Raw genomic sequence first — 288,358 nt, forward strand, 5'->3', positions numbered from 1 at the left:
AGAGTCTAGAAGTCTCTGTGCTATGAGTAACTAGACTCTGAACACCTAAAAGGAGAACAATAGCAGAGCCACAGGAAGGCATATGTTCAGCTAGAAATAGCCTTCATCATATGTGAAATCCCAAGCTCTCTGAAAATGGCCCAGCTGCAATTGGTTTTACCTCCATAAAGCCTACTCCAAATCTTTCCTCCAGTTGGGGCCTCTCTAAACACATGTACTCACACACACACTATCCCCAAGCATCTATCACAATAACATGACCTGGGTCTTCTCAGCCATTTAAAAACAGAAGGAATGCATTATGACCTGTGTGTCCAACAATGCTCTGAGAGATACACCATGAATAAATGTGATTCTTGCCTACATGGAGCTTTCAGTCAAGTGGATCCATAACAACTGCTGCAATAGAGATGCTGTGAGACTAAGGGAAGGGAGAGAAGATCCACCTAAGATCAGAACTGTATATGTGCATTAGACTGGGTATGGAAGGCCGTGAAGACACTTGAGGGTGGCTCTTCAGGTTTCTACGTAGAACTTCTGTCACTGTCATGATTCCTCACTCTTGAAAATAAGTAGTATGCTCACCCCAGAGCAGTAAAAGTCAATCAGCATGTCAAAAGCAGAGAATCTGGGTCCAGGTTGGTCACTGCATTAATATTTAGAAAGATGGTGGTCCCTAAAGCATACCAGGGATGGAGGCTAAGTCACCAGGCAGTTGTGATGACTCATGATGTCAAATGAATCATGTACATTAAATTTCTGTAAGTGTGCTTAGATGAAATTACTTGTAGCATCTTCTTTACTTAGCAGTGTCATTTTATACTCTAATATTTATCTTCAAATGCCAACTCCAATGACAACTCCTGCTTCTAATCTTGCCACAAAATGTGGACTTCAATCAGAAATTTGAGGAATAGTAGATCCTAAAATGGAGAATAATCCCACACTGTTTAAGCAGAGGGCCTGTCAATAGGAGAAGGGGACCAGGAACTGGAGAAAAGGTTAATTCGAGAAGAATTAATTTAGAATGTAACACATGTACAGGAAATCAATGCGAGTCACCTCCCTGTACAGTTACCCTTATCTCAACTAGCAAAAACCCTTGTTCCTTCCTATTATTGCTTATATTCTCTCTTGAACAAAATTAGAGATAAGGGCAGAATAGTTTCTGCCTGGTGGTGAGGGGGTGGGGGGGAGAGGAAGGAAGTGGGGGATGGGGAGTAAGGGAGGGGGTGGGGTAGGTAAGGGAGGAGGTGGGAGGAAGAGGGGAGAAATGATCCAAACATTGTATGCACGTATGCATAAAATAAAAAGAATGCAAAAAAAAAAAAAAAAAAGCAGAGGGCCTGTGAGTAAAGAGCATGGGAGACAACACTGTCAAAGGACTGGCGGGGCCCACCGCATGGGAAGCTATGAATGACGAACCAAGTTGTTCTGACTGAACATGCTTATAGTTTGGGCCACGGAAGGCTTTTGAGGAGTAAGTTGATCTAATTGGGCATCTTTCATGGGACCCATGTCTTCATCTCAGAAAGTTACCACCCTGCAAAGTAAGTGATGTGGAGGGCCTTTGCCACCTCTGCAATCCACGCTCTACTGGAATGCCTGGAACTTGTTGTTTGTGCAGAAATTTCTGAGGCCTTTCAAGGCCAAGTACTAGACTAAATATTGAGCACTGACAGCCGAGCTCCGGGCAGGCTGATGTGGCCAACTCAGCCCTCAGCGAGAGAACCAACAGGCTTCTCTATACAGAGCCTTCTCCTGTCTAACAGTCCTCAGGTCCCTCAGTGGCTCAAGCCCAGCAAATACAAGTTGTAACATACATTTTCCTTCTTTACAGAAGGCCCCCAGGGATGTGTGTCTTCCTCAACAACATGAAATCATTTTGGTAGTGACCAAACCATGGGAATGGGTTTCCACTAAGCCACATACACTCCCTTATCCAGCCCCAATAGTAACTTTTATTAGCTAGATGGGGATCACTGGTAACCCTTCCTTGGCACTGTAGGGCATTCAAGTGAAAACAAGAAAAAACCAATTATAGGAATGAATAGTAGTGGAGAGTGATGGCTCATGCCTGTAATCCCAGGTACTCAGAGGCAGGGGCAGGACAATCCCAAGTTTGAGACCATCTTGAACAAGGCTGTGAGAGGTTGTCTCAAAAACAAAATACAAAACAAAAAGGATGAAGGTGTGGCTCAAGTGATAGAGTCCTTGCCTAGGATGTGTGAGGTCCTGGGTTCAATCCCAATACTGTCCCCCACAAAAAAATGAATAATGGTGTGGCCAAACTCACTCTGAAGAGGAAGGAAGTACAGCTTACATTACTTAGTTAATTACAATTAAATTATCGCCCACCCTGAAATCTCTGAGTTATAAGGCTAGGGCAAAGCTGGGAAGTCAATCGGAGAAGGCTTTGTTCATCTTGATTCTGGATTATCCAGGACCAGAGAATGTTTCTATGAAAAATAAATAAGCCGATAGTTACAGGAAACATACTTTCTAAAATATTAAAATTGGACATATGGTTTGACAAATACTTTAGGAGATATAAGAAAAAGCATTTAAAACCAAGACTGTCTCCGAAAAATCTTTGGCATGTGGTCACTTTCACACAATGCCCCTTCTAAAAAGAAACATAGTACATCCAATCCAGAATAAGCTAATTAACACAAAGCACTAATTGAGACTATTGCTAACCCATGACCCAAGCGCAGGAAAGATTCATCAGCATTCCTCCGCTGTGCCCCTGGGTGACGCTCTGCTGCGTGGCTGCTACATCTCGGGGGGGTCTCAGCTCTGCTGCTTGGCTGCTACATCTCAGGGGGGTCTCAGCATCCTAAGGCAACAGCAGACTCAGGCGCTAATCAAGCTACAGGGGAGAATTACACACTGTCCTCCCACAAAGCTTACCCACAGGATTTACCCATCTCTTCTTTTCTAAATGTAGACCAGGATAAAGCTTTCCTTGCTACCTAAGAATTTCTTCTTACCATCTACAAAATACATACTCCACATTGAGCGCACACACACACACACACACACACACACCTCCATACCTCTCTCTCTCTCTCTCTCTCTCTCTCTCTCTCTCACACACACACACACACACACACACACACACACACACACACACACGACAAGAATATAAAAGCAGGCTCCATTTGGTTGTAGCTCCTAGGAGGGATGCAAAATGGAGCCAAATTTGCATAGTATGCCAGACAAGCCCTCCGGCCCCTGAAACTTCACACCTGTCTCTTGCCAGTACCCAAAGTGCCATCTGCTTCCCTAGGAAAGCCAGACACAAGGCCACCTTTTTTCTTTTTTTTTTTTTTTTTTTTTTTTTGTGGTATTGGTAGATCATGAGAAAACCTGGCACGGGGAGCTTTAATTGCTCAAAAATAACTCCATGGTACGTAACATACAGCTACATGAAGACGGGAAGAAAAAGCCTTGGCAGAATCTTCTTACAAACATTCAGGATAATAGTTGGGGCATGCAAAAGGGAAACTATTTGAGGACTCAACCTAGTCCCAAATTATTTCCACTGCCAAGAACTCTATGAGTGAGGAGTTCTGGGTGTGTGGCATAGACTTCCATACAAACGAGCGTGAGGCATCCCGGTAGGGCCGTAGCTTTTCATCTACTCTACTCTGAAATGAAATGCTATCCTAAAATCTTTTCTACTACCTCACATAAACAATTGTGCTCATTACTGCTACCTTTAAAATAAAGTTCTGTCTCCAGTGAAGAGAGCACAGCAGGAGAAAATTCCCTCTCCTGAGTTCACATAGCAGTGCCTAAGCAGAGCCCAGCAGCATGAAACAGGGCTACCTGGAAGGAGCAAGATGGTCTCCTGGATGATTTAAGCACAGGACTGTCCTGAGCAGAAGGATAGACGTGAGTCAAGTATGTGGAGGGTGGCATTATTGACATTTGGGGCTCTGAGTAATTCTTGTATTATAGGATACCAAGCAGCATCCTCGCCTCTACCACTAAATGCTTGTAACCTCCACCACCCAAGTTTGACAACCAAAAATGTCTCCAGACTTTACAATATGCTCTTGTTAAACAATAGTCACCCTTGTTGAGAACTCCCAGAGAGTAGATGATTTCTTGAGGCCTCATAAAAGCCCATAATTGGGGTGTGTGGGTGGCATAGGGGGATCCTCATAACACAGCATTAATCACAGAGAAGTCCATTGCTTGTTTAGAAGCCTGTATCTCTCATTGGACCATGATTGGTGAGGACAGGAATCATTTCCATCTGAGTACTGCTATTTCCAGCACACAGTCAGTGCCTGGCACAAGGACAGAATGAATGACAAGTTGGATCTATCTGAGGATCCCTGTCTCCTTTCCCAGACCTGGGCTCCCTGTGCCAAGTGCTGTGTCTTTGTGTCAGCAATGGGGATGGGAGGGGGGGTAATCTTCAGAAAACTAATAAAATAAATGACTAAATAAATGGTACCTCTTGTCTAAAGAATGTAGAGATAAGATAAATCATTTTGAGTCCTGGGAAAATTATCTCCACCATCCTTGCCCCGGTTTCTCCGTTCAGCCAGAAAACACTTTAATTTATCTTGTGAAATTTTTCATCCACTAGACAAACATTAAGTATTTCTTTCTTCTTTTTCTTCTTTTTAATATTCCCCTCTCCTCAAAGGTGGGTTGGCTCCCAACTCATTGGAATAAAAGCTCCATTAGCCTCAGTGCATGTAAGGCTTGGAGGTTGGCCTGATTTCAGGGCCGGCAGAAGGATAAAGAAACCTGACACTCATTCTTCACATAATTAGAGTTGGTAAAATAAACCGTGTGCATTTCATTAAGGGGAAGGATCCATCAGGCACAGGACAAGGCGGGAATCCCGTGTTCACAGCACCAGCCTTTTGTCCCAAATTAACCCCCAGCTGATAAAAGAAGGTCCCTGTGGAGTCCCTGGGGGAACATTTCTGTATCCCTCCCTCAGCCCCTCATGTCTGTTAGTCTCTGAGCCCACATAGTTTTCCAAATGGCTGCAGCCCAGCACACACCACGGTTCTTTGCTTACACATGGCACATGTGCTCCAACTCCCCCAAAGTCCTTCACAGAATGCCTCCTTCATCCCAAACATGCTGTCCTTTGCAAATACGCATGCAGAAACCCACCCTCAGCCAAGAAGCCATTGTTTTCCCATGCTTGTCACTAGCCAGGATGGGGCTACCCTGAGGTGTCCTCACTTTTGACCAGCTTTGGAACAAACAGCAACATAGATCAGACAGCTGATTGGAAATCAACAGAATAATCTGTGATTAGGAAATGAATTCTCTTTGGAAAGTAAACAAGCTTTTCATAAATTCAAAGTGTGACTCATAGCTACATTACCACCTTCTTCTAATCATCCAAGTCAACTGAAAGTCTCTGAAGTTTTATTCTATACTTTTGATGTGTTCTACATTACCTGATGCTGCAGCCACAGCTCCATTTGGTTTCCCTCTCTATCATGGCCCTCTCTCCCTCCCTCACTTTAGCTAACTTTAAATCAGTATCCATTTCCCTTGATTGTCATCTTGTCCACCCCCCCCTGCCCCGACCTAGAAGATGCTCCTTTTGGGGACATATTTGATGGGGAAGGTAGGTGAGTAAAGAAGGCAGTGCAGACAACAGACAAGCCAGCACTCTGCTGACCTTTGAAATACATCTCAGGCAAGAGGCGGGAAGAGGAGTCAGAAGTACCCTTTATGGTTCAGCACTGCTAGGAAGTGAAGACAGTCTGTTGGCTAGGCAAGAATAGCGACTAGAAATAGAAAAGCTGAGGAAGATGATACAGAAGGAGGAATTGTTCAGAGGTACCGAAGAGCAGCCTTATCAAATATTTGCAGGAATCTGATATTATTTTGCTGCATAGCTCTGACCAATCATGACAGAGACAAAGGAGAGAGCCAAGGCTGCAGTATCAGGTACTAGGGGACTTCCTGGTGTCAAGGGCTATGCTATGCAAAACTATGAAAATTGAGGAGTGTACAACCAGGGCAGAAAACAGCACCAGAGCTACATTCTGATCCAAGGTCAGGATGGGGGAAGGTAGGACTAGCAGGTGCCTGTGCTTGGCTCTGACTGGTGGCACAGCTTCTCAGCCCAGCCAGGTTCTCCTCCAGTTTGAACATGTTATGAGTGGCTGATATATTTCCCCATGGTCCTGGGGGATATATTTTACAGAGTTTTATTTCTTGTCTTATTGAAAGTAGTGCATGTGTATGGGTGTGCATGCATGTGTGTTTCCTTGGCCATCTGCCCCATGGGAAGGTTTCCAGAGATATTTCCATGAGTCTGGAAGCTTCAGTGGTGACAGAGAGCAGGCAAAGACAGCTTTGGGGGCCAGGAGGGGGTCTGTTCATGCCTGTGTCTTCTCTTCTCCATGAACTCAGCTTTTTGGCATCCATGACGTCTCTCCCTTTAAGCTCACTGCAGTCTGAGGGCAGCTTCTCTCCCCTGCCGTTCTTTGAACACCCTCCTCCCCCTCTCCTGCCTCACCCCTTCTATTCCCTGTACTCCTTCCCCTCTCTGGTTTCTTCAATTTCAATGAGTTTACTGGCATGACGAATGTTGCCAAAGCCAATAACACCGAGTCTCGGTGTCTGGGGATGGATTTCACAGTGGGAAGGGGGTGACTGGGGCCTCAGACCACAATCCCACTGTGGGTTTTGCCCAGTCTGAGGTGGTGGCAGGCTGCCAGCAATCTTGTTCACTTGGGTTTCCAGTCTCAGCTGAACTCACCAGCCCTGTCTCCAGACAGGGAGAACATTCTTAGAATGGCAGAGGTCATGCCTGGAGCCTCAGGTCTAGCAGGGAAGGCATTCATGTGTTCAAGGAGCAGCTTATAAACAAATCCTCCACTGTCCTGTACCAACTGCACTGATGCAACTCCAGCATCCCACTGACACTGCAAATTCACATGCCCCATTCAGGGTGACAAAGACAGGTGGCTCTCAGCCCAGGCATTCACACAAGATTAGAAAGGGTTCTTGAGAAGTCTTCTAAACAAGCGTTACAGTCCTGCCTTTCTGCACAACATGCACGCGCACATGCACACACACACACACATTGTAAGCACAATTTGGAGAATCTGAGATAGGTAAGAGAAAATGGGTTTTGTTGGAAGTAAAGCCTCAAACTTCCATTTCAAATGAGTTTCAGCTAAGGAGATCTTCCTCGTGAATTTAATGAACAAAACTTCTCAAACCTCCATCACTCCCTCTACCCCATGCACACAGAGTGCACACACACATACACACACACACACACACACACACACACACACACACACACACACACCTTGTCAGTACAGCAGACTTTTCCCTCCAGGGTACCTTAGCTGATGGAAATTTCCATTTGCAATGAAAATCAACTTTGGAAAATGTCACAGCAAGAGACTGGTTTTTGTTGTTGTTGTTTTGTTTTTTTCCTGGCTGCCCCAAGATTGATCTGGTCCATAGGATGCCCCAGATCATTGCATTTGGTAATTTCATTCTGCTTATGATCTATTTCTTATACGATCAATATGATAAATGCGCTGGAGAACAAAGTGGGTTACGGCCAACGCCGGTGAAGTGAGGAAGAGAGAAAGCACTAGGCTGCTGCGCTGTGTGTCTCATGAAGCAGAAAAGCAATTCAGTCAGACCAAAGGCTACAGACAAGGCGGTATATCCTCCGTGATAAATGCAAATGATGTGACTACATTTTTCTCAGTGTGCATGGGGCGGGACTGGGGAGAGGAGACAAACCTGCTGTCTGGATCGCAGCTTTCTCCTGGAACCCACAGCAGGCACTAGGAAGGGATAAAGGAGGGAGCATTGGAGGGAAGAACTAGAGTTTGCTTAAATGACCAGCACTGATGGCAATCTCCTGCTTCCAGACTGGTCCATGCCTCTAAGCATTGCAGTTTCTAGAGCAGAGTACAAAACAATCAGGCATCCAGCCAGGGAGAGGCACAGGGGAACGTCCTACAGTGCACTGATCCATGAGCACCCATCACCTTTCCAGAGCATAAGTTCCCTTGGCCATAGGTCTCATTAGGCAACAGGCTCACAGTCTGCTTTGTTATTTTGTGCCAAGGTCTGCTGTTTGCCCACGGGTCTAAGCGCCCTCGTGCCAGAGGCATTGAACTCCCTGCATGAGGTTTTACCATCTATAAAAGGGGATCAATTATATATCTGCTGCTGCTTCTGTTGCAGCTGGAGAGTATTTTGATAAGGATGGAAATAATGTAAATAACTTCTAAAAGTACACGGTGTGCTGGAAGTGTGAGGGTTGGATTTGGTAGGCACTGTGAAGCCTCTAAGTGGAGAAAGTGAAGTCACTGTACTCAGGAAAGTTGGAGATGAATAGGGAAGACAGTCACATGGTGGAAAAGGAGTAGTGGAATAAGTTAACATAGAGCACGAGTCCAGGACTAGTTGGTGCCAACCCTGGCAGAATTCTACCTCTTCCTCAATGCATGATTTATATGAATTCCTTACCCACTCTGGGCCTCAGTTTCTCCAAGGAACATAAGGCAGTTGGGTGATCTCTTAAGTCCTTCCAGGCTCTAGCTTTTTATGATGCTATGATAGAGTGAGCTCTTGTATGGACAACATGTTACAGAGTGACTGAATCTCCAAAAGGGAACAAAATAGAGCTAGATTTTAGAATGGGGGAGGTCATGTTGTGACAGAAAAGAAAGACAGGACATTGCATATGTTAAAATCCACCCCCAAATAGGATGGATAAATTCCCAATCAAGCATGTTCAAAGAAGAGTAGCAAGGAGAAAGATGAAGAAGCCTAGAGGACCCTTGGGCTTGGAGCCCTTGTTTAAGATGAAGGAAGATAGGGAGAGGATGTTGGTGGTGGGTTGGGTGGACTCCTCACGTTAGAGTTGAGAAGGACCAGATCTATGGCCCTCTCAGACTTTCTTCTGTATCCAGAGTACCATAGACTTTGGGGAACTTTCATAAGGGGAGGGCTCCATCATCACATAGCTTCTGTTTCTGGTGTCTTTTCAGGAAATTAAATTTGCAGTTGCTCAGCACTGCAATGATTGAGCCCTCCCAGACACTCTCTCTCAGCAGAAAGCCTGAGGCTGGCTGGGGAAGGTGGGTGAGGAGGGAGGGCTGTTGGCAGAGCTGTCATGGCAGGATGGACTCCAACAACTCTCTGCACTGGTGACTCCTTGCCCTCCCACACTTCACCTGCATGGAAAGCTGGCATATGACACCCTGGTCTATAGAAAGAGGCACAGAGAAGGCTCCTTCCATTTTCTCATCCAGATGACCCAGGCTGTGATGAGGCTGGAGCTGTGCTCTAACTGATAACAAAACCGTTTGTAGCCCATGTAAAAGTGATCAAGACAACTCACTAGACATTTCCCATTTGCAAAGGGTCCAGGTGAATTGTGTTCTTAATATGTATTGGGTTTACTAGAAGTACATCTTAGACTATTTAAGATGACCATGCATTCATTCATTCATTCAATGTATTTTCACCCACTTGGAAAAGGAATCTCGAGACACTGAAGTATCACCTTCTTCCTCTACAGCTGAGATGACTGAGGCCTATCCAGGGTCAAAGAGGTGGTAATTAGAATAGCCCTAGGTCTAGACCAGTGTAGAAGGTTTGGAGCTTTTTGAAGGAGATGGGGACCTGGATGAAAGGAGGGCCATGTGCAGCTGTTTGCATATTAAGAAAAGAAATTAAACTTTTAAAAATGAAAACTGCTTATTGTAGTCAAAAGTTTCTCATTTCATCTCCACCCAAATGTTTCAGAAAGTGTGAAGTTGACAAAGGTCCGCCAAGTGGTGTCAAGGATCAAAGGGCAAAGCCTTTGACCTTTGTGAAATGAGTTGTCTAGAAAGAGTGTATCAGCTTCTTTATCAGGGACAGAGGATCATCTGCAAAGCAAAACAATTTTATGGGCTTTCAATCCAAAAAGGGAGAACTATTGTTCCTTTCCACTCTCCCTCTTTCTCAGTCCATTTTCTATTGACTTTACTTAAGGGTTCTCAGCCTTGAAGATATTTCTGACTTATTTTTTGCCAGCAGCCAGGCTGCTCTTCTTTTGTGGGTAGTGAGTTCAGTTCACATGAAAAGCCAAAGCCTGCTTCTGAAGCATTTGGGCAAGTCCTAGGCAGCGCTCTGCCAATGCCACTTGCCTGAGAGTTCTTTTTGAGCCCCCAGACCACTTAAACTCTGCTCTCCCCAAAATATTCTCAATGCTTCCAAAATAAGTTAAATACCAAAAATCAATGGGAGTTTTCCAGTGGGAAGACTTCCAAAATCACCAAAGACTTGAATTACCTTTCCATAATTGGAAAAGTCCACCAGATAGCAGAGAAATGATCTTTCTTTTCCCCTGGCTTGCCAATCGAAACACCGTCTGCTCCTAATCCAAAGCATGTCATAAGGCTTATTCCCCATGAGCTCAACCCCAGTAATTGGAAGCAGCCTTGCATTGCCTTTGGTCTTGGGTATTTTCTTCACCAGGCTACTAGAGCCAAGACCTACATTTTGCCAAGGAAAACTTTCCTTTGAAACTTCCATCTTATCCAAACAGAGACTTGGAATTGACTCTTGGCAGCTCCAAAGATAGTTCTAAGTTATGAAAAATAGTACATATGTATCTGCCAACCAATGACATTGTCCCCAGTTTAAACAAAGTAGACTTACCCATTAACCCATCTTTCTTATCAGTAAACTGATAGTCAGTGCACCTGTTACAAAGGCCAAGCCTGCTGTGTTGCCCTTGAGAGCCACCTGCCCCATTCCTCTGAATGTGATCCCAAATCCTTCTACTCAAAGAGGCACATGCAGCAATACCGCAAGAAGACATTAGAGTGAAAGTGAAGAGCAGGGGTGGAGAAAATTTTCACTACATTCTTCAGCGAAGAATTTGTGTTCCAACTCTTGGAAAGATTTCAATTTTTGGAAAATTTGATGTGACTTGGAGGAAATACACTGTTAGAAAATGAGGCATTTTTAGGCACTGTCTATTTCCCTGGGGAGTAGAGTAGCTCTTCATAAAGGGAACCATGTATATACCCAGAAGCTGATGAGAACATTTTGCAAATATTCCTACCAATTATTTGACGTGGAAAATGAAGAGTCTACTATCCACAAGCAGGACAGGGGCTGGAGAGGGGAGAGAAGGGCCATTCTTGAGGGATGCTAGGCTCCACGACTTGCTTGCCACTCTGCAGAGATCAAGGCTCCTGTGCTTCTTCATCTTGGCTTACAGTTTCCTCTCCTAGGTGACTTCATAGCTACTAAAGGTAAAGTATTGCTTATATCACTCCCTGGGGACACTCGCTTTAGTCGGGAAGAAAAACTGCTTAGAAGCATAGACTCTCATCTTTAGACGTGACCTTAAAGCCCATTTAGTCAGATTGCCTATCTCATGCTCGAATGCCCGCCCAACAGAATATACTACCAATGACAAAATATCACTAGCAATAGTGCAGCTTGAGAAGCAGGGTTGCACAGGGCCAGATGACCCCTAGTAACAACCAAAGGCACCAAAGCAGATAAACCAACTTTGCCAGTTTAGGGGATGAGTGGTGTGGTTAAGATCCACTTCCTGGGTTCAAACCTTGGCTCCACCACTTGCTCCTAGATGACTTTGGCAAGTGACTGGTCTGTCCGTGCTTCAGTCCTCATCTGTAAAATAGGGATAATGAAAGTACCTACCTCATTTGGTACCTGTGAGACTAAAATAATATAAAGTAGAACACAAAGCATATTACTTGGAATATCTATGCTTTCTACTGCTTCATTTTAAAAAATGTTTCATTCTAAATAATTATATATATAGAATACAAAAGCATAAAAATTTGTGTGATGTGCACTCATTTATCTAAATAGCATAACAAATGCCTTAGCTTCAACAATGATCAATATATCATTTTATTTTATCTACCCCCCACACACAATGATCAACATATCATTTTATTTTATCTACCCCCCACACACACACCCACTTACCCACACCCCTGATTATTTTCAAGCAAATCATACTTTAATCATTTAATATTTCAGTATTTATCTCAACAAAGGGTCTTTAAAAATAATCAAAATAACATCATACTGCCCCCAAATATATAAAAATATTAACACTCTCTCCTGCTCTACTCTTCCTTCCCCAACCCTTCAGAAATGAAATACAAAAATGTCCACATGTTGCAATTGATTGGTATGTCTCTTAAATCTCTTTTAATCTGTAAGTACCTCCCTCAATTCTTCTTATTTAGTACCTTTTCCCCTTGCAACTTTTTATTAAGAAATTAGGTCATTTGTTGAACAGTTTCTGATAGTGTAGCCTATATTGACAATTAGATCTACAGGCTTGATTGATTAAAGTTCAATAATTTGACAAGACTATTTCGTGGGCCATGGTCTGTATTTCTATCAAGAGATTCATAAAGTCTGGCTGTGTCAATTTTTGTGTGTGTTATTAGCACTATCAATGGTCATTGCCCAAATTTATTAACTGATTGTTGAGTTGCCAAATAAAATACAGCTATATTTAAATTTCAAATAAACAGTGAGTGATTTGTGTGTGTGTGTGTGTGTGTGTGTGTGTGTGTGTATCCCACTTATACTAAGCAATTATTTGTTGGTTACCTGAAATTCATATTTAACTAGGGATCTTGTTGGGTTTTTTTTGCTAAATCTGGCAACTCTAATTAGAATATTGCAATCTGGTGACATTTTAATTCATTATTCCTTTATTACTTGTTGGCTATAATATTTTAATAAAGAGAAACTTCCCCCACTATTTGAGGATCCTGCAATATGGATCATATAGAAGAAGCAAGATGAATGCTAGATTACTTTCCTTTTACTTATCAGTTTATAAAATCATGAATTTATGCATGTGAACATAGTTGTGAATTTCAATCCTTGGCAGCTGGTGTCCTTCCTCATACTTCCATTATCCCTCTCTGATTCGTGAGTCTGTTCTGGTAGGGTCCATGGCACTAGTAGTTTAATATTTATTTTGCTTTCTGGTATGACAAGGTTTTCCAAGTTCACTTGGTATATTTCCCCCCATGAATCTAGAATCAGTCATTCTTTCAGGAAACCCTGGTTCCTTTTAAGAGAAAAATGGTATTTAGAAAACATAGTCTGGAAGCTAGGGGTGCTCCATTTTACTGGATTATTTGTTACATTTAGGAATTTAATTTTGAATTAGTATATAATAGTTGGATAGGGGGATACATTGTGATATTTACATATGTGTTTACAATATATCTTAATTAGATTCACTCCCTCCATCACTCTCCTTTATCCCCCCTTCTTAGAACAATTTCAACAGGTTTTATTATTCTATTTTCATATATGGATACAAAATGCATCCACCATATTCACCCTCATTCACCTTTTCCTTTTGCCATCCCCCCTCCTACTGGTACTACTCCCATTTTACCTTCCTATCCTTCATTTTTTAAAAGTGTATATTGAGTGTCCAAGGGAGCTTCACCTTGTCATTTCAAACTTGTATATATCATGCTTTAATCAGATTACTGCCCTCTTTTACTTTCTTTCTCTAGTGCCCTGCTCCCCTATTTTTTCCACAACTTTCAGTGAATTATGCTGTATTATCTTTATACATAGATGAAATGTTTTGATGCTTTCACTCTAGCATCCTCTTTCCCTCTCCTGCCTCCCATAGTTCCCTCAGACAGAACCACTGATACGCTCTTGTTCTCTCTCTCTCTCTCTCTCTGTCTGTCTCTATCTCTCTTTCTCTTTCTCTCTTCGTGTGTGTGTGTGTGTATTTAGGTATTTTAGACAGAGCCAGTAAACATGGAGCTTTTAAAGATATTATGAATCTCAAGTTTCGAATGCTACTTCCAACACAAATGCAGAACCATGGATTTTTCTTCACTTAATCCTTCTCACATCTGTATCTTCTTCTCTCATAAGAAATAGCCCTGTTCTCAATGACATTCATGTGAGTACATGCACATAGCATGCTGCATGTACACCACAACTTCAGAACAGCAATGTAAGTACTAAACATAGCTTAAGGTTTGGCTTGACATTTTTAGTTCTTTTTTTCCTTAGGCTATATCCCACTAGGATTATAAGAAATAGACCTCTACTTTTAAGTTAGTAGAAATACTTCCTTGGTATGATTTTGTTCCAATTAGAAGTACATTTATGTTCTCTCTTCTTTCCTTTTTCATTGTACTTTCTAAATTTTAGGACATTTTAGATTTTGTTATAAAATTATGTGAAAATATTTACATAGTTCCAAAGACAAAACTATAAAACCTGACATATTCAAAGAAGTTTAATTCTATACTGGTCTTCACACTATTTCTTTCCCTTTTCTGGGAATAAATGTTATTTTAATAGTTTATCTGTCTTTGGTTTATCCTTACATAGAATACTTTAAGCAAATTCAGGTATGTTCTTATCCTACTGATTCTTTAAGTTTCAGTCCAGTGTTAACACTTCTTGTCTTGCCATCATGAGCAGAATATCATCAAACTGATTACAGCCAGAGGTCTATTTTGCCTGACTTTACATTGGTATGGTCACACTAATTGTTTACAGCTAGGGGCCTCCTTTCTGATTGTTCACTTCTCTTTTGTAATTTGTTGGTGCCTGAGTTTAACCTGATTACAATTCACTGCATTCATGCCTGCCTCCCTTGGTTGCAAAAGTTGCTAGGATTTCCTAGAAAACCAAGACCAGACCAACTTGTACACATTTCTTAAATATCCCATACAACTGCAGCCTCGAGGAAAATGTTGGATTGAATGCATAAATCAGTGTCTCTTAGCCCTGAATAAGCATTGAAATTACCTATACAGCTTTTTCAGCTTTTTAAAAATAAAAGTTTCCAGGTTCTACCCATGACCCATGAAATCACCAGAAGTGATCACCAAGAATCTGAATTAGATAATAAAGCATGCTTTTATTAAATAGCCAGTCCATGAGCTGTTGACTCCAAGCAAAGCCACTGTACATAAGCGCACTCTTAGAGCACATGCAGGTCCTTGAGTGGATGTTTCCTAATAGGTTCTCCCCTTTGCTGTTTGACATGGTCCAATTCTGTTGGCAAAGCTGAAAGGAAAACTCAGCTAGTAATTTTATTTATCCTGATGGTTTTCTTCAGAGAAAACTTAAGAGCTGTGGAGGGTGCACTTTCTGCCTTTGAAAGAGAATTGGTTGCATATAAAGGTTAATTACTTTTTTAAGGTCGCACAGTCTGTCAACACCTAGGATAAAGCTAGCTTGGTGATTCTCAGGCCCAGAGCTCTGTCCACCATTAGCAAAGCAGCTGCTTCCCTTTTCCAATTCTAGGATTACCCTGGGGCAGAGATGACACTGATCTTCACATCCCTCCAAGGGCACATAGTCTAGTCCTCAGGACTTTCTGAGTCAGAAAGGCAGTACTATGACTAGAGTGCCCCATCAAGGACAGTCTCACCCATGCTTGTGCCTCCAGGGCTGATAGTGCATGGATGCCTCATGGTATGAATGAAACTAAGTTAGACTTGTCTACATCTAGTCTAAGCCAAATGGCTTAATATTACACTTCTACAACTACGTTGAAAGCAAGAATCAGGTTGGACTCCACCCACCTGGGTTTTAATAACAATGGCTGTTCCCAGACAAGTGTCCAGGAAGTTACACCCAGTGTGAGCTGGGGAAGTGAGGGAGCGAAGAAAGAATTATCTTCTCCTACTACAATAACTTTAAATGAGCTCTCTCATACCATTTTCCTTGATCATCTAGCAGTGAAAAGAGGCAGTGGGTGAGTAAGATGGCTGGGAGTAGGGGGTCCTCAGAAGTAGCAGTACAATTGGCTTCTTCCAAGTCTGTCTTTTCACTTTTATCCCCAGGACTCGATGGGCCAGAGATAGTCTAATTGGTGTCCTGGTGGACAGAGATGGCATCTGGGCTCTATAGAAGTAAGGCTTAGGTTTTTCTTCCATTGTACAGCTCCACATAATCCTCACCATTTGCTGTGTCCCTGCCACAGTGTGAACCAAAGGCAAAGACTGGAGGTGGTCTCCTTGGTACATCTGGCTATTTTGGAAAGCTCCAGGGAGGGAGTCATCATGGTAATTGAACGCATCAATTAAACCCAACAGACTGCTTTTAATAACAGGCAGAACACATACACCACACACACACATACACATGTATACACACATGCACACATGCACATAACATACCACACACACATATATAATCACCTGTTTCAATGTTCTCTCTAGGGCTCCCTCTATCATCCCTGGATTCCACAGTGTGAAGCAGGAGGAAAAAAAATTATTCAGGCCACAAGGCCAAGGCTATGAGGAATGAAGGAAACCAGAGGGGGTGGGCAGGCATGCTGGTGAACATGAATGTGTGCCTGCCTAAGAAGGAGGCTGAAAGACTTTGAAGGCAAAGAGCCCTATAGGGATGCTAATCGTGAGTATTTTATTGTGATAATTCTGGGTCTCTTTCTCTCACTGGGATGCACACAAAACTGTGATGGAGAATGGGGCTGCCCAGCTGCTCACTGTATTTCTATCAGGAAAGAGGTTGGTGGTGGAGAAAAGCCTTCTGCTCAAGGCTTTCAGAGAAATCATTGCATTTACTGAAACAAGGTTCAAAGGAAAAACATGCTAGAATTTAAGAATCTTCCAGGCTAAGATGACTATAAAACTTTAACAGTATTCAGTTATTGGTAATATATTTTAGATTCTTTAAAAGCTGTAAGTTGGTATCCAAGGAGATAAAGAAAGACCACTTGCTGAGCTGTGTAGAACACATTCTTATGGAGGTTGTGACAGGATTAAATGTGTCCCCCCAAAATGTATATGTGTTCTTATCCATGGTACCTCGGAATGTGAACTTACTTGAAACCAGGATCTTTGCAGATATAATCAATATGAAATCACACTGGATTAGGATGTATCCTGAATCTAATGACTGGTGTCCTGATAAGAACGTATGTGAACACACACACACACACACACACACACACACACACACAGGGAAGATATCCCCGTAGAGACAAAGGCAGAAATTTAGGTACAGGCAAAGAATACAAAAGACTCTGGACACCCACCAGAAAAGGCAAGGAAGAGTTTCTTCCTAGAACCTTCAGAGAGAGCATGACTCTGCTAAAACTTGATTTCTGGCTTCTGGATTCCAGAACTATGGGAGAATAAAGTTCTGGTTTTTTAAGCTGCCCAGTTTGTGGTCAGTTGCTCTAGTAGCCCTAGGAACTAAAATACAGGGTGAGACTGGTGGCCCTGGCTGGGCATTTCCCACCAACATGATCTGTAGTTCAAATTTGTGGGGATTCTTTGCTGGGAGTTTATACAGAAACACCTTCCTAGCCTGATTCCCACACAGAGCTATCATGAGAGAGAGGGAAGTGTGGCTGGGAATGTGAGGTAGGGAGGATGAGAGCCTCAGCAGGCCCTTTAGGAAAAGCCTCCACCAGACCCTGTTTCCTCAAGAAAGGTTCTCTTACATGTGGACTCTTTTCCCCCTCCTCCCACAAAGAATTGCTGCACACTTTGTGCTTGATCCTGGGGCAGAAATCAGACCCCAGTCCCCTGGGTTATCAAGTGGGATTCCTGACTCAGGAGCTCCATTCAACCCTGAACAATTAGAAAATCTAATCCACACACCAATGGCGTTAGAGGCAAGCTCTCCCAGGGCAGGGGAGGAGAGACAGGAGGAACTCAGTCTCAATGTCACTGTGTCCTCCTAGTCTGAGTTACCTGTGACAGATCCTTCAGAGGCAATAGCAATGTTCCTAAGGGTGTGCACCACGCTCCTCCTCTAGGGAAACCAGGGGCCCAAAGCAGAGACACCATATGCTCAGAGAACAAGGAGTATGCAGACTTGCAGAGAGGCTATACATCACCACGAACAGAACACAGGGCTGGGAGTAAACAGACCTTGTTTCAATTCTGGCTCTAACATTTGTTAATTGCATCATCCTGGGCAAGGCACTTAACCTTCTAAGCCTCAGTTTCCTCATTTGCAGCATGGAAGATTTGCAGCATGAGGGGAAGGAACAAGGCATTTGTGTTAGAACTGGAAATAAGAAGTTGTTTCCTAATAATCATTGTGCATTGTTTCAGGTGAGGGCTAAGAATTTAATAACTTATTATAAAGAACATGGAAATTATGGTCAGGTATGGTAGTTCACTACTCTGATCCCAGTTACTCAGGAGTTGGATATAAGGCAGAACAAGTTTCAAAGCCTGAAAGGGAAAAGATTTGGTAAGCTTCCATCTTAACCAACAAGCCAGATATGATGGTGTGAACCTGTGATGCCAACTACTCAGGAAGCAAGACCCTACCTGAAAAATAACTAAAGCAAATGGGAATATGGCCCAAGTGATAGAGTGCCTGTCCACCAAGCACAAGGGCCTGAGTTCAAACCCCAGTATGGGAAAAGAAGAAGGAAGAAGAGGAAGAGGAGGAGGAAACTATAATAGTGCAAAGTTTCTTATTGTAGTGAAGGGAAATGAGGCTACCTGACTTTCCCCAAGGTCACACCACACTTAGCGACAGAATAGTAACTGTCATAGAATAACTGCCCTGCAAGTTGTATGTGCTAGACAGTGCGGTTTCCAAACCCCATCTAAATTTCATAACAACTGTATGGTGTCCACTTTCTATCCCTGTTTTACAACTGAGAAGACTGAAGTTAGACAGAAGTTGAGTAGCTTTGCTGAGGCCACATGGAAGAAGCCCCAGAGCCAGGAATGAAACCAGCTCTGAAACCAGCAATCTGATTCAAAGTACTGACAGCTTGGCCAATGACAACTTGCTGTGCCTATTATTGCATTAATTATTAATATTAACCACTAACTATAATTGTTGCATTAAGAGAAGCAAGTGTTCTTTTGACTTTAAAACTCATCTAAAGCACACAGGTGATTCACAGGTCTTCGGATGAGGCAGACATAGACACTGCAGTGATTTGTCACATTCTTCTATCAAAGGGTCTTTTGGCTGCTCATTGGTCCGCAGAAAAGAGAGAGAGAGAAAAATACTGTGTTTACATAAGGCCAAGGTGTGGGGAGCAGCAGTGAAACCTAAGGCATGGCTAATGTCAAAAAGGAAATAATTTCCCTCCTGCATTAACTGCATTGTTGGTCTCTGTGTAAGGAAAATTTTACCATCCCAATCCCACAGCAGTTCCAGGGTCAGAACCAAGACCTTCCAAAGTTAGGCTCTGTGAGGTTTTTACCAGATTTGATGGACTGGAGAAATCTGAGTTGGAGAGTGATTTCAGAGGATTAACTCACAACTTTCACTCCAGAGGAAAAAAGTAAGAGACACATAAGGTACAGTCTCTCTCCTTAAAGAATTTGTAATCTAGTGAGTAAGAGGAGAAAAAAATGAAGTCCCAAAGTTAAGCACACTACCAAGCAAAAAAAGCCAGGGGGGGATGACAGTGTGAGCATAGGTTAGCAAAGGGCAAAGGGTGCTGGACTTGAAATTAAAATGTCTGAGTTCCAGTAACTTCTCTGCCGCTTACTGGACATGTGCTCTACAAGCCACTTGACTTCTCTGAGCATCCTTACTTTCTAAAATGTCTTTATAAAGAAAGTCAATAGTAGTGACTAGTGAAAACCATTCAGCAAATATTTATTAAGCGCCTTCTGGGAACTAGGTCCAAATTCTTACACACTGGATGAACATAAAGTGCCATGAACCTAAGTTGGAAAAGGTATCTTAAGAGAGATAGCCTTGAGAAAGTCAAGTTCAAGCAGTGGACAGCTATGGGAAGTGAGAGAGGCAGGCAGGAGCGGGCTACCTTCCAGACTGCAGGAGTAACTTGGACAGACGTTTGGAGGACAAAATGAAGTTAGTTTTTTCCAAGGACTTAACTGGGGTGGGAAGGAGGGAGGGGACTGTGAGAAATAAGACTGGGTACAGAGGGTAGAGCAAAATCATGAAAAACCTTGAATGATGGCCTTCAGTTCTGTGATATCATGGTTTGGGGTGTTATTTTTATTCAAGGGAAGAAAGAAGAAAAGAAATGCATGCTGCTCACCCAAACATCAGGACATTCTGTTCCTCTGTGATTGTACTTCGTGAAAATGCTCTCCAGCAAAAAAGAAAAAGAATGATTAAGGGAAAAAAATAACTAGAGCCACATTCATTTCAGCTCCACTGAAAGCACAGCAGGAGGAAGTAGCTGTGTTTGCCAAACTCCAGAAAGAGACACAATTGATGGGAGGCGGGGAGAGGGGAGGGCGAGGCAGGGAGTAGGAGGTGAGGAGGAGGGGTCCTGTCTTGTTTTATTCTCACCAGAAGATATTGTAAATAATGGAGAGGTATAGTGCACCGAAGGGGAAATTACTCTGACAGGGCCCTTTAAGGCAGGAAAATGGAACTAAATACATGTTCCATTATTCCTGATCTTTCATTCAACTCTCCATTTACATGGAGGCTCCCCGGAGCTGATGCTCCCCCTTTGCTGTCATAAGTAGTCATTGACTGAAGCTGATCATTTCAAAATAACGGCCTGCAATTCTTCCATTGTCGTGATTAACAGAGACTAATAATTATTAGCTTCACTGACAACTGCGGAGGAGGAGGACGGCTGCCAGTCTGCCCAGCTTTTCGGAAGCCAGTAAAGTTCCCTGTCACTCCACCAGGGGGAGTTGATGTCCTAGAAAGACCACATAGACTTCCTGCTTCCTTCTCCAGGAGGCCAGGAGCTGGGCTCCTGCACCCTGGAAGGTAGCCAGCAGGGAGGATTTCATTATCATAGGACTTTTACGCAACAACTTGAAAGTAGGAATTCCACAGGAGAGAGAGGTGGCTGGAGCCAGAAGTGGGGTGGCGGGGAGGGAGAAGAAGGTAAGTACATACTAAGAGATCATCCCATACCCGTGGCCTTTGAAACATCAGGAAATATTGCCGGCAGAATGGATCGAAAGGAACATAGCCACTCATGACTCAGAAAGATTCATAACACCAGTGCCCTGCACAGGAGCGTTTATCAAAGCAGGCAGAGAGAAATCATCCAACTTGAGACAATTCAAAGACAAAATCCTCTTTCTCTGCTTTGTCCCTGGACTGCTGCACTCCTTTGTCCATGTTTTAGGCACTGAGCTTTCTTGGGCATGTAAAGAAACCTTTTTAGTATTTAGAATCCTTTCTTGGTTCCCCAAAGAGACAGTTGAAGTGGCCACATGGCCATCCTAGGAGTGAAGCTTGGGAGTGGGATGTGGGAGGGTGGGGGAGAGGGAATGTGGAAGCTAATTCCTGCTTTTTAGGACCAAAGGAAAAGAGGTGACTTGTGTAAGGTCACACAGTTAGGGAGTAGCAGAATCAGGATCAAAGTCTCCCGATTGCCACGCTAGGGTTTTCCAACGTCTTCTTTTGTTTTTAAATGGAAAGAACACTCCTTTTCCTTCCAGTGTTGATTTTGAGTCAAAACAAGTCATTCCAGAAAAAAAAAACAATGTGATAGCTCCAGTCAGAAAAAGGGGAGAAGCCACAAATGAAGGATAGAAATAGAATTTCTCTTGATGGTATTTCTCTTCCCTGTCTTCTACCAAGAGAGTATTTCACAAAAGGAAAATTCGTGAACTTATTATTTAACTGACTAGGAGAGAAAACCTAAGCATGGATCTTTCTTTCTAGAAATTCAGACTGTGGAGAACAATATTAAAGTGGCTATTCATTGTTTCATGATGTTATTGATGGTGCAGTTGGTCTCTGACCTCCAAGAACATGTGCCTTTTCTGGATTTTTCTTTTTAGACTCTAATAATTCACACTGTGTCCTGAACTTACAGCATACAAGTGGGCACCATGCTTTGCACCTGGATGTCAGGGTATTTGGGTTACTTAAGCAGAGTGTTTATTTATTTTTACATGGGTGATGGACTTTACTCTCTGCCAGCCTCCTCTCCAGCCACCCCCACAGGTCCTCTGCCAGTTGCCCACCTGTCTGGCTTGAGGCCTCCCAGACTCCTCCTGGGCTGCTGCTCTGCACTGCCTCACAGCAGACCGGAGACAGGTCCCTGGAGCAGAGTGGAGCTGTTCATATCAGCCCCCTGCTCATCATTCTCATCACACATGGGCCTCCAGTCCCAGGGAGGGCCTGGCACCGGGTTAGGTACTTCAGATATCAGTCAGGAAGGAGAAACTGGAGGCTGGGGGCAAAGAGAGGAAGAACTTAATGGTCTGTCCCAGAAGAGCTTTCTTAGAGGCAGGAAGAAATTCTTCTGCTATCATTCCTGTCTTTCTTTCTCCCCTAATTAGGAGGAGCCGTGAGTTCAATTCTGCTGGGGTTTGTAAGGCATCGATGCAGTCATGGAGAAGTCAGACATGGGCGTTTTGCTCACCCGGCTCCCCATGGATTTGGGCAAAGACTGGCTGGCATGCTCTGTCTAAGGGGTGGGGGTGCTACACAGTGTACCCAATTATCCCATTATTTTGGAAAGCAGGCGTGGCCACGTCTGTGGTGTTGTAAGGGGCAAAGGTGACATAAGCTAGTGGAGATTTGCATGTGTTGGCAATTTCTCTCCTTGGGGACATCTCGCATTGTTAAACATACCCGCCCTATAAAATAGGGGAGAATGGAGCTCATTAGTATGATTGTTTATAATAATCGTGGTAACGATTATAACATGCTCTCCTTTGTAAGGCAAAATGACACCTCTGACCCTCAGTGGAACAGAAGCTCTGATTCTTTATGGTTACTTAGGTTCAATCTTCTGCAGCCCTTCTGTTGCAGGGCTCCAGGTCACTGGCTGGCTGAATGATAAGAGAGGTGCGACCCTGGGCATCCTATTTCTGGGCTTTCAAATATGGACTTCTAATTTGCATCACTTTCTCCTCCTCAGACGCAGAACTGGAGAAAGTGGGTAGCATGTGATATTATGACCATGTCACACACTACCCAGGTGACTGTGGGACCACTCTTTGATATTCTGATCATTGGTTCTGCATCTGTGCAATGAGGCGGTAATGTTGACCTTGTATGGTTAGAGTTGTGAGGCTCAGGAATTATATGGGTATGTCGCCAAGCACTATGAGAGCCATTGGGCGGCCACTCAGTTCTTACTAACAGTTACCATTACGGTGGATTATGATAATTATTGGCAACTAACTGAAAGGAAGGCATCATTTTAAATAAAGAACCTTGAAAGAAACAATCACTTCCTGACAGATTTGAGAGTTTCTGATCTCAAAAGGATCAATCAAAGGTATTGGTTTGTCCAGTCTTACCCTCACCCCAAAGGTCCGTGGGTCCATGAGCCTTCAGATAGCCCTGGAGCCCAGCTTCCACTGAAGTTCTTACCCAGGCTGGACTCAAAGTCAGGGAGGACAGTGACTTTACAACATTATGGGCCGTCTGGATGGTGACAGCTGCTAAGCAGAGAAAGACCCCAAAAGTACAAATCCTAATACATCTTCATCAGTGAGGACAGTGCTATTCTACTTCCTGTATAACTGAGGCATGTTTGCCAAGGCTCTTCGGCTGCCCTCTCTTCTCTTTCTAACTGGGAGGGTATGGAAGGGCAGATGCACTGCCCCTCCAACAGGGATGTGCTTTGTTCTTCCATATGGGAACATTGCTCATCTGAATCTCTTTGCTTTGTAATATTTTCACCTGGAAGAGTGAGAGAGAAGGAAGAATCAAGGTGATGGTGGACAATGCAGTCACCCATACGCAAAGAGATATTTAGTATTCCATAGAAAACCAAGCAAGAGAATAAAGTCCACTGCAATAAATGGGAAGTAGGTTTGCCTCTGGATGGAACTTCCAGATCTTAAGATTACATCTCCTTTCGTATATTAAAGGCTTGTCAGTGTGGGAAGTCCTTTCACTATCAGTATCTTGTCTGAATCTTGTGAATTCTTACAAGAAATACAAGGAAAGGGATACTATTTCCACTTTATAAATGAGTAAACTGAGGCACCAAGACAGTTAGCCAGAGATGACTTGACCAAATGGGTAGTGTCTCCTTTTGGAAGAATATTTTCAAAAATAAGAGAGTGCAAGACTCTTCTCCAGATCCTCAGTGCCAGGCACAGAAAAGAAGCAAAAGAGCCCTGAGCTTTAGCCTTCACCCAGCCTTTGTCTTCCACTCCCAAAGTGCAGTAGTCCATTCTCCCCAATCCAGAGTAGCCTCTGACCTGGCAAATACAGAGCCTTCCAAACTGTCCCAGGGCCTTGTTTAAGAAGATTTGGGATGCACTTGCCCAGGTTTCACAGAGAATATTCTTCCCCCAGAGGAACACATAGATGGAGGGAGTGAGGGAGGTTGGGACAAAGGGTACAGTATACAGAGACATAAGTTGTGGTGGTGGAAGGTTTAGTAAGAAAGGAATAAAATCTTACCATGTTTGATTTGGAGCCTTAACAGATTTGCTACTGTTTAAAGTACACAGAAAAGTGAGATTTGTGAAGGGAGAAGAGGGGAGGAGAAAAGAGGTGATGTCTTTATGAATGGTGCTGAGAATACCAGAGCAGGTACCCTGCTCCTGTGTCCTGGGCCCTGGGCCCTGTTGCCTGGGCAGAGGCCTACCACTTTGGCCACCCAGGAGTCTCTTGCTTCCATTCATGGGACTTGGCCCACACACTCCAGTCTGGCCTGTCAGACCGATGCTTTTGTTCCCAACAATGCAGGGGGTGGAGAGGCTGCTACTTCTGCTGCTGCCGTGGCTGCCTGACAATGACTGCAAGGTGAAGGTGAGGTAGAGCTGGGAAGACAAAAAGGCTCACCCACAAGGGGAACATGGCCCTGCCTCTCATTGTAGCAAATCCAGGATCAGAAAAGAAGCAAGTGAAAGATGACATGCATCTTAGAGCAGAGATAGCTGAAGTTGGTGGTGGCAAGAGGGGTCTCAGCTTAGGGAGCCAGATACAAGCCTGGGAACAGGTGATGTGCCATCAATCCTGGCAAGCAGAAGCCTCTCATCTCCCACCAGGGGTCCAGGTATACATCTCCCAAGCCCAGCCCCCACCCATCCAGGCACCCTAAATGTATGCATGCACACACTTCTCAGGCAGCATTCTCATGCTAAATGCTGATGCTTGCCACCCCCACCTCTAAAAGGAGCAGACTTTCTGTTGAAAGCCTGCCAAGGTATGGCCGGCTTCCAGCACCAAAAATACCTCCCGTGATTCAAGAGGCTACCATACTGGCATCTATTTGTGGGGCCGAAGCTGCTGCTGTAACACAGAGAACTTCCCCTGAGGATGGGCTAGTCGCCCACTTGAGCCCATGCTCCCCAAGTGTAAGGGCTGGCTTGCCAGGATGTGAAGAGACCCACTCCTGGCCTGGGAACGCAGGCAGAATTGCTCAGTCGATCTGCCTTTCCCAGAAATCTTCATTTCCCACTGGAAAAATGCAGCTCCATTCTAGAATGCTCGTTTGCTCTCTCCTACTGCTTTTATGCTCTTACCTAAGTCACCCATCTAGTAACAAGGAAAGAAGAGAGGCTTGAGGCCAGGAATGACAGTGCAGCACCACAAATGACCTTCCAAAGGTGAGGCTCTAGGAGTGCTGCACCATGTTGGGGCGGATGTATAAGAAGCCCGTGGAGCTGGCTACAGTTTTCCAAAGATCAAGATTTGCATCATACAAATATTTCCCCATTCGTTCATTTATTGATCTGAAAGATAATTTATTAAAAACCTGCTTCTTGGTCAAGGCTGTGTCAGGCTGTGGCTGTCTCTCCTGATAGAAAGGGGAATGAGCTACAAGGCACTGGCAGAAGATTGCTCAGCCCCCAGAGGTTGTGGGTCTGACATCATCTGGACAGAATGACAAATACCAGAAGGCCAGATACAAGAAAACTTGAGTTCCCAGAAAAGCATAGTCTGGAGCTGGGAAGTCAGTTAGGCTTTTTGGTGTGCTTTTAAAGAAAAGTATGTGCTGAACAATGGAATACTATTCAGCCACTAAAAAAGAATGACTTTCTGTCATTTTTGGCAACAATTCATGAGCCTGGAGGATACTATATGAAGTGAATTAAAGTCAAGCACAGAAACAAGCTGCATTTTCTCACTCAAAGAAATTGATGTCCTCGTAGTCCAGAGCAGAATAGTGGTTACTGGAGCCTGGGAAGAGAAGTGAGACAGGGATAGAAAGAACTTGGTGCTCAGATGCAATATTACAGTTAGACAGGAGGATTAAGTTCAGTTCTATAGCACAGTAGGGTTACTCTAGTTAACAATAATTCAGTGTGTATTTCAAAATAACTAGAAGAGAGGACTTTGAATCTTTCCAACAAACACATGGTAAATGTTTGAAGTGATGATATGCTAATTACCCCAATGTAACCATTATACATTGTATATAATGAAATACATCATACCCCTAAATATGTACAATTATTGTGTATCAGTGAAAATTTGTTAATGTTCTGAAAAGATAATGTGCAATATACAGTTCTATTGAAGAAATAAATATAGTAAAGTTGCACTTAGTAAATATTTGTGGGTGAATGAATGAATGCCCAATGATCAACGGGATGGGCTTATCTGAGCCCCTTTAAATGCTAGAGGCTCCTGGATATTGCCTTGCCTCAAAGGATGTCACATCTAAATACAAACAAACCAATGAACCTGAACTGTTTTTTTAAAACTTCCCAAAATATAAATAATTGTATGCTTAATTAATAAGATCCGTATTTGTTCTAGCCTATTAGGACTAAAAGTAGCAACAAACTTTACATTTTAACGATACTATTAACACTCCAAACACTTTTATTTACATACATCTATCTTAACTCCTCCAGCTGTCTGAAGATTGAAGGTAGAAATTCTCATTTTACAGACAGAAAACTGAGATCCGGGGAAGATAAAGGTACTTCATCCAGGGTACCTCCCTATAGGTCAGAACTGTGTTCTTCCCATCTCTGTGCTGTCCTTACACACTCCCACAATTCCGGGACTCAGATCTCAGATACTGCTCATTGGCAATGTGGAAACAGGGTGGCATTGCGCCGCCCTGCTGTAGTGTGCTCTCACTGTGTGCTGCCTTTCTCTCTTCCTCCTCCCTTTCTCTCCCTTTATTTGGGAAGGGAAGGAAGCATGGGGATGAGGGATGGGATGAGTGGAGGAGTCTTTCATTTTATGCTTCCTTGCTATTTACTCTAGGATTTATTTCTGCATCAGAGGGGTGGGGAGCAGTATCTGAAAATTATTTAAGCTGTGTATAATCTTCTTAAGATTTGATATAATTGAGGCATGGGGAAGAGATAGGACTGCTCCTAGAGTCACACACACTTGGTTTACAAAAGAAGGGTCCTGATTTTCAGTTTCAGTTAGATACTTCCAACGCAACCATGGATGGTCTTACAGGCAGCTGGCCAGACGGATGTACCATGCATTGAACAAATGGGGAAAATGTTCCAGAAACTTCAAGCATCTTCTTCAAATCATTTCCTTAATCAATTGTGGCTTACATTCAGTGTACTCAGAGATAAGAGGATAACAAGGTTGTGTGCGTGGGGAGGCAAGATCTACTTATATAAAGCAATAAATAATAGTATAGCATAAATATGATAACTGCTTGGAGGGCTACCAACAATAAATGCTAGAGAGGTTCAAAGGAAAGAACACATGCAGATCAGAAAAGACAGGTTAGATTCTTTGTGGCTCCACAGGACAAAGTTAGGAATAGTCAATGAAAGTTACAGGACTCACATTTAAGCTAATTAAATACATGGAAGAACTTTTGGAAAATTAACTAACTTCTTCAAAAATTTTAAAGAAGCTCTTTGGAGTAGACCTAGATTCTCCAATCCTGCACTGAATGGAGAATCATTTGAGATGGTTGGTGAGAGTCAAGATTTCTTTTTTTGTAAGGCCCTCGCAACTGATTGAAGGTTCCGGCAGTGATTTTTTGTGTGTGATCATTGTTTTTTCTGCTTACACCACTGAGGAGTGTGGCCACGAGAGGGCACTAGAGGAAGCTTATCCGACTACTTGGACGTGTTGAGAAAACTCGCATGTGCTCTAAGCGCGAGCAGGGACTACACAGAACCTGCGAACTCGCTGGGATCTAGCTCGCAGGCCCCTGTAGGAAAGCCAAGTCCAGAGGCTGCGGAGATACCGACACTAAATGGCGCAGAATCCGTGGCTGTCGAGAGCCACTGTCATCCAGAATCAGAAACCTCCCATTTTAGGTTATTAAAATAAGTTATCTTAACCTCTTAGCTGCCACCTCTCCAGATTGCCCTGCGAGGCTGGTTCCCTGGGTCTAGGTAAAGAAAGCGCCCCTCTGGTCCTCACCGCTCCCATCCCAGTCAGGACTTGACAGACGTCCAGGATCCTTAACAGCCGGGCGCTGGAGGTGCAGAGCAAGCCACATCTTCCATTGTAAAAATAATAATTAACCACAACTTCAAACCTCATTTGACAGCTTGTTGGCTTTCTGAAAATCATGAGAAGAGAGAATTTGCTCCCACAAATTCTGAGACCCCGTCTCAACCTCATCAAACAAGGCAGGTTCCTCCGCACTCACCCTTCACTCAAAGATGAAGAGAGAGCCAGAGGTGTATAAATGTGAGTGGTGACAGGTGATGTTAAGGAAGGGGAGCCCCTGTGCTCACTGCCCTCGCCCACTCTGCCTTGCGTTCTGAGCTTCTCACCCCCCACCTCCCCACCTCCCCAAAAAAATCCTTCCTCCCAGGACTAAGCCAGCTGGTTCTCCAGGCCTCGACCTGAATTCCCAGGCCCTGGCAGCATTTTCATTGCCCCCTTGACCACTTAAGGTGGCCGGTGGGTCCCGGCTGTGCTGGACCCAAGGGTGGCAGCGGAGTGGCCACCCGATGCCCAACGTGATTCGCCTTTGTTGACAGCTTGCGGAGGAGGAAGTCGCACGGGCCGGGGAGGGGGCAGGGGGCTGGTTGCGGGCGGTGCCAACGGCGGGCGCGGCCCCAGCCCGGGCGGGCGCGGGCGGCACGGAGGGGGTTAACGCGCGGCCTCTATGATAATGAGCTGCATGGTAATATAGGGAGGCCGGCGCTAAGGGCTCCGCCGCCGCCGCCGCCGCCACCGCCACCGCGGGAGCCGGAGCTGCCGGGCGGAGCGGCGTCCGCGCCAGACTGGAGCGGGAGGGTGGCGGAGCGCAGTTGCTGGGAATCTTTCAGCCGGGAGGGCGAGCGATCCAGCGAGAGACCCCGCGAGCCTGGGAGCCATAGAGAGTGCCAGCGCTGGAGCGAGCAGAGCAAACCTCGAAATAGATCTCCAAAGCCAGGTTCCCGGAGGAAATGGGACTGTGAACGAACCGGGGAGCAAGAAGGGAAGGAAGCGCCGCGATTGCTGATGTCAGAGGAGCCCGGAAAGTCGCGCTGGAAAAATCTGAAGACAGCCGGGGCTCTGCTTCTTCCCCAGGAGAGACACCGCCAGCCACCCCCACACGCCCCCTCGGCGCCTCCGGGTGCCTCCAGTAAGCCGGCAGCAGCACCCGGCGGGGCTGCTGCGGGGCGACGGAGGACGGAGGGGCGTGCGGACCGGAGATCGAGGGGCCACTTCAGGAATACAGATAAGTGGCTGGTGGCTTGACGTGGATTTTAATGAATTTGGACTCCATGTGGATTTGGCTGTCCCCGTGATTTCGAGCTGCGGACCAGGGAGAGAGGCACTCGCAGCCCTCAGCAGCCGGCAGCCGAGGCGGACGGAGCAGGGACAGAAGAACAGACAGACAGACGTCGCCCAGCTGGGTAAGCGCCCTCAGCCCTCTCCCCAAACGCGCGCACATCCCTGGTGGCTCCTCCCGCGCTCGGCTCTTTGGGGTCCCGGCCCCAGGCACCCGGCTCGGCTGCAGCGAACGAGTCCCCGTGTGGACTCGGCCACTTATGCTGGCCGGAACGCGGCGTGCGCGCGAGTGCCGGTGGACTAGCAGCCGCCGCCTCCCGCCTCAGGCTTCGCGGCCGGCCACCGGCAACCCAGCCACCGGCAACCCAGCCACCCGCTGCGGACGGCGACAGTGCTCCGCCGCGCGCTTCCACCACGCACCTGCCGGCACTCTGCGGCTTTGGGGACCACTGGGGTTGGCTAGGCTGTCCAGAGACCTGGAGCCCAGAGAGGGCCTCTGTAGCAGGAACAAGACAGCCCAAGGCCACTGTGGCCAGCGATTGATTTGGGGGCGTTTACTCCGGTGCAGAAGTCCCTGGTGGCCGATGGCTGTTCTAATGGACCAGAGGACTTGGAATCAGGAAAGGGGAATGCATCATTTGCGCGGGGTCTTGAAGGCTCTGAGAGCGATTCCAAGGCACTGAGTGGGGAAAATGTTCCGTGCCCACTCCCCAACCCCCCAAAGGTGTAGTATCCAGCTGAGGCGCAACCCCGATTTGAAAAAGACTGGGGGTTGAACTGGGAGTTTGCCCAGGGTCCGTGATGCTCCTTATAATCCGTTTGAGACTATTTCCCTCCATGTGCTCCTTTTTTGCTCCACCCCACAAGTGATGTGGGGACCTTAGAAAATTCTAGCCCTTTTTATCCATTATCCATCCCACAGGTAGTCTCTATAAACGCTAATCTTGGTGTATATGGAGAAACTTCCACGCTAGGCCACTGAAAAATGTCCACCTGTTTGGCATGACCCTTGCCCTAGGAGGAGCTACCTGCTGAAACTCTTCTCAGCTCAGTACTGACAGATAATGGGGGAGAAGAAAACGGGGTTCTAGGTCCACTATGGGTCTGGGAATGAGATCCATGAGATGGGCAAAGGCAATATGATCAGTTCTGTAGAAATCCAAGATCCTCGGGAATCTTAGCACACCAGTTGCCAGTGTGCAAGAGACAAAAGTAGGATCGGTTTGGGGAGTGGGGCTGCCAGCTGTGGCTGGAGGCAGTGGCATAGGAGCCCATTGGCTGGAGAAATCTATAGACATTTTGAGGCATATCCACCCCCTTCAATTGACCAGCAGAGTGGACAAGGTTTGCCTTGATGAGTATCTGAGGTGGGCTGGGCTGGACGCTTTTGGAGTGGGAGTCAATTCAACTTTCTGCCTTCCTACATAATAGCAGGCTCCTGTCTTGACCGGGCTTCTTTCCCAGACCTTGAAACTTCACTCTTCCCTCTGGGATGTCTGTGGATGCTGGGGCCTTCAACTGAGCCACAGAGTCTGTCCCCAGAAGAGCTAACCCTGGCTGGAGAAATTCAGCCATTCCTAATTGAAATGTGCAACTTTTGTGCAATCACCCCAGAAAACTCCAGGAGTTGCTCACAGCCCTTCCCCCCTGACCTCCAGGCAAAAAGAAAAAAGAATTCATTAACTTCCCCCTCTCCTCACAGAGCACTATTTGAAATAATTACCTGTAATCTCTCCTTGGTGGCTGGGGGGTGGGAAGTAAAGAGAGGGTGGGAAACCAAGGAAACAGAGTGGAATCTGTCAGGATACTCTGAGAGGTTGTTTTTCTGTCTTCCACCTGGCATCATTCCTGTTTACTTCCAGCACCAGCACCCCTAGCCCAGAATTTGCCTCTGCTGCCACCAGCCAGCATAACATAAAGGAGCAGGTTCCTTCTGTCCCACTGTTAACCCTCTTCAGGGACCTGCTGATTAAAGGAAGGTAATGCAGACTGCCCTCTCTGCCCCCTTAGTGTCCTCAGCAAATTGCGTTAGAAGGGGGGCCAACTGGCTTGCAAAACAGCTAAATGGAGATGGCATTTTGAAGGATGTGCAGGGGACATGCTGCTGAAGAGCAAGAAGACCCAAAGTGGAAGGGACCAGAGGCTCCTCTGCCCAGGGACCACAAATCTAGCAAAGGAACCCCAGCTAGCTCCTCTCTTTGACAGCATAAGGACAGGGGACCCTTGCAATCTGGATTCAAGCAGCAGGGGAACTGACTGACCTTTCAGCCCAAGTCTAAAAGAAAAGCAAATACTGACATTGCATGACCATCACCCAAAACCATGTCATTCCAGGTTGGTGCCCCCCCCCACCATCAGAGCTGGCCTGAATAACTCTGCCTGTCTCCAGGGTGCCAGGGAACATTTGCCCTCCAACTCTCTTGACCATCAAAAGCTGCAGATGTAGTGAATGTAAAAGTTCACCATCTGTTTTGCAGGAGTCTGTGCTCAAAATGAGGTTAGAAAGAAAACCCTCTCCTAGGTCTTTCCCCATTTACAAATAATCTTTATTTCATGGGCACGTTACAAGGAGACACAGAAGCAGGAGGATAAACCAGTGACATGGCTGAACATATGAGGTGGCAGCTGGTAGCACTAAACTCACCAGTTCAGATACTATGAAATGTTTCTGGTGCTGAAGTTGGCACCATGGGGGGATGGTTATAATTTCTCTCCTACCTTGCTTTCCGTGATTGCCTGGAAAAGATAAAGGATTTAGTGGTGTGGGGGGGGTCAATTCCTGTCTCCAGCAACCCCCCCAGCTGTCTTCCTGCATTGCCACACAGCTGTCTCTGCATACACAGACCACGGCACAATATACTTCTGTCCATCATGGCAAATGGAGAGGCGAGCGTGGAGCCAAGCCCCCCTCCCCACCCCCATTTTGATCATAAAGAGACTGGAGCATTGTGTTACAGTCTGTTAACTAGAAATAATTCAGGACTGTCCATAGGGAAACTGGTAGAAACAGACTTTGAGGTGTTGGAGTTTTACAGCTCATGTGCACATTATACCCCATCACTCCCCCTTTCCCCCAGGGGCAGTCTGTTATCAATTCATTCTATGTGAATATTGTGTTTCTCCCCATCACATATGTTCAGTTCAAACAATGATGAATGGAACCGATTCCCTTATGGGAAACAGTTTTTTCACTTAGTAACAAAGATTTCATGCCCGATTAGAGTAAATGAGGGGTGGGTGGGTGTCCACTTCTTTTTTTGGTCATTTCTAAAGGTGAGATCTATGGAGACAGAAAGAAATGCAATTCCTTCCAGGGTCAAACAGCTGGTCCCAAGGTGCCTGGGAGGGATGGCTGGTAGGAAGGGGCCACCTCTTTCTCCTCTGCTCAGCCCTCAGGCTCTGTTGGGCTCCATTCCCTGGCATTTGGGCATATGGAACCTCTTTATCTAGCTCCACACTGCTCCATCTGGAATTCAAGGGCAGAAATAGAGGCGAGAAAGTTCTTTGTTGGGGAACAGGTCCCTACTAGGTAAGAGTGGAAGGAGAGAGGAGGAAGGGAGGGTGGAGGGCTGTAAGCAAAGGCTTACATTCCAGCCTGAACAGTGCAAGAAAGTTCCTTGCTCTTGCAGTTGATTAACCATTAACCTCCTACCCTGTCCTGGCCTTATCTCCTGCTTGGGAGGAAAGATATCTCTGGGAAACCCAGACTATCAGCAGGTGCTCTCCTCTGGTCCACTCTTGCTTCAGCAGATTATTTGCTCTGTTCTTGTCTCCCTGTCTCCCAGCCACAGGCCCAGTTCCTAGACCCCACTAGCCTTTTCTGTCCTTCTTCGCCTGCACTGGCACTCTCCTCCATGATCTGCCCCTTTACCCTGGCATTACTCGTTGTTTGCATGGCAGAGTGCAGGTCAGGGACTGGGGAGCAGGCAGGGTGGTGGGGAGAATATTGAGAGGGGAGCTAGCTGGTTTCACACAGGTCTCCAAAGCAGGAGCCCTGAGCTTAAGCAAAAAAAAAAAAAAAGAAATAGATAAACCCACCAAGCCTAAGTTTGCTTGGGAGTGGGGATGGGATGGGATGGTGGAGGGAGCTCCATTCTCCCCTAGGAAAGCTTGATTCCCTGTGATTCTCTGGCTCACAGTCCCTGTTTTGGCTCTGTGAGGTCAGACCATTTGATCAGAGGCCCTACCGAAACATTCTAGTGGGTCAGTGCTGTAGTCCTGAACTGCCAATAAAAGCAGCATGTGGACCAAAGATGCAGTCAAGATGCAGACGTGAAGGTACACGTGGAAAGACAAGTCAAGATGTAGACTCGGTCACTGATAAGCAGCAACAGGAAAGGCGACAGAGAGGGAAGATAAAGATGGGAGACTGACAGTGTGATGAGGCAGAAGTAGCTGAAAGCAAAAGCAGAGAGCACATAGGGAGAGCAAGCGAACACAGCAGAGGCACTTCTCAGCCGCCCAGGCTAGGGGAGGCTCTGGGCTCACCGAGAAGCCGAAGTAGCAGGTTATCTCCACTAGAGGGGACTCTTGAAAACCAGGTTTGGCCCAAAACAGTGGCTTTTGTGCTTCTTTTTTAAGAGGAAAAAATAGACGAGATATATTAGAAACTCCCAGCTGTCACTACCCAGAGGCCACAACTGGTAGATCCTAGGGTGGTAGGACCTCTGAGCCTCTGTCTGGTTGTGGAGGATAGGAAGGCAACTGCTGCATTACGCAGCATGGTTGGAACTGTGTGAACAGCTCCAAGAGGGCTGCCCCACAGGACATGGCTGGGGAAGGGTGCAGGCAGTCCAGTCCCTGGCCGGCCCACTGAGAGGCTCTTACCTTTATCAGCAAGAGAAGTTTTTGGCCCATTCCCCAGTCACATTCACATGCCTTCTCTTCTTCTAACTCCCTAAAAGAGGGTTTTTCAAAACACTCTGAGGTAGTGGCAATACTACTCCAGAGACTTTAAAAAAAAAGACCTTTCAAGAACTAAACGCATGTCAATGTTGTATCACTGATTTAATCTTTGTCTTCATATTCTTTGTGGGAGCCTTTCTTTGAATTCTAATTCCCCCTTTCATTTCAGCAGAGGACAATATTGAGAGAGAGAGGAGAGAGAAACAGAGTTCAGAGTTCAGAGGTTTCTCTCATCTAAGGAGATAATAACTGTCTAACAGGGAATGGAAAAATGTTGAAGTTTTAGGATGGGAAAGGGCCAGAGAGCAACGTCTCTTCAGATTTGATACCATCCCTTGATATTTAATCTCAGTTTCCCTTTGGCTCAAATTTACCTAGGGTCAAGAGTGAGGGTGAGGGAGGACAGAGGAAAGAAAGAAGAAAAACAAGATAAATGTATCGTGTTATGAAAGTTTAATCCTGCTTTTCCTTGGCTAAAATTACTTTCAGGATGAGAGATAAAAGGCAATGGAGCTGCCCTTGGAAAGTTCAACTTGTCTTTCAGAAGGAAGAGAAGGAGGGGTCCTGGGGCTCAGAGTGAACAACTGGTGAATGATTCTCTCCCCTCTGTGACCCCCCAACACGTACACACACACACACACACACACACACACACACACACACTTTCTTTGAGGCTTTGGGAGGGTAGCAGTTTCTGATAAAGGTGGCCCAGCACTTCTCAGGCTTTCTGTTCTGTATTTAAACAGCTTCCCTTACAATCTGAGCTTCTTGTTGGGTTGTGTAGGGATAGAAGAGGGAGGGCTGAGGAGAATTGCTGCACACCCCTCCCACTTTACCTGAATATTTGAACTGTTACACTACCGTTCTTGTCCCTTGCACTGAACCAAATAGAAAGACACTGAAAGCAGAAATTGGAATCCATTTAAGTTTAAATAAATAGGGATCCATCATGTAGGTAGTGCCAAGAATGTAGTATCTCCTAGCACAGAATGAAAGAGTAATAACTTGTATCTTCAAGGAATTTGAGAATACTGAGAGGGAAGGAAAGAATCCATAAGACATGAACTCCTAAATACTGTTAGCTGAAGGCAGAATGGAGTTGACAGTGTACTGGGGTTCAGAGGAAATGAAGGCAGAAAGCTCCTCCAAGCTTCTGCTCCAAGTCCATGCATGGTGGAGATTTCTCAGAAAGAGACTGAGAAGTGCCTGAGAATTTCAGTTTCCAGTCAAGAGTGACTATTGCATGCTCTCCTATACCTCAGCCCCTCAGCATACCCCTACCCAGTTTTCCTTCATTCTCCTCTGCAGTTTTTTGTTTTTTGTTTTTTGTGCTGAGGCTTGATTGAACGCAGGGCCTACACCTTCAGCCATTCCACCAGCTCTTTTTTGTGGTGGGTTTTTTTCAAGATAGGGTCTGGAGAACTATTTGCATGGGCTGGTTTCAAACTGTGCTCCTCCTGATCTCTGCCTCCTGAGTAGCTAGGATTACAGGCATGAGCCACTGGTGCCCGGCTCTCCTCTGCAGATTTTAAGCTGATTACCCTGGAGTTGTTAGGATACTGACTAATAGTATCCTATTAGTCAGTATCCTAGAGCCAGATCTCCAGTTTTCATGTTGCATTCTCTGTAAATTGCATCCCTCCCAGTGTCCCCAGAGGAGCTGGCAGTGTGGATGCCAGTGTGGTTCATTAGGAAATGTCATTAGTCATCCCGACTCACATTGAAGTGTCTAGTGTCCTACTGTTACTCACCCACTCTTATCTGAATGAACTTACTAAAAGAATAAGAACTGAGAGAAAAAAGGCAGATTTTATCCCCACACCCTGGCTAAATAGGGGAGCCCACTCTGGGCACATCAGCCATATGTTTGCCACCCAGAGGAAGACCCACCCTTTTAGAATCTTTTTCTAGGAAGAAGGCCAAGGAGGACTAATGGAAGGAGGTTAAAAGGAGGCTGATCTCCACTCACATTAAAAGCATCCTCGAATCCCATAATGGAAGGTGGTGCTCTCCCTGCACCTTGGGAATTAGATGGAGGTTGGGGGAGCCATGTCAGGAAGGTCATAGGGACACTTGACCCTTGCATGGGGATGCCCAGAGCCAGGGCACAGGCCTGGTGTTCAAGAGGCCCGTGCAACTCTTACAATTCCACACTGTCAAGAACTTTGTGGGTATTTGTGGGTGTATGGGGTGATATTTTGAAGAGGAGTTTGCCACCTCCACAACTGTGGGGAACCACTAGTCCAGGGCCGTGCTGTCCTGAGTTCCTGTCTCTGCTCTGCTGGTGAAGTTGGGGCTTCAGATGACGTACTATAACCACAGTGCCTCCCACAAGTCCCAAAATGTGCACAATTCACTCTCAGATTACACGAGAGCACTCCAGGGACAGCTCGAAATGCCAAGAGAAGTCACAGGTTACAACTGCTCTTGTGACTATGGACAAGTTACTTAACCTCTCTGAGCAGGAGGCAGGCAGAGGGCTTATGTCTTTAAGGGAGAGAGGGTGGAAGGTTCAGGAAGGGGTATGTAAAATGCCCTGCCTGCCTGGAGAGGCAAAAGGACCAACGGGCAGTGAGAAGTGGCAAGAGGGGATGTTGCCGCTTTGAAGTGGTTTCCTGCTTCATAAAAGCGAAAGGCCTCAGCTGGGTTGGGTAAATATTACGTTGACCTTTGACCTCCCACCTCCCCTGGCTGCTCCCCTGGCTTCCCATAATTTTTTCTCCTAAAGAACACAGGTACCTGAGGGAGAAGAATCTATTTTTGTGAACTTTGCAGAGAACAGCGTTCTCAGTGGAACCCAGGCCCCTTCCCCATCTATAGGCAGGAGACCCCTCCTGAGTCAGCATTGCTCCCCTTGGGCCTCTGCTCCAAGTTGGTGGGTGCTGGATCCCACAGCCTTCTGAGTAGAAGGCTGACCCCTTCCCTGCACCTCCCTAACATGTGCAAGGGTTTCTGTAAGGCAGACTCCCCCTGAGGTTTATCTGGATGGAGGTGAACACAGTTCTTGTCTACCACACCACTTGGCCTGACCCCAGGGTGTCAAGTCCTTCAGGTATCTAGGCCTAAGGACTTAGACTGATCTGAATAAGCAGGGGGTCGGAGCCCTCCTAAGAGGGTCAGACAGATGGTCAGGAAGAGCCTGGTGTCAAACAGGCTCCTGCCTCACAGGAACAAAGAGCTTCCCTTCACACTTACACTCTCTCCTCTTCCTGAGAGATTTCTCACCTGGTGATCAGTGCTACCCTCCATTTGCTTCCTGATCACAGGAGGGAGCCATGAACACTGGCAGAACTGGCTCCTACCTCTGACCCAGGGTCTCAGTTTCTCCATCTGTACAATGGGAAGGAATGGTTTTCCTGACTGTTCAAGCACCTCCATTTGCCTTTGTTTCTAGAGCCAGGCAGAGGAAGATGTTAAGGGTTAAGGGAGTTACAAAAACACTAATAGCTACAAAACGTGGAAAACTATTCTAAAATCTAGAGCAGAGTAGGTTAAGCTAGGGGTTTATTTCAATTCTCTTCTCTCTCTCTCTCTCTCTCTCTCTCTCTCTCTCTCTCAATTTATTTAGAATTTTTCTTTTTTTCTAAAAAAAAAGAAATGTGTGGGCTGGAGACTCAGTGGAGACTAGAAAGCCCATGGTAGCCTTGGCAATGAGGCCTCAGGCAAGGACAGGTCAGTGTTTAAACATAGGAGTTGGAATTTGAATTCTGAATTTGCTATGCCTGGCTTCTGGTGCCCTCAGCTCTGAGAGCAAAGATGAGTAACATCATCCCAGAGCTGCTAAGTTGACAGTGCTATTTCCCATCGCCACTGGCAGAAGAAGGGGCAGATCTCATGGGTCTGGGCTGCCAGGTTGCAATAAGGCTTGCTACTCCCCTGTGGAGAGAGCACCTGGGAGCAGGGGCAGGCATGGGGCAGACACAGCCTAAGAAGCTTTAGCAGGGGCCCAGGCAGGGCCCTGGGGCTCAAAGGCTGGATCCCTGGCCAGTGCTGATTATTGGTCAAGCCACAGCAAGATGTCTGGGGAGAAGCATCACTCATCTGTTACTTAACCAATAAGCTCTCTCATGGCCCTCACAGCTGGAGAAGAAAGGGTCTTGTCCCACATTTCAAGTACAGAGCTTGGGAAGCTGGCCATGAGAAGAGAGAGCCTTTTGCATTTGACAGCACTATCTCAGAACCTGCTGCAGAAATAGAGGAGAGAGGAGTGACAAGATGCTTTAATTTTCTTCTCTACATATTTAAAAAAAAACAGTTTGAATTACAAAAGAAACAGGTATTCTATGTAGTACTTGCTAAATGTTTCTGAGTATTTGATAGCAGCTCTTACCCATAGCCCAAATAATAGCCATGAAACCCAAATCCAAACTGGGTAAGTGGATTGGCCCTGCGTCACACAGCAAGTCATCTTTCACTGCTCTCCAATTGCTAGGAGGTTTGTTTGCCACAGTCTTATCCAGCACATTCTCTTGATCTGCCCACTTAGCCACTTTCCCTTTCCAGTTGCTTGCTCCCTCACCCTGTGCCCCGTGCCCATCTCTCTGTTCCTTGGGTTTTGGCAAACACACACTGCAGCTCATGGTGTGAAGGCGTATCCTCAGGAGAACTCACCTCGCCCCTTCTCTGCCCATCTGCTGGCCTTTAGCACACACCCTCTGCCCGTCCTGGCGCTGGGCAGTGTGGTGGAGAAAGGCCCCCCTCTATTCAATAGCTCCAACCAGCTTTCCTACATCCATCTCCAGCGAGCCTTGCTATTTGCACAGTCAATGGCCCTGGCAAGGCCAAGCTGCCCCTCCCTCCCCAAGAGGCACTGTGGGCACTGTTTGTGTTTCAGTCTCTATAGACTCAGCATTCACAACTTGAAGAGGCTGAGACAATGACCCAAGCAGCTGCCTGCAGACTGTGCTGGCTGGGAGGCGCAGGCCAAGAACTCCCGACTCTCACAAAGCTGTGGGAAGCCAGAGGCAGGGGGTGTCAGGCCACCAGGGTTTATGCACCATGCACCTGTGAGCTTTCCCAGGCAGCCACACCCGTCCCAGAGGGCAAGAGAGGGGAACTGGGATCCAGGGGCCTTGTCCAGGCCTCTTGACTGGCTTCTGCTGCATATCTCCAGCCTTGTTGTCAAAACTTTCCATCAGCTGTGAAGTCCTTGGGCGCCTCAAGGAAAAAGGGGGACCCTTACTCCTGAGGATGCAACCATCTCTGACTTGTGGGTAAGAAGGGGCAAAACATTTATTCAAATAGAGAAAAAATGGAAAGCTTCACTAGAAGCCAGTCCAGGTAGAAGAAAGTATATTATTTGCGAGGGCTTTGAATTTGCTGCCATATATGTTAATATGATTGAACAAATGCTTATGACCCAAGTATGATGGGTGGAAGTAAAGTCACTGTCCTGCTTCTTGAGGAGTTGACAAGGTAGCAAGAAAAAAAGGCTGTGTACACAAATCCAGGTCATACAAGTTCTATGTAAGTATTGTAGGAGGGCAGAAAAGAGAGATGGACTAGAGCTGTCCTTCCCTGGAAGGGACTGAGCTCTACATCACTTGGAGAATTCAAATAGAGGTTGGAAGATGACCAGGTCTCAAGTAAGGATTTTTAATGGGGAGCAGAAATAGATGATTGCTGGCAGCCCCACCCACTTCAAGCCCTCCAAGCCAGAGCCTCTGTCTTTGCTGCTCAGTAAATTCACTGGAAGAAAAGGTTGTTGAGAAGTGAAGTAGAGTCTGGGCACAGTGGCTCATATCTGTAATCCCAGCTACACAGGAGATAGAGATCCAGAGGATCAAGGTTTAAGGCCAGCTTGGCAAAAAGTTGGGACATACCCATTTCAACAACAACAACAACAAAGCCAGGCATGGTGGCACTCACCTGTTGTCCCAGCTATATGGGAGCCCATAAGTAAGACGATCTCAGTCTGAAGCAAAAAATGAAGTCCCTACCTGAGAAATAACTAGGGCAAAAAAGGGCTGGGGCATGACTCAAGTGAAAGAGTGCCTCCCTAGCAAGTGGGAAGCCCTGAGTTCAATCCCCAGCACCCTGCTGCTCCCCCCCCACCCCCATCCCATCAAAGTAAAATGAAGTGGAGTGTCAGGTAACATTAAGATCTGTGGCTACTGATCTTAATTTCCAAGTGAGCAGAGTTGGTTCTCACACTTTGGCCCCCATGGCTGGCCTGAGAGCAGGGTGCCAGGAAGACTGGGACAGGATTAGCCCTGGTCTCCCCTGGAGCCAGAGTTCTCCTAATCATGTTAAAATTAGCACTGACTCTCCAAGCAGGGGCAGACCCGGTGAACTGAAATCTGGTCAATTCTTTGCTTGCACAGTTCTAACTTCTAATCATTGTCATAAACAGGACCGAAGCAGCTGCTCACTCCAGTCTATTATCAGCTTGGTTGGAGACAGAGAAATTTAAATGACAGTAAGATGCTTAGCAAAGAAACGAAAGTCAGTGTTAAAAATAAAGAAAACAAGACAGCTTGTTTCATCGAAATAGAAGGGTTATTAAACAGCCTTGAATTAATCAGTGATATGCCACGGTTGGGATTGAAGAGCAGCAAGCTGACAGCTGAGAGAAGGTGGTGTGGGGACAAAAGCCCCATGGAGGCAGGTAGGAGCCACTTGCATCTCAGCCTGGCTGCAGAGACTGTGGCAATGGAGTGGTCTTCAGAAGGGAGATGGCAGTGAGCTTTCTGGCCACAGATAAGGACAGATCGAGGAGGGGAACTTTGGCACACTAGTCCCGCTCTTTATAAATTCAAGCTTCTGGATTCTTTCCACCTGCCACCACCTGTGCAAGCCCATGGGGCTGTCTCCAGGCCTCAGCCTTCCCCTACCGTCCCTCCCACCAGCCAGAGCTGGGCAAGAGCCAGCCATTCCATGGCTGGTCAGCAGCTTTCAGCCCCAGGCCTTTCTCTGTTAACTTTCACAGGGGTCCACAAGAGCTCAACTCTGAGTAGCAGCTTTTTATACCCCACCTCCATTCCCAAAGATGGGTAACAGGCTATCCCCAACTCTAAACACACCATTGCCTACCTGGAAATATAGGATGACTTCTGCAAAAGGTGTGATGCCAATTGGTAGCACCTGAAACTCCAGGCAGCAGAGAAGCAAGTATTGTGTTTAACTCCTGGAGCCCTGAGTCCAAGGTCTACTTCCTCATCCCGTAACTTAATCAGAGAATATATCCAAGTCCTCACCTTAAAGTGGTGATGCTGAGGTCACGTGGCCTCATAAGCTTTCAGGAGGGGCACATTCTTAGGACAATGTAGAAAACTCTACCAGCTCTGCACAAAGTGGAGTCACTTGAAGATGCAGAACGAAACATCAGAAGAAAGATCTTCCAGAAGGGATGGAATGTGTCTGGGAGGTGGCAGCTTTGCTTCCCCTGTTGCGGGGTGTGGAGGGGAGAATGTGCAGCCCGCACATCTGTGAGCACATGTGCATCCACCCAAGTGTGTGACATGCTGGATCTTGAGCAAATCACTGAAGACACATTTTCTTTGCTCTTTGACCCCAACATTCTTTCTCCTTACCCCTCCCTCCCTCATTCCTCCTGGCTGTTTACCCTTTTCCAGCCTTCTCTCTCACACCCCATTCATCATGCTGTACCTGATTCTCACCCAGGGAGTTCTTTTCATCTCCAGCCCCAGGTCCTCCCACCGGGCCTGCCTGCCATGGCCCCTGCTTCTCCGCAGCACATTCTTTGACCTGTCTTAGCCTCTCTGATAATTGTGCCCTTCACTTTCCCTCACAGGAGAGGGTTGGGGATTCTAGATGTCTATAAGTCTGTCTGGGGCTGATAGTCCTTGAGAGCCTCCAAAGTCTGGTTCTCCTGCTCTCTCATCAAAGGCTGATGGCACTGCAGGTGTTTAGGGGTCCTATGGATCTTGGCACAGATAAGGCCCTAAAGCAGACAGACCTCTGTCCAGAATTCCACCCACCCCTTAATTTCCATGCATTCTAGCTCCATAGCACTTCCTCTGCTGTGTGTGCAAATGTGAACACTCCTCCTACCTAACAGAGACAGCTCAGCAGCTCAGGATCTTTTCTGCAAGAGCTGGAGTCTCAGACAAAGAGACAGAATAGGAACTGAAGGCAGGAAGGAACAGGGTGGGACACAGGTTGCTTAAGATGCTTCCTCATGAAAGGGAATTACAGTCATGTATTCCATGGCTGGCTGTTCATTCAGAAAGTCACTGAAGGGAAGGAGAGGCAGGGGACACAGGAAGAGAAGCTTCATTTTCCCCTGTGTGGGAAAAGCCCAGAGAATGTGGGCTGTAACCCACCAGATCATTATCTCAGCATGTCCTTCTCCTCCTCCTTGGGGCTGGCTTCTTTCCTTCTTTCTTCCTTCTTTGCTCCCCCCATTCCTTCTATGGGTACCTGGTCAATCAGCAAGAGTAGCACTCATAGTCCTTTAATCACTAAAAAGATGTGAGGAAGTGGGAGGGTGACCCAGACATGTCATGACATCTGTAATACCAGGTCCATTCAAGAGAGTTGGGTCTTGGGGGCTGGGTGTTGAGTCACCACTTCCCTCTACCAGTTGATTGCCCTTCCCCTGAGCTGGCACACAGCCCTTGATATTTGAGCAGCCACAATTGCCAAGGAGATGGTGCCCTTGAATGGTGTTTCTCCAAAAACAGAAACGAGAATAACTTGTGTTTACCCAGACCCACAGAGTTTACAAAACAATTTCACATTTGTTATCTCATTGATTCTCACCACAGCTCTGTGAAGTGTTGCTTAGAGAGGAAAGTGAGGCTCTCTCCAAAAGGTCAAATAATATGTACAAGGTCACCCAACTAGCAGGTGGTACAGCAAGACTTGGGAGCAGGTGTGTCTCCAAAGGCTGTATCTCTTCTCTGCACCACCTGCTTGGCAGCCTGCACCACAGGGGTTCAACTTCCTTATTCTGAAACCTTCCTAGGGGCAACTCCCCCATCCTATTGTGCTCTTGATCATTGTGTGAGGCCACTTTTTAAATTTTTATTATTATATGCTTTTTACATTATTATATGGCTTGTGGCTCCAGAGCTCTCTTGCAGAGACTTTAACTGCTCATCCTGATTGTGCCTTCAAAGACAGAGCTGGTGTCTTCCCATTCTTCTCCGTCTTTCTCCCTACCTCATCCACTTAGTCAAAGATTTTCTTTTCACCCAGTGAGTTCAAGGTGAACAACAGATAGGATCCTTCCCAAATAGTTCACCCCCTCTCCACTAGCTCCACGAGATCAGTTATGACAAATCTCTGAGCCACACATGATGATTCAAAGCATTTGTTAGAGCAGACTAGCAGGGACTGAGTCAGCTGAGAAAAAGCAAGTGAGTACCCTTATCTCCTCTTTCTACAGATCCCCACCATTTAGACCGAGCACATTTCTGGGTGAAAGTCATCATGCTAGCCTTGCTACAATGGTAGGCCAAGGACCACAAGGTATTATTATTCCTGCCCTCAAAGAGCTTCTGTCTCAGTGGGGAGGCCGGCCATAGTCACATAAAAAAAAAGATAGAGCCAATACTGTAGTGTGAAGTGTGCTAAAAACAGCAAGTGCCCAAACCAGCAGTTTTTAACTTTATTTATTTATTTTGTTTTTTTTGGTGGCGCTGGGGTTTGAACTCAGGGCCCGACACTTGCTAGACAGGCACCCTTACTGCTTTAGCGACTTCACCAGCCCTTCTTTTGTGATGTGAACTATTTTGTGAACTATTTGCCTGGGGCTGGCTTCAAAAGATCCTCCTGATATCTGCCTCCTGAGTAGCTAGGATTACAGGCATGAGCCCCTGGTGCCCAGCTTTAACTAAATTTAGAAGAGAGAAGAGTCTTTGAAGGATGGGAGGGTTTGAATAGGCAAAGAAAGTGGAGATGGGCACTCCAGAGAGAGGGCACCACAGAGGGGAAACCAAGCAAGGTGTTTTGGAGATTCAGCAAATAAACTGGTTTATTGGGAGTAGAATTACTCTGGAAGAGGTGGATAGTGAGGATGGAGAAAGACTGAAGAGCCAACTCAGTGGGACTTGAACTTGGGCACTTAGGAGTTCTGAGCCTGTCTGGGCAAAACAGGGAGCCATGGAAGGTGTTTCCATAGATGAATCTCTCACTTTGGCCATGTTCCTGGGCAAAGATAGTCAAGGGGGACAGATTTCTTGTCTGGGGGACAAGAAATGAAGCAGTAGGAGATACACCTTGCAGAATGTCTGCACCTGGATCTTAGCTACCTAAGATCCACTAGCTTCCCTAGCTTTCACGAGGGTCTGTCTAGAGGAAGACCTGGATAATAATGTGACTATCTTACATGTGCCATTTTGCGGGGGACATTACTGGAATTCTGAGGGAAGTGGTCACCCTTTTGAATTTTGTGGAACCCTAGCTTCTGGAAATGGGGCAGCACTATAAAATGTACCTTGATCTGGCACTAAGGTCCTCTTTCCTGACAGGAAGCTAAAGCATGAGGGATGGAGAGAGCTTCTGCCCCTGGAACTCATCAGGAGCAGGGCACATAACTCCTGAGGGCAGAAAGGAGGAAGGGTCTGAGAGAGAAAGCAGGCAGTGCCTCACCTGGGGTCTCCCGGGGGCCATTAACGTTTTCCTTCTAGAGGAAAAGGACATGGACAGCTTCAGGGGAAAGTAAGTGGAGTTTTTTGGGTCAGCCTGTGGACTGAGAGTTGAGATGAATGCCTAGTGCCTTGTTTGGCCTTTTCTTCCCCAATCTTTTGTTTGTCTTTCTCCCTCCCACTAGTGTGGATTGGCACTGTGTCATTATTCTTTGAAAACATGGTTTAATGGCAGCATAATATGCCATTATGTGGATTAACTGTAATTTATTTAATCATTCATTCAGTCGGGCACTTTTTAACCCTGTTCTCCTACTGCATTTCAGTCATCAAGAGGCCATGGTTGTCCCTTGTACACAGTAAGAGTGGGATGAGAAGAAAAAGTCCTTGTCCACCTCATAACTGATAACTACAACTCTTGCTGACCCCAACCCCAGCCTTGCTACCTTACTAAAATAAAAGATCAGCTCAGGATAGATGTAAAAGGAACTATGGGACCTCAAAACTTGACCTTTTAAAATCCTCACAAAGTCTCACTTAACATTCTGGTGAGTTTTCCCAGACTGGTGATAAGAGGGTTTGTCTGAAAAATAAATTAGAAAGATCTAGATAAAGTGGAATAGCGGGGAAAGCATTGGCCTCAGCAAGCTCTACTTCCTAGCTGAAGGAGAGCAGTCAAGGTATTCGAACCTACTAAGGAAGACTTAGTTTCTTCACCTGAGAAAGGGAGACACTCATTCCTATTTTGCAAGGTAATCACAACATTTTCAATAGTACATTCAGAGCCTCTGACATAGCATCTCACATAGCAGATAATAAATAAGAGTAATAGAAGCTAGTCATGATTGCTTTTGTTATAGAAAACAAAGGCAAATTACTATTTCTATGCTTCTCGCAGCCCTTACAGTATGAGGTCTCCTCACATGAATTTTGACTTGACTGAGCAAAGCCATATTCCCACCTTTATCCTTTTTCTGACTTTTGAAAGGATCCTGGGAGTTCCTTTTCCTAACCTTTAATCCAGTAATGCCTACCAGAACAGCAAGTCCATTCTAACGTGGTTTAAACAGGGTCCTGCTTAGAGTCAGGGGAGAGGAGGCATGACTTTTCCCAAACCCACTGAGTGCAGAGGGCAGGAACAATCCCAAGACTCACTTAGTATAGCACCAGAGCCCTACAAATTCTCTCAACTCTTTCTAGCCTGGGAGGGAAGTGGCCTTAGCAAAGCAGCACTTCTCCCTGGCCCTCGCCCAAAGGGGGCTGAAGAAGGCAGAGCCTCAGGAGGGGGGAGCAGGATAGGGGTGGCAGGGAGGCAGCTGCTTGAAATTGATTGCTCTTGTAGTTTAGTTTATACCATGCGGCGCTCTCAGCTCTGCCCGGGTGGCGACCTTTAGATAATAAAGGGAATTCTGGGAGATTTCTGACAGTTCCATGACATATGGGGCGGGTCTGCAGGGTCAGGCAGTGTATCTCCTTGCTCCTGGCCCCAGAGTAATGAATCTTGTTTTGACTTTGCAAAGCCAGCCCAGCCAGTGCCCCAGAAAGGAACAAACCCCCTCCCCCCCAGTCCCTCAAATGAGAGCACATCTTGGAAGCCTTCATAATTCAGGGAGACAACTCCAAACTTTTACAACATGTGCAAGCAGAGGACAAAACACTGGATGTTTTGCTAAGGCCCTGGGAGAATTGGTGTAGTTTCCAAGTCTCAGTCAGTGCCCACTGAGAGACCTGGGGAAAAAACACCAGGAAACACTCCCTGGTGTGAAAAGCAATGGTCTCAGAACAGGGCCCACAGTGGAGGAGAGCCGGGGTGGAAGAGGAGAGAGCCCTGGGAGTCACAAAATATCCTATTGTGTTCTTAGGGTCTTGACAGTCACTCACCAGGCAGGAGCAGGGGATGGGCAAGAGGCAAAAAAAGGGTAAGACCCACTCTGCAGGAATTGCTGAAATCAGCAACTCTTAATTCTCATCCAAAGCCTCATGGGGCAGAGCAAGTGGCGTCTTTGGGCCTCTGTTTCCCATGGGCGGGCAAAGGGAGGGAAGCATGTTTTGCTGCCCTCAGTTCTCCAGAAGTGCTGCACATTTCCTGCCTGGTGACCGTTGTGCCCACCTGCTCCCCGCAAATGTGTGTGCAGCACACTCATACACTCCTTTTATTTACTAGAACAATTCCTGAGCCAACATGTTAGGGTCCACAACTGCCCTCTGTTCTATTAGCTTGCTTGTTTCACAGACTGGATGGCTTCAACAATAAGTATCCTCTAGATAGACAGGATGTTCTGAAGGCTGGGAAGTCCAAAATCAAGGTGTAGGAGGGGCTGAATCCTTCTAAGAGCTGTGAAGGAAGGAGCTGTTCAGGCCTCTCCTTGAGGTGTAGGTGCCATCTTTGCCTGTGTTTCTTCACATGGTCCTCCCTTTGTGGGTGTTTATGTGTCCATAGTTACCCATTTCATGGGGACACTAGTCATGCTGGATTCGAGCCCACCCTCATGGCATTTGATTAGCTCTGTAGAGACCCTTTATCCAAATATGGTTACATTCTGGGATCCTGGGAGGTAGGACTTCAACACAGGAATTTTGAGAGAACACCATTTCATCCATAACACCCCTTTTCCCTGAATTGAGGCTCTGCATTCATGCTTTGTCACTCTGCCCACTGTTAGGGAGGCACAGGGTCACTGTCAGGCAGTTTTGTGGAGTCCAGGGAACTTTGCTGGTCAGATAGCTCCTCACTGTTCCCCATCTGGCATGAGGAGTCTTCCTTCCTACTGAGAGGGTCTGTTAACACTCCCCAGTTCTCTTCTCTGGCTCCTTGGTTATTGAAGATTCCTTCTAGCTTATCCCCCTTTAAAAGGAAGACACGTCAGGGATATGTCTTCTCACAGTGAGAGGGGGTGGCTAGGTAGACATTGTCACCCCGGGTTGTCTTGACACACCTTGGAGGGGCCACAGTATCGTCCATGTCACCTTCTCAGGGAAGGATGCATGTGGACCCAGCCCCTTACCTCCCTTCTTCCCTGCTCTGGGACTAGGACTAGCCACTTTGCTTCACGTAACAGCCCAGAGTCTAGGAGGAAAATGACATTCGATTAATGAAGCAAACGCAGCTGGTATAGCAGTGACATCTAAATTGTTCCTTTGGTCCTGTTATTTTCCTTAGGAAATTCTTCCTCTCCCCACACCCCTCCCCCCTCTTGCTTTAAATCCTGTGCATAAAATACGCTAATAACAATCTTGGTGTCTGTGCATGAGTGACAGCTGAAATAAGAAAAAGACTAATCGTACCTCCTGCAGCCCTGTCATATGGAGATTAAACGAGCCCCTTTCCCCACCCCCTTTCAGTCTCCCTCCCCTCCCCTCTCCCTTCCCTGTCCCCTCTCCCTCCCTTGGTCTTTCTCAATGAGAATCATGGCCATTTGAATAATAACATTATAGAAGCCATGAGGGTGACAGTGGGGAAAAATCAGCTCAAACCCATGATTATTCCTTCAATCTAATAATTATTTAAATACCAGATAACTCCTTTCACTCTAATTGAGGCCTTTCAGCTGTCAGCATTCCTGGGGCCTCTGCATTCACCCTCTCACTCACCTTGTGCAGCCAGCGTGCCTGGACTACCGCTGAGGTCGACGTTAGAATGATGCTGGAATATGTGCACATTCAGTGGTGCAAGGGACTTTGAGATGGGTCTTTCTGTGTGTGGTGGGGTGCAACCTGGGACCTCAGAGTCTCACATTAAAATGTTTTATCCTGCGTGGATTTTCATTCATAAAAATATGGAACCAAAACAAGCCTTCTGACATCATCAGGACCATTCTTCTGACTCTGGATGAACTTGTTCCTAGATCAGGAGTGGTCAATGTCAGAAAGTTCCATAAGCTCCTTGGCACTCTGCTCCAGGAATCCTCTCTGGATTCCTGAGATAAACTTAGGTCCCTTCTATTGCATGCAGTTCTAATTCTTGTCAGAAGGAGCTTTTGGTGCTGAGATTAAATCTGACCTGTCTCGGGTTATCTACAACCCAGAGAGAAGAACAGGACACTATAGCTCCTAAGACACAATGCAGATGACATTCCTGAGCATGACATTTGCCTGGATCTGCTTGCACTAGAGGAGGTCCTAAGAGGCCACTCTCCTTGATATGGATGGTACATTCTGACTGTATCTCTTTCACACCTCTGCTTCTTCATCCTGGGCCTCTTTGAATCTGCTCTGAATACCACTTCTCTATCCAAGCGCAAGGGCTGGGGATATAGCTCAGTGGTTTAGTGTTTGCCTTGCATGCATGAGGCCCTGAGTTCAATCCCCAGTACCACCAAAAAAAAAAAAAAAAAAAAAATTCCTGATATCCAAGCGCAATGCCACACTCACTTCTGCCCGTCATGGTGCAGCCATTGTGATTCCAGACAGAAGAGCCTCCATGCAGAGTGCACTCAACCCCCAGGATCCTCTACCTAGGATGGAGGAGATGCCAGACTTTTGATCACAAGGTCTGGGTTCTGGTTTCAGCCTGTCCCTGACACATTTTGAGTCACCTTGGACAATTTGTTTCCTTTCTTTGGGCTTTGGTTTCTTCTGAAAAAAAAAAAAAGTGGTGGAGTGGAGTGCTTTTATAATCTCTTTCAGCACTAACTCGGAAGTCCTGCTCTCAAGGTCCAACAATGGGAAAGGAGAGCTAGGTAAATGAACTTCCCTCGCCATAGGAGAGGAAGGAGGTGAGCAAATGTCAGGAGCAGCTGCAACTGCTCAGCTGTCCCTCCCCCCGCCAAGCCTATACTGTCATGCTTGCCTTCATCCCTCACCTTCAGGCTTCTTGGGGACCTGACTGTGCTGCAGTCACCTTGCAGGAGCAGCAGTAATAATAGGCACCTCTCTGCTATGTTTTTGAATGCTATCAGTACCCATGATGGTGCTAGAGGTGACAATGACAATAGCAGTGGAGAGGGTAGTGATGCTGGAGCTACAGGGAAGTCCAAGGATGTGAGATCTACTAGCATGAACTTTGAGCCAATTTGGCAAAGTTATATTTAACTCTAACTCCTCCTCCTGCCAGCTCCTTTTGCAGTAAGGAAGGCCAAGTGCCAGCATAGAAACATGTGTACCCAGACCTAAAAAGAGAAGCAGAACGAGACAGTGAGGAGGAGAGAATCCTGCATTAAGCTGAACTGGAAATGCCTGGTTGTCATTTCCTCCTTGTGTTGCCCCTGATGCCTGCAACAGCTGATTAGGAAGGTATCAGATGCCTTTACTGGCTGTCACCAACACTTGCCTCCTGGATCTTAATCAGAGAGATGGTGTCATCAGGCCCCTAAATAAAATATTTAGTGGCAAGGAGACAAATGTGGCCTCTCCTTGGCACCAGGAGTACTCCAAGGAAGATGTCCAGGGAGGCTGTACAGATAGGCAGAGCAACCTGCCCTGGCTGGAGAACTGGGGAAGGGGAGAGGGAAACTGGTAGGGGAAAGACACAGCCAGTGTCAGCTCTTGAGAATGCATATGACAAGTGACCTCACAAACTAGACAGAGAGAGAAAAGGGCATTATTATTAAAAGAAAATTCCCTCATTTGATGCTGACAAAAAATTGGGGCTAAGAGGAAGCTGTAGATATGCAACATCACAGACATATGCTGACTGACTTCCACCAAACTGTGGATGGGAGATTCATTCTAAGATAGATCATGGGATGGAAGGAGGTGAGGAACTGGAAATATTGACAAACAAATTGCTCCAAATAAAGGCTAATGTATCCTGAATACTTAAATGGGCCAGACACTGTTCTAAGTGCTTCACAGCACTGTGTCATCATGGTTATTTTATGAACTACATACCAGTACTAAGCCCATTTGAGGTAGGTACAGACACGGCATTCCAGAGTGCCTAACTACCTTGACCAGGTGCACATAGCTATAGCTCTGTGTAAAGCCAAATGTCCTAAGTCTAGCACTTGTGCATTTAACCATGACACCACGCTACCATTTGCCAGAGGCACTAAGGTGTATCCTTTCCTTCATTCCCTGCCCTCCAGTCCCTGCTTTGAACAGCTACTTGGTTCCATCCACCTTGGCATGGAAAGATAGAGGCCCTCAACTTGCCCTTGCCATCACTGTCCTTGTAAAGGCCACACTCCAAAGGTACGATACAGCTTTCCCATCCACCCCTCACTGAAGGAGACTGCCTCCCCTTGACTCTGAGTTCAGTGTCAGCTGCTGTAAGGTGGGTGGTCTCTGGGTCTGGTGGGATGAATTCCCTGGCTGGTCACCAGGAGCAGCCTGTCCCAGAATAATGCTACCAGAGGAGTGAGAGGTAAAGAGGTAAAGAGTTCAACTCTAGCCAGAACACCTGGCCTCAGCTGCTATTGGATCCAGACTCTAGGAACTGAAGGAGCCAGGCCTTAAGGCATCATTTCAGCTAAAAGAGAAATCTTACAGATTGGGCAATTCAGACACCCTTATTTTAAAATCAAGAACTAGACTCAGAGAGATACAAGACCAGTCTAAAGCCACAGCACAATTCACTAGTGATCAAGAACAAATTGAACCTGGAGCTCCTGAGTCTTCTACCCTTCTTCCTGCTCTGTGACCCCAAGCTTCTGGACATTAGTCCAGTTCCCATGATCCTGCACTTCCACTGGCCTCCCTTCAGTCTGTGCAGAGGCTGTGTTGGGACTTACCCAATAGTATAAGAGGACGATCACTTTGATCTATACCCTTTCCCCTGCCACCTGCTTCCAGACTCTTCACCACCACTGGGTCAAGGAGGGCTGAGATCAAAGATCTGCTTGTAATTTTCAGCACATGGAAAGGAAGAATATAAGCAAAAGAAGTCAGGAAATCTAGCACAATTTCTGAAGTGCTGTCTCCTGGGCTAGCTTCATTGATAATGTAACAACTAACATAAGTGGAATGCTCACTGTGTGCCAGTGGCCAGGCTAAGAAGTCTCCCAATATTATCACATCTATTTTCATGACAACCAAAGAGCTAGGGAGTGTAATTTCCCCCCATTCTACCAGAAAGGGAGATAAGACTTGACTTGCCCAAGATTTGTTCCCAAATTCCACCTAATAAAAAAAGTTACTCTCTATTCAAACTGTGTCTTGGAGGGATACTGGGCCAGGAGGTGAGATGGTTGATCTTAACCTTACACTTTTGATGTCAATCACTGCTACCAGGACCCCTTCCTCTATCCATGAGCTGAATATACTTGTGTACGTACTTTGCAAATGAGGCAGGCATTACACTGTCCACAAATTCAGTACAACTGTGTTTCAGAGCATACTTTCTATAATACAAAACCCAAGCACAATGTGGTGACAATTAGCCTCCTCCTCACTTCTCCTTGTGGGACACACTGCTTTCCACCTGTAGCAAAAGGAACTACCCTACCCAGAGAGGGGGCTTGCAAAGTATGGCCTCTTGTAATTCGCTGTACAGCTGGAGAATTTGAGGTTCTGTTATTTCCTTTCCGCAGCTCCTCTTGAGGAATTCATGTCCTGCTACCGGCCTCAGGACATGGCTAAAAATAACCTCTGGTTTTCAAACTGAAAGCTCAGTCTATTGGGAGCCTTTGCCGGTGTGCGCTTGGGGCCGGAAGGGCTGTGTCGGAGTAGCGGAGTTCAGCCTGAGCCTCATGCTTGCTGCCTTCCTCTTTCCAAGGAAGCCCAGGCCCCATGAGTCACCCCACAACACCCCAGTGGAGGGTGGCTGCCAGGCCTAGGATACAAAGTTGAAGAGCAGGAAGGAGAATTTCAGAAAGTATGAAGCAAAAACTGGGGAATCTCAAAGTAGTGTCTGTTCTAATTATAACCCAGTCCAGCCAGATTGGGGAAGAGAGGGGATAGGCAGGCCTCTCCTAAACTGCCTGGGAGCAAATTCTGCATCTCTTGTTTGAGTGTTTCCATTCCTGCCACCTCATGTGCCCAGAGTTCTGTCTGGACTTGTCTGAGAAGGTTGCCTGGCAATTTGTCCAGCTGGAGAAAAGATCTGTCTGCTAGATGGCTTGCTACCTCCTCCTGGTGCCACTCCATGCTAGAGGTCAGGGGGCAGTGTGACTGCATTCTCTGTCCTCTTGTCTTCTTGCCTCAGGAGCCCAGCTCTGTTCTCCAGGCAGTTTCCTTGGAATGCAGACAGGAGTAGAGGGCTTAAGGCAGAAGACAGGTTTGAGGCATGGTCACTGAGGCCTGGGCTGACGGATGCTTGACCAGTCAGGAGGCCCCACCATTAGTTGGATGTGACTGACCCTCACTGCGCCCCCTGCCCCCCGCCCTGCCCCACTCTGCTACTCTGACATGCTCCCCACCAGAACTCCTGCCTCAGGTGACTGAAGCTGGATGCAGCCAGCCAGGCCTCTAGTAGGGAAATGTTCTGCCATCTCCTGCTTCCAAATAAGCAGAAGCTGCGGCTACCCCAGGCTCCCAGAGATGGTGGCTGTGTGTCCTTCTGCTAGCAGGACAAAAGACGGCTGCCCATCTCCCATCTCTTGGGGGCTTTTCAGGCTCTCACATGGCACACATGGGAATCCCAGTCTAACTGCATACAGCACACTGCCCTTCTCTAATAAGTCTTAATGGCTAAAGGTTCTGGAGAAGAAGAGGCCAAGGAGCAGTAAGGAGCTTCATCATTTAGGGTGACCAGCTCTTCTACCAGTGATGGCAGAGTATGAGAAACGAAGAAGTGCAACAGTATGAAGCCCTAGTGGTCTGAAATGAGAAGTTTTATTTATGATATCAGATTCACACCGGGTGTGTGGAAGAGGTGTCCTAACCAGTTTTTAGAAAACTTGAGAGAGTTTCACTCACCTAGGGTAAGATAGCATGAGTGGGTGGGGAAGACAGCCTGGCATTGACTGGTTGGGTGAACTTGAACAGTCTTTTAACCTCTCTGAGAGACAAAAACCTTGTCTCAAGAGGACAGAAATAGAGATGCTTTGTACCATTAAAAAAAAAAAAAAGTATTATACAGAGTAAAGGCTGGAGGCCAAAACATATAATAGGATTCCCTGAACAAAATAAGGAGAAAGTGTGTTAAAAATAGAAAAATCCAAAAATAGAAGGAATTCACAGAGCTAGCCAGGAGAGGGCCAAGCAATACTATTCAGGCCTTGAACTTATCAGTCTGACCACTCCCGTTTTGTTTTCCAGAACCATGTGAGGGCCAGCCCAGGAAGGTGGAGTAGATCACAGAGGAGCTGTCTCCTCAGCCTCGCCCCTCTCAGGATGGAACAGAGGAGGCCCTGGCCATGGGCCTCACAGGCTGACAGCTGGTCTATGGTCCTGCTCTCTGTGATGTGGGTGCTGCTGGCTCCCACAGCATCTGGCATGCCACAATTCAGCACCTTCCACTCTGAGAACCGTGACTGGTCCTTCAACCACTTGACTGTCCACCGAGTGACGGGAGCTGTATATGTAGGGGCAATCAACCGGGTCTATAAGCTGACTGGCAACCTGACCATCCAGGTGGCTCACAAGACAGGACCAGAAGAGGACAACAAGTCCTGTTACCCACCTCTCATCGTGCAGCCCTGCAGTGAGGTGCTCACCCTCACCAACAACGTCAACAAACTCCTTATCATCGACTACTCTGAAAACCGTCTGCTGGCCTGCGGTAGCCTCTACCAGGGGGTCTGCAAGCTGCTGCGGCTGGATGACCTCTTCATCCTGGTGGAGCCGTCCCATAAGAAGGAGCACTACCTGTCCAGCGTCAACAAGACAGGTACGATGTATGGTGTGATTGTGCGCTCGGAGGGGGAGGACGGTAAGCTCTTCATCGGTACCGCAGTGGACGGCAAGCAGGATTACTTCCCCACTCTGTCCAGCCGCAAGCTGCCCCGCGACCCTGAGTCTTCCGCCATGCTTGACTATGAGCTCCACAGTGATTTTGTCTCCTCCCTCATCAAGATCCCCTCCGACACCCTAGCCCTGGTCTCCCACTTTGACATCTTCTACATCTACGGCTTCGCTAGTGGGGGCTTCGTCTACTTCCTCACTGTCCAGCCCGAGACCCCCGAGGGCGTGGCCATCAACTCCGCGGGAGATCTCTTCTACACCTCGCGCATCGTGCGTCTCTGCAAGGATGACCCCAAGTTCCACTCATACGTGTCCCTGCCCTTTGGCTGCACGCGAGCAGGGGTGGAATACCGCCTCCTGCAGGCGGCTTATCTCGCCAAGCCTGGGGCAGCACTGGCCCAGGCCTTCAATATCAGCAGCCAGGATGATGTGCTCTTCGCCATCTTCTCCAAAGGGCAGAAGCAGTACCACCATCCACCCGACGACTCGGCGCTCTGTGCCTTTCCCATCCGGGCCATCAATTTACAGATCAAGGAGCGCCTGCAGTCCTGCTACCAGGGTGAGGGCAACCTGGAGCTCAACTGGCTGCTGGGCAAGGATGTCCAGTGCACCAAGGCGGTAAGGAGGTGCTCCCCTTGCTCTGCTCCCATTCGTGATGGGCTCTTTTTTTTGTACCTATGCCCTTCCGCACACCCCAGTTCCCAGACGCCAAGGGTCTGGAATAAGAGAGGTTTTCACACTTAGGTTATCAAGTGGTAACCAACCACATAGGGTGTCACCTGCATCAGATACTTGGGACATGTTTATTGATTCATTAAACCATTCCAAATTTATGTGACGTGTTCCTACACCACACCAGGTACTGTTACAGGTGCTTGGTGAACCACATAACCAAGCTCCTTGCCCTCATAGAGCTTCCCTGCTAGTGAGGCAAAACAAATGAACACATAAAGCCTCCAGTCTGCCAAATGTGATCATTGCTATAGAGTGAAATGAAACAGGGAAGGGTAAGAGGCAAAGCCTGAGAAAATTGGCTAACCCAAAGAGTGATATTAGAGAAAAGACTGAGCAAGGAATGAAAAGGGGCCAGGCAGGTCTCTGGGGAGAGCATTCCAAAGAGGGAGCAGCAAGTGCAGGGAATTCAGGGCATGCCTAGAGTGTTCCAGGAACATCAAGAAGGCTTGTGCAGCCTGATCAAAGTATATAAGAGAAAGTAGTAGACGATGAGGCTGGTCAGAGACAATGGGGTCAGTTCACATACAGGCCATAGGCCACTGTGAGGCCAAGTGAGGGCATTGAATAGACATTGGATATCTGAGTCAGAGAAGAAGGAAGGCAGTCAAGCTTGACTGATAGCTTGAACACTGGAGAAGAGGAAGGATGTCTTCAGGATTTAAACCCAGGGAGAGCAGGGTTAAGAAAATCAGTGGTAACCATCTGTCAGAGGGTCAGAATGCTTCCATTAAATTGTTCACTCTCACCCACCCATCCCTCCTTTCCTCCCTCGCTCCATCCTTCCACCCACCCATTTGTCTGTCTATCCAGCCACCCCTCCATCCATCCATTTCTCCTTCCCTCCTTTCCTTCTCTCCATCCCTCCATCCCTCCATCCTCTATCTATCTTACCCATCACTCCATTTAACAGCAGGCTATTGAAGGTTGTCTGAGTGCCCAGCTCTGTGCAAGGTGCTGGGGATGCAAACATAAAGAAAACCATGATCGCTACTCTAACAGATCTTGTAGTGGAAGAGTGAGAAATACAGAGGGGAGGAGAGGGAACCGGTAACAAAATGTAATGAACAAGACCAAGGTTCAGATTTCACCTGTACTACTTCTTGCTTCAGCAGTCACTTAACATCTCTACATTCTCACCTGTGAAATGGGAATCATTGCACCCATTTCATGAGCTGATCAGATAAGGAAATATATGGTGAGATTAGCACCATGCTTGTCATGTTAGTTAACTGTGAGGGAATGTGACAAGTGCTAAAAATAAATTTCTGTACAAAGAGCTGTGGGCGCTGGAGCCTGAGGGAAAAATCTGAGGCTGAAGCTCACCTGACTGCCTTCTGAGTACTCCAAATTGAGGATACCTGCTGTTAGCACCAAACCACATTTTGAAAAAGAAGTCAATGCCTAAGCTGTGTTTCAGCTCCTGCCATCATTTGCTTCGTACTGCAGAATAGGGGTCAGGGTGATCGGCTTTGAAACCCTTTGGCTTAGATGCCTTATGCCTTCAGTGGTATTGGGCAAGTTATACACCTGGTCTGAACCATGAATTTTTCATATTTAAAATAGAAATATCATCCTTTTTTACGGTTGTTATTAGGATTGGAAAGAAAACTTACGTAAAATGATTAGCACCATACCTAGTCCATAAGGAGTATTCACTAAATGGGCAGCAAGGATTATTAATACTAATCAGAATAATAAAGAGCCAGTTATTTATAAAATGAAGGAGCTGGATTTAGATGATCTCCAAATTTCTTTTTGGCACTAAAACTTGTTTTATTTTTCTTTTTGATAGTACTGAGGTACAAACTCAGGGGCTCACACTTCTAGGTAGGTGCTCTTACTATTTAAGCCACTCTACCAGCCATTTTTTGTGATGTGTTTTTTTTCAAGATAGGATCTCATGAGCTACTTGCCCAGGGGCTGGCTTCAAACTGTCATCCTCCTGATCTCTGCGTCCTGAATAGCTAGGATTACAGGCATGAGCCACTGGCACCCAGCTCAGCACTGAAATTTTATAACCAGTGATCCTAACCAATGGAGAAAAGTAGGGAGGAAATGTAAGGGTTAACCCCTTACAGTGTCCAAACTGGCTTCCATATCCCAGAGGGGACCTTGTCAGGAGGAAACTGCTGATTCCTGCCTGCTCCTGAGCCAGAGGAAAGAGGAAGACGACACCCTGCTCTGCTCTAGTAGTGGTGCAGAGAGACAAGCCTGGGCTAGTAACCAAAGGACAACAAAGGCATGAAAGGGAGGGAACAACAGAGGGAACGGGACTTTAGAGAGAACACCCCCTACTCTCCACCCATTAGCCCCTGGGGCATACCCCCTAGTGCATCCTTGACGCCAGAGACTGCAAGAAGATGGGCTTTATCCAAAGGACCCCAGAACTGGAGACTCAGAGATATTTTAGTAGCCTTCAAGAGGGTTAAGACTCAATATGAGATGCTGTGGTCCCAGAACTTAACTCTGACACGATTACTGGACTAACATGGAAATGTCAAGTCAAGAACTTGAGGTTTGCCCCCAGGAAAGGGATAAAGAAGTGGACTGTCACTCATTGGGTAGCAGCTTTGTATTAAAGGCTGTGCTGGGCAATTTAATAATTATTTCATTTGATCCTCACAATGCTCTATAAAGCCATAATTATCACCCCCATTTTGCAGAGAGGAAAAAAAGCTTGCAAAGACTACATAAATTGCTTAAAGCCATGTAACTAGGAACAGTAATGCAGGGATCTGAATTCAATTCAGCCCATTCTGTTTAGCCACTCTGCGTCTGAGGAAAGTCATACTCCCAGCTCTCGGCACTCAGGATAAGGAAAGGGGCATGGCAATGTACTAAGAAAGAAACTGAGGAGAGAAAAATGCCAGCCAGCCCCTGGAGCTTGGACTCAGAACAAACCATCTCCTTTACAGTTCTGGAGATTCTAGAGTCAAGGAAGAATGCAGAGAAATCGACAAACACCAGCAAGTTTTTTGCTTCTGTCACCATTTCTCAAAAGCTGACTTGGGTTACAGTTGTGCCCAGACTGTGAGTTTTTGTCGACTCCTGGAGAAAGCAGGGAAAAAACTGAAGCTGTGAAATCAAGGACTTAGAGCTGAAAGGAAGTTTGACAATAACTGGCCCAACCCTTTACGGATGCCCAGAGAGGGTACATGACATGTCAAGGTCATGTGGCTGGATCATGGTATAGATAAGACTAAAATCCAGATCACCTAATTCTTGTGAGGACAGCTAATGCCTACAGTGCAGGGATGAGGAAAAGAGGTAGAAAGTGTAAAAAGTAGTACTTGGTTACTATGACATGCCTGTCTAGAAAGCCAGAAATTTCCATCACTGGCCCAGTGGTAAATAGTAAAAAACCGACTCTGCAGCTAGAGGTGGTAGGGACGATCTAGTTTTGTAGTATTTGTCAGTTCCCGGGGTGTAAATACTCTCACCATAGCTGATTTCAAGCACAATACAATGTCACTAATTGCAGAGGTGTGCACAGACATCTCTCGTGAACTGGCACCAGCATACTGTGGTTTCTTTCCTTCTCTTCAGTTGTGTGGTGTCCATACGACCCATAGTTCAAGGTTAATCCTTAACCTAAAACTTGGTTTCCTTTCTAAGGAATCTGAATGCATCACTGTGGCACCATCATTCCTACCAGTAGCAGGAGCAACAACTCTACAAAACACCAAGGAACCTCAAGAAAAAAAGTCTGTATTCCCTTTGAAACTGAGAAGGGAATGGAAGAGAAGTCTCTGTCTTGAAAAAAAAATCACATGCCATAGCTTATAAAGCAATTATTCCAAGGAAATGAGGCTATGAGTAATATGTCAACCTGTTCTTCCCTGGTGAGGGTGAGAAAAGGAGGTTGAGGGAGCAAGGGGCAGGTATCCCTTCTTGCAAGAGGCATTTCCTTCCTCCTGTGGGATACCTTTCCAGACCCAGAGGGAATAGCTGCCCCAGGATCAGGGATCTTTCTGACCCAGAGTGTGCAGACTTTGCCACAAGATTCCATGTTGTACAGTAATCTAGGGTGTCTCAGAGCACCCATGAGGGCCCAGCTCACGACAGGCACTGTGCAGACAACATAAACTCTTCCGCAGCCTCTGTTCTCAGGAAACATGCTGTATCCTTCCTTCTTTTCTTCCTTCCCTCACTCCCTCACTCCCTTCCCTCCCTCCTTCCTCCCTCCCTCCACCCCCCTTCCTTCCTCCTTCCCTCCTCCTTCCCTCCCTTCCTTCCTCCTTCGTAGAATATGAGCTTAGAAATCATCCATTTAATTCTCCCTTTAACAGCTCTGAAAGAGAATTACTGCTGATCCAAGTGGACATAGCCAGTTAGCAACAGAACAACAAGTAGGATGCAGGTCTTCCTGTCTTCTGTTCAGCAATTTTTTTCACTTGCTCAGTTGATCTCCACTGAAAGGTGACCAAGTTCTTCCTGACATATACTCTTTATGTGCTCTTCAAAAGGCTGGGAATAGGAAGAATTCTCTTTTAATTATATTTGCCCAAACCTTATTGAAGACTTACAATGTGCAAGAGTAGAAATAGGTATACCACTTATTAAAATTCTTTCATATGCATTATTTATCTGCTCCTCTATAATTTTAAAAGAAAAAGATGTGGTTTATTCCAAATGAAGAAGCTAAGGCATATGTAGATCAGCTAAATTTTCCAAAGTAGAAGGTAGTGTCCAATACAGTTATGACACTTCCAGTGATTTCCCAGGATAGCAGATAGTAGTGATAATTGGGTGGTTTAAAATTCCTTGTGCCTAGGCCAGACACAGTGGCTCAAGTCTGTAATCCTAGCTACTAGGGAGGTGGAGATTGGGATGATCATACTTCAAGGGAGGAAATGTTCGTGAGCCCTCATCTCAACCAATGGCTGGGCATGGCCAGTCATGCCTGTCATCCCAGCTACATGAGGAAGCACAGATAGGAAGATTGCAGCCCAGGCAAGCCTGGTCATAAAGCAAGGACCCTGTCTCAAAATAACCAATGCAAAAGGGCTGGTAGGGTGGCTCAAGTAGTAGAATGCCTGCCTAATAAACACAAGGCTCTGAATTCAACCCTAGAGCCAGACCAAAAAAATTCCATATGCCACAAGGAAGACCCTGCAGCCCAAGAAACAACTTGCTCAAAGAACAACCAAGAAACTTTCCAAGCTGGTAGAAATTGTGTAATATTGATACTAGACTGAATATTCAGAGGGGACTGTATCTAAAACAGAAAGATTCTCGCAGAATGACATGGTCCACGGGATCTTTAAAATAACCAGAAAGTAAGTTCAAGCAATCAGCATTACAAATTGAGCCTGGTTCTCCTGTCAGAACGGTGAACACAGGTGAGTGGAAGATTGCTGCTCATTCTTTGATCGCAGGATGTGATTAGTGGGTCAGCTGGTGAGGGCTTTGGTTCAGAGCATGTCTTAGACCTCTGAGCCCCATGCCTGTGCCTCTCTGAGGCCTGGTGACCCCAGGCTGGTAACTATGGGTAACTTTGAAGTGATGCCATCACACCTTCTCTGCAACTCACTCCCATTCCTTTTCCTCCCTCTAGCCGGTCCCCATTGATGATAACTTCTGTGGACTGGATATCAACCAGCCTCTTGGAGGCTCGACTCCAGTGGAGGGTCTGACCCTGTATACCACCAGCCGGGACCGCATGACCTCTGTGGCCTCCTATGTTTACAACGGCTACAGCGTGGTTTTTGTGGGGACTAAGAGTGGCAAGCTGAAAAAGGTAAGAGTCTGTGAGCTTGGCTGCCGTGATATCATTCAACTCCTCAGTGCTGAGGGTCCATTCTGGAAGGTAGCTGTTGGCGGAGATTTATCTGCAGGCAACTCTTTGTTTTCTTGAGCAGAGACAGTGGAATAGGAAGGTTGGCAAGAGTCAGTTTTGTTGCTTATCTTCTATTTGTTTCTTCTAGCCATCCATCAGTGGTTAGGAATATGTTTAGGAAATGCAAACATATTTTATAATATGTCAAACCTCAAGGAATTAGGAAGTTACTGTGCCTAAAGGAAAAAAACAAGGAACTCTTCCTTCCCAAATCAACTAGAACCTACTTTTTTTTTATCATGGACATTATGAATCACCCACATTGTAAATCCCTCCCTAGGACCTGTAAAGTTGATTGGAATGGTCAAAGGTTTTAGTTGAATTGAAAGAAGTTGATTGAAGCAGATTACGGTCCCAATTCTAGGAACCTAGAGGAAGTGGTGGATGCTGCTGCCTGATGTATGTGATGCCCATATGAGAGGCTGTTTGTTCACCTGTCTTTTTCTGCAATCACAGACTCTGCCCTCCTACCTTCTCACCAAATTCCAGCTGCCAAATGGAAGTAGACATCTTCTCTGATGCCTCCTTGGGCACCTCTGCCAGCTGGAGGGAACAGGCTGTCTGGGGCTGGCAGCACGGGAGCCCTCTGGCACAGCAGGCTGAAGCTAACAGCTTGTACCTACTTGTCTTGTGCTTAGGGTGTGGATAGGCAGCACAATCTGGTTCATTATATGGGATTATTGTAGCTGCATTCTTTCCGGTCCCAGCTAATCCCCTTTTCCCAAGCTTACCCTCCTGCCACCTCTCCATAGTCCCAGCACCTGTGGATCAAGGCACATGCAAGACCTCCCTGCGTCTCATCCTTTGATGTTGACATCACCCCTGGAGTTCTTTCCTTCTAATCCATTTAGAGCTTCAGGAGGGCTGTTGTTTGGGAGTGTGGAAGGAGGGGAGCTGAGAGGCAGCCTGAGGAAGAATTTCCATGTTCTGCTTGTTCTGGGTTCCTGCAGAGGAAGTGAGAGGAACTGGTCTGGGGGTTTGAGAAGGTGCTGAACCTTCCAGACCTCTCTGCTTCTCATGATACCAAAAGCTTTCCAACCCTTTCCTTGCTCTTGGGAAAGGTTCCAACTTCTTCCTGTCATATGCTCTTCATTCTGTTTGGGACTCTGGACCCTGGCTTCGCTTTTCAGCACATGGAAGAGAAAATAAGTGTAATACTTCCATTTGCATTCTCAAATGGAAGAGGGAAGGAGTTGTTCTATGACAGTCCACTAAGATTGAAAAGTGGCATATTCTACCAGACACAGTTCCACTTGGACCCCTGAGGCTAGCTACATCCTGCTTAGCCAGGCTTACCACATCCAGTTGGGCAAATTATACATGGCACAGGGGCATTGGGCCAATGTTTCTAGTGGGGATCGAAATTCAGCCTGCAGGTGGGGTGTGGTGGCACACTCCTATAGTACCAGCTACTTGGGAGGTAGAGATCAGCAGGATCTTTGCTCAAGGCCAGCCTGGGCAAAAAGTTAGCAGGACCCCATTTTAACCAGTAAGTTTGGTATGATGGGGTTTGTCTATCATCCCAGCTATGTGGGAGGCATAAATAGGAGGATCACAGTCCAGATCCACCCAAGGAAAAACATGACCCTAACTGATAAATAATTAAAGCAAGAAGAGCTGGGGCTGTGCCTTAAGTGGTAGAGTGCTTGCCTAGCAAGCCAGTAGGCCCTGAGTTCAAACCCTGATACTGCAAAAGGAAGAAAAGTAGGGAAGAAGACAGGGAGGGAGGGAGGGAGGGAGGGAGAGAGGAACAGAAGAGTAAACTGCACAAAGCCTTTCAGGCTGGTACTCAGCACCTTCCCCAATCCCTTTCCCTCACCTTCAGCCATTAGCCCAGACTCTGTCTCCTCTATTCTCTTGAAAGTTTTATTAAAGGACGATCATCCTTTATTCATGTTTGTTCTTTTCCTCCTCCTTAATCCCTTCACCAATGTTCACACATACAATGGGTCTCACAACTGTTTTAAAAAATAGAACCATTTCCTAAGAAACCTTAGAGATCATCTGGCTCAATATCCTCATTATCCAGCAGGGAAACTGAGGCCCAGAGAAGAAAAGTACCTTATCCAAGCATAGAGATCTAAGACAAGTTGCTTCTTGCCCTGACCCCCAACTTAATACTCTTTTTACTTAAAGAAGCAGCTACAGAACTGAGAGATGGAGGCTGAGAATGATCGTCAGGTCCAAGCTTGCTACAGAGTTCAGCCAGGGGCTAGTGTCTCCAGTCTCTCTGGCCCCACATTTGAATTAAGGGATCAGTGTTTGCTGAATGGATTGATGAGGGATGAGTAAAGGAAGAATGATGACCCAGCCAGACTTCCAGTGACCCTTGTGCTGACCTTCCTGTATCTCTGTACATTTCACTCAGCACACTGGGGGTGCTTGGCATCTTTCCAAGCCATATACCCAAGATGGCAAAGTTCTCTCAGCCTTGTAGGAACCATGGCAGACAAGTCACTGTGGAGGCAAGTCAGCAGGTTCAAGGGCAAGGGGGGGTGGGGTGGGGCTGGCTACAGCTTGTTCCAACCTGTGAATTGTCTGCTTTTCCTCACCGTTCGCTTGGTCTTTCTTTGGCTGTTTCTATGAGCTCATAATATCCCTCCTTCCTCTTCTATGCAACTCTCCCTTCCTTTCCACCCACACTCCTGTGAGGTACCTGATATTCATACCCAGGTCCGCCGTTGGCCTCCCACTTACCCAGCCACTTGCTCCCACCCTCTCCAGAGAAACAGCCCATGAGGAATTTATGGAATGTCCCCAGGAAACCCTACCATGGTCCAGGCCCCATGGCTCTTTCAACACAGGAAGGAAAATAAAGAAAAAAATAGCTAAGAGTTTGGAGAGGAGAGGGAAGCTGGGTGCGTCAGAGCCACTCACTTCTTCCCTGCCTGGCCAGGCGTCTCTCAGACTGTCCAGCTCTCATCCATAGCAACTTAGGAACAGGATGTCCCTGTGTGGGGAGGTTGAGAGGAAGCAGAGACTCACTAGAAGTAGAATGACTCCCAGGTGCTTTTAGGTGCTATGTCACACAGTTACTCATACCTAGAAACACAAAGACCAGACCCTCTGAGCCACACGCAGGTGGAAGGAACAGGCAGAGAAGGCATAAAACCTCCAAGCCAAGATGCTCAGTACTTGCAAGGTTAAGGTCTGTGCTTTGCAGGTGGTAAAAAGACAGGCAGAGATTCACCATAGTGTGAAAAACTCAAGGGAAATCAGAAACTGGAGTGTGACTAATCTCTAAGGCTTTATTGAGGAGGAAAATTATCAGGGTCTGCTTTAAGACTGAATGACACAGAACTGATGAGTTGGAATGAGAAAGAAAGAATTCTGGATCTCTTGTGCCATGCTGAGAACACGCAAAACACTAGGGAGGTCTACAGTACATAGAGGATCCTGGAAGACTTGGAATGGTAGAAGGTGAAGTAGAGCCTTGTGTGACTTGACAGGTCACGTAAAAAGGACCCTGAGTTTTTAGCTGACCATAAGGTCACCATAAGGCCAACCGTGTGATACAGTGTCAGCAAACTAATTCGTCATCACCAACATTAGTAGAACAGCTTCCAAGTCATGAACCACAGGGACTCTTGTTCATGGTGACAATAACATCGTCAGAGTGTTGAGCAAACCAAAGTGCAAAATAAACAAGACAGCAAGGAAGTGGGAATCATGCTCTGTGAAGTGTGCTTTTAAAAGAATGCTAACCCAAGGAAAAAAACAGTAAATCAAGCAGGGCATATAGCTTCAGATAATGTAATTTACTGAGCACTTGTGTGTTGGGTGCTACTTTAAGAGCTTCGTGTCTATTAACTCATTCAATCTTGATGTAGCACTTACAAGGTAGGTGCTGTTATCACCTCTATCTTACAGATGAGGAAATGGAGGCAAAGAAAAATAAAGAAATTTGTCCATAGCCACAGAGCAAGTAATGACAGAGCCAGGACTTGTCTGCATGCTTATCCATTAAGCTGTGGAAGATGAAGTAGACTAATCATTGTGGCCCAAGAGGTCAGAACAGGGCCAAATGCATAGGAGATGCCACAGGGCAGCTTTCCCCTTAGTGTAAGGAGGAAGTTTCTATTAACTAAACTATCCCATGATGGGAAGAATCAACTCAAGAGGAAACAAGCTCCTGTTCATGGAAATATATGCTCAAGAATGCTGCAGACGGCTGCCAGTTCCTCTGACTCCTTCAGTGGAAGGTGTGACACAGGAGGACAGGTGATGGCAGAGAAAAGGAACAATGACAGGGAGTTCAAGGCACTCTGGATGTAAGGCCTTGAAGTAGAGGCTGGGTTGAGCCTGCTCTCAGCATGGTGGAAAGCCCCTCAGAGCCAATGGGGAGATGCTGGGCACAAGCAAGAAAGAGTATGGCCAAGATGATAAGGACAGGTGGATCTGGGGACAGACAGAGCAGGGGAACAGGGTGCCTGCAGCCTGAACCTTGTCTGTGATGACATTCCTCCTGCTTAAGAGCAGGCTGTGGCAGTCCAGGGCAGAGAGACAGGAGGTAATACCAAAGCAGATGGAGGAACAGTGGCAACTGAAACAGGAAACTCATTTCAGATGACTGGGATTCAGGGGAGAATCAAGGCATCAATTCAAGCACAAGTCCTAAGCACGGGAGGGAAAGGGCCATGCTGAGCAGGTGGAAGGTGCAGGAGGATGAGTGGAAGTAATCAACTAACTTGGGTTTCGGGTTGAATCTGTTCTAGCTTCAGCAGCTGCTGAAACTCCAGCTCCCCCTAACTTCACATCCCTGTGGCACTCCATGGAGAAGCTGGGAGTGGTGTTCTACCTTGGCTGTTCAGTCCCTTGGTCCTGGGGGCCTTACCAAGCAGTGGGAGCTGTTGGTTCTCAGCTCCCTATCTTCCCTAGAAACCTTGAAACACTAAGAATAGCACCCTTCTCACACCCTGCAGTGTCTCTCTGGAGATTCACAATCATTAAGGTTGGGGAACCTTCCTTTTCATGTCCATATCACGCCACCTCTCACAGTTAGGGTTTCAGTAATATGATCTGAAGTGTACTGGATCCTACTCTATACCACACCCTTATTTGCACTGATTGGAATAGAATCAGATGCCAAGAGTGGCTCCTGCTAATGGGGCTGTTTGCAGAGGATGGAAGTGATGATGTGTTAGGCAGGTCATTTGGGGTGGCAGTGGCCTGAGGAGTCAAGGAGACAGAAAAACTTCTCATGGATTACAGGAAAATAGGGAGGGGTGGTACCCTCAGAAATGCTGCCTGGGAAGGAAACAGGGGGTAGGATTTACACTGTTGCATGGAGGTCCCCTGAATTGCACACATAGCCATCTGCCTCACCTGGATCAGATACAGACTTGTTTGTACCAGGTATGGAGGCCCGGATAACCCCTGCCCCAGCCCATGCCAGCCCTCTGCTTATAGGACTCCTGGGACATTTTTTGCAAATTCACAGAGAATTTCCAAGCTCTAGGAAGGGCCCTTGCCTCTTTTGGCATCACCTTTTTTTCCCATTAGCTAAGGCAGTGCTGAAATGCCTGTGGAATTCTTAAGGGAAATTCTTTCCGCCCTTCCCTAAGGGGCACACCAACGCAAGGTCTCCAGTCTCCAGCCCACAGGAAGTTCTGACGTCCACATCCTATTCTTTTCTTAATCTCACAAGTGATCCATTAACCAAAGCCAAGAAACTGTGAGCTTCTTACAGTAGCAACTTAGACCTTTGAGAGTCCACTAGGAGTCTCTTCCAAGCCTGCAAGTTAGTGTTCAGCTATCTGATGATCCCAACTATTTACAAGACACCTTTCTACCATCCATTCTGTCTTCCTCAAATACTTCAAATAAATATGGTGATTGCACCCTACATCTCTACCCCACTGTTCAGATATGGAAAACAGAGCCACAGGCATACTAGATATCTTACCCAAGTTTATACACCCACGTCCACCCTCCATTGCTAATGCTGGCATTGTCATTGAGACTTCCTCCCCTAACAACCAGAAGTGTCTAACCTATCACTTGGCTCCCCTTGTAGGGTGGAGTTGCCTTGGCGGACGGAAGGCCAAGTTGGATGAAAAGCTGAGAAACATGCCTTTCTCCCTATGCCAGTCCCACCAAACAATGGCCACTCATTCCTCAGAGTGGAAATGATTCACTTGTTTCTCAGTGTGAACCCTTGACTGAGTAAACAGCCAGATTGCAGGTCCAATTCTAAGAGCACCAAGGCTGTCCTGAGACTTCGGACCTCTGATCCAACATTCGGGCTTCCCTAGACAGCTCAGCAATGCTGGCGTCTGGGATAGTGGGAAGCAGACACTCTCTCCCCGTCTCCAGAGCCTGCATCATTGCAGAGGTGGGGTGGTAGCTTGGTAGGCTCACCACCACATCTCTAGTAATGAGTTTGGCTCCCTGCCCAGGCTCCTGCTGCCAAACTCGCTGTTTGTTTTGTTGTTTTATAGGCCTTTTGGGTCCCGAGAACTGGTCTTCCGAAAGCTGCATTTGGTTGGCACAAGGAAGGAGGCATACTTACAGAACACCCCCACACGCATGCACCCCCACCCTCAGTCGGCACATCCCCCTGCTTGACAATGACAGGTGGAGGCAGAAACGTGGTTCTTTTCAGAGCCCCAGCTGACCCCAGGAACAGAGCCCTGATCTCCCACAGCCATTCTGAAAGGGGAGAAACTAAGGACTCATTAATTTTTTGCACCTTTTGTGCAGATGCTTATATAATTCAATCCTGGGTGGTTCCTGTATGAGACATCAGGCTGCATGTTCAGCTGGCTGTTTTCGCAGTCCAAGAGTGAGCCCTGCAGGGCAGGTGAAATGCAGGGAACTGTGCTTCGGGAACAGGGTTTGGAGGTAGTGATTCAAGCTCACAGAATCCAGGTGACCCAAATAGGCCATGCAGAATTTTCAAAAGACCAGGCTGCTAATGCTCAGAAGTTTATCTTTAGGAAAGAGCAAATCACATGCACACATGTGGCTTTGGGCATGTCTCAGGGTCAGAAAGGACTCCCAAAAACCACCTGCAATAGTCTCTTGCCTTCAGATGGGGACCAGTTTGCATAATGAGAATTATATGGGCCTGTGGAATCCAGTTCTGACTTCAGCCTGCCAGCACTGTGACCTCTGGGCTTCAGTGTCGTCAATTGTAAAGCAAGGGAAATTCTTATGCCCTCCTCATGGAATTAGAATGAGCATCAAATGAAATAATTGTTTTTGAGCTAATATTTATTGAATACCTACTATGTGCCAGGGACTGCATATATAGTAGCAAAGAAAACTGTCCATAATGCCTGCCCTGATAGACATCTTAGTATGAGAAGACAGACAGAAGCCATAGGTGAGCACAATATATAGTGTGTTAGAAGATGGTAAGTGCTGATGGAAAAAATAAAGCATAAGGAAATAATTTCACGTAAAGCTTCTAACAAGAGCACTAAATATTGCTACTATTGTTATTTAACTTGTGACTCTTACATTTTTCTTATTCTGTGGAGTGGGGTAGTAATAAACACTACGAATTTGTTGTAAGGATTAAATAAGATCATGTATAAAAAGTACTTAATATAAAGCTTGGCACAAAAGTGCTTTCTATTATTACAGACATCTCTGAGTCTTACCCCAAATCCCACTTCTTTTCTGGCTCCCTGGGGATAGTAACACTGTCAGATCAGGCTCCATTTTAGTGACATGTTTGCAAGGTCAGATGAAGAAAGAGAATACTGCTCCCTGCCCCCAGCCCTGAGTCATGGGAAAAAATATTTAGAAGACTGGTCTAGCTGAGCTGAACTAATCTAATCCCACTGGACTTTGGCATCCAGTTGCATTAGTCACCAGTGAGAGCTTTCCGAGTCTGGTATCACCAAACAATATGTACTGACCCCCTCCCTAGGGCAGGGCTGGAGGAAGTGTGGGTTCCGTTCTTGCAGCTTTGCAGAATTGGGTTAACCAGGGCCATTCTCTCCCTATGTGTGCTCCCAAGCCAACAGCTCTGCCTCACATGAACTGTGTAATCTGGAGGAATCTGCGCTTTCCTCAACTGGACCATAATGCCTGCCTTGCAAGACTGCTATGCACATCCAACATGGGGGATGTAAAATACCTAATACAGAGCCCAACACACTATCAGTGCTTAACAAATGGCAGTCCTTGCTATTGGCATTATCACTACTAGTGTGACTCCTGTTGGTGTTACTACTGTCACTTCTATACTGTTACCAAGTCTTTCATCCAAAGGCCCAAATTTTCATCATTCCTATCAGCTCATGAATCCACATCACTTCAAGATGATCAGAAGGGTTGGGATAGTTCTCTGCTCTACTGGAGATGGTAATACTGACATTCAGAGAGATTATGCACTTACTCGGAGTCAAATGGTAAATTAAGGGAAGATGTGAGAATTGGAGCTAGAATTAAAATATTTCAAGATGGAGACGGGCCAAATATATACCTTGGTCACTTACACAGTCCAAGATTGTCATGCTAAAAGCTTGTGGCTACTGGAATAGTTTCTTGTCTCTTTCTTGTTATCATGCCCTTCTGTCCAGGGAAGCAGGAAATACATAGAGATGCAAGGTGATGGTGATGAACCTGGGGTTCGGTCCTTCTGAGTCTCTTTCTGGGTTCTGCTCCTCTCCTGGTGTCAGCCTTCAGAAAGCTTGTTAGGCTCCAAGGTGGAAAAGAAGTTTAGGAGGTGGTAGCACTAATATCCCAATCAGTCATCACCTTCCTATACTGTGTTATGGGTTCTATGCAAAGATTAGTGCTATCAACTAAGTGTTCCCACCTAAGCGTACCTAGAAGGAGAAAATAGTATTAACAGACTTTAATAACAAATCAGGAATTGTTATTATCTCTGAGTGTTCAGAGATGGGTGACAGCAGCCAAAGCAAGGAGAGAGGCTGGGGAGTTGGGACCCTACAGAGGGGTGAGGGGCCCCAGGGGAGATGACTGATATCACTAAACAAGATCAGGAGCCTTCTTGTGAATGTGTATCATAAAGTCTACTGACTTTGGTCATTCAGATGTGTATTGTTCCATTTTTATGGACCAGACATCCATGGCCTAGAAAGGTTGAGTGGTCTGTTCAAAATCACTGAGGTTCTTACTAACAGAGAGAGGATCAGAATCCAGATTTTTGGGTTCTCTTTTGGGAAGCCCTTGTCTTTAATATCAAATGGAAGAAAACTCCCTCTGTACACATGAGACTGGCCTCTGCTTCATGCTGGCATGCAGGGATTTCCTAAACAGAACCTAACATTGGTCTGGAGATCACTCCCCCAGGGCAAAGTCTGCCTGAGCTTCTACGAGGCCTGACCACACAGCCTTGCTGTGGGGTGACCTGCTTCCCTGACTCCTCACACCACACATCTGGGAGTCTTGTCAGAGGCAGTTCTGTAAGAAGTCTACTTAGCCACAAAATGCTTGCCCTAGGACTAAGAAGGTCTGACAAGTCAGAACACTAACTTGAGATTCTCAAGTCTTATATGTTAGTCCTCTCTCTAGGCATGCCACCCTGTGTGTGTGTGTGTGTGTGTGTGTGTGTGTGTGTGTGTGTCTGATATATGATAAGTACTTACTATCTGCAAATCCCTGAGCTAATTGTTTTGTCAGTTAAGCATCTTCAATCCTTGTAAGGTAAGAATTAATATTATCTCCATTTTACATATGAACAGACAGAGGCTTAACAAAGTTAACTTGCCAGAGTTCTGCTGCTACCAAGTGGAGATACGAGGTTTGAATCCAGAGCTCTGTGACCCCAGACCTGGTTTTTTTAACCACTAGCTTTTAGCACTTTATTAGAATTACTCTAAGATTCCATTAATCCATCTGCAGCCTCCCACCTGCACTTCAGAGATGGTGAGAAGATCATGAGAGATGACCAGAAGGGCTCACATTTTGCACTCTGTTGAGTGACGGTGCCCTGGAAACATGGGACATGGCAGCTGTCACCTCGGCACACGCTGCCTTGTGTCACTCTCCTCAGGCCTCCTCCTCAGGGTCACAATGGATGTGGTAGCAGCCTTTTGTGCCTCACACAGTCCCCAGCTGACTCCGCTTTCTCCCAGCATCATTGTTTGCCCTGAGCTTTCTGAAGGGGAGACAAAGGAGTGTTGCTGACAAGGCCAAAAGCTGCTGTGTAAAGTGTGGGGCCTGGGCCCATCACCCATGCATCCCTTGGAGCCCCCGGGCTCTTCTTCAAAGACATTGTCTGGGATCTTTTGTGTGCCAGTCATACCCATTCAGAGCTGACTGGGCAAAGGTTTCAGTGGGGAGGAGGAGAACACTGAGAAATGGAGTCATTTTGATCTGGCAAAATTGGAAGAGACATTAATGCAATAGTTAACAGCAGACCACTGCTAGAGGGATGGACCCAAATGCTCATTCTCTGTTTATGGAGTTTATGCAATTCCATCAATATTGATGCCTGATGCCTTTGATTCTGACACTAATCATTGCTATGAATTAAATTTGCAGCCATATAATTAGAATTGCTATTAATAGGGCCCTGAGCTAAGCATCACGATATGCCATGTCTTTTTCTTGATGGAAAATGGCATCCTTAGAACTCTGCTAATGGGGTGCACCTGGGATTTGCACGAATGATGTGAAAATTATACATTCTATATTTGTTTTGGGCCTTTACCAAAATGCTAGCAAGTCAAGGTGAGCCTGCTGCTATGGACAGTAGTTAGATTTATACTCTTGAAAGTCTTAAGAAAAGAACACTCTAGAGCTAACCACGCTTCCAGCTCCTGGAAGTTTGACTTAATGCTACTCAGTTTAGCCTAAGAGACTAGACCTATGGTAATTTCTTTCTCAGACTTTAAGGTGGCTGTAAGTCAACTTCAAGAAGAATGTTTCCTTCTGCCCTAAGTTTAGTTGGAAGAAGATGAGCAACTTAGTAATAGGTCCAGATGGGTCTCATTTCTAGGTGGATGACCGAACAAGTCACACTGATCTCACAGACTCCACCAAGGGAACTCTCTGAGCCCCAGACAACCTGTCAAACACTCACATGAGAAGATCCCATAATGCACAAGGTAGGAAAGGGGGAGCTCTTGCCCATGTTGACATGCTTTTCCAGGCAAATTTGTAGTATATTGAGTCACTGGGAGCCCCATTTCTACTTTGGAGACTCTCAGTGTTTCATTCACCTCCAGCCTGAGTAATCACGTGTTGTCACTCACAACGGTCATCTAACCCTTTTCCAACAACAGCCCATGTGGTGATCCTCCTTTTATTGCTTGGAGTACTAATGTGCACCCATTGGCAGAAGGGATGCATTAGTGCCTACTCTTTTGACCTTCAGACTGAAAATAATTTTTCTTCCAAACCATCACTTATTGATTTTTTTCTTTCATATTTTTAGGTCATTGTGAGAAAACAGTGGTTTAAGTTCAAGTTCAAGTTCTTACTCTATTATTTACCAGGTGTGTGACCTGGGCTAAGTTAACCCAGGAAACCTCTAGAAAAATCAGAGTTGGGAATTCTCATCTTTGAAAGGAAATGACCATATAGCCTTCATACGGGTTCTGAGAAGGCTAAATAACTGTCTAAATGGTTTAGCATGAATCTACTATGAAATTCCCTGTCCCCTTCTTTCTTTCCCTCTCACATACAACCAGATACAGAGGACAAGAGACAGTTTTACTGCCCCTCCCTCTCCCCCGCCACTGACATGCATGTAATGGATCAGTGAAAATGTAGACTGGACCTGAATCCCAGATGCCTTCAGTCCTTTCTCCTCACATACTGAAAAGCCGAGCAGAGGCTTTTCTTGCACTCCTGCCATAGTTTCTGCTATGTCTCTTTCTTCTCAACTAGGCCAGATTCTTACGTACAGTCAAACTATCCCCAAGTGCAGGGCTCAGAGCTGTACAACAGTTCACAGGCATTCAGTGCTTCAAGACAGGAAGACAGGTGTCTTAGCATTAAGTAAAACAGATGCTACTTGCCTATAGGGTGTTTATGTATTACTCTTGTGTACCCCCCATGTACCTTGCACATGTACCTATTCTGCACAAGTGCACACCTAACTAAAGGCAAATGTGTGATGAGACAGCAGTGGGCCAATGGCTGACATTAGCAGAGAATATAGGCACTTCTCAATACAAAATCCTAGAAACAGTGTGTATGGCTGAATCCTCAACACAGTAAGCCCACCTTATTCACAGGTTTATTCCACATGGTTTTGACTGGATAGTCAAAAAAATGAATCAATTTAAAATACCAAGTGAAATTTCAAAACCAAAATTTTAAACTCCAGCATGAGCGTGGTACAGCTCAGTTGATGAGCTCTCAGTCAGTCCTGCATTATCGTCAACTATGTTCAAATCACTCTATGATCTGCTGAGCGTTTCTCTGTCCTTCACTTTGTGAAACTCTGCCTCCCTAAAAGCACATGGCACACAAAAAGCAAGGTAAAAGTGAATATGCTTAATTGAAATGATAAAGTAAAATTTTTAGGTTCACTGAAAGGCGGCATGTCTTTAGTGGAAGTTGGATGGCAGTATGGGAAAAACGATCAAGTGTCCACAGTACAATCCTCAATTCTGCATCCTGAGCACATGTAGTTTTTCCTCAGTGGTGGTCTCCTTGCGACCATAGACCTGTGGATGCTTTATCTGCTTTTTCCATTGATTACCAAACAGGTGTTTTATTCTTCATACCTGAGGTTGAGCAGGGATGGCGGTTTCTGTTGGGTGATTTTTGGTAAGGCTGTTGTTTTGGTCCCCACTAAATAGAAAACATAATCAGTCCCTGTAGAGTTGGAAGTTAGCTTGACGTTGGGCAAGTCCAGTTACTCACATATGCTTTCAGTTCTACCTTCAACATACTATATTCATATCGTTCAGTGATCTTGTCACTGCAAGATCTTGGATAGTAAAGTCAGAACCCCCAAATCTGACTCACCCTATGAGGCAGTATTATGTACCCACAAATCCCCTACACACACACACACACACACACACACACACCTCTAGTCTTCCCAGTAATTGCTGCCCCTCTCCAGTCATAAACTGTCGGGTAGCTTTAGTCTCAGGCAGATTGGTAGTATCCCTAGAGGAATGGCCACAGACAGACAAATGGAGGAAAAAATATGCCCAACCTCCCCCCACCATCAAATCAAAGAAATAAAAAACCTGTCTCCTTGGTGTCGCCCCAATATTTATGTCTGAGCTCAGCAGACACCCCTGGGCTGCAGCCAGTCTGTGTATTAGCATTAGTCCATTACGCTTTTTATGATGCATGTTACCCACCCCTCACCCCCCCACCCATGCAACATTTTACGACTGTCCTTTTCATTTCTGGAAAGAGCTTCACAGAATGGCAGATGCCTGCATTTCCCTACTCTTTGGGGAGCTATTTGTAGGCAGTCTGTCCCAGGCCATAAACAACAGGAGATAAACCACTGCCACTGACAGTAACTGCAGCCAAGGCCAAGGAGGTGCAAAAAAGTGGGGAGGGGGTGAATTTGTTGACGTCTGCTAGTCCAGTGCCTGGTGGGACTAGGGTAGGAAGCTGCTCACAAGAACTGGAGCTGAAGTGGATGGTACTCTCCCAGATCTCCACGAAAGCTAGAAGAGAATTCTACCACTCTCCCTCCTTCATGTGTCCCCACTGAAGCCACCCAACCCTTAAGTGTAGTCAGAGCCAATAAGATTTCCTTCCAGTTGGGAAACCTGCCCACTCACCTTGCTACATAGATTACCACGTGCCTCTCACCTCCCTGGCTGATGCTTCTAGCTTCTGGAGCAACGTCTCACCATTTTCTCTGCCTTTTCTCACCCGCTTTCCTTGTGATACCCACCCTATCCCTTCCACCTCCCTGCTCCAAAGCTCTTCCCCTCTCTCACGGCCACGACCAAGTCTTATTAATCCAGCACCACTACTTCTGGCTCATTAAAACCTCAGCCTGGACTCTGGTGGCCATGGCAGTGATATTTATTTATTCCAGCCTTAGAGCTGCACCCACAAGCAAGTCACTTGCAGCGCTGTAGGAGACAGCACCTGGAGCCAGGTTTACTCCATAGAAAGCACCCCTGGGAGAAGAAAACCAAATTCTGCATGAATAATTGGTCTAGTAGAGATTTCAGATTCTCCCTACACACACAAACAAACAAAAGCAAAGAAGGGGGTGAACGGGGGGTGGATGCAGAGGACAGGGAACAGTCCCTGAGTAATTACCAAATAGAATGGTTTTCTTTCTCCATGGCAGGATACACAGTGGAGGGAATGGTGTTCTTTTTCCTCGCCTTATTTGGTTTTGGACTCTGCATTAAATGGAAACATGCTGATGAAAGTGATGTACATTTAAAATGTATGTACACATCAGACTGCGGGAGATAGTAGCTATTATACTGTGTGTATGTTTTTTGCAGTAAGCTGCTAAATTATTTATTGGGCACTGGGCTTTAATCTCATAAACCTGCCTTCAGGCCCTCAGCACCAGCAGCCTGAGCACTGCATAAAACACATACGTCAGCTGGCTGCGGAGAGCACTCCGGTGACTCTAGCTAGTGATTGTTCATTTGTACTTGGCCTTTTTCCCCAGATCAGCTCATTAACAGCAGGCATACCTTATGAAGAACCTCTCATTCTCCCATCACTGCAAATTTGGAAATTGATTTGCATGTTGTAGCAGACAAGGGCCCCAGCCAGGGAGATGTGTCGAGAGGCTGGTCCCAAAGCCTCTTCCCTGTCTGAGAGAAGGAACCCCAAATGAATACATAAGTGACTCCAGAGCCACAGGTCAATGCTAGGTTGTCCTGTGCTATGTGCCCCAAGCAACCTTCTGACCCTCTACCCTCAGGACATAGGGAAGGATGGCCCTGGACCAATCTATAATTCTTTTTTTTTTTTTTTATCTTGGGCCTTAACGTCCCCTTTTAAGTAAAGTGATCTTGTTATCCTCTCCGGCTCCCAGGCCTGAGGGCACCTATCTGGGTACAGATCGCCTGGTTATCTCTAAATGCCAAGATAATAACAATACCCTTAAACTTGTATAGGAGTTTAAGTTATATAAAAAGATTTGGGGTATAGATCACCCATTATGAGTTCATTTTACAGTCTTAATCCCATGGGCTGTGATCTTATGGAAGAAGAAACTGGACCAGAGTAGTCAAATGACATCCTCATTAATGACAGGATGACCATACTTTTATCACTGCCTACATGTGTCAGTTCACTAGCAATGGGTCAGTGTGGAAACTGAGGCCAAAACCATCTCTGATACCCGGCTCTTTAGGACTGAATGGGATTCAGATTAACACTTAACTCCCTCGCTGTAGAAATCTGACCAGTCCTAAAGGTATGCTTTCCAAACCTCAGCTTTGAGCACAGAACTCAACGCTAGTTCTGTCTGGGTTTTACATTCACTGTGCTGGGCAGCCAGAACCTTCAGAAGGCAGGCAGGCCCAAGAGGAGGGCAGAGCAATAGCTGAAAGTGCAGAGTTTTCACCCTGTATTCCAGGATTCAGGAGGCCCTTAATTTACCCACAAATATGTGTATGCAAAGTATTTTTTGTGCAGAGGGATCATTGCTTTCACAAGATTCTCACAGCAATGTACAACCCTAAAATGTTAAGACCTCTGTCAGTGGTTTTTAGACAGTGTGCACATTTGAGCTGTAGGGTGACCCCTCCCACCCCAAAATCCAACCTCCTTCGGACAAGGTATCTTGCTCGCATGTGTTTAAAATATTTAAATAAATAAAATAATGTTTTTGCTTTTAATTCTTTTAAAAAAAGGTTCAAATGGATTGGGCTCAATGTCTCCTATGTGTTAATTCCAGCTACTCAGCAGGCAGAAATGGGGAGGATCATTGGTTTGAGGCCAGCCCAGGCAAAAGCAAAAAATGAAAAGGACTGGGGAAATGGCTCAAGTGGTAGAGTGCTTGAGGTCCTAAGTTCAAAATCCAGTACCACCAATTCCTCCTCAAAAAATAGGTTCAAATGACAGATGATGACTATGTGGGGCCTGTCTGCTAGAGCATCACGTGGTACATATCCCAGGTAACAAGCAAGTGTGCACCTGCCATGTACACACCACTCCCAGTCTCCAAACCCAGCAGAACAAGACAAGCCTAAAAGAAGCCAGATTGTGGCCAGAGGGTCCAGGCAAAGGGCACAGATCGGGTCCTGTGGTAAGAGTGGACTGTTGAAGGTTGCACCTTTGGGAGCGGCCGTGGTCATGGTTGTAAAACCAAATCAGACAGCACAGGTTGGGAGATGAGGTCAAATAGATGGCTCTGAGTCAGTGTCCAGACAACCAGAAAGTCAGGCCAGAAAGCTAGTTCGGTCAGCCAGCCGGGACTAAAGCCAGCCACTAGGCAAAGGGAGGAGTGCCCTATGGGACCATGGTGTGTCTCCAGGCTCTTTTGCATCTCAGGACTCTGTATGCCCGACTCTCGTCTCACTAGGAACACTTCGCCTTCTTCTCTCTGCTCACATCCCCTTAATCTGCACATGCTGTAGGAAGCCCCACTTCCTGTGGGCTTCCTTGCAGCCCAGATCCATGGCCATCACACTATAGAAAGCATTCACTGAGAAGAGTTCAGGCGCTAGAGCCGAAGTGTCTGGGTTCCACTCCCCATTCTGCCTTCTGTCCCTTAATACCTGTGTGACATAGTGAGAGTCACCTCACCTGTTTCCTCATCTGCAAACTGGAAATAATAATAATTTATGACATTATTGTTTTGAAATCATGATAATAATAGTGGGTGTTTGCTAAGGGACATCTAAATGAGTTCATGCCTAAGAAACACAGATCAGTGCCCAAAATAGAGTGAGTAGTCACTACATTTGCCTGTTTGTGACTGTATGTAATGTAAGTGTCCTGTTGTTTTGTTTCGTCTTTTTGCTATCTCTTAGACATCTTGGCAACTTTAGGACAGGAGCTGCCTATACTTTTAGGATAGGAGCTGGTAACTGTAGTACCAGCTAATGTAACAGACATTCAATGAATGTTTAATGAAAAGAAAAGGAGAGAAGAAAAGAGGGGAGGAGAAAAAGGAAAAAATCCTGGGATGGGAACCATGTCTGTGACTTCAGGGGTTCCTTCCAGTGTCGTGCTTGCAATGGGCAGTGGATGGGATTCTTTGGGTGACAGCACTGGATCCCAGGAAGCATGTCTCATTGACAGAAATTCAAGCCTTTATTGTGGCAGCTCCATCCCCTCGGGATTGCCCTTTCCCACAGGGAAAAATCCTTCAGTCTCACTTAGCTCACAGCCTCCCTTACCTGTCAGAGCCTGATCTACAAATCCCAACAGATGCCAGGTCTTCACTGAAATCATTGGTAGCAGAGAGAGCAGCAGAGGATAGGGTGGGCATGGCAGGGGCATTGGAATGTGCTCTTGCCAGCTTCCTGTAGGATTCCATCCCCCTTCTAGGGTCCAGAGCTTCATAGACTGTACTCCTGCAACCACCAAAGGCTTGAAGATGCAGAGCTATGTCCCGTACTATTTAGAGTGTTCATTCATGTGTCCATTCACTCATTCACACAAACAAAATGGATATTACCATAGGTGACTATTATGTGCTCTCAATATATTACGTGTTGCTCATGTTAGTATTAATTACATTGAGCCAGTGGTTCTCAATGGGGCAACTTTACAAATATTTACAATGTCTGGAGGTATCTTTGATTGTTGTGTCTGGGGCAGAGGGTGCCAACTGGCATCTAGTGAGTACAGGCCAGGGATGATGGACAGTCCCCACATCAAAGAGTTATGCCCACAATATATCAACAGTACTGAGTTTGACGAAGCTTAATCAAGGCAGCAAGCATGTAGTTAGTATCTACTATGTGCCAACCACTGTCTAAGTACTACTCATTAATCCTCGGACCATCCCCTCGATGTAGGTACTAAGACATTTATTTTTCCAGAGGAGAAACTAATACTTAGAGGGGTAAAATTGTTTTCCCACCTATTCACCTATTGTATTTATTGGACAATTCAGTAGGTAGTAGATTTGAAAATGGAAACTGAACCATGCTAGTTTTTTGCACAAGGTCAGAAACATGAAATATATGAGAGAGTGAAACATAACTTTGGGGAGGAACATATAGTCCATAAATACCATTGAGTATGAAAAAAGAGATTCCTTTCCTCCCCCACCTTTCCCAGTGCCCCATCTATGTTCACACACAAGTCAATTGAACAAAATCCTTGAGGGCCCTGTTTGTTTTGGAGTAGGTGGTGATTTTAGCTTGAGATTCCACCTTTCCCCTAAAATGCTTCTTAGCTTACACACAGCCAACCTTCTGGTTGAGAAGCAGGTAGAAATATTTCTCCTGCTCCTGAAGCAGCTTGATAAAGATCTGCCTGCCTCCAGCTTCTCTCTGGGCTGATTTAGTGCCTGCTGTAGGAGGTGTGGGCTTTTATTTGTCACTCTGATTGGTGGGCTCTTTAAACGGGGGCAGCATGTGCAATGAGATGGAGGTGGACTCTGGAATCAGACCATCTTGGTTCAAGTCCTATCTTTGCCACCTGATAAGTAGACTATATTGGACAAACCAGTTAACCTTATTAAGCTCCTGGTTTTTCATCTGCAAAATGAGAAGGATGGTATGTACCAGCAGAGTTGCTCTGGAAAATTCAGTAAGGTATGTTCATCTTTGAACCTAGTACTTGACAATGGGAGAATGAGTATACATGAAATTGAGTCAGTATGCTGGGATGTCCTAATAATTGTCCCAACCACTGCCCTTTAACCTTTATGAGATTTCATCTCGCAGCAATCAGCATATCTATTATCAAGAAAACAAACTAGCCGGCACCAGTGGCTCACACCTGTAATTCTAGCTACTTAGGAAGCAGAGATCAGGAGGATCATGGTTCAAAGTCAGCCTGGGCAAGTAGTTCATGAGACCCTATCTCGAAAATACCCATAACAAAAAAGGGCTGGTGGAGTAGCTCAAGGTGTAGCCCCTGAGTTGAAACCCCAGTACTGCAAAAACAAAACAAAACAAACTTGTAACAAATGATGGAGAGGATGTGGGGGAAAAGAAACCCTCATGTTGGTGAGAATGTAAATTAGTGTAGCCACTATGGAAATCAGGAGGGAGGTATCTCATGGAGGATGAAAGTCTTCCATGCACTAGGACTTTTGCAATCCAAATGTTCCAGTCCTCCTCTTCTGGAACACCACACCCAGCCCACCTGGGGCAGGAGTGCACACTGTTGCTCTAAGACCCTCAGAAAGGGAGTTTTCATACCTCTCTATCGACTTATTTCTGGTAACCCTTGGGAACTTAGAGTCAGGAAGACCCAACTTTACACATTATAGAATGCACTTTCACACTTCTCTCATTTAGTTCTTGTAGCAGGTGCAGAAGTGCATTTTTCTTTTATTAGCACATATTAATTGGGCAATGTGTGAGACTGCAATGTGATATTTCCATACATACATGCATCAATGTACTTCGATCATATGCATACACTCTTACTCTTTCTTACCACTTCCCCCACCTCCTTTATCTTTCTTGCAAAAATTTTAAGTGATTTCATTATGATTTTTTCATGTATGCATACTCTGATCAAATGTACACTGATCTTATTCTTCCCTCATCTTTTCCCTTCCCACTCCCTTCTGGTCTCCCCCCAATAGTTTCCATTTTATGTCCAAGTCCTTGTTTTTTTCTTTAGATCTAGATTCTGCATATAAGAGAAAACATGCATTGTTTGTCTTACTGAATCTGACTTACTCATGATCTCCAGTTCCATCCATTTTCCTGCAAACAGCAAAATTTCTTTCTTCTTCATAGTTAAATAATATTACATAGTGTATATATGCCACATTTTCTTTATCCATTCATCTGTCGATGGGCACCTAGGCTGATTCTGTAACTTGGAATAGAGCTGTGATAAATATGGGTGTGCATTTATCTATCTCTATTGTATACTGACCTGACTTGCATTCCTTTGAGAACATACCCAAGAGAAGTTTAGCAGGATCACTTGATAGTTCTATTTTTCTTCCAGTGCTGGGGATTGAACTCAGAATCTCAAGCTTATAGGCAAGTACTCTACCATTTGAGCTGTACCTCCAGTTATTTTTAATTTTTGAGAAACCTATACCCTAATTTCCATAGTGGCTACACTAGTTTATATTCCCACCAACAGCATATGAGGATTCTTCTATTTTTCCCCACATCCTCACCAGCATTTGTTATAGTTTGTTTTTTGATGATGGCATTCTGACTGGGGTAAGAGAGAATCTTAGTGTAGTTTTTAATTTGTATTTCCCTTTGGCTAAGCATGTTGGGCAGTTCTTAATGGGTTTAATACCCATTTATAGTTCTTTTGTAAACTTTTCAATTCATTTGCCAATCTAATAATTGGATTATTTGTTCTTTTGGTGTTTAGTTTTTTAAGCCTTTTATATATTCTGGATATTAATCTCTTATCAGATGAATAGCTTCCAAAGATTTTCTCCTGCTCTTAGGCTGTCTCTTTGATAATTCTTTCCTTTGATGTGCAGAAGCTTTTTAATCTGACGCAATCCCATTCTTCAATTCTTGTTCTTATTTCATAAGCTATCAAAGTCCTATTCAGAAAGTCTTTGCCTATACCTGTATCTTGAAGTGTTTTTCCTATACGCTCCTCTAGTAGTTTCAAAGTTTCAGGTCTTACATTGAGGTCTTTGGTTCATTTTGAATTGATTTTGTATAGGGTAAGAGATAGGGGTCTAGTTTCAGTCTTCTAGTGTGAATATCCAGTTTTCCCAGCACCACTTGTTCAAGAGACTGTCTTTTATCCAATGCATGTTTTTGGCACCTTTCTCAAGAATCAGAAGGCACTAGCTAAGTGGGCTTATTTCTGGATCTTCTGTTCTGTTGCATTGGTCTACATGACTTTTTGTGCCAGCATCATGCTTGTTTTGTTACATGGCTCAGTAGTATAGTTTTAAAACAGGTTTTGTGATGCTTCAAGCATTGCTCCTTTTCCTCAGGATTACTTTGTCTATTCTAGGTCTTTTATGCTTCCATATGAGTTTTTAGATTTTTTTTCTATTTCTGTGAAGAATGTCATTAGAATTTTGATGGGTATTGCATTGAATCTATAGATAGCTTTCAATAATATAGCCATTTCACAGTATTGATTCTGCTGGACCAGAGGCATAAGAGGTCCTCTTCTAATGTCCAGAAGTGCTTTCTCACCTCCATTTTGAAAGTGGACTGAGAGGTCCCAGAGGATCATTTAGTCAGTAAGCAGCGCAGCTTTAAAAAACAAAAACTAATTTTGTGGCTCAAAGTTCAGTAACCCCAGTGATGCCTCCTTTTTGATATCCTCCCTCAAGCAGCCAGTGAAACAATCTTCTGAAAGCACCTATCATATGTAAAGCAGTCAATGATGGGAGCTAGAAAGCACAGTAAGACAGGAGCACAATCCTTAGGCACCCAGAGAGGTGTTTGCCTTCTTCTCACTTCCCCTAAAGAAGAGAAAATGCACCCTTCTCACGAGTGCCATTGTGTGTGGCAGGGGCAGATGCAACATAAGGCAGAGGAAAAGAAGCCTAGGCCCTAGCCACAGCCCTAATAGAGAGTGACCTTGTAGAAGTCACCCAGTTCTCTTATCTCTAAAATGAAGTCATCGATAACTCTGGACCCTACTTCACTGGGTGTGGGGGGAGCACAGATTTAGGGAGATAATGTGTCAAAGCACTTGGCCGGCCACCAAACAAGTGTAAGGGGTCAGTGCTCTCCCCCTCTCCCCTCCCCCTGCCAACTGATTAGCAGCTTCAGACACTTCGTAGGCATTTTTGTTGCTAATCACTGTTCATATGTCCTGTGATCAAGACAGCTACAGTTACATGCTTTGACTGCTGTCCAATAGGCTGTGCTCTTCTCCCCCTAATTACACATGATGCATATGTTATGGTGAGTTAACACACCACCCCTGATGCAAAAAAGAAAAAAGCAGAAAGGACACATGAATGAGCAGGATCTTAGGGAAAGAACCTGGCTGGGTCCCAGGAGTATATGGCCTGATTTCACCCTACAGGTGAAGAAAAAAGTGCCAGGAACTTTTCTATGCTCTTGTGCATGGTTCCAACAAGAAGGGAAGCCACAGGACGGGGAGGGCAGGGGACCTTAGAGATGTCTTCCCATAGCTCTACAGTTGTGTTCTCTCCAAGGAAGATTTTTGGCCTGAAAGGTCCTCAGTTGTTTTCATGAGGTCCATTTTAGAGAGCTAGCAGTACAGAATTTCTGATTTTGGGTGTTAAGGTTTTCTCTGGAATGCATTCATTATTAAGGTTTCATCACTCACTGCTGCTTCCCTCCTTCCAAATCTGGCCTCCCACCAATCTCTCTCTCTCTCATACACACACACACACACACACACACACACACACACACACACACACACACACACACTAAGGAGCTAAGGCCAGCCTCTCTGGGCTAGGTAACAAAAAATATCTTTCTCTTTCTGGTTGGTGACACACCCCTGCCAGTCTGGGAGCCATTACCTTTCCAGATGTGGAATAATTGCAAGGCTAATCACCCCTGAGGTCCGCTGGGATCCCTCTCCAGGGTCTCTAGGTCCTTTTATTTAATCCTCATGACAGTCACTAACAATAAAAAAGAAAGTGGAATACGTGTAGTGGAGGAGCTAAGATACTTGCTCAAAGCTTGCTGCTCATAATTCCAGTTCAAAATTCTTGCAAAATGCTGAAAAATGTCACTTGTTCCTCCCCCTTACAGGATGGATTCTGTACAAAATAACATTGCAATTCCCAGTATGCACTCCATTCCTTAGCTACCTCTCTGCAGATGTGGGGCCACCTACTCCCCCCATCCCATTTTCTCCATCACTGCCTCCTGCCTCCAACTCTACCTTCCTGAAAGACATTCTTGACACTGTCATAAAACAGCTGCCAACAACACCTGCTGGCATTCTCTGTTGGAAGGATAACAATCCAACTTTAAAAGGATAGAATATGAACCAAGAAAGACTATGGAGAGTGTAGTTGGGGGCTTTGATTTTATTGGGGGGAGTGGTGGGTTTTTTCTTAATTAGATTTTCTGCTTTTCTTTGTTGAATCTATATTTCTGAATTTTCCAGTCTTTATTTATGAATCGAGGAAACAAAACCTGTTTCAGGATTAAATATGGTGTCAACCTGTGACTAGGATCTTAATAGCTCAAAGAAAAGTCACAGGGGATATCTTCACCTACCTAAGCCTTTAACGGTGGAGGGGAAAAAAAAGAAAAATAAGATGGAAGAATCAACCTAGCCTTTCCCTCCTCCCTTCCTGGGCCTCCTTCCAACAAATGCTGACGCATGGTGATGAAGATAGTGCTCTGAGAATCTGTGCCTAATGATAACTCCCTCAGAAAGTCATTACCTGGGTTGATTTCCCAATTCTGTGCTGTACTCAGTGCTTCTCCTGTTTATCCATGGCATTGTCATGCAGGGACCTACTGCACCCTTGCTTATTGTTGGTGGTGCACAGCCATGACAGATGCCTCCTCTATGTGTCCCGTCATCCCTGCCTGCAGAGATATAGCCCACTGGGAAATCACCAGCACCCCATCCTCACCTACCCCTGTCCCTCAGCACTGAGATCCCACTACCCTGCTCATTGCCTCCTGATGCCAGCTGGAGCACAGATATAAACCCTATTTCTTTTTAAGACGATCAGTCAAAAGCAGTAGATTTTGCCCCCAGAGAGAGTTTGGTAAAACAAGTTGCATTTTGTGTTTGCCAGGAGGATGTGGGGCTCACAGGGAGTGGAAGGGTTGGGTTCCTGGAATCAAAGTTCAAAGAAGCTTTGCAAGGTCAAGCTGAAGCTATATGTGTGGGAACCATAAAACTGATGACTCCACAAGTTTTCTATTGTGTCATGGAAAAGGCTTCTAGGGAATTCTTGCCAAGTCTTTAGAAGAAAAGATATATATAGCTAAAGATGTGCATATTTATAGAGAGCTATATGGATTTATTTATGCCAGTCATGCCAATTAGCTCTGCAGAGAGGAGGAGGAGCCTTTGGAAGAGGATCAGCCCGGGATCTCCCTGCAGCTCTTCGGGCCGCTGGGAGAAAGAAATATGAGCATCAGGGAAGGTAGCCCCATCCTTGGCCTGAACCCATCAGCCCCATGTCCTGAACCAAGAGTCTCCCTAATGGAGGCCGAGGCTCTGAGCTGAGAGTTTTCCTTTGAGCTATTCAGTCTGGCTCCTGCAGCCTAAGGGATACCCTGGAAGGAAATCTCTCTGAGGTCTGGGGCTCCTGAGTAACTTAATCTTCAGAGCAGAGTATGAGAGGCAAGGGTGCCATATGGGTAAATGGGGGGAAGGGTACCTGAAAGAAGGAAAGGAATGGCACCAAATTCATTTTTGCTTCCACCTGTGGGAAAAAGGCTTAATTGGACTATTAGCTTGGAAGGACCCAGATCCTGGTTTTAGAGATTCTGGGAGGCCTGTCTGTTTTGCTGAGACCATCTGTTGGTCCCTTCAGAGCCTGGAAAAACAGCTGAGGCTTAGAGAAATGGGACTAAAGATTCTTACCAGAAACCTACCTGGAACACCATGGCTCCCATGGCGCTCTCTCTCTCTCTCTCTCTCTCTCTCTCTCTCTCTCTCTGTGTGTGTGTGTGTGTGTGTGATTTCTATCAAGAGACCTCATGGGTGGGTAAGCAGCCCAGGCCCATGGGAGGGAGAGCCTGGTGAGTCTTAGCTGGGTGTGCCCTGTATCTGCCTTTGACATCTCTTTCATTCCATCTCCATCATGTCAACACTTTCAAAAGTGACTGAAGCATAACCGCTTGCCTCATCCTGGCCTCTGTCCCCCCCTCATCCCTGACTACACCAGCCCCAGTGGAGGCCCAGAGGTGTGATGAGTAAGTCAGTTAATGACACTACACCTACCTTATCTTGGGCTGGTCTTGTTATACTTTCCTTGACTTTTTTTAAGTAGGGGTGTGGATGGGAGGCAGAATATTATTGCAAAACCCGTTTGACTGTAGCTGCCTGCTGGATTCTTCCTCTGCTATTCACAGCTATGCTCCTCCCAGGCAAATTGAATAGCTTAGTACTGGAAAGAGACTCGAGGGCTAAAGAAAGTCTGCATGTTGGCAGAATGAGTGTTCTTACATCTCCTTTCCCTCTTTCTCATCCCAACCCACTCTGTACCCAACCATTGGGCCAGTCATTCCTCATTCCTCAGAAATCGAGAATGAAAGTCGAACTAGAGTAAGAACTTTCTAGAATGGCACTAAGATAACTTCCTATGACAAAGAAAAACTTATTTTTTAATCCATGTTGCAAATACAGTAGCCACATGTGGCTACTGGAGATTGAAATGTGTTAGTGCTAGATTTCTGATTTTACTTATTTTTAATTAATTTACTGGTAAAGAGTTCCTTGTGGCTAATGGCTACCATACTGGATGGTGCTGATCTTGAATGTAAGGTAGGAACAATTTAGAATCCCAGGACACCACTGAAGCCTGAAGGAGGTTTCTACCTCTCAGACCCAGTTGAAAGGAGAAAGGGGTAGGAAGGTGTCACTGTGCAGTTTCTTTTCCATCTGCTCCAAAGTAAGCCAAATTCCCAGTCCAAAGCATCATATAGGCCCCTTTCTGTGATCTGTTCCCCAGGCAAAAGAAGCCGGGGTTGGCGTGTGCAGGAATGGGGCCCAGCACTCTCCCAGGAGACCCTTCCCCACCCTCTGCTGCACCTGGCCCTGGCTCCAAGTCCACAGTGTTGGACCCTGACAGGGATGTTGGGCAGAGGAGGACTGCAACTGTGGACATCTGGTTTCCCTCCCATCTCTGCCCCTTTATTTCTTTTCTGTCAGCAATGGCTCTTGACCGCTGATGGTCAGCAGTCAAAGAGGCCCTGCAGACCTCTTTTCCGGCTCCCTCTACTCCCCCATTCCCTGCTGAGGAAGGTCAAGGGGGAAAGAGGGAAAAAAAGACAGGAAGGCAGAGTGAGGGTGAAATGAAATGTTAGTGACATTCAAGAAAGTGACTTCATAGGGCTCTCACTGCCCTCCCTCCGGATTCAGGATGAACCTTGTCTGGCTTATAAGCCATCAGTGACTTCTCCCCTGTCTGAGATGCCAGTCCCTAGTGCCTCCTCCTCTCTTCCCTCCCCCACCTCCCAACAATAACACATGTGCCTCCTCCCATACTCCCTTACCGTGGCAGGTCCATCTGTGACCTTTGTATTTCTGACTTTGCCCCTGAGGGGGAGGGAGTTCCAGAAAAGCTTTCCCTGCTCTGCACACTGAATACAGTCAGCTTCACTCTGGGACTCCAAACCTCCCCAGTTCGTCTGGGTGTACAGGAGGAAGAGAGGACTGCTCTTTCAGGGCCAGGAGGTTAGCAGCCACGACTGGACTCCACATGTGGGAAAAGCCTGGCGGGGAGATGGGTTTTTTGGTTTTTTTCTTCTGATGTCAGCCCTTTGGCCATCACTGTCTCTCCCCAGCCAGGGACTTGGCCACACCATGGAGGTGTGCAGCCAGATTCTTTCTGGCTGAGCTGCCCATCCTAGGAATGGCCTAGAACCCGGGAGTATTGGATATAGATTCCCTCCATGCTCTGCTCAGTGGGACGGCTGCGTGTTCTTCAACCCACTTTCTTCCTCATATCTGCAGAGGAGAGCAGAGGAGCACTCGCTGTACTACTAACCAGTAGAGTGGTAGAAAATATGCCTGTTTCCCCATGTGCATGATGAAGAGTTTTCATGGGAAGGCCCTGCCATAGCCCATCCCAAGCTAAATTTCCCTAAGTGTAAGTTTTCAGTGTCTCCGCTAATGTGGGGAGAGAGCAAGGCGTTCATTGGAGCTATGGAGTTGCAGTGCAACCCCCTTGCAGTTTTCTGGTAGTTCTAGCAGCTCAAGGACAGGGATGAGCTAGCTGCTCTCCCAGTTGCTGCTTCCCAGTTGTAAGCTCTGAAGTGAGCTGGGCTAAGTTAACCTGCACAGCCATGGGAATGGTGAGGAAGAGAGGCACCAAGTGTATTAGCTTTTGTTTGTGTAACAGCTGGAACAGGAAGGAGTTGAAGTGAGATAATGGAAAGAACTTCCTAAATCAGAGGAGATCTCAGGGGAGTATAGCATTTCCTTTCTAACAATACCCCAAAAAGAAGAAAATTGAAGGGGTGAATTTGCACTCAAGATGTGCATCGCCTTCATGCCCAGACCCTGTCCCCACTCTGGCAGGGATCTTAAGCCTGGTCTGCAGATGGGGAAAGCAGGGGGCTCTAGGGAACCTTGCCAGACAGAGAGCAGGTTGGAACTCCCCTCCCAGCCTTCCCTGACTCCTGACCTTTGTACCTTTCTTGCCAGTGATCCCTAAATTATTGAGCTGTCTACCCCTTGGGGAGGAGGGACGCAAACAGGGTTGAAGGGAGGTGGGAGCAGAGAAAGTATGAGGTGGAGGTCAGAGGTCCTTTCACAGTATGTTTTGGCAAAGGAGGCCTGGGGGACAGCCGGGGGTGGGGTGGGGGGGGTGGAGGGTGCTGGGGCTTTCATCCTCCCAGGCTTCCCTAATATGCAAAGCAAAAGCTGTCACTTGAGTGGTGATTTGGAGCATGAGTCCCTCAGAGTCCCACTACCCAGGGAAGGATTAGGTAGATGACAGTGTGGCCTTTCTCTGCCCCTCTCCTGTCCCTGCTTTTCTCAGCCTCCAGAGCACCAAAGTGCCTGTCCTCAGAGGGGTTTGTTCGGCCTGGCTGACCTCCAAACCCAGCCTCTCTTTCACTTCCACTACAGAGGAAGTGGATGAATGTAGGAATGGGTGGATGGGGGCCAGATGGTGGTCCTGAGAGCCCAGCAGCAGGGAGCTTTTCTGCTGCCTCTTGATGCCCTCAGTACATCCATCTCACTCCTGAGAATCCCTGTGCAGAGCCATCTCCCTGATGCCTATTAAGGGCTGAAGGGAAGGAAGAGCTCCCAGGTCCATGGCCTGGAGGTGGGAGTTTTCCTGCTGAGTGTTGGGGAGGCTTAGAAGTTGCGAGTTTGGGGTCCCAGAGGAGCCAGCTCCCACCTTCCCCTCTCAAACCTTCCAGAAGGGAGACACCAAAATCCTGACCTGACTAGGGCCAGTAGCAGTTATCCTTGTTGCCCCTGCCACTCCACTACCCTCTTTACAGCCTCTCTGTGACTCTGTCCTAGGACCCAGTGATTGCTGTGGGGGGTGGCAGTGCCAACAAATATTCATGAGGACCAAGGACTCCAAACAATGAGCAGGTGTTCACTAGAGCAAAGTCCACGGAGACCAGGCGATGGTGTCGGTAGCTTGTATCACCTGTTTTTATGGGGCAGATGCATAAGCATGGTGACTCTGTTTCCTCCTCTGTAATTTGGGGGTGATAACAATGCCCTCTCATGTGGGTTCACCATTAAGTGGGTGCAGAGTGCATAGCACAGTCTTGATCCCTTCGAAGGACCAAGTGAGCATTAACTCCTTAGTGGCTGTTTCCCAGCTCTCTTTTCTGCCAGTGGCTCCCAAACACATAGTGACAGTCCACTGCCACAGCCCAGGCAAGCCACAGCCACTGCCACAGCCCTGGCAAGGAATGAGTGACTGTAATAGTGATGAGCTCATCCCTGCCTTCCCCTTGCACCCAGGAGGTGCCCACGCAGACCCCGACCCCAGCCCCTCTTCCACTCCCTGATGCAGAGGCGTTTCCTCTGCTGACAGCCTGAAGACAGGTCATTTTTCTTCTCCTCCCATATAATGGCCTTTACTCCTTTACCCTGTCCCCCTCCCCAACCTTAATGACTTTAACATACACACAGTTCTTTACAAAAAAAAAAAAATACAAGCCCCCAGTGAGCTTTCTAAAGCTCTCGTTATGGAGGAGAAACAAGCCAAGCACATGTTCACAAGTCACTGCCTGTGATGACAGGGGGCCTTGTGCTAATTTCCTCAGCGTTTGAAGCCCCAGGGTGGAGGCAGGGCAGGAGGCAGCCAGAGGGAAGAGACCCAGGGCTGGAGTACTTCCTTGTTCCCTTTGATCCTCCTGGAAACACTGTAGCATTTAGGGAAATATTTCATCCTGGGCAATCTTGAAGAATGAGAAAGATGTCTTTGGGCAGGGGTGGAGGATGGTGGGAATGGAATGAAGGGAGGATGCTATCATATGACCTTTTCTCTCCTTGAGATCCGGACTCTCTGATCTGTCTGGCTTTTCTAGGCAGGGAAGGAAAGAGATCTCCAAAAAAGAGTCGAGTCTAATTCAAGGTGTTTATGGATGGTTGACATTTCCTACCCTGACCAACATAAAGTTCCTGCCTCTGATTTCTCTTTGTGGCTTGTCTGCAAGATAATAGAGGACAGCAAAGATCTAGAGCCTCAACTTCCCTTCAGTGGGTTCAGAATCCAGGACGAAGGTCTCCCTCTGCTTATGTTGTGAACCAGTACAGGGCTGTTCTGGCAGAGAAGAAGCAGAGTACTGCCTACCTCTGGGCCCTCTCTACCCTTCTCCTGCCCAGACATGGGCACAGAGCCCTGTGCCAAGAGAGCAGAGCTGACTGACTGCAGGGTGGGTCTGGCAGAAAACAGAGAGGACAAAGAGTTAGGGAGCCCCAGCTGCACCCCGTGGCAAAGAAATGTAGCTGGCTGGAATCCAGGTTTCCTCTAAATCAGAAGCAAATGCACCAAAGCTGCAACCTTCCCTCTTGACCGAAGACTGCAAAGTGCCTGTCTGACCTCACCTTATTGGTGCTATTATCATCATTACTGGTAATATCACCGTCATCATCCTGTAATTTACAGGCTTCAATGGCAAGGAGGCTTAGGCCCCCTCTGGGCTTCATGTTAAGAGAAAATGAGTTGTGGCAGCCTCCCTGCCTCTCAGTTCCCCCTCACCACCCGCAGGGCTGCTGCCCTATCTCTGTCACCAGAGACTTTCTAGCTCATCCTGTTTGCAGACTGTGTGGTCAGGGCAAGACGAAGGGACCTTTGTAGTGGGTACACATGTCCCTTTTCTTCAAGGCAACCTATGCCCTAAACTTGTGGTTCTCAAATCTGAGCGTGCATTTCCCATGTCAAATTATGGAGTATGCTCCTCGAATGGGTCTGGATGGGACCTGACTACTTGCCTCTCTTAGATGCTGATTTTGCAAGGTACCAGAGGCTGCTGATGCTACTGGCCTGGGGACCACCCTTTGTGAACCATTACCCTACAGCATCCTACATTGGTTATATTTAAAGGGTGAGTCACTACTTCTCCCATCCTCCTGCATACAGGTGTTTATTTACACTGTGCCTCAATAAATACCCTCAAAATTGAGTTCCCAGCAAGTGGGCTCAGGGCCCAGGTGCAGTGTGAAGTGGGGGAGTGCAGCTATCTCTCACACATAGGGGCCCCTTGGAGAGAAAGCAGAGGCAGGCAGCACCCCCATTCCCACCCCCTGAAGATTTACTCCTTCATTTGGCATTTCAGGCCTTCCTCCAAAAGGCTGGGGCCAGTTTGACTCACCACATAAGCCTTTGTTGGAAGGCTGGACCCCAGCCAAGTTCTCCTCCCTCAGTCAGGCCCACCCTCATTCTTCCCCACCTGTTCCTCTAGCTTAACTTTGAGCTCAGCAGAGAATGGCAATCTCTCCATGCACACTGTCCCCACACCCATTAGGGTATGGACACCCAGGTGCACATTGTGTACATTAAGTCTCAAAGCCAGACTTCCCACATCTCTTTGCTATGGCTTCCTCCTCCCCTCTACTCCAAAGAGCTTAAGGATTCTCCCACAAAAACAATACTGTGGGAGCATGGTTTTTTTCTCTTTGTTCTTTCCTTTGTAAGAAAAAGGGGAAGAAGATAGCTCCTACTATGCAGGAGCTGTGCTAAATGTATTGCACATATCATCTCCCAGAATCAGGAGTGTGTCTGCCTGGTGTTTGCTCAAGTCCTCAGGGTAAGGCCCCACACTTGTTTTGTAACAGTAGGCTTGAAATCTCAGGGCACACACTACACACAGATAACAAGAGATGGGTAAAATTTAACCCAGTGGTTCTAAAATCTGAGAGTCTGTAGCATTATATGACAGTCTGTCAAAACACACATTGCTGGGCTCCACCCCCAGGGTTTCTAATACAGTAACCCTGGGCTGGGGTGGGACCTGAGAATTGACATTTCTAATATGATCCCCAATGGGGCTGGTGCTACTGGTCTGGAACTCATGCTTTGAGTATCACTGATCTCATTCTTCCACCGGTTGGTTGGATTTCTGCTGGCTGTTACTCCCTGTGTCACTTCATCAGAACAGTATTTCCCTCCCCTAGACCAGAATACACTCTCCCTGCGTTCTTTTGAGGTCACTTTGGAAAAAAGTGACCAGCTTGCTAATTCCATGTTGTTTTTTCATTCATTCATTCAAAAGATAGTAATCATTATAGTAAACACTCAGAGTAGTGCTTACCAAGGACTACTGGTCCTGGAGCGTGGCATATATTAACTCTTCTAATCCTCATAATAATCCTGAGGTATCTGGATTATTATCACCATTTTACAAGTGAAACAACAGAGTCACAGACATGTTAAGGTTACACAGCTAATCAGAGGTGGAGTAGGGATGCAAACCAGGCAGTCTGGTTCCAGAATCTGTATTGCTATCTGGTCTTCAGTGAGTCATAGGTTAGGCTCTGTGTTGGACTCTGCATAAGTTAGCTAGGAAGAATAGAAAGGTGACTGAGTCACAGTCTTGCTTTGTACTAACAACTGGAGCACCATAGGATAGCATCGAGACAGAAATCCATACCCAGTGCTGAGGACGGGAAGCACAGAGAAAGAATAACTCAATCTGGGTGAATGAGAGAAGACATCAATAAAAAAAAAAAATGGACATCCAAGCTGGACTTGTAAATTCAAGGAGTTTTGAGCTGTGAAAGAGACTAAAGTCCACTCTCCAGCAGCAACCAGCCTGTGAAAAGGCCCTGTGTGTGAACTTGAGCACAGCAGGTCCAGGGAGCCATTGCAAAGGCAGGTTAGGGCCATGTTGTTGGCCATTTTGAATGGCAAGCTCAGGGGTATGGACTTTGGTAACCAAGGGGAACCATTGAGGTCTTTGAGCAAGTCAGGAACACAATCAGATGTGCAGTTTTGAAAGATAACCCCAGGTTTTAGCCTTTAATTCAGCATGGGCTACATTCCAGACACACATCAAGCTTCCTCTACTTCCTTACTCACTTACACTTCCCTGGGTAAAATTTCCCTCCTTCACTAGCACTTTCTATCTACCTGAACAGCATTCCTTTATTGTCTTGTCCCACTTGAGGCTGTTTTCTAGTTGATCTTTCCTATTCTGCTCAACCTAATTCAACTCTACCTATATCAACCTAATTCTGATTTAGTCACTCATCCTCTTTGGGTCCTATTCTCCATGACCCCCAAGATATTTTTAGCCCCGTTGTTGTATAGCCTCAAAGCCCACACTTTGATGGCCAAGGCTTCTTGCTCACCTTGGGTATGTGCAGAAGTGGAGGAGCATAGAGGTAACAGATATACTCCCACACCCTCCTCCATGGAAACTGATGGGTTCCAGAGTTAGCTTCAGAAACTGTGACTACTCTACAGCATTAACCTTTCTTACCCAGTGTTGTCCTTTGATCAGAAATGCTGATGAGAACTAATGCCAGAAGTACCATCCTCCAATCTCCATTTCCTCACCTGTGAAATAGCAAAAGTTCCTTCCTTCCTCATTTATGCAACATACTTACATACTGTGACCTTAAATCAAACCTGCCTTCAGAAGCAGGTTGTCCACTGTAAAGCACCAAATAGGAGATAGTAGGAGGGCATGTAGTCTGGTTGCTTCAGACAAGAACAGAATTGAGCCATTCATCAATTCACTTCAAACAAAACCCCAGGATACCATGCAATGGGAAGTCAACCCGTGCCCAACCCTATAACCCTGCCAATGAGTCCCTAGGTACCTTTTAACTTTCTTTTCAGCTGTAGGGCCTTCTGTCTCTGGCTGTAGGTTTTTCTTAGGCATTCTCTGCTTTTCTTAGACCTTCTCTCCAGCCGAACCTCTGTTCTGTGGGGCCTCATCCCCCACTGTACTCAAATGACCTTCCCAGATTTCCATCCCACTCCCTAGGAGAGCAGTGAGTACTGTAGAGACCATTAGCCCCAGGTCTCCACCCCAGGTTTCTAAGCAGAGGACAGGAACAAGAAGACAAGAGTCCCATCCAGCTGCCTAGATTTTTCAGAGATACAAGCAAAATGGGGTTTTATTTGCCCTAATAGGATCTCTGCAAGATTATTTCACATCTTCCTTAGCTTGTCTTTAGGCTGGGTACCTTCTACCCCTCCTAGGTGGTTGCTGGAGTCTTTGTGTCCCTGTTCAGAAGACATGTCAATGCCAGAGGGATACAATGAAGGAAAAGGAGTTGCCTCCCTGGGAAGAAATGACTCTTGGCCATTGACTGGCTGTATTCCACACTGGAGGCCACATTTCACTGTCAGATGCTCAGCTGGGATGAGTTGGCCTGGCTGGAATGTGGGAAGCCCACACTTTGTTCTTCATTTATCATGTCCCTGTCCTCACCTTAAGCCTTCTCTCTGCCTAGTTTCCAAGTCCTCTTCAGGTAAAAGGTCTCCAGGTGTTCTAATTCACTCATCACACACCTTCTCCCAGATTTCTGCAGGATCAGCCAATCTGCTCGCTGCTGGAGGGCTGGTGGACATTCCATTGAGTTCTATTTCCTAAGGAGTGCAGGAGCTCCCACAAAGCTGCTAGTGTGCGAAGTGCTAACCACAGCTGGCTTCCAGCTGTCCTGACTGCCTCAAAGATAGCAATAGGCTGGGGCCTAGCCAGAGAGTTTCCAGCACCAGGGAGGTTTCAGATCAGCAGGGGCAAAATCCAATTTTCCTTCTATCCCCCAGATACTGAGGGAGAACAGGAAATGCCAGCTCATTTCCTTGGAGAATAGGAGGAATAAGGGATAGTGTGGAGTAGGGTTGTCCTGCTGATAGAAACTAAAAGCAGTAGAACTGGCTAGGCCCTTGAGCAAGAATGCTGGGGATCCCTGGGGGTCCAGCACCCTCAAAAGCCTAGCAGGGAACATGAGAACTTCTTTCTCTGGTGGCTTATGTGAACAGTTGTGGTCGTCTGCCTGTTCTGCCCTTCCCAGCTATCCCCCCTCATTGTGTCCTCTTCCTCCCTCCTCCACCTTTAGCCCATCTCCTCCATATGGTCTCCACATCTGGCTGAGGACCATCCAGAGAGTTGGACAGAACCTCCTTCCCTCCCTCAGCAGCCCTTACCTCCTCCCACCCCACCCGCTGAGTCTCCTTATGACTCTACCTTCTGTGTTCCTCCCTCCTCCCCTAGGTACCTCTGTAAGAATAGAACAAGCGCAGGCTCTCCAAAGAGTTGTCCCTTCCCTCCCCATCTCCCAGTTCCCCGCCTCCCCCTGCCCCCGCCAAAATAGCTTCCAGGCTTTATCAAGTCCCCATCCCTTTATTTCCCTATATTTGGAAGCTCCTCACGGAAAGGAACTGAGATCAGTCAGCAGACAGGGCCCCTCCATTACCAGACAAGTCCTAGACTTGTAGAAATCAGTCAAATGGGAATTATGAGTCTCTGACCTCTGACCCAAGAACCCTTCTCAAAGGGAACTTGGCATAAAGAATAAGACCCCCTAACTTCTCTTCTTTTCAAAGAGTTGTATCTTTGGGGTTCTAATTTTGTGTCTCGTGTATGTGCTTCTGTGTTGTGTATGTGTGTGGTATGTATGTGCATACACACACAGAGACACACACACACACAGACACACATGCACACAGACACACACATCTTGACATCTTAGTGCCAGATAGCATTCCCAATTAATGAAAGTTAAGCAGACTGCAGTAGCAGGTGTTGTCCAAGTTCTTCCTGGCTTTGTGCTGCCAGTCCCTCCATAGGTCAGGCTGGTAATGAGAGGATTAATTTTACTTCCGCTCCATCTTAGCCCCAGTATGCATGGCTAATGCTGGTTCAGCTGGTAACATTTTCATTGGCAAACCCTCTACCCACCCTTGAGACAGGCTTAGCATACACACTTAACCCCAGCTTGAATCTGCCCTGATAGGAGCCTTGGCCTTCCATCTTTAGCAGATTTGACAGCTCTGTCCCACTGCAGACAGAGCGGAGTGGAGAATGTATTGGGCAGGAGCACAGGTGGATCACACTCTGCCATGCACCTACTGTGTGGCATTGAGAACTTCACTGAGAGTCTCTGAGCCTCCTTGTCACAGCTCTTAATGAACATAACATGGGACTCAGAAGGCTTGTTGTAGGATAATTAAATAAGACAATTATTAAGATGATACATTCACATTTAGTAAGCGCTCAGCAAATGCTAGGTAAGTCTGAAATCGAAACAGGGCTCACGTGCAGGGAACTAGAGCCACAGGCTTTTGAAGAGCTCTATAGAAGGCTCACTAATCCCATGTGCCCAGTGTAGTGGTAGTGGTGGCAGTGCTTCCTGTGCCAGCTCCTGTTTAAGTGCTTTGGCTGTATTTGCTCCAAATCCTACACCAGCCCATTTTACAAATGAGGGAATTTGGCTCATAGAGGTCAACTGCCCTGTAACCCAGAGTCCAACCAAGGGAAACAGGCTCTGGATTTTGCTCTTAGCCATTATCCAACACTGCCTCTCACCTGTGCCGGTGAGACAGCTGCAACCCGTAGAGGGCAAGCCTGGCTCAAAGTCCTCTGGTCTCCTTCCCCAGGCCATGGTTCTTTCCACAGTCCTGGACTAATTAGCCTTATTCCTTTAGGAGGCATCTTCTGCAGCCCCCGAGTAAATCAGTTACCTCTTCCCCTCTGCTGCTTCAGGGTCCCTGAATACAAACAGCCTCCCCTAAAGGACTCTCAGGGAAGGCCCAGGGATCCCTTCTTATGGACAGTGAGCTCTGTACTATCCAAGGACATGCTGAGATCAGCCCCCTCTCCTCTCTAGGACCTTTGAGAAAGAGAAAGCAGAAGCAACCTTGGGATAGTCACCACTCAAAAACCCAAAACCAGTCTCTGCAGGGGTGAGATAAGTGTCAGGACTTGTGCTCAGCTCAGCCTCTCCAGAGCTGAGATCAGACCCTATGAGGCCAGGTGTCATCCACACATGTGAGCAGTACTATGGGGGGTGGTATCTAGCAGGAGGAGATGAAAGAAGAGGGAGCAGCAGTGGGTTGGAAGGATGTTGGAGTTGTTTGGAAGGCAGTGTCAAAGTAGAGTGCTAGAAATAGAGGGACGAACAGAACATTCTGTTTCACAGCACCGAATCCAGGCAGTGCTGGCCTCTCACAATGGGATCCCACCTACCCTTCTAATTTTCCTTCCTCCAGCTACAAACAGTAACTCTGCCAGTTCACAAAGGCCCAAAACAGTGCTTTTCATATAGAGTTGCACATGTAATATGCATCTTTCCCTCAAACTCACTGCTCATATGCTAATTGCTAATAGCTATTGAGCACATACTATGTGCCTGATAATCTGCTAAATTCTTCAAACAACTTTTCTTATTTATTCCTCACCTACACTATCATAAGAGCTATTCTTATTATTCTTATCATCATTAATAGTTAAAGACATCAAAGTCTAGAGAGTAAGTTAGTTAACTAGGCAAGTTTCTTAACCTCTCGGTGCCTCAGTTTTCTCATCTCTAAAATGGGAAACTGAGTCATAATTTTATTTTGAAGATTACATTTATTTTGAGAATTAAATGCTAGGGTATCTATAAGATATTTAAAATAGTAGCTGCCCATAGTAAGCATTCAAGAAAAGGTAGCTATCATTATTATTACCTCCTCACTACATCCCTGATTGAAAAAGCCCCTAACCTCCCCAGGCACATTCAGATAGTTCTAGTAATAGCAATGCCAATGTATGGAGTCCCTCCCACTGCTAATGCCACTGATCTTTGATATGGACCACTTGCCTGTTCCCAAGTTTGTCAAGTGTTAGACAAACTTACCTGTCTGCACTTTATCCATGTGCCCTCATTCCATCTTGCAACAAGATTGCAGCCCACCATGACATGGTACTACCCATGGAGTCCCTCCAAGAAGCCTTCCTTCCTCAGCCCCTCCAGTATTTCTGAACTCCTAGCACAACCATCCACTCTCTCAGGTATTTGCTCACTGGCATGATTCCTTGTTATTTTTCTTTATCTATCTTCTTTTTATTAGATTTTGAGATTCTTGAGAGCAAGGACTGTATTATTTATCTTTATACTACCAGGATATTTATCAATCAGGCAGAGTTTTAAAAACTTGTTGGCTAGTGGATCAACCAATGGTTTATTGTTTACTAAATACAATACAGATAACTTTCATCAGCACTTAATATGCTCTCAAAGGCCAAAACACGGAATCATATCATGAAGCCTATTGGATTTTGACTACACCACCAGATTTGTTCCATTGTCTTGTGCTAGGTCAAACTAGCCCTTTACAAGCACGTCCACAGGTAGCTCTTGCCTGCTAGCCAGCTGCATGCCCTGCCCCCCCCCAATCTGGCAGACATCCAACCCACAGAACTCCCTGCTCCTCTGCCTCTGTGGGTGGCTATGCCTCTCCTTCTGGCTGAGGTTCAGATCCACCCACCCCTGCTTCTTCAAGACCTGTCAATCATCAGTCCCTGGAGATGGTCCCCAAGGCCCATCCCAGTTTTCCCCAGCCTCCAGTCACAAATGACTGCTTTAAGGCAGGCTGGTCTTTGTTCAATGTTCCTTTCATTTGACTTTGGGCAAAGAGGAAGATAAATGACACTCTGTCTCTTTAAGGTAAAAAAAGAGGCATTAAAAAAAGACCTATTTTTTTGCCTTTTAAGAGAAAAAAATCCTCCAAGTTATTAGGAGAAAGAAAATCATTTGACTTAAGCAGCCTCTGGCAGTCTGGTGATGCTGAGAACAATATACCTGTCAGCATCTATCAGGTTTGGAAAACAAAGCCATCTGCATATGGGAAATGAAGGGGGGCTGGGGGTGAGAAGAGGTGATGAATATCTAATGAGGGATGCACACAGAGCCCCACACCTAGCTGGAAAAGTTCATGGGGATCCTGGTTTCTGTGGCAGTCAGTGACTAGCAAAGTCCAGACTTTGCAGATGGAGCAATAGCCTAGAATTTTAGAATTTTTAATATTCAATAAAGATGGTAAAGTTCATTTGATCTAAAATCCAATCTCTCAAAAAAAAAAAAGAATCACGACCATAAAAGGGAAGTGTCTTGCCTAAAGCCATGCTTGATTTGTGCCAAAACCACAATTAGAACCCAGATTTCTGGCATTCTGGGTTTGGTCCCTTCCTCCGCTGACTACACTACCTGTTGAACATGCTATTTCTGTTCCCCTTCCTCTCCCCTTCCTGAAGCTGGATCCCAATCTCTCTTCTATTCCAGAGTCTGCCCTGTGAACCTCATGTGACCCCCCGAGTCTCAATCTCCTAGCTCCAGCCCCTTGTCCACTTATCCACCAAAACAGAGGGTGCTCTAGAACTTATTTTCTAGGACAGTAGTCTAGATTTATCTCCAAACAGATCCAGATGCAGCCAAAATATACTTTTACATCCAACACCAATCTGCCATAGGGCAGGTCTCTGCCATATCAAGTCCACTGATGGGACCAAGAGATAATTCATGATGAATTCATGTTCTGCCAGCAGACAAGACTGATGATCCAAACTTGATCATGTGTGACCCATCTGAACTCTCCCTGTGTCTCGTCATCACTCCATTAATCTGTACTTGTTTATCAGTTTTTGAGTATGTGTCATGTCTAGGCCTGCAGTGTGTGGCCTGTCACTCCCATCTGCCCTTCACTCCCAAAGGTCATTTTGGGAGCCTCTTCTCCCTGCCCTGGGCTCTGTCCCGGCCTAAGGAGGGAGCTCGGTGCAGTGAGGGGCCTGCACCGGCTCAGCTCAGCTGTTCCACATCCAATAACTTGGTCAGGGAGCAGACACTCTCTGGGGAGTTGACTCTAAAGAGTGAAAACTGGGCCGATGATCAACTCAGCCTAATGAAGCCACTGAAGGGACAGCGTAGCTGTCAAGATCATAGAGTCTATGATCTTGGAGGAGAGTCTCTGCCTCCAAGACGCCCCTCCTCCTGCAGCTACTGAGAAGACAAATTCTTATTCCCCTGGCCCCATGTCCTGGTTGAAATTGGACTTACTGGGGTGCTATGACCTGGCCACAGATGGTCAATTAAAAATTGTGTTCAGGCCCATTAACCTCTGAGGAGCAGTGCCTGCCATTCTTTAAAATGACACACTGTTTATCTTCTTTCTGTCTTTACTTCCAGTCCTCCCCTTTTGTTTTCATAAAAATTGGATTCTCCAAGCTCTTAAAGGCTGTTGAAGGGAGCAGAAAAAGTATTTTTAACCAAGCTAGCTGTGTGCCTTGCATAAGGCACTAAACCACTCTGAGCCTATTTATTCTCCTGTGAAATGGTGTTGCTATACTCACCACATGATAAGGATTGATAAGAGAGAGAGGACCTTCGTTTACTATTAAGCACCTACTATGTGTTGGCCACTGTTTTACACATCAGTGAACAAAGCAGAGGAGAGCCTATTGCATTCTAGAGACCCATTTTAAATTAAAATGAGTTCATTATAATTTGAAAGCTTCATGCAAGGTTTCATTCCCATAGTCCATTCCCCTCCTCTGGATGTGGCCGAATCTGAAGAGGAGAAAGGAGAGGAAGATACACACAAACACTTAATGAGCACCATTTCTCATACATTATACCTTCCAAGCCTTACCCGTAGCATAGGTACTGTTCCCGCTTTCCATATCAGCCAACTAAAGCTCCAGGTATAGGTAACATGGGCAAGGTTTCACAGCCAGGAAGTTGCAAAACCAGGATTGGCACGGAAGCCTTCTGATCTAAAGACCTGCCTTTGGGTTCCACCAAGCTGCCTTCACCCACACAGGACATCCACTTTGTCACCTAGCCCAGTAGTAATAACTCTGGCACCCAAAAGCCAGAGCGTAATTCAGTGATGGATTGGACAGGGGCAGCAGGCAGGTGCTTGCATTTGCATCTGCTGAGTCTGTGTATGTGTGTGGGGTTTCAACAACGGGGATCTCAGTAGGGAATTAGTATTTGGGCTGCTAAATAACCACAATTTGTATTAAGCAGAATCATAGTCATTATGCACCACGTGCAGGCCGCTGAGGCCCACTGGTATTGGTAAGGAAGCAGAAGGATGGATGGTACTTTGGCCTGTGAGCTGGCCAGAAGCATCTACCAGGGGTCCTGAGGCGCCCTTTCAGGAGCAGGACGTGGGGAACAGGTGGTGGGACAGGGAGAAGAGTGAGAGGCTGGGTGTATGCACCCCTACTTCAGGAGACTCATTGCTCATCCCCTCCTACCTCTGCGGGCCTCCCATCAGCAAGGCCATGCCAATTCTCATTAGCACAGGTAAATACGCATCCCAGCGCTGGGCAAGGGACACATGTGTTGCTATTTAATTATATAGCGTGCACCGAGTCGATTATGGCTCCTCCAGGGAATGGCAGCTGCAGACAATGAGGTGCAATGGAGTACATTCAAAACTACTTAGTTAATTAATGCATTAGCAGCTCACTTCGCTGTGAGGGGGTCTGGGGGAGAGGGCTCGGACTTTCCTGGTGCCCTCCTCTCCCTGTTTGTTCCTTTCTTCCTCTGAGCCCTTTACTTCCAGAAGCTCTACAAACCCTCAGCGGCCAGGGCAGTCCCCATTAGGAGTTCTGGACCAAGATGTATGAGAGAAGGAGGTTACAATTCACTACTGAGTAATGTGAAGCTTGGAAATTATATGTGGATTTCCTCTGTCTAGTTGATGTCAGTCCCCAGCGACCTAGAAATGCTGGGAAGTCAGCACACACATTGCACCATCGCCCCAAGCTCTGCTCTCTATTTTGGGAACTCCCTCTCATTCAGTCGCCCCAGGTGCAGACTCAGGCACTGTGTGGAGTTGCAGCAGCGCTGTTGAGAGTTCCACTGTGCTGGGGACTTGGTGTTTGAGAGAGGAGGAAAGGCGTGCTGTGAGTGAGCCAGGTGAGGGTGAAGAACTGAAGCCAGGGTAGAATTTTCGATTTAGAAACTGAAAGGCTAGAGACCTTTCTCCCATGTTTCTTCCAATATGTGATCTCCAGTCTCCTCCAACTCCTCAGCCCCTCCTGCCTTTGGTTAATTCTTATGTCAATGCATATGCTTTTATTTTGTGTTCTTTGCAAATCTCCTTGTTACAGGACTTTGCACATTTGTTGATTTTCCTTTCTTCACCCCAAAACCCATGGACTTTAATCATTCACTCTGAACTCACAGAGACACTTTCCAAATGGCCCCATATGCCTTTGTCACTAAGCCTCATGGTTATCTGTATCTCCCCTACCAGGTGCCAGGGACAAGGGTCAAATCATAGTCAACCTCCTTTGCACAGGAGACATTCAAGTGTGTCTGAAGTGATGGATGCCCTTGTTCTTGCAGGTCTATGGCCAGGTCATTCTGTCTTTTAGAGACCCTGCCGGCCCTCAGTGGGTGGAGCCTGCTGAAGGTTCAAGCTGTGCTAATCCCTTGACAGATTTATTTCCAACCCAGCGTCATATCTAAGCTGCTGCCTAAGCAGAGGCCTCACAGAGAGGTGGTAAGTGTAGCAAATCTGGGAGTGGGAGTGAAACTCTAGAGCTGGGAGTTCCCAGCCACTTAGGTTCTTTTCTTTTTCTCAAAATCTCAGTATTGAAGGTTGATTTATTTCTTTGCCATGTATTCGATATGAAAAAAACATAAAGTGCTCTTACCATTTTCTTTGTGGGGGAGGTGGTGAGAAGGGAATCCCTTTCCAGTCTTTGCTACTTGAACCATTGAGGGGGGTTATGCCCTCATGGGAAGCAACCCTCAGTTTACCTGTGCAGAAGAAATGGCCCACAGCTGTGGCAGGAAGTCAGCCTTAGGGGAAACTTTCTGAGCAGGAGGGAGGAGTAAAGGAAGCCTTGGATTAGTTTGCCAGTGGGACTTGGAGAACATTTGTTCTCTATGGTCAACAAATGAAACCCAGATCCTCTGACTCATGTGAGAGAGGATGAAGTCCCACCTGGAGGCCTGAGGTTCCACACGTTCCTGGGCTCTGCCCTTCTGACCTGAGGCTAGGATGTTACAGCTGCAAGCTTCTCTATGGGTCGTGATCCTGGAGGAGTAGAGACAAATGATCCACAACCAGCCTAGTGCTGGACCAGTCCTGAGCCAGTCCTGGGCCAGCCCTGGGCCAAGCAGTGGCAGTTGGGCCTGTATGGCTTTTGAAGACAAATAATCTTGAGCAAGGACTTGCCCTGGGCTAGTGGAAGAGGGCCCCCACAGGTTTTCCCTTGATAGAAGGATTAAGGGGAGCAAGAAAATTGAGAAAATAGAGAATCCAAGTTGAGTCCCAAGTTGAGGAAATAGAAAACTCATAGAAGTCCACACTACCTTCTTTCTAGATATGTGACCTTGGGCAATTCTCATAAACTCTCAGAGCCATGTTGCCCCAAATACAGAACTGGGGTAGTATTTCTTACCCCACAGGCATGCCCAGAGGCTGCTTTGAGGTAGTGTATGTGGAAACACTTCAGAAGCAATAAAAACACTCTCTGAATGTAGGGTATTATTAGTTCCTCCCATCTGGGACCTGGTTCTTCTTTCTGGGTAAGATAATATGAGAGCTATAAAATGAATCAGCTTGGGCAATCCCTCCCCACTCTCTCCCACCCCCACCAGATGCCTGCTGGCACACCAATGATGCCCGCACATCAGGGTGAGAAGGGGGAGGCCCAGGTGACCCAATATATGGCTGTTCAGACCTTATAAAAGAGGCATAATTAATCATCCCGCCTCTCCGCCCCTCCCCCCCACTCCGTCTGCACAGTCCTTTGCCAATCACCAGGGCAAATTCAAATTGGAGGCGAAAGGGAAGCTGAGGGTCCAGTAGCTTTGGCTCCTGCTCCAGAGGCCTCTCATCACTGCCATTCTCGTGGCACGGCCCCCACCTAAGCCTCTTTGCTAACAGAGTATTTTTAACCTGCCACCTTCTTCCGCTTTGCCGATCTGTAGACAAGGGTCCCTTCAAGATAACAGAATCCATTAGTGCCGCTAGAGTCAGGCAGTGCCTGCTAAGTACGTCCTTAGGAGCTCCCTCCTCTGCCCCTTGTGTTGTGGCCGCACTGACACCCAGACATTGGAGGACGGGGCAGGCTGGATTGGGAGCCTGCATGGGGGGAGTCCAGTCTGTCCACTCCAGGCCCTAAAAAAGGTTTTGATCTCCCTTCTTAGGTGTTTCCAAAGATGATTCATGCCTCTTGTTTTTAAAAGAACCAAATTATTCCACTTCTAAGAGTAGAATGCTCTCATCTTCCCTTGTCCCTCCAAAGCCCATGAGGATTTGGGAAGAATATTTCTTAGACAATGTCTAGCCCTCAAATGAAGAGACTAGCAAGAGGTCTCTGGTGGTGAACACCCCTATTAGAGGGAGGGGGAGAAAACCCCAGCTGTGCTCTCTTCCCTTTGGAACAGTCAAGGGGGCATGAGGAACTTCACAATCCTGAGAAGGATTCTTGCAGAGGGCGACAGAATTCTGTGCTCCTATTTTTCACCTCCTCAGATAAATTGTGGTGATGGTGGAGCAGAAGGAAAAGTCAGGGGTGGGTCTGACCAGAAGAGCTCACCTGGCAATGGAAGCCAAAGATCTCTTTCTCCAGAGCCTGCAAGGCTGATCCTGCTCCTACCCAGTGTTCTCTAATGTCACACACACACACGCATTAGCACCCCCCTTCTCCTGCAAGGGTCAATTTCCATTATTGCCACCTGGTGACACGGTACAAAAGTGTCAGAAGCCATAAGTGTGGGGAGAGTGGACAGGTGAATATATGAACACATCTGCCTCCCCATAACCATGGGGAGACGTGGCCCTTGAGGAAGAGATGATGAGAAATCAAGACACTGACTGGCAAGGGTGAGAGAAGGACACCCAGCCCAGAGGTAGAGCGTATCCATTTATCTAGCAAGAATTTATTGGACAACAATATCCCATGTGCTCTGTGTGGCACTGGGTACACAGCTGCAAACAAGATGGTTGGGGGAAAAGGGCACTAGGAAGTCACAGCTTATTACAATGGTGGCCAGTGTACAAGATCCCTTGAGCAGAACGAGAACTGTCACTGGGGAACCATTGGGGAAGGGGCACAGAAAGGCTCCCTGGGGAGGTGGTGGCTAAGCTGAATTGCAGATGTTTGGTCCACCTCTCAAGGTAAACAGTGTGGTGCCCCAACACCATGCCACTTAAACCACCCGTTCACATATCCTACTAGCATCCCAGGGATAGGCGAGCCTTTGACTCCTCCACTGCCTTTCACCCTTGTTGCCCACATTCAGTACATTGCCAAATTCTGTCTGTCTGTCTGTCTGTCCCACCAGTGCTCCTTCCCACCTCCCGACCCCAGCCCAAGCTGAGGCTTTCATGAGCTGGTTCAGGCTGTTCTGTCCATGCCTCCTCACCCTTCCTGTCCTTTCAGGCTCAATTCAGACCCTACCTCCTCAGTGAAGCCCTCCAAGATTGGCCCACTCTGAGTTAGTTGTTCCCCCTAAGAGCCCCATATTTCTTCTCACTGGTTAGAGCACTAAACAGATCCAACCTTGTGTAGCAGTCTTTTTTATTCTCCATCTTTTCTACACACCTTTTCTACCTTGTGCACACAAGGTAGTGTGCACAGTGGTGAACATCATAGACTTCAGAGTGAGCCTCACTGGGCTCAAAACCTGGCTCTGCACATACGGGAGATATGGGAATAGCTAGAAAACCCAAAACATGAAAGCGTTTGATATCCCCACTCCAGAGGAACTAATACAGAAACCTTAAACGACAGAGGTTATCATGAGAAGGGGATCACTAACCAGTGTAAAGATCAGTTAGAGATGAATCAGCATGGGTCGTAACACATGTGTACACGAAAGCAATGCTAGGATTATTTCTGTATAGCTATCCTCAACTCAACTAGCAAAAACACTTTGTCTTCCTTATTATGCTTGTGTCTTTTCTTCAACAACATTAGTGATAAGGGCAGAAGAGGACCTGCCTGGAAGTGAGGGGGAGAAGGGGGGAGAGGGTGGGGGAGGGGACGGGGGGGGGAGAAATGACCCAAACAATGTATGCACGTGTGAATAAATGAATAATTTAAAAAAAAACTGGCTCTGTCCATTTACAGGAGTGTGACTTTGGACAAGTTACTTAACCTCTTTGTGCCTTGCTTTTCTCATCAGAAACATAGCGATGATAGTAGGGCCTACCTCACAGAGCTGTCGTGGGCATTTAACATCTTCATACAGATAAAGCATATGGGACTTGCAGGTTTTTTTGATTCTTTGTGTTGTTGTCTGCCATCCCTGCCTAGTTGTGGTTTCCTAAAGGGCAGGAAACAAGCAGAAATCATCTTTGTACCCCACAAGATGATTCCGCTCTCCCCATAATCTCCTCCCAGAAAGATGCTAAGGCTAGAAATCCTTACTGGTCATCTTGAGTAAATGCTTATTTTACAGATGGGTAAACTGAGGCCTGGACTTGCAAAAGGTCTTACACACCTAGAAACAGCCCTAGAAACCCAGGAGTCAGGAATAGTTACACCTAGGGCTCCATCCCAGCTTCCCTACTACAGCACAAAGGCTATTTCCATCCCTTCTTTGAAGAAGGACAGATGGTCAGTGTCATCTCCTACCTTCCTTCGGCTCATCACCAGACCACACTTTCCGACCACCCTCTACCTTCTGCCCTCCCTGCTTGGGGAGCTCCACCATCCTGAGCTCTTTGGCCTTTCCTAATTAGGCAGGTTCCCTACCTGCCTGTCAAGCTGTGCTTCTGCAGAGGTGCTGTGTCCTATAAATAGTGGACTGCAAGCAAGATTAGGAGTTGGCCAGAACTGGTGCTCCAGGGAGGAGAAGGGAAGCGATAAAGTCAAAGTGGATTCAGGCTGGCCTCTGGCCCCCTACCAGCTACCTGCACCCACCCTGCCAGGCACCCTGGCCACAGTCAGTCTCCTCCTTTCACTGTGGATTTGATGCAACTTGGAAAATGCATTAAACATTGCACAGAGTAGCTGACGCATAATTAATAAAGTACAGATTTTGGCTGGAATCCTCTACTTAAAATAGCGCCTTGACTCTGGAGAGAGGAAGGGCAAAGGAGGGAGACTCCAAAGATGGCATCTGATGGGATCCAAGACTGTATCTCTGAGAATATCAGCTTGCTCCCCTCTAAAGCACACAGAAATGAGAGGAGGAAAAAGATCACTTTATTTTTCATTAATGGGGTGAAACTGAGGCTTAGAGTGGCTGAATGTCTTGCCCAAGGACATGTGCATGTCACAGGACAGAGCCAGGAACCTAAGCCCTGTGCGGGAGCCTTGGATACTTGTCCGAACCCTCAAGTAGTCAAAGATCACCATTCACACATCACTGAACCTCTCTCTTGTGAAGTTGCACATTCCAGGACTGTTTTTAATTTAAGAGATGTTTTAATGGCATTTTGAGCCAGACTGTTCCCTTGCTGATCCTCCTGAGAGGCTGGAGGGAGCTTCGCATTTTCTTTGAAGAAGGAAAAAAAAAAAAGGCTTTTCTTCTGCAAGCATGTTCAGAGAGTCCTTTGCTGCAGCTAAGCAGCCTGCTGGTGTGAGGGGAGAGGTGAGGAAGGGGCTGCTGAAGGAGAGAAAAGGGGAGAAAAGGCTTCTGTGGTTAATTCAAATGCCTGGCCTCCAGGGCATTCCCTATAGAAGCTGGAGCCCTGCCGCTCTCTGCCAGAGATCCCAAACTGGTTTTCTGAAGCAAAATGCAAATTTCAGCCCAACTAATCAACCCTGACAGGGCAGAAACACCTCCAGCCCTCCAATCATTAACAAAGGACCCAGGGCACACCCAAGAGACTAGGAGCACCCACCCTGGGTGAAGGAGGCCATGATTGAAGGTGCTAGAAACTCCAAAATCAGCAGAATCTTGATAGAGCAGAATCTTGATAACAAAGGGGGAAACTGAGGCACATTATACCTGGCAGAAAATCCTGATGAGATCCCTCATGTCACTTTGGTATACTTCATTCTTTTCTCAACAATGCAGAAATTAATGTGGTCTTGTTTAAACAGCAGTGATTGAATAAGGATGTGTGAAAGTCTATTACATTACAAGACCCACCGGGCCCTCTCTGAGAGTAATTAATCTATTAATTATACGACATAGGAAAATAGCACTGGCTTCTATGGCATGATCTGTGTTAGCTTTTTCTCTATATCGCCAAAAGCATAAGCACCGTCCCCAGCACATAGTAGGTCCTCACAAATGCAAGACTGAACAGAACCAAATCAAACCCGGGCATTAATCCCCTCCCCCAGAGCCTCAGTATATTCATCTGTAGGATGGGGATAAATAAAGCTTGTCTTTCCTCTAGCCTACTGGGAGGTTGAATCAGATGGAAGTCATGTGTTAGTGAGAAACTGTTCTGCAATCAAATACCTGGCTGCCTGGTTCTACCTGGTTCTGCATTCTCTTTTCTTCCTTCCCATCTCTGGATCACTGCCAGCTAGATAGATCTGGCAATCAGAAGAACACAAGAACTTTTTGTCCGCACCCCCAGGCTTCCCAGGCAGGCACCTTGTTCTCAGATATCTAGAACTTGAACCCAGAACCTCATACAGCTACTTCTTCCCAGTAGGAATAAGCCAGAGCTCCAGAGCCAGAGCCCCAGCTGTCAGCCAAATTCCCAGCTCCAACCCTTTCTACTTCTGGGGGGCTTTGCACTAATGAAGCAGGGAAGGACAGAGAGAAATGCGCTATCCCTGATAGCAGAGGGGTGGAGGGGGAGACCATGGAGAGTAGCGGGTTGAGTTTCAGTGGCATTCCATTGCGGGCGTTTGCTGGGCAGCTGAACCAGAGCTGAGGGAGCTGCAGAGACCAGAGGAGACTTCCAGTCGATTGTGGGCAAACCTGATAGCCCATCTGGAATCCATTCACAGTGGGCTCCCTCCCCCCTGCCCTGAGCTCATTGGAGGAACTGCAGTGGGGAAGCAGGGTCAGGCCCTCAGCCAGCAGGCTGGGCAAATCCCCCAGGTGCCAGCCACAGGCCCCCCCTACTCCTGCCCTGCTCTGAGAGCTCAGGTCCCTAATGCATTGCTCTGGCTTCAGTTCTTGCCGTTCTGCTGCGGGAAGCATAGTGAGCTCATCTGAATGCTCTGAGTAGCCCAGGAGTAAGAGCAAACGGTGTCAGGGGCCTGACCATGCCCAGGTCCTTAAAGGGCCTGAGAACGCCAGCCCCACTCCACAGCAGCAAGTCCAGATAGCCATTAGGGTAGCAATGGAATTTCAGATCCCCACAATGGAGTTGGCCACTCCTTAGCTGTCATAATCCTCAGTCTCCAAAATCGCCCATCACTCCAACACCCAAACTGCACAAGCTCTCAGGACAAGGAGCTGGAGGGTGTGGGTTTGTGCAAAGAGCAGGGGACCACCATTTGCCTGGAGTCTGGATTTTGTCCTCATTTAACTCTGCTGTGGTTTGTTTCGTGACCGTGAGGAGACTATTTGCTTTCTCCAAGACTGGGTTTCCTCTTTTGTGAAAGGAAACCTGCCACCACAGATGAACATGAGGATCCTAGAAGGAAAATTAGGTGGCAGAAACAAACAAACAAAAAGAAGCAATGTCATTACCAGAGCAGACATAACACAGTGCCTCTTACTTAGACGCAGGGCAGTCTTCTTGGGCGAATCACAAGTGGCTCTGGGAGGTCCTCCCCGCAGCCTACAGAGCAGGGATTTCCCCATTTTCCTAGCATCAGTCTACTTCCTAAGCTAGAAGGATTCATAGCCATTTTATTCTCACTTGTCATATTGTCTTAACCTTTGGTCATCACCCAGCCAGCATGTAGGAGTGGACATGGAAGGGGCTGTCTGTCCCTCTCCCAGGCAGAGAAGGCACACTTCCTTCTGTGAGCAGGAAGGAATTCACTCCCTGGGAACACCCTAGACTTATGTGCTAGCCTCCACAGGGCTCCACTGCAGGGAAGATGCCAAGAGCCAAGACAAGCTAGCCTTTGGTTGGAGAGCCCCATGGGGTCAGAGGCAGCTCAGACCACCTGCAGGGAACCAGGCCCTTTTGCCCACCCCAAATCTCTTTTAACAACAAACTTTGAGAACAGCATGTTTTCCCAGTGCAGCTTCCTGCATAGTGTTTGCCTAATCTGTCTGTCCAAAATCCCTCTCCAAACACCAAGTTTCCTGCCCAGCACTGGCAATCAGAGAGCTAATTATCTGGGATTAGAGATGGAATTGGGGGGGGTCCCTCTCTTTTAATTACAGGAAAAAAATTAGCCCAACTCATGTCGGCAAGGCCACTGGAATTAGAAGTAAAGCCCAGGTTTGCACACAGGTCAGTTTGGGAGTAGAGGTGGCCCTGAGCTCTGGTCCTGATGCCTCCTGCTCTTAACTGGTGCTGTAGTCAGGAGTAGATGGGGGGAAGGAGGACCCAGAAGAGCTCTCTCTTGGGCATCTGGGAGAAAGCATATGTGTGTGTGTGTGTGTGTGTGTGTGTGTGTGTGTATGAGAGAGACAGAGACAGAGACAGCAGAGAGACAAGCAAAGACATTGGTCAAGCAGAGACTTTGGGATTGATAGAAAAGAAACCAAGAAGGGAGGAAGAAAGAAAGAAGCAAGTGAGAGTTGAAAGAAGATTATGAGTGAAAACAGAGCATTGTTGCTCCCATGGTCCCTGTGGGTTGCATTCCTGCTACTTTCCCTTCAAGAGGGAGGAAGAAGAGAAAAGCAACAGAAACATGTGCCCGCCCTGCTTCCCTTCTCCCTCCTCTCTTTCTTCTTGCCCTCTTCCCACCCTCTCTCCTCTGGTACCCAGCACACTGCCCTAGTTTTGCAAGGAAGTGCAGGTGAGGAATGCTTTGGGTCTCCTGAGGACCAAAGAATGGGGTGGCCATCTGGCTCTATGTGATCTTGAGTCTCACGTTGGGGCTTTCTGCCAAAGAGCCCTTGCTGTCTCTCCTAGGAAAAGAATCTCTTGGCTCAGAAAAAGTATTCTGTCATTAATTTATCATTCATTTTCTTCATTTTACAAGTATATCCAGAGAATTTTTGTGGCCAGACCCATTGCCAATCTGGGCACTTTTGTTAGTGCAGTAAAGTCCATTGGCTCTGAGTCTTAAGTGGTACTCCCACCACTTCCAGCACCTCTCTTACACTTGGACCCTTCCAGGCCCTCACTCAGAAATACCCACTAGTCATCTTCTACCTGCAGAGACAAAGGATAGAAACACAGTACAAAGACCTAAAACATGTCAAGGGAACATAGAACAGAGTACAGATTCATGTGGTACAAAGAGAAGACATAAGCCTAATTATTTATATGTTTTCATATGTCTTTTTTTCCAAAGAACGTATTAAAGTGACTCATAAGAAAAGATTTGGCCAACATATGTAATGAGGTATAGCTCAGAACTAGAACATCAAGCCACAAAAGAAGTAGAAGTAAATATGCTACCAAGAAGGTGACCAGACATAGGTACCAGAACCAGTGTCAGGTTTGGCCTGCATGTTCCAGCAGCCAAATCATAAAGGGAAGTGAGCTAGAAATCTCTAGTCTCTGATAGGAAGAAGGATGTCTAATTTTCTGGAGAGAATTCCCAGACACCACATTCTGTAAGGACCTTGTACAGAAACCAGGACAAGAGTTTAACATCAAAATCGGAGTCTTCTTTTATATGGCAATTTCTTATATTACCTCCTGACCGAGTGCCAAAGCTGTGACATCCAGGTAACAACCAGCATTCAGTGAGTTAACTCTCATGGAGTAACAAACAATAATAAAAAAAAAAAAAAGAAAAAAAAAAACCAAGCACAGAAGGCCATTAAGGAAAGTGAGGCTTTCTGGTTAAGCTTTTGTGGTCCAAGTTTGTGGCTTTCTGAAGCTCTAGGTTGATTCAAGGCTAGAATGCAATTTTTTAAAGCACCCCGTCGCGCTTGGCACTCTGCTAAAAGTTGAATAAAATGAACTATATGGATTCAACTTCTACCTCTGGGAATTTATAATTTATGTTGGCACTTAGATAGAAGCTCAGACAGTAGAAGAAGAACATTAAAATGACAGACAGTGAGATGTTAACATTACACACAAGACAAAGGTGAGTGTCTTTTAGGGAGGCAAATGGATTAATAATCAAACTGACTCAAATTCAAATCCCTCTCCACTACTGTGTATCTGTGTAACTAAAGGCAAGTTGCATAACCTTTCTGAGCCCCAGGTTCCTCATCAGTGAAATGGATTTGGGAATCAAAATAGATAGTTTGTGTAAGGTGCCTGGTGCTATATCCAATGCATAGTAGATGGTAACTGTACTTGTCTTCCGGGGTGATTAAGTCAGGTCAGGTTCTTAGTGTGAGGACAGAAACCATGATGAAGGCAAGGAGGAACAGAGTTCTCGGGGAGATTGGAGACTGTTGCCTTTTCTGAGACACTCCCGCAAAGCTCTCTACTTCCGAATGGTTGGGTAGCTCAAAGTTGATTCTGGAGGTACTCCAATATAGATCATCTCTGAGGAGCCCCAGAATTTTCTCTCCCTTTGATCTATTTACATCACTGCTTGACCGGGAAACCCATGACCCTCCTTTCTCTCCACCTGTTTTCTTTCCTCTTAGGAAAGGCCCAGGCTCCAGTTGGTTTTGCTGCCCTGGAAGGTCACTGTTTAGGTTCACCCTTCCTGATCCAGTCCCACGGGCTTCCAGACCTCAATCCTCAGGTACCCTGAGGTGGGACATTAGTTCCCACCTCTCTTGGGTTTGAGCCCTTGTCCAGAGTGGTTGTCAGCCAGCCCCAGGCAGCCTCTAAGCAACAGCAAAAGGGACTGAGGATAGGAAGCCATGTGACACTCCCCCCCTTTCCCCACCCAACTCACCACACCTCCATGACAGCTCTTGATCCCAGCCTCCCTCCAGCCAGAGCTGCCAGGTGTTGGGCTAAGAGCCAGGCACATACCAGGCCATTCCTTTGGACACACCCCTTGGTCCCACCCTCTCCCCCCACTCCCCCTGCTTCTATGCAGCTTCACTGGTACTTTCCAGCTCACCTCCAAATTGTCAAAAGCCACGAGCAGCAAAGTGCTGTTCAGTTAATGATTCCAGTCCCTGGAGAGGTGCGGAGCTCTTTAAGAGACAAAAGTGATAGGGGTCGGGTGTGGAAGGGGCAGGGGCGGGATGCTTCAGCTCTTTACACAAAAGCAAAGCTGTAGCTCCTTCCAGCTCTTTTTTAAGGAGCAGATTAGACGTGGGCAGATTTGCCCTAAACTGCCTTCTCTCTGTGGGTGTAGAACTGGAGCCTCCCCCTCATTCTTCTCTTTTTCAAAAAGTAAAAATGGTTTGAGTCAGAATTGCTGCCATCCTTTGGGCCCAGTGACTTCTGTGCTCTGCATCCCCAGCACAGGTCCTGAGAAGACCATAGCCAACCATTCCTTCTCACTTAGAGAGAGGCTGTCTTCACAGGAAGGCTAGTAGCTCCCACCAGGCAAAGGTGCACCTGCTGCTTCCTTTTACCACCTCTCCTCCTCCTCTTCCTCCTCCTCCTCCTCCTCCTCCTCCTTCTCCTCCTCTTCCTTCTCCTCTGCCTGTTCCCTTGGAAAGGATAGAGAGTGGGGATGACCAATTGCCCCAATTGCCCCCTGAAAAATTCTCTCCTTGCCCAGTTGTCTGGTCCCATCTAAACCTATGGGTCAACCATAAATCATTTGAAACTCCTCTCTTTCTTTGCATCCCTTCCCACTGTCCCAAACTCTCTCACATTCCTTGTCTCATTTGCCCTTTCTGCAGCCCTGCCACATTGGCAGTATTGTTCTTACAGTTTCGTAGATGAGGAAAATGAGAACTCCCTTGGCTGAGTGTCCTGGTGTGACCTCCACCTCAGAGAGTTCAGTCACAGCTGTGACTGTGACTTAGGCACATTACCTTTCAGAAGGACAGATTAAAGAATGAGGAGCTTGGACGACTTAGAAAGGGAATTGAAAACCCTGGGAAGGGGTGCCTGAGGAAAGCACTGTGAGGCCTCCAAGTCTATACTGTCTCTAAGCACGGTCTGACCTTGGGGGGATTTTTTAAGGTCATGTTTTCCACATTGTCCTTGGAGTCTTCCTTGTGGTGCATGAACATTTGCAGTAACCACTCTTGCAAGTGGTGACAGACAAGGTGGCTGTTAAGGTCCAGAAGCACACAGCATCTAGGCAGTTGAAGCCTCTTAAGGGCCAGGAGAATTTGGGGAGACCTGAGGAGAGGACTTGGGACTGCACACTGCTGACTGTTAAGCCCACTGGATATCTATTAATATTAAGAGGAAGGGCAGTACCAAGTTTATTCCTCACAAGGCCAAGGCTAATCCCTGCTTCTCTCCCTTATTCCTCCCACCACCAGTGAGATCCAGGCACCTGCTGTATTGTACCCAGTCACCAGCAGAGTGTGCCTGCTGGCACTGTGCCCAACAGCTGTGAGGCACCAGAGCAAGGAGAGGTGGGCATGGGGGAAAATCAGGTGCCCAGCCAAAGTGAACAAAATGACCAGGAGGGGTCTTGTCTCAGAGCAGTGAAGCCAGGGAGTAAGGCTAGAGTCCGTCCATGGCAAATCAAACAGATCCACACAACCCTTGCTCATCACCCCCTCACTCCCCCACACACACCTTGATCAGAGTGATCTGGCCCCAGAAGAATAGCAATGAATTAATTAGGGGTCTGTTGTCATGAAGCAGCTCATTATTAAAGTCTCTCTCCTGGGAGAGGAGATGGGGTAAGGTATGAGGACAACAGCTACTCAAACAGAATCTTTTAACAGAGCTAGACCCTCCCCCCAGCTGTCTGCTTTGCCCTTGGGCTCTGCCAAGAAGTCAGAGAGATCAGAGCACAGAGCACTTCTCTCTGGGCTGGGGCTGGGATTGGGGACTTGGGAGGATTGAGACTTTCTGCCCTCCCTCCTCCTCTGACTCTGTTGCTCAGACCCCAGCTCTGACCCCATCTTCCCAACCTCAACTCTCACTTGCCACCTGCCTTCTAGCCAGCTGGACTCCAGCCTTTAGGCACTGGAGTTCTTTTCATAGCAACACCTTGAGTGTGTACAGTACTTTGCTCCTAAGAACTCTTACCAGGCCACTGGGAGCCAGGAAGATCATTTCAACAGAAACAAATGTGTAATGCTTATGTGCCAGGTTCCAGAAGATTTGGGGTAGCTGGGGTGGAATGAAGCAAGATGCCTTCTTTTCTTACCCATTTTTTTTTTAGAGAGAAGGGAAAACAGAGACATAGGAAAATAAAACCCCTATAAAGTTCAGATCTTGACTTTTCTGCCTGCCAACTGTGTGGCCTTAGGGAAGTCACCTCATCTCTTTATGCCTCAAATTTTTCATCTGTCATTTGAGGATGATGTCAAGGCCCACCTTATCAGGTTGCTGTGAGGATTAAATGAGAAAATGTGTTTGGGGCCTTTAGGCTGTTGTATAACAATATTAATGCTTAAATAATAGTTGATGTTGCTAACAGTCCATTCCAGTCCAGTCTCAGCAACAGGGATCTTTACATTCCACCTGCATGTGTTTCAGGGAGCCTAATATGTGTATAACAGTACCAAGCATAGTGAGCCACACAAAGCTGTATAAAGCAAAGTCTCTTTTTTAGGATTTTAATCTATGTCCACATGTAATTTCATCAAGCAATGTATCAGGTGCTATGGGAGTTCAAAGGCAGGTTCATGCAGGCTTCATGGAGGAGGTTGTTTTGGGGGTAAGCCTGGAAAGATGGTTCAGATCTGGAAGGTAGAAAAAAATTGTCAAGCAAAGGCACAAAGACCAAAATCCTGGGAACAAAATTGGAAAATGGTGCAAAAACCATGTAATCTAGACCCTTGAGTGACAAACTGGAGAATGTGAACCTTTAAAGATTATCAGTAGGAATAAAGTGTGTGTGTGTGTGTCTGTGTGTGTGTGTGTGTGTGTGAATGCATGCAGTGATTTACTTTTTTCACTATTCCAAAAGCAAGAGAAAGAAAATTACAAACACCTGAAGTTTAAGGATTTTGCATATAGAAAAGGCAGGCTCAAATAAGTGTTTTAAGAAGATTAATCTGGCAGTGTTTGGTAGAATTGATTAGAATATTCTGGAGGCAAGGAGATTTCTCAGGTTAGTGCAGCAGCACAGATAAGAGGCAATAAAGCCCAGCCCCAGTCCTTAGCAATGGAAAGAAAGTCAATGACATCAATGTGGTCTCCATTTCTCTGTTACCATGTTTTCTGCACCATGGTATACACATGCCATGTGCATTTAAAAATGGTTTTGCCTTTTATAATCTCAGGGAATCTTCCAGCATCCAGACATAGCCCAATGTCAGATAGTGGTGCTTCAAGCCCTAGAAGCCCTCCCCATCTCTACAGCTCAAAGTGCCATCCTTAGTGTTAATGAAAGCAAAAGATTACTGTTCCCCATTATACAATGCATGACAATCATAGACCATTGAAAGGAATGAGTTAATTGAAGAGGGCAATAACCCTCTTAAGTTCCCCCATCCTTTGCTCTCTTTCCAAACTGCAGGTGGCTTTCTTTGTCACAGTAGAGAAGACAGCTGTATGATCTCTGTCTGTTCCCTAAGACTTATCTCTAGAGGTGTGCAGCACTTTTTAGTTGCAATTTTTAGTTCCAATGCAGGCAATGCCCCACCCCAGTTTTACTCAGGGAAAACTAAGGCCCTAGAGAGGAGCAGAATGGAAGAAAAAGAGAAAGAGTTCCTGCAGGCTTTGGAATCAGGTAGCTCCAACTTTGAGTTTCACTTTGCTGGATTCACTCTGTAATCCAGCAATTAACACTTACCACTTCTTATTTTGCAAAATAGAGAAGCTTGCCTCATAGAGTTTTGAAAATTATTCATGTTTACACCCCCAACCTTTTGTACACTGGTTGAAATAGAACAGATACTCAATAGATAGGTTGAAATAAATTAGTAGCAAAAGTTATTGAATAGCACTGGGAATGGCTGGTCCCAGGAAGTGCTAATTTCCTTTTCCCTGTCCCTCCAGGGGACTGGGATGGGGCATTTCCAAAAATACCAACCTATCTATCAATATGCCTCCTTCCAACACTACTATCCATCCTCTTCCAGAGCTTGATAAGAAAGGCTGCCCTGCCCTCCACCTGGACCCTAAAGGTCCACCTAAGAGCTCTGATTCTGTTGTGAAACCACCAGGGCTTCCCCAAGAAAAAAACCTGTGTGGAGTGCCTTGAATAGAGACTCCTGCAGGAGCTTTGGGTAAACAAAGATTCTAATTCGGCAGAAGTTCCTCATTATTCTTTATTAATTCCTCCTACCACTCCTCCTTGCTCCCCCACCCCCAACTATGTGCACTCCATGTGAATTATTGCTTTGCTCTGCGTGATTTGATTTCATCTGAGGCTGCTTATTGCTTTGGCTGTCCCTAGCTGTGTTTATCTTATTGTTTCCCAGAAAAATCAAGTGCTTCCTCTGCCACTGGTAGCTTCTTGTTCCTGAAGCCTCCAGTCTGCTGGAGCCTAGAGCTGGGCCAGTGTTTAATAACCTGGCAACTAAGAAGGGTGGACATAGTGAATATTTACTGAACTAGTGGGGCTGGTCTAAGGGCCAAGCCCTGCACTTCTGCATTGTTTGGTGTAATTCACTCTCATAAGGTGTTGAACCAAGAGGCCAGGATTTTTTCTGCTTCTGGGTCTTCATGTCACTCTCCCCTGAGTGGTAGAGGGAGAAACCCCTAGGATCGGGGCCTTGGTGCCTTTGTGAGGTGCAGAGCAGAAGCCCCTCCTCCATTCTGGGAGTGCCATGGATCAGTGATTGTTTGACCGTGCTCTCCTGGCACAGGACCAGAGAAGGCACCATTTAGAAAAGGACAACTGACCTCGGGGGCTACCCCCAGCATTCTCTCCAACCTAACCCTGAACATTCACCTTACTTATCATAAGTGTTCAACAACTATTCACCATGTCAGTGGAAGGTGGCCCAAATAATGTATATCCATGAAAGTACATGCAAAGACGATAAAATAAAATAACAAAAAGAAAAGAACAAATATTTATCATGTCCACTATCCTTACTCACCAAGTTTTTCTCAGACTATCCCAAGATGCAGAAGTCCAGTGGACAAGTGGTTCCTCTATGGAGTCCACTGCATTTAAGGATGAAGCCCTGCACAGCCTGGGCCCTAAAATCCAGATGTCTCTAGGCCCAAGCACCCCTTTGTTAGCCCCACCCCCTATTTAAATATCTAGGGCAGATTCTTAACGTGCACAGAAATAGAAATAATTATACCATGAAATGTCAATCTCCAGTGTCAAAGCCTGGGTGATTGACCGACAACTCTCTGGGGACCAGTGCTGGGAGTGTGTGTGTGTGTGTGTGTGTGTGTGTGTGTGTGTGTTTGTGTGTGTAAGGGTTGGAGCAGGCATCCTTAAAGCTTAGCACATCTTAGTGACCTCTTTCCCCTTCTCCCTTCTCCCTCTCCTTTCTAGGTTCAGTGCAACCCCTAGGCCAAGGTTTTCAGCCTCTTGAGGCCCCCTCCAATTACCCGGGCATTTAGGGGCAGGCTCCCAGAAGCCCTCCAGGGAGCCCGACCTGCTGGGCTGTAACTCTGGACCCCTCAGTTAACCTTCCACTGCTTGTTTGGGAGGGTGGTGTGCGACAAGCACTCTGAAAGTGGCTGTTGCCTCTGTGTGTGTGTGTGCGCGCAGGAGAGAAGGAGGAAGAATCTCAGAGACTGAATTTACCAAAGACTTCAATCTATAAATAATGCGGGTCCTGAAGCTCTACAAAAATAAACTTCAGCTTGAATCCCCTCTCGGCACTAAGTGCGCAGCTGCAGCTACACACGCTCGTTAGCTCCCTTGGTTCAGTCTGAGCAGCACCAGGTCCCCGCCACCTTCCTCTTCTTAAAGCTCTGAACGTGCACAGCACACACACCACACCCCACATACGCACATACATGTCACATATCACATGTGCCATACGTGCACATGGCACACATCTCACACACCATACCATACATACAATACTTATGCAAACCATACCTCTCACACACACAGACACACACATCATACAATGCATGCACACATCACACACACATGGACACAGACACACAATACCACACACCATATTCACCACACATATACACTACACATCGCACACACATTACACCACGTATACACACATGATACATACATGAGGACACAGACACACTCATACACACACCACACACACTCATAAACCACACAAGCCCAGCCCAGAGACAGAGACAGATTCATAGGACAAAGGCCTCTTCTGAAGAGAACCTTAGGACAGGAGGTGATGAGATTGCTGAAATTATGCTGAGCCCTCAGTCACTGTCAGAAGCCCCGCCCTCTCCAGATGCTCAGGTCTGAGAGACTAAGTTTCTAAGAAATCTAAACTCAGACATAACAACATCACCTTTATATTTGTTTCACACTTTAAATTTTCCAAAGAACACAATTTCTACCCTTGCTTCTCAGCTTCAGCCATGTCTCCTCCTGGAAGCCTCCCCTGGGGCCTCCTTTGGGCAAACCCGCATGCAACTCCTCTCCCAAGGGTCACCTGCATTTTCATGATGATGGTAGGGTTGTCCATTTCCTGGTCCTGAGCTCTTTGAAGAGATACCATGTCATTTATTAGAGTGCCCTCAGCTCCAGAATGCAGGCCTAACTCATGGTAGGCTTGTAATAAGTAAATAAATATGGGACAGCACTGAAATTTATAGCTAATAATTCATTCCACTTTCACAGTATCCTTTTTAAGCTAGGAAAGACAAAGGTTGCCACCATTATTTGGCAGCTACAGAAACTATTATATAAACAAGTGAAGTGATTTGCCTGAAGTCACACAGTCATTAATGAGCAAGTTGGGATTAGATCCCTGCCCTCCTGATGGGATCGGGTGCCTCCCCGTCCTGGTGGTGCCTGTCAAACCAACCTCTTTCCTCCTGAGAGGAAGATTCCCAACCCTGTGCTCTTTGGCAGCTCTTGCAAAAAAAGAAGGAAAATTACTATTATGACCACAACTACAGCCACTAATGAAGTAATATAGGAATACCGAAGCCCTGGTAAGGGCTCCATAATTTAGGGCTAACTAGAAAAGAAATGGATGCACAAGAAAGAAAAGAGTTTGAGGGGCCTGCAGGTAAACTAGTTAATTGGATATGCTGATTTGAATTGGATGATCAATAAAGAGGTTGTCATTAATTTCTGTACAGACATAACTGTGATTTAAAGGAAATATAGGGTTACCATTTTCATTCTCACTTCTAAGGGGCCCTTCCCACCCCAAGAAGTGAATATTCAACCTCTCCTGGGCTTTACCTCACACACTCCAGCCCCAAAGCCAGCCCCCAAATAAAGCCCTCAGATTAGATTCTGAGTTTATTTTTGTCCCTCAGGAAATAGGTGGTTGTTGCATTTTTGACTGTGGAAGGGGTGGGGTCTGAAGAAAGAAGATGAGGAAGGAACTTGGACTTGTAGGCCACCAATTTACTCTGCTCAGTTGCAAAGAACAGTTGTCTGGGCCCTTATTACCCTCTCTAGAGAGCCCCGTTGTGGCTGAGAATTCAAGCTCTGTGTGAATCTCAGTTCTGCTGCTCTTCGGCTGTGTGATCTTGGGAAAGTCACCTAACTCGCCTGGCCTCCCTCAGATTTTGTATCTGTAAAATGGGAATGATAATAGTATTTGCCTCAAGAATACTTATAAAGATTGAGTTCATTTGTGTTGCATACATTCAGTAGGACCCAACACATTGCAAAAGCTACAAATGTGGTAACTATTAACAAATCCATCAGTGAACAGTGCCCTTTGGAAATTCACCAAGTCTATCCTACTGGACCACATTTAACTACGAAGCAAGAGGAGCTATCCTGCAGTCATCTGTGGCTACCATTTTATACCCAAGTGTCTTTATAGCGGGAATTCTTATAGAGCTCACCTATGTCTCCTTATACAACAGTTGAGACACATTTTGTCTTTTGCAGATACAGTAATAACTGTCACCTTATCTGTATCAAACTATACCTCTTATACTACCTGCCCTCTGAGCTTTGTCCAAGCAAAATGTCCCTGGTGGCTTCTGTATGTCCACTGAGGTCAAGCCCCCCGAGGAGAGGTGGTTTTGCTCAGGTGACTCCTTATTTCTGTCCATGTCACTTCTTTCTCTGTCCCATCTCCAGGCTCCCCCAGTGTCTCACTGAGTATTAGCAGTGTGATCTGCTAATACTATTCTCTTGTATCAGATCTGTGGCCTATTTCAGTTTATTGTTGTCATCATGATCATTGAACCTGCCATCTGGATGCAACCTTAAACACTTTGAAGACACCTGTCACTTAGTGGGACACCACAGAACAGAACCCAATTAGTTGGCTTTTAGAATTCCAACTTTTATTTTCAGACTCCCTGACAGTCCCTCACTACTGGCCATCTGTGTCTGGCAAAGATGGAGGCCACAATGAATCTCAAAACTTCCCTGGTCAGTGGGGCACTCTCCCATTAGCTATGTGCTTTTCTCTGGACCCCCTGGCTGGAGCTGGTTTTAACCCCAGTTAAAATTTGGGCCCTAACTGGCCCCAAAATTTTGTAGCTCTGGCAGTAATAAGTTTGTGATTCTCCTGTAACAGGCACTGAGCAGATTGCTTCTTCCTGTTATTCAAAGAGGAAATTTAACTGAGGCCTGGAGAGGTAACTCCCCTAAAAGTGTGCCAAGTTCAGTCAGAAACAGAGTCAAAAGGGAATCCCAGGATTCCTGAGTCCCAGACCACACTGCTGTGGCCTCAAGCGAGCAAAGGGAATCCAGGGAGAGGAAAGACCTCTGCTTCCCAGTTTACCTTCTGCCTGTCAGCCCCCGCTCCTCTTCATTCTCTTTGACCTCTGACTCCCTAGCCCCCATCTCCATTTTCTCTGACCTCCTGTAAGTATCTTAAAGGATTGCCCCAGCCTGTGGCAGATAGCATGGAATAGGCAGTATGCAGGGAGGCACTAACTTCTTGGCCAATACTGCCCTTCTTTCCAGGGATTTGTACTGAATGGAATAAGATAGCTTAGTTCAGGTTCAGGGCTAACAACAGCTTCTGTTATGGTTTGGTTTTAGCACTGATGTTTGAGAATTATGTAGATTTGATTCTGGCTTCTCCTGGTTTATTAAAAGATTGGGGTTGCAAATGGGGAATATTAAAAAGCATCTGATTAGCTCTCTGATTCAGTAAAAAGTTAACGGGTGGGATTTGTCCTAACTGAATGCAGCAGAGTGTGATGTTAAGTTGTCTTTGGTTCAATTCCAGCTCTAATCTGGCCACGGGTTCTGTCTGGTCCCAGGGACCACAGAGGGGGGCCAGACCTTTAGCATTTGTTTATTCCTTCTCACTTTGTGTCCAGACCTTGCTGGGGAACCAGGCCAGTGCCCAGGCTCATGGACAGGGTAGCTGCTCCAGCTGGCAGAGGGCAAAGTGGCCTCCTGAGGTAGGAAATCCTGGGCCAGAGCCCATCCAGTTCCTTGAGGAGACCTAAATCTCCCTGAGATGAGAAGCTATCCTGGGGAGGTGGGAGGGGAAACTGAGATATTCCCTTTCCGGGTACAGCGCCATTCAAACTCAGGCAAGAAGTAGAGTCAGAATACCCCATGCTGTTGAGATAGAAAACTGAAGCCAAGCCAACCAGAAGTCATGACCATAACATCTTCCATCTGCTTTCTGAAATAGCTCCAGAACTTCTGTGACTAAAAGCTACCACATTTCTGTAAGACCCTTTTGAAAATTTGAGCCTGTCTATCCAGAGGAAAATGCCATTTAGAATGATAAGGGGAGCCATTTTAGCTTGGGGGAAGTTTTCCCAGATAGATATCTTGCTTTTCCTTCTGCTTGAATCTCATAATCAGAATTGCTGCAGGGATGGAGGATGGATATTCAACTTTATCATGTCATGGCTGACTCCTAGAGTCTTCCTCCACCCTATGAGAATAAAGTAAATTCCCCCTCCCTACCCCACCCCCAGGAGGGGGAGCTTTAGTGGTAGTTGTCAAGGCAACAACCTTCAGTGCAAAGAACCCTCATTGGAGGTAGAAAAAGGGTGGAGCTTAGTGGAAAGAAGAGTCCAACCCACAAGGGGAGTACCAGGGGTAGCAATGGCTAAGAGAAGAGTACACTTGAGTCCTTTGAGGGTACCTCCTCAACTCCAACTCCAGAGCTTCCCATGTCACCTCCCAAAGCAGTGAGGAGGAGGACATGGTATTCCTGACTCAAGCCCACCTCCCACCACCCCCACCCCCGATCTAGGCAGGAAGGTCTCAAACGGGAATGGCTGTCTTTGCCACTAGGCCAGAGCTTCCTATATACTACATGGGCTCGTGGTCACCTCCCTACAAGGGCTGCTCCAGTTTAGCCTGACCCAATAGTACAGACCATGCCCTGTCTAAGGCCCCTCAATTATGCCAGTTCTCGGAAGGGTAGAGAGAAAGGAATGGCAGCCCAGTTCCCTAACTCTGCAATGAATAATGCTATTGAGCCTCCCCACTCAGGCAGGAGGAGCTGAAAATGTCTCTCTTCATCTATGTTTAGTTTACTATGGCACCAGGGCCAAGCTTGGTCCATGGGAGGGATAAGTCATGGTCCCTTGTCCTCAGGAGCTCTCAGTGTGGTGGAAAGAAATAGGCAGGGGGAGGAGATGGTGAGTACAGGAGAGAATGCAAAGGGTATGAGGGAGGAGAAGGCTGATTCTTCACATCTTCCAGAGAAAGTATCCTTTGACCTCATTTTGATGTAGCACTAAAGAGTCCAGGATACTCCATCAGCTGATTCACAGTTTGTATCCTTTCAATGATCGTTTCCCGAACATTCCCTTTTACACATCACCTGCTATGTCCCCAGCCTCATGCAGGTCCTCTGAGAGTGACAGGAAAAATAGAAAACACATTTCCACTTTCAGAATGTTGACAGCACATATGAAACGATTATAGAACAATTCAAGTAGGTGGTCAATACATGTTAGCTAGTACATATACAATGAGAAAATCAGCTGATTACAATCCTAGGACAAATTGTCAAATAGAAAAAAGGCATCCACATAGGTGTAATTGATTAGCCATTAGAGAAGTTGGGAAGGCTTCTTGGAGGAGGTAGGGCTTGAGCTAGAGAGCAGATAGGTGGGCTGATGACAGAGAAGATGAGCTGGGGCTGGGAACAATGGTGAATGGTCAACTGCTGTGCAGGAAAAAGAGGCTGCTGGGTGTGGAGCATTCGCTTCAAGGACTCCTTGCCACCAACTTTTTGCATGACCTTAAGGACCTCTCTCCTTTGAGTTTCAATTTTGGGTACAAAGGAATCATCCTAGATTAGTACTTCTTAATCCCCTAGACATCACCTGGGAATTTTAATAGCATGGACATCACCTGGGATTTTGTTAGAAATGCCCATTCACAGGCTTCATGCCTACCAAGTCAGAAGTCTGAGGGTGGGCCCAGACACATATTTCACCAATCCCTCCCAGCAATTCTGCGGGAACGCTGATTGATGTCACTGTTTCTCCGTGGCTTCTCTTATACCCAGTGAGGATGCCTAGGAAATTCTGATTAATGGATGGGCCTGGCAGTCATATTTTTTTAAAACTCCTCAAATGGTTCAAATGTGCAGCAGGGCTAAAAAGCCCTAGACTAAATGGCATCCAAGTCTTTTCTGACTCATCGTGTTGGGATGGGGTTGGAGAAAAAGAGCCAGAATCCTGGATCACTACATCTCACTAGATGGACTTGCAGACAGCCAGAGCCTATGTCTGGAGGCAAAAAGACTCTCCTAAAGTCAGAAATCTCTAATCTCTTAATGACCAGCTATTTGATGGTTTGCACAATTGCCTACCATTCCCTGATATCTGCCTAAAGCAAGGATTCTGTATGTAGATGTTGACTGTCCTACTCCAACCACGCATAAGTGTGCGTAAGCACACACTTGCATATACATGCATCACTCAGAGCTATAAATATATGTAGATGCACACAAGAACAACCACATAGGGATAGTCAGAACCATTCCTGAGGATATGAATGCATACACAAATAAACCTGCCATCAGAAATCCTAGACCCAGCACTATCAGAATGCCTGGGAAAGGACTCCTCTTAATGGAGACTGGAATTTGAAGGAAGTGTCACTCCTGTGCACAGGGTAGTGATAAAGAGTGGTAGCAATTGTCTTCACTAAGACACTTCCTGTAGATGGAAGCAGGTAGCCTATGGGCAAGGCTGAGTGTAAACACTGAGGACACCCTTATTTCTCTTGCAGATTCGAGCTGATGGTCCCCCACATGGTGGGGTCCAGTATGAGATGGTCTCTGTGCTCAAAGATGGGAGCCCCATCCTCCGGGACATGGCCTTCTCCATTGATCAGCGCTACCTGTACGTCATGTCTGAGAGACAGGTAAGTGCTAACACCCATCTTTCTTTTCTAAACTCCAGGAAACCTGTGATAATTTGTCGCCTTTGCTCAGAATTAATTCCCTCTAACAAGAGACACCTCTATGTTTTCTGCATAGGGGTCCTGAGAAAAGCCCAACCCCTGGAAGCTTTTGCAGAGAACATAGTGAAGCAACCAGGGCCAGCCACTTCCCGGAGGCTTCTCTCTAGGCCACAGCCCCTGTCTCAGCATGATGAACAGCCCCGCAAGAACGGGCCAGACTGCAAGGAGCAGCTTGGTGTGATTAGGAGGTAGATTTACTGCTCTCGGGCCCACAGAGTCTGCTGCTCAAGGGAGCCAAAGAGATGTAAATAATCCAGGCCTCCAGGCTGGGCCTGCTCCTGGGAGAGACAGAACCAAGATAGGGCCCTATGAGGAGATAAAATCTTGGCCTGAGTCTGAGACAAGTGCAGGGAAGAAGCTGGACAGATCTGGGAAGCTGAAACTATGCCCACAGAGATCTTCTACCTTCTGCTGGCTAACAACTGAGCAAATTCCCCACCCTCTTAGACATAGGAAGGGAGAGGTTTTTTCCCTGGATTGTATTCATTCTGAATGTGTCTGGGTAGAGAAAAGGCAGCGCAGAGGATGCCCTGGTGAAGGGATTTCCTTTTTTGTTGTTTGTTATTGTCAGCACTAGGGATTGAGTTTAGGGCCTCATGCTTACTGGGCGGGCACCCTTACAGATTGACCACTCTGCCAGGCCCTGGTGAAGGGAAATGGCAGGGGGTTCACCAGATCACTGGAGCTCCAGGGAAATAAGCAAAGAGTTTAGCAAAGGGTGGTTCATTCCATCCACTGGTCATTGGCTTAACAGTTGCTCAGCAGCAGCCATGGTCTTATCCTTGGCAGGATAAATAAGATAAAGGCCAGTGACAGAGTAAAAGAATAGTGAGTCTGTCTCAGCTGCCAAGCACACTGATGAGGCTGAGAAGGATTCTGGGGATGGAGGGCCAGTGACTTTCACATGGTGCCTCCTGGTTCATATGACATTCTCCAAATATTCTGCAAAGGATTTCAATGTCCTTGATCAGCTTCATCCTTCCCGGGGTCCTCTTTATCTCCTTTCTTTTCAAATGTAAGGAATCTGAATCAAGGGATAAGGGATAAGCAGAAGGAAGAAGTAAGAGGCAAATGGGCACATGAAAGCATTAAGGGAAGCAGTGATGCAGTTCTAACTTGAAAATTATTTCTTGAGAATAGATGACACAAATCCTATGCTAATTGCATGCAAATTACATCCAGATCCTCTTGAACCCACCTGTCTTTTTCACTTTCTTCATGTGGCCCCTTGCAACTGAGGCATAAACAGGTCCAGATGGGATCTTGGTGAAACTGGAAGAGGCTCTGCCTAATGTAGAGACCAGGAACTAGAGAAAAGATTAGTTCGAGAAGAATTAATTTAGAAGGTAACACACATCCACAGGAAATCAATGCGAGTCAACTCCCTGTATAGCTATCCTTATCTCAACTAGCAAAAACCCTTGGTCCTTCCTATTATTGCTTATACTCTCTCTTCAATAAAATCAGAGATAAGGGCAAAATAATTTCTGCCTGGTAGTGAGGGGATGGGGGAAGATGTAGGGGGAAGGGGGGAGAAATGACCCAAACATTGTATGCACATATGAATAAAAGAAAAAAAAAAAGAAATCAACACTGGCCCACTCTCCCAATAAAACACTCAGTGAGACAAAAAAAAGAAAATAATACTAGACACCTATGTATTGGGAACGAAGTCCTGAGAAAATATCAAAATGAATGGGGCTTGATCACTTCCCTGAGTTGATTACAATCTAATGAGGGTGAGGAACATACACCCACATATCTGTAACATCAGATTGAAATTTGTGAATGCTCTGCGTTTTCCTCTTATTTGTTGTTTTAAGTCAGAAAGTTACTTTTTAAGTAAAATCGTAGCTGCTAACCATACAAATTCAAAACACCATTCCAAAAGCAGCCATAAGGCACCAAATTCCCATTACGTAACATCATGTTGCCACTTAGTAACCGCCATCCCAGACACTTCTGTAGGAATACTTACAGACAGGAGAATAAACGGGCAGATGGCAACCTATATAAAAGGGGACAAAAGGATGGCCAGAAGGCCTGAAGAGACTCACGTTTTGTGGGATATTTTCAAGAGACACTCTGTATAGCTAAGGACCAGGCAGGTAGTTCTGGGTGAGAGCTTTCTCTCAAGTTCCCTGAGCCCACTGAGGTGGAAAAGGAGAAACTGGAAATAGAATTGACCAATGAGACTTAGGAGGACTGAAAAGGTGCCAAGGTACAAACTTTGGTTGCATATCTTTTTCTCAAGTGGTTTGCTTTTTGAAAGTACATTCAAAATGTAGCCAGAGAAGAGGGACTGGGTCAGAACTGAGGCTGCTGAGTAGACTTCAGGGCATATCATGAACTCTTGGGTCCATATCTGATGCTCTTAGAAGTGTCTAAGTGTCTTGGAAGTGTCAGCCTGGCCACACCAAGTGTCCACATAGCTTGTTGTAAATGTCTTCTCCTTTGACCTCATCTTCTGATTAAGTCCGTATTCAAGTAGTAGTCAGTTATGGTGAGCAGACAGGAAGCATTTGGGTGTAATGTTATGGGGCTGTCTCTGGTTAAGTGAGATATTAGTAAGGGACCTCTCTGTACCAGGTGGAGCTACAATATGGAAGCCAAATCTAAGGAGAATTTGTAGTGGAAGTCTAAGGCCTGTCACCAGGAGAACCATAAATCGTGTAGCAATAGGTAGCCAGGTGATTTCACTAAGGGCTGAGTCCAGGGCTGAGAGCCAAGAGCAGTTCAGCAGGCCCATCTGTCTGAGGCCACTGAGCACAGAGTATTCACAGATAGCTCGGACCTCTTAAAGGACGCAGTTTAATGTGTGGCAAGAGAACAATCAGTGAAAATGAAGTCAGATGACCTGGATTCTAATCCAACTTTTGCAATATCAGTAACAGGACTTTCACCACCTCAGTTCCCTCCTTTGTTAATTAGAGGAGTTACATCACGTAATAAGATTGTCTCTGAAGCTCAGAGCTCCCTGCCTGGAGTCCCTTCTCACCATTCTGTAGCCTAGTATTCTTGGACAAGTCACTCAACCTCAGTGTGTCTCATACAAGGCCAGTGTAAGGATCACCTGAGACTATAAATGGAGAATTTCTTTTTACCTCACATGTCACATAAATGCTTACCATTAAGACTCTGTATGGTTCCTCCCAGCTCTTGCATTTTATGGTTCCATTACTCAGGGGTGTAGAGATTATGAGTGATGATTAGAAACAAAATAAGGTGTATGTGACCCAGACAGCAGTCCTCAGACTGAACCAGAGTGCTTATGTTTTAGTGCTGGGCCCACCTCCAACTCCCTAGGTGACCTGAGCCCTTAACTTCTCAGGGACTTGAATTCCCTACCTTCAAAGATAGGGATGATAATTCTAATTCTGACATCACTTCCAGATCTTAAAAGACTCATCCAAGATCCTGGCATTAAGACTTTTTCCTTCTACAGAAAACACCATAAGCAGTGTAGATAGATTTGAGGTTTGATCTAAAGAACTTTCTGAAGGAAGCTCATATGAGATTTTTCCCTTAACCTTTGTTCACTACACAGAAAAAGAGTGCTGGTTTGGTTGTATATGAGTATATTCATGAGTTGAGGGAGTGTATTACTCTGCTTTTCGTTACTATGGTAAAATACCTGAAACTGGATAAATATAAAGTACAAAGGTTTATTTAGCTACTGTTTTGGAGGCTGAAAGTCCAAATATTATGGCCCAGGCTCTGGCTGTGTCACATCATGGTGGATGGCATCATCACAGAGTCAGATGTGAGAAGGCCAGATGAAATGACGAGACAGAGAGGCCAGGGCTAGGCCAGGCTTGGTCTTTTATAACAACTGTCCTGCAAGAACTCACCAGGATCCATGAGAATTACTTCAATTCCTTCCAATGGCAGTGTCCTCAGTGATCAAACTATGTTCCACTAGACCCTACCTCAAAGGTTGCAGGTCATCTCCCAACACATGAACCCTTGGGGTGTACACTCAAACCATTCCAAACCCTAGCAGACAACAATTTTAGACTCTGGAGTTCTCTAAAAGGCCTAAGATCTGATAAGCCATCATGGGAATAGGACTTCCCACAACTTCACTGTATAACGTCTCTGGCAGCCTAATCGTCTATCTGGTACTCATCGCTTGCCTCCCAGTTCCCCTACCCCTTCCCTAAAACAAGGCACATTTTGTATCCTTGGGACCACATGAGGTTAGAACCAAGTCCCTGGTCTTCCCTTTGTCTAGCTAGCTTTTTATCTCCCCTAAAGCATCCAATAGAGCACTCATATTCTTGCTGTCCTCTTCCGCTCCTTCTCCTTCTCCTTCTCTCTCTCTCTCCCTCTTCTCTTTCTCCCTCCCCCTCTCTCAGTTAACTAAATGTAATTAAGAAATGGGACTAGTAAGAAGTGTTGGGTCGTTAGTGCCACTGCCTAACAAGTCAATGTTAATGTACTGTTAATAGATCTATGGCCAGCCAGTCCCAGGGGGAAATTTAGGAACTGATTCCCCAATCTTACTGTTAATTGCCCAGGTGCTCCACTGAGTGCGTGCCTGGCTCTTCCCTAGAAAGCCATGCCGGCCTCGTCAACAGTGGTTCAACAGATGTCATGGGCATGAGTACAAGTTGTTCCCATACCCGCAGTGTCTAATGGAAGTCAGACAGCAAATCCAGGGAAAATCAGGCTGCGAGCCAAGTAAAAACCCAAGTAGGAAGTTGAAAAGAAACTGGATAGCTCCAGTTTCCACCCAACTTGTCAGGCTGGCCACTCCCAGAAAGGGAATACAACTCTGTACTCTGGTGGATGGGAAAAGAGTATAGGAATGGAAGCAATTATTCTATTCTATACTTTAATTAGATTGAATTAGCAGAGGGAATACAGGCATAAAATGATCCAGTGAAGGGTGAAATGAAAAAGGGGAGTCACAGTGGAGAATGGCTCCATGCAGGCTGGAAGGAGCCCAGGGAACAGCAGAGGGGCTGGTGATGGGTGTGCATGCTGGGAGTAGATGGGGATGTGGGATTTTGCTCTCCATTTGGAGGCATGGAGAGGCAAAATAGTGCAGTGGTTAATTGCTGGCATGTGTGAGTGACACTAACCTCCATTCCATAGCCACCTACTGGGTATATAACTTTGAGAAAGTTATTTAATTTCTCTAAACCTCAGTTGTTTCATCTGTACAATGGGCCTAATGATGTAACGATGGTGAGAAGTAAGATAATATGCCTAAATGATCTAGTGCCACGTCTAACACATAATTAGCACTTTCAATACCACCATTTTAATTAATTAACCTTCCCGGGGACCACAGAAGGGGCTAGACACATATCCACTATAAAGTATGGGCTGGACAGCATTCCCATTTTCTAGCCATGGCCTCTAGCCTGCCATTCCTGCTGCTCTCTCCTGAGGGACACCTCGGAAGACTCTGCCCTGGCCAAATGGCCATATTGAACTGAGTCACTCATAATCTGCTATTTATTTTAAAAATCCAGGAATGTGCCCAGCAGACTAAACAGTCCTGCTCCCCTCAGCACACATAGAGGCAGCCCCAGGCCCATATGTGAGGCTCAGGAGGCCAGAAAGCAGGGATCTGGGGAAAGAAGGGAGGGACCTCAAAGCCTTGGTCATCTCTCCCAGCCCTGTGGACCCTGTCCTACTGCATGTACAGATAGATGAGTGGCCAGGAAGGAACTCTCCAAGGGACTTGTTATTTCTGGCCCTTCCAGGTATGCAACCAAGTCTCAAACTCATTGCCAAAAACCTGGCTACCTTTTCCACGCAATGAGTACTCAGACAGACCCAGTTATGAATGCCCTTGTGTGTGCTGGGGGTTTATCTATTCTGTGTAGCAAACCATCCCCAAATTTATGGACATCAAAGAAGCATTTTGTCATGCTCACTGGCTGCAGACAGGGTGCACTAAAGGTGGCTTTTCTGTTCTGCAATATCTGCAGCCTCACATGAATGGCTGGGGAATGAAACTGTGTTGGAATCCTCTGGAAGCTTCTCCATGTCTGTCATCTGGGAACTGGAAGTAGAAATCACCTGGGACTTTTTGGTCAGAGTGTCTTAGACAAAGCTCTCTGTGTGTTTTGGGCTTCCTCACAGCATGGTGACCCCAATGCCACCATGTTAGACTACTGAAACATGGCACACATGTCAGCTGCCAGCTCCAAGAGTAGAAGTTTTATTGCCTTTTTAATGACATAGCTTTGGAAGTTACCTAGTCATCTCCTCTACTTTCCTCTTCACCACTCTGCTGCCCGTCACCCTGAGACTGATGCATGTGGTCCAGGAGAACACGTAAGAAACGAGGCTGAGAAAAGATACAGTGCAGGCTTCCCTGTCTGAGACTCATGAACCACAGAGCATCAGAACTGGCAAGGACCTCAGACATGGCCTGTTCTGACCCTAGGTGAGACATGCGAGGCTCCATGCATATCCCTTGGACTGCCCCTTTCAACATTGGACACGAAGATCAGCTGACTTGCTTTGATTTTCCAAAACACATGGGGATGCACCAGTGGCTTTGCATCATGCTGCTGATTAGCTGACGGTTTTGGAAGTCCCAAACCACATCCACATCTAATGTCCCTGGGTCCTGAAAGGGATTCTGGGAGACCCTTGTGGTAATCTGTTAGGAACCAGGTGACACTGCTGGAAACATTGAGGGCAAGCTAATTTTAAATGGCTCTTCTGGACAGTCTTCCTGTGGCAATACTGTCTCAGCACACTCAGGAGTGGACCACCTCTGTGACCCACCTTCAGCACACAGGCCAGTGGTTCTACATGCCCATGGGTTACAGGACTCTGAAATTTTCACCATCCCTGTCTTAAGGCGTTTAGGAGAGGCAGGGCAAGGAGAACTTTGGCTTGGAGTTATCAAAAGCAACACTTTGAAAGACTGTGAAGCCACCCTTCCCTGACAGCCCTCAATGCTGGACAGACACCCCGCTCCCAGTGCTTGTATGCATTGGTTCAAGACTGTGTGCTGGGTTGGGAGAGGAAGGGGAGCAAAAGCCTCTTACAGGCCATGACAGCGGTGTCCAGCCAGCTTCACCAGAGAACTAATTTTGGATTCCCTGGTTTGGAGGAGGCCCTATCAACTACCAAACTGGAGCTAGGGCTAAAAATAAGAACCCTTTTGAAAGGGGCTGTTGTCATGCCTGGTGTAGTAAGACTGCTACCTGTAACCAAAGCTACTAAACTGCCAGGCTCCTAAGTCACCTGGAGACCTTGGAGAAGGGAAGGAAAGAACAGAATTCAAGGAACTGCACTTCCAGTGTCCCCTGCTCGGGTATTTTGACACCTCGGACAATTATTTGGATTGTGCATATTTGTTTAGTCCAGGCGATAAGGCTTCCCAGGGTGCAGGCAGAGCAGCCGAAGTGTATTTTTATAAGGCAGACAGAAGCTTCAGTAACGGGAGTTCCCCTTCTGCCTGGGCTGGGGGTCCTTGGGCCAGCTGGGGGGAGGGGGGGAATGTGAGGGGGCAGGGGTGAGAGTTGAGCCTGAGGGACTTTGGGAAGAATTACAGAGTTTGTCGATTAAGAAGGTGAGGATAAGAGAATTGCTGCTGTACTTTCAGTCTAGAATGTGTCACTTTCAATCCAAACCTTTGATCCACATGTGTTTCTGGTTAAGGACACGGGCCTCAGTGTGGCCCAGGAGCTCAGTGCTCACATCAGTGCCTTTCCCAAAGGAAGGGCAGAATCCCGCCTCCGCCTCCAGGGTGGAGGGGAACAGTGACCAACTCCACCAAGAGGTTGATTTTCCCTCCCCCCCACACTCACCATTTCCAACGTCAAGGAGCACAGAGGCTGACACGGAGCTGATTCCCTGGCTATTAATATTCTCATCAGAGCATTTTTTTAAATAAATATTTTCACATGAGGGAAAAGCAAGGCAAACCCACCCTATTAATCAGACGCTTGGCTTGCTGTATTTAAGAGAGAAAACTCCAGCCTGTTATTTTAAAATCCTTCGGTTTAGAAAGAAATGATTGAACACAATGCCCAGGCTGGGCGAAATGGTGCCAAAACCCCTCATTTCTCTATATGGGCAGGGGGCTGTTGACTCTTGCTCTAATCCTTGGCCAGGGCTTTGATTTCTCTTTCTAGGTAGGGGCTGCTGACAGCTGACACTCTGATTGCCCAGAACGATGTTCCTAAGACTGGGGATGGGAAATCACAGTTTCTTAATCCCACAAGGAAACCTACCCTCCCCCAGCCTTTTAAATATAAGGAAACCAGTGCCCAGAGAGGGGACCGCTTTCTAGGTAACCGGGCCCAGGCCAGCTTTCTTTTCGCAACTTGACAAAGGCTTCACTCGACACAGGCAAGAGAAAACATTGGTAGTGTTTAAAAACTTTTAATTAAAAAATTAAAAACAACCTAGGCCCAAGAGAGTCCCTGAAGATGTTCCCAAGGGTCAAATTAAACCAGGGGAGATTTGCATATGATTTGCATACATTGATTCATTCAACAGACCATTAAGTGTGTACCATGTATAATGCATAGAGCTGTCCACTGACAAGCCATTTGCATATGCAGATATGGACAGGGTTGTCTTTCTAAGGAGTGTTCCTGCAAAGATCTTATAAATAGGTCTGCCCTGAAGCCGAGAACTTCCTTGATTTCCTTCTGCTCTGGTCTGTGCACTGTTAAGTGTGTGGATGTGTAGAGATAAGTAAAATAGAATCGCTGTCCTCAGGGCGACCACATTCCTGCTGGGAAGGAATGAAGGACAGATAAGTAAGAAGAGAAGATGAACAGCTCTGTAGAAGAGCTGTACAGTGTGCTCAGTGATGGAAGGAACTCACACCCACCAGGAAGGGACCTGCCCCCACTCCCTCCATGCTGGGAGTCTCTCAGACAAGGACTCCTCCTCTCTCTGACCTAGGAATATAAAGCTGGTCCAACCCTGAGATTTTCTAACGAAGAACAGCTCTTTGCTTTACAGAAGAGGGGCTGCAATCTGGCAATCCCTGGAGAAGGGAGGGTATAGCAAACCAATGTGAAGAAGCTGACTATAAGCAGTTTCCTGACAGCCATGAAGAGTGTGGGCTCTAGATAAGTCTCCACTCTCCGCCCCCTACCCCTTACTGCTGTGAGGCCTTGGGCAAGTTGCTTCACCTCTCTGTGCTTCAATAACCCCATCTGTAATGGGCATAATCTTACCATCTGCTTGAGGATTACATTTAATGAGTTAATGCATAAAAAGCACTCTAAAACATACCTGGCACAGGATACTTGCTTAATAAATGTTACTAGTGGTAATTATATTTTTATGCTTGTGTCCCCATGCCTCGTCACTAGGCCAAGCCCTGCAGATTACGCTTTTCATAACCACACCTAGAAAAACAACTCCACCACCCACGTGGCCTCTCGGCTCTGCTTTATTTAAGATGTGTTGAAATCTAATATTTATGTCATGTTTTTCTTATTTTAGTTTACAAACATGACCTCAGCTAATAAGTATTATTTTCCTGGCCTTTTCTAGAGATAAGAAAACTGAAATTCAGCCTGGCTAAGTAATTTGCTAGAGCGACAAAGCTGGCAAACAGCATCGTTAGGCCTCCAGCCCTGGCTTCTGAGCCCACAGGTCCTCATTCAGCGCCCCCTGGCTGCCGACAGCGTCCCCTGCTGTGCTCCCTCCACCTGGCTCCAAAGTAAGGAAGGGTTCAAGGCTGCAGGGGACCAGCGCAGACTCAGTAACTCCTCACTGGCAATCAAGAAGGGTTTGAGTAGGGCACTGTTTTGTTTTAACAGCCTATAAAGGAAACCCGACACCGCCCAGGCCCTACATAGACAGTGAGAAGAAATGGCTCTGACGGTCAGATGAAGGGGAGAGAAAGCACAGTGCCCCAGGAAGTTATTACTGCCGTGGTTTTATCCTGTGCAGTGGGCCAGGTGCCTCGCAAGAATCCTCTCTCCTCCTTCCAACAACCTGGAAAGACAGGTATCATCATCCCCACTTGAGAAAGGAGGAAGGCGAGGCCCACTGAGGTTGAGTGAACTGAACAAGGTGCTCATAGGACGCTCGGGAGGCACAGCCACAAAGTAATTGCAAATCTTTGGCTCTCCCGTCTCCCCTGTTCCATTGAGAGACCCCAGCAGGTAATGTCATGACTCCCTGTGCATTCTCCGACCCTGTCCGCAGCTCGGACTGCCTGGCAAAGGACACCCCTTACCAGGAGGGCAGCTGCAGGACATAGGAGAGCCATGGCACCTAAGTCCCGGTTCTGCTCCCAAGTGCCATTCCCAGAGTGAACCACGCAAACTGGGATCTGTTCAACTTCTAGCCCTGAGGAGAAATTCTTAGACTCAGCAAAGCCACCATGTTCACCATCTTGAGACTCATGCATGTGAACGCAGAGGGCCCACAATGAGTGACACGCCAGAACTCTGCAGCCGCTTCTTAGCCTCTTCCTGGCTCTCTCCCTCGTGCTCCCTATGTTGAGCCTCAGTAATTGAATGTGTTTTATTTAGTGCCACTTTGGATTTCCAATTAGGCTTCAATCAGACACCAAGAGTCTGATTCGTTTTGTTGTTTTGATCAACACAAAGATGGCAACATTAGAGGAGCTGTCATGAAAAGTTATTTCCATCCGCTGATGACAGGGGCAGTGACTATGATGTGACGATACAGTTTCTGAGGTGTTGCAGGCAGCAGTGAAGGGGAGAGGGAGGAGAGGAGAAGCCAGAGAAGCCTTGGGAAGAAGCAGTCTGAAGTCCTGAGACTTCCCAGAGGTGCAAGGGTGTGGTTGTGGACACTCGGTGACTTAAGTCTCCTCCACCCTGAGCCAGAGCCCTGGGTGTCACACAGGAGAGAAAGTTGAGGTCTCCAAATCAGCAGGTTTCTCATGTAAGTGGCTTAGGCTCGGAAAGACCCTCTCAGGACTTTCTTTGATCCAGGGTGGTCCCAAGAACATACTGTCCCTAGGAGGTAGAAAGGTGGCCTCTGGTTCATTTCTTCGGGTTACAGCTTCTGACCTCCTCAGCCAGAAATGGCCAACTGTGCTGGCTTTACAGAAGTATTTGGGGATCTTTCTTTTCTTCCTGTGTATTCTGGCCAGATGCTTGCGCTGCTGCTTACCAGACAAGGTTTCTCTCTGGGACTGGTCCTAGAGAGGGAGTCATGGGGAGGGAAAAGGAAAGATGGCAGAGGGATAATGGACAAGTGGTAAGGTATGAGTCTACGTCTGTGGATCTTCCAAGTGGGCTCATCAGTATGGCTGAGTCAACGCTAATTGGAGCTTTAGCTGCCCCACTGATAAAATGCACTTAAATGCCCCTTGAGGCCATGGCATTTGGTACATTCTTTCTAGCCACGGACAGTATCATATGGCAGCTAGGAGCACAATGCTTGGCTGACCTGGGTCTGTGTGTGTGTGCTGCTGAGAACGGGATGTGAGTGACATTCCCATGGGATGTGGAAGTACCCACCCGAACAAGGCTCTTTCACTCAACTCCATGCTGGTACCCACAGGAAGGCTGGCTGGTGTTCCTTCTCCTCCAGCTCAGCTTGCTATGTTTTTAGAGCCCAGCCTAACTGCCTTTTCTTGCTGCCCCTTTGATCTTTCTATTGCCAGCCCCAGCTCAGGGACTTTATTTTTCAGCCTCAGTCTCCACTTCGTAGTTTGCATGCTGCCCAGCTAAGTTCTGCCTTTGCCACTCTGCCTCTCAAGTAACCATCCTCATCCACCCCTCCCAGTTATTCCCACTCCCCACCAGGTGAAGGAAGACTGGCTATGTCATCAGCTGTTGGTGACTTAGCAAACAGTCCAGGATCAGTCTCTGTCCTTCAAGCAATGTTTAATGATGAGAAGAGGGAGGTGGGCAGAGATGAGAGTCAGGCAGAAGAAAGATTGGAAAAGATAAATGGGCAGAGATGGGAACAATGTTTTAACCGCTCAGCCACTGAGTAGTTCCTCCAGCAACAATTGAGGACCTTCTGTGCTCACAGCGTAGAGCTTGTCCCTCACATCATCACAGGTACACAAAGAAAACAAACAAACAAGTGAGCAGCAGATTACAGTGCAGTGTGCAGAGTTCTGGGAACATAAGAGGGCCCTTCCCAGCCTTGAGTCAAAGAAGGCTTCCTGGAGGAGGGGATGCTCCAGCTTATTTGTGAAAGGGAGGACTCACCTAGTAGAAAAAAAGGAGTATTGATTAAGTGAATGAAAGCTTCAAAGCATGAGAGAGTTCAGCATATTCAGGGAATACTTCCCCAAACTCATATCATCATAACTGTAGCAAAGGTTACAAGACATTGATTCTTGAGGAATTTCCATGGTACACAGGTGTGCAGTTTTCAAGTGAGCTCTACCTACCACCCTTTCCAAGAGGAAAGGAACCTGGCCCAGAGAGAAAAGGCTTCAGACTCCCATGGCTGTTGCAACATAGAACATGGTGCACTCGGCAAAAGTCCACCAGCAGGCACCCTGGACAAGCAGGGCATCTAAGTAACATACCAAGAAAGAAAGATGCCAGAATTTGGGCAGAGCTCCCACTGGAGCCTGTTGTGATCTTGCCAGTCTACTCCCCTTAGGACAGCAAAGACCTCTGCCCATCCCAGGTTTGTGGGAAGAGGATACAAGAGATAGCAAACCCATGTCATTCATTTCCCATTTCAACCACACTGATTGCTGGCAAAGCCCTTGCCTGTCTGGGCTGCTTCTGTTTCCCCAAGAGATAATACAGTGTTTGGTACTTACTGGGTGCTTAATAAACACTTGTCGCAAGGAAACAAGGAAAGAAAGTACATTTGTGAAGATAGCATGAAGAGCTCAAACTTGGAGACAGCTAGAATGATCTCCAGATCTTGACTCTGCCCCCTTCCTTGTCTGGTTTATTCTCTTTAAGCCTCAGTTTTATCTTCTATAAAATAGGGATAATCATTTTGGATTGCTGAGAAAATTAAATGGCTAGTCCCTATAAAATTCCCCAAACACAGCAAGAGGTATAGACACAGCCTCAGCTATGCCTAGGCTTTTCCCCTGGTTCACTTAGGGGCTTACTCTTTCACTGCCCCTTAGCCCCCCAGTAACTAACACGATGCTCATTTTTATCCTGAAGTCATCTGCCAGTTGCATCTATTTCTAGCTTCTGTCTTGTGAGACAAGAATAAGGAAGGAAAACAGATAACTGTGGAGGCTCATTTGCCAGTTGTCAGCTACCTCCGTCAGCAGAGCTCTCTGTCTCCTTCTCCTGGGGTGCCGAGAAAAATCACTGTGACCTTTTATTTACTGGTTCATCTGGTCAGCTCTTGGCTCTGGTTCTCGCTGCCCAACCCCCAGGCCCCTCAGCTTCCCACCCCCTCCAGCAGTCCAGTGCTCATGCCCTGTTTCCTACATCTATTCATGCTGCAGGTAGACAAGCCATTCCAGAGATGCTAAACCTTCCTGTCATTGTGGCCATACTCCCAAAACCTGTGGGTGCAGGGCTTGGGGCAGTAGAGTCGTGTTTTTTCCTGCTTGTGCCTCCCCACCTCTGTAACCCTGACTCAATCCACTGAAAGACTAAACTGAGACTGAGGTTACAAACAACTGGCCCCAGTGTTACTCGGGAAGTCATAGCCTGTCTCACAAGAGGACAGCTCCTCCCTACCCTCATCCAAGAATTTCTCCATTATGCTTCACTGGGTATCTCCTCTTTTTCATATTTCCCCTCAACCTCGACTGGTCTAACTGCCTTGCTGTGGCAGAGGCTGTTTCTACTTTTCTTTCTCCTTCCTTCTTGGGCTGGCCACGTATTTGTCTACAATTCCTCTGAGCCAGTTGAGCTGAGATGTGCAGTTCAGGGCATGGGCAGTTGAGGGTGGTGACAGTCACAGTGGTGACAAGGAGACAGAAGAGACTAACAAGTGCCCAGTGATAGGGAGATTTGCCACTGAGGTCCCCAGAAGGCCAGGAATGAGCCAAGCCTATCCAAACAGCCTATGTTGTGTTTGGCTGTAGTGTGTGTGTGTGTATAGACGCAAATATGTGTAGCATACTCAAGTTGGCCTCAGAAAACTCAACCCAAGATTGAGTTTTCATTCCATCTCCTTCAGGCCATCTGCCTCAGACTTCCAAAAGCCTATGGTCACCTATGTCAGAATTGGCATGCCTTACATTTGGGGAAGGGCATTTTAAAAGCCTCTTGTACAAGTCAGCTCCCTGATTTCCAAGCTCTCCTCTTGGCCCTCACTGTCAGCATCAATTTTCTGCAGGGAGTGATTTAACCTTCATTTATTCATTAATTCTTTTTTCCCCTTAACTTCATTAGATAAGATTTATAAAGGTGCTGAATTGGAAAGGTCACCTGTCCCCAGGCCCAGGACACAGTGTGCCTGAAGCTCTTCTCATGAGCTTCTTTCCAGAAGTGCTCCAGAGGTAGGGAAATGAAGGAGATAGCAGGCTACAGAGCCATAGCAAACCTGTGCTCTCAGGACGGTAGGACAGGCAGTGGATGCTACAGGCTCTGAACACACTTCCACATCACCTGCCTAGGCAAAGCAGGCTGTCTGTTAAGCACATCTGGAATCCTGGCTCTATCCTTCCTAAACATTGATGACCCACTCCCAAGATGCCTAATCTCTTCAGGACTCAGTTTTCTCCTAGGTGAATTGTTGTTAATGGAGAATGATGGAATCTCTCCATCAGGTTGTTGCAAGAATTAAATGAGATAATGTGGTGAACACACTGAGCACAGTACCTGGTGTACAGCAAATTCGATAAAGGGTAGAACTGAAAAAAATGTCCTTAACTGTCCCAGACAAGCCCTGGCAGTAGTGAGATCCTACCCTCTAGAGAGAGTGGTGCACAGAAGTCTCTTTGATCTCCCCGAGAAAATAAAGTCCACCCATTCTATGGTTGACCCCATCTCCAGAACCGCAGGAAAAGCTGAGCTTCATGGAGGAACCAGAAAGAGCCAAGCCACCCACTGTGTGGTAATGTCAAGACTGATTCCTGGGGTCTAGCACATTCCACAGGACTGGCAAACCTGGCTTCCTGCTCCCAAACGTGGTCTGGTCTAGGCCCACCCAGCAATGACTGTAGCCATGGGGCTTTGCCAAAGTTCCTGTGGCCAACCATCTCATCTCATAGAGCTCTCTCTTTACCAGTCTCCCTTGAAGGAAGAAAAACAGAAAATAGACTAAAGAATCATGCAGATATTTAGTTCTTATGGCAAAATGAAAGTATCTGTCTGCTGCCATCTCTCTGTCATCCTTTCTCCTTGTGCCCCCTAGAAGAATTTCAAACCCTCCTAATCAAAGTGGCTTCTCACTAAATTTTACAGTAAAACCACATATCCAATAAATTTCTATCCATTTGGTGTCTTCCTCCATGAAGCTCTAAGTGACTAGGGACCAGATACAGGTCAGAGGGACCCCTCCCCCTCCCAGTGTAGTTGTACAGTCAGAACTCAATCAGTGTTTAAGAAAATAATTTTAATAGGAAAGCGTCCAGGCAAACCTATTCTGTGTGCCAAGCTGAGAATATTGGGTTTGAGTATGATCACAGAGGATTACAAAAATTAATTTTACTTTATCTTATATTGTTCAACTTGGGGCCTTGAAATTCAACATGCAAATTTATGCTTCTAGTGTAAATTGGAGCACGTCCAGATTAATGGAGAAAAGTCTAGTCACCCCACTTTTTCCAGAATCATTTTTCTTTTACCCCAGATCACCTATTTGTTTGCCAAGGGTGAAGTAAGGACTAAATTCTGAAGAAGGAACTAAGGGGCTGAGGAAATCTGATCAGTACCTCCTCCAGAGCACTGGATGACAGCCCTCCACTGAACGTGGGAACTTGTGGGTCCTGGCTAAGGGAGGCCTTCACTGTGGTACATATCACTTCAAATATTTTATATTAGTTCCTGTGATCTTCCGGCCGCCAGATTTAATAAGATTCTTTGGGCATTCTTAAAGAAGTCCTGACCTTTTTAAAGCAGCGACATTGTATTCCTTCATCTCATGAAATAGGGTCCCACACAAAAGGCCATTTAGTATACTTCTTGTTTTTTAATGAATTTGCTTTGAAAAAATGAATTTGGTTCTGAGACTCTCACAGAATCCATTGAGACAACTGGAATTATTAGTCATCGAGTAGCCCAGATAGGAAGTGACCAGCATTCGTACCTGAACTCCCCACTCTATCTCATTATCCCAGCTCTTCCTTGGTTCTCCAGGTGTGGCCCTGCCACTGCCACCATTCCTGATCTGCACTGTGGGCAATGTGGTTTGTGTCACCATTTTGGCTTAACTGCAGACAATTTCTTCTCCCTGTAATTCAAGCTAAATCAATATTGAAATTTATAGGAAAGAAAGAAGACCTCACACATGTGGAGAATATGTTTTCTCAACCATCTTTAGTTGACTTTGCCTGAGGCATATATATTAGTCAATGGACTCGCTGGATCTCTTTTTTCAAAAAATTCAATTTCTTTACCTGTGGCCCTAGACTAACATCTAGTGGCCATGGGGTAATGTTGGTAGACAACAGTACAGAGAATGGAGCTGTACACACAATTTAGTCTGTAAATATTTTCAACCAAATGGAATAGATACTCTATGCTTCCTGTAATTCTCAGGATAGCTGCCCTAAGAGACAGATACATCTCACTTCAGTTGTAGAGCAAAGGTGATGGACACTTCCTGAGTCCAGTAAACAGCCTTATCTTTTCAATCCCAGTTGACAAGCCCCTCCCCCTTGGAACTGCCTTTGGCCCAGGGGTGTTGCTTTCTGCTTTCTCAAATCCTGAGGCTACAGTCTTAACATATAAAATTACTTTAAACATAAGCAATGACAGATAACCATCAGAGGAGAGTCATCCTTTTACACTGTAACAATTGAGTTGGGAATTGTCACTTTTAAGAAGTTAAGAGGGAGACATATGGACAGAATACCAAGAGACTTTTATTGTCTCTTAACATTAAATCTAAATCATAAAACCATAGCAAGGCATTCTTACATTTGGAGCCTATTTTGTTCTTCCTTTGTGAGAAGTGTGCAGAGGATTAAAAAAAAATCCACAAAAACCTATCATTTCACTGTGCTTTGGTTGTCCTGATGATAGAATGAAAAATCTCAATTGCCTGACCTCTCAGTTGGTAAATCAGTGACTAACCTTGACTCAATGAGATTTCTTGTGGTGAACAATTGGATAGTTTGTATTATGATATTTGCTTATGTGTAGGGATATTAAACTCTTTATTTTCTTGGCTTTGAGTTAAAAATTTTAGAAACTTACTAATCTATTAGAATATGGATGAACTTCAAAAAAATCAGTACACTAGGTGAAAGAAGCCAATCACAAAGGACTACATACTAGATGGACATGAAACGTGTAGAACAGGCAAATCCCCAGACGCAGAGAGTTGATTGGTGGGTGTTTGGGGCTGGAATACCTAGGGCAGGAGAAGTGGGAGTGAGTTCTAACAGACGTGGGTTTTCCTTGGGGACATGGAAGCAGTGATGAAGATATTCTAAAATCCATTGTGGTAATGGTTGTACAATTCTGTGAATTGAGTTGTACACTCAAGTGGGTGAATTTTATGATATGTGAATCATCTCAATAGAGCTTTTACGAAAAATAAATCTTAGGAAGGCTGTGTCCTAATTGTCTGGCTGTTCCATAATCTCACCATACCATAGACAACACCAGTATGTGACTCTGAAACACCTACTGTCCTTTCTCTCAGGTTCTCTTCCTTTCCCCTCCTCTTCCCTATCCTTCCTCCTGCCTTGGTCTCCCATTCCTTCTATCTCTCTTCTCCTTCCTTCCTGTTTCCCTAAAGATTCCATCATTGGATGATCTTTCCTTGACCTCAGGAAGCTGAAGGGGCGGGAGAGATAATAATGAAAATTAATAGTAACTAAAGTAATATAATGTTAATGTTATTATAAATTATTATTATAGCTGTCTAGGACTTGATTTAATCCTCACAGCATCCCTGTTAGAGAGATGATAGGCCACATTTTGTAAGTAAAGAAACATTCAAAGCCAGCTCTGTCTGCCCTCAGTGCTTATCTTCCCAAGCATCATAGGACTGTACATAAGGGACAGAGCTTGGGTATTTATTGATGAATTCTAATAGAAGTAATTTGATGGGGTTCAAAACTGCAGTATCTAGGATCTCATCTGTTGGTCTGATATTTATGGCCCTTTATGGGTAATATCTGTGTGGGTCTTCCATTCATTATGGTTTTCATTAAGACTCTCAGTCTGTTTAGAAGTCTGTTTGTCATTTTTAACTCCTCTGTTTAATCTTGGGCAGCCCCAATCCTTCTTCACTACGAGCCAGAGAGAGAGACAGCTCTGATGGCTCTTTTCTTCTCACAGTTGTGTGCCAGCGATGAGTGTGGTAAGCATGTCTGTGTACGCTGAGTGTGTGTGACATGAATGTATATACAGAGCATCAGCATGAGCGTGTGGTGTGACAGTGAAATGTGTGTGTGATATCAGTGAGGCGGTGTGTAATGTGAGTGTGTGGTGGGATGTGCGTATGTGTTCATGAGTGTTAGTGTAAGAATTCAAGTGTGTGGAGTGGTGGGGTATGAATGTGTGTGTGTTGGGGGAGCTCATTCTTGACATCTTTTTTTCAGAAGCACAGGAACTCTCCAGTTGAGTCCTAGTCATCTGCTTCTGAAGCAAACAGTCCATTTTCTCTCAGTCCACTTTCCACTATGTGTCAATACCCGGGGATAGAGCATTATAGGGGATGAAGAAAGGGAAAGGGAGCTGGCCAGGCTCTTGCCCTAAACACAGGCTTGGAGCTGGAGAAGACGCTGGAGTCCAGCCCCACTCACAGTGGACCTGGAGACTCTGCTTAGCATTTCCTGGAGATGGAAACCTCTTCCCAGTGGTACTGGTTTATAGGGATGTTCTTCTGCCCTGCTCCTCTTCCTTGAGGGAAGCCTGAATTGTTCTACTTTTTTTAATTATTATTATTTAAAATGGCCGCTCCTAAGGAACCAGCAAGAAAAGAAGTCTAAGTGGGGATATCCCTTATTATGTCTTTCACTGTCCACAGAGCTTTCTTTGAGCTTTAATTTATGACACTTTCATGCCCAGGACACTTTTCACCCTGCCTTTCATATCCTGCCCCCTCCACAGAGCCTTTCCTGCTCCTAACACACAGTTGATTTCCATCTCTCTGTGCCTTCCCACCTGCCTCAGAGAAATGATAAGAGGCACCATGACTTTAGGACTTAAAAATATTTTCTCTGTGTGAGCTAGTCCAGAACTCTGGCAGACCCACTTCTCTACATGTCAACTTTCTACTTCTCTAGAGACTTTGGACATCAGGGATTCCATGTATAATGGTTCCACAAAGGCATCTGGCTGAAGGACAAATAGGTACTCATTCATCCTAGCACGTTATGTATCAAACTGCACAGAAGTGCTGAATTGGCTGCTGGTGGTTCCGAAAGGGAGTCTCAGAGAGCTGAATCTGATTGTCTCAGGATCTCTAATAGCAGCCAGAAGAATGCCTAATGAAAGACACAAAATGTTGCCCCCACCATACCTCAACAGATGAAGTCTGGCCCGCAGCACCCCCTCTCTGATTAATCTCACCCCACCCTGATAACTACTTAACTCCACGTGCCCCCACCTAGCTCCAGCTTAATTTTCACTTCTCAGTGCCTGCTTTTTAAGTGTCATGAATCTGATTTTTACATCTTTGTTATGTCTTTCCAACTACTTAGCAAGCTCTAGGTGGGCAGAGAGCATGTTTCCATTCTTTTGCTTTTGGACAACCCCTGTGACATTCATCAGAGGACTCAGTCCCCATGGGGACCACACCAATGCAGTTAACACACTGCATTACCAGCTGAAGGTTCAAGCACCAAAGCTTTGTGCTCGGAGCCATGTGCCAGGCTAGTGACCCCTTTCCTCAAATGTCATCTCAGTCCAGCATCTTAGGGCACATTAGCTTACCCACTCACCCCCTTCTTGCTCTGGACCTCATTAGCAGAAAATTGTCCTCAAGGGTTTAGGTACATGCTGGAAGAAACAGCCCATCTCATGATCTCTCTTCATGGTAACACAAAGTGTCGGGCAAGAGAATTCAGAAGTGGCTCTAGCCAGGAGCAGAGACTCATGTCTATAATCTCAGCAGCTCAGGAGCCAGAGATCAAGAGGATCATGGTTTGAGATCATCCCGGGCAAAAAGTTAGCAAGACCTCATCTCAGTCAATACACCAGGTATGGTAGCATGCACCTGTCATCCAAGCTACCTGGCAGGCAGTTAGAGGGATGGCAGTTTAGGCCAGCCCAGGCAAAATACGAGTGACCCTTCCTGAAAAATAACTAAAGCAAAAAGGACTGGGCGTGTGGCTAGAGCATTTGCCTAGTAAGCGCAAGGCCCTGTGCAGCCAAGAAAAAAGAAAGAAAAGAAAAAGAAAAAAAGAAGTGACCCTAGCTTTTCACAGACTAACCCCTCATTATGGCTTAGTGAACGATGATTCCATTTCCGGTGTGCTGTGACTGGAAAGGATACAACTATACCCTTCCCTGGAGCTGTGTCTGCTTGGATGAGGGGCAGCCTGTGCGAAGGCAGCATCCGGGTACCTTGCCTTTCAGCTGGGTAGATACTGTAGCTGTTATTCCTTTTAGAGCAATGCACACAGCATGTCTGGCCAGCAGCTTCAGGGGATGTGCCTCCTGCATCTTCGTGGAGACCTGCAATCCCTAGCCCCTGGCCGACCTCCTGTGTGCCCTGTGCCTCCTCATCTCCCTCTCCTACTCCACAATAAAACACTGGGCAGTCACTAAATAGCAGTATTGATGCCCCATCTCCTCATGCACTGGAATGCTAATGTGTCACCCGTGGTGCGTAACCAGACGGAGCCAGATTACGCTCAGGTGGTTAAAAGTCCAGGTCTAATTAGAGTTCCAGGGAATCAAGCCATTGTATTATTTAATGATTCTCTGGCAATGTTCTGATTAAAACAGTAATTTTAATAAGCACAGCTCAATGCTGAGTGTTCACTGAGCACCTAATTACATCAGTTATATCTCCAAAATTATTTAAAATTCTGCTTTTTTTTTTCCACCAGACCCGGCGTGCACCAAATAAAATAGAGACTCAGACAACTCATTGATTATTTGCTCTAATTAATTTCCTAAGCACCTGGGTTTTTTAAGGAAAAAAAATCTTTTGTCTCTCTTTTATCTCCTGCAAGTTTCACCCCACCGCTGATGACCCCCAGAGCTTCCATTGAAGAAGGTCAAGAAGAGAAGTCAGGGAGGAAGGCAAAGATTTGAACAGTTCCCTCCATCAGACTTCAGGCAGGGGGAAGCTGCAAAACTCTGACCCCTGTGATTGCTCAGGCTGGACCTGCCACTGCAGTGGGGAGACCAAGTAGTCAGAGGGTTCCTGACCTGGAATCAGCTCCTTACTATAGCCTGCCTCCATCAGGCCAGCTGTGGATGTCCTGTGTAACCACTGCACTTGCATCCTCTGAAAGACAAAGGCAAATAGGCTAAGAGTTCTCTTTAACGTTACTTCTCAAATTCTTTTGACCTATTAGCCACTTTACTTGAAAGAGACTGTGTGACCCATTCATTGTCTGAAAGCCACCCCGGGTCTCAGAAGAATGGTCTGAAAGTTAACACCCAGAGTTTTCTTTAGGAAAAAGTCATTTTATCACTAAATGATCCATCTGCACTCAGGAGTAGCAGCAATAATTACCCCACACTTATGCAATGGCTTGATACTGAACACTGCCCTGTGTGGTTCTCACTTCTTGTGATGCCCATGACTCTATGTGAGGTAGGAGCGGCAATCATTAACATTATTTTCGTGCCAACCAATGTGCTGCAAGATACCATCAGAACACAGTTTAATCTTGTCCTGAGTGTCCATGGTGGGGAAAGAGTCACCCAGGTCTCAGGCAGGCTGACAGCTTAGCAGCTCCCTCTGGGGTGATGAAATCATCTGGTCACTGCAAGTCTCAGACATAGTCTCAGTGCAGGGTTATAATGTTTGGTTCCCAAGCAGAACTGAACTCTGGACATGATAGAAGCTCAGTTTTGTTTCTACCCAGGCCTGGATTTCCTGCATGTTCCGCCTCTGTCGTCTTGAGGGCTGGGCAACCTCAAGCCACTCTTTCTCACTCACTTTCCCCGTATTTGAGCCCCTGGTCCTGACCACTTTGGAGAAAGGAAGAGGAGAGATCAGAGAGGTGCTTTCTCTCTCGAACTTGAATTGTTACAAGATTGCCCTGTATTCTCCAGCCAACTAATATCTGACTCTTTCAGGGCTGGGTCCTTGGTGGCCTTTGGACACCCATCGCCGAACTTCTCTGGTTGCAGCTCCCACCATGTGGGGATGCTTCCTTTTGCTGCCATTCTTCCCCTGCCCTGATTTTCTAGTTCTCCCCATCCAGATGCTCACAGTGAGGCCCCAGCACCACCTCCTGCCCTCTTTGTTTACAGATTATAAACACTCCCAGGCTAGTCTTGCCCTCCTAAAGCAGCCACATCTGGTTCAAGGGAAGCACTTGCACATCCTGGACCACTACCCTGGGTGGTAAGGGTGTAATGACTTCCCAAGTTCCCACCTTCACTCTACCCTCCACCTCCCAAGAGCTCGCCAGCCTACCCTCTGGACTTCCTGCCTTCTGAACTTTCCTGTCCTCTGTTCCTCACGATCCAGGACATGCCTCTCAAGCTATCCAAGTGGTCCTAATGAAGGGGGATTTGCATTCCCAGGGCTTTCCCCCAAAGGTTCACAAGATGTCCTCTTTTCCATTCCTTCCACTCTTATGGTAGGAGACCCGAGGTAAGGGGCAGAAGAATCATGGCCCTGGATCGTAAGAGCCTGCTCTGAAAAACTGCATGACGTTCTGCCACATTACTTTAGGATGGGGCATTTTGCATCATGGTGCCTTGTTGGATGTTTTAATTTTAACATCCAATGATGTTTATAAATGTGAAAACTGAAACCCAGAGAGATTATATGACTTGCCCAGCACAGTTGAGTATATGGTAAGGCCAAGTCAAATTCTTCTGACTTTAACAGTTGTTTCCCTTCCATGACACCATGAGCCTCTGCTGCATTATAAACTTTGTCTATTTAAAACAAAAAATTGAAAGCCCTCAAGTCACCTAATTGATCCTAGCAGAATGCTAGGGGCTTCAGTCACACCTAGAGAACCTTAGCAGGGTACATTTACTTAAGGAACTTAAAATAAAGCTTGGACCATTTGGGTGCATGTGATTCCCTTCTCAGCAGGTATTTATAGCCTCTGTTAGATGAGAAAGTGAAGCAGGAGCATGCAGGCACCTCTTAGATGTAGGAATAAGAAGCAGAGCCCCATAAGCACAGGTGCTTCCCAACTTATGATGGGGTTACTTTCTGAAATACCCACCCTCGGGTGAAAATATGATAGGTCAAAAATGCACATGACACACCTGACCTCCTGAACACCATTTGCTCAGCCTAGCTTAGCAGCCCAGCAGGATAGGTAACTGGTGATCCAGGGCTCAGAAATGTGTTGTCAGCCCAGTGGGGAGCAGAATTTAAAAGACTGAAACATCAGGCTCGAACTGTAAGCTTCATCTAAGGGGCAGTGTTTTCTTGTTGTTTGGGATTGTACTGTATTAATTTGAGATTCTTAGTTGAAATCATCAGTACAAAATACAGCCTCTTAGAAACCTTCCCTGATTTCTACTATGTCTGTTCCTCTAGCTTTACCACATCTCCATCAGGCACTAGTATTTCATTGTAAGTTAGGAAATTTATTTATCATCCTGACTGCTCTTGGAGCACTTTAGGATCAGGGCCGTATCAGTACATTCTTTGGACTTAATGTCTATACAGAATTATGTATTAGCAGGTATTTAATATGAATTTATTAATAATAACCGTCATATGCATGCAAGGTACTGGGCTCCAAATTTTCTAAGCCAGGCATTCTTAGCCTTTCATTTCTAAGATGCAGTGTAGAATAGAAGTTAAGAACAGGAGCTCCCAGCCAGTGTTGTGGGCTTGAGTTCCAACTTCCTGGTGAGATGACTTTAAAGGGATTTCCTAAATCTCTCTCAGTGTCTTCCTCATCTGCAGATAAGTTTTATGTAAGTGTGTAGCGTTATTAGTATGACTATTTCATAAATCAGCATGAGAAGCTTGGGGTTGAGTAACTTGCTCAAGCCACACAGCTAAAGCAAAAGGGCTTAGAGCTGGACCCAGGTAGTCTGGCCTCTTACAGACAATATCCTCAATCATTATGCTTTCAACCTTCATTAAGAAAATGAGAAACAAGGGTGAACAGAAATGTCTAGTGTGGAAAGACTAGAAGAGGGACCAAGGAAGCCATCAGTCTCAGCTGAAAGGATTTGGGCCTGCAGCCAGGGCAGCCAGAAATGCAATGGCAGGAACAAAGAAGAAATGCAAAACTTCTCCTCTTCCTCCTTTCCATCTGTTGCCAACTCCTCACCTGTTCCCGAGCTCCTTCCTGTACCTTCTCAAGTTGATGCTTTGGTCAAGTTGCTCTCTCCTCATGGAGCATCCTTCCTCCGAAGCCTGTCACCAATGGATGCCAACTTCCTAGTACCGTCATTCACAAGTAATTCTCCCAGCTTGAAACCTCTCAAATGACATTTTCCCCTTTGTAGGTTACCTGCCAGAGGTTATGCTTCTTGAGGACACATGAAGACCATGACTAACTCACATGTGTAGTCCCACAATACAGGATCTGATACCTGGTCTATTGAGTGGGTGAGTGGATGGATAGATGGATAGGTAGTGGATGGATGGATGGATGGATGGACAATGGACAAATGGATGGGTGAGTGGGTTCATACCTGGATAGACTAATGAATGAGCGAATGAATGAATCTACAAGCCAGTGAACAAATTGTATGTGCAAGCATATTTCAACCATATGCAGGTCTACTCAGTTATAAATCAAGTGTACACAAATGTGGATTCACAAATCCAAGTCAGTCAACACACCCTGAGTACCTCCTGAGTTCAAAGCACTGAGGCTCTATGGTCATTGCTATCTTCTTGAACTGATCTTTACCCAACTAACCAGTTTATGCAGGTCCTCAAAGCAGATCAGAGGCACATGATCAGCAAAGCATGGGAGCCTCTCTGCTTCTCCTAACACCACCCTGCCAGGATTAAATAAAGCAGATGGCATGAATGAACAAATGAGCTCTATATAGAAAAGGAATTTGCACACACACACAAAGAAATTCTACTTTTTCAAGAGTCTCATATTTTTCCTTAAAGATCTAAAATCTATTCTTATTCTCCCCTTCCCCCCTTGCCCCCCCCCCCCCCGCCGCACATGCATACACACTGACTTAATTTGTTCTAGGAAGCTGTGAATGACAAAAAACAGCTCTCTAATCCATCCCAATCAGAGGAGATCACTTAGCCACTTAAGCGTACCAGGAAAAGTCAGAGTGAATATTTTCTGGATATCTGATATGTCCAAGAGGGTAAGATGTCCAGGTTAGAAAGAAAAGCTTTCCATGGTGTCTATTGAAAATCGAAAACCTGTTTTACAATGTGAAACTCCAGTGGCTTCTTTCCTATGCAGAATTACACAACTGCTTGAGCAGAGTAGTAGAGGCTGGTTTTAGACCCAGTGCCATGGATAGTACTGAGCTGGCTCCATTCTGTTTTGTGCACATAGAGATTGACTGGGCTGTGCTAAGAAGGCTCTGGACAGCCAGACTTGAGCAAATCTGATCCTATCTTGTACCACTTGGCAGCACTGTCTTCTGTTAAGATGGCCTGGGAACCTCTCTCAACCTGGGTTCCTTCAAACCCTAGAAGCCAGTTCTAAGGAAGGCATCAAGGCTGGAAAGTAGTGAACAAGGAGTCCCTGAGAACCTATGCATATATATCAGTAATCATGAGTGCCAAAGGCAGAGCAGGAAGTTCAGTTGGACGTGCAGAGGCAGAAACTGGAGCTTGGTTGGGAAGCAATGCCAGGAACTTTGCCACAAGGAGCTCATTTTAATGATCCTTTTCAGGTGCCCTAAAGACCCCATTTTCCCTATTACAAAAGGATTCTCCCAAACTTAAATTCCCCCTTCTTCATCGCAAGCAGCATTGAAGTTAGTTTCTACCTTCTACTCAGACAACAGCAAAAGTGTTCTTACCTCAGATCCCTGACCAGCCTCTTCTTGGGCTCCTTTCCCTGATGATTCCTACCCCAAACCTCACCTTCTTAGCTAAAGGCCATATGTGCTTCCAAATTCAAAAGAGAATTTGGGATAAACTGAGTTCCACACCTCAACTCTCATACTCTCCTGTTGACTAGAAGTCAGGAGCCACAAACAAAGAAGGAAGAGACCAGAGGCCAGGACCTATTAGGCAAGTACCCAACTCTTAGATGTGGTAAGAGTGGACTTTGACCCTGCATGACCAAAGAACCAGTTGGAACCAGTTCTGGACAAATACCCAGTGTGGAACATGTGAATGACAGGCAAAAGGATGTCACAACCATGTTACTCCATCCCCTTCCTTCTCTTGGTATGGATGATTCAGTGTTAGTTCTATAAGGAGCTTTGTGGAACCTGCTAATCCCATGCATCTGGCACCCAGGTGAGAGATCTGTTTTTGTTATTTCTTAGGCCCTATTTCCCAAATCCTTCTCATCCTCCATTTCCTATCCCACCTGCTTTCTATAACTGAGTAAATCCACTGTTGTCATGGAGACAACATAGTATCAGCATCTCTGCTTCTTTGTAGATCCTTCCAAAATCCTGAAACAGAATGGTCTCTACTTTCTACAGAATTCCCTAGTATTTCTGGCACAAGAATCCTGTCTGAGAAAATACTGTGTGTGGTATTGAAAATATCTGCTTTGTCCATTTGGTTTTCTACCCTTTTTCTATTTTTACCATACCTAAGTTTCATCCTGAGGAAACTAGGCTTAATTTGACATGTTTAGACAAAAATCCTGGGTTTTAACACACCTACAGTATTGTGATTATGTCAAGAATAAGGACAGTGGTTTGAGGGGCTGTGCTGTTCTTCATTCACAGGGCAGACATAATTCTCCCTTTATAATAGATGAGCAATATCACCCAACGAGGCCAGGTGGAATGCTTCAGGTCACCCGACACAGCAATGCAAAGCCTGGGGAAGGGCTCTCTGCAGCCTTCACATGCAAATATTGCTATCCTCCATGTGGTATGCATCTAGAAACGGAGCATGGTGACTACCACTATTGAGCACCAGCTATATTTGCAAGGAAGGCTCTTTGTGAACAGATGTCACATAAGCCTCAAAACATTCTGAGAGACTAAAATCATTATCGTCACCATTTTTTGGAGAAGGATGCTCCAGGAAGCCCAACAAATTTGTGTCATGGAGCTAATGAGAACAGGAGCTAGGTTTGAAACTATGAGTTCTGTCTCCTTCAAAATCCACTTCTGAACTAGTACCCAATTTGGCCTGTACCTGAAAACTGGCTCAGGAGTCAGTTCTGTGAGACAGAGAGAGACGGAAACAGAGAGACAGAGACAGAGACAGAAAGATAAGCAGGCAGAGACTGAAACCAGACCTGAGGTAAGACCAAAGCAGGGTTCGGAATGCTTCTGTGTCAGAAGGGGCCCTACCTCAGCACTCATCCAATGGTTGAAATGCACTATTTGCAACCAGAAACTTCTTTCCCATTGTCCTCTCCACTTTGACTTCTGAGGCCCTCCAATGGTTTTCTATAAACAAGGGGGGGGAAATTGTCTTTGAAAACTTCAACTAACTTTTGACTCCTCTCTTAGTGATAGATAGCTTTAATTACTCCAAATTATTCAGCCACTCTACCCTTCTTGCCCAAGTCATTAAAAATAGATTTTTCTCTTTGAACTTCACTCCACCCTCAGGTCTCCAGATAGTCAGAAGCTCTTAGGATGCACCCTCAGGTCAGCTCCTGGTCAGGAGGCTGCCTGTTGTTGTAACTGCAGTCATAGGCTCTAGAACCACTGGCTGGACCAATGGGTTTTGAGCCTCCTTTTTCTTAATGACACTGATCATGTGACTTTCACAGCTCAGAGGATGGACGGGGGCTCCACTGGTGTTTACTTTATGAGGATTTAAGGAAATTTGGACATATGATTGTTGATTTTAAAAGAAATGGATCTAACTCTGGGAATAAATAAAAATGTGTTCTTCACATTAATTACTGGGAAGTTGATTGGTAGGAAAGTCCTCAGGAAAGTGTGGACTCAGAGGTGCTCTACTCCCTGGTGAACCCCTGAGGTAAGTGGGATATATAGTGTTGTCTCCACTTTGAGGATAAGGAAATAGAGGTTTAAGTGGTCAGCAGAAGTGCCTAGAACCACACAGCTCATCCCTGGCCAGGCCAGCCAAGACAGAGGTTCTGCAACCTCCACCAGCTAAGCTGTGCAAACTGAGGGCCCAGACATTCCTCAGGAGGCTCAGATGGAAGATGTGCTCACAGCCTCTTAGTCACTGTTCTGATCCTAGACAGCTTAAAAGTCAACCCAGCAGGGAATCACTCACTTCCCCTGACCTGTCTCCCTCTTCATCTTCAGGTATCACTTCTTTTGCTGTCTGGCTCCTAGCTAAACCACTCCTCTGAATCTTCCTCTGTTAGGAAACAGAGGAGAACAATAAGCTAAGACACGCAATGGTCTGGAAGATGAGCACTGTCACAATGACCAGCAGGCCTGCCAAGCACTGATGCCTAGGAAAAGAAAGGTATCCCCTTGGGGCACCCTTTGGAAAAGGGGCCTTACTTTTTAGTCCTCAATTCTGCCTCCACTGCCTCTGTACTTGAATCAGACAGAACTGGATTCAAACTCTGTTTCTGCCACTCTACGAGTCATGTGTTCTTGAACAGATACTTAACCTGAGAGTCAGTTCTGTAAAGTGGAACTAAGAGTACCTTCCCTGCAAGGTGGGTATAAGGATTAAATGAGGTAATACATGCCAAGTGCCTGGCATGCAGTGGATATGGAATAATGGCAACTATTGTTATTGTTCTGGCTTTTTCATTCCATTCCACGAGCTCAGTCAACTGCCAAGTTCTAAGCAAGGAGGTGCTGTCCAGCAGCCTGCCAGCAATCAGCAGGAGTCCTTAGTGACCCTCACTTCCCCCAGGTCCCCAGTTGGCAGAGCCAAGAAGATGACATGATCTCACTGCTGCCTCTGCACCCCCTCAAAACAGGGAGATTTTTGATTTAGGTCCTGCTCCAGGTGCCCAGTATCCAATCACCTCTTTTCTGCTTCAGGACAGAAGGGAAGTGTGGGTGATTTTCCATGGAAACTTGCTGAGCCAAGAGGGATATAGTGCAAGGCATTTCAAGAGCTTGGAACAGTGTGGCCCTTCCCCAAAGGGTTCTTTTGACTTCCATTCCTAAAAGAATCAGGTTAGGGGTTGAGCTAGACCTCCCCAAGTGCTAGCCCACATTTCCCTCCCTGCGAGGACTCTGAATCTTGGTTACCATCAGGAGCAACAGAAGGAAAGAGACCTAAGCTCCCAGACAGAACTTCCACAAGCCTCTCCATGCTGATTGCACCCATTACCACAGGGCTGATGAGACTCAGGACAAGCCTGAATAGAAGAGGAAGTAGCCATCTGTCCAGCCCATTAGCTAATGACCACTAAGAGCTGTGTGGCAGAAGGAAGAAGAGTTTTGCTTACCCTCTGGTTGCCCTCTGGTTGCTTCCAACCTTGGGAACCCCACTCTGATCTTTCCTCAGATCCGGCCTAATCTCTTTCTTTTTCTTTTTCTTCTCTCTCTCTTTCTCTCTCTCTCTCTCTCTCTCTCTCTCTCTCTCTCTCTCTCTCTCTCTCTCCTCACTCTCTTCTAGAACTGACCCTTGAGCCAGCTCCTCCCTCCTCACTCCATAAGAGACTTTACAGTGTGTCAAGAGAAGTAAACAGCACCATAATGAGCAATAGTGGACCCTCCTCCAATTGGCCACTGGCCACTCACTGTGAGACCAGAGCTAAGACAGCCTTTGGGGCCTTATTTCCTCATGGATCAAATGGAAATCATAATACATAACAATACCTGTCCTCTCTTCCTCTCTGGGGAGTTGTGCAGATCAAATGAGATAATGTGTGGGAAGACATTTTGAAATGCTAAAACACTCTGCCAGTATTACTGCAATTGTTCTGTTGATCTCAGTCCATACACTAGCCCTGACATCAGTCCATCAGTCGTGTATGTCAGTGAGTGTCAGATCATTTCTCAAAATTAGGTTTAAGTTGAGGAAAAAAAGAGAAAATGGGCCTGAAATCTTACAATTTTGAAGGAATAAAGGGGCAGGCTACAGGGAAGGGCTACCGAGAGGAGGCACAAAGTAAAGAGAAAGGCCCCAAAAGCCTGTTCCATCAGCTTCAGCTGCTGCATGCTTTGCCCCCAGCCCAGGGGACCAGGAGGCTGTCAATCTGGCCAACTGCATGTTGCAACCAGGCTGTCTGTGCCTCCTCCGACCCCCACCACCTGGCTCCCAGCCACTGAGAAGGCCTCTGTTCCTTTCCTTGTGTCAGGAGCAAGGCACACATGTGGGGACAGGTGTACCATCTGGCAGAGGGAGAGTAGATTCCAGGGAAGCAGTGGATTAAAAATGCTCAGTGTCTGAGGGGCCATGCCGCCTGGGGAACAGCTTTCCTTTATTCTTCCCTCCTGTTCTGTCTCTCATGTGCATGGTTGCAAAGGAATCCTACAGGCCTCTTGAACACTCAGTGTTCATGCCAGACCTCCTGCAGTGAGCCGCCACTCTCTGTCCTCTAAGCCATGTATTGTGTCTTGATTTTACCTCCATTATGATGTCTATCCTGCTATTATCAGTTTCCTTGGTTTTGTTCTCAAGTGAACTATGAAGACAGAAAATGTCGCTTCTCTGTCTAAGAGAAGGTTTAGCTCAATGTAAGTACTCAGTGAATGCCTAAGGACTGAAAGGGTACTCAGGTACAGCTGGGGAATTTCTCTGAAAGACCCTCCCAAGTACCCAGAATCATATAGCTTCTTCCAGGTGCCCACCTAGGGTGGCAGAGATGTTGCATTTATGCTCTGTCCCCAAGCTCACTGGGTCTAGGATTCTTATTCTTATGTCTATCATTGGGAACTGTTATCTCTGAAGAGTGATGTGTTTGTATCTGATGGCAGTGGCTGTCCAGGGCCTTTGTTCCAGGATACAGATGACAGCAACTATCAAGGCCTTAGATGCCTTCCTGGGTTCACCTCGATGTTCTAAACCATACAGATCTGCCATGGGCTTCAAGATCTCAAGGAAGGAGACTAGTTCCAGCAGCTTCCCATAGCCAATCATAATTTGACAACATCCCTGGCTCTGCTGGACCTCTCACCCTGTGGGCTGCCCAATATACTAAATGGAGAGAGTTGGGGCACCCTGCACTCTGCACATCCTGCTAAGCCCTTCCCACATAGATCCAGCCCTGCTGAGTCAGACCCAGAAAGGCACCAGTGACAGACGCGGGGCCCTGGGGCCAGAGGAGGCAAGAGCACAGTATGAGTCACCTTTAATTAAGAGTATTTCTTAAGTAAATGACTTAATAGGACAGTTATATTCATTAGAGGCATAATTACAAGACAAACTCAAGCAGAAAAGAATGTGGAGTGCGAGGGTGGAACCCAGTTTGAAGCAGCACCATGGGTCCTGGGGAGACAGTAGGAAAGAAATAGGAGAAGGGCACCTTCTCATCACTTGCTTCTCGGCCAATCCAGCCACCCTCAAATCCTAGCAGAGTGGAGAGGCAAGAGAGCCTCAAGCATAATTAAAATGCAATAATAAACAAACACTAATCAAGTGCCATGGAGTATTCCATTAAACTCTGAATCAACCCTACAAAGCACCACCCACCAGCACATCAGTCATGGTGGACACTCCAGGAAAAAGTGCCTTGGTCTTCTGAGAAGGCACCGCCCCATCTAGTCCTGAGCCAGTGCCTGACTACCACCTGGAGCTGCATGGTGAGGCTACCCCTGACCCCCACAGGTTTGAACTTGGTCCTTTGAGGGCTCCAGAGACTCGGAATTAGGATAACCTATCTTTCCCTGGGCATAAAGTGGTCCCCCAGAGTTCTGCTGCTTGCTGCCATATTTCCAAATGACTGTAATTTCTGCTTTACCCCCAAGACAAAGTTTGATTCTGTTTCTTCCTGGCCCCAGGACCTGACATTTTAAAAAACTTCCTCAAGGGAGTTATTGAAGTTTGCAATTCTCAAACTTTAGCAGACCTTGGAGTCAACTGGAGAGATGCAAAATCCCTGGGCACCACCTAGCAACACTAATTGACTAGAACCTGGATTTTCTTGTCGAATACGCTCACAGGTGGCACCAGTGGTACTGGTTAGAGAATCATGCATTGACAGCCATTGCTCCTTGGTAGCCACAGGCCTCCACCTGTTTATGGAGGCCACATGGTAACAGGCTAAAGAGCTCAGAAACTTCATACACTCCAGCTCTGTGGTCTTTCCCATCCTTCCCAAGTAAACCCAAACTTGCCTTTTCAGACTCACCCTCTTCTTCCCTGACCCTCACACAAAGCCCTCTGAAGAGATTGTTCCTTTCCTGGTTTGGCTGTGTGTTCTAGCCTCCCTGAATCTGTATAAATAACATCCAGCCCAGAAGGCCCAAGTACATGGTTCATTTTCACAATGCCTTCCTGGACTGTCCCTCTAGGGCAGCCCTGTGTGCAGGAAATAAAACACCAGCCAGACACATGAGAACTACATGAATAGTTTCCACTTTCCACAGCTACTTTTCAAAAAGTCAGAAGAAACAGATTTTATTTGACCCAATATATACAAAATGTTATCCTTTCAACATGTCAATAACAAATTGTTAACTTGATATTTAGTACTTTCCTTTCCACACTAAATCTTCAGAATGCAGTGTGTGTTCTATAGCACAGTGTGCCTCAGTTTGGACCAGCCACTTTCAAACACTCAAAAGCCACACGGGGCTAGTGGCAGCTAGCGTGTTACACAGTGCAGACACCAAAGTGCTTTTTCTCTCTGTTCTGAATTCCCTCAGCCCTCTTTCAATACCCCTCTTCCAGCACATACTACTTTGTTTTTATTGCTCATCTGTTTGCTGCTTGAAGGTGACGGCTGTGTTTTAGTGCTGCTGGGTTTTTTATTCTCCTGATGTTCCTAGTACTGGCCTGTATGGAATACATGATCGATGCGCACAAGCTGATGAATGAATGTAGAAACACATGAATATAGGCACAGAGAAGTCTCACGGGGGCGTGTGACTTTGAGGGTCTCCTCCCAGTCATTGTGCATGGTCCTCTGGTTTGTGCATGGCTATTAGATCTTAAAGAATAATTCAAGTTTTAGAACCCTCCCCCCAATAAGTTTCCTGTTTCACTCTACTCTTTAACTCAGTTTTTTAAAAAACTCTTTAACTCAGTTTTTTAAAAAAATAATAAAATCCCACCAGGAGGGCCCAGGAAACAGGAAAAATAGTTCTGCTGTTGGTTTCATGTTTGGAGAAGAACAGGGTTTCACTATCTCCGTGGCACTTGGCGTGAAAGTGGCCTTTGTCACTAGAGACACTGCTCCCATTCAGGGCCCCCTTTCCCAGCTGCTGAGAGCCGGGCTGTGTTTTGACAGACGGGCCGAATGCAATGCAGACAGTTGTTTTAATTTCCAGCCAGATGCAGACATCACTCACAAGGAGCCCGAAACCCAAGAAAGAGAGCCGGGCTCTAGACTGCTGCTCTCAGGCCTCACATAGTAGGATGGAGGGGGCCAGCGGAAGCCCACCAGGCAGAGAGGGTCCCAGATATCCTGAGGGGCTGAGTCATCAGGCCTGGGAATGGCACCCTAGAAAGACCCCAAGGAGGCACCTGTCAGAAAGGTGCTTCTTGTAGATACCACAGGCCATGAGGCAGGGTTCAAGGGTTGCTCTTTAAAGTCATGTGAAATCAGTTGGCAGTGCTGACAGCTGGATGCTATCTTTCAACTGTTGATTTGTACAGGTCAGAAATCATTAATAGTCTAAGGTAAACTGTGGGAAATAAAATCCTAGAATGTCCAAATTGGAAGGTACCCTTCCTCTGAGGATGAAATCTCCCTCACAGCCTCTTAGACAAATGTCACCTGACTGCTTAGGCATCCCAGTGATGGGTGTTTGTTTGGGCAGCAAGTCTATCACAGGATTGAATAGCTCTGACTTTCTTATGCTGAGTTCCCTGAAACTTTTCATTTGTTAGTCCTACTACAGCCAGGCACACTGCTGCCCTCCAAACATTGCCAACAGCCTCCAAGAATACCTGGAGACTCCCAGGTCCATCAGCTGTGCCTCTCAGATGAGTGCCTCCTCTGGGTCTCACTTCATCCTGGCTCCCCTCTGGCAAGAATCTTGGGTTGAGCAACATCCATTAGGACAGACTATCAGGACGTGAGCTTGAAACTCCCCAAGACAGCAGACTCTCTCTATCCTGACCCTACATGTCTATTTCAGTAGCCAGGATCAAATGAACCTCTTTGACTACTACATCACTGAGTCAGGTCAATTTGGACTGAGAGTCAACGCAAACCCTCAGGTGTATTATTCTTGAAGTATTTTAAGCCAACTATTTCCCAATGCATACTTAACATATCCATTTTTAGAACCAAATTGCAATTTAATACCTATTTCCCTCCTTTTCATATCTTTTATTGAAGGCAGGTGAGGGATGCTTAAGACTGCTCATGTCACTCATTTAAGGAGAAGTCTTGCGATATGAAATGTGAAGTGTTATGTTGTAGTAGGAATGGGTAGGTAGCCCAACAGAGAAAAGTCAGGCTTCTCTTTATATCCCTCTCTCTCTCTCTCTGTGTCCCATCCAGTGTACACTCTGTGTTCAAGTTAGACTTAACTTGTCCATGATTACTTTTGTTCATTAGAATCCCTCAGCTTGAAATAGCCTTCCAGATCTCTGCTTCTGGCACATTCTTATCCTTCAAGATTCATCCTTACTTCTCTGGCCCCTTTCTCACAACAAGCTGTTCCTGAGTGTCCCTCTCTGAGGCTGCCAGCACTTATACCTATCCAGTGCCACAAACACTCAACACTACATAGAGCAACTCTTGTTTGTAATCACAAATTTCCATGGACTGTGGTGCTCTGCGGGGGGCAGAATTCAAGTACTGCTTGCTGTGGATTCCCTATTGCTAGCACTAGAGCCTCCAGAGCTGACCTGATCAGCCTCTGCTGAATGTACAGTGTTAGGATCCATCCTGAACCTACAGGGAGGATGCCATGAAGGTCTCTCCATCATATCTTTGTCTGCTTGCCAGAGGCAGGACACAGTGCTACAGGGCCTCAGGTTGTTTTCACAGGAGCTCACACATTCAATAGGTGGGGGACCTCTATGCCTTAGCAAATGCGAACTCATTTCCAGCCCCAAAACTGTTTTTGCAGCTCAGTAGTCTCCTGCCCCAGCCAGTAACAGACACCTAGGATGTGTCAAATGGAGGACTTCTGTCCTCTGACCCCTCCCCTTGCCAAGCCTTTATTATCATACATGCTGGGTTGGTGTTGGGGAGTGATAGCCAAAGAGGCTCACCTCAGGTTCCTGAAAGCAGGAGGAGTTTTCAAGAGCTGCACTCTCTGGGGTACAGGAGATGGATCAGCAAATTCCCACTTCCAGGCAAGACGGCATCAGATAGGCAGCTCTTCTCTGTGGAGGTTCCCATTTAGCCAGACTTTCAAAGGATGGGAGATTTACTGGAGAAACTGAATGCAGACATCAGAGAATGGGATAATTGGATCCAGGTGGTATATTTGGTTGGCTGTAAAGAGCCTGTGCTATACTATGAATATTACTTGATGGGGAAAGTTTGTCCTTCTCTCCCTTTTTCAATGTGTTCTGTGCAGGCAGGATGTCGCAGCCCAAGCCCAGCTGAAAGCTCTTCAGAGAAGAGTTTGTACCACTCAATAGCCTTTCAGCAGAGTTAACCATTTTCAGTACTTGCCTCTGGCTTGCCCAGCTCTCTGGAAGACATCAGTGGCAGTCATCAGTAGGTTGGAGGATTTGCTTCTACCTCTGGCAAAGGCAAGAAGTCTTAAAGTGAACACTGAGGCTACTGATTTGCCCCCATTGTCACCTCCACTGAGGACATGACACTGCAAGAGAGTCTGAACACACATCTGTGAATTGTTACAACCTGACCTCCCTGTACTGTCTTTCCCCTCTCTGCCAGGTCACCAGAGTCCCTGTGGAGTCCTGTGAACAGTACACAACTTGTGGGGAGTGCCTGAGCTCGGGAGACCCTCACTGTGGCTGGTGCGCCCTGCATAACATGTAAGTTTGGGAAATTCTGGAAGTGGGCCTGGCATGTAGAAGACTGGGGGCTTTCCTGAAATGCTGGAATGGGACAGAAGTTTGCAGAAAGAAAGAGGGATTTTCCTTTTTTGAGCAGTAGTAATTTTTATTATGACACAAGTGTTGAAGGTAGGTAATTTTTATTATGACACAGGGGCCTTCTTTCTCCATGCAGTCCTTTGCCTGTCTTTCCTTCTCATCTGCCTTGAGATGACATAGCTGTACCTTTGTATCATTGAGAGAGCTCACAATGGCAGCTGTAGAATCTCTAGATTTCCCAAGAATATCCTGGGTGGAGCCTAACATAGATGCCCAACCAAGAACATACTGGTGATGGTCACTGGAACAGGAAGGTTTGTATTCCTGCTAGCAGTTGTGACCCTGGGTGGGTCCTCTGACAACTCCAGGCCTCCATCTCCTCATTGCTAAATAGGGAAAAATGCCTATTTCACAGGTGAATTGTGAAGGCTAAATGAAATAATAAGTGCTTTGGAAATAAGGAAGCCCAAAAGAGGCTACACAAATCAAAATAATTATTATGGACTAGAAACCCTTGGGAAGACCCTTCTGGCCTCATTATTTCATGATTCCAACTGGCCTCATATTCCTATTCAGATACATCCCCAGCCATTGAATACCATCTCAATAGAAATGCAAAATCACACTTAAATTTCCTAATTCGAAGAGTCCCAAAGGGAGAGAAAAGGGTGAAAACCCAAAAGGCTAGAGCTGGCTAGGAATTCTGTTGCCCAATGAAGTTGGAAACTCCATGGCTCTGTGCCAGCCAGCAAAGCATCTCCGTGAAATGTGCCGGGTTTGGGGTGGAGGCGGAGGCGGAGGGCCAGAGTTCAGGGTCCTGCACAATAGCTCTTGGCTTCCAGCCTCTGCAGCAGGTGTTGGAGAGCTCTGGAGGGAGGGAGGGAAGCTGGCATTTCACAGATGCAAAATCTGGACTGGATTTGAGCCCACAAATCCTGAGCTCCCTGCTTGGGTTTTGGAGGTATGAGACTCTTCAAAAAGTTTTGCAAAAATGCTCTTAGCAAAACCCAGGCAGTAAGCCACCACGTAGGTGAGACACATGGTAAAGATGCTGAGGGTACCAACCCTTCACTCCAGGAATGGAAATGGGGGTACATTTCTTCACTGAGGATGACCCTCCCCCCAGCCAACAGGCTTTTGGAGGAATCTCTTTCTCTAAGGAACCTACCAGCCTGCCCCCAGCATTATGCAAAGGACCTGGGCTGCACGCCCTGGCCTTCTCGCTCTGCAGTGTCCATGTCCAGCTATGCCACCTACTCCCTGCCTCTCCCTACCCTGTCCTCCCAGGATCTGTGCCCATGACACTTCTCAGAGAGCACAGTAAAATGACAGGTCAGGACATTCCTTTCCCCAGCTTGCACTATCACCTGTGGAGGAATCAACAATGCCCAAGCCTCCCAGCTGCCCTGGATCACCCCATCATCCTCCTGGTCTAAGTCAGCTGTGGTTTGTAGAATGACTGAGCCCCATCAGGATAGTCCAGATTTCCTTTACCTGCTAAAGATTTTACCCGTCATCAGAGAATCTTTCTGACTGTTTGGGGTACACCTCTCCCAGGTGCCGAGAGCTTGTAGAAAGCAGAGTTTTGCTGTTTCTATTCAGACATTTCTGCTGGCTTTGTCAGTCTCATCTTCATCAGACCCTCCTCTTGCACCTGCCTGCAGTGATAACAGGGCAATGAAGAGGTGGGCAACCTCAACCCCCAGACCCCCAAGCCAGCATCTTTATTGGAGCCAGAAGGCTGGAAAAGATTGCTAAAAATCCTCTGGGTCCCAGGGAGCTTAAAACCTTCCTGTCTCTTCTGCATGCCTTGCTCTTGCAAGTGTGTTATTGTCTCCCAGGCTATTTATCTCTGTTAGGGCTGTTGCCATAAATAGTATGATAAAAAAGAGCCATTTCAGTGAGTCAATGAGATAAAGGCTCCAGTCAAGAGCTCACTTTAGAGCTATCTTAAGGATTCACTTAAACCTCAATAATTCTTTTCTTTGACAGCATTCATATTTAGATCCATGATGTGCCTGGAAAGGAAGAGGGGGGAGGAGCTTGGGGGGAATCACTGCTTGATTGTGGAATCGGTAGTGTCCCCGTGGCTGTTTTCTTTGGAGCCTCATCTGCTTCCATAGCAGCAGGTAGCAACCCCAAAGTTCCTGTGTCCAGGCATCACACACCCACCTGCCACCATAGGCAGAGGAGCCTGGAGCCAGAGATGAAGATGTCAGGAGAAAAAGCCACACAAGCCTTCTGACAGAGGCAACCCTGGCCACAGCTCCTTGTCTGTCTCTCTGTCTCAAGGCATTATTTCACGACACAAACATTTTTTTTTAAATATACCATACGACAGGTAGAATATTTCAATGAATAAAACATGGCCTCTGCCTTCAAAGAGTCATTAATCCACCTACAAGAACCTAGGTACACTGTCCTCATACAATCAAGACCTTCTCCTGTTTGCTAACTTCTTCAGGGGGAGAATAATAATATCACTCATCATTACGTGACATGCTGATTTTATTCTGAGTGCTAACTCACTTAATCCTTTCAGCAGTCTTATGAGGTGGGGCATTATCACTGTCCTTGCCATTTTTCAGTTGAGGAAACTGAGAACAGAGAGATTAAGTAGCTGCCCAATAAGTCACAGCTATCCTGGCCCCAGAGTTCATATTCTTAGCCCCTGCTGTGCTGGCACACCCCACCCCAAACTTCCCTCACTCACTCATCTGAGTATCTCATAGTTCTGGTGAGGTTTTTTTTGGTTTTTGGTTTTGGGGGTTTCTTTTGGCAATAGTAGGGATTGAACTCAGGGCCTCACACTTGCTAGACAGGTGCTGTGCCACTTGAGCCGCTCTGCCAGCCCTTTTTTTCAGGTTGGTTACTTTTGAGAAAGTATCTTGCTTTATGCCTGGACCAGCATGGACCAAGAGCCCTCCTATTTGTGCTTCCCTGAATAGCTGGGATGACAGGCATATGGAACCACACCCAGCCATTGGTTAAGATGACATCTTGCATACTTTTTGCCTAGGCTGGCCTTAAAACACAATTCTCCTGATCTCCACCTCCTGAATAGCGAGGTCTGAGCCACCACACCAGGCTAAACTGCATCCCTTGTGTTGGAAATGAATTCTTCTTACTTAGGCTGTTGTTAGCTGTATGCATGCAATAGAGACCATCTGGGAGTCCCCAAGTCCTCTAGAGTACAGTGAAAGTCACTATGAGAAGAGAAGCCACAGGCCTTAGGGCACAAACCGCTCTTATCAGGGGACAATGGAGCCCACATGGGTCCCAGAGACCTGACCTCTTGTGAAACTGTATCCATGGCAGGTGCTCCCGCAGGGATAAGTGCCAAAGGGCCTGGGAACCAAATCGATTTGCAGCCAGTATCAGCCAGTGCATGAGCATCGTGGTGCATCCCAGCAGCATCTCTGTGTCTGAGCACAGCCGGTTGGTAAGTTGCTCAGCAAGCAGGAGGGAGAGGGAGGCTGAAGAGGGAACATGGAACCTGTGCAGGCATGCACCTTTAACACTTGCTGCATACGTGCCTTGTACATTGATTAGACTTTAAATGCTCGCAAGAAACTTTATAGAAAACCTATGGTAACTCCTGTTGTAGAGGGTACAGTTATTCTCTATACTCTGCAAACTTATTATCTGTTGATCTGTTTTGAAAATCTAAATTCTGCACTTAGTAACAAACATCTATGACATAATGCAATCCAAAACAAATAATGCATTCGTTAGTATATTCTATATTTACAATCTTCCATTTGCTATGTTCTCTTGAGAGATCTGCCAGTTGCCTTTGTGTGTGTGTGTGTGTGTGTGTGAGAGAGAGAGAGAGAGAAGAGAGAGACTAAGACTCAATGCGAAGTCAATGTACAACTAAAGAAAATTTTAAAGAAAATAAAATAGCCTACAACCACCTGTCAAGGCACAACCCAAAAGATTTCATGTCCTTAGGCCCTTACTATTACTTCATTCCGAAGGTTTTATGAGCTTTCACAAATGTTAATTAGTGAACCTTCTAAGATTTCCATTCCTTAATCCCCACCAGGAGGTTTGGGCTCCAACAAGCTAAGGGAACAAATGGGAAAGAGGGGGTAGGCAGGAAATTGAACTTAAGTCTCTTGGCCCCACAGAAAGGAACCTAGGACAGAGGGATCCAGCAACATACAAATTATGCATGGAAAAGCTAACTAACCCTCACTGTGACCACCGGCAGTTGGTAGCTTAGAAGCAACAGGGGTGTTTGCACCAAGAGCCCTGTGGGCAACTCCTCTCACCAAAGGAGCCAGTCACATTTCTTACCTATTCGGGTGCCCTTGAACTCTGTATTGTGGTAACTGAGTGTGACCTCATCGAAAAGTCACTGGATTCAGAGCAGGATCTTGCCATTACATCGTTTCTCAGTTAACAAATTCTTCTGGGCTGGAAGAGTGACTCGAGCAGCAGAGCACCTGCCTACCAATTTTTTCTGAAAGTAATATTTTTACCACTAAATGGAAGTTCTTCAAATTTGCAAGGCTGGAAACCACAGGCCTAGGTGATCGGGACCTGTAGGTAACAGACATTAACAAGCCCTTTGTGACCACTGAGCTCCTGGTAAACCTCCTGTCTTACTCCAGAGGAGCAGCTGGAGAAGAGGGCCCAGAAGGGACAGAGGAGCAGAAACTCCAGGAAGTCACAGCCTGATAAACAGCCTCTTAAGTGAATGATGATAGCTAGGGTGAGGAACTACTGTCTCCTACAGCCTGGTGAGCTCCCAGCCAACTTCCAGCCTGGTGATACTCACTCTCCCTGGAGCCCAAGCTTAGGTCTACTGATGAAGACCACAGCTCACGACTTCCTTTCAAGTTCCCATGATGCCTTGTAATTAATTTGCATGTCAAAATGAACAGAATCTGAGATGGATTTTGGTACCTTTCCTTCTAGTGCCTCTCATTCCTAGTGCTTTTTGATGCTGGAAAAGATTGAAAAAATTAGTAATAATATTAACAAAAACCATTGACCCTGCACATCACTAAGCAATTTACTACTCTAACTGGTCAGTGGCAGAGCTGGAAGATCACCTAGACTAATGCCCTTCTTTTATAGATGATGTCAGGGGAGATCAGTGAGCAATAGGTCCTGGCACAGAGCCTGGCTTGGAGCCCAGGTCTCCTGAGCTCTATCCTCCTTCCACAGCTCAGCCTTGTTGTGAGTGATGCTCCTGATTTGTCTGCGGGCATCTCCTGTGCCTTTGGGAACCTGACAGAGGTGGAGGGACAGGTGTCTGGGAGCCAGGTCATCTGCATCTCACCTGGGCCCAAGGATGTCCCTGTTATCCCTCTGAGTCAAGGTAAGATGTGTCTGTTGGGAGAACCACATGCTAAGGGTTTCTCTATCATGGTGGGGTTGTGGAGAAGGGGTCACAAAAGCAGGCACAGAAGTTACCTGACCATGTCTTCAAATACCAAATGTTAACATTGGCTTCTACAACTTGTTTGAGTTTGACAGCAAACTGTTATGTCCCAAAGTTGAATTCAGGAAGAAGGAAAATGCTCACTCCCACTTTGGTTAAGGCAAAATGTGCAGAATCTTCAGACTGCCTGTCCCTTCTAAGAATGGAAGTAGCTTCTATCAATGGTTTTTAGCAGGCTCTCTTCACAAAACTGGAAGCTTGAAAGGTTGTGACCTCCTCCAGTTCTGAAATTCTTTCAGTAACTCAACATACCTAACCAGGGCAGGTGCTCCATGGAATCTGTTACTTCCTCCCTGGGTCTGGTCTGAGAGATCAGCAGGTAACCAGCCAAAGGGATTCTCTTGGGAAGAGAAGGTTCAAGCAGGTTCTGTTTGCCATATGCACCCCAGAAAGCTCTGAGATGTTTAATGATTTGCCCTTTCTCTCAGGATGTTCACTGTGCCCCAAGTGTTCACACCACCCCATTCTTTTTTTTCCAGACTGGTTTGGGCTAGAGCTACAACTGAGGTCCAAGGAGACAGGGAAGATATTTGTCAGCACCGAGTTCAAGTTTTACAACTGCAGCGCCCACCAACTGTAAGCACTTCTTAGAAGGAGCCTTGTCTGGATCTGGATGTGGGGACAGGAGTTCTCTCCCTCAGTTCTTAGTTCCTTTAGGGCGGGACTTGTGTAATAGTCACCTCACAGTCTCCCTAGAGGGCTTATCACATAGTTTGAACAGAATACATTGTCTAGTTGAATGACAAACACTCCACAGCCCCTGATCTTCTTCAGTCTCCACTGGCCTCCACCCCAGTATACCTTACCCCCGGCTCTCAAGCCAAGAGAGTAAAAAGGGTCATGGGGTCATGACCCAGGAGCCATGAGAAAATGCCTCCATTTTAGACTAATTGGTAGTGACTTCACAAGTAGAGACTGAAAATGTGTGGAGTTTGGACATCTTCTCCATAACCGAATGAGGAGGGACTCAAAGCTCAGGGAGTCAGCCTTGCACACAAGTACCCACAGAGAAGGACAGGCTCAGGGACAGTACACAGTGAAAGGACTCAGGCTGGGTAGAAGCAAAAGAGGTTTTTAACTCCATCATTCTCCAAATCCCTCCTTCAACTTTTGAAAGAGGAGAGGAAACCAGAACAACTAGCCTCCAAAAGGGCTTGAGCTCAACTCAGAGACATCACTGGCCACTTCCAGCAGCTAAATGTCCATCAACTGATGTCCTCCTGCTGGGAGATCCCACAACTGTGCAGGAAACTGGAAACATTTCACAAACAAAATGCAAGATCAGGAGTGGAGGAGAGAGAAAGACGAGTATTAGTTTCTTCTGATTCTCTCTGAAAGAGAAATTAAGGCACAGAGCTGTTTACTCATATACTATTTGGTTTAGAGAGACAGCAACACAATAAGGCCTCATGAGTGTCATAGGACTAATAGCTATGGACATTCAGTGAGGGAAGAGATCAAGCAACATCTCCATGACAGAGGGAGCAGTAATTGGGAATATTCTTTAGACCCTTCCTCCCAGTGTCCAGGATAGGAATCACTGGAGATCTACGTAACAGACAGAGCTCCAGGAACATCAAGTCTATAAGGTCCAAGCTGTGCAATCAAGGTGGGGGCAGGACCGTTTGCAGGTAAGCCCCAAGGGAATCTTTAGTCACTAAAATGGACAAGTAAGCCAGTCCTTCTTAGTTTCCCTGTCTCTGATCTTGTTTCCATGGTAAGAAGAATCTTCTGGACTTGCAGCATCTCTGCAGTAGTCAAAGAAAGAGACATACCCAAGCCCCACTGAGACAACTCAGTAGATAGGCTAGAAAGATAGAACATGAGGTAAAAATGGCCGGCAGCAACCAACACAGGGCAGGCAACGGCTGAAGCTGAATTGGACAAAAGTGCCCCTAACCACTGCATTCCAACCTTAGCTAACCCTGCTTTAGGAAATGCAAGCTTCTTAGAGAAAGAACCTCTCAACCTCCTTTACGAACTAACACAGTGATAATAGAATCCACTGTTTGTGAGAGCACTCGCATCTCCATGGCAATCCAGTGTGATGTAACCCCTTTCAATGATGGATTGTCATGGCAACAAAGATGCTGTCACAGGCAGCAAGTTTTAGCAGAAAAAACAGGTCTCCTTGACAGCAAAGATTCCATTTTATTGCCAAACTTTATCTATCTTACCCTTCTCTACTACTAGTATTCATAGTTAAAAGTCACAGAATCAAGTTCTGTTCTCTCCTTTTAATATGATAAACTGAGGCCTGCAGAGGATAAGTGCTACAATGGCAGTCACAAAATTAGCCCCAAAAGATACAATTGTCCTTGGATTCTTGTTCTGTTTTCATTATTTGAATCATAAGATATCAAAAACCAATCAATCAGGGGTAAATGAAATAGCAATGCCCTAAGCTCAGAAACTAAATAACTTTGGACATAATTATCCTGGGGAAGCTGACGTGTAAATGGACTAACGTACCTACTATGCCTTTGGCTTAGTAGGCTTTGGATGGAGTTTTGACCATCTAAATGTAATCAGAACCCCACCAGGTGGCGCCAGATTGCAGACCTGGTCCTGACAATGCCAACTTAGTCTAGTTATGAAACACTAGGGAAGCCAGCAAGGAGGAAGACCAACACCCCCGCCCCCTACACACACACACACACAAGATCCATTTCCATGGTAGTGGTCTGATCACACATATAGAGTCAAAATATGCAGAGCCACTAGGTGAGACCAGAGAGAAAGAAATGTTCACTCTGGCAAGAAAGGTGTGAGCCGTGCACATAGCCTATTGCCCCATGCCTAGACTACTAGGAGACGGGACAAAGTTACTCCCCCAAGCCCAGTAACGCAGATGCTATGAACCACTGCTAACACTCACATGTTTTCAAGAGGTTGAAATAACAGGTGATTTAAACCCTTGAAAATAGTACTCACATTTAGCATTGTACTTCTCAAAACCATTTCCTATACATTATCTCACTTGACACCAAACAGCCCTGTGAAGTAGACAGGAATATTTTATTACAGAGCAGATGAAGAAACTTCAGTTCATAGGGTGAAGTGACTTACTCAGGGTGACCCCAGTGGCAGCAGCATAAGCAAGACTAGAATTAGATCTGCCCAATTTCTACCTCTGTGCTGTTTCAGCAACTCTGTCTCCTAAGCAGTGCTATACTGGTAAGTGTTTAACTATCAGCAACCAGAAAAAAAACTCCAGCACACCACTACTTTATAAGTTGCATTTTTCCCACTCTGGTCCCAATTTATCTCTAATTTTCTGGTCCCATGAATATCTTGGATGGAGAATCCACAATCTTCAGTGCATGCTGGAAGATGTTCCACCAACCTGCCCTTCTGAGAGTAAGCCTAGGATTTAAAAACAGAATAACAGACCTGTAGATTCCCTTCATGATATGTGACAACCTTGCCTGCCCTCTTACTGTCTCCTCTTTGCAGGTGCCTGTCTTGTGTCAATAGTGCTTTCCGCTGCCACTGGTGCAAGTACCGCAATCTCTGCACACATGACCCCACTACCTGCTCCTTCCAGGAGGGCCGGATCAATATTTCAGAGGTAAGAAGGTTCACCTTGGCATCACATTCCCAGTGAATCTGAGTCATCCCTCCTTTTATAGAGGTCAATCCAATGGTTTGACCATCTCTCATCCTGGCCATCTTGATCATCTTGCCAGAGATTCTACATGTTAGAAAGCCCTGTTGTTATAAAGCTCCAGAAAGGAAAGTGGTAACAAATGTCCCCAGAGGCAGAGGCAGTATCTTCTAGACTTGTACCACTCAGTTGAAAGCTTGAAGGTAACTGGAGGATTGAATCTAAAAGCTTAGAGGAAATATATTCAACCAAACAGACTCCTTGGTCTAAAAGTCTTTTGACTCTAGCTCTTTGCTTGGGTATAGACTTAGTCATGCCTCAGAACATTCACTCTCAATTATTCTTTCATGCCAACTTCTCTTCCAGCTCTAAAATTCAGTGATTCTTTGACTCTGATGTATCACTGGGTAGGTAGGTGGCCTTACAGAAATTCACTACCTAAATTTCTAGTGAAAAGAAAAAGGCAAGCTGGGCATGGCGGCTTATACCTATAAATTCTAGCTACTCAGGGGGGTAGGAATGGGGAAGATTTCAGTTTGAAGCCAGGTAAAAAGTCCACAAGACGCCATCTCAAACAATAACCGAGCATGGTGGCACATGAGTGTCATTCCAGCTGCATGGGGAAGCACAAATAGGAGGATCACACTCCAGGCCAGCCTAGGCATAAAGGGCTACCTTATCTCAAAACGAACTAAGGCCAAAAGAGCTCAGAGTGGCTCAAGTGGTGCCTCCTAGCAAGGGTGATTTCAGTTCCCAGTTCTACCAAAGGGGGAGAAGAAAAGAAAAAAGTCCAATTTTATTATCTGGTTGAGGCTCCATCCCTAAAGCCTGACCCACCTTTGTCATCAAGCCAGTGAAATATCACAATGCTTATCTTTCCAATGAATATTCCATTCAATGATTATTCACTGATGTTGACCTATTTACATGGCCCCAGTATGCCTCAGCTCACTGAAGCCTGTTAGTCAGTTTCCCTTTCTTGTGTCTAGTGCCTTTCATGCCCAGGGTGGCCATCTGAGTGTGAGCAACTATAGAGACCTTATGTATTCATACAAATGCACGTGTGCATATATACCTATTTCCTTCTTTTTCTATCTTTTAGAAAATCTGCAAATACTAATAAGTGATCATGTAGAGTTTTTGTATACTATTATAGGTTTTCTATATACATCTTCCTCTTGCTCTAGACTACAAGTTGTTTGAAAGCAAGGAGCCAGTGCCTTTTTCAATGCATGTTTGTAGAATGTATGCATGAAAAAATGGATGAGCCAGTGACCTCTCCACCAGAGTCCCAAAGATGGGAATAGTGTCTGCTTATCTAAGATTTTAAAAAAGAGTTTCTTATGTCTCCTAATCTTGACAACAATGCCAGTTATCTCCATAGCTAAATATAAGAAAATAGACTTTGAAAGATTTCTGAAACATACACCCATGTCCTTGAACTCTGCTAAAATGATATGTACCATATTCAATCAGAAAAACAGAATTTGTCTATTTTAAGAGGGAGATACATAGATGGTGCCCACAGGTGACATTTAAGACAGACCCATCCATGGGTGCCTCAGAATGATGGAACCAGGAACCTTGTGCCCTGGGAACAATCCATGAAGGATTTTCTTCTAGCCAGCTGCATCCCAGCACACCAACTGAGAGCCAACAGAAGACTGGCTAAGGAAAGCAAACCCCAGGAGGGTCTGGTCAGAGGTGCAGGCTGGGCAGTAGAAGATCATGAACATGATTTCAGAAACTGACCCTCACTTCGGCCACTTGAAACTCCTAAGTTCTTTAATAAGATAGATGAAGGAGAACCCTGTAGATGAAAGGCAACCTACAGATCTGGACAAGGCACATTTGCCCACACTTTCTGCCAGGGCCACCCCCACAGGCAGAAAGAAACCCAGAACTATGCCTGACCACGACCTGCAGCTGGAGAGAAGGCAAGCACAGTGTCACAAGGAACAAGACAAATAAACTCTGCAGGGGTGTGTGAAGGCTTACGGGCTGAGACCCAGAAGGCCAATTGGAAGCAGGCCTGGCCTCCTTCATGCCATATAGCAGTCACTAAAACACAGCTCCCTCAGCTGTGTTTTCGGACATTCCAGAGAGTGGGCCAGAGAAAAGCTATTGGCTCCCTGCAACTCAGGGTTAAATTAATACCAAAAGAGCCCCAGGGGTAAACCTGGAGACTTCCTATCACCTTTCAGTCTCATTTTCTATCTTTGCCTGGACCTTGGAGTTGAAGAGCAGCAGTGTCCCTTGTCTCCCTCATCTCCCCATCTCCCCAAGTGGGACTGTTGTGGATGACTGCCAGCTTGCCCTCGTGCAGTGGCCCCTGGCACAGCACGTGGACTAACTCTCTAGAGGGCTGTAAGGGAAGCCAGGTCTCCGTCCAGCTCCCAACTTAGCTCATGTAAGGAAATAAGGTGCCGATTCCCAGCAAGGTTTCTGGGACCACTTCCTCAGCTTCCTAAAATATTTCTGTTGCTCTCAGCCACAGCTGGCCACACATCCCCTCCAGCAAATAGCTCCCAGGTCCTGATCTTTTTCTGTCTAGTGCTCTGCTTTAGGGGGTCCCCCTTCCTGAAAATCTGAACAAAGGTGCAAATACTCAGCTTGGGTAAGGTTTTCCTCCCTCCATCAAGAGTTCCATCTGATGTCTTCAAGCTGCTTTAAGGACTGGAAATTCTTTAACTATCTCTTTGAGGTTCCTAGAATATCTCTTTCACACTTCCAGTAAGTTCCTCACTGAAACTTTGAATCAACATTTTTATGTCTATTACCTAGAAGCAATATATAATGATGTAACTGATTTGCTTCATTGTCTAATAAGACAGTATTAGTGCATCACACATGTGTAATTTTTTTCACTTATGGTGAGAGTTCTCAATGTGTGTTTGCCAAGGACTACACCATCAGCATCACCTGCAAACTTGGTAGAAACTCAAATTTTTGAGTCCCATTCCAGATGAGGCTAAAGATTAAGAACCACTGACATAGGGCATTTCAGTTGATTCTCAAAACAGCCCTGTACTTTCACATAATTCATATTTAACATCTATAGTAACCAAGATACCAACAATTTGGGGCTTTTAACCAATGCTACAGGGACTAAGCATCCAAAAAAGCTGACTAGTTTGCTTTCTATAGAAAATTGGGGCCTGTGTGTATGTCGGTCTCCATGGCCGCAGCCATACTTACAGGCATCACTTCAATCTGGTCCCTTGCCGATGGTCATGAGAGTTTAGGGTGTGGCTAGAACAGCACAAATCCATCTCCACAGATGGAGAAACTTCCCATGGAAAATGGGTCAGCAGTGCCATTTCCAGATAAAAAGACAGCAGCATGTGAGGTACATCTGCTCACATGCTCACATCCTTCCAGAAGGGCTGTTGTGCCAATTCCATGCTTAGGTCTGACAATGGAGAACAGCTGTGCCACAGAGAATGCAATTAGAAATGACAATATTAGTAGTTAACATCTACTGAATGCTTATTATCTGTGCAGCATTTTATATATACATGTATATATTTTATTTAGTCTTGACTGCTCTATGCAGAAGATTCTATTACAGATAAACTGATGCTTAGATAAGTAAAACAATTTTTCTACAATCATCAAATAAATGCAAACATCAGGATTCAGAGTCCAAGCTGACCTTGAATAAGTTGACATCCTCTGATTCTACCTTCACACACACACAGACACACACACACACACACACAAGAAATATGCAGTGACAATACAAACGACAATTATTTATCCAGTTTATTACTCTCACCATATTCTCATATTCTTCTTTCCGGCAATCTAGAGTTGTCTGGTATTATTGTCACCATTTTATAGATGAGGAAACTGAATTTCTATTGCACCATTTCTCGAGCCCTTTTAAGGTAATGAGCCAGACCTTTCATACTGAACCACTCAGAGCACAGCAGCTCCTAAACCTCCCTAGACCGGATCAGGCTGTGACACGGTGTTAACAAACGGGTGTGCGCAGGGCTACGTACAGCTTTCAGTTTTTAAAGCTCATCTTCCTCCATGGCTAAACCCGGCCTAGAGAGATGTAGATACATAAATATCTTCTTTACGCCCTGTCCCAGGGGAAAGATAGAACCAAATAAATCCGATTAGCTTCTGAGGATGCTGGCTGCTCTCTCTCTTTGAAGTCCAGTGGGTGAAGATAATGCCATTTCCACATGGGAGAAGTCGTTTCAGAGGATTCACAGGTCCCCAGTGCAAGATCTGGCAGAGGAGAGCTGAACCAAGTGGGCAATGCAGCGTCAAGGTTCACAGGACTCTACACCCAGGTTCCTGCCCACCCTGCAGTGACCTCAACTCTCCCAGCCCTGGGATATTCCCAACCAAGATGTCCATCTTGATTTAAACTAAAATGGCTGCTGAGAAGGTAACCTGGCTCTAGTGGCCTGCAGACAGAGGAGGCATAAGACAGCTAAAGTCATCATTCAGAAGGCTATGGGGTCAACAAAAGCAATCAATATTTTAAGATAACATTCTGCAGAAAAGCATTTATGATTATTTGTGTGTGTGTGTGTGTGTGTGTGTGTGTGATGCATGTATATAGAGGCAAATGATTTTAAATGCCTTTGTTATATTTGATGAAACTCATCACTTTCCCCAAGCCCCAGATGTATTTAAATTCCAATACTTGGCAGCTTTCTGGCTGCCAGCTCTCCTGCCCCTACCTTCAGCCTTACCACTATCATTTCCACTAAGACACATATCCCTCTCTAATAGTCTCACAACCCAGAAGCTCTGCCATCTCCTCTGTTGCCCAATATAGAGAGTGTGCACGTGGGACACCAACCATTTCTTTCCTTTGTCCTAGAGAATAGAAGAAAAATCCTATGCTGCCTGACTTGAGAGCAATAGCCAAATAGACAACAAAGCCTATAACATCCTTTTTCTACTCGGGAAATCTTTGCGCCTAATTGAGCATTTGGGAAGACCCTAATCATTGTCCCTAAGCATGGGAAAGTTTTCTAAAATTCTAGAATCCTCTTTTTAAAAAAACTCATTGAACACTTATAAAGTCTACTCATGATTTTGCAACCACCAGTCTAGACTTGGACTTAGCCCAGGCAAAAAGACGAGAACGGGTACGGAGTGTGTATATGTGTGTACATACAGTCATCCTTCCAGATCCCTGGGAATTGGTTCCCAGTCCCCTGCAAACACCAAGCCAGATGCTCAAGTCCCTTCTATTAAATGCTGTAATGTTTGCATCTAACACAAACCTTCACACACTTTAAATCATCTCTAGATTCCTCATAACACCAAATTCAATGTAAGTGCTAGACAAACAGTCTATTGTTTAAGAAATGAATGACAAGGGAGAATGTCTATACATGTTCAATACAGATATAATATCTTTCAGATAATTTTGATCTTTGATTGAATCCATGAATGCAGAATCCATGAATACTGAGAGCCACTTGTGGGGTTTTTGTCATCAAAGTTAAAAGGATTCTATAATCTTGTTTACTAACCCAAGACATCATACTTCCAAAAGCACATCTTTAAGATCCTGCTACTGAGATACAAATTTGTTCTCTGAGCTCATTAGAGATGAGAAACAATAGCTCATCATTTATAATACATAACTGGTTCAGAATCTGAAAATCTCTCTCTCTCTCTCTCTCTCTCTCTCTTTCTCTCTCTCTCTCTCTCACACACACACACACACATACATACACACTCAACATTCACACAAACATACACATCATTACACCTCGGCCTTATTTATATTCTAAATTAAAATTATAGATTTGATGTTGATATTTTTTGCCATGAAAGGGATGTGGTATCTCCTTTCTCATGGAATGCCTGGGTTTCCCTAAAGTGGTGTGCAGGCTTTTTTCCTGGCTACAAATATATAAAAGACTCTGTCAAGAGTGCCCATAGGGAATGAAAGTAAAAGTGCAGTAAAGAACAAGTTTATGAGTTGGCAGCTTGAGTGACTGGCTCCTGAACAGGACCCATCTGTTCCAAGGCTGCCTTCTGATCCTGTCCCTCGTGAAAGCGCTGCCTGCCTGGAGTCTTCATGTGCAGGTGGCTGACAGACAAGGGGTGGCCCTGTGACACTGAAGCTGCAGCCCAGCACTCCTAGATGGATTTCCATAGGAAATTTCCCCTGGATCCAGCCCTTCAAGGCCTCAAGATTCCTTAATAGATGAGGACATGTCACTTAGGTGATCAGAAGCCATGACAGTTTCCAGCCCCAGCTTTGGGAATCAAACTCCTTCCAAGTCGCTTGATGTCCAGGCAGCAGGGCTTCACCCTATTTCCTATGAATGTACAAGTTGGAGCCAAAATGAAACTTCAAGACCCTTTTGTTTGTTGCTTTATTTTCTTTACATTTACCTTCCCATAGACAAGTGAGCAAGTGTCCACCACAATACATGTCAAATGCAGAGGTGAAAACCGGGAGTGTAGAAGTCAGTAAGATGCCACCTTGTCTTCAAGAAGCTTACAGCTCAGTGAGGAAAACAAGTCTACAAGAATTGCAGTTCTGTGGTTTAAATACAATCATGGAGAATGTCCACAGCCTATCCTACAGACAAGATGGCAAGGGTCAGGGACAGCCTTCCTGGGACTGGGATATGAGCTGAGTGTGAAGGCTAAGTAAGAGAAATCAGTTAAAAGAGGAACTGAGGTAGGAGTTAGTGTTTGATAGAGAGAAAAGCATGTACAAAGGCCCAGAGGTAGATTCAGTAAGAGAAATGTCAAAACCATACAATCAGCAAGGCTAAACCATCATATGCAAGAACCAGGGTAAAAAGGCAGGCAGGGACCAGACCACGATGGGACTGCAAGTGGAACTCAGAGAAAAGAAGTGAGTGCCTAGGTCCACACCATGAAGACCAGCTCTCTGAATCCCCAGTGAAGGCTGTGTCATTACTCAACATTGCCTGTGTTACACAAAGCTTCTAACAGGGAGAGCCTCAGGCGTCCAGAGAAAGGCAATCTTTCATCATTGGAGACTGTCTACACCTTGCAGGGAGTCCAGCAATCATGAGGCAGCAAATGCTAGTAGCACCCTCTGCAGGCCTTGAAGCAACATAAGCCCTAAGGTCCCTCCAGGAACCAGTGTCCCAGGGAGCAAGATAGGAAAGGTGGAGCCTTCTATAAGAATTTTTCTGGCTAATCCCTGGGGAAGGAAAATGACCAGGTGGAGAGGTTTCCTCGTGATCACTGCCAGGGGCTACTGGGCTCAGATCTTCCCTGGAGAAGAGGGAAAAAGAGGAGGCTGGAACTGTTGGAGGTAGTATTGGACCTCTGGTAGAGAAGCAGCATCCAAATACAGAACTAAGAAAATCAATTTCTCTTCCTCACTTTCTCTCTCAGGTCTTTCCCACGGCCTCTTCCTACCACCACTTTCTGTTTGGGTTTTGTTTTCCAAAGCAACATGGCATTCACGCAGGGCCTGGTAATGAAATGAGATAAAAAGCCAAAGCAAGTATTTAGAGCCTCGCTGGGAGGGCTTGATCCCCCTCCTGGAAAGCCCAGCTCAGCTGGAACTGGGAAGCTGAAACTGCCGATAACAGGATGTGTGGGCCTGGGACAATGTGGGGGGCTGGGGAGTTGGGAATCAGATGAAACCGAAGATAGGGGTGCTGGAGTTGGGGACAGGGACACATGGAGGCCCTTTCATCCAGTGTCACAGGAGATAAAAGCCACAGCTTGCCATACTGGTGCTTGAAAATTAATTCCTAAATTGTAACACACACACACGCGCCAGGTACAGAACAATTTGTGGGATGGTGACAATCTCAAAACACAGGAGCTAAGAGGGATTTCATTTTCCCTGTTGACTCAATGTGGCCCTAAAATGAGGTGAAACCCTTCTCCTGGGTGGCCCACATGCATACAGGAAGGTCTATCCTAGCATCTGGGCTGCCCCCTGCCCTAACTCAAGAGAGTAGGAAGCTGTGAGCCAATACAGATAGAGCCTCTCTGCTTGCTCCCCAGGACTGTCCCCAGCTGGTGCCCACAGAGGAGATCCTGATCCCAGTTGGAGAAGTGAAACCAATCACCCTTAAAGCTCGAAACCTGCCCCAGCCCCAGTCTGGCCAGCGAGGCTATGAGTGTGTCCTCAACATCCAGGGAGCCATCCACCGGGTCCCCGCCCTACGCTTCAACAGTTCCAGCGTCCAGTGCCAGAACAGCTCGGTAGGATGACTCAGTCTGGGTCCTGGGGCAGAACTTTCTCTTGTGCCCATGTCGAAAACTGTTCAGGATCACAGGCTGACCCTACATTCCCAGGGACAGAGGATCTTGCAAGCACCTGGCCCCTGAGCTAGGTAGAGTGAGTTAATGGTGTCAGATGAGATGAATGCTGAGAGGACCCTGATGGCAGAAGTGGGGATCTTGGGGTCTTGTCTGAAGTTTAAGGAGCATGTCTTTGCCTTCTGTGAGACCGCAATCCATTCAAGACAGCTGGATCCCCACACTCTGTTCCCATATTGGATATAAAGGGACTGGAGAATGTCACTGGGAGGAAAGGGGAGAAGAAGGATGGGAGAGGAGAAAAAGGAAGCAGAACATTTCAGGAGCCTCAAGGGTTAAACCAGCACCGAATGGGTGACAGAAAGCACAGAGGTGTTTAATTATAATTCTAGCCCAGAGAAGATCTTTTTTATCTGCCAACTCCCTATCTCTGAATGTGGGGGGTCAATTCAGAGATGGGGGACATGACAAAGGTGTTGAGGGAAGCTAATTCGCCTGGGAGAGATAAAGAGAATCTGGGCCTCTTATCAGGGAGCTGTCAGATTCCGAGGTCACAGGCGCTTGATAGAATTTGTAATTGGTGGAAGGCACCAAGCGCAAGGGGAAGACAGGCTGAGAAAGGAATGGGATGCAACAAAGGAGGAAGACATGGGAAGCTGGGAGCAAGAGTGCAGACAGTGACATGCCCTCCAGAGCTAAGTGGCCAGTGGCAGGGGCTGGGCAGCCTCCAAGAGAGGATGCCCAAGGGTTTCCTTCCCAGAGGTGGGATAGGCACTGGACCACCCAGAGGGGCTGTTTCTGAACTATGTTAAAGGCTTGAAAGTCCTCTGTGGAATCAACAGGAGAGAAAGTCCAATCAGCCCCAGCTGGAGGCTTTTCGTGGGTGGGGCGATGAGGGAGAGTGACGTTCCTTAGGAGATGGGAATTCAACCAAGACACAGTAAGTGAGTTTAGAGACAGGCAAACTCAAGATGTCCGCAGGAGAAGTTTGGAGAAGGAAGCTTAGGTCAGATTATGGAAAGTACTGAATGCCAAGCTAGGGGTTTAGGGGACGTCCTGGTGAAATTAGTGACAGAGCCAGGGAAAGGGTGTCATCAGGTCCCTTTGAGGATTGCTCTGCAACCTGCCTCCCTTGTGACAGAGAGCTCAAGAGCCACGGGCCTCTACTCCTCTCCCTGCAGTACCAATATGATGGAATGGACATCAGCAACCTGGCAGTGGACTTCGCCGTGGTGTGGAATGGCAATTTCATTATTGACAACCCTCAAGACCTGAAAGGTAAGCAGCTACTTCTGGGTAGAGGTTTGATCTGTTCATGACCCCAGGAAAGACTGGGGCTGGAGGGATCAGAGCCGGCCAGCCGCTGTGCCTTGAATAAAACACTCCCTCTGTCACGGAGCTCTTCAGAGGATACTAAAGCAACATTTGGAACCATCAAAGGAGTCCTGTTGGGAGCCCTGTTTTATTACAACCAGAGCATCCGCCAGGCGGCTGCCGGCTCATCCACGCTATGCTTTGGCTCCTGGTGGCTTTGAAGTGTCTGTGGAACCTGACCAAGGAGAACAGCAGGCAGGAACATCCTGCCAGTTTCCCTGGAATGGAGAAACTGTTTCCACTAGGGCTCTCCTTTCCCTGTCCTTTGCCCTGGTCATAGTCACTGCACAAGGAAGGCTTTTAAGGCTGTGCTCCTAATCCTGAGGGAGATGGGAGGGACCGGCATGCCGACTCAGGCTCACATCTGGAACAGAAAAGTGCAGGAAGGAGAGCTAGACTGGAGCAGGAGGGGGTTCTCATGAAGACCACCTTTATTCACCATCCTATAAACACATGTTGAACTCTGTCAGAGCACCAGGTTCAGACAGGCCAACCTGCACGTTCCACCCTACTCTTAAAGATGATACAATGCACTGAATGCTCACTGCTAAGACACTTATTAAGAGACTTGTTTGAAATTATTTTGTGATGACAACAACTCTGAGAGGCATGTTCTATTATTATTCCCATTTTATAGAGGAAGAAACTGAGGCCCAAAGAGGTAAAGATAAGGGCCAAGAGTCAGTAATAAGATAGGATTTGGGCTGAAATACAGTCTAATTTCAGAGCTGGCAGGCAAACTTAGCCATAACTCAGTGAGAACCTGCTGCTTGGCTCACTGTGGGATTTGAACCCCCTCCCTCAGAATATGCCCCCCCCACTATGAGCCACATTTCCCACTATATTTCAAGTAGCTAGAGTTGTCACAGCCACTGCTTCTACCTGGGGGTCACTCCCAGGCCACTGAGAGAGGAGTCCAGGTCATGTAAGAAGCGGGTAAATGTTTCAGCTTCTATGGGACTGCAGTTCCTTGTTCCAGTTGCTGCCATTAAAATCAGTGCCGCTTGGACTAGGAGAGACAAATCTGAGCCAGGGAGACTTTCTCTTCCTCTATCTCCTCATTCCTAGGCCAGATTTTCCTCACCACTAGGAGATAGGAGACACTTTCCCTGCTGAGGATCTGGGCTTAGATCCCAGAGGTTGCCTTTGCACCTGGAGTTGGGAGAAAAACAGCAGCATCCAAGCTGATACAACAGACTCCCCACATCTTTGAGGCTCCTTGTGTACACTGGCAATGCCATCTTGTCTTCACACTCATACCCACCCAGAGTCTGTGTTAGGGGAAGCTACACAGTGTACGGTCACAGCATTAAGGACTCTGGTTCCCAAATCCAACAAACCTAGGTCCAACTGCCAGTGCCTTCGCTCACAGCTGTGTGAGCTCAGACTAATTGTGGCTCCTCTCTGCATCCCAGTGACCTAACCTGCAATGGAGGAAAGGATGCCCTCTCCTCAGGGTGCTCATGAGGATCCACTGAGCTCATGGCTAAGACCATCTGGTCCATATTTATAAATGTTCAAAAAGTACTTGCTCACTTTAACATTCCCATTTTCTGCCCTCTACCTTCAGAAGTTACAGGCAAGAGGATGTTTAAATTGATTTGTGCAGCTGGAACTGAGGGATGCTGGACAAGAAAGAGGAATAAAAGAAGGTCCTACAAAATACTAAAAACAACCTACCCCTCACCAGGGCATGTACCTGATCTCCAACACAGGCACAATGCCAGGTTCTGGAAACTTAGGTCAGCTTGACCAAAAGAGTTGAAAAATGACCGAATATAGTCATCTTGCAATATAAACTGGTTCCCAGACCTCTGAAGATACTAAAATCCAAAAATGATCAAGTCTCTTACATTAAACCATATAGTATTTTCACATAACCTTCACAATCCTCCTCTGTATTTTAAATCATCTCTAGATTACTTAAATGAATAATACAATATAAAAACCATACAAATAATTATTATACTATATTGGTTAAGGAATAGTGACAAGAAATAAAAATCTGCACATGTTGATTATAGACACATTTCAAAAATACTTTCATTCCACAGTTGCATGCAAAATTCATGAATATGGAGGGCCAAGCATACTCTTCTTCTGGAGAATTCTTTGGGGACTGAGTTCAAAACCCTATCAGGCAAGGAATTAAGCTATGCTCACATGGCACAGTTCCATGGACTGGTTAGTTCCACTGACTTAAGTCAGTACAGGAAAAAGCAAAGTTAAAGGGTTTTCGGATTGTTAAGGAACTAATTTGTCCTCTGAGGGACGTATTCTTTATTCACAGAGGCAGTGAACAGGACTGTCACTCTTTCTTCTTACCAGCAATGCTTCCCACTGTCACCCACATGGCCTTTCTTTTGGCCCAAGTTGACTCCTTTCCCAGACCCACACAATTCCAGCATACCAGGCAAGAATCCTGTCTTCTCAGGACCTACCATGTAGCAACACAGCGAGTTTGAGCATCAGGATTCCAGTTTGAGGCACTAACCTTAGAGGCTGAGAGAGTCATTACATCACTCTTTGGGTTTCATTTCTACCTGTAATGAGGAAATGAGCCCTCACCTCTCGCAATGAGGGCCATCTATGAAAGTGTGAAAGACAGCAGCATGAGAATACAGTTTGAGTTCAAAAAGATGATAAGTATGTCTAGAACATCAGATATGTCACAGACACTGCGCTAAACGCTTTCTGTACAATATCTCATTCAAACCTCCCCCAAAAACAATGATTATCACCATGTTAGAGATAGATAAACAAGGTTAAATACTTTGTCACATTGCTAGGAAGTAGGAAAGCCACAATTAAAGTCCTGATCTGATAAGTCTAGAGCCAGAAATAGTGCCTTTAAATGACTACTAGGAGTTTCAAGTTATTTTTAATTCCTTACTAGTTATTCTTGAAATGATGTTGATCAGTGGTATTACCGATGGTTGGAAACAATGTCTATCACCCCTGCAAGATGAGGGTACACGGGGAGCAGTCCTTACAGACCCATCTGTGACAGCCCCCTCTCTTTGCAGTGCACCTCTACAAGTGTGCAGCCCAACGAGAGAGCTGTGGCCTCTGCCTCAAGGCTGACCACAAGTTTGAGTGTGGCTGGTGCAGTGGCGAGCGCAGATGTACCCTCCACCAGCACTGCACCAGCTCCTCCAACCCCTGGCTTGACTGGTCCAGCCACAATGTCAAGTGCTCAAATCCACAAATCACTGAGGTGAGTCCCACAGGTTCCTACAGCAGGAGGAGATGACCAGGGCCCTGGGAGGGAGGTGAAAGTTGAGCCTTCGGGGATGAATTCCTGGAACAAAGTGCATTTAACACGAGGGTATTGAAGGCCTATTTTGTGTGTCTGGGTGACCTGTGTTCGGGAAAACGTGACAGGTTACGAAGCATGTCCTCATGCCTGTGCATGTGTGTGCATGTTTGTGTGCAAGTGTATATAACAAGGGCAGCAGAGCCAGCCCAATCGCCTGGCCAGGATGGCTGGGCCAGGTGTAGACATGGAATCGGCTCCATGGTGAGCCAACATTTCAGAAGGCAGCTTAGTTTCTCTCAGCAGAAATGTGATTTCAGGACCTGCAATTACTTCAGAGTTGCAAAGTTGAAAACAGATGTAAAGCCAGGTACTACATTAGCTACCATACCATTTTTCAGAATTTAGTCTCAGTCCCAATTTGTTTGTGCATTTTAATGGAAAAAAATAGATAATTAATTATACTGGAAAAATGATGTTTCCAAAATTGCAAAGGAAGATAAATAGGTGATGTGAAAGAAAATGCAGCTGCTTGGGTTTTGAGCAGCCTGGGAGAGGAACAGTTGTACTTAACTTTGGTTGCATTGTGTGCTCATCACTCTTCATGGTTCCCTATCCAATGATTGTCACTTGTGCTTTGATACTGATTGCACATTCCATGCTGACTAGGAACAAAGACCAGGGCAGGTACCACCGTGGTCTGCAGCTTAAAAAAGGCAGGGAGCGACTGCTCCTCGTCTGCATCGTCCCTGAGCTGATGGATGCACTGTCTGGCTCCCTGCCTCATTTCCCCTGTTAGCCAAAGAAAGCAACCATGCTTCTCACCTATGTCACAGAATATTGGCAAACTTACTGAGCATCTCTGTGATCATATCAAAGCCTCAGATCCATTAAAAAAAAAAACCCTCAACAGGGAGCAAATATTTATTTAACGTGTTTGACTTTGCTATATTTAACCCTTTCAACCACGGAGGTAAGTGTTCTTCTCACCTCCATTGCACAGGTGAAGAAAATGAGGCTCCAAGAAATTGAGTGACATGCTCAAGTTGACACACAGAATAAGTGGCAGAGCCAGCATTTAAATATAAAATCATTTTTAAATTCTCTATGATTTGCCTGACTAACATAATGCAATAAGCAGTGCTTCCCCTTCCTTATTATCCAATCCTTTCCTGGCTGGTGCAGACCAGATAAATAAGACCCGTCCACATGAAGGTATATCCCAGGGAGAGCGCAAATCTGTAGGAGAGCACCTGCTGCATCCTGGTCCTCACAGGAAGGGGTTACCACATAGGAAGGTATTATCAGGTGTAGGCTGCTTCTCAAAGAGTAGGCTGCTTCGATTCCATTTTAGTCTCAAATGTGGTTAGTAATGATGCCTGCTGACTTTCCCCCTATCTATAGCCTACTATAAGCTAATGTCTGCAGGGACTGCTGGGGTGCCCCAGCCTCTGCTCTCAGGCAGCTGGCTTCCTGAGCTGCTCAGGGCTCCGTGCCTTCTCCCTAGTTCTAGTGATTTCCAGTAACTGCTGGCCTGAGCACTTACACCATTCTGTAATGCTGCTTGCTGCTGCAGTTGTCAGTCTCTGACAGCACCTGTGGTGTAGGGGAGCTTAAACTCATCAGCGACTGGAGTCCATCAGTTCCTCCCACCTCTGCCAGCCCTGGGACTGAAGCAGGCTTGGTGTCTGTCTGTACCCCGCCTCCCTGCCTGGCTGGAGACCCTTCCCAGCCCCAAGGCAAGATGCTCACTGGGAAACTTCACCCCTGCTCACTGACCAGGGACTAACAGGCTGCTTTGTTCACAGAGGACACCCAAGTTACAGGAGACTAATTAACCCCCTAGGTAATTAGGCTATAGTTGATTTTCCCAGTGAACATATCAGCAGGAGTCAGAGACCCCAAGTCTCCCGTTGGTGATTTTCATGTTGAGAAATGAAAGAGCATCTTTGAGAAGTTACATATCCATGCTGAGTTCCACGCCACTCAGGGGACATCACTCTGGACTGGACTTGTGGGAGGGAGTACCCAAGCCTGGAAAGATTTATTCACAATTATCTGTCACGTTGTCTTTCACTTTGCATCTCCAGCTCCTACTTGTAAAAGTCATCTTCTGTTTCTTTAACTTTTCATCTTTGAAATAATTTCAAACTTATAAAAAGGTACCAAAATAGTACAAAGAACTTTCAGATTCCCTTCACTCAGATTTTCCAAAGTTAACACCTTACATAACCACAGAATAATTACAAATAAACATTGATACAGTAATACCATCAAATATGCATGCCTCTTTAGCATTTTGCCATTTGTCCCACTGATATCCATTTTCTGGTCCAGAATTCAATCCAGGATCTTATCCAGGGCCTTGTGTGACATTCCATTGTCTCGTCACCTTAGTCCTTTAAACTACAGTCTTCATTGTCCTTTATCACCTTCGTACTGTTGAGTATAGGCCCGCTATTTTGTAGAATATCCCTCAATTTAGATATATCTGATCCTTCCTCTTGATTAAATTTGTGTTATGTAATTTTTGGCAAGAAATACTAAGACAGTAAGTAGGGTACAGATCAAAAGGACACAGGAGCAAACTTGCAGGAGATTCAAATGGTCAAATCTGGAGTGATCTGAGCAAGAAAATGATAATCATAGTTTTAACAGTAGAGTAAAATATAAACAAACAAATAATGGGGGACTCTTCTTACACTAGAATCCCAACTAATAAATGTAGAAGGAATTATGGAAATAGGAAAAATATCATTTGCAAGATAGACAGTAATAATTGTTTCAGGCAAGAACGGTCAATGGATGTTAAAATTAGTGGCTAAGATATAATGAGAAACAAGACACTCTTGCATAGTCTTAAACTAGCTTCCCACAAGGTACTTATTAACTACAACCGGAACAATAGTAACTTCACAGTAGAGAAGACAGGTAGACCCCTTAACCAAGTAATCAAAGTTAACGTCACCAGTAGTGGGAAAAATCAACCTCACGTGCCACCTGTGAGAATGCCCACAGAAATGAGGGCACAGCCTCATTTCCATGACATTTTTGGGAAAAAATGCACACAATCTGTTGAAAGTAACCTTTTCTTTACTTCCACTTTCTTGGCTAATCCCTTCATACTGGCATAGACCTTTTTCTTTAAGCCTTCTAATTATCAGAATTCTATGGGGTTCATGGCCTTTTATGTACATCTTCCTTATCTTCACAAAATGGGTGTCCTCAGTGCCACCCCTCAGTGCAGTAAACAGAAACCATTTACTACAAAAATCCTCCTGGAGGGATGAACAGAAAAGGATTCCACAACGACCTGTGATGGCTGCATGCGTAGAATTCCCAATCCTGGAAACAAATGGGGGATGGAATTGGTGCTGTCCTGCCTGGGAACAGAGAAGCAAATGAGATGACCTCAAAAAAGTTCTGCTATAGGAAAAAGAGTGGGCTCACATGCAGTTAAATGAACAGCTGTGTTCTTCCTTAACCCCACCTTACCTCCACCATCTCCATGGCAACCAAGCCCACCCCTAGAGACCCATCCTTTATGGCAGCTCCATGTAGGACAAGTTGTACAGCCTATTGAATTTCCCCATTTGCATAAACCTCAGGTTAGGACCCCCTCAGGACTCACCGTCTGCTTCTTCTCAGCCAGCTCATGGTGTAATAATGACGCTGACCCCCGTGGGAGGCATCCCAGGTTGCTCCCATTTCCAGCTGTCATCCAGGCATCTGTGCACGTGTCACCTGTTCAATCCCAGGAACAGGAGACATGCAGAGGACTAGAAAGCCCAGGAGATGCCTGGCCCAGCACATTTCTGTTCTCCCCTGCCTGTGCCTCAGAACCTGCAGGGATCTCAATGAGGAGCAGGTTTTGAGCCCTTGACTGGAAACGAAGGCCCAGAGAAACCATTTCCCAAGAAGCTGTGAAAAGGCAGGATCCAGAAGGAGAAAGGAGGCTGAATATATTCTCAGGAAAAGAAACTTAGGGAAGGCAAAGTGGCTTTAGAGCTAATGTTACTGGTCTCGATGGAGTTTTAAGTTCTTAGGATAGCCACAAAAGAACACCACTAACAAGGTGACTTAAACAACAGAAACATATTTTCTCAGAGCCCTAGATGCTAGAAGTCCAAGATCAAGGTGTAGACAGGGTTTCTTCCCTCTTAAGACTGAGGGAGAAGCAGCCTAAAGCCTGACTCCTAGCTTCTAGTGCTTTGACGAGGATCATTGGCATTTTTTGGCTTATAAAAGCATCACCTGACCTCTGCCAGCATGTCACCTGATGTTCTCCCTGTGTGTGTCTGTCCCCCAAAAAACTTTTTAAAATAAGGATATCAGTCAAATTGGATTGAGGCCCACTCTAATGACTTCATTTTAACATGATCACCTGTGTAAAGACTCTGTCTCCATAACATTCTGAGATATTGGGAGTTAGGGCTTCGACATATGAACGAGGAAGGGAGGGAATGCAACCATAAGTAAAGGAAGGAGATGCCACAGTTACAAATAAATTAACTCACTCGTGAGTGAATATTTAATTAGTGGCTACTGTGTGTCACACCCTGTGCTAGGTGGGGTTGGAGCTGGTCACGTGGATGAGCGAGTCCTGGATGGAGAAGCAGGGGATGCAGCCTCTCCCAGTGCAGCCTCAGCCTGTCCTTAAACACTGGCAATCTGGAAGAGGCTGGAAGCTGCCTACCTTGCAAGCCATTCTGCTACCTTCAAGAAGCCTGGGATAGAAATTTCTAATCTACATCTTTGGCAGTTGTCTCCTGTATGAAAACAGGACTAAAGCAGGGACACAGGCCTCCACAGCTAGTGAGGACATTACCTCAGGCCAGAGTCACGAATAGATAAGGCAATATTCTAATCTTGGGTTATCTTAATAATAATAGCTTTTCTTTAACAAGCCTTTACTACATGTCAGGCTCTGTGTACTTTGTATACTTACACCTCCAAAAATCCCTGCAAGATGGCTGTAATTATCTTCAGAGTTGGGGAAATTGTGGTTGGGGAAGTAAATGATTTGTCCCAAGTCACGTATCTGATGAGTGGCAGAACAGAGATCGAAAACCAGGGCTTTCTGACTCCAAAAAGGCAAACCTCTCCTATTACACTGTACCACCTTTCTTGGTCAGAGGGATGGAGGGCTATCCTGTGACTATACATTCCCTCACCTCACCCTACCCACACATGACTGTGTCTAGGATCAGAATCCTCTTAGAAGATACCAAGAGAAGCCAAACATTCTGGGACATTGGCTACCCTTTGTATTGAGTCTTAAAGTACTCTTCACTTAACTGTCTTCCTACATAATTAGATCCAAATGTATTTTATGAGAAGAGGAAATAACAATGAGGGAAATTGGGGGTACATTTGAGCTTATAGAATCACATTTTGTCCATCAGGCATATATATTTCTTTAATTCCTACCCCTAGTGTTATAGGAAGCTACCAGACTTGATGCTGTTGTTTTGGGCCTAGGCTTACCAATGGAATAATAGTTAAAGTGAAAGGTGGTTCCCAGAGCTCAGTTTGTCTCACCTCTCAAGCATCTCCAGTTAATGGGAGAACCCAGAGGATGGGGACCAGGTGGTGCACACCTGCAGACCAGGGCAGAGATCAGGCACAGTGAGGCATAACAGACTTGAGAGGCAGGGGAGGAATCCCAGAGTTGGTAGCTGAGGGAGTGACTCTGAACCTACCACCCTTAAGATGTGGAATAATGTTCCTGAAGCCACCTGCAGATTGCTCAGTAAGAGTATAATAATGTCAAGCAGGGGGTGTAGGGGTTTTCCATTGACCACTGTGTAACTTTATGAATTTTTCAACCTCAGTAACTTCCCCTACCTTGCTAGTCCATGCTTCGGGAATATAAATTCTTCTTTAACATTATCTCATTGTTATTATATGTATCTTGGAAAGAAAATCAGTTGCAGAAAACCATATACACTGTCCTCCAAAACCAAGCATAAATAACTTTTGATACTATAATAGTTTGACATGATCCTTTGTTCCTGCTGCCTCCAACTTTCCATGTGTCCAAATAATTTAAAGGTGATTGATTTATCCCAGACTTTCTCAGATGCAAGTGCATTTGTGAAACCATTTGTGAAGCTGGGACACTTACAAGTATTTATCTGCAATGCTGCACCAAATCTCTGAAAGGCCAAAAGTCACCTGCCCAGAACAGGAGAAACTTGCTGTTGGGTTCCCAACAAAAAATAAAGAAAGAAAGAAAGAAGTCAGCCAGCTTTCTCGAGAAACAAGTCGGCACTCTGATCTCCCGTTCATTTATTTGCAGACCTCATTAATATAACATCACAGCAACAAACAGCTAACGGAGAATGGCGTCAGGATGAATAATGGAGTTACTCTGCTGAGATAACAATTAGGTTTTGAATGTACTATCAGCTAAGACAGAGCCAGCAAGGATGCACCCCAGGCAGGAGAGCTGGCACCTCTGATGCCATAAATTCCTGCAGAGCTCATCAGCTGGGCTCTGGTCTACAGTTGAGAGTGGACACTCCCACGTATGCACACATGCACACACACACCAAGTTGGAAAAGAATGTGACCACTTGGTGTCTTGGACCCAGCATCCAGGTGTATTTAGGAGCCAGGATAGAAGGGAAACTTGCAGACATTTGGTTGGTATCACTGCCCTCTAAAGTTAGGAGTAGACTAAGCAACAAGAGGGGAGTGAGTGGTAGGACAGAGAGGATGAGCTGGCTTCACACCAAGATCTGTACTCACTGGCTGCTCCTGAAGCCCCACTCTCTGACCTAGGGACATCTAATCAGAGGTGACCATCAGTTGGAGACACTCTCCCTCCTGCAAGGAGGCTCGGTGTCATTCACACTCTTCTCCTCTTATGAACCCAGTGTTGGAGACCTGGGGATCGATACCATAGAGACCATGAGGAGGGCATAGAGGAAGCAGCAAATGCCACAAGCCAGGCTGTCTGCATCTGCACCAAGTCTCCACCAAGAGCAATGCCCAGAAGCTCCACCTGTATAGGATGCTCATAAAAACAAAGCAATTTTTCCTCTTGACCTCATCTAGCCTGGCTTCTGCCCAAACTTCTTAATTATAAAATAATCATGAAAAAAATTATAGCCACATTCACTGAATGCACCTTACAGCTAGCACTGCACTTACCACCTTACATATGTTATCTTATTTAGACCTCACAACTTTTATGAGTAGAATTTCTTATTAGACCCATTTTACAGATGAGGTCACATGGCTAGTGAATTTTAGAGCTAGTGTTTAACCCTCAACTCCTTAATGCTAGAGCCCCAGAGCTCTCTCTTGAGCTTACCTGAACAAATAGAACCTTTCATTGAGTGAGAGGAAGGATCTGACATCAAGCCTGCTGCAGAGATGAGAAGAAAGCCAGGAGTTCCCTTTTGCAGTATCTTCTGGGGAGGCTGGATATGCACAGGGAGATATGACAAGGGGACAAGGCGACAAGGCCAAGTGGAGAATGTTCATAGGCAAAGACAGAAAAGAAGGAGGATGAGAAACTCAGATAGGTAGAGGTAGCAGGAGTAAAGACAGTGACCACCAAAACCACTCCAGGGCTCCTTGGGAAGCAACAAGGCATGGCCTTAGCCAAGGGCAATGGGTTGCAGAATTGGAACCAACAAGCAGTGCTCATGGTTGATGATTTAGTTCTCTCTCCCAGACCAGGAGGATGGTCAGCTCAGGCAGCACTATGTGGAGATTTAAGCGTGCAGGTTAGAAAGAGCTGGCTAAGTTCTGTCACTTAGTGTCCAAACCTGGGTATAACAACACTTGCTGCTCTCATAAGCTGTTTTGAGCCCTAAGTGAGATACAATGTGTAAAGCTCCAGGATAATTCATGACTCATTATAAGGACTTAAATCATTATCAGAAAAATCTTCAAATACCCAGAACCAATGTCCTGCTTCTGTCTTCTGTCTCACCACCCCTATCATCCAGGAGACATAACCTGAGGAAGATAGGGTCTCTAGGATGGGAGATGGGCTTTGTGAAGCTCCCACTGAATTCCTCTGGCCTCCAACTCCTACTCTGAAGGAGGCCCCAGTTCTGCCCCTTCAAAACTCTGCCCAAGTCCCTGCCCAAGTCCAAAACCAGGAATGGCCATCCCTGTGCAGCCAGCCTGAGAACTCTCTCCCCAGCCTACCAAGCCCTTGGGCCTTGCAGGCCTCCTGCTTTGCTTCCTGGAGCAGCTCTTTGGATCTCCCCAGCTGTAATTAATCGGCTGCATCTGCTCTCGCCCTTGGGCAGCTCTGTGGCACGGTTCCCGCTGAACTGTTCAATTAATGGCTGCAAGAATGAGGGCGGCTGCAGCATCACGGCGGCTGCTTTCCAGGTCATGGCACCCACGGAGGAAAATAAACATGACAGAGTCTGGCAGGAATACAGATTGGGCTGGGTTGCCCAGGCGGCACTCACCAGGGCTCAGTTGGAGTGCACTGCTGTTGAGGTGGGTCTGAGCAGGTGGAGAAAGGGCTCCCCAAACCAGGGGTTCTAGAAGCTTTGAAAAGGTCCCAGCAAAAGACAGGAATCTCCCACTAGTCCTCTACCATAAGGTCATGTGTTGTGGCCTAGGCATGCCAGCCTTCTCCCAGGTCCTGATCGCCTAATTGTCCTGGCATAAGATGTGCCAATCAACAAGTGCACGGCCAGCACTTGGATATGCCACCTTTATGCATGGGCAGGGTCTGGGTGGGATTTAGAGCTGCTAGACTGAACCCTAAAGTGCTTCCCATGTTATCCTTCAGAACTGTGCAAACAGTAGACAAACATTTTACTCCATAGCCTGCCAAAATTCCAATACTCTTAAGGCAAAGTAATGGGACAACTGAAAGTTCCATTAAGATGCAAATGCATATTTCTTTAGGAGAAGAGAACAGTTGAAGGAAGGAAGGAAGGAAGGAAGGAGGGAGGGAGGGAGGGAGGGAAGGAAGGAAGGAAGGAAGAAAGAAAGGAAGGAAGGAAGGAAGGATGTTTAATTAGGGGAAGGAACCCCAGGAAGAAAAACAACAAAATAGGAAAGATACCAAGAGTTCACCTTCCACTAGGTTTTGCCTAGGGCCAATCTAGCGAATAGTGTGCACAACAAGCAGAGAGGTCACCATCTTCAGAGGCCCTCCTTACTGCACGTTAACCAGTCAGGCACTTGCTCAAGCCACTACCCTGGTTTGGGTCACTGTACTCAGAGGATGCATGGAAATCCAAGGGTCCAGAGCAAAGCATCTGAAATGATCAAAAGGTTTAGAAAACGTTATCTTCAGAGGAAAGGCAAATGGAACTGCAGAAGCAAAGGCCAGGGGTGACTTAATTGCTGTCTGCAGTATCTGTAAGATGTTTGATGAGGAAGCCTCTGTTCAGTCCTCCAACCAGAAATTGGCTTAAATTAAGGCAAGGAAGATTACAGGAAGAACTTCTGAATTATTCCAATGTTAAAATACTTCATCACTCCCAAGCAAACACTTAGATGACTCCTTTCTTTCAGTCATTATTAAAGAATGCAGTTTGTTCTGGAATCTGGTTGAGACCAATATTTCCCCAGACCAGAGAACTGGGACTATTTACTGATGGTTACTCCGAGACGGTCAGTTTGCTAAGAATAGGTTGCTAAGAAAAGTGAGATAGTTACAGTATTACTGAGGAAATGAGCAGTGATGGTCTCACGTGCAGATCAGTGTCTTGTAAGTGTACAAAAAGGCCAATAGGAGCATAGGAGAAAGGGCTGCTGGATCTGTCTGAGGAGTCAAGGAAGGCGGCATGGAATAGGTGTCTTTTGAGCAGAGCCAGCAAGCTGACCAGCAAAGTGCACGGCATGTGGAATGCACATAGGCTTCACACCCTGTGGCTATGGAAACAGCTGATCTCTCCCAGGTGCTGCATGTGGTCCATTAGACGGCTGAGACAGAACCTGGGGAGCCTCCAGGGTAAGGGTTGGGCAGAAGAGGGACCCACGGGTGCTGGTGTCAGTGTAGAACATAGGGCCTCATCAAACTCCTTCACCCCAACCCAGTCACAACAGCTGCTTCTGAGCTCTTCTCCCCCAATACTCTCCTTCTAGTTATTACTTTTGTGGTCCACAGGGAAAATTGAGATAGATTTCTGATTCACAGTGTAATGTGTGTTGAAAAGCATGGGGCTGAAATTAGTCAATATCTTTCATCTCTTCCCCTCTTCCCACCCTTCACATTACACACGCGCACACACACACACACACACACACACACTCACTCACTACCACACATCTCAAACTGTCCAGCCATTTGTTTGCATGGGTGTCTCATTTAGAATTACTCTATTGGAAGAATTCATTGAGTTAATTGTGAAATGCTGTACCCACCCTAGAATGGCAAATAACCAGGGAAAGCAGAAGTAGCAAGAAGGGAGGGAGAAAGAGTGAAGACCATTTGGGCAAGGCTAGTGTCCTTGCAAATTGACTGCAGGTGACAGGGCTTCAGGACCCCTCAAAGCCAAGGCCCTGTCCCCAGCATCACCCCACTCCCTGCTCAAGCTTGAGCTGTAAGAAACTTCCCAGGCATTCTCCAGTCAGCCCATGAGTGCTCTTTCCATCCCAGACCATCCCAGGTTCTCTGTCATGAGCCCCCTAACCATGTTCTCTCCTTCCAGGTGAACAGGAGATTTGTACCACGCCCAAGCTCCCCACCAAATCCAGCATCCCATGTTTTGGTCATCTGGGAAGGCATAGGTTCAGGGAAATACAGAGGAGGAAATTAGCAATTATCAAGACCTGTTCTCTAAACCAACATACTTGGAATTTCCAAATGTTATCTCGCTTAATCCTCACATCATCCCTGTGAGGCAGGCATTATTATCTGTTTTCAGATGATGACATTAGTTTCAAGGTCGCAAAGCTCATAAGTATCAGAGCTGCTATTCAAATTCATCTCTGTCTGACTCTAGAGGCTACTTACTGTCTTCCTGCTGCAAACACTGCCTGGCACTAGAAGGCCTGTCTTCGCTACACCAGAGTAGCCAACAGCACTCTGAAACTGGAAGCCATGATGCATGATATCCCAGTCATATGTTAGTTTTTTCTCTGTCAATGGGGGTCTCTATAGAACTCCCCCGGCACTCTTGTGCTCACTGCTCCCTGCTCCTATTGCCTCACAGCTACTTTCAGCCTGGAAGGCCTCCCTTGGAGTTCTGCAAGCAGCAGCTGGGGACTCAACCAACTTGCCTCTTCATAGACCCATGTAGAAAGGTCAGACCAGACTCCCAAGAGAACCAAGCTTTGTGAAATGCTGCTGCTTCTAAGAGAAAACCCTGGGGGCAGAGTCTCTTGGGGTCAGGGCTAGAGACCCTGCAGCTGCCTGGTCCAAGGCAATACTGTGAAAGATCCTGTTCTCTCCCTCTCTGAAGAAAAGTCCTTTCCCACCAAGTCTCCCCTCTGTGGCCTTCCCCCAGATACTTGGTCTTGAGGAGAAATAAGGAAGTAAGATGCCAGTTTCTCATTACCCATGCTCTCAGATAGACATCATGGTCCTTATACTCATTCTCAGCCTCCCAGAAAGCCTCAGGTAGAGGTCTGTCTTCTATGGGATGCCTTCCTGTGTTACTTTGCACTCAGCACAGACCTCCATTGTGACCCCGTCTGATATTTGAGTTAGGGGAAAGCAAACATGCTGAAAGGCACAGAGATTTTTTTAGTGCTTTTCATAGACAGGAACCTCTGGTAGCTGGTAGAACATGGAAAGTATTTTATAGAATAGAAGAATGAAGAAAGTCAGAAACTGAAGGACCACAAAGGCCAGACCAGAAATTAGGCACTTTTCCTTGATAATGTTGTTAGCCATCAAAAGTTTTTAGAACAAGTGCCTAGTAACCTGGCCAAGAGTGTGTTCCCCCAAAAGCTGTGAGGAAGTTAGATTTATAAGGGGAAACATAGAGACCCCTGTGGTTGGAGTGGGTAAGAGATGGTGGAGCCCTGCTTAATACCTACTCTGGAACACACAGATACCAGAGACTCATGGGAGCAAGAGCTGGTAGGTCCTGATGACCTTACTTATTACACATGGCAAGTGAGGGAAAGGGAACAATTGAAGATGCTTGCAAGATTCGTGTCTGGGTGCACGGGGATTCCATTAACCTTGACAGAGAATCTGAGAGGATAATTGGGTTAGGATGGGAGGAAGAAAAATCAAGAGATCATTTTTCGACGTGGTAAATTTGAGGTGCCCAAGGGACATACATGAGGAAGTGGAGATGTCCGGTAGCAATTGGACATGTGGCTGTGGAACTCAGGAGAGAGGTCTGAGCCAATGATATAGATTTGGAAGTCATTGGTAATGGAGGCCTTGGGACTCCTCTTGCAAATCAAACAATCACCACCTCTTCTAGGTTTTGGAAATCAGTTTTGCTTTTTAAGCAAGGAAGCTGTAAGCTCCAGGTCTCTCATAAGCCCCGGAGTGGAGAATTGCTTAGTTTCCCCTGACCCCAAAATTCCTGCCCACCTGTCTCAGGTGGGGGCATAGGGCACAACCTAGAAAGAAAATTGTCCTGGAAACCCAAGTTCCCTGGGCACTTTCCAAGCCTAAAGATCTGGTCTAATTATCCAGGAGGATCCTGGTTCTCTTAGTTTGCATTCCAGCAACCATTAGTTGGAACTACCCATCTCTTTGACATGTATCTTCATGCCAGAATTATAACACATGCTAATATTTTACAGAGAGCGAGAAAGAGACTTCCTTCTTTAAACAATATGAGCTGACTTATACTTCTGAGCAGCTCTGTGCCAAAAAGCTAACCCTACAGCACCTCAGCGCATGCAACCATGTGTCTGATCTTGACCCTCAAATGTTGGAAGGAAACACTACAATGACTTACCAGCAGGAGGAAGCCTCTCTGTGCAACCTGCCAGCACCACTGAGTATCCACAATGCAGTCCCCTACGTGCTACCTGCAAGACAGAAATATTTTTAGGCTTTCCAGAAAGATTTCATTTCACAGTATTTCTGAAAGGGTGTAATTAACTGCAGTGAGCAAAAGAATGTATTTTTAAAAATAAAAGTGGGGGAAGGAGAGAGGAACCAATCACCACAGTTTTGTCAGTTCCTTTGGATAGGTGAGTTCATGCAATCCAGGTGGCTGGGGGGTGGAATGGAGTGCTGGTCCAAGTAGATCAAAGAAAACCAGGAGCTAAAAGCAAATTCTCTCCTCCTGATGCTCATCTGCAGAGTGGAAGCAAGCCCCTTAGCTGTTTCCCATTGACAAGAGTTCATCTCCATGGTCCCAGGAATCCCCAGCCCATGAGGGAACTGTGCCAGGGGAGTGTGGAATAGCCAGGATGTATTATTGTTGGGTATTTTTAGAATTCCTAGGGACAGAAGAGCTATAGGGGTTTCCAGTTCCTTGTGCCAGCTCTTTCTTCTCCAAGTTGTCCTTCCTTCCTCCCACCCTCAACCATAGCACACAGAAATGCCACTAAGTCCCCTTGACTATATGTCCCTTGATTTGTTTTATGAGTCTTGTTTAGTTTTATTTATATATTGGTATATTTTTTTTCCCAGAAAAGGGAATCAGAGCCTTTCACAAGGTGACCTGAGTGAAGCAATCCTCCAGATGAGCATTTTCAGGGACTTCCTGGCAAGGAAGGAGGGGGTAGCACCATCTAAGGCATGCAGCAGGGGACAGAAGGTCAGGAGGCCTGAGTTCAAGTCCTGAGTCTGCAGCAAACATATTGAGAGCCAGAGTCTGAACAGCACATCATCCATCAGTGAGGAAGGAGACCTTTTGCTATTCACCATCATCTCTCCTCTGCTTGCTGTCACCTGGGGAATCTGTGTCTGAGTTGGTTGCAGAACTCATGATTCTGCATCACGGGAAGGAAAGAGTGACCCTTTAGGGAGAGAGAAGAGGTGGGAAGACTTTGACAGCATTTCCACTCATTCTCACCTATCATCTCCACTCTGGAACCCACTGACTCTGCTGCCTCACCAAACAATCCAGCAGCACGTACAGATTTAAGGAGGACCCTGTCCAGAGTGTTGCAGCTCAGCACAGGGGCATTATTTAGGGATCCTAGGGGACTCTTGGTCTTGGTGGTCAAATCTTTCTTTTCTTGTAGCACAAAGAAAAGACACTGGGCTTTTTTTGGTGGTACTGGGGATTGAACTCAGGGCCTTACGCTTGCTAGGTAGGCACTCTACCAGTAGAGTCATTCCATCAGCAACACTGGACATTTTTTTTATAACTGTATGTGCACATTGCTTGAGGCCTTGGATACATATATCCCTAATATCTCTTGGATTTCATTTTTTTACAGTAAAATAAGGATCTTATTTTATTCCTTCTAACTCTGAAATTCTGCATTGCTTGGCTGTCAAGGATTGAGTTCACTTCTAATTTCTTCTGCATCAGAGAAGTTACCAACTAACTAGCATGAACCTGCTCATCAGGATTGTTCAGTCTCAAAGAACCCTCATTTCTCCAAGAGCCTGATCTGTTCTCAGACAGAACTTTACACCTTGGAAGAACCTGCTTCTTTTCCTATTTGGTCAAAGCAAAATGAGATAGTCAGTATTTGGTGGTGGAGTTAAGGAATGAATAAATAAATGATCCTTGCTAACAGAAACCAGAAAAGATTAGGAAAATTCTAAAGTTATTTCTTCTTGGTTCTAACATGTGTCATAGGATTTTTTTTTTTTTTAGTAGAACAGTGGCAAGCATACTCTGGGTCTCTGAGCATCCCCCTGCAGCTATCCCTAATCTCACCCTGCTCTGAGTTCCCACTGCTCTGCCCTAGTATTTTACCTTATCACCATAGACTCTGAATCAGTGTTATTTACAAGCCATTGTTATCACATCCTCACTGACCTTAAGTTCCTTGAGGCAAATTTGCTATGTATTTATCATGGTGCCCCCTCACGATCCAGCACACAGGGGTGGCAACAATAACACTGTCATGGTCACAGAGCCCTTCAGGCTTACAAAATGCTCCAAGCACACCATATTTGGGGGGTTCCTAGCTCTCTGTGAGGTTAGTAGACATAATACTCCCTTCACAACCAAGAACTTCAGTTCAGAGAGATCATATGACTTGATCATAATCAGGCACCTAGTGAATTAGAGACGTATATCAAACAGTGATTTTCTACCTGGAGTCCAGAATTCTTTTTGATAATTTTTTTAAATGGATGGATAAATGAATGACTTAACCAAGGAAGTAGTATAAAACAGAAGATGGTGTCAGATAAGTAAAAAGTGTAGAAGTCGCACTGACCCAGATTCCAGGTGTCAGTGAAAGTTCGGAACACCTCTCCCCCAACGACTGCAAAAGGGCTTTTGCTGCCCATTCCTGTGGCTCACCAGACTGGCTAATCCTTCTTTCCTCCTATAGATACTGACCGTGTCTGGACCACCTGAAGGAGGGACTCGAGTGACCATCCATGGTGTGAACCTGGGCCTGGACTTCTCTGAGATCGCTCATCACGTGCAGGTGGCTGGGGTGCCCTGCACACCTCTCCCAGGGGAATACATCATCGCTGAGCAGTGAGTCTGCCCTGGATGGCCCTTTTTCCATGGGATCTTCAGGGTAGAGACTCTCCCTTCTTCCTTCTCTGGGGCTTTTCCAAGACTTGTTGTGTTACCTCCTCCTCCCATGGAACCTGCCCTAGAAGCCTTCCCATGGCACTCCCACCCCATCTCCATGCTCAGAATTTCTTGCTGTGTTCATTCCCTATTCCCTTGCTCCTCTGGCATCAGGGTTCCCAATGCCAATGCTGGCCCTCATTTAGTCTTTGCCTGCCTGCTGGCATGACTGAGCCAGATTCCTGACACACTCAGGCTCCTCCTAGGACTCCCCCTGGCCCCTCCTGCCAGCCCCCATTGGAATGCATCCTGCATGGTGGGCTGCAGGCAACAATTTGTTTGGTGCATGGGGTTCTGACAGCAGCTTAATCCGAGCAGGGCCTTCGCCGGAGCAAATTCATTTATTTCACTAAGGGAAATGTCAGCTGGAAATTAGAAAATAGGCAGGTAGTGGCGGACAGGCGAACAGAGCTCCAGGAGTGACATATGTTCCAATTTGGGGTGCTCATTTGGCAGTTGCGGCCACTGTGAGTTGGTGGGCAGGAGATGGGCATGAAGGGGGGGAGAGGTAGAAGAGATGCTCCAAAGGAGAAAGGGATGGAGCCATCAGATATTCTGCATGATCTGTCATATGAAGTTGGGTCACGCTATTGTGCTTCCACGGAGCATGCATCTCTTCTTGTGGTACTGGGAGAATGACCAAGAACTGGACTTTGGGGTAGGGGCTTCCTCCTTCCTACCCCTCTGCAGCTTCATGTCCTCCCCTCTGATCTCCTGAGAGCCAACCTTCAATAGCAGCCATAAAAATAATATCACTTTATCCTTCATCAGCATTTTCAGTTCACAGAACACATTCTCATCCACTATCTCATTTTTGATTGGTCAGGACCCTGACAGGTAAATTATTGCAAAGCAGAAAAGAGTAAAAGACTGGGAGAAGTGCCCAGTTCACTTGGGGCATATAAGGCCAAGGCAGAATTAGAACTTGAATCTCCTGACCCCTAGTAGAGGGCTGTTTCCCTTCCATAACAGCCCTGTGGCAAGACTCTGGGTAAGAGTGCCCTGAATATTCTGTGATTCATCAGCATGCTGGCATGATTCCAGCATGGCCCAGAAAAAGATCAGAGGCAAAGGAGAGGGGTGTATTTCCAGAGTCTGAGGGCTACATGATGGCCACTGGCCACTAGCCACAGACAGAAAGGAGACAGAGTTGACCTGATTCCTACCGACCCTTCTGGTCTGATCCCTCACTGACAACCTTATCACTTCAAGGAATGAGTCTTGGAGTGAAGGCTGGCTGGGTCTATAAGAAAGAGATGAAGGAGGGAGAAAGGATATGACATAAGTAATGCTTCAGAGCCAGAAGGAGTGAAGGCTGCCAGGGACAGAACCAGGACAGCCTGCAGCGGTCCTCATGACCAGACGATCAACACAGAGCCCGCCAGCCTGCACTGGACAAGCAGTCACACTGACCCCAAATCGACCTTGCCTTTAAGGACCTATCTTGGGCCTCTAGCCACAGACCAGTCTCCAACTTGTTGCAGGAGTTTCTGAGAAGGGCAATTTTCTGGGCAGCTGGACCTCAGAATCTTATGAGCTTTGGAATTCAACTGTGCTTTAGCCCTGACTCCTCTACTGACCAACCTAAGACTTTAGCAAGCTGTTCAGTCTCTCTTACCTTCTTCAGTCTAATATGCAATACAAATGTGAGGAATTCTAGTTCTCTTTATGAAATCAAATGCACTGTGCTAACCCAGGACTATGAGGAAGAAAGGGCCAAGAGAAACTGGAAGTGGTAATGTGAAAGGAGCCTGGGAAGGTGAATGGTCACCAAAGGTTCCTGCTGAGGCTAATGGTGACCCAAGAAAACCACCACTCTCGCCTCCTCAGACCCAGGGCAGGCAGGAGGCAGCAAGCATACCTGCGCCTCACTGGATGCAGCCCTGGTTTCCAGCCGTGCCAGGCTCATTACCACTCTTGAGGCTTCGAGTTTGTTAACATCATTAAACCGTCCATCCCGGGCAGTGAGCAGCAGGCACAATCATTACAGATGTCTGCAAGAGATGAATTTGGCTAAACGGGCTTGGTGCAGAGTCCCGGGTGCAGGCAGAATTAGCGGGCACAGTAATGATTCACCATATGCTTGTGCCTTGCCATCTATCACTCAGCAATTAGGTTAATGTTGGCTAAAGGGCCCCGCTTAGTCCTGCAATCAGCACCCCACAGGTCTGTGGAGGGCCACATGACTCAGTCACAGGACGTTTTCTGGGCAGTGGGATGCAGGTTGAGGCTGCAGCTCAGCCTCTTCAGGGACAGGGCCTCTATGTGAGGCAGACTCAGCTTTGATCCTCAGATCCTCACCCCTCATCTGCCATACCTGTGAACTCTCCACAGATGGATGGATGCTAGATACATGTGCTCCCCACCCAGGGAGCAAGTCACCATCTATGCAATTCTGTGGGAGCCTGCTGTAGCATGAAGGCAAGTGCACTGGGCTGGTACTTGTCTGGAGGTCAAGCCTTAGCTCAGCTATTAATGAGCTAGGTCACTTTTGGGCCCTGATCTTCCAGTGTCTGATCTGGAAAATAAATAAGTAGGCATAGAAAATCTCCACAATTGTCTCATTGGTCTTTAGGAGGCTGAAGAAACAGCATGTCCCATGGAGCCTGCAACACCCACCATTAGAAAACTTACTGGTGGCATTAAAGTGTCTCCAGAAGCCCCCCGTCAACCAAGAGTCAAATCTTCAAGTGTTGAAACTGAAAAGTCATTTGATCTAACTGGTTATTTTACAAGGAGAAAATTTAGTTGTTTCTCACTATTGCCTCTTAATAACACATAGGGATTGCTAGAGCCACCAGGGAACTAGTTAGCCCTCAGAGTCTTAGGAAACTAGCTGGTCATCCCCATCACCTCTGCCAAAACCCTCAATCTGTCATTGCCATCATGCCTGTGTTGCCCCTTCCTGAAAACATCCAGAGCCTTCCATTAAAGTACCAGAGCCAAGCACAGTGGCACACATGTGTAGTCCCAGCTACTTGGGGGGCTGAAACCAGAGGATTACTTGAGCCCCAGGAGTTTGAGACCAGCCTAGGCAACAGAGTAAGACCCCATCTCAAAAAATAAAAAGAGGGCTGGGGATGTAGCTCAGTGGTTGAGTGCTTGCCTAGCAAGCATGAGGCTCTGAGTTCAATCCTCAGTACTGCAAAATAAATAAAAATAATCCAGCATCAGTAAAATGGAATGGCTGAAGGCATGAGTTTAGGATTCCAGTTAATCTGAATTTCAATCAGGACTCTGTCACTTGCCAGACTTGTGGTCATAGACAAGTCACTTAGCATCTCTGAGCCTCATTTTCATTATAAACTGGAGGTAATAAAGCCCACTCTGTGCCAGAACCTGAGGATGACATAACATCCCATCTTGTGGGGTGCCATCACCACCAGCAACTTGTAACTCTTGTTATTATTAAGGCACAGAATCTGCCATATGAGACTCACTCCTCTGCATATCCCTTCCCACTCCCTGAAATGCCCTTGCCTCTTCCTTAACTCCTTGTCCCCCTGAGCTCAGACAGTGCCTCCAAAAGCACTCTGCATTCTTCCCTGAAGGCACTGGGATCCAGGAATGAAAAGGAAGAACAGTGAGAGGTGGCTAGATTTCATCCAGTGCTGCTTGATTTCCTGAGGACTCTCCCCCCACTTCTTGGACCTTCCCAGCCAGACTTTTCTCAGCCCTCTCCCACTCATTCCCTGAGTAATACAGCTCAGCTTCAGCACCAAGGAGGACACCATGGGCCATCTCCAGGCCCTTGCTCTAGTCCAGCTCCAGCTCCCTGCCTCAAGCCCTCAGGCAGGGGCATTTGGAGCCAACTACAAGTGCTCAGCTTGGACACTCAGGTAGCCTCCATCTCCCATCCATCCGTTGCTCTTCTCCCAGGTGCTTAATGCATAAAGCTTGTCTTTTGTAACATGAAACCATAAGCAAAAAACTATCCCAGGAAAGACAGTGTACTAAGATTCCCCAGCCCGTTGCTAACCCCCTCCAAAGACAGCTGTACAGGGCCAGATGAACTGGACCTAGATGGACCAGGAATGGTTCAGTCTTTCCCGTGACCTTCACATGTCCTCACATTTCCTTTTTTCATAATTTCTTCCTCCTTTTCTTCTGGAGGACTGCTCCTGCAGAGAGTCCACGGGCGATGAGTGAAGAACAAGCAAGCTCTGATTAGAAGAGAGGGAAAGGCTTATCTGCTTCTCTCACCCCATACTACCCACAAGAAATAATTGCCTCTCCTCAGGAGCTCCTTAAGGGGGCAGGATGTGGGTTGTAGGATAGCAGGGACCCCAAACAGGAAAAGGGGCCAGCACCCAGGAAATAGGATGAGAGAGTTGTTACTCCAAGCAGGTAGCAACCTGAAATGAACCACACACCGAACTTTACGTTAAGCTTCTCAAATGCTCCATTAATGAGGTTTAAAGAGATGGTTACGTGTCAAACACTAATTGATCATTACTATCATGCTTATGTGAGTTCATAACTAATTTATTTATTCATAGAGAAAGGGAAAGGAGAATATTCTGCCATGCACGTTCAGTACTTTCTTGTTGCATCTAATATGCTAAACGTAATAAGACAGTTATTGCATGTTAAGTAAATATTCGCCAGGAGTGAAAGTACTTATTTGGGATTAACTGTTATGAAGGAGATGGAGACCAGAGGCATGCCGTGTCTGTGAGCATGTGGCATATTTGTTTAATGCAAGTTTTATTATATCAAAATGAAATCTCCGTTTAGTTACCTTCCTTCCTACAGAAGCTGTTGAGATAAGCATCGCTCGGTTAAACACAGATCTTCCCCACCGTGCCAAGATAATGCTGGGGATTAGTGAGAAGGGGGTCTGCTTTTCTGATACCCCAATAAGTAAATGCACCAGGAACACCACACTGCTCTGGACTCTGCAGCTGCATGGGGAAATAAGACAAGCCCTTCCCTTCCTTTGTTCCCAGTGTCCTTTTGCTAAACCTGGTGGAACCCTCTCCCATCTACCCAGGTCCTGTAATTCCAGGAAAGGACTCTTGAGAACCTGATATCTGGCAGTCCCAACCCTGTCCTCCACTGCCCATCCTTTCTAAAAGGCAGCAGTGGCCAAAGTGACCAGTGTCTAAATGTGCAGTGTGACTTATCTCAGGCACCAGTGAGGGCATTGATCTGGACTGCTTGAAAGGGAACTCGGCACACCTCCCCCCTCCACTGCTCCCGCTAGCATGAGATGTGACTTCCAACCCAATGTCACCAGCTCACCTACTAGCTTAGTGTGCTTAGCCCCTGATTAAGTGGGAGCCCAGTGTCAAGTGCCAGCCTAATGAACTCCACCACCTCCCACCCTTTCACCCACCACCAGCCTGCACTCCTTGCATTTTGCTGGGAGCTACTGTTTTGAGCTCTCACTATCTCACCAGATTATCTGTCGCCTTTCTAAAACTCACTGCAGGAAACAGACCACAATTGAATCAGCTTGGCAAATAGACCCTCACTCGCTCTTTCAGGGAATGCTGCAATTATGGCTTGTACACGGGAGAGAACGTCAACTAAATCCTGCCCTCAGATCTCTGCTGGACATGCACTGGAAGCTACCCAAGGCTAGGGACTGTGCTAAGGCACTGGGGACCACAGGCATGGTTAGAGAATTAGGCAACATAGGGTATCAGAGATACATAGGGCTTTAGAAATAATCCAGTTCAACTTCCCACTGTGTAGATGAGACTAAAGCCTGGAAACCGAAAGCTCTGTACTTAAGGTTATACAGCCAGGTGACTGTCCAACCTGAGTCTTGGGCCAGCACTCTTGCGAGATTGTGATGAGTCACTCACTGTGGACAAGCAGGACAGGACGGGCAGCCATGCCAAACCTCTCACTGGAAGATTTGCTCTCTCCTCAGGATCGTCTGTGAGATGGGCCATGCCCTTGTGGGAACCACCTCTGGGCCTGTGCGCCTGTGCATTGGGGAATGTAAGCCGGAGTTCATGACCAAGTCCCATCAGCAGTATACCTTTGTGGTGAGTACTGGGTCTAGGATTGGGCTGTAGGTAGCCAACAAAGGCACACATCTGTTCCAGACTTCTCCCTGGGAGGCCTCACACACTCCTCCCATATCAGGTACCTCCCCCCACCCCACCTCCAGGCCACTAGCAGACCGCAGAGGAGACCAGAAAAGGGAACTTCTGTCTTCATGATTTGTAAGCCTGTCATTCTGGGGTGAGAGAGATGTATGATTAACAAAACTGTAGAGACTTTGGAGTCCCAGAAAGCCACAGGTCAGAGCTCTAAACAAGCCAAAATAAAGTGGGGGGAGGGGAAGTGCCCTTTGTCCCTCCAATGTGATGTCTTGGTCTAATTCCAGTGTAATGAGGAAGAACCTCTGTGGGATCTAATTAAATGAGTCTATATTTATCCACATCCTTTATTTTCTGCCAAGGCTATTTTAAGAAAAGTCACTGAAAACTGTGAGGGGCATACCTCTGTGCACAGGACCAGTCACTCTGTGTGTCCATGTGGTTACACACACATGTATGCCTACTCACACCTGAAGGTGTCTTTATGCTCAGGCCACAGGTAGTAGCATCAGAAAGTCTTTCTGTAAGGCTGGCACTAAATTCACACTGAATCAGTAACTTGCTTCCAAGGCCCTGGAGTCTTCCTGGGCTAAATTCATACTGATCAATAACTTGCTTCTGGGGCCCTGACGAACCTTTCTAGCACTTACCTCCACTGCCACATCAAGTACTTCATTACAAAGCATTAACACTCATGGATGGGGTCAAACCAGCCTTGCTAAGAGTTTCAAAAAATCATTAAGCTACAAAATTCTCTTCTCTCTAAAGCATTTTACTGCTTATTTTAGGGTTTCCAGTCTTCTCATCTTGACATCTCTCTCTTTTTATTGTGTTTTTCTCTCTCAGCTGGAGAGAGTACCACAGTCAACCATCTCCTCCCCAGGCAGATGAGAGGCAAAGACAGACAGATGGGATGAGGAGACAGCTGTAGATGTCAGAGCTGGGAGGAGCTCACCCTCCTCACTTGCCAAGGGAGCAAACAGATGTCCAAAATGATCCCAAAACTTGCCTCAAGGCCCAGGGCCAGTGAGTAGCTAATGTAGGCTAGCACTCAAACCTGTGTAGATTCTCAGTTAAATGCACTTTCCATACCCCTGCCCTCTTAGCAGAAGCAATTCCTTTCTGATCTACGTGAAGCACTTGGTACATCTTACATCAACATTTCTTTTAAGCTTGAGGCTTAATGCTACAATTCAGTGAGCTTACTAGAAAGTCCCAGCCAGTGACATGTTACCTACCTGGGGAGGGTGGAAAAGCCATGTCTAACATTTACTGAAAGCACCAGGAATCTTCGAGTGCTCAGGGGAGGATACAGGGACAAGCACAAGAACCATTCACAGAGGACTGCAGCCTCTCCGTGGCGCAACTTAGCAAGGATGCTTTATTCAGTCCTATCGATTTTGTGCCAAAAAAAATCAGGACAGGCTCTAGATAGAGAAGCATTTTCAAATTGTTCTCAATTTGTAAACTAATTGATAGATTAGTCGGTGTCACCTCTGCTTTCCCTTCACTGTTATGAGTGTGAGACTCCCCAGGGAGTTAATTAATTCCAATACCTGGCCCTCTGCCTTCCATGGACATATCCTCCAGAGAAAGCAAGAGGAACACTGAGAACTACAAAAGACAGGAAAAGTTCCTTCATTCCTGCACAAAGATAGGAACACTGAGAACTACAAAAGACAGGAAAAGTTCCTTCATTCCTGCACAAAGATAGTCCTTCCTTCTATCCTAGGTCTAGCCTTGGACCTAAGCTGTGAGCATTTCTCTGCTTCTTTCCAAAGAACCCTTCCGTGCTGTCACTCAACCCCATTCGAGGGCCAGAATCCGGAGGCACCATGGTGACCATCACAGGCCATTACCTTGGTGCTGGGAGCAGCGTCACAGTATACCTGGGCAACCAGACCTGCGAGTTCTATGGGTGAGATAAACTTGAAGGAGGACTAGGAGACTGTCCTGTTCCTGTGTAGGCCTGCTCCATCACCTCCATGTTACCTCCTGGGCCCAAATGCTGTTGCAGCCACTGTGAGAAATACAGTCCACTTGTCAGTGTATGGCCCATAAGATCAGAGGGACTGGTGACTTGTAAAGTCACTGGAAGTGAGGGCCATGAGAACACCAGATGAAAAAGTCTCCCTCTGAGCTCTCTAGCCACCACAAGGAACTAGCATTCATTGAATGGGGACATGAGAAATGTGGAGGTTGCATGGTCTTTTTAAGCACACAGATTTATACTCAGGACATCTCCCATGCATTTAAAAAAAAAAAAAAAAGAATATCCATTGTCAGCCATGCCCACAAGCCCTAGGAATGCAGAGACTCCTGAGAGAGTTCTGAGAGCATCCATGGGTGAAAAGTCAAGTCAATTTTCCCAGAGTTACCCATCTGATAATCTTCTCCTTGCGCTGTAAACTCTGCAACAGCAAGCACTGTCAGTGTATATTATAGGGACTAAGTAAATGTTTATTGACAGTTTGACAAGACCCTTTGCACTGTTTAGTCATATTCCAAAAAAAAAAAGGATTTCCCCCAGAGTTCACAGATCCTGTCCCTGTCTCACAGTCTCTACCTCTTCCCCTTCTCCCTCCCTAATTCAGCTAGGGTTGGGTCTCAGGTGAAAAGAGGGCACTGGTGGACACAAATGAGGGGTGCGTGCCATAGCATAGAGTGTAAGTGAATAGCAGAACACTTCCTGGGCCACACACTGAACAAAGGGAAATGTCTTTTCAAGCTGAGCCACCCCTGTTGCCTGCACTTCTCAACCCTTCTGTATCTCCCCATCAGGAGGTCAATGAATGAGATCGTGTGTGTTTCACCCCCGTCGTCCAATGGGCTAGGTCCGGTCCCTGTTTCTGTGAGTGTCGACAGAGCCCATGTGGATAACAGCTTACAGTTCGAGTACATAGATGACCCTCGGGTCCAGCGCATTGAGCCAGAGTGGAGCATTACCAGGTAAGGTGGAGGTTGAAAGAGATGCACCTGACTGCCATGCAGCAGGATCCCTACAACTTGAGGGTGGTTTGTAACAGGGATCCCCATGATAGAGGTTCACATGCCAGTTTTGAGGGGGGTCTACCTAACCCAGCCTCTGCTTGTTTCCAGTGGCCACACACCCCTGACCATCACAGGCTTCAACTTGGACGTCATTCAGGAACCAAGGATACGAGTCAAGTTTAATGGCAAAGAATCTGTCAATGTGAGTAACCTTTGGTCTACCGAGCCTGCAGTAAACACAACTTCCTGCCCATGTTTTGTGACTGTGAGCTGTGGGGGAAGCATAAGAACATCTGGATACTAGAGAGAAAAGCTGGCTTAATACTGAGCTTGAAATTGTGGTCCCAAATATCTGAACCTTACAATGACTTTTATAATTGCAGTATAATTCCTTGTCATGGTGATATAGTGAGTATATAAAAGTACTGGCTTCTGAGCTTATGATACAGCACAAAAGGGCTCTGTTTTATGATGATGTTCACTTCAAGGTCCAAGGAGAAACAGTACAGGAGGTGGAAGAAATCCTGGCTCCACATTCAGACATTTCTGGATTGGAAGCAGGACTCCACCATCTATCAGCTGTACAATCATGATCAAGTCATTTAACCTCTAATCCTGGGTTGCTTAGCTGTAAATGGTGATGGTAAGACTTGTCTTGACAGTGTGTAACATGCCAGCTCATGGCCAGTATGTGGTTGGCATTTGATAAATATTAGTCACTGCTTGTTGATAATTCTGACCCAGTTGCTAAGACTATCAGGTTGAACGTTTTACTTCACCCCTCTGTGCATAATTATATTTTTCCCACTATGGATTTTTGTGATTTTTAAAAAGGGTCTCTTATTCTGAAAAGAACAGAATATCTGATATGTTATTGTAAAGTTTTCAGGTTGTTCCAGCAGTTCCAGCTCTATTCAGTCAATATTTTCCAAAACATTACTGTATTCATAATTATAGTCCAGAAGAAGCTGTTGTGGCCATTATTTTTCATATGAATTGCTATCATTACTGCCTTCAGGGAGTTGGCTAGGCTAAGGTGGAGATGCAGAAGATGGTATTGGGTCTCCCTTCTTATCCCTGACACATTCCCAGTGTGCTGAGGCTCCCTTCAGAAACACAGAGATGCACAAAATGACAGAGTTTTAGAAGGTTGAGCCCAGAAAGGAATTGGCGATCACCTGGTCCAACTCCCTCATTGCATAGCTAAGAAAACTAAGGACAGAGTGAATGAATGGCTTGCCCTCAGTCATAAAGGTGACTATGGCAGGACCGTGCTAGATTCCAAGCATTCAGACTCTTCATACCTAGACCATGTGGAAAGCTGGTGAGAATGACAGTCCCAGCATGCCAGAGAATGAAGACACCTGTATCACACTTCAGTACCCACTGTGGCCACAAGGCTTTGAGCTAGATAAGCACATGCCTCTTCTACCAGGTACAGAGCTTCATCCATGGGAATCCTATGCCCCTATTTTACTCCCTCTGGCAGCTGAGTATTCCCAGGAGCTCACAGATCACCAGAATTCTGTCAAACACTGTGGCCTTAGGGAGGTAGGAACAGTGAGTGCACACCCAGGATGGATAAACCACTCCTCCCCCAGGAAAATTAAGTGCATGTATTAAAAGACATGCTTTATTATTATTCAGGCATGGCAAAAGCCAAAGGGTAGTTTGTTATACTCACAGACCAGATCACAAAAGAAGGGAGCCATGCTACACACAGGAGCCATAGGGGAAAGCAGTGGGTCTGTCAGGAGTCAGGAGACAGTGTGAGAAGTCCTCTCCGAGGCCTCCACAGAAAGGAGCAGGTGCTGCAGGTGCAGCAGGTTTCAGATTGGCTGGTTTGGGTCACTTCATCTGGCTGTGCAGGAACCAGGGTTGTCTCTAGTTGCCTGGCCCTAAGTCCTGGGGTGATTAGGCCCTGTAGATAGTGACTAGAGTGTGAAAGGAGGTGGTTGGGGTGGGGCTGGGTTCAGTGTTTTGCATATGCAAGGTATGCTGCCTGGCAGGCAGTTCTCTTACTGTCCCTAGGAATTGGCTAGCCCTGGAAGGACAGCTTCTCCCCAGCTGTAAATGCACAGAGTATGGAAAATAAAAGACAGAATGAATACCAGACAGAGAGAGAATTTTGGAGAGTGAGTACATGACTGACAAGGGCGACTCCTGAAGGCTGCAGGCTTCATCCCCAAGAAGCCACTGGAAGAGAAGACAGGGCAGGGAATCCTCCCCATACCTGACATCCTGGCAGAAGCCTCAGGCCAGACCTCTTCTCCCCTCCAGAATACATCTACTCCCTGGCAGGAGTCTCCTCAGAGCTGCTCCCAGTCCCATGTACCATGATCACAATATTTCAGGGAACTAAAGATATAGTTCCACCCTCTGGAGAGTTGGTCTCAGCTTCATTGGGACCTGTCTGGAATGGACAAGCTGGCAGGTCTGAAGGAAAGGCATATGAGAATGCAGTTTTCCTCAGGCCTGGCCCCACAGTGGAGAACTCATAACCACTGCCCTGTGCCTCTGCTTCCTGGATGGTGGGAAAGCACCACTTTGCCCCTGTCATCCAGCTTGAGCCCTAGCTCATGCACAGCCCACCTCTGGAGTCATTGCTCTCCTTTGGGTTTTGAGCAACCCAGCAGATAGCAAGGAGGGCAAAACCAACAAACCCAAAGGAATTTTTGGCAAACAGAGTGTGATGCAGCATGGGACAGGAGGCACACAGAGGCCCCTTGTTTGGGACTGATTTGCTTATTCACAGAGGAGCCTCAGCTAGGGAAACTGGGAGGACCAAGGGCATGGGATGCTCTGAGGGCTGAGGATCTTCTCTCCAGAGCTGGGAGTTTGATTCCCTTGCTAAACTGTACCTGTTTGACAGTATCCCCTTGCTTTTCCCATGCTCTAGGATCCCCAGCTGCAACATGAAGGGGAGATTAAGATGGAAAGGAACTGTTGATTTATGCCATGAAAAGAGCAGGAATGGGTACTGACCCTTTTCTACAGCACAAACACCACAGTGAGCCATTTTGTTCAAACTCTTGAGCTCCTTCCAAAGGGAGGGCTGAGACTTGGACATGAAGCTCTGACATAATCTCTAGACATAATCTCTATTCAAGTGTCAGCTCTTTTGCAGTTTCACACACAATCTTGTTACTGAACACGATGCCTGAGTGTGTGTATGTTGGCTAGACACACACACATGCAGACCTGCCAGAACAGCATGTACTCAAGGAGTCCAAGTTCTTAGAGGTGCCCTTGGCTGTTCCTGGGACACCCCAGATTCCAGAACTGAAATTGAGCTGTGCTGAGTGGGAGCCAGGAAGAAAAGGGGCAGACTGCCGGGTTTTCTTCCCAAACTCTATATGGGTCCTTTAGTGGTTTCTTCAGTCTGGCTGCCACCTTGGGCAGCCCCAGAGTTAACTGCCAGAGGATAAGCTCTGACATGGCATAAAATACGCTAAGCAAGGACCAGCCCAGCTAGAGTTTTAAATGGCAGACCAGGGTCTACCAAGATAAAAAACAACATGGCAAACTTGGTGTGAATTCCAAAGTTCTACCCCAGTGCAGGGTACATGGTTAGAAAAAAGAGAGCAGCCCTGAGCAAATCCTGGAGAGAGTTGCAGGATCCTATGTGTCAGTTTAGTCAATAAGCATTAACTAACACCTACTGTGCACTAGGCAAAATGGTCATCACACACCACTTTCTATTTCACACCACACACACACCCACACTCATGCACACACAGACTCTTCCAGAGTACCTGGTCCTTCCCACCTGGATGTACTTCCCAGCCATTCATGCATTCACAGTGTTGAGCTGCTACCATGTCCCAGGGCCTCTTCCGGGACTGTACTGGAATGTTTGTTTAATTAGCAGTCTGGCCCTCAAGTCTATGACTATTTCACTCTGGAGCCCCATAGCACAGAGCCTCACACAAAGTAGATGCTCAATCAATGTGGATGAGAAAAGGACGTTAAAATGCACCTCTGCCTCCCGGAAAAAAATGTTCCTTCCCTTTATCTTAAGGGCCTCGCATATAATGAATATAAGCAAGTAACCAAGTGACAATGAGCAAAAGCAAGCCGAGGGTGAGCGGGAGGCAGGGAATCCTACCTCAGCCCACCAAGTGCCCAGTGTTTGAGTGCTGCTCTCTGGGCCTCTTAGGTGTGTAAAGTGGTGAACACGACCACCCTGACCTGTCTGGCACCCTCTCTGACCACGGACTACCGCCCAGGCCTGGATACGGTGGAGCGGCCAGACGAGTTCGGATTTCTCTTTAACAATGTCCAGTCCTTGCTCATTTACAATGACACCAAGTTCATCTACTACCCCAACCCAACCTTTGAACTGCTCAGTCCCACTGGAGTCTTGGATCAGAAGCCAGGATCACCCATCATCCTGAAGGTAGGGGATGCACTGGGGGAGGCGCTCAGCCTAGGCAGCGGTGGGAGAAAGTCCCTCACAGCCCCATCTCTCCACTTGCCTGGCCCACTGCTTCTTCTGTCTGTGCCATCACCCTACCCAAAGTGGTTGTTTATAGGTAGCCATCTTGCACTTGGGATTCTCAAAAAATACTTAGGAATATTTTTGTTTGCTTTCCTGACCTTTGGGATCCAGAGGTCCTGAGTGACTCGGGAATAACTCCTTTCACAGTTCACTGCTGTGACCTTGTAGCCTCCACACATATTTCAAGGGGTCACGGTTTCCAGGTACCTTCTGTTTAAGAGTTTTGTGGCTCCGTCACTTTCACTTAAATCTCATGTACTCGTCCCCAAATTTTCTCTCAGATAGTATCTTCTCCCTTCCTCTTTTCTGTTCCCTTCTTCACTCTCTTTCTCTCCTTCCTTTGTTTTCTCTCTTTCCAAATTGTGGTTTGTAAAAGTCCCCTCCAAAACCTGCCATGGAGTGACTTCTTGGTTTTTGCATTGCTGCCCTTCCCCTGCCTCCTCAACCTCTTTTTAAGTAGGCAATTAACTTCTGTGAGCATATGTCAATTATTCCTATTAAGATTACTATTCTCTACAGGGCAAAAACCTCTGCCCTCCTGCCTCTGGAGGGGCCAAACTCAACTACACGGTGCTGATTGGAGAGACCCCTTGCGCTGTCACTGTGTCCGAGACACAACTCCTCTGTGAACCTCCAAACCTCACAGGGCAACACAAGGTCATGGTGAGTGAACCCTCTTCTGTTTCTTACTTCCTCCCCTCCTCAGCATGCACGCACATCATAAGTAAAGACGCTCTTCCACCTCATTGACTGATTCACACCCTTAATATCGCCCTATCTCCATGTCCTCATTAAAATGCATAGGAGTTGAGAACACAAGAAAAGGAAAGCACATACCATGGCAGAAAGTTGCTTTGCATCCAAACCTGTACTGTGTGGTTGTGGTCTATCATGTCCTTCCTCACACTGAGGATCTGGTGGCATGCCAGGGCTCTACACCTGTGTGCATCGTGTGCATCTGTGTGTGTACAATGCACAGGTTCACGTGGGCGGGATGGTGTTCTCGCCTGGCTCGGTGAGTGTCGTCTCAGACAGCTTGCTGACCCTGCCAGCCATTGTCAGCATCGCGGCTGGCGGCAGCCTCCTACTTATCATCGTCATCATCGTCCTCATCGCCTACAAGCGCAAGTCTCGAGAAAATGACCTCACGCTCAAGCGGCTCCAAATGCAGATGGACAACCTGGAGTCCCGTGTGGCCCTGGAGTGTAAGGAAGGTGAGTTGGAGGCACACCCTCACTCCTTGAACCGCTATGCTTCACCAGCCTTCTCACCCTCTTCCTTATAAGCAGCTGCCATCTTTATTCCCATCCTCCCACTCCCAAGCCTTTATTTTCCACTTTGACCTGTTTGCCCAGAATTCTTTTGCCCATAAAGCCAAGTAGTGCCCGCCATGAGGACCTAGGTGTCCTCGAATTGTTCTGTTAGCCCATCTGCACTGATTTAATCCACAATCTGGCTGACGGTTTTTCCCTCCCAGGACCACTATGTCCCCACAGTCAGAGCCTGCCAGACTCCTTGTCTCAGACTAGATCTCGCAAATGGCAATGTCAGGCTCCTGATTTTTGCAGAGGCATCCTCGAAGCATATGGGAGCAGTGGCAGAGAGAGCACCCCACCTCCTTCCCCACCCGCCACCTCCCCGAGAGCTTGTTTTCTATGAGTACTGAAGGCTGAGCACTCTGAAGGCCGAGCTTGCTGGCAGCCTTGGCTGTGAACGTGCATAGGAGTGGAGATTGTGTTTTCTCCCGTCTCCCACGCAGCTACGGCCATGAGGTGACGAGTGTACCTGGCATTCTCTTGGGCTGGGGACCTGGCAGGCTCTCTGGGTAAACATCTCAATTAGGAATCAAAACATTTCTCCTTTTGCTGCAAACAGCATTATGGGAAACAAGCTCTCTGCTGGGTGAAAGTGAAGAGCTGTGCTGGGAAAGGTGGAGCAGAAGCTCCTTCTGGCTCCAGGCCTGTAGAGCTTGGGCAACCATAGACAGGCCTACTCCCAGGGTGAGACCTCAGGAAGCCCTTTACTGCCCAGACTCCTCTGTTGGCTAAGCATCTGATAATCAGGACCCCCAAGGTTTTTTCATCTTGGTTTATCCTCTTGTTTGGGAAATGACAGCATTTCACCCATTCTGGTCTTGGCTGGAGTCCCCAGCCACTTCTTCTCCTGCTTCTAACCCCTCCAAGATCTTTACCAAATGGCCAAGTTATGATGTTCTCTTTTCTTCTTTGTAGCCACATTTGTACTACTTAGAAAGAAAACTAAAATTAAAGACATAGGTAGAAATAATGTAAAAATCACCTCTCCTAACACCTAAGAAAAGCAGTATGTTAGTCAGCTTTCCAGCACTGTAACAAATATCTGAGATAATCAATTTGTGAAGAATAAAGGTTTAAGTTGGTTCACAGTTTTGAAAGTTTCAGCCCATGATCAGTTGGTCCTGTTGCTTTTAGGCTGTGGTCAGGCAGCACTCACAGTTGGAACATGTGGCAGGACACAGTGCTCACCTCATGACTGGGAAGTAAAAGAGCAGAAGAGAAAGAGGCTGGACTTCACAATCCCTTTCAAGGGCATGCCCCCAGTCACCTGAAGGCCTCTCAGTAGGCCCCACCTCTTAAAGGTTCCTCTACCTCCCAATAGTGCCAAGTTGGAGACCAATACTTTAACACACAGACCTTTGGGGGATACTTAAAATCCAAACCATAGCAGGCAGCTTAGGAATCCCCCCCGCCGCCCCAGATAGTCCCTCTAACCTCACTGTCTCTGCACTCCAGATCCCCTTCCTTCTTCACAAACTTCTCCCTTTTTCCTCTCTCCATCTGGGGCTCCCCCTAAGCATCCCTCTCTCCACTCAATCTCACAGCTTTTGCTGAGCTGCAGACAGACATCAATGAGCTAACCAGTGACCTGGACCGCTCAGGTATCCCTTACCTGGACTATCGCACCTATGCTATGAGAGTCTTGTTCCCAGGCATTGAGGATCATCCTGTCCTGCGGGAGCTAGAGGTAATGCTTGTCTCCCTGGCCCATCCACACAGCAAGGATGCAGTGGGGAGCAGGGGAGGTTCCCAGGAAATCACTGATTAGCAGTGAGAAGGGGCCTATAGTTCATAACCACATCACAGCAATAAGCTATCAGGAAGGTGATGGCCATTTAGCGACAATTCCTGGGTGAGTCTCATTGTTTGTTATTTTTACGTTAATGGCCAATATTAATTAACTAAGATCCTGCCTCATTCTAGAATGGATTTAAGGTGGCTTAAAGACAGACAGGATTCTGTGAGATTTGTTTGTTCTTTTGTTGGTTTGTTTTACTAAAGATAAGAAGTCAGGACAGAGAAGATTAAGGAGAGACTAGTAGACTGAAGACTTCTGATGGGACATCTCTGTTGTGTCCTTGGGGAAATCAGATGGCCCCCACCGTGGAGGGCTATTGATGGAACCCAATGCCCCAGTCCAGTAGAAAGTCAGGGAAGACTATAGCCACCAAAGAGCAACCATTCCTTCATCAACAGGAAGTGGGTATGGTTATAGCCCCAGGAAGAGGGTCCCATACCTATGCCATCACCAGCAGGTCTTCTGAGAACCTAGGGTAGGAAGCCAGGAAGCTGTCCTCTGAAGTGTTGTCCTGCGCACCCTGCAGGTACAGGGAAATGGACAGCAGCACGTAGAGAAAGCTCTGAAGCTCTTTGCACAGCTCATCAACAACAAGGTGTTCCTGCTGACCTTCATCCGCACCCTGGAGCTGCAACGCAGTTTCTCCATGAGGGACAGAGGCAATGTGGCTTCACTCATCATGACAGGCCTGCAGGGCCGCCTGGAGTATGCCACTGACGTCCTCAAGCAGCTGCTGTCTGACCTCATCGATAAGAACCTGGAGAACAAGAATCACCCCAAGCTGCTGCTCCGGAGGTCTGACCTACCTCAAGGGGTGGAAAAGGGGCAGAGTACCTCATTAGACAGGCCCCTAAGCAGCATGAGAAGATTCCCATTGCCCCCAAAACGGCATCCATGCAGAGTAGCCTGTGTCCTCACAGCTACCCAGGGTGTCCACCCAGTGTGGAAAATGGGCTTCCTATGGTCCTGGGAGACTGCAGTGTCTAAAGCCACCCAATATTGTCAAAGAGCACAGGCCTGGGCTTGGAGCTCAGCTTGAACCTCAGCCCTGCCATGTGCTAGCTCTGTGATCTTGGGCCAGGGATGTGACCTGTCTGATGTTCAGTTTCCTCATAGATGTAATAAGGATGACACCAATCTCACAGTCTCTCTCCCTCTGCCTCTGAGCTTTGTGGTCCAGCCTGGTAGCCACTAACCTGTGGAATTATTAACTAAAATGAAATGAAATATAAACTTCAGTTCCCCCATCATCATGGCCACATTCCAAGTACTCAGTCACCTGACACCTGTGATACCGCAGACAGAGACCGTTTCTATCATTGAATAGTGCTGGGGTAGAGGTTTGGTACAATTATGCACCAGATTCCTGGATCAGACTTGCCAGCATCTACCTCCCACCCCAGTTGCCATTTTCCCAGCAGTGGGGAGGTCAGGAGACTCTGCATCCCTTGCACCCACACTCACTTGAGGCCATGGGGAGCTGAGCACAGCTCTGGAGCTTCTCTGGACAGCAGGAGCTGGGATATGCTACCTCTATTCACTGTCCCTCCTCCTTAGCTTCTGCTAGTGAGGTCTCAGGCTTGCAGCCCCTCGTGGGGTGAGGAGGAAGGAAGAATGGCTTTGTTTTATGAGCACTGAGCCCCGATCCTGCCAATCTGAGCATTAGAAACTCTCATTAAGAACTGTTGTATTTAAATTAGAGCTAATCTCAGACACAATGCAGAGAGAGGGTGCTGGGAGGGCCCACGGAGAAAGCTACAATTTCTTCTGCCATTGTCACTCTCTCCCAGGCCCAGACTGCTGAGCAGCCCTGGCAAATGCCTGGGATTTACTGCAACCGGAGGGTATAATTTGCACCACGTGCAGGGAGTAAAAATACCCCTCTGGCATCCCCCATCACAGAGGGTCTGTCACAGCCGCTTTGTTTCTTCCCAAGTCCCCACATCTGAAGCCTAGGGCTGGGGGAGGGGAAGAGGGATGGCTGCTTGCTGAAACAGACCTCCCATTGGCTAAACTCTTAAGCACTGCTCTCTACCTGCAGGGCTGGGATCCAGAGCTCACAAGACAGCAGTAAGGATAGCTAATATTTACATAGTGTTTACTGGGGGGCAGGCGTTGTTCCTAGCATTTTAAATATATTAACTCATTCAACTCTAACAACTGTGTAGGGTAGATATTACGACTGTCTGCATTTCGAGATGGGGAAACTGAACCCAGAGAAGTTTAACAGCTTGCCAAAAGTCATGCAGGTAGTACACAGCAGAGCCAGGATTTGAACCCAAAGCAGTCTGATTCTGTGCATTTGGAGGGCCAGGTTTCAGGTTAAAGAGTATTCAAGCATGGAGAAAATGCCAAAGGAACAGGAAAATTATTTATCACCCTGAGGCCAGAAGGGAGTAGGGAACAGCCAAAGCAGTTTGTGATACTACAAGCCAACAGAGATGAGAGGTCAGAGTCCTCCATTTTCACAGGAGATTGAGGCCACCTAAGAAGCTGTCCCTGGTCCAAGTCACACTTCTAGTTACTGGTGGAGCAGGGATGGGTTGCAGATGTCCTGGCTCCCAGTCCTGTGTTAACAAGCCCAGGCCCCGCCACTAAGACCCTTCCATAAAACGGACTGCTCTCACCCCTTCTCCTTTCCCCAGGACTGAGTCTGTGGCTGAGAAGATGTTGACTAACTGGTTTGCTTTCCTCCTGCACAAGTTCTTGAAGGTAAGAGGGGCCAGAGTGGTGGGCATCAATCTAGTCTTTGGAGCTATGTGGAGATCCCGGCCCTAGGGAACAGGAACTGCCTGGCCTAGGGGCAAGACTAGAGGGCTCTCTCCCCACTGCCCCAGCTCCAGAAGTGGTTGGGAGGGTACAGCACAAGACCACACTTCCGATGCCCTGCCTGTGTCTGTAGGAGTGTGCCGGGGAGCCACTCTTCATGCTCTACTGTGCCATCAAGCAACAGATGGAGAAGGGCCCCATTGATGCCATCACTGGCGAGGCCCGCTACTCCCTGAGTGAGGACAAGCTCATCCGGCAGCAGATCGAGTACAAGACCCTGGTAAGGGACAGCATAATTAACTCCTGCTCTAATCCAAATTCTGCCTTTGGACCCTAAAGGCCAACTGTGTAGATCAGAGAAGAGGCCAAGGGACCTGTCTGGAGCAAGCCCAAGTATTTAGAGGGCAAGGCTAACCCACCTGGGCTCCCTCTCTTGCCTCTCATTTGGATGGCCCTAAGAGTTCTCTGTGCCTCATTTTACCCTAGCTAACATTGGGGAAGAAAAAGACTACTGACCATTAAATATAGGATAATTGACATTGCAAGAATGTAAGTGTGTTGCTCCTAGTGTAGAAGCTTCAGGAAAGGTGTGCCAGTTGACATAGCTAAACTCCTTGGGTACACACGCCAGGATCATAGTCTTCCCTAAGCCATGCAGGAGCTGGAGAGTAGAGTTTTGGTTCTTGGAGAAAAAAGGGTGACCCAATGACTCAGGCTCTCATGGCAGGAAACAGGAAGGTAAGAGAAACAGGCACAGAAGTACAAGGTACCTCATTCCTCCCTTGAGGAGAGCAAACCTTGGGGGAAGTGATTCTTAAGCCCTGATCACCTCCCTTAAACTTTTCCTTCAACTATGTTCTGCTCACCCACGATCCCTCCACTTGTAGATCCTGAACTGCGTCAACCCTGACAATGAGAACAGTCCAGAGATCCCAGTGAAAGTGTTAAACTGTGATACCATCACGCAAGTCAAGGAGAAGATCCTTGATGCTGTGTACAAGAATGTTCCCTACTCCCAGAGGCCCAGGGCTGTTGACATGGACTTAGGTAGGAAGCCTGACCTTGAAATGGGAGGGGATGGAAGATCCACTGCTTCCCAGAGGGTGATCAGGCCTTGGGAGGAGTAGGAATAGGTGAAACCCTGTCTTGCCCACAGCCCTTGAGGGTGTGACTGGGTCCAGGCCAGGTGAGGACAGTGGGAAATACCTCTCCCTTCTGGCACTGTCTGTTCAGATGTGGATATCTTTGGGGAGGCCCATAGTCTCTCCTACTGCCTGACCCCATGGAGCCCCGGATGTCTCGAAGCTGTAGCATAGGCCCCAGCTCAAGGGAACCGTGATTATCAGATCTATAGAGGAAGCACACTGGGTAACTCTGGCTGGCAGCCCTGCCCTTCTCACAATGCCACCTGCACCACGCTCTCCACTCAGAGTGGCGTCAAGGCCGGATCGCCCGGGTTGTGCTTCAAGATGAGGACATCACCACCAAGATCGAGGGTGACTGGAAGCGACTCAATACATTGATGCATTATCAGGTAAGGGTGGGCTCTCCTTCTGTCTGGCACTGTGCATTAGGGACGTTCAGCAGCCAGAATGTTCTCTTCCTTCTAATCCTTGCTCTCAGACCTCAAAAGCCTGAAAGAGACTTTTTCTCTCTCTTTTCTACCTTTTCTCTTAGCCTTGAGCAGTGAGGCTCAGCTGTGGCTGGTTCTTAGATTCACAGAGGGGCACTTACCAAAATATGGGTCCTTAGAATCCCCTCTCAGAAATGGATCTAACTGGCCAGGGGTGTGGCCTTGTGTGCATCTCTGCATCTGTAGGAAGAAATGCCTATTGCCAAGTCCTCCACCAGGTCAACTACCTGACAGTGCCTGGCCCTTTCTCTCTCTGGTGTCATACTAATTCAGCTGATGCCTCGAACTTGCAGTGTAGGAGGGCATTGAAGAGACCTGTCTTCAAGTCATGTCCTGCCACTTACTAGCCCACGTCCTTGAACAAATTACCCAAGCTGTCTTTCTTCTGCAAAAGGGAGCTCTTAGTGATCTCTGCTCACTACAGGTATGTGGACTAGACTAAACGTAGGCATACTGGCAGACACAATGAGTGAGCAGCCAGAAAAATTTCAGCAAAAGAACACAACTCCAGGAATACTCCTTTCCCTCCCATGGGAACCACTCGTGGCTGGGAGGACTCTGTAAGATTAAGCACAGGTAGACAGATTGGGATTCAGGAAAAATACAAAAATAGAAGCTGGAAATGAGAGACACCAAGGGAAATTAAACCAACCAGAGGAAGAGCCTCAGGCTGCAAGCCTCATGGGATTGTCTGATTAATAATATCCTCCTATGTCCCTGGCTCACAAAGGGAGGCGGGCAGAGGGGCTGGCAGGCTGGGCTCCCAAGCACTGAGCTGCCAATGACCAGTTGCTGGGAGGCTCTGAAGCTAGTCAGGAGCCTTAGGTTCACAAAGAAAGCCAGGGGCACTGGGAACATCCCAAATGCTCCTCCCTGGGCTGCATCCCTCATGAAGGCACCCTGCCTAGATTCCAACCCCACATGGAGTGAAGGTAGTATAGAAGAGAAGAGATAGGGCTTCAGGAGTCAAATTTAAACCCTCATCTCCCCACTTGCTGGTGGTGTGACTTTAATCTCTGTCAACCTTGGGCTCCTCATCTGCAAAATTGAGATAACAACAGTGACTGGGATCAGTATGAAGGTAGTTGGAAGGATTAGAAACAACAGGTAAGGAACCAAGATGTGCATTTATGCACAAAGTAGCTATAATCACTCCCCGTTAATTCTACACACGTACACACACACACACACACACACACACATACACACTCCACCACCACCACGTCACATGGTTAATGCATCCAGTAGAACAATTGTAATGAGCCAATTAGGGCTGAATAAGAAAGTGCAAAGAAGATAGCACAGTGCCCCAAGTCCTACATTTCTAAGGCGAGGAGTGGGGCCTTTTTGCTTCTAATTCTGATGCCCTATTGCTTGTTCCTGAGCTGCCTGGTCTGTAGCTCTCAGTAAGAAGAATGGAATATCCTGTTCTTATGGTGCTCACCACACAAAGCTCTTCCAATTCCCTAATGTCATTTATCATTCATGTATTCATTCATTTCTCAAATATTTACTGAGTGCAAGCCACTTCCTGCACACTAACCCTGAGTGACAGGGACAACAGGGAGTCTTCTTCCTTTCGAGAGATAGTGATGGTAGTGGTACTGACAATAGCAATACAAATACCAACACTTTTTGAGTGCTCACTGGGCACCAGACCTTCCATCAACCTTTGTGTGTCTTAATTCCTTTCATAATCCTCACAACAATGATTATAGGTGTGATTATTGTCCCCACAGACAACTGAGACAACTGAGGCCCAGGAAGGTTAAATCACCTAAGCTGGGAAGTGGTAGAGTCAAGATTAGACCCAGCCAGGCATCTCGAGCATGGACTCGCAGCACCTTTTATTTGAGAGAGAGAAAAACAAGAAAGGTTTACTGACTAGACCTGGAATTGAGTTGAACTGTGATCATGTGAGTCACCTTGTGAAACTTCCTTTAGGTGACAACAAACCATAAATAACATATTCTCACTGGGAGTGCAAACTCTTGCCTTTGCGAAGTTTTCAGAGTATCGGTCCTAGGCTGTAGGTGGCAGAATTCTTGAAAGACAGAAAGTGGACGTCTTCCCTCCCATTCTCTGCTCAGTTCTAAACCCGGTGCTGATGGTGCAAACTGCTAGCAGGTTCAGGGAGTGCTCCCAGCCGAAAGTGATGGAGCACTGGCATCTTCCAGACACAGAACCAGTACCGTGAAAGGCTGGAGACCCTGGAACTTCCTAAACTCAGAGTATTGCCCTCTTGTTACCCTCTTTGGGGTCAAAGATCATCTGAGCCCCCACAGAAGAAAATCTGCATAATCTTAATTAACAAAGAGATGTTAAAAAAACTTCCTGGGGCTCCTACAGATTTATAGGGAGGGTAAAATTAAACACCACCACTAAAAGCAGCTATCAGGGAATCTCGTTAGCACTAATGTTCATTTATAGTTTGACTTCCCAACATTTAATTCTTTTTTGGTGGGAGAAAGGGACTGACAATTTAAGACCCAGAAAGATGGTTTTATGGCTCGTACAGCTATAAATCAAACTTATAAAGTTCATAAAAATTGTTAAAATAAAAAATGGTTTAATAGGAATGTTTTATGGTCCATAACATCATTATAGCTGTTTTATTCCCTCTGCGTTAGGGGTTTAATTGGATCGCCACAATTCTGGGGATTCTCCATTTTTATTGGATGGAGGGTAATCTTAAATCAAAATGGCCCCAAATGTCTTCAATATGGCTCCTCATTTATCAGACCTCTCCCTACAGGCTGGGTGCTGAGCCTGGCATACTCACAGAAGGCGGAGCAACACACCATCTTTCTCCTTGACTCCCGAAGGGCAACTGCCCTTTTAGTGAAACTATCCAAGGTGGTCTAGGCAGAAGAGAACCCCTGCCAGAAAGAAATCAGAGCCAAAAGGGAAAATAGGCTTCAGGCCAGTCAGTGTGACTTGAAATAAAAATTCCAAATTAGGATATATAATAAGGAGAACATGTGCTCTGGAGCCTGACAGATCTAGTGACAAACACTGGCTTTCTCATGTACTAATTACGTGACCTTGAAGATGTTGCTTAGCCTTCCTATGTTTCCATTTCTTCATCTATAAAATAGGACTAATTGTCCACAACTCACTCTTCTGTGACTAATGGGAGGCCATTTCTAGCCAGTTCTGTCCAGGAGAAATATAGTGCAAGCCATGTGAGTAGTTTTAAAGTTTTTACTAGCCACGTTAAAAAAGCAAAGATGAACAGAAACTAATGTTAACAACATATTTTATTTAACTCAACTAGTCTAAAATAATTATTGTTTCAATTAAAATCAATATAAAACTATTAATGAGATAGTTTATATTTTTATATTCATACTAACTCATTGAAATCCAATGTATAGTATACATTTTTTAACACAACTCAATTAAAACACTTAGTGTGTGTCTCAATTGGATCTAACTACACTTCAGGTACTCAGTTGCCACAAGTGACAAGAAGCTGCCGTATCATACGGAGTCACTCTGGTCCAATAAAAGCTCAAGACAGCAGCAATGGTTATCAGTAATATTCCCGGACTTCACTCCTGTCCCATAACTTTCAAGACTATTCCTAAGATACTTGTATTCACCCACACTGTACCTTTTATGTCTTTCTCAGGTATCAGACAGGTCAGTAGTGGCTCTGGTCCCCAAACAGACCTCTTCCTACAATATCCCTGCCTCTGCCAGCATCTCCCGGACGTCCATCAGCAGATATGGTGAGCACCAGGAAAGCAGTCTGGGAATCTCAAGGCCGACTTCTGTGATGCCCCCAGGACCACCAATGACCCCTTCCCATAGTGGAAGCCCCTGCTCCTGCAAGGCCTCTGTCAAAGCACTTGCTCATTTGCTTCCCTTCTCCCTGGTCCACTCATTTATGGGTTGACCCATCTTCTCTGAGTAGTGAAAGCCCTTCCTTTGATCTCCCAGGCCTGGTGAAGGAGTCAGGGTGGCCCAGAATAGAGAGGCACCCTGATGGAGGGACTCATATATATCTCAGTTAGCCTAAGCCAGTGCCTATTCATCCCATTGTCCTGGCAGAACTATTAATGGTGCTCCCTTTTACTGTTAAAAGTGTCCCAGTTTGAGCAATAAATTGGTCATCCCTTAATTTTCCACCTCCAGTGTCCTGTAGGGAATAAGGTTACCACACTTCATTCCTGTCTGGTTTTATGTGTTCACTGAGGCATTTGGACTGCTTATCTGAAAGTCACCACAGGTCTAAACCCAGCAGCTCCAAAAAAAGGCTCAGGAAATACTATAGTATCAATATAAAAGAATGAAGGGCCCACTAACTAGGTCCAAGAAAGATGGGCCCATTAACTTCCAAGAAAATCCATACAACTTCAGCCCCTTTCTCTCCAGATTGTTATTAAATCACCTATGAAGATAACCTGTTGACATTTTACCTGTTGATTATTGCTGGAAGCATTAGGGGTGGGGAGCTCCCAAATTCCCAAAAGGCTCTCTAACTTACAGATTTTCTAAATACTCATTCCAAAATCGACTTTAGGCTTCTCTTATCTGTTGCCAACCAAGGATCCCCCAAATCATCAACTATTTGCAGGTCCCAAGGGTCCTCTTCTAGTTGAAACAAGTTTATTCTAAGCAGGTGCAGCTTAGGTGGGCAGGATTCTGGAAAGATGTGCAAGCAGGGTGATGACCTGTTACTCATAGCCCTCCACCACTCCCTTCTTCTTAGACTCTTCCTTCAGGTACACAGGCAGTCCTGACAGCCTACGGTCCAGGGCCCCCATGATCACCCCAGACCTGGAGAGTGGAGTCAAGGTGTGGCATCTGGTGAAGAACCATGATCACGGTGACCAGAAGGAGGGTGACCGAGGTAGCAAGATGGTGTCAGAGATCTACCTGACCCGGCTACTGGCCACCAAGGTAACTCTGGCTCTGCCCAGACCCAGAAGGACTCCTCAAAGGGGTATTCCTGCCCCTCCACCAATAGGAAGGAAAACATGGAATCTGTCCTTTGGGAGGACCCATTCAAATGATCTATAGTCCCCCTAGCAGTGTTTCAGGGAGTCAAACCACTGCTGTTCCCTACCCTTTGGGAAAGCAGCAATGGCACTATTGCTTTCTGCCCACTCCTCTGCTGGACTCCACCATCATTGCCTTTTCTATCCACTTTCTGGATACAATGAGAGAGAAAGCAGGAAGGCCCAGTCCTGCCAGTCATCTAAGGAAGGGCTCCCTTTCCCCATCACATTCCAACTCCCCTCCATGCTAAGGAAAGTTGTTGGAGACAGTGTTTGCTAACCTTCCTTCCTAGCAGAGAACAAAATAAGCTTGTAAGGATGGCAGTTGTATGGTCCATATTTCTTAGGTCAGGCTAGATTCAAATATTTCCCCCACACTGATCCCACCATAATGCTGCTGAAATCCTGACACAGTGCATCCAACTTAAAGCTCTCAGCCTTGCTGTCAGAATAGCCCAGAACTACTCTAGCAGACCTGTGCCTCCAGATTGCTTTGCCTAATACACCTAGCATAACAATAAGAGACCAAGAAAGAGACCCCAGAAAAGTTCAGAGTTTCTACTGACCCTCAAAGGCTGACCCTGAGAGATGTACCTTTTGGCTATAAACTGTGGGATCCAGACCTGATCTTGTCCCTGCCTCCAGAGACCCTACCAGACCTTTGGGTCAGGACCATGCATGGATGGTCTTGAATTTGCCCAGAGCCCATGCTCCAGATGCTCGTCCCAGATCACTAAGGAGGTTGACACTTCCTCCCACAGTCCTGCCAAGTTCTTGCTAGGAAGCACCCCATCCTTCAGCTTGTTCCCTAGACACCTTCTGCAGACCGGCCTGCCAGCCTGTGCCTTCTCACCCTGAAAGTCTATTTACCCTGGGAAGGCTGAGCTCAGAGCACTTCATGTCTTCCCACCAAAGGCGCTGAGTCCTCACCTGGCAGACGTAGAAGCAGCATCAGTATGACATGTCACTGAAAATTGGAGGAGAAATTCTTTCCAGGAATCTCCAGCCTATTCAGTTCCGCCACCTCTTACTACCCCAACCAATACCCTTTCCTACCCCTGCCTCCCACACTGTCTGCTCAGCCTCGCATTGCAGACAAATGTCTAAGGCAGAATGGGTCCAAGCCACCATCTGATATGCTATCTGCTCCCTGCTCCATCCTCCCCAAAACCCTCCATCTCACCCTGTCCCCCCATGGCTCTCCCAGGGCACCTTGCAGAAGTTCGTGGACGACTTGTTTGAGACCTTGTTCAGCACTGTGCACCGGGGCAGTGCTCTCCCCTTGGCCATCAAATACATGTTTGATTTCCTGGATGAGCAGGCAGACAGACACAGCATCCACGACACAGATGTGCGGCACACCTGGAAAAGCAACTGGTAACCTTCAGGGGAGCTCGTGTGTGGGGGGTGGGGTACGGGTGCATCCTGGAGAGGCCAAATACTGGGGGACAGGGTAAGGACCAGCAGGGACCCTGGAGATGGGTAGCAGCTGGTTCTCAGCTGGGGATGGGTGATCGGAAGCTCCTGGAATACAGAGCACACACGTGCTCTTCAGAACCAGAGTGATCCCTAGGCTGCCTGCTCCAAGTGGAGCCTGCCTGGCTTTAGCTCTGCATGCACATTTGAGAGCCTGTTCCCCTGACTCGGAGCCCTCTGGTTCTCAGGAGACAGGGACCCACACAAAGAGCCACCCTTGAAATCCAGCCACAGAGCTTCAGAGCCAGGCATTGTTGATTCTGAGAGGAGCACTTCTTGAGAATGGACCCCTGGTGAAGTAGGCAGTGCTGGGGAGGGAGCTCACGCCTGCTGTGATTTCTTAAGGCCAAGTTCTTACCCCCAGCACAGCTTTCAGGAAGCCATAGGCAGAATGTCCTGCAAAATTGACTCTTCCCTAAGACACCTCCACATCCAGATCAGCAGTGGGAGAAACAGCTCCCAGAGACTCTAGCATGAGACTTTTTCCTCCCAGGTTTTGACCCTGGACCACTGACCAAGCTAAGGACAGGCTTTCAGGTCAGACAGGGCCTGGCCAAAAGCCAGACTCAAAAGGCTTCCTTTGGGCAAGAGTACAGAGAGGGGAGGTCCAGGCATTTGGATTGGGCAGGCGGCCCACGCAGCTGTCTGGAGTCAGCGATCTCCTCAGTAAACAGAGCCGACACAGATGGGCCCAGGCTGTTATTTGGGAATCAAAAGTCCTAGCAACCAACAAAACACTTTGGAAAGAGCCAACCCCAACCCCAGAATATCCCTTCCTTCTCTGGGTATTGTGGCCGCTGAGCCCTCTTGAGTCTGTGGCTTTGATCACAGTACAGTGACATGGAAAGACCCAGGTGGCCCATGGTGTGCAGGCCTTCCATCTGCATTTCCAGCGACAGAACCATGCTTTCTCCTTTGCTTTGGAAGATAACCAGCCCAGTGTCAGGAGTGGCAATTTCAGAGAAATCAAGAGAAGTTTTGGGTTGTCCCAATCTCTATGCCTTATGTGTGGGCTGGCCAGACCACATTACAGAAATGAATTCCCTTGGTGCTATGGTGGAGAGACTCCCCTGGGTCCAGACCTCACATAGCAAATGTCAAAGGAAAGATGATCAGAAGTGCCCAAAGCTGCCAGGGGAGGAGCGGGGAGAAAAGATGAACCAACTCTCAGCTGAAAACATCCTCCCAGGTTTCAGGAAAGTGAGCAATCCTGTTGCATGTTGGAGTTCAAGAAGAAGTCATAATAGGAGAGTTTGGGGTACAGAACACTGACCTTTCCCAAGACTTGACACTAGGAAAACACGGGAAAGTCTGGGGTCAGTGAAAGTCAAGAGAAAATGAAGAAAGAGAGAAAATGGGGAGCCGGAGACATCATCTCAGGCTAGAAGGACAAGCCTGGGGCCAGGGCTCACTCTATACAGGCATCACAAGAGTTAAGGCAGGGAGGCAACTGAAAGAGAAGGCAGAGTTGGGAAAGAGGCAAAACAGCAGCTGTTCTGGTTTTGAAGGAGGGTAAATGCACTTATCCGCCTTATGGCCTCAGGAGCGAAAAAGCTCATTGCCCTCTACTTATAAATTCCCGAGTCGTGGAAGGAAGTCTCCTAACTACTGATGGGTTCCTCTTGGGGTGAGAAAAATGCTGAGTGACAGTGAACCATTCCCAGGGTGCCAACAATGGCCCTCTCTCCTCACTCTGCCCCTGACCAGGCACAAGAAAGCCCTGGGGAGAGTCCTGAAAGAACTTCCCCCAGGGGAGCCCGTTCCTCAGCCCAGCCAGGCTAGCCAGCCCTGGGAAGTAGCTCCCACAGCCTGGCTGGGCGGGGAGGGCAGGTGGTGCCCTTTGTGCCCACTCTGAGGCAGCGCCTGGGGCTGCCGGCTTCGTTCTTCTGGACAATGGCCACAAGCACTGTGAGGGACTCCAGGAGCCTGATGGCTTTGTTTGAAGCTCTGAGAAAACTGCCTTGTCCTGTGTACTTAGGCTTCCCTTAGGGCACCGTGGCCTTTAGAAAAGCCTGCCAGGAGGGAGCAGAGGCCAGACACGCCTTCCCCGCCCCCAGTTGTCAGGGAACAGGGTCAGTGCCCTCTTAAGGTACAGGCCCTTCTCCTTTTCTCCCAGGGCTGGTAACAGTTTAAACTGAACTAGCAGCCCTGGCCAAGCCAGTTTTCGATGAATTCATTCCCTTGCCTTTCAGATAGGCAATCTGACATTCAGAGATGAGAACTGGAGTACTGGTGGACAAAGAGGCATGGTCAAAGTGCATTCTCAGGTCCGCTCTCTTTTCCTACAGCCTGCCTCTGCGCTTCTGGGTGAATGTCATCAAGAACCCCCAGTTTGTATTTGATATCCACAAGGGCAGCATCACGGACGCCTGCCTCTCTGTGGTGGCCCAGACCTTCATGGACTCCTGCTCCACATCAGAGCACCGGCTGGGCAAGGACTCCCCTTCCAACAAGCTGCTTTATGCCAAGGATATCCCCAGCTACAAGAGCTGGGTAGAGAGGTCAGTAGCTCCCTCAGGACAAGCTGATGTCCTGTGTCCCTGCTCCACTCCCCTCCCTGTGGGCATCCCTGACTGAAGACTCAATCACAATTTCAAGACCTCACACTCACTCCTTCTTCCTAATCCACATTTCCTGCTATAAGAAAGAAGGATGGTTTGTGCCCTTAGAAGTTGGATAATTATCATCCTAATTCCATCTATTGAGCACATACTAAGCATTCAGCACTGTGATAAGGATTTTGTATGTATCGTTTCCTTAAAATGTGCAATGGCATTGTAGAATAGCTATCATCAGCCCCGTTTTCCTAATGAGGAAACTGAGGCACAGAGAGGCTATATAACTTGCCCAAGGTCAGAAGAGCCTGGACAGAGTCTAGCCAGACATGCCCACCCTCAATTGGCCTGCCTCATTCTGGGCACTGTAGCTCTCAGTGCTCTTCAGGATGGAATACCCTGAAGAAATTCTGGCCTCAGCTTGAGGCAAGAGGCCAGTAGAGACATCATGGGAAGAGAAGTAGGAAGGTAGGAGCACAAGACACACCAGGTGATGACCAGGGATCTACGACCAGGGTTGATGCATGCAAATGTTTGCTGAGTCCCCCATCAAAGACCTTGTCCTGTCTATGGCAGATACTATGCAGACATTGCCAAGCTGCCTGCTATCAGTGACCAGGACATGAACGCCTACCTCGCTGAGCAGTCCCGCCTGCACGCCGTGGAGTTCAACATGCTGAGTGCCCTCAATGAAATCTACTCCTATGTCAGCAAGTACAGCGAGGAGGTGAGACAAGGCCCTAGCAGGGGCAGAAACCAACCCTCAAAGAGTCAGGTCTTTAGACAAGAAATTTGATTCAGTCCTTTAAAAAAAACAGCAGGAGCTGGGAATGTGGCCCAAGAGGTAGAGTCTTTGCCCAGCAAGCACAAGGCCTGAGGTTCAAATCCCAGTAACACCAAAAATAACTAAATAAATAATGACAGCAGAGGATAATTTAGAAAACACATTCATGGAGTCAAAAGCCCATGTACTCAAAATCATTATCGTTCTTTTATAAGGTGATCTAACCTCTCCTGATTCATTGAACACTTTCTTATGCATCATTGTCTGTTACTCATTGTTAACCTAATAAATAACACCTTTAATAATTTGATTTTACAATTCAAAGTGGTATGTGATTAATTCATTCTTTCTTAAACAATGAATCACATGTTTTCTTGTGCTTGGGCAGAGCTTGTCAGTCACATTTCAGTTAGACAGGTGGGCCTTCACATGAAAACAGGTTAAATAGGACAGCTTAGGAAATTGACAAATCATGCATTAGCTTTGAACCAGAAAGTAGTAACAGTAATAGCTAATACTTACATAACACTTCCTGTATTTCAAATATTTTTAAATACCCTAGAGATATGCATATATATATATATATATATATATATACAGTCACACATGTATATATATATATGTTGATGTGTACGTGCACACAAGCCATGTGATGACATCATTCTGGTCAACAACATGCTACATAGATGAGGGTGGTCTCATGAAATTGTAAGGATGCTGAAAAATTCCTATGGAACCTCATAGCCACCCTAATGTTGCAGTGTAATGCATTACTAGCATGTTTTTGGTGATGCTGGTATAAACAAGCCTACTCTGCTGCCTGTCATGTAAAAGCACACAGGCTCACACCAGTAATCCTAGCTATGCAGGAGGCAGAGATCAGGAGAGTCGCAGTTTGAAGCCAGCCTGGGCAAACCCTTGGCGAGACCCTATCTCAAAAAAACCCATCACAAAAAAGGGCTAGTGGAGTGGCTCAAAGTGTTGGCCCTGAGTTCAAGCCCCAGTACCACAAAAAGAAAAAAAAAAGTACACAGTTAGGTACAGCATGTAATACTTGATAATAAGTGACTATCTGACTGGTGTATTTATTTGCCATACTATATTTTTATCATCATTTTAGAGCATAGTATTCCAACTTATAAAAAAAAAGTTTGCCATAAAACAGTATGTCAGCTGCCTCCCACATTTCATGTTTATCTTCTTTTCGGGTTCATTTCATCTCGAGTTTGTGTGAGTAAATTCTAGAATGTGCTCTGCATGGTGACCAAGCCATCTAAGGATCCACTTCTGAGAAAGTGCCCTCATCACCAAGCAAAGCAGGACTATGTATAAATTTACTCAGCTAATCATTTCAGTTATTTAAGGTTACAGTCCTAAGGGCAGAGTGAAAAGTAGACTGAGGGTGAGGGTGGAGGACTCGCAGAGGAGGTGTCTGTTATGCTGAGTCCTTTGTTCTGTCCCTCAGCTCATTGGGGCGCTAGAGCAGGATGAACAGGCCCGGCGGCAGCGGCTGGCATACAAAGTGGAGCAGCTCATCAGCGCCATGTCTATTGAGAGCTGAGAGGAGGACCTCGAGTTCCTGAGAAGAGGGACCTGTCCGAGCTGTCACACTGGAGTCTCAGGAGGAAGGACAAGTGAAGGGGATCAGGTCCCTGAGACCCCATCCTAGGGAGAGGGGAGGGCCCCTCTCCCCACGCCAGCCAAGTTTCCTCATTGCCAGTTCCTGCCAGGAAGGACAGCAGGTGCCATCCATCCACTGCAAGAACAATGGACGCCGGGCAAGAAGAAGGTGGTTCTTCAAGCTGAGAGGCTCGGGCAAGGATGGTCTGCCTCTGTGACTGCTGCTTTGCATGAAAACTCATTTGATGTATATTGGGGAAATAATGAGAACTTTATTTAATTTTTTTTAAGAAAAAGGAAAAAAACAGAAATAAAACAAAAAGCCACCCTGTTAATCCCGTTCAACTTTTGTTTAATTCTGAGTTCTGTCCCCATTCCTCCTGTCCTCCATCTCTCCTTCCTCATATAACTCCTCTTCCAAATGTCAGGAAAAAAACCTACAAAAAGAGAAACTGAAGGGGAAAAAATGGTTTCCTTTCCCTCAAATTGAAAGGCAAAAGAAGGAGGAGGAGAAGAACAAATGAGCACAAGTTGGCAGTTAATTCTTCGCCAACACAGAGGCCAGGAAAACCTGCAAGCATTCCAACAGCCAGAAGAGTGTGGGAATAGTAGACCTTTGCACAAATTCAAAGCCTGAGTGGCTCCACCTGGCTAACAAGAAATAGCTTTATGTGCCACACACCTGTATATTCTCATCTCTTGAGAGGAGGGCTGTATCTATTCAGTACCGATGCTTTGGTTACTGTTTTGTTTATTTCATCCCAAACCTCAACAAACAAGGAACTAGTCTTTGGTACTTTCCTCTTGGTTTCCCTAGAGTTAGTAGTAAAAGCTGGGAGAGGTGGGCCTCTCCCAGACCAGACACCCGCCTCCCTGAGGACACTGAACAGCCCTGCTCCTGCTCCTTATCAGTACCTGTCAAAAACCCAGCACCTTGGATGAACAGGATAGGGGTGTGGAGACCAGGCTTCCAGAGGTTCCATTTGGGAGCTGAATTGGGGACATGGATGTTTGGCTGTGAATCCCACTCCAATCATCCAGTGGTTTCTGGCAATTAAAAAGAAAAAAAAAATCAAACACTGTTTACAGCAAGCAATATTTAAAGAGGTTATGTTTAAGAAGCTGCAGTATTTATTATTACACTTTCTTTCTTTCTTTCTTTCTCTCGTGCCTGGAGAGGGGAGACAACCCTTCACTCATATCCAGAAGCTCCTGACCACCTAGGCATACCACACTTGCCTCAGAAGATGACATGTCACTGTCATCTTCTGCCTCTCGTGGACCTGTGAGTATGAAGGACAAGTAGATGGTTTCTCACTGGTCTCCTTTCCTTCCCTTTCTTTTCTGCTGACACTGAAAGCCATGGATGGCCAGCTCTCCTGAGTGTGAATTCCAAACAGAAACCAAAGCTCCATGCTTGGGTCCAGAAGCCCCAAAGGAGCCAGTGGGAGTCACCCAGAGGAGGACAGCTTTGCTGGCAAAAGAGCATTAGTGATTTGGTGTCCATCAGGGAGTCCAGGACTCCCACTTTGGCATGGATCCAAGTAACCAGCTCCAACTTGTCTGCAAGCACCATTAGAGTTGTGGTAGGAGGACAAGAGGAAGGCAAAGGGGTAGAACAAGGGAGGCAGGAGAGAAAGAATCTCCCCCTTCTCAACTTCTGCTTTTCAAAGGTCAGGAATCCCAGAATGCAATGCTGGGAAACTGGACCAGCTTCCCCAAGAGAGACAGGACCAGGGTCATTTCCTTTGCAATGAACTAAGGAGCCCCAGCTTCTCTATGCCCTCCAGGCAATTCCAGTTTCCAAAGGCTCTGCTGACCACATGTGATTCCCAAGAAGGGATAAGAGAAGGGAGCTTGGAAGGCTGGCTTCCATCCTTGGCGTGTGCTTTGGATCGCTGTCTCACCACACAACAGATGTTGCCTGGTCTCTTCAGCTTCAGTTTCTTGCCTGAATGCAGCTGAGAAATGGGAAGAGAAAAAGCATTCAGCAAAATACTCAGGAAACTTGCTGTTTTCGTTAGAATTCACAAGCAGCCATGCCAAGGCCACTTTCTTCTGATAATCTACTTCTGTTAGTTTCTCAGAGGAGGGGCCCTATTAATAGCCTGAAAGAAATACTAATGACTGGCCTTCCACACTGAGCCAAAGTGTTTGCTCTTCACAGCACCCAAAGCTTATCAGCTCTGAGCCCATAATTTATGGAAATGAAAGAAGAGATAAGGCCTAGAAGAATGTAAGCAGGAAACTTTGTACTACCCATGAAAAATTCCAGTCCCCCTCCGCCCCGACCCCATTTCATGTCTGAGCTCTGTTTGAATGGAGGTTTCCTGAGATCCCTGCTACTCAGGCTGGCATCTAGGACTTTGTTTCACCAAGAAATAAAAGAATGTCAGACGTATCTTTCAACCGCATCTCGCTCAACCCTCCTCATTTTGTGCATCTACTTGGAGTCTCCCAGCAGTCACTTTTGGTGACCATTCACTGCCCATGGGGCGCTTCCTTGAAGATGTTTGGAGAGTGTGGAGAATGTTGGAGGGGGAGGGGATGGATAATTGGAGAGTGGAGAGGAAAGAGCTGTGAGTGGTCTGGCCACATTTCTCAGGATTCCACGAGAGAGTTGGGGGACTTGAGCTGGCAAAAAAAGTGACAGGGGGCAGCCTAAATTAAGAAGGAAAATTCAGTTGGATGCAGGCCAGGCCATGAAGATGAATGATTACAGAACCTTGCCCCCATTCTAGCTTACTTTCTATCCTTCCTCCACCAATCTTTGCTTTGGGACCATCCAAGAACCAATGGAGACCACACCCTGTGGAATGGGGAGGAGAGGACATTGGGTGGCCTCTCTTCTTGCTATTATCCAATCTGAGATATTTTGGTCTGGTGTAAAGAAGTATTAAAGTTACAGCCCCTACCCATAAGAAGCCATCTACCTTAGGGGAAAGCAGGAAGTCTCTCTCCAAAGACTTTGTTACTCAGCTTTGCTTTGTTTTGTTGATCTGCACCAGAAACAGTTTTCTGGAAAGGGAACAGGACTTGAGAGGGCTTGGCAAGACAGAGGATACCAATGGACAAGATGGAGAATGAATCCTTCCAGCTGGACCTTGTGGCCGACTCCCACCCTCTATGTGGGTCAGGTTCTTCTGTGTTGGGCATCCTACCTCTTTCCACAGCATGTCTCTCAAAATCACTTCTGATTCACCTCTTATTACAGAGTTCAGTCATTAAAAGCATGGATGAGCTGTGAACCTTGCTGGAGGGAGGGAACTAACTGTTCCTACATCCATTCATTTGGAAAATCATCTTGAGGAGCAACTCTTTCCAACTGTTCTGGGTGCTGGAATACAGATTAACAAGACCAAGAAGGTCCTTCTTCCAGCAATTGCGTATTCTTTAGGCTGCTGGCTCCTAAGACATGCACAGCAGGCACAGTTTTTCTCCCTCATTGTCAGAGAACACTAGTTATATAGAAAATGGGGTGCGATGAAGGAAGAAAGCTGACCCACCCAGCTGCCTTACCTTACCCTGGGGACAGTTCCCCCAGCAGTGTGAGCTGCTCTCATTTCTACTGTTGCCGTTTCTTCTGGCAGAACCTACCTTGCTGCTTGAGCTCCTGACCTTCCCTCAATTCCACCAAATGAGGACAAGAAATAGCAGTCAAGGCTTCTGGCCCTGCTGAGCATGAAGGGGAAGCAATGATGGGTGTGCAAAGACTAGAAATGGTCAGACCAGAACAAATAGAAAATGTTCAAAAGCCCCTGGCTGGTCAATGTCCAGGTTCATCCCAGTTACCACACCTGCCCCCATCAACCTCTTGCCACAAAATACTGAGCTGACAATTGCTGTGCAGGATGCCCTGGAGAGCACGCTGGGTCGTGGCTGAGACCCAGACAGGACACAGACAGGGAAGAATTGAAATGCAGAGGGCCATAAGGGTGAGAAAAATGCAAAGCGGCCTCATTGGCATGGCACAGGGGCAGAGCTCACGGGGGTGGGGAACTGGGGAGATGAAGTATAGGAGCTTCCCATGCCTTGTCTCAGGAATGAGCATGGAGAAAACAGCAGCATCCTTTCTGTAATTTCCCTGTCTCCACCCTTTCTCCTGGTTTCCCCAGAGTGAAGTTTTACATCTGGGACTCAGTGACACCCGTGACTGATGGGCAAAGTTTCACTCTTGCTACTTTCTACCTAGTCTAGAAAATGTTCTTAGAGACAATCAAGAACCGTGCTTATCAGACAAGACTCAGGCCAATAAGCAAAGTGGAGATTCCTCCACCTGCACTGAACACCACATCTCTCTCTCCTCCCCACCACAAAGCTCTCCTTCCAGACTCGGCTGTAACCTTGCTGGAGCAGTACAGCTTCCTCCCCACCCAGCCTAAGGAAGGTGGAAGCTTCTTCTGAGTTCAGAAGTTCAGTGTTTGCTTTCATTTTATTTGCCTGCAAGTTGGCATCAGAGCATAATGGGACACAAACAGGACAGATGTTCCTGCCTGAGTGGACAGAGGAGGAAGGGATAAGCTCTTTATACTATGAAACTAGGGACCTGAGCCCACTTGCCTGTCTCCCAACTCCTCTTACTCAAACCTCCTCCCCTTGACACACTGGAATCTGTATTATATCTATTTTTAAGAAAATACAATGCTGGTTGTCTGGTTTTTTTTGTTTTTACAGGTGTTGTGAAATAATAAGAAAATTAAGTATTTAAAATGTTCCAATAAAGCGGGGTTTTTGTTATTCTAATATATTATTATGTACCTATTGTAAATATGAAACACTCCTATTTTGCAAGCCAAGGACACAATTTGTACGGTTGTTATATATAAATAAAGTTTACTGAATAAAAAAAACTTAAATCTTCAAATAAACCTGGTTGTTTGGCAGGTTTATTCTTGCATATATGCAGAATAACTTCTCAGGCCTCTTGACATATCAGTGTACTCACAGAAAAATGAGTTAAGTTGTTTTGAGGGAATTGGAGAATTCTCTCTGGAGCCAGCACTTATTAATGTCCAGTCATTATCATCAACACACACACACACACACAGACACACAGACACACACACACAACACAGACACACACACACACACACACAGACACACACACACAACACAGACACACAGACACACACACACACACACACACAAAACACAGACACACAGACACACACACACACAGACACACACACACACACACACACACACACACACACACACACACACACACACACACACTGCTCTAACTGAACCGGTGGGTGAACACTGCCCCCTAGCCCCAGGACCCCAGAATACAGCTTTCCTCCAGTGGCGGCTGCAGCAGTTATAAGTTGAGGCCTCTTCCAGAGTGAAGTGAGGTCTGGGAAGAACGAGGATCCCAGCACATCCCCATAAGTGCAAAACATTTGTCAAGCATGGCCGGACACTGTGTTACGTAATGGAGCATGAGAAAGGCAGTTTTTCAGTGTGGGAAAATCAGAAGGATTCTGAAAAGGAATGTTTCAGCCAGGTGTTGGGAAGGGTTTTGTTGTTCCTTCATAAATTAAGGGAAAGATAACAACTAATGTGCACTTTTAGGTCCAACCCAGAGGAGGGAGAAGAGTGCGGTCCCTGGTCCTGGGGAGAAAATGGTGTCCAGAGGCTTGAGAAATTTCTCAGTTCTGCACAGCTTGGAGGAGAAAGGACCATATGACCCTCTGAATCCTTAGGCTCCCTCTACCTGAGAATGCTGTGCCACCTCCCTTCCTTTTTTTTTTTGTTTTGTTTTTATTTGCTGTACTGGAGTTTGAACACAGGGCCTCATGCTTCTAGGCAGGTGCTCTTACCACTTGAGCCATTCCACCTACCCTTTTTTGTGTTGGGTATTTTGAAATAGGGTCTCACTTTCATTTTGCCCGCACTGGCCTTGAACCACCATTCCCCTGATTTCTGCTTCCTGAGTAGCTAGTATTACAGGCATGAGCCACTGCACCTGACACCCTCCCTTCTTTTGTACTTCCATTTCTTTATTTTTCATCTTGATATTGCACAGTGTGTGGGTAGTGCTTCTGCTCTCTGACTTGTAAGACAAATTATATGAGAGCAACTCAAGAACCTGTCTACCCGACATCCCAAACAAGTGCTAATGGGAACTGCTGATCTCTGTCCTCATGATAACTGGATCAGGAGAATTTTCCAGGTCCTACCCTACTACAAGTGGAATGTTGTGAAGAAGGAGATGCAGCCCCTTCCTTCAGGGCCTAAAGTCTGGGGGAAGGGGTGGGGGGAAGACACAGATCCTGCTTGCAAGTAGACTCCAGTCTGATATGGACAGCCATCACACACATAAGAATGGAGCCTGGATTTTAAAACAGAAGCATGTAAACATGGACGTGTTAATAAATATAGTTATGTACTACCGTCGAATTTTCAGATTCAAATGAATAAATTCTTAAAAAGATTTTTCAGTCTTTACTCAGCATTCCTCCTAGTTTGGCTTTTTGTCCCTGCTTTATTCATCTTTGATCCTTCCTCATTGCTAGGTTTCATGTATCCCTGGCTAACAGTGCAGGCCTTGGATTCAGATTACCTCAGATTGAATTTTATTCTCAAATTGTAAGATCTGGGGAAACTTAACCTAACTTCTTGGTGCATCGATTTTTAAATCTATCAAACAAGAGTAATAATCAAATGTGTTAAATATATAGCAAATAATATTTTAGAAGGAAAACTGGGTATGGTGGTGCACACCTATAATTCTAGTACTCAGAATCCTAAGGCAGGAGATTGCAAGTTTGAGGTCAGCCTAAGCTACAGGGTGAGACCCTGTCTCAAAAAAATTTTTTTCAAAAAAGGATTTTTATAAGAGTTATATAAGATACTGTATGTAATGGACTCAATGACTATTTGCAGTAGGTAAATGAAGAAAGAGAGAATTAACCATACCTCCTTCTATCCTTTTATAGGATGGCCACCAGGACCTAGAGGCAAGAAGAGATGAGGGTCTCCATCTGGCTATAGAGAGAAGTTAAATTAATACACATAGTTTCAGAAGTGAAGGTCAGTGTCTGAGAGTTAAGCCCTTAAGGGGCTAGGCATGGATACTGACCTGTGAAAACAGAAGATGAATCAAGGCTTTACCCAAAGCTGAACCAGCTATGAATCAGCCAGTAAATATCCTACGGCTGAATGGAATTAGCTGAGAGAAGTGAATCAAGCAAAACTTCCGTGTGCTAAAGCCACAAGCAGGACCTGGTTGGCTATAAAGTCAGTTAATGGCCTCCAGAAAGCTTGACCAGAATGAGGGTCCAAGAAATATTAAGTCTGTGTTAGTCAATCTTTTTATTGTTGTGACAAACACCTAAAAGAGACAGTTTAACGGAAGAAGAATCTATTTTGACTCATGATTTCAGAGGTTTCAGTCCATGGTTGGCTGGCTCCATCTTTATCCCAGATGGTGATAAAGAACATCATGGTAGCAGTGTCTGGAGGAGGAAAGGTGCTCACCTCTTGACACGAGGGTGGGGGACAGGGACAAGATATACCCTTCAAAGGCGTGTCCCTGGGGCCAATTCCCTCTAATCAGACCCTACCTTCCACAGTTTCCACCAACTCCCAATAGCCACTTCAACTATGAATCCATCAAGTATTTAATTCATTGATTAGGTCAGATCCCTCATGATCCAATCACTTCCCAAAAGACTCCCACCTCTGAACATTGCTTTGGAAATCAAGCTTTCAACACATGAGTTTTCAGAGGACCTTTCATGTCCAAATTACAATAGGAGCCTAGTAGGAGAAATGCCTCATTACCCAGAACCAGAGGGCAAGTCTACAGGCACAGGACAGGGTAAACAGAGACAGCACAAAAAGTCTGGAGATAGAAGGCAAGACCCCAGGGGCACCTAATCCCAGTGTGAAGCCAGGGAAACAAAACAGAAAAGGGAATAGAGTACTCAGCAGACCAGGGAGGGGGATTTGCCAGTCCACGTTTGGGAGAAATCTGGGCACCTCTATCCCCAATTGGTCTGAAGTGTATCGGTCAAGTTTTCCAGGGAAATAGAACCAATAGGCCAACAGTGTGTGTGTGTGTGTGTGTGTGCATGTGTGTGTAAAGAGAGTGAGATTATGGAGTTGGCTCATGCAGTAATTATATCAACTAGCAAGTCTGACATCTTCAGGGAAAGCTAGCAGGCTGGTCATTCCAACAAGAGTTGATGTTGCAGTGTTAGTCTGGAGGCAGAATTTCTCATTTCTGGTAAATCTCAGTCTTTTCTCTAAGGCCTTCAACTGCTGGATGACGTCCATCCACATTAGGGAAGGTAATCTGCTTTACTCAAAGTCTACTGATTTCAATGTTAATCACATCTTTAAAAATACCTTTCCAACTCCATTAGACCGGTATTTGACCAAAACAAGTAGACACCAGAGCCTAGCCAAGTTGACACATAAAATCAGCCATCCTAGGGAGAAAAAGTGTCCTCAAGCTGCTCATCAAACACTGAAACCAAGCTCAGTGCTTGGGATCTGTAAACTCACTCACCTTGGTGCTTTTCTGTCTGGTGTCTTTCATCCTTATTTTCCTAGTAGAAAATGCCTTGGAAAGATCCCAACTTTTGCTGGGCAGCCAAAGAAGAAAATAGACAGCCATCATTGCATGAAGGGCTCTCAAGGTCAGGAATGATGGAGGGTCAGGAGGGCTCTGGCTCCTGGTCAGGGAAGTGGACAACTCTTGGATTTACCAAGAGTAAATAATAGGGAATAATAGGGAGTGGGAAAAACAAGAAGCCATTCTCCATCAGTTTTTCTCTTGAACTCATCCATGTCTGTTTTATCCGACTCCATTTCTTTCTTTTTTTAATTATATATTAATTATAACATTGTGATGCTTCTATATATTCATATAATGTACTTTGATCAAATTCTCACCCTCTATTATTCTTTCTTGTCCCCCTTTTTTTTTATTATTGTTCTACTGGGGGTACATTGTAACATTTACAGAAGTTCTTACAATATATCATAGTTGAATTCATCCTTCCATCATTCTTTTTTATTTCCCCCTCTCCCCATTCCTGAAATAGTTTCAACATGTCTCATTTTTCCATTTACACACAAGTACATATTATTTCTACTGCATTCACCGTCCTATACCCTTTCTTCCCCCTCCTGCTGGTACCAACCCCACAGAAAGGACCAGCTTTGCCTTCCTGTTCCCTGTTTTTGAAAAAAGAAAGATATTTTTGTTTATTTAAAATAGCTGTACACAAAACCCCTTGTTCCTTCCTATTATTGCTTATACTCTCTCTACAACAAAATTAGAGATAAGGGCAAAATAGTTACTGCTGGGTATTGAGGGGGGGAGCGGGAGGGGGTGGAGTGGGTGGTAAGGGAGGGGGTGGGGGCAGGGGGGAGAAATAAACCAAGCCTTGTATGCACATATGAATAATAAAAGAAAAATGAAAAAAAAAAAAAAAGATCTTCAGAAATAAAATATGTGTCAACTAAAATAGCTGTACAGGGTGTTTCATTGTGACACTTCCATGTATATATTTATTATAACCCAAATTGGTTCATCCCTTCTATTTTTCTCCTTTGTACCTTAGTCCCCTTCTTATGATGACTTCAACAGGTTTAAAAAATCTATATTCATTCTTGAATAGGAAATATACCAACCATATTCACCTTCTTAACTTCCTTCTTTTACCCTCCCCTTCTGGTTAGTGACCTCCCCTTAGCATGACTTGTTTTGTTTTTTTTAATATTGCTTATATTTGTTTTGAGTCCCACATATGAGAGAAAACATATGGCCTTTCCCCACCCTTTTAATTTCAACCAATCTTTCATACATTACCCTAGCCCATTTCTAAGAGCCCCACTCAAGAAGCCCATACCAGAAACTCATTTAACAACAACAACAACAAAAATCAGAAACACATGATTACTGACTTAGTCCCCAAGAATCATGCATTATTCTAATTTTCCAGATCCATCTCATCTCTCCTTAGATCTCCCATCTTTATTTGGCTCCATTTCACCATTTCTGGTTGTCACCTCATGTGCTTTTGTGACCTATTTTAGAAAAGTTCATCTAGAATTCTCCTTTTGCCACAACCATTGCCATCCTCTGGCATGCTGCAGCAATCCAAAGTGTCACCAATCCCACTGGAGAAGACCCTGCAGTGGGAGAGTGTGAAGGGAAGTTCCCTAGCCTTATGGTGCCTCATTTTATCTCCACTTGGGAACCCTTGATGACTTTGAAGGCCACAAAGTCATTTTCAGAGCTGAATCCCAGATGATAGTAGTGAACCCTGAACTTTGAGGGCTCCTGGAACCCATCTCACCCATCTATAATAGAGGCAGGCAGCACTTATTCTTTATTTCCACTCCATTTCCCTAGTAAAAGGGTAAGGATGCAAAGGGAGAATGGAAACATCTAACATCTAACTTCTCTTGGCCATGTCCCCAAAACTGTTGGGGTTCTAGATTCTTCTTCAACCTTAACCAGTATCTATTCATTTGTTTATTTAATCATTTGTTAATTTATTTATTTAATTGAGCATTATCTGTATACTCTGTTCCCTGCTAAGCACCAAGAAAGGTCCAGGACCTGACCCCCAGTCCTGTCTTCCTGGGTTGATGCATTCATCTGGCAGGAATGATTTTGTGAGTCTACCACATACTTTCTGTGTAATCAGCACTGTTGTTATCACTATACAGACATGATCTGAATGGATCCTGTAAAAGCCTGATAAAGCAAACATCATTTACTCCCATTTTAGAGAGGAGGACACTGAGACTTGGGGAGATTTTACAACCAATTCAAAGTTCACAGGGGTTTAGTGATATCATTGGAATTTAACCCCAGATCTTAAAAACCTCTGGCCACTGAGAAAGGCTCACTGCTCTTTGGGGCTCAGGGAAGAAATCTCCTCTGTCCCAGCACCCAGTGATGAAATAAGAAGAGATTGGTGGCCCTGGCTGTTTGGAGCCAGCTTGTCATAAATTGTCATAACAGCACTCAAGCATTCTGAGCCCTCTGGCTTCTCCAGGCTAGGCCAAGACATGAGAGTCCATAGGCCTCTTGGAAAGGTGGGTCATGCTACTGAGCCAATGTCCTCAGGAACCTATCCTAGCTGTATGACCAGTCTCCTACTGAAGCCCTTATCTGCCCCTAAACCAATGGATGGCCTATGACACCTTTCTCTGCTAATCTCAAATTTTTTCTTTGGTAAATGGAAAGGACTTAGCAAAGATCTGTGGTTCACAAGTTTCATAGTCCAAATCCAAGTAGAGACAGGAAGCCAAGGCCCATTCCTCTCTGCCCTCCCTTCCTGGCTCAGTCTCTCTACCACTGTCTCCCTGTGCTGGACCCTGAAGCACCATGGAGCAATTCTAAGAATCTGAGTAACCCAGGTAGCACCCTAGATCCTGCCTGGTTTGGGTTCTGGTTTTGAAAACGCCTCCAAGCTACTGCTGCAGTGTAGACTGTGTAGAGAGAAGTACCAAGAGCCAAACTGGAATCCAAGTTCAAAGCCCAACCACAGATCCAAGAGGCTATGGAGAGAGCCAGGGTCCCATATAGAAACAAAATAAGAACCCTGAAACTAGCAAGGGTAAAACTGGAATAGCAAAGGTGAGAGAATGAGTGCCTGGAGGTAGTCCAGAGTGAAGAGTGACCAATGTGTCTTTACCTTTCTCAAGACAGCAATCTGGGACACGTTAAGGAGCCACTACGGGCAGTCACCTTTCCCCCACATGTGTCCTGAACTTGCCTCTCTAAATCTTCCCTTAGTATCTCTGTATTAGGAAATGACTTAGAGAGAGGTGGGGGTAGAGACTTCCTGAAGTGTCCTGAGGAATGTAACTGACACTTGAGATACTTAGTTTCTACCTGCAGAGGATCAAGAAGGTTTTCACTAAACTAGGAGACTGAGAACCACCACACCCAAGGCTTAGAGGTGGTAATAGGTGTGGTGGGGGGGGCCAGAGGGCTGGAGACTCCCAGGCCCAGGATGCAAGAGTGACAGAATGAAGCAGAAAAGTTCCTGAGGTACCTTCTGCATAGGAAGAAGGAGGGAAGCAGACAAAAAGACAGGTAGACTCAACCTACTGATGTTTGAACGAAGACCAAGATTGCCCAACACATTATGGGGTTGAGATTTATTTAGCTTTCCCTGCCCCAGAGTTTGTTATACTGTAAACCCCATCTGTGGTGAAGAATTGAAAGGATATTAAACATTGAGCGGTTCTTGTGCTGGCTCAAGAACCAGGCTATAGTTCAGAGATGACCTGGAGATCGGACAGCTGATAAGAGGACAGTTAAGTAAGCCAACTCCCTGTGCTAAAATAAAGAGACAGAAAGCAAACAGAGACACACAGGCCTTTCTGAGGTGCCAAGTGTCATGAGTGAATAAATTGGCTACTTCCTATTTGGTTTTTTGCTCCCTTCTACCTCTCTGCCAATCAGGCATTGGAAAAGCTACCTCAACAAGAAGCCATTGTCAGGAGGGTCCAGAATATAACCCTCTTCTAATTGTTAGAGGCTAACACTAGCACCTTCCCCACCACCACAGCCTGCCTACCTATCATTGCTCCATCCTTCTTCCTAGGCTCCCATTACTATTTTCCTCTTCCTTTTATGTGTCTTTAAACTGAACTAAAATCATGTTTTGTAAGAGCCAGGAGGACACTTGACCAGGTGCATAGTATGACGGGACTGGTATAGACATCACTTTGAAGGAATTTTGCTGCTGTAGTCTCTGACCTTATTTTTAGAAAATTCTGAACTTGAACAACTGTAATGTGATTCTCTCATTCCTCTGCAGTCCATCCCCACTTTCCCCAAGCATCCCATCTCTCCTTTCAGGTCCCTGGTCTCCTAAGACACAAAGTGCCACAGACCACTGTTGCCCTGGCTTCTGTGCCTCTGTGATTGAGTCACATTGAGCCTTTTGGTAACTGAGTCAGAAACACAGTAAGGTAAGTTGAGAATAACAAGCAAAACAGGTCACTGATTCTTCCAACACAGAAGAGCAATGCTGTGACTGCTTTGGCCCATTTCAAACAGCAACTTGAAGGGTGGCTCAGCTCACACAGATGGAGAAGATGAGAGACAGTAGGGTCTTATAAGAAAACAGGACAGCCTCAGGGTTCAAGTGGAACCTTCATGTCCCTTCCACCTCCCTTCTATGGAAATGCAGTCAAATAAGTTCTACTGGGGATCCAGAGTAAGAGGCAGAAGTCCAGGAGGCACATGGCTACTCTTTAGATAAAAAAGAAACAAAACTCTGTAAATTCAAAGTTAAGCTGAGCATGAATGCTAATGAAGAGTTCTTCCAGGCCTTTCTCCAAAGGAGGGCCAAACATTCATTGATGACCTAATTCCTCCGAACTGTGAGACTGGAGAAGGTGACATCAGCAAAGGCAATGGCTGACTATGACATTGGGCAAGTCACTTGACCTCCAGGGCTGCCTTCATCTCTGTAGTACCATGATTTCTATGATTATTAGAAGTACACACAAAAAATATGAGAACTGGGAAAAGAAAGTGTTACCAAGCAACTGTCAGGGGTCCTTTTTTTCTGCCTAGTTAGGAATTAGGAGTAGGTAAAGAGAAGCTCTTTCAGTGCTAGTAATCCTGGGTTCTTGAGTGACCAAGGTCTAGAGGTTAAATTGACAGACGTGAAGGCTTACAGTTCCAAGTCCTGAAAGTGAGGGGCCTATTGCTCCAAGCTTTAGGAAACCAGAGACTTGTGGCTGTAGATACAAGTGTGTCCCCCAGCACTTCGCAGCTATTGTAATGCTCAGATTCCAGCAGCAGTGAGAGGCAACAGGCAGCTTCAGGCAGCACCTTCAGCCAGTAGCTGTGCTACTGTGGCTCCCCAGTAACTAGTGTTACAGTTCTCAGGCCTAGAGTGTCAAGACCTTTGGCCCTTGACAGCAGCTAGTGTTAGAGCTTTTGGACCCAAGGTGTCTGAGACCCTTGGTCCTTAAGGTTTGGCAGCTCCCTGGAACTCTTCCAGCAACCAGGGCCACAGTTTCTCTTCTCTGACTCTTCACAGACTTCAACATTCTTCTCCCTTGGATCTCCACAATATTTTGCTTTCTCTCTGTTTCCACCATCCCTCTTCTCCTCTGCCATCTCTGCTTCCTGTTGGTTCTTCCCTGTTCAACTGCCACCTTATTGCTGCTACCACATCCACAATCTCATTTTTGTGTTACCAGATCACCCACTCTACTAATGATAAACATCAAATGTAGGCAAGAAAAGACCACTGAGAGAAGCCTTTTATCAAGCCTAATATAACAACACCAGGGGGCAACACAGGAGCACATCTCCCAGCTGGTTCAAACAGTGAGCCAAAAAAGTCTATTTATATAGTCAGAAAGGGGATTTGTACCAATCACAGCCCCATCCTTCATGCAAAGGATAGTGTTTGCATTAATCACAGGCCTTCTGCTGGGCCACCAGAGGACGTGCTCTCCCTCTGGCCTAAGTGAGAATAACCGCAGGGTAGGCAGGATAGCATTTAGAGTTCTCTGAGGCTTGGTTTGCTAAGAGTGCTGCCTTTTAACCCAGTGTGGGTTCGCTGGAGTAGTCATAACTAAAGCATGTCTTCAGCTGTGGCTGCAGTGGTTCTCTGCAGACAGTGGTGTGTTCTCAGAGAGATTGTAAAGTGTTCAAAACAGCCAGGATGCTCTGCTACCAGGCCACCAGGCGTAAGGGAAGGGCCTGTCAAATAACCCACTCTTCATAGTTTAAGTCATTCACAGAAAGCAGTAAAAGGGTATTCACAATAAAGACTTAATGAAAGCTCAGCACAGAACTAACAATTCTAATACCATTTTACAGTACTTAATAGTATTTAACAATGGTTAACAGTGCTTAACTCCAACCCCAGTGCCCCAGAGAGAGGTGGGTCCCTCTGATCTGTCTCAGAAGTACCTCAAAGAAACACTAAGTAAACAAAAGAAAAGTCAAGGTCAGAACCCAGGTGCCTCAATCTCTGGCCCAGTGCTCAATCTACATCAAAGAAAGAGTGTAAAAATAACCATTTGTTCTATTTAATTTCCCATGCCCTCTAAAAGCAAAATCCTATCCTTAAGCAAATTTGTCTCCCATGACCAGATCCTTCACAAATGTTCATGCCTTGCTCACTCCACACAGCATTCAAAATATGTCTTTTTTATTAAATCATGGATTACCCACATGATGGAAAGCCATTATAAAAATTGAATGAGGGGAACTATGTCAATACATGGGTGTATGAATACAGAGTAACTTTAAGTGGAAAAGAAGAAACTCCTCTCTAGCCTGTTGTACACAATGATTACATGAGCAGAAAAGTAACTGTGTGCACATTGTTTACTGACCAAAACTAGAGGCATATTTAAATTGTACCTTTTTCTGGTGGTATTGGGGATTGAAATCAGGGCCTCACATTTGTGTGCTTGCTAGACAAGTACTTTACCACTTGAGCCAAGCCACCTCCTTTCCTCACCTTTTGGGTTTGTTTTGTGGGGGTTCAGTTTTTCAGATAAGGCCTCATGCTTTTGCCTGTACTAGCCTTGGACCAAGAGCCTCTGCCTTCCAAGTAGCTGGGACTACATGTATGAACCACCAAGCCTGGCTAGATTGTATATTTTTGTAAGAATTATTCAATAAATGAATGTTACTATTTTTAAATTCTGCCATTTTGTCATCTAGGCCAGTGTTTTGTTCAGAAAGTCATCAAGTTCACAGAATGCTTTCTTAAGGAATGTACTTCATCCTCTCCCTTCTGCCACTGAGATAGGCTAGGAGTAGGGAAAGTTCAGGACTTTTAAAAACTCTACAGCCTGACTTAGAATAGCTCAACAACCTCTCCCTCACCCATTCCCAGCTCAGAGAGCTCCTTTTCAATTGAAAATCCTTTGTTAAACTAGAATAGAAATTTCCTCCCTCATGGATTTAGGGTACTTAAGAGTTAGCAAATCACCCTATACCAATATCAACTCAAAATGATCAAGGATCTTAATATCAGACCCCAAACTCTAAAGTTGATACAGGAAAGAGTAGGAAATACTCTGGAGTTAGTAGATATAGGTAAGAACTTTCTCAATGAAACCCCAGCAGCACAGCAACTAAGAGATAGCATAGATAAATGGGACCTCATAAAGCTAAAAAGCTTCTGTTCATCAAAAGAAATGGTCTCTAAACTGAAAAGAACACCCACAGAGTGGGAGAAAATATTTGCCAGCTATACATCAGAAAAAGGACTAATAACCAGAACATATAGGGAACTTAAAAAACTAAATTCTCCCAAAACTAATGAACCAATAAAGAAATGGGCAAGTGAACTAAACAGAACTTTCTCAAAAGAAGAAATTCAAATGGCCAAAAAACACATGAAAAAATGCTCACCATCTCTAGCAATAAAGGAAATGCAAATTAAAACCACGCTAAGATTCCACCTCACCCCTGTTAGAATAGCCATCATTAGCAACACCACCACCAACAGGTGTTGGCAAGGATTCGGGGAAAAAGGAACCCTCTTACACTGTTGGTGGGAATGTAGACTAGTACAACCACTCTGGAAAAAAATTTGGAGGCTACTTAAAAAGCTAGACATTGATCTACCATTTGATCCAGCAATACCACTCTTGGGGATATACCCAAAAGACTGTGACACAGGTTACTCCAGAGGCACCTGCACACCCATGTTTATTGCGGCACTATTCACAATAGCCAAGTTATGGAAACAGCCAAGATGCCCCACCACTGACGAATGGATTAAGAAAATGTGGTATCTATACACAATGGAATTTTATGCAGCCATGAAGAAGAACGAAATGTTATCATTTGCTGGTAAATGGATGGAATTGGAGAACATCATTCTGAGTGAGGTTAGCCTGGCCCAAAACACCAAAAATCGTATGTTCTCCCTCATATGTGGACATTAGATCAAGGGCAAACACAACAAGGGGATTGGACTTTGAGCACATGATAAAAGCGAGAGCACACAAGGAAGGGGTGAGGATAGGTAAGACACCTAAAAAACTAGCTAGCATTTGTTGCCCTTAACGCAGAGAAACTAAAGCAGATACCTTAAAAGCAACTGAGGCCAATAGGAAAAGGGGAGCAGGAACTAGAGAAAAGAATTAGATCAAAAAGAATTAACCTAGAAGGTAACACCCACGCACAGGAAGTCAATGTGAGTCAATGCCCTGTAGAGCTATCCTTATCTCAACCAGCAAAAACCCTTGTTCCTTCCTATTATTGCTTATACTCTCTCTTCAACAAAATTAGAAATAAGGGCAAAATAGTTTCTGCTGGGTATTGAGGGAGTGGGGAGGAGAGGGAGGGGGGAGTGGGTGGTAAGGGAGGGGGTGGGGGCAGGGGGGAGAAATGAACCAAGCCTTGTATGCACATATGAATAATAAAAAAAAAGGTATATCTACTTAAATAAAAAAATTTAAAAAAAGAAGTCTAGGGAGAAGAAGGGACAGGGAAAGACGGGGAAGCAGAGTTTCTACTCCAGCCAAGGATGGTGATCCCAACTAGCAAGGGTAGACAGATGCTTCAGACACCTGGACCTGCCTTCACCAGATTCTACTAGATAAGAGCTGGAGTTAGACTTCTCAAAACTCAAGGACGTCAATGAATTTTCTTAAGGTGATAAATCCCCAGTCAGAAGAGTCTTTGGAGGGAGGGCTGTGGCCATAGCTGTAGCTGAGTCTGAAAGGACAGCTAAAATGACAATTTTAAAACTGGGACCATCAAAACCTTGGAGAGCTGCTTCTGATAATAACTGAAAGTGGTAAGGCCCAGCCCAGAAACAGCTGTCCTGGGGAGATAAAGAATCACAGCACCGTACAAGGAGAATAAAAGGAGTCTCCCCAAACCCCTCAAGGGGCACCCGGTTTCCGGACCCTGCTGCTAGATGCACTTCTCAGCTTAAGGGCAACCTTTCACTTTCACTTTTTTGGCAAATAAACCTTTCTTGCTTTTACCTTGCTGGAGTTTCCATCCTTAATTCATTGATACTGTAGAAAATAAGAAAAGAACCTGCATTGGCTGAGCACAACACACCCATGCATCATTTCTTGGTGGCCTCCAAGACAGGGACAGCCTCCACTCCCCAGTGTTTCCATCACCTTTCCAAGGTTTGTATGAGTCATGCCAAATGGGGGCGGGGGGGCGGGGTATGTGTGTCGGGGGAATGCCTAAGAAGTGACCATGGACTTCTCCTCTCAGGGGATCCCCTCCCCCCTCATGCCCCCCCCACAGCTTAGCTATAGCCAAAATTCCTGTCTGACTGACTGATCCTGCACCTCTCTCTCTTCCTCTCTCTCTCTCTCTCTCTCTGTCTCTGTCTCTCTGTCTTTCTCTCTCTCTCTCACAGGCTTTCATGCTGGGGAATGACAGAAGCTTCTCCTGAGCTCACTTTGGTTATTCTGACAGCAGCTAGCCTGTGCCACCCAAGGGTTTATGATGGGCCACCTGCAGCTATGTGAGTGGGAGTTTACCATTCTCAAAGAGAAGACAGGGTTCAGAGCTACTATCTGATCCTGGGAAACTTTCTCTCCCACGACCATGCTATTCCCTCTACCTTCCCAGGATGAGTGGCCAACCTCTTTGTCTTGACAACAGTGGGTTTCCTTTTTCCATCAGATCTGAGTCAAAACTACCCCACGCTCTCGTAAGGAATGTTGTGGCCCATCTATGTCCCTGGGAAAATCCTTGTCTCCTGTGATGCCTCCTTTGAGCAGAGTTTCTTGACACAAATATTGTCAGACTTCCAATTTGCCACATGTGTTAGGCGTCTAACTGAACATGACTCCATGCATCACCAACAGGGGAAGAGAAATTTTTAGCATGTGCCTTCCCCTCCTTACCAAGGGAAGAATTTATCAGCAATATTTCTTAGGCAGACATTATCTAGGAACAACAAACCAGTCCAGTATCAAAATTGGGGGCTCATCTGTCTGGGGATATTTCAGCCCAGAACCAGGACTCTATGGCTTTCCTGCACCTTTTGTTTCCAGCCCTCCTGGGGCTTAGACAAAGACCTCTAATAAATATCAAAAACCAGGCACCTGCCAGCCAGCCACATGCGTACAGCATGAGCTGCTAGTCTGAAGATGCTGGGTGTGAGGCTTTGCTGGGATGTGCCAGCTCAGCCCCCTTGGCCACAGTGAGGGAACGTTGGCCGGACTTCTTCAGTTTCTTTTCACATCTGACTATTATGGAGGGGATCTGAAAATGGCCAGTGGAAAAGGAAAGTTCCCTTCAGACTGAAAGGGTACTCTGGCCTGGGCGACCCCTTGTTGGAACCTAAAGTTCTGAGGGTGCAACTCCCCCGTCCACACTGAGGCCCCAAAGGTGACTAAGTATCAGGACCCCTCCAGCTATTCCAGTGCCACAGGGACAATCAGATCTCTGCACGTCTTTCACAGTTCCCATGGCCAAGAGTGGAGGCCACCCTCACTTCCAGTGCTCCAGTGCCTCCGGTAGGCTGCACTGGGAAGCAGTAGTGGCTAATAATCTCTCACATGTTGAGCCCCTAGGCTCTCTCTCTCTCTCTCTCTCTCTCTCTCCCTCTCCCTCTCTCTCTCTCTATCCATTCTCTCTCTCTCCCTCCTGCTTGCTCCCTAGCTTTCTTATACTCTCCCTTTGGATCCCTCACAACCCTCCTTCTTGGTCCTCTTGTTTACATGTCATTACAGAGGGAGGAAAATAAAAAAAGGATTTCATAACTGGCAAAATTACCAGGTACTGTTCTTAAATGTAGGGACTACAAGATATTCTCCCACAGGGTGATGGGGTCTGATCTTGGGCCCCTCCATGTAGCTTAGAAATTAATAGCTTAGACTCTAAGATGGTTATATTTCCCAGTGGCCCCTGGAGGAATGCCAAAACTTCTGACTCAGTCTCTGGGTAAATCTAACCCAAAGGAGGATCCCCACCATCTGGGACAAACTCTTCTATCATTAGACATTTTTCAGTATTACCTCTTGGTGCAAGGGGCTCATTTACTGGCCCTAACAAGAATAAAAAAGTCACCCATTTCCTACGGATTAAATACCATACTCTAGGAGAAAAACTATTTCTGCCCAGACCAGAGCTTGACTTTTCAGGCAGATACAGCTGTTTTAGGACCTTCAGGCGCCAGACTAATGACCCCCACCAGGAACAAATGGGGGTAGGGTTTCTCTCCCTTAAAGTGGAAATTCCAGCCTTCTGGTTAGGAGGAAGGAGAAATCCTCAAGAAGGCTCAATTAAAAAGTGCAAAAGGACACAGTGACACAGTGGTCACTATATACAGCACTTGGCAGAACATGTTCCTGGGGTCTCCCCCTTAGAGAAATGACATATACTCCAGAGATGTGATGCTCCCAAGCAATACAAAGCCCACACTGTTTATCAGTTTTATCTCAGGTATCAAAATTTGTCCACCTCTGTACCCCGACAAGCTATGCACTCCAATTCTACAATGTCCTGGGACCCATGTTACATGGGCCCTTCAAGAAAAATTCTTCCCTCTTGGACATCCTGGGACCCTTTTTCAATAGAATCTTGTTTAAACTAGAGGTTCTCAGTAATTGGAAAATGGCTAGATACACAGGTTATAAAATAAAAATACGAAGAGTTGGTCAGGGTCATACCGATAGGGTGGATTGTGAGGGTGGTCACAATCCAGACAGACCCAAATGTCTTCCCCATGACCATGGCCACAGGTGGTGTTGGCAGAAGGAGATGTCCTTTGGGGACACCTTCTCCCCAAAGGAGTGTGGTTCCCAGTGGGGGAACCAGGTCTCTGGGCAGGGGAAGCCTAGGCACATGAGACCCTCCTTAAAATGACCAGTCTCCCTTATCCCTCTTTTAGATGGGAGCTCAAATTTCCAAAACCCTGTGGGACCTCTCCTTGTCTGCTTATTTGGCATTGAAAAAAATCTTTACCCTGAGTACCTAGTGGAAAAAATCCTCATTTTCTACCGCACCCAGGCTTGACCTAAATATCCTTTGGGAGATCAGGAGTAGTGGTCCAAAGGAGAATGCATTAACTATAACACCATCCTATAACTAGACTTATTCTCCAGGAAGGAGGAAAAAATGTACACTTTGTAGAAAATGTTATACAGATGCAGTGTTGTTCACTAACTTGCAAACTTTAGCTCCTGGAGAAAACTTGAGAAAAAAATGGGAAAGAGAGAAATGGCAGTTATAAGATTAACAAAGATTTTTGACTCTTGGCATATTTTTCCTCCTGTCTGCAGTTTTCTTTCTTGTTTGTGCTGAAAGTTTTGCTGTTCATGGTCATTTTAACAAGACTACAACAAGTCTAGTTGTAGTCTTGTTACCTTACTCAGCCTTAGTTGTGTTAGGAAAAAACGCCACTCACAAAGAAAGGTCACAAGAAAAGTCTCACGTCCATAGAGCAAAGTTTAATGGCAGGCTCGAACTGCCAGGCTGGCCAGGGAAAGGTGGCGCAGCCCGGGCTCTGGGCGAGGCGTGGCTTTTATAGAAGGGGGAGGTTAAGGAAGTTAGCCTATGTGCGGTAGTCTTTGGTAGGGGTGGGGCTGTCTTAGAGAGTGGGAATTTCTGTTAAAAGGCAAGGCTGCCATTTTGGCTGATTCACAAAAAGGCAACATTATCACTCTATCATTCCCCCATTTTTTCTTTAATAATGAGGGTAGGGGCTGAAGATCATGAATTGGGGCAAAGCGTCGGTCTCTTAGCTGCTTCCTGCTGGCAGGGGGCACTGTATGGGACAAGATCCTCAGACTCCTGCATCCTGGTGGGGGCCCTCATAGCAGTCCTCTGGTTGGTTTTTGAGAGGTTGATATTCCTGGAGGTACAACTAGTTAAACTTTTGATGAGCAATAGCAGACGTGTGGTCTAAAAGAAATCTTTGTACTGTTTTTATGATACAAGGGAGGAAGCTTAAGAATATGAGAGCAAGAAATATAGGCATTAGGATGGGCATTAGCCAGGAGAACCACTGTGAAATGTTATTCCTTAGAGGATTCCAAGAGTCCATTCCTTAAGAGGTGCTGTCACTGGGGGATCCCATTGAGCTTGACAGCAGTGGTGCTGTGAGAATGACCAGATGAGGGCTGGTCCACCGAAGTCCCAACGGAGAGGGTAGAAGATCCTTTATGAGAACAAGATCCCCTGGTTTAACAGAAATTGTTATAGGATGGGACAGGATCTGGTTTGCATGCTCTCTGAGAAGTTCCCTGAGAAGATTAAAATAAGGTAGGTAGTCAGCCAGAGGAGCAGGGTCTGTTGGAGGCAAGTTTTCTAAGAGAAATGGGTGGCTATATATTATTTAAGACCCAAATAGGAATATTAGGAGGAGCATAAAAAGGTGTCTGCTAAGGGACTGCATACCTAGGGAATCTAAATTCTGCAAAATCCTGTAACTCCCAAGAAAGCCATAAGCTGCCTTATGGTATGGGGGAGAGGGAAACGGAAGATTGGGTTGATGCATTTATGACTCAGGGAGTGAGTCTGTCCCTTTAAGACCACACCTAAGTAGGTGACCTGTGGGAGGCAGGGGCTGTCAGGATTTAAATGTAACACTCTTGGATAAAAGAGAGCTCTAGCTCATTTTTTATATAACTTTGTAAATGTTTGTACCATATTTAGATAAAGTATAGACACAATACTGTTACAAGATGGTCATTTAAGACACATAAGCAAATATGTAAATGAACTCTGATTTAGTAGTACTTAAAGCTTGACAAGATCAGCAGAAAACACAAATAATTTCTTTGATAAAATCTTTCTCTGTAACAGTTGTTTGTAGATGTTACTCAGCACAGAACAATATTAAGATAACCTTGTCATTTTACAGACATAGAGAATTTGATTTTAGTTTGACATAACCCTAAAAATCTTTTAGGAAACTCTTAGATTATAGTCAACTTTAACTTTATTATTACACACTGAAACTTTTTACTATACACTTTTAAAACTTACTCAGACCTTTATACAACATACTAAACCTTTTCATGGTTTGTCCTTATTCTTCCTATTTGAAACATTCTTTAGGACAAACCCTTCTTTACAAAATCCTTTCTCATCCAAAAAACCATTCCTTTTTCCTTTAACATCTCAAAAAATACATTCACTACCTATCTATATCCTTTCCAGTTGTTTACTTTGTAACTTGTATTTTAAAATTAACTTTTATAAGAATTTTAGATTTATTATACGGGCTGGAGCAACTAATTAGTAGCCCTTGTTGTTTTAAGGAATTTATGATAGGCATAAGGCCTCATTGTCCTAGAGGCTTGAGGTGATATTGTTTTGGGTGTGGAAACTGTGAGGGATTTTTGAATTTTATTTGAATAGGGAGGGCTATCCTAGCTTGCCCTACACTCATCTCATCAGTCCACACTGTGGAATCTATCTGTTCCTAAAGGAGGAGACAGCAGAAATAGCTGCCTCGGGGAGGAGAATTTGAGTTTTTGGTTGTGATAGTAAATCTTGTTCCAGAAGGGACATTGGAGTTTTAGGTACTATGAGGAAAGAGTGACAGAAGAGGCAGTCTCCCCAAGAGCAGGCCAGAGGCCAGGTAAATTAGCACTGTAGGGGTTTGCCCCAAATGAAAACTTTTGTCATTAGACCGGGGACCCAAAGAGAAAGGTAAAGCAGAGAAATGAGCTCCACTGTCTAGCCAGAAAATGATCTTTTGTTTTTCTGCCATCATGGCTACCCTGAGGCTCCTCAACTTTGATGCCAAGAACTGGAGTGTGGACAGGGGGCTGGGACCCATCAATCCATAGGAGGTGGCACCTCACCTTCCATCTGGAGATGGGGGCACTTAGACCTCCAGTGGTTACCTTTGCAGAGAGGGCAGGGTCCTGGTTGGGGGCGGGGCTGTCTCCTGGGCTGTCCCCCCTTAAGCATTCTCTGCAGAAGTGCCCCTCCTGTCCACCATGGTAGCAAATTCGAGATGTAGGCCCCCATCGGGTAGGGGTAGCAATGAGGTCATGTCCCTTAGTATACAGACATGGCTAGTTGTATTAGTTGATCCAATGACTTTTCTCCTTAAGCCACAAACTGAGTTTTCTACAAATATGTGGGGCTGACTGTTAGAAATTTATCTTTGAGGAGAAAATCTCTCACCTGCGACTCTGGGTCCTCTGTGGTATGCTTTTTGATAGCATCCTTAAGATGCTGCAGAAAGGTAAGGGGTTTTCTTCAGGCCATTGCTGTAAAGCAAAGTTGTTATTTTACATTGACACCTGACACTCTGGAGAGCAGGTCTCTGAACTGTTCTGGGCCTCAGTTTCCTCACTTGAAGAATGAGGGATCTGGTCTAGGTTAAACTACTTTCTTCCACTATGAGATGGCTGAAGTGACATTAATGCCACTTATCTTCCTTACCATTTTTTTTAAGCATTTGAACCCAGGGTCTTGTACATGCTGGGCAGACATTCTCCCATTGAGCTACTTCCTCAGCCCCAAATATTTTTTTCCTCTTTCCTTTGGCTGTACTGGGGCTTGACCTCAGGACTTTATGCCTGCAAAGAGGCACTCTACTGTTTGAGCCATATTATCAGCCCCTTTAGGTGTGGATCTGTCAAGGGGACTGCCTGTGCCCCTTGTAGGTAGGCATATTTATTTTCTCATTTTCAGGTGCCACTAGTATTGGGGTTCATTGTAAATGGTAACCATTTCCAACCTGAGTGGTCTGGGCCAGAACCCATTGCTTTTCTAATGAGGAAAGAGTCTGGTCTAGTAGACATAATATCCTTTCATGCCAATTGAAAGGTTTGGATTACAGAGATAAAGGCTTGGATGTATTAGTCTGGGGCATCAGTATAGCTGTCCAGATGTTTTTTAATTCCCCTTAGATCTGATAGCTGGAGGGGGACATAGACTCGCCCTCTTCCTACCATTACCTATTGAAGGGGGAAGCACCCATTAGGAGGTTCTGAATATTAGGGTGGCTTAGAAGGTAGGGCAGAGGGTGGAGCAGTAGGGGTGGGTCTCGTCATTGATAAGGGGCTTTTCTGGTCCTCCTTTCCATGTTTATACTGTGGCTTACAAAGAATGGCCAGCATTTAAGTATCTAAATAGCAGTTGTGGAGCCAATTTGAGATGAAAGAAAATTTGTATAGGGGACCTCAGTTTACTTTTTTTTCTTTTATAGAAAAAGTCTAATTGGAGTATGGTATGGTAATTTAAGGAACCCTGTGAAGGCCACTTATCTTGGTCACCCAAGGCATACTAAGGCCAGGCCTCAGTACAAAGCTTTCAACATCTACAAGTTTTTCATGGGAGGCAGGGTCCCAGTATGCCCAGGGAGGGGAAGGCAGACAGAGACAGGACACATGGTGAGACCATGGAGGAAGCAGAAAAGATGTCCTGACATCTTAGATAAAGGAGGGGAAGGCAGAGCCTGGAGGCATGACACACGCTTAAGGGATTAGCCATCACCTGTGTCTCTAGGTCACTCCCATTGACTGGTACTGGAACACTTTCAGCAAAAAGAAACCTCCATTCTCCAGTCACTGTCTCAGGAAAAAGGGGCATTAGACAGGAGGGGGGGGAAGAGAAGCAATTGTCAGATACCATAATCAAACAGGACTCCCCCAACCTAGCATGAGGCATACCCAAATAAACCCCAAGCTTGGTCTCAGCCCACAGGGAGGGAGCATGAGCTCTCCCACAGCTGGAATCGCCTTGAGGCCAGAGTTGGCAAGGAGTGGCTGGTTTAACACCATGATGGGAAAGTCTCTCAGGAAGACAGGAAGAGACAAGCAGCATGAGCAGTGCAAGAAGTCTGCTTACATGGGGAAGGAGGAGGTTTGGGAGAGGATTTGGTTTATTTAGAAGCTGGTTTAGAGGCTAATAGAACCTGAGCAGGGGAACAGGAAGTACAGAAGGAGGGTTTGGTGCGGAGATAGGAAAAGGATTGGGCATAAGGAAGTTCCTTCCATTTACCAGCACTCTCATAGAAATTGTATAAATCCCTTAAAATAGTGGGATCAAAAGTGCCATTAAGTGACCATTTGGAGGTATTATCTAATGGGTATTGGAGCCAGGCCTGATTACAGAGAAAAATCAGCTTTCAGGGCTTAAGATCAGGCGTGAAGCATAGGGGCCCAAGATTGCCCGGGAGACATCCCAATGGGGAGTCTGAAGGAATTCTGGAAGGTCCAACTCCCACGGTGAGGCCTGACCTGAGGATAGATATGGCGGGCAGCCCCGAAATATCAGGTCCTCAGGAGAGAGAGATGTGGTGCACCCAGAGGGAACGTCTTCACCACAGGGACCCACAGTCCCTAGTAGAGAACCCGGTTCCGAGACCTAGTGCTAGGATTTTGAGGAAATCAGAGAGAGATCAGGGCTCTGCATGTGAGGAGGACTCACTGAGAGAGGATCTTGAGGGAAGATTGGCTGGTGGTGGATGGCAATTGGAGGCATGATGGGGCAGAGGAAATTCCCTGTAAGCTGTGAGAGAGTGGTGTTTTCTAGGACTGGGGTTTCCAGCAAAGCAGCTCAGATCCTGGAGAAAGGGAATGGGAGTAGAGAGAGAGAGAGAGAGCACAATGGGGTGGGAGAGACTGGGAGAGCAAGGTCAGTGCTGGGAGTGCACCCCAATCCGAGTCAAGGCACCAAGTGTTAGGAAAAATGCTGCTCACAAAGAAAGCTCACAAGAAAAGTCTCATATCCATAGAGCAAAGTTTAATGGCAGGCTCGAACTTCCAGGCTGGCTGGGGAAAGATGGCACAGCCCAGACTCTGGGCAAGGCGTGACTTTTATAGAAGGGGGAGGTTAAGGAAGTTAGCCTATGTGCAGTAGTCTCTGATAGGGTTGGTGCTGTCTTAGAGGGCAGGAATTTCTGTTAAGGGGCGAGGCTGCCATTTTGGCCGATTCACAAAATGGCGACATTATTACTCTATCAAGTTGGAATATAACATCCTGTAAGTCTTAGTAAAATATCCAAGCAACAAGTTCACCAAAAGCAGAGGATCTCATGAGATGAGAGCAGCTCCCCAGCCTGCTCCTCAGAGGAAATGGCCAGGATGACTAATGGTGATATGGGAAATATTATTCCTACTGAACGTAAGTCACCTAAAGCAGGCTAGGGTCTCTCTCTTTCTTTCCCTCTTAAGCTCACAGCAGCTGTTTCTTACCAAGCCATCTTTTGTTTAACAGAGAATTTGAATTCTATAACTTTAAGATACAAGTCAACCGGGAGATTTTTCTTAAAAAAGGATGTAAAAGGGTATTGAGGAAAAGGGTTTTTGTTCTATCAAGATAACTGCCAGAGATTTTTGGTGCTACAGGTTGATTCAAAAATTTACCAAGACAATCAAGTAGGAAAACAAAAGTTTATTCAGACCCAGCTAGGCAATAGGCAGCTAAACACAGGGAGTGTGTCTGCATTGATATATGGATTAGGACAAATTTACTTATGCAAAACAACGTAAAAACAAAACTGAAGTACACTCTCCAGGTAAGATTTTTTTTTACAGACTCAAACTGGAGGTCTTGAGACCTCCAGTTTTTATTGGAGTCAACAGAGTGAAGGTGTTAGTGGTGCTCTTTCCACATGTCGTGTGGAGGAAATTCTTGACCTGGGATGGTCAGATTGAGCCTGCTAATTTGGGGGGCTCCACTGACTACAGGTCAACAGAATCCTGCTGTGTGTCTCGAGCCTTCTGTTAATGTCAGCAATCTGGGATGTGATCTCTCACCAACAGCTGAGCCATGGTTCTTGGCCATCAGGTTTCCTAACTCCACACTTAGTCCCCATGAATATTTACTATGTTCGCTGGTGATTTTTGTCAGGGCTTTGATTACTAAGGTACCTGAGTCATAATAAATAAAGCTCATTTAAGAGTTGGTTTATGTAAAGTCTTTTAGATGACCTCATAATTATGGTTAAAACAACTATTGTCTTGGGTGATTCTAATGCAATTAGTACCCTGTATGTGTCTATGACTGAGCTATTTCCCCAACTGATGGGAAATCTAAAATTTACTCCAAGAGTAACAATAATATACTGTTCATCAGAATTTTAACCATAGCTATTTTAAGTTTTTGTCATAACAGTTCTTACTCTTCTGGAACATTTACAATTGCGTCCACAAAAAATGACTCTAACAAGTACATGTCTGTCAACCAAGTTAGCCCTTTAAAATCTACTTTGCTTAGATTTTGTTTTGTATTGTTATCTAGAAGCCCACTGCCTAAGAGCAACTCCTTCTAAGGCTCTTTGTTGCTTAAATTTGGCCAAAAGGGTCTAGTTGGCACTGACTCCATCCTGACCTGCTCATTGCTTCCCCTGCAAGTGGGACACTTAAGAGACCAATCAAAAAAAATTCTTCAGAGGATACTGCTCAGAAACAAGGGGGAATGCTGTCAAAGTTCAAATGAAGTCACTCGTGCCAAACCTCTCAAAAAAAATTAATCAAAGCTGAGAGGGTTGAAGAAGTGGCTCTTATGCATGTGTGGCTATCTGGCATTAAAGCCCTTCTAGGCACAAGCTCATATCTTTGACCAGGGCCTTCTACTTTCATAGAGACAAAGTGATTTTCTACTAGCTCCAGATATGTCCTATAGTTGCTATCATCCTCTTACTATCTTTGGGCCTTGCATTCTTAACTTGTTGGTGAAAATTCATTTCCTCTTACCTGGAAAACTTCAAGTTACAGATGTTGATGGAAATAAAAAACTCCTACTGCCACAGCTTCCTGCAAGCTTCCCCTCATGGCCAGACTTAACACCTAGGGGCCCAACACAGCCCCCTTTCAGCAGGAAGCAGCTAGAGTCTAGATTCTGTTGCCCTTTTTCCCTAATGGTAGTTAAGGTGGCCACTGAGGGGGGTACTTGAAAGGAGAGCTGAAAATGACAATTTTAAAACTGGGATCATAAAAACCTTTGGAGAGCTGCTTCTGATAATGACTGAAAGTGGTGAGGACCAGCCCAGAAACAGATGCCCTGGGGAGATAAAGAGCCACGGCACCTGACAAGGAGAATAAAAGGAGTCTCCCCAAGCCCATTGGGGGGCACCTGGTTTCTAGTTTCTAGACCCCACTGCTCAAAGCACTTCTCAGCTTAAGGGCAGCCTTTCACTTTTGCTTTTTAGCAAATAAACCTTTCTTTCTTTTACCTTGCTGGAGTTTTCCATCATTAATTCGTTAATGCTGTAGAAAATAAGAACTTGCATTGGGTGAGCACAGCACAGCCGTGCATCAAGTCAACCACCCACGGTGCAGAAGTAATGGTCATAGGTTTGGGAATTAGACACAGCTGTGGTGAAAAATAGGTTCATGCCACTTAGTAGCTGAGTGATAGCTCCCTCTGAGCTAGTCTTCCCATAGGTCAATGTGGTTGGTATTAGGTTAGGTGGGTATAGTGAAAATTAGAGCTAATATATGTAATGTTCTTATCACAGGCCTGACATAAAGCAAGCACTTGAGAAATGTAGAGGTCTTTAGTACATAATTATTATCCCACATCACCTCCCTGAAATGTCTGGGAAGTATGAAGTCTAGCGCAACCTCCTGCAGGCACGTCTGACTGAGCTGAACTGGGAGAAGGGCAGGGACAGGAACAGGAATTAGTCTCCATTAGCCTAGGCAGACCTATGAGTTGACTCTGTATTCAGGAAATGAGCCCTACTTTGGGAAAAAGCAGAAGCCATCTAGGAGGTGGCACTTCTAACCAGAACTGGAAAGATCACCATAATCAAGTAGTGTGGCATTAGCACAAGCATGTGCAGATCAGTTGGATTACATAAATAGCCTGCAGACAGATCCATATGTACACACACACACACATACACATATGGGCTTGATAAAAGAAACACTGGAAATCATTAGAGAGAAGATGTAAGTTTTACAAAACCTTAAATTGAGGGGAAAAAGGCAATTCAAAATGAATCAACTTTCACATTTAGATCAAAGAGTTAACCTGCAAAGACAATGGAAAAGAGAAAAAAGCAAAAAACAACAAGCCTGCAACATACATTTTCCAGAATGGTAAAACTGAATAGGACAAAGATGCAAATGCTTCATGAATTAAGACATATGTTGAATCCAATCCAGAACCAAAATCCCAAATGGTATCTTTTCTTCTGGAGATAGATAACATGATTCTAAAATTTATCTGGAAAATACATGAACAAGAATAGCCTTTTTCCCTTAAAAACAGTAATTGTGAGAGACTCCTTTTCTTAGATATAAAAATGTTACATTTCATATATAAATGTGTCATATTTTAAAATACGTACAAGTATAAAGCTACAATAATAAAAATGTGATTGTGACAGAAAACCAATTGAACAGAATGAAACAGCTCAGAATAGTCCACTGTATGTTAAAAAAAAGATTTTAGCATGTGACAAAAGTCATATCTAGGCCAATGGGGAAAGAAAACCTTCTTTAATAAGCAATGCTGGAAAAAAATGGGTAACTATTTGAAGGAAAAATCAATTTAAATCCTCATCATGCAACATAGAACAAAACAGATTTCAGATTAGAGTTACATATTAAAAAAGATACCACAAAATATGTAGAATAAAATATAAATTGATATATCTATTTCAGTGTGGAGATGAAATTTCTAAGCTTAAAAGCAATGGGAGAAACCACAAAGAAAAAAATGATATATTTGGCCACATAAACATGCAAGCCATCTCTATAAAAGAACCCCATAGAAAGTAAAAATAAATACCAAACTCAACCTGAGAAAAATGTCTGCAACAAAAACATCTGAAAGTTAATATTCTTAAAATATGAAATGACATTTATAAACATAAAAACCCCACTAAACCCAAAGTAAAACTGTGCAAAGAACAAGAATAGGCTCTTTGCAGAAGAAATGCAAATTATGGTTTAAACAAAGCAATGTATGTGAAGAAAATACAAAAATGAAATACAATTTTTCCCCATCAAATCAGTAAATACTTGGAAACAGTTATCCAGGGTATTGATGGTGGGATGATGGGCCCCACACAATGCTATTTCAGAGTACAATGTCGCAGTGAGTCTCAAGAGTCTTTAAAATATTCATCCTCTTTGTTGCAGTAATTCCACTTCAATTTTGAGCAAGTAAAACTAAGGACAAATACATGTGTCCACCTCTTTTATTTATAATAATATATGGAAAGGAATTAAATATCTGCCAATGTGGGAGCATTAAATAAATTATAATATATCCACAAAATGGAATATTATATTTTCATTTAAAATTATGTCCACAAAGAATTTTTAATGATTGATAAAACTGTTGATAATAATATGCTACAGTGTAGTTAGAATAGGGGAGTGGAATTATGGGTGATTGTCCTTCTTATTTTTACTCTGTTGCTCACCTGTCTCACCCCCAGTTTCTATCAGTTTAATGACTATTATCATTTGTTTTGTGGTACTGGGAGGGAATCAACCCAGGACCTCACCCACACTAGGCAAGCTCTCTACCACTGACTATATCCATGGTCCATATTTTTTTAAAATAAAAATACTGCTATTTCTGAGTTCATTGTCTTCTACAATAATTCTTGGAGGATAGCAAAAGGTCTTCTCTACCACCTTCCCATGTCACTCCCAGGCCCTAAATTAAGCTATATTCTGTTGGTGGTTTCTCTTTGTCTTTTAAACCTGCACAGTGGGAGGGTGGATGACCTCTTAAAGTGTGTGTGTCACAGGAGGCCAAGCACCCAAGAGAACAGCACCATTCCCCAGACTTGGGTGATGTCACAACTACCTAGTAATCTTCCTTGTACACTGTTAGTGGGACTGGAAATTAGTGTAGCCACTATTGAAACCAGTATGGAGGTTTCCCAAAAGAAAAAAAAACTAGAAACAGAACTTCCACATGATCCAGTTATACCACTTCTAGGAATATTCTGAAGAAATGTAAGTCAGCATACAGTATGCCTGCACACGGTGTTTGTCTAACCATTATTCACAAGAGCCAAGCTATGGAATCAGCCTAGGTGCCCATCATGGATGGATGGATAAAGAAAACATGATACATATACACAATGGAGTGTCATTCAGCCACAAAGAAGAACAAAATTGTGTCATTTGCAGGAAAATGAATGAAACCAGATTATCATTATGTTAAGGAAAGTAAGACAGACTCAGAAAGACAAATGTCACATGTTTTCTTGCATATATGGAATCTCAATTAAAAAAATAAAAGACATGAAAGTAGAAGAGGGACTGTTTGGGAAGAGGAAAGGGATCAATGAAAGAAAGGGGACAAGAGAGGATACTAGGATGGATGAACACGATCAAGACACATTAAATACATGCATGAAATGTCATAATGAAACCCATTATTTTGTACAATTAAAAATCAAGTAACTAAAGAAAAAAAAAAAGACTAGGGTCTGGCTCAAGTGATAGAGAGCCTGCTTAGCAAGTGCAAGGCCTTGACTTCAAACCCTAGTACCACAAAAACAAAACAAAACAAAACTACCTAGGGTCCTATCTTAGTCTGATGACCTTAGTAAGTCTCTCATTGAGCTGGCCAGTGTATCCCAGGAGAACAGGTTCTAGCTTGACCCGTTGTGTCTCCAAAGTCTGGCTAAGAAAAAATTCTGCAGATACTGACGGGATGACTGAAGGCACCGGTTTCTTCTATGAAGTGGATAAAATAAGCCCCTTCCCCCAGAATAGCTGAGAAGCAAAGGTGACCATGCATGCAAATAGGCCCACTGTGACTGCTCCCTAAATGTGGGTGGCCATGCCATCCCTGGGTGACCAGAGAGGAGGCCTTGGGTTTCCCGTTGTCCTAAGGTTGGACAGCTTTGCTGCAGATGTAATTGGTTTCGCCTGGTCTCTTTGAGTTTTCTCGGGTGGTCTGAAACACTCGCCTCTCTCTACTCTTTTCCTTCTGTTTTCCTCTCCATCGATCCTGCCACTAGTGAAGGGCGGTGAATTAATAACTAGGTTTTCCCCATGACAACAAGCCCAACAACTAATTGGCTCGATATCGCCCTGTTGCTGTATCACTTCGGGATTTTTCTGGGTGAGATATAAATAAGCCAATTCTATTAATAAGCCATTTGGCCAAGGGAAGAAAATCCACTTCCGAGATCTCAAGGGGCCTGGGGAAGCCGCTCAGTGGCCCATGGCGTGGGAGACGTGATTACAGGAATGAAGTATTCCGCCCGTGCCTGCCTCCCTGAAAATCTGTCCTCCCGGCAGATTCCTCGCAGGCCCGGGGGTGGGAGGAAGGTAAGGCTTTGTTAAGTTTAAAAATTATAATTTAGATAAACCTGTGCATTCATTGGCCTGAGCGTATCTCTGCAAAATAATAGTTAGCAGGATAGAACCTGCCGCATTTCAGGGACTTTATTGTCTCCTTATAATTAAGTCCTGCACAGAAATCCAATTACAAATGTTCTCAATCGCCCTCCAGCTAAGTGCTAACAGAAAAGGGGAAGAAGACTCCTGGACTTAAATAACTCTGGATAAAAATTAATATCATGACCGTGTTGGCTAATTAAAAGTGCCGCCTCTATTAGCGGGCTTTTATATTAATAAATGAGACTATTATTTTCATATCCGACAACCAAGGCCCTTAGCAAGTCTGCTCTGTCGGCCCCACTACTGAAAGCACAGGTTCATTGCCCTGGGTACAGGCTTCTGTGGGAAGCAGAGGAAACAACTGTGCCCTTGCCAGCCGCTCGCTGAGATGAGCACTTGAACCCATGCTCCAGTGCTCCTCGCACCAGGCCTGGTGCCTGTTACAGCCCCTGCTTCATAGTAGTGAACCCACGATCTGGGGCTGAAATGGTGAGTTAGTAAGAGCTGCAGAAGCACACCAGGGAACGCCCAACCAAGACTAGGGTTATGGAAGGTTTCTCGGAGGTAGTGGCACCTACACTGAGTTTGGGGGTTCAGAGAGAAGCAGCCCAGGCCAAGTGGTGAGAGGAGGGGATGAGGTTCCCGTCTGTGGAAAGGCAGGAAAGAGTAGCTGTGAGTGGTTTTTAGCAGAGAGGCGTGAGCAGTACTGCTTTCTGTGTTCATCCCTCTAGCGGAGGTGGAGGAAGGAATGGCCGCAGGACACCCTGGTAGCCAAATGCCCAGTGATAAGTCGTCCAGGAGAGACAGGAGGAGATTAATGGGGATAGACGTGCTCCCATCCAAAGACAGAAAAAACCAAATGCAGTGACTGACCACACATTAGGGTGAGGGAGATAGAGGACCTCGGTGTACTGGCTTGAGCAAAGCTGAGGAATTCCAGAAGATGGGAAAGGGAGAATGGGGAGCAGCTTTGGGTGAAAAACGGCAAGCTCAATTTTGGACATGAAGAGCTCTCAGTTCCTGAGGAATGTTCAAGGTCAGGTGTCCCGTGAGCTGCTCCATGCATGGCCTATAATTCCAGAGAGATCCTGGCTTGGAGAAAATGTCTTGGGAATCATCAGGTCATAGATAATGAGCGATATATGGCCATTGATGAGATCATCCAGAGAGAGGAGGTGGAGTGGCCACACAGGTCCTGAGTGAACCCTAACAATCTTGGCTTATTCTTCCAGTCACCTTTACCATACCTCTCCTGCATGCAAGACACTCATCTCTTGTCACCAAGCATTTCAATCTATTAGTATAATATTTCCTTAGTGACAATACATGAGGAATGGCATGTCCAGTTTCCAAGTTAGGTTACATGTTTCCCAACTCACACAGAAACACCTAATTTAATTTGAGTCCACAGTATCTGGTTGCAATCCAGCAAACGTGAATTAAATTCTAGTTCTATTGTCTAACCTTGGGTTGGTCCACGATTTACTCCAAGATCTGAGTTATCACAAGACCAGGATGACTGAGAAAATGTAGCCAAATACTCTCTCCATTCCAGGGACTATTTACCCTAAGTCACTAGAGCCCAGTAATGGAACCCAGACCCAATCATTTTCATGTGTAAATTCCCCAAATAATGATAATAATGAATGAGATGCTGACTGGACTTACAGAATGAAAGCTTTTAAGTAAGACCATGGTGGGAGGAAGAGGGAGGGAAGAAAAATATCTGAAAACAGCATTTTATTTTCACAAAGTAACGGGCCATCCATCAGCTAACAAATGCAGGAAAGTCCTAATTGATAGGTAAACTGTGAGAACAGAGTGAAAGGCTACAATGCCATGAATTTTCTCATGATAAGAAAGTTGTTTCAGCTTTCATTGAAAGTCTTGCCAGAGAGCGTGGTGAAGCTTTCCTATGCTAGTAAGTCGGTTTATTTTCTGATCCTCCTTCTGAGTGCACCTCTGGGGCAGGTAAAAGGCCCAGGGTGGAGTTCAGGAAGTAGTTTCTTACAAGCAATTTTGAAGAAATGTGAAGTTAAAAGGTGTCTGAAGAGGTACTAAGCTCAAAGTCAAATGATAAGTCCAAGTCCTGACCCTCAACCAAAGCTGCCAGAGGAGAAGCTAGAGCTACAGAGTCAAAGCAAGAGATTAAGGGGTGGGGGTGGAGAGCAGTTGAGAAGCTAGAGGACAGTAAGTAGGGGCAGCAGAGCAAAGGAGGGATCTGAAGGAAGTCTGCAGATCAAGAACTGGTGATATCTGGGTGTATTAGTTGTCCAATGCTTCATAACAAATTACCCCAAAATTCAGCACTTTGAAAGTACAATTATTTACTGCCTTACAGTTTTGTGAGACAGGAATGGAGGCATGTCTTAGGTGTATGCCTCTGGTTCAAAGTCTCTTACGGAGTTAAAACAAAACTGAAGGCCACGCTGTGACCTCCCATGCAGACAGGACTGGGGGGTATTTGGGGAGGCAGGCTATGCTTCTAAGCTCACTCATGTGATTTCTGGAAAGGCCTCAATTCCCCCATTACACAGGTGTGGTTGCTGCTGATGAGAGAAAGAGAAGAAAGAGGAAAGGGAAGGGAAGGGAAAGAAGGGAAGGGGAGGCGAAGAGAGGGAAGGGAAAGTGAGAGAACAACTAGAGAGCAAACACCCTTGGAAAACTATTCTTCTACTTCTGTTGTATTCTATTAACTAGAAGCAAATCAGTAAGTCTTGCCCATTCTGAAGGGGAAGGGATTATACAAGTGAGTGAATACCAAAAGGCGGGAAACACAGAGGGCTATCTTAAAAGATGTCTACCATTCTAGGGTTGCTCTCAGAGTTCCAAAGGTAAGACAGCAAGCATGGACAAGCCATGTTCACTTAAAGGACCATTGCTGGCCTTTAAGATGGGTAAGAATCTTCCAGATCTCTGACTCGTTCATAATCCACATGATGGATGTAGAAAGCTAAGGTAACTATCTACTGACTCTCGGATATTCTCTGGAAGTTGACTTTTTGATCAGATCATTTATGGAGACATTTGTCTCTCCTACCACCCTGATTCCACCTTTACAAAAATTCCTCTGTGATTATGCTCTGTGCTACAAATCAGTCACTTATACAAAAGGCACTAACCTCTAATGTCGGCAGGTTCTCAGAGTGCTACCATGATTGATGCATCTTCTGGGAACAGAACTACAAAGACCAGAGTCAGTTGCACTAGGAAAATAAAGTTTATTTCTCACAGTGGCTTGGAAAGGCTTCTACTGTCATAAAAGAATTTTAAGAATCAGCAAGTCTGGTAAGAGCATGGGCTATGATGTATGATTGGAGTGACCACACATCAAGTCAGGTCTTACTCTGGGCTGCTCGGCCCCCCTGTGGAGGAGGCCAACTCAGTCCTCTCTGAATGCCTTTGAGAGAGGGGTGGAAAAGTGAAGTCCCAGGAAGGTCCACAGAAGGAACGCACATTGAGCCCCTGGCTGAATATTTTCATGCTGGGATTGGGCCTTTAGGGAGGTCCCTATTGAAAATGCCACACTACATGGGCACACTGTGACCATATGGTTAAGAACAACCAGGGACCAGGCCAATTCTGTGGGGAGGAAGAAAAGAGAAAAAAGAAAAGAAAAAACTATAGTAGTAGACTATGAAGAAGAGAGGATATGTGAGAAGAGAGCACACAGTAGCCATCTGAGGGCCCAGCTGTGATACCTCATAGGTAAATTCCTATTGAGTTCCTAACCTGTTTTAGGCCCATAGGATACGATGATGACTAAAATAGACTTCTGTGTTAGTCAACTTTCTGTCACTGTAAAACATACATGAGATAATCAACTTATGAATAGAAAAGGTTTTGGCTCACAGTTTGCAAGGTTCCAGTCCATGATCTATTGGCCCAATTGCTTTGGACCTATGGCAAGGTGGCACATCATGGTGAAAGTGTGTGACAAAGCAAAACCTCTCACCTCATGGCCAGGAAAAAAAAGAGAAGACAAAAAAAAAGGAAGGGACTAGGTTCCCATAATCCCCTGTAAAGGCAGATCTGCAATAACCTAAAGACCTCCCACTCGCCCCCACCTCTTAAAAGTTCCATCACCTCCCAATAGGGCCAAGCTAGAAACCAAGCCTTTAGCACATGGATCTTTGAGGGGCATTCAAAATCAATATTGTTGCTGTTCTCTTGAAGTTCAGTAGAGATGGGAGAACAGAAATGGAACCAGTGCAATAAAACTTACAAGGGAGATGTCCAGTCATTACAATAAAATTGTATAAGGCATAGATATTAAGGCCACCCCACCTACACAGCAGTCTGCACCCTTCTGGCATACAGTTTACCTGCCCAGAACCAGGTTTGTGGGAAAATGCCCTCTAAATCTTCCTCACACCAAACCTGAACCCTGGCTTTGGGCTACAACCTGAGAACCTAGTGTTTGACTCCTGCCCCAACTCTCAGATCCACTTTTCTCTTGGTCTTTCACTGTGATGCCCATATCTCAGGATCTAGGTGTTCTTACCCTTGCCCTGCCTCTTTCTATGACTATTCAACCTCTTTGGAAAGACAAAAAGTCAATGATTGCTCTTTGCCATGGGTTTGGAAAAGAACAGCATCCACCAGTCTTGCTGACCAGAAGAGGAAGGAGACATCCAAAAGATCTCTACATGAGGAGCATTTCTTTCAATATAGGCAGAGGCCCAACATCTGCTTCCACTCTACTCATCTCATAACAGATGTGGGCATCATGCAGAGAAGACCACTTCCACAAAGGAGAAGAAAGGTAGCCAAGAGTCTCTAGCTCCAAGGAAGGCATCTACTGTCAGTCTCCTCAGAGACTGATGCCCTGTTCGTCAGCCTCTACAGAAGCCAGTTATCAGCTCCACCCTACTGGTCTTTCTAGCCACCATTCTGGAAAAGACTGCTGATGCAACCCTGAGTCATTTTTTTCCAGTTCTCGCCTATGGCTATGAGTAACAGTCTCACCTGATGTCTGTCCTCGATACCTCCTATCAGTACTTTTATCTGCAATGAAAAGAGAAGTACTAGAGTCAATAAAATGTCATAGATTCTGGTACGTAGAGGTCAAATACCTGAAGAAGCAACTAATCCCTCTGATAAGCTGAGGGTGGGGCACCTCCAGTAGAGATTGGGAAGGACAGAGGAAAGCCTGTGTGGGGAAGGCTCCCCACAGACACCTGGGAGCCTCCATGAGAGCTATAGCACATATCACATATCACAGTGCATATGTCTGCCACAGCTCAGCACTCCATAGACAGGCCTTGCAAATGCACTTCCAAGTGAAATGGATGAGCCTCATCATGGGGAGATGCCCCTTCCCCAACCCCATCCGTGTCATTGGGTGATATAGTAGACCCAATGTTTCTAATTCCTCTGACTTTTGTCAACCCACTCCCACACAGAGCTTCAGCATGCACATTGAGCCATCTTTTTAATTTTCTGGCTGGCTTGGCAAATTGCAGATGCTCTCTCCCCAGAGCCAAGGGCCTATGCACAACTTCCATTTGCATGAGGCTGTGATGTTCCCTTTTTCTCTACTCTTCCCTGCTCAATAAGCACCAAACCCCAACCTCTCCTTAATATGAGTTTCCACATAATGCAGAGGCTATGCCATCCCTACTCATTTGCCATCCTAGTCCCAGGGCTTTTTCTCTAACCTCCATCCCTAGACTCAGCAACGGGGCAGCAGTGCCTCAAGCCAAAAGAGGCGGGGGAGGGAGCAGGGAGGGAGAGGCTGGGTAATCAAAGCTCCATCCCCCTCCACATCCACTGCTGCAATCACAGCCCCCCAGCTGACAAAAGCCCTTGCTCGAGCCAGTGGCTCTAATGCCAGCTCAGCCCCTTGGAGCAATGACAGCCATGTGCTACGTTTGCCCAATTCTGCAGCTGGACTAATTACTGTGGTTCTCAAGCTTGGGTTCCACCCCCAAACCAAACAAATTAGGACAAAAACCACAGGCTTCTTCATTTCCCCCTGCCCAGCCAGCATTTGCTGACGTACCCCCTATAATTGATAACAATGCAATAAAAACCCACCACCTGTCCTTTATCCTAAGGACTTGGCAGCCTAGCCAATAGTTCAGCCCATCCTTAAATGGCCAAAGAAAGTTGGAATTTAGTAACTCTGCATATCTAAAAGTCAACATCACCCAGCAACCACCTGGGACCTGCATGAGGGCTGGGGTTGGAGTTGGTTCTGAGGGTTGTCCAGGGAATAGATGCAGCATAGGTAGAGGGAATGTCGGGAATTGGCAGCTCAGGACCTCAGGATGCACCTCAGAGAGAAGTCCCGAGAGGATAACACAGTGGGGCTGGGACTTGCCTCCCAGCAAGCCACAGTCAGAAATTTAGAGATGCAGGAGGAAGGTATCAGTGAAGTTTGACAATTTTAAGACCCTGTAGCACCCTGGCTACAGCACAGAGATTCAGCAATAGAAATTAAAACAAGGATCCAGTGACGTGTGAAGTGCGGGTGTCAGGGAGAACCCAGGTACCTAGAAGAAGAAAAGACAGTTAAAACAATGCTCTCTTGACTATGATCAAAAACTGTGGAAGTGGCACCCAGAATTCCCAGTGGTGAGGGAACAGGACCAAGAGTGGATGCTAGATTGGGCTCCAGTACCCTGATGAGGGCCCTGCTTACTTTGCAAAGAGAGGTGCAAAAAGAAACCCGATCAGGGACAGAGAACTAGTCTTCACAGTGAATTATGAGGACCTATTCCCCTCTTCCAGTGTGAGCCTGAATCCAGAAGCAGCAGGTGCTTTGGCAGGCTGTGGTAGAGAGCAGCAAGCGCCCCTTTGCCAAGGCTAGACAATGGAGCACTGAGCAACAGTCCAAGGCAATGGAACCTGAGGGCATGGCAGAGAGCAGTCAAGTCCAGGTCAAGCAAGCAGTATACTATGGATGCAATGTGATGGTCCTTGCCATAGCCAGAAGGACAGATTTTCAGGAAAGTGACTAAAGAGTTCATCAAACACAGCACTTCCGGGCCCAGCAGCACCCCGATCCCCTGGGGACTTGCTGGAAATGCAGATTTCCAGGCCTTACCTCAGACCTCCAGAATCAAAACTCTAGAGGTTAAACCCAGCATTCTGTTTTTATCAGTCTTCCAGGCGGTGCTAAATTTGCAAACAAATAAACAAGCACTTCTCAGGGGAGGCATGCTTTTATTCAAAAAATTGTTCCCAAACTCTACCTTGCATCAGAATCACCTGGAAGTTTCCTTAAAACCCAAGCCCCCAAGTCCCTGATTCAGGGGAGTTGTGGATAGGGACTGACATTTGTGTTTGTGACTAGTTCCCAGGTGATGCTAATGCTGCTGACCCAAGGATCACATTCTGAGAACCACTGATTTAAATATCTGAGGATGAGATGATTTCTTCCAGTTGAAAGGAAGCTAATCGCAGAAGAAATCTCTGGGTCTAGTGTGCAAGAAGATCAAAAAGACAGGATTCCAATTAGACAGCTGCCTTAGTCTGTTTAGACTGCTATAACAATACCACAGAATGGATGGCTTCAACCACATAAATTTATTTCTCACAGTTCTGGAGACTGGGAAGTCCAAGTTCAAGGTGCCAGAAGATTTGGTGTCTGGTGAGACCTGGCTTCTTCCTTGTTCACTGTAGCTTCACATAGTAGAAGCCATAATGGGGTGTTCTGGGGCCTCTTTTATAAGGGCACTAATTGCATTTGTGAGGGCTCCACTCTCATGACCTAATCACCTACAAAAGGTCCCTACCTCCTAATACCATCACCTGGTGTTTAGGATTTCAACATAGGAATTTGCGGGGGGGGGACACAAGCATTTTGTCTATAGTAATAGTGTTATGAAAGGTTTGTGTCCTCCAAAATTCATATATTAGAGTTAAGACCTGTGAAGAAATGATAAAAGTTAAACGTGGTCATAAGTGTAGTGTATAGATGAGAAAGGACTGGTGCCCTTTATAAGAAGAGAAAAGAGAGCTTGCTCTCTATGATGAAGTGGCTGTCTGTCAGCCAAGAACTAGATGTCTCATCACGAACCAAATAGATCAGGTACCTAACCTTCCTCTTCCAGATCTAGAACTGGGAGAAATAAGTTCCTGCTAAGTCACCCAGTCTGTGGTATTTTGTTGTGGAAGCTGAAGAGGACTGAGACAGGTAGACTGAAGGGTCAAATTATCTGACTCAATAGTGATACAATGATGACTGTGTTGGTGGTGATGACAGAAAGGTCTCCTGTATATACCTCAGCAGGCAACACAGATGATACCCTTCATGTGCCCTGCTCTTTGAGACCTATCCTCACCTTCTAACATATCCTTCTTCAATTTCCTGCCTAAACAGCCCCATAGAGGCTGCCTTGTGGATTTTTTCCTGGTCCCTGCTTCTCTTTCCATTTCTCCATCACAGTCCTGCCCAGTTCCACTGCAGACCTTCAGCACTCTTCAAAGTCGCTATCCCAGCTTTCAGCACCTCCCTCCCACTGCGTTGGCCTCCTGTCACCTCTGCCCTCAGCACTGGCCTGGATTCATCATCCTAAGGCACAGTGAGGAGAAGCAGGGTCGCTGGGCAGAGGAGGACCAGCTCAGCCAGGAGTCCCTGTGAAGACAGCAGTCCAGGGTCAGAGAGGATGGAAGATTTATTGCCTACTAAACTAGGCCAGAAGGGGTGGGGTAAAAAGGCAGAGTGTAATCAAAGTGATACTCTACATTGCTCCATCTCGGGAAAATAATTGTTCCAGTGGAACATCATTACACTATCATTTTTCTACTCCTGTGCCACTTACAGGGAAATAGAAACTCACTTTCTTCTTCATAATAAGCTGCGATTTCAATAACTCAAAAGGCCTTTTCTGAGATGGAGTCATTCTTTTGTCCCCACACCACTCTCTGGTAATGGAAGTAAAGACAGAAGCCTCTGCCTGTCTCCCAGCTCCTGAAGACCAATGTCCCTTCTTGATGCTCTGTCTGCCTGTCACACAACTGGCAAGCCCTCCCAGCTTACCGGTGACTCAGGGATGCTGACTTTTCTGTGCTAAAACCAGGTCAACAGTAGACAAACCAGAACAGTTGGTCATCCTTCCTGCCACCAACTGGGGACAAGGGGGCAGCCCATCCTTTGTGCATTTTGTGCATGTGTGTGTGAGTGAGGTGCTGAGGCTCAAACCTGTGTCCCAGCACATGGCAGATAAGTGTTCTACCCCTAACTATACCCCAACCCCCCATCTATGCATTTAAAGTGGATTCCTTAAGTAATACAATGAACCAGACACTTTCCCAGATTCTTGAAAGCGACAGTGTCAAAGCAGACAGAAACTGTACCTTCAGGGAGCATAATCCTAGTGGACAGAGTCAAACAATGGACGTAGTCAGTAATGCATTATGTAATGTGTAAGAAAATGGTAAGCTCCAGGGAGAAAAATGCAATAGGGAAAAAGATTGACGGTTGTATTTAAAATGGGCAGACATTTTAAGAAGGTTGTATCTGAGCAGAAGTCTGGAGATGAAGGAGCAGGTTATGAGGATACCTGGGGGAAGAGGGTTCTAGGCAGAGGAATTAGTCAGTGCAAAGGTTCAGAGGTAAAGCTTGACTTGAGATTCAGGGAACTCTATGGAGACCTGGGGCTGGAACAGAGTAAGCAAAGAGCAAAAGGACTGTAGTAGATACAGTCAGAAAGGCAGAATTTTGTAGGGACTCTATAAACCATTGCAATTCCATTTGGAATGAAATAGAGGGAAGGAACTGATCCAACTGTTCTAATGGACTAATTCTAATGAACTTGCTCTGATAGGTTCATTCTGGCTGCTGTGTCCAGAATATACTATACAGGAGGACCATTGAGGAGGCTATTGCAATGATACAAAATAAGCAATAATAATCCCTTAGACCAAGGTGATAATAGTTGAGGTGGCAAAAGGAAGCCAGGTTCTGAATGTGTTTTGAAGGAAGCACTGACAGAATTTCCTGATAGGGTTTGGATGAGAGGTGAGAGATGAAAAGATGAAGCAGCATGACTTCCAGTATTCAAATGCACAGGAAGCAATACTAGATGTTTAAAATAAAAAACATGAATTTCTAAGACCCATACTACCCCAAAGGACATGCACTTGCAAGACCACAGATGCAGGACAATTGGATCATTAAGACTCCTGAGTATGGTCTTTAAGTGTAAAGTAGATTTTGCTCTTTACTGGCCCTAGTAGGGGATAACATGCACCCTCAAGGTCACTCTCTAACCTGCTAACTTTGGATATCCCAGTAATTAAGAGGTTGAACCTACCTTTGAACTGTCTGGGGCTCAGTTTTCTCATCTCACTATTTTTATGATGATTAAATAGGATTGTGCTCATAAAACACTTACCACGGGGCTGAAATCTTAGAAAGTGCTCCATTGCTGGTGGTGGTAATAAACCCACTGACTGTACTCTTTATAAAGGTGTGGTGTGGAAATTCCAAGAATGACCAGCAGAGGGCACCATCCTCAGGAGACGGTAGAGAGGCACAGCCAGGAAAACTGGTTTAGCTGCCCACTAACTAGTTTTGTTAAATTTACCCTGGGTTCTCTCTTTCTTTGCAGAAACCTCTGAATCTTCTTTTTTGAGGTCTCCCTTCTTAAAGGAAAAAAGAAAAAAAATCCCAAATCCCTGGCATTAGAGGGGAATAATGAAACTGTCTCCACCATCCGCCAGTGCCTGCAGGATTCCCGGAGGCTGGATGACTCTCCCAGTACCCTGGTATGGTGGGGGGGATGAGCTGAGCAAAGATAAGGTTTGTCCAATTTGTTCTGCTCCCTGGAAATCCTGCTTCTTATCTCCTCTCCCATTGCTTCATCACAGTGCCAAAATTACCTCGATAATATATATTTTAATTTAAGAATTCATTTTCACTTCAAGAAAGAGGAACACTGCAGCCAGATAAGAAACTCCATCTGTCTTCAAGAAAAAGGGTCATGGATTTGGGTGTCATGAATCCTGTAATGTCTTAAATTAAGGTGCCACTCCTGAATGCTTTCTTCATATTTATGAAATGATTATTCTACAGAGGTGCATTTAATATTGTTAAAATAATGATTGTGCATGTTTAATACATCAATTTAAGTTATTATCTCCCATGCTATAAAATGTGGGATAATTTCATAAATAATTACAAAGCATTTACAAATGGTGCCTTCATGCAAAGCATTCTCCCTAATCCTTTATCTTTCACAAACATAGAAATAACAATTAGATTCCTGGACTGAAAAAGGGAGGTTATGTTCTAGAATGTGTCACCTCCTTATTGAATGCAAATAAGGAAGAGGGGTTGGGGGGAGGGATACAAACAGTGCTCCCACCCTCCTTGCTTACAGATGGAAGACACTACCCGATGGTATCCTTAATCTAGGTACAGGAGTCCTCTCTCTGTAGGGACTGGGGTAGGTGAGGGGGATACTTCGAACCCTTTTTGAGGAGAGGTAATTCTATTTCCTGCCGATTTCTTTTAGGAAATGGTCACATGGTCAGAATAAGAAGCACTTCTCTCTATACATCCCCTCATTCCTGCACACACATACACAGACAAGAGATGGGTAGCAAAACCCAGGATTCCTTGCAGTTAGATCCAGATGGTAGACCTTCCACTGGATGTATGGAGTTAGTAGAACCTAGGAACCACATAAAAATAGAAAAAAAAAAAAACCTACCTTCCATTTTCATTCTTTTTTTTTTTCTTTTTTTTTTTTGGTGGAATTGGGGTTTGAAGTCAGGGTTTCACACTTGCAAATCAGGAGTTCTACCAGTTGAGCCACACTTCTAGTCCATTTTGTGCTGGTTACTTTAGAGATGGTTTAGCGATAGTTTTTACTCACAAACTATTTGCCTCGGCTGGCCTCAAACTTTGATTCTCCTGATCTTAACCTCCCAAGTATCTAGGATTACAGGTGTGAACCACAGCTCCATTTTCATTCTTTATTCTACTTGTCAATAGTACAGACCTAGGAAGACATAAGACATATCAAGGAACTTAGACTCGAGGTAGGGAGTCTACTCAAATTTAAATGACTCAGCAACACATAGAAGTCAGGTCAACAGAATGGAATAAATCAAAGACAGACTGAAGCTATTAAGAGAGACAACATATAGCTTATTTCACACACACACATAAGCGCGCACTCCAACATTTGCTGTGAATATAAAGTAACAAATAATTCAATGAAAGGGAATTTCTAACCAGTACATGAACCACCCTACAGCTGATCTAAACCTATCTCTTCAAAAACAAAGAGCTCCCTAAGTCAGACAACTGTGGTTAAAGCTATGACGTGGAGAGAAAAAACAGGAGAGGCAAAACATCAGCAGTCCCAATACTAGGACATCAACTTCCTATCCTGGTCTATTGCTGCTACTGGCATCCAGCAGAACTGAAGTGAATCCCAGCTGATGACTGGCGTTCCAGCTCTGGGGAAGAGGTAGGGCAGGAAGGTGGCCAAGAATAAGTGTACCAGCAAGACAGGCTCTGTCTGGCTGCAGTCCTGTGGGGGGAAGCTGCTAATACTTCCTGATGGGGCTGGGAAACAGACCCCCCCATTACAGATCAGAAGTAATGCCCTCTACTTAAAAAGCTAGACATTGATCTACCATTTGATCCAGCAATACCACTCTTGGGGATATACCCAAAAGACTGTGACACAGGTTACTCCAGAGGCACCTGCACACCCATGTTTATTGCGGCACTATTCACAATAGCCAAGTTATGGAAACAGCCAAGATGCCCCACCACTGACGAATGGATTAAGAAAATGTGGTATCTATACACAATGGAATTTTATGCAGCCATGAAGAAGAACGAAATGTTATCATTTGCTGGTAAATGGATGGAATTGGAGAACATCATTCTGAGTGAGGTTAGCCTGGCCCAAAAGACCAAAAATCATATGTTCTCCCTCATATGTGGACATTAGATCAAGGGCAAACACAACAAGGGGATTGGACTTTGAGCACATGATAAAAGCTTTAGCATACAAGGGAGGGGTGAGGATAGGTAAGACACCTAAAAAATTAGTTAGCATTTGTTGCCCTTAACACAGAGAAACTAAAGCAGATACCTTAAAAGCAACTGAAGCCAATAGGAAAAGGAGACCAGGAACTAGAGAAAAGGTTAGATCAAAAAGAATTAACCTAGAAGGTAACACACACGCATAGGAAATTAATGTGAGTCAACTCCCTGTATAGCTATCCTTATCTCAACCAGCAAAACCCCTTGTTCCTTCCTATTATGGCTTATACTCTCTCTACAACAAAATTAGAAATAAGGGGAAAATAGTTTCTGCTGGGTATTGAGGGGGTTAGGGGGAGAGGGAGGGGGCGGAGTGGGTGGTAAGGGAGGGGGTGGGGGCAGGGGGCAGAAATGAACCAAGCCTTGTATGCACATATGAATAATAAAAAAAAAAAAAGAAGTAATGCCCTCATCAAAGCCAAAGGGCATCTCCACCACTCTTGTCACTCCCACAACCAAACATACAGGGCCATGAGGATGAGACAGCTGACCAAGTTCTTGGTCCATTCCCTGCAAAAGATGGCGAAGAATTCATTACTAGAGACCAAACCTTTGTCCTCCCACCTCTTCCATCACTGTCAAAGTCTCATCTCAAGGCCCTCACCACTTCTCAACACACAGGTCTAATCCCAGCTGTGGTAACTGATGAAGATGGTTGGCCATTAACAAAGAAATAGTCCCTGTGGCTCTCCTGTGGTCTTCAGTCCTAAGCACCCCAAAATCCCACTACCTCCCTCTACATATGTCCTTTTCTCTGGTCACAGCAAAATCAACCTCCCCGCACTCCATCAAAATAGGATATTGACCCTGCCAGTAGTTACTAATTACTGCATGGTTTTAACACAACTCCACAAATGTTTCACTCCTCTTTCCACCAGAAGGGGGAGCTTGACTTCCATCCTCTTGAGTGTGGGCTTGTTTTAACAAATAAAGTATGAAAAGGGAGAACTGAACCTATCAATGGAAAATTCAGAGAGGATGACCCGTGTGTGCCTTTTCCAGAGCAAAAAACTTTTCTAGTGTATGTAGATAGTAAGATACAGGGAAGCAGGAACGCTAGACTATTCTGGAAAATTAGGTTGGCTCTCCCCTCAAAGAAGACCTTGAAGAGCTCACTGCCTGGGAATAAGTCCTGTGTTTATCACATGACATGACACGATTAGATGAGAAGGGCACTTCATGTCTACTGTACTCCTAAAAAGCCACCACCTCGCTCAAGTCATGGGAGACATCGGATAAACTCACACAGGGGGACAATCTACGAAACTTCTGACTGGTACTCCTCAGAACTGTTGGGGTCTTGAAGAACAAAGGAAGGCCACAGACTAGAGGAGATGGACAATTAAACATCGCATGGTTCCTGAATCGGATCCTGGAACAGAAAGCTAGCGAAGTTAGAACCAAAGTCCATAGCTTATGTTAACAGTATTTACCCGAATCCCGATGTCTTCATTTTGATACCTGTACTGTGCTGACATAGGCTGATCAGCTTTTTGCTACTCTAACAAAATATCTGAACAACCAACTTATAAAAAGAAAAGGTTCGTTTTGGGTCACAGCTTTGAAGTTTCAGTTCACGCTTGGTGGATTCGTCACTTTAAGGTCTGTCGCAAGGCAGCACATCATGTCAGCAGCACATGGCAGAGCAAAATGGCTCACCTCATGGCCCAGGAAGAAAGAAGAGAAAGAGGAAGAGACTATGGCTCCATAACACACTTCCGGGGCATGCTCCCTTCCCCACCCTCACAGTGAGCTTCCAGTAGGACCCATCTCTCTCTTTCTTTTCTTTTCTTTTTTTTTAGTGGTACTGGAGTTTGAAGTCAGGACTCTGTGTTTGTGAGGCACTACCACCAGCCGCAGGTGAGACCCCATCTCTTAAAGTTTCCACCACCTCCCAGTACCACTAGCCTGAGGATCAAGCCTCTAACACATGAGCCTTTGGGGGACATTTTGAGATCCAAACTACACAATTACACAAGATGTTAAGCTTAGGGAAAGCTGAGTGAGGGGTACATTGGAACTTTTCTGAAAATCTAAAATTATCTCAAAATAAACACATTTTTAAAATAAAAGAACTCAGTCTTATGAGGTATGGTGACTCTTGCCTATAATTCAGGTTACTTGTGAGGCAGAGATGAGAGAATCATGGGTCAAGGCCAGCTCAGACAGAAAATGTAGCAAAGAACAAACCAGGCATGAACACACACTTCTGTAATCCTAGCTGTACAAGAGGTAGAGGTAGGAGCATAGAGATCTGAGGACGGGCAATAACCACAAGACCCTATCTTAAAAAAAGTAACTAAAGCAAAGGAAAAGGGGGGGACTGGGGGTGTGGCTCAAGCTGTAGAGCACTGCCTAGTAAGTACAAGGCCCTGAGTTCAATGCCAGTACCACCAGGAAAAGAAAACTCACTCTCTTGCTCCTCCTAGTTGAATAAAAATAAAACCTCCCATCCCCCACTTAAGATGATTTATTTCATGAAGTCAATAACTCAGAGTTACTTCTCTTTCCCCAATCACACAGGCCCCCTCTCACCTTGTGGGTGTTGCTCCTCCCAGCCCTCTTAGCAGGGGGCCTGCCACACTGCCCTCCTGCTGGCCAGCAAGAAGCCAGCCCCAGGTTCACTTCAGTGATTCTCCCACTGTCAAAGCTCCCTCTATTGGATCCATGGTCATCTGTCATCCACATCACTCATGTAAATCCTTAAAATCAGAAGAGGCTTTGCATCAGCCCCACACATTTGTCCAATGCAAGTCTTCTTCCCCCACCAACCCATCAAAGGACATCCATCCCCATTCCTCAGCTAAAGCAGGACAACAGTGCCTCCTGGTGTCAGGTCCAGGGAACTTATGACCCACCATCTCCACATACCCTCCCAAACCTTCTACGTTTTCACTGCACATGGCTCTCAGTTAAGTTCACCTAAGGCCACCTCCTTCCCCAAAGGGCACACTGCACACCATTTTTTTTGGTTCTAAGCTGTTTTTTACCTCTCTCTTAACTCTCACACAAGCACCCCATGGCTCCTTTACCCCTCTTCGAGTTACACTTATGAACAAACTAATAAAACCTTAATTGAGACCAGTAAGAGCTGGCTTCATGAAGCAATCGGGGAGAGGGAGGAAAACCACGACTTGTGAGGAGAAGTGAGATCAAAGACAGCATCAGTCCATGGACTTCTAAAACCCTGAAAACACCCAGAAATTCCGTGCGGATTTTCCGTTCGTCTCTCTCTACTTGCTCGTCTTTTTCTAACCATTTTTCCTCAAACTCCAATTCACAAAATGAAATTTTTTACTTATTCTTATTCAGTACTATCACATTTCTTGTTTAATTACTAGTCTTGCTGGAGTATTGTTTTCTACTATTTTTCATTGCAAATGTGCAGTACTTAATCTATACCATGGGTTAGATAGGTTTCTGGCAGCCAGCCCTGGAGCCTCGCCAGCACTGATATCCTTGCTGTTATGGGAAAAAGCTTCAGACAACTAGCTCAAATGAATTTTTGGAACCCAACCTATTTATAAGTCAGGAGCCGTCTGTGTTGTCATGGATGGTTATTTGATTGGTTCAGGGATGCAGATCTTTCTTGTTTCCCAAATGAATTCATTCAATATGCAACAAATACACAGGAAGATCTATTACAGGCAGGCTCTGCGCTCGGTCCAGAAAAGGCTTCAGTCCAGAGGGCCAGGGGTCAGCTCTGTCCTCACGTTCTAGGGAGGAGACGGACAGGGAAGCAGGCAAGCCCATGAGCAGGTGAGCAGACCTGCATGATATGTGTCTGTGAGAGTGCACCAGAGAAACAGAACCAATAGGATGCAGAGAGAGAGAGATACTGGTTTTAAGACGCTTGCCATGAAATCGTGGGCAGCAAGTCTGAAGTCTATAGGCCAGGCCAGGAGGTGGGAAACTGAGGCAGGGCTCCATGTTATGGTCTTGAGTAAGAATTCCTTCTTCTTCAGGAAACCTCAATCTTTGTTTTTAAGGCCTCACCTTGGATGAGGCCACCCGCACTACAGAGGATAATTTGCTACAGGTTGCCAAGGTTAATTACATGTGAAAAAAAAAATCTTCCCAAGTTTGGTGTAGTGGTGGATACCTATAATCCCAGCACTGGGGAAGCTAAGGCAATGGAATTGTAAATTCCAGGCCAAAATGAACTACATAGCAAGATCCAATTTCAAAAAACAACAACAAAATAAAAAAACAAAATCTTCCAGTAGCATCTAGACTGGTGTTTGATTGAACAGATGCACACTATAAGCTAGTCCAGTTGACATATAAAATTAATCAACACATGGCAGAAGCTCAGTGAGCCTTGGAGCCCAAAGATGGGGTCTTCTAACCCAGCATGTATGTGAGGAAGGTAAAATACAATCTGAGGCCCAAACTAGGCTTAGCCAAGAAGCAGTAGCAAGGAGAATGGCCCTGGTCCCACACCCCCTGGGTGCCCTGTTCATGCTGGGCTCAGAGAGTTTTACACTGCAGGTACTCAGACCCTTACTCCACCACGAACATGCCTTCCCCTTCCTCAAAACCCTAGGAAGGTTCACAAACCTTCCAGTCCACTGCTACCTGCAAGTTTAGCCTTGCTCCATCAGTATTTGCTTAAGGTCAATTCCCCCTTCCCCCAACACACACACACACACACACACACACACACACACACACACACACACGGACAGAATGGGGAAGAGGGTCTCTGCTCCCCCTCCTGCCATTCTTGAATTCATGTTGAAGAACGTGAGTCTTGCCATTTGACCCCATGACCTGGCCCAAACAGGCACCGTGCCCACACCATGGTTGGCCTGGTGGCCCTGCCAGCCTCCTGGTCCCAGAGGACCTTTCCATCCCTGCCTCTCGAGTGCTTTGTGAGCATCTGGTGCTGTCGCCTGAACAGTCCATCAGCCTTCACACCACTGTCACCATGCGACTGGTGGAACAAAAACAAAAGACATGACAAATTTGTCCTTTTCTCTTTCATAATTAACCAAAATATCGCAGCATGTAGCAAAGCACAGCTCCTAATTAACAGACAGGCGAGAGGCGATTAAGAAAAGTGCTGCAGCCCCCACTCAACACTCCTCAAGTGCACGGTCCCCCTCCCCACCTTGTAGCACCCCCTACCTCCTCCCCCAATACCCCAGTAATTATATTTGCAGGAGAGAATGATATTCTGGTCAGACACCACAGACAGAAAGAGCCCAGTCCCCAGTGAGGCAATTAATATTTCACACCTGCCAAAGTGAAGTGGCAATAGGAAGGGAAGGGGGAGGCACTGGGAAGGGGACTTGCATTGTCACCAGGCCAGGATTTGCAAAAGCCAAGTGGGGACAGTTCTTCTGTTGGGCTGCAGGAATGGGCAGGCTGGGCTGGCACAGAAAACAGCTCTTTAGGGTGTGTGTGGAGTAGGGGGTAGGGGAAGTCATTGGACAGAACAAAGAATCTGTGATCACATGTCCACCTTATTTGTCCCCCTACTTTGTTCTCCAACTCATGTATGCATAAGAGGGTAGTACCGGGAACCCTAAAGGGTGGAGGAGGGGAGAGGGAGGGGGGGAGTGGGTGGTAAGGGAGGGGGTTGGGGCAGGGGGGAGAAATGAACCAAGCCTTGTATGCACATATGAATAATAAAAGAAAAAAAAAAAGAAAGAAATGTAGCAAACCTTCATTTCCATCATTGCTTTGCAACAGATATTTTGTAGAACAAAAAAAAAAAAAAAGGGTGGAGGGCAAGCAATGCAAAGTACACAAAGCATCTTGCCACATCCAGTGCCCCAGGCTCCACTCCCACGGACTCATAGTCTGCCAGCAGCCCTGCCTACCACCCATGCAGAGCCTCACGCCCTCCCTGGCACTCCCCAGGGAGCACACGTGTGCACACACTCATTTACTCACACCCTTGTGCACTACACACACAACCATTTCCAAGTCAAACAATCAAGGAAGTTTCCACCTAATTTAAACTTCATGGTGGGGATTAAACTTCAACATGAGTTTTGGAGGGGACCAGCCATATTGAAAGCAGAGCAAAGAGTGATGGCTAGAGGCTCAGAAGGGTAGCAGGAGGGCAGAGAGAGGGAGGTTGGATAACAGGTACCAAAATAGGAGGAATAATTTACAATAATTTGTTATATATTTTATTTAAAAAAAAAAAGCTATCAGCTGGATGCCAGTGACTGATGCTTATAATCCTAGCTACCTGGGAGGCTGAAATTTGGAGGATCAAGATTTAAAGTTAGCCTGGGCAAATACTTCACAAGACCCCCATCTCCAAAATAGGCAGAGCAAAATGGACTAGAGGTGTGGTTCGAGTAGTAGAGCACCTGCTTTGCAAGCATGAAGTCCTGAATTCAAACCTTAGTCCCACCAAAAACAAACAAACAAAAAGGAGCGCAAAGGATTGGGGGCCTGGCTCAAGTGGTAGAGTGCTTGTCTAGCATGCTGGAGTCCCTGGGTTCAAGCCCTAGTACCACAAAAAAGACAAACAAAAATTCTGAAAGAACTACAAGAGAGGAAATTGAAGGTTCTCAATAGTAAGAAATGGCAAATGTTTAAGGAGACGGAAATGCTAATTGCTCTGATTACACATTCTGTGCATGTATCAAATTATCACACTGCCTTTCATAAATATGTACAAGTATTACGTCTCAACTAAAAAATACTAAAAATGCACATATGTTAAAATATATAGTGCTTGTATGACCGGAGTACAACAGGTTTATACCAAAGCCGTTAGTGGAATAGTACTGGCTTTAGTGACCCTCACACAGGCTAGACTCTAAGGACAGCCCCTTCACAGTGAGACCATGAAGTCATGGGCCCATTACCAAATAAGCCTCAGTTTCTTCATCTGTATAATGGTTATTGTCCTTTCATCCACTCCCTTCTTTCATTCAGTCATTCAAAAGTATATATCAAGAGAACACAGTGAGGAAGGCACTATGTTAGGTAGACGTACAAGGTCTGTCTGCCCTTATGCAGCTCCTACTAAGCATGGTGGGAACTGGAGGGAGGCCAGCAAGAGGCTCTGCTGTAGACCAGCAGGAGGTTATCAGTGACTTGGATCAGGGTAGTGGCCATGGAGATGGAGAGAGAAAGAAGAGAATGGATTTGAGTTATGTGTTGGAGGCAGAATCAACAGGGCTTGCTGGTAGATTGGGTGTCAGAGTCAGAGGAGAGAGAAAGGAAAAGAGGGGTGACTTCTATTACAACAGTGAGAATTAGAAATGGCACAAGGTACTTGGCATGGAACCAAGCACACTCTGGGATTCAGTCTTGGTGACATCATGCATTACAAACACTTAGAAAGGAGTCAGAGAGGTTTCCACAAGGGTGGACGGGGGCAGAGAAATGGAGAGAGGTTTCTGGAGGAGGTGAAGTATGAGCCAAGTTTAAAGAGAGAAGGGAAGTGGGTTGGTGTTGGGGGGTAGAAGAGGAGGTGGTCAGGAATTTCTGGAGGGAAGCAGGAAGGAATGGACCAAACATAGGTTTGGAGGTGGTAACTGTGAGTCATCAGACTTAAGAATCCATTAAGGATTCTGCTTAATAAACATGTACAGAATAAAATAGGTGTGCAGAATTTTAAGTTAAAAAAGAACAAAATCCAGATCCTCAAAACCTACTCCTGCCCCTCTTCAGATCTGGGAGCAGACTTAGGAGCTGACTTTCTCCCCTTACAGAGTCTGGAACCACTTTGAGCCCCAAGGCCTCCAAGAGGCTAGTAGATGAAGGCCCTGGACCAAGCAAGCAGAGCCACCTAGCACACCTGCTGGAGGGTCTCGTAAAGGGATACCCCACTCGATGGTCCTCATGGGGCTTCATTTTTAGTCCCTGTCTCCGCTAAAGCTTCAGGTGGAGGTGACCCAGCACCAGCACCCATACCACTCCTATCTCAGACATCTGACCTAGCCTGATTGCAGCAAAGACGTGGGGAAGGGGAAGAGGCTGAAGGCAGCCCCTCCACCAAGGGCTCTGCCTTCCCTGTCCTCATTCCCACCTATTCCTCTCTCCCTCACTCAGTGCATCTCAGTGTGACCTAAACACCCCTAGGTTTCTCTGGAACACTTTCAGAGATCCATGAGGTCCAAATATTTTTATCATAATATTAACATACTGTTTGTCCTTTTGGCTGTGTTGACATTTGCACTGGAGTGCAAAGGTGATGGTGACTAAAACTGTCAACACCCACATGAACCCAGAAAGACCACCAAACTCATTTACTTTTTTTCCCTCAGCACACACTCACAGGTTTTTAAAGCCATTTTTATTTATGAATGTTCTTTATGAATCAGTGGAAATAATTAATTTTATTAAATCTCAACCCTTGAGTACACATCTTTTTAATATGCTGTGTGACTAGCAGAGAAGTACACATAAAACATTCTACTGCAAACTGAAACCCGATGCTCTTCTCAAGGAGAAAGCTTGGGTGTGAGGTGAGAATTTTGAGCTAAACAGCTACTCCCTTCTTGGAACACCATTTTTATTTGAAGGAATAACGACAAGTCATCATTTTTCAGACTTGCATTTTTGGTAGAAATTTGTCTCGAAAATGAACAAAGTGAGTCTATCACTTTAAGGAAAATAAGTGACAGATTTGTGACCAGTGTTACCATTTGAGCTTTCATGTCAGCATTTGAATCGGAGAAAATTTCACCACCAGGAACTTGAGATCTTCCCAAAACTAAAATCTTTCCTGATGAGGTCAATGGTTGATGGTAACAAGGCTGTTTTGTTTTTGTTTTTGAAAAATCTTGTATAATGAAACATGCCAACATTTAGAAAGCCAGCATAACTCAGTGAAGTGATATTTTTCAAATGCCCAATGCGTGATTCTACAAGGACCATTGGCAGTAGAAGAAACACAGATGTATTTTTATACGTTTCATAGGAAACACACAATAGTAGAAGGCTCATTGTTAATGGCTATAAATTCCATATTATAAAGATCTTTCAAGAAACTAGCATTTTTGGGAATTAAGTGTAGTATTAAAAATGAGCAGCCACAATTATCTGAAAAAAACTATTTAAAACTTCTACCTTTTACAACTACATATCTGGATGAGGCCGTATTTTCTTCATAGATTTCAACCAAAAAATATATTCCAACAGATGGATGGCAGAAGCAGAGGAGAATCCAGTCAGATATTGAAGAGATTTTTGACAATGTCAGAGCAATGCCACCCTTCTCTCTAATTTTTTTGCTTTATAAAATTGTTCTTTATAAAAATTATACTTGTATTAACATGTATGGTTATCTTAATTTTTAAATTAATTAAAATAAGCATTTTTAAAATGTGTTTTAATGTCTAATACAGGAAATATTATATTAGAAATTCAGCCCATATAAGCAAAATTTCTTTGGATCTTTGTTGAGGCCTCATTGAGAGCCCCTGATCAAGCTTGTTGTTCTCAACCACTATCTATTTTCCTTGGGTCTGGACCCTTGATGTTTCTCCTGTATCCAAGCCTCAAGATCAAGTTCCCAGTCCATAATGTCAGTCATGAGCCTCTTGGATCCCTTCCAGAGAGGCCATTCAGGGTAGCCTGAGAAAGCTCTAGCCTGCTGTGTGTCCTCTAACCCCATCACCTAACCCTGTGTGCTCTGTGTGCTCATATTCTCAATCTCTCTCTCTCTCTCTCTCTCTCTCTCTCTCTCTCTCTCTCTCTCTCTCTCTGTGTGTGTGTTACTCTCTCTCTCTCTCTCTCTCTCTCTCTCTCTCTCTCACACACACACACACACACACACACAATAAGGTGAAGACCAGGTCTTCCTTATGGTAGCATTTTGATCCTAGGCAAGTGAC

General features: G+C 45.9%; 1 protein-coding gene and 1 long non-coding RNA gene across 2 annotated transcripts; one reads left to right on the top strand and one right to left on the bottom strand.

Annotated features, from left to right (window-relative positions):
- The first annotated feature begins 29,551 nt into the window (after window positions 1–29,551).
- Plxna2 (plexin A2) lies at window positions 29,552–232,617 on the top strand. Its single transcript, XM_074048431.1, has 32 exons — window positions 29,552–29,690; window positions 54,162–55,424; window positions 61,099–61,281; window positions 125,676–125,810; window positions 162,055–162,155; window positions 165,534–165,657; window positions 167,394–167,547; window positions 168,150–168,246; window positions 171,127–171,241; window positions 179,267–179,467; window positions 180,706–180,802; window positions 183,925–184,115; window positions 199,527–199,678; window positions 205,659–205,776; window positions 207,615–207,751; window positions 208,615–208,782; window positions 208,933–209,026; window positions 212,984–213,223; window positions 213,845–213,988; window positions 214,305–214,539; window positions 216,186–216,328; window positions 216,966–217,234; window positions 219,085–219,151; window positions 219,342–219,488; window positions 220,096–220,255; window positions 220,639–220,742; window positions 224,476–224,575; window positions 225,559–225,749; window positions 227,055–227,224; window positions 229,612–229,824; window positions 230,455–230,605; window positions 232,128–232,617. The coding sequence occupies exons 2-32, from the start codon at window positions 54,237–54,239 to the stop codon at window positions 232,221–232,223; spliced, it is 5,685 nt and encodes a 1,894-aa protein (XP_073904532.1). The 5' UTR covers window positions 29,552–29,690; window positions 54,162–54,236; the 3' UTR covers window positions 232,224–232,617.
- Window positions 184,109–205,730, bottom strand: LOC141413953 (uncharacterized). Its single transcript, XR_012439011.1, has 4 exons — window positions 205,591–205,730; window positions 197,015–197,087; window positions 187,786–187,898; window positions 184,109–187,537 (listed from the first exon to the last, which is right to left on the bottom strand). It is a non-coding gene; the product is annotated as an uncharacterized lncRNA (long non-coding RNA).
- Window positions 232,618–288,358: the final 55,741 nt, after the last annotated feature.

Source organism: Castor canadensis, chromosome 11, assembly GCF_047511655.1.
Source record: "Castor canadensis chromosome 11, mCasCan1.hap1v2, whole genome shotgun sequence".
Lineage (NCBI taxonomy): Eukaryota > Metazoa > Chordata > Mammalia > Rodentia > Castoridae > Castor > Castor canadensis.

Bases quoted from the DNA above. Each gene is read 5' to 3' on its own strand.
- Plxna2 (XM_074048431.1), top strand. From the start codon at position 54,237: ATGGAACAGAGGAGGCCCTGGCCATGGGCCTCACAGGCTGACAGCTGG. The intron at 205,777-207,614 runs GTGAGTACTGGG...TTCTTTCCAAAG, and splicing joins ATCAGCAGTATACCTTTGTG to AACCCTTCCGTGCTGTCACT. The intron at 213,989-214,304 runs GTGAGTGAACCC...TACAATGCACAG, and splicing joins CAGGGCAACACAAGGTCATG to GTTCACGTGGGCGGGATGGT.